Below are 207,544 nucleotides of genomic sequence, written 5' to 3'. Positions count from 1 at the left end.
ATGCTTAGCTACGTGCCGGGCCCTTTGCCAGCTACAGCTTGTGTGAGATCTCATGTTCAGTCTTGGCAGTAACCCAGCAAGGTAGGCATTTTACATGTGAGGAGCCTGAGAAATTCAGTCTTGGCCTGGATCATAGAGCTGGTATCCAAATTCAGGTCCGAGACCAAAGCCCAGATCTTTGCACTACACGTTGTTGCCTGGCACAGGTGAGAGTGCCCAGTCCACAATGGGTGCCCAATATCTGTTTCTATTTGAATGACCCAGGCAGGTGGGTAATAATGCTTGTGATTTCTTTGAGAGAGAAGTAAGTTCTTGACTTTGGTGGGGGAAGCATCAGGTGACCAGCATTTGTCCAGAGTCTGGTACCCATCCTCTCCCAAGCCCAGTCAGTAGGTGCTTTCTCAAAAAGAAACCATCTCCTGACCACTTTGGCCATATTGGGCCTTCGCTTCTCTTCTGTAGCTATTGATAAGAGGGCTGTGGGCAGTTAGTGATGATCAAGGTCGTATCCCAACTAAGTGACAGAGCTGAGACAGTTAAGTTCCAGGACAAGTGTGTTGATCTCTGTACCCTCTTGTGCCAGGTGCCTGGGGAGGTAGGAGCATGGCTGTCTGGGGGTGGAGGGGTGAGTAGGGGGCCTGCAGTGTGCTGTGACGCTTGGGAAGGGGTTTCTAAGCCATTTCCTATCAGCCATTTACTAAGTAGCCTGGGGATCTTGTTAAAATGCAGATCCTGATAGATAAGGGCTGGGGTGCTGCCCAAGATTCTACATTTCTAAGAGTCCCTGGATGATGGTGGCATTCACAGACCACAGCTTCTGTGTGAGGGACAGCAGTTGGGTTTCTGTCTGCCTGCCGCACCTGATCAGTGGTTAGTGCCTGAATGTCTGGCGGCCAGAATTTTACTTGGGGAGACGCTCGGCTCCTAGCACCCTCTGTGGTAGGGGTTTATCCAGAGTGTGGGCACTACCCCAACTGTCTCTGCAGACAGCTTCCTGCATGTTTCCCACAAGCGCTCAGATGGTTGAATTGGCAAGTCTGTGGTGCTGCTCTTTGGGGCCACCTCGTTTTTTGCCTTTCCCTCCTCTTAGCGATGTGTCCCATCCGTTGCCCCCAGTCAAGTCAGTCCACACATTTAGGCTAAGGTGGGCGTGACCGAGTGGCCTTCCCCTGGGAAGACCAGTGTCGTAACTGGAATTAAGTTGTGGAACATAAGAGTCAAGGCTCATGTCTGCTGTGAGCTGGAGTTGAGGGAATGTTTGGGGATCCCACCTGGTATCAGTAAGGGAACCACGGCGACGGCCAGCCTTGCCCACATGAGGCATCTGCTTTGTCAGGCCTTCTCAATAGTGGAGAAGGGAGGAAGGAGAATGCAGCTCTTTTCAGCACTGTCTAGCAGTGCCCAAGAGCTGTGATTGGGCACCTCACTTAACGTCTAACTTCAAATTCACTCTTGGGCATTCCTGTCTTCCTCTCCAATCTTGAATGGATGTTGGCTCCGATGATGTCATCCTGAAGTTTCTTTGTCCACACAGCCCTGGCTGGTTGTTAATAAGCTGTTAATGCAGCCTTGCACTCAGGAAGCCCTGATGTTTGAAGGAACTGTGCCTTTGTTCTTCCTCTCTTCCCTCTTTCTCTTAGTCCCACTTTATCTATTCTTTCTCTTCTTCTCCCTCCTCCTTTTCCCCTCTCCCTCCTCCTGTTCCCCTTTCCCTCCTACTCTCCCCCTTTCTCTCCTCCTCTAAGAAACCCAGTCTTAATTCCACACAGTGCGTGCACATGCAGTAGCTTCTCTGCTTGAGTGAGCTGGTGTGATTAGGTTTTCTAAGCATGCACACTGGCCTTGCTACTTGTCCTTTTATTCCCTTCCCACAGACCATAGACCAAGAATTATTTTTATTTGTATTATTTTGATTTTTTTAAAGTGAAATGTTAACTTTTCCTCTTTGAAATACATTCCCATTTGGAACATCAGCATACAGTTTGAACATTTATTCGCCTCCTGAGCTTGTACAACAGTCATGGGCGTTGCTGCAGAAGCAAGCGAAAAGCCAGATGAGTGCTTCTAAGCTTAGGAGGAAGAGAGGTGAGTAAGGCTCGTGGGCGATCACTTGTCAGCTGGGGCCTCTGGAAAGCAAGAGGTTGAGTCAGAATTCTGGGTGCACTGTCCTGCTAGTGCTTTTCTTCCACTGTGGTGAGATTGGAGGTAGGATGTAATGGTGGGGGTTGCGGGGAAGCACTGGCCTTGGAGTCAAGAGTGCGGCACTCAAGTGTGTACTGTTGTGCCCTGGGCAAGTCACCTCAAAGCTCTGAGTCTTGGTTTCCTCATTTGCACAGCGGGGTGAATGCTACCCCTGCTGTTCCCCAGGGGTGACGGGTCACTGCCTTGGTGAGGACAGTGCTTTGCAGATGTGCAGGTGTTTTGCCACCTCAATCAGTTGGGCGGTTTCTTTTTTTTTCTTTTACAAGATGAGGGGATTCAAAGCAAACCCCTTGCTTAACTCGGGAAGCTCTAATATTTGAAGGAACTGCTTAACAGGCTGCAGAACCTGTTCTGAGTGCTATTTTGGCACCAATTCCTTTTTGTTTGTGTAGTAAAGTTACTCAGTGAAGATGGTGTAACACCAAATGTAGACTCTCACAATAGGTAAAATAGCTCCATTTTACAGTTAAGGAAGCTGAGGTTCAACTGAGGCCCCAAAGCTAGTTAACGTACTAGTTCTTAGAACATTCTTTGAACATAAAGACTGTGATGAACTCCCTTCTGAGCCACTCACAAATACTAGCCAACCACTCTCCTGCAGATCTTTGGGAAAGGGAAATTAGAAGTTCTTTTGGAGAGGCAGAGGTTGGGGAAAACTCGTCACCCACAGAGTGAACTCCCACGTGGGGCTGCAAGGAAACCGAGCAAACCCGGTCCAGGCAGGACTCACCTTTGGCCTCTTCCCAGAGGATGTCCTGAAGAAACTTCCCCAGGGCCTGGCTGTGCTGCTGGTACTGAACCCCTGACAGCTTGATTCCAACATCGAAGGGGGCGTTGAACTAGGAGGCAGGGCAGGGAGGACCCAGGAGATATCAGAGGTCATGCCCATCCCCATCCCAAAAGGGACTCTGGGCTCTCTGCTCTCTCCTCAGGAGTGGAGAGGGAGAATGGCCTTTGGGCCCCAGCAGGGACTGCTGAGTGATACCTCAGCCAGGTTCTCTTCCTTTCTCAGGACCATAGCTCACCTTCCCACTCACCATCTTTCAGACACTTACCTTGCAGTCTCATGCCTCTCAGCCTTAGCCTCTAATGGGATTGCTGATAAAAGCTGTGGTGTCCCCTAGTATGAGATTTTTTTTCTCCCTTGCAGTTTTGAAGACAAAAGGTTGAGTCACCAGTGGCAGCATTTCAGGCCCTGGCAGGGGGTCTGCCCATCATTCTCAGCACTGGCCTGCTGGCCTTCTATTCCTTCCCTGCTCCCAGCTCTTTCTCCTTTCTCTCTTGTCTGTTTCTTCTCCTTTTTCTCCTTCCCTAGGTATTTTTTCTCTCATATGTATAGACCTTTCTTTGATGCCTGGAAAATCAAAAGGAAGCTGATGTTTTCCTAGAAAGAAGCTCTGAGCCAAGTTTCTGTGCCTCCATTTCTTCCCCTCTGCAGGGAGAGCGCCCCATCTCTTCCATTTTCCAGGCATTCCTGAGATGATTTACTGGAGCTCAAAGCTTTGGGTAAGTGGGAAGGAACTCTGCTGCAGCCATGTGGCAGACTTCCCTTGAGAGCAGAGATTGTCTCTGCCAGTGGCTACCTCGGTGCCTGGCCATGTTGGGCACTGACTTGTCTGAGTCAGGGAAGGATCTTAGTGCTGGGTCATTTGGTCCTCACAGTAGAAGCCCAGGGAGTTGGAGGCCAAGGACTAGAATGCAGGACTTTTAAACCCATCTGGCTCTGAAAACTGCTTTAGTCCCATTGCCCCTCCTCTGCGTCAGGCCAGGCGTCCTCAGTGCCTCCCTGTGGGGTAGGTGCTACCACTGCCCGTTTTACAGGTGAGGACAGAGGCGCAGAGAAGCTGTTAAACAACCAATAGCTATGCGTTCCCTTTTCGAAATCTCCCTCCCCTTAACTCCACCGTGAAGGTGGACCCAGTGGGGAATGACATGATTTATTATTATTTTTTGTTTTTAAGGAAAGCTGGGGCCTTCCATTCCCTCCAGTAAATACTCGTTTTTCTTCTACCTCTGAGGCAAATGTGGGGTGGCCGATCACCTGGCAGACATCTTAGGAAACATGAGCACCGGCCTGGGAAACTGCTGGCCTGGCCTAACGCCTGGCGCTGTGGTGCAGGCAAGTGAGAGGTGTCATAGTGCTGGCTGGTGGGGGCCTGGGAGGGAAATGTTTGCGGGGAGGTAGAGGGGCCTGAGATGAGAGAGGTGGGTGGGACACTAGGTTGTGAGGGGTTTGGTAGTGGGGTGCTCCAGGGCTCTGCAGCCGCTCCTCTTCTGGCAGCCCCAACATTCCCCAGGCGTTTGACTTCTGGTTCTAGCCAAGGCAGTATGGGTCACATGCTCCAAGGCTAGCTTTCACAGAAACTGCAAAGTTCCCACTGTACCAGCCCCACCTTGCGTCATCAGCCACCAAGACCTCTTTCTCATCTGGGCTACTGTGCAGCTCCGCTGGCTAGGATGACCATGTGTGGAGCTGGCCATCTCACCAGCAAAATAGCCTGGTTTTGGCATAAGGGTATGCAGCTCTTTCAAATGGGAATCTAGCAGATCCCATCGTGTAGAGGAAAGGTCTGAACACCGCTAGGCGCTGGTGAGGATGAAAGTGAGCAGGGGCTGGGGGAAGCTTCTGACGGCTTTATTCTTCGACTGGAGAAGAGTATGGTGAACAGGCAGGCAGAGGCCAAGGTGGGCACATTTCACTTCTCCGGAAGGAAGAGGTCTCCCCTGGGCCACTGTGCACTGTCTCTGTCCATCAGACCAGTGAGGAGGAAGAGGGCTTGGGGACTGGAGTCAGCCCTGACCTTGTGTTGCGTCTCTTCCACACACCGCTCTGGTACCTTGGGCAAGTGAGTTCACCTCTGAACTGTTCCTTGGCTCTAAAGTGGGAATAATGCCAACCCTGCTTACCTCACAGGTTGTCGTAGGGAGGAGGTGGGCGGTTAGAGGTGAAGTTGGTATCCTTGGGCACAGCGTCTAATAGCTGCCATCATTAAGTGCTACCTTGGGGGAATCCTGCCTTAGCTGCGAAATGGTGTCGCCAACCAAATACTTAAAGAAACCATTCCCTGAACCACAGCCACAGGAAGGTTGTATAGACAACCCCGTAAAATCCTTTACTCTCTCCTCCTCTCCATCCTTGGGTTGTCTTAGCTTTCTCCTTGCCCCACGCACGATTTGTCAGATCAAATCGTCCAGACCTGCCCTCTCCTTGCCTCCAGGTGAGGTGAGTGGGTGCCGGAGCCTGGGCTGGTGCCAGCCCTCCCATCCAGGGTGCTGTTTTGAAGCACTCCACCCCCCAGTTCAGGCCCTGGAAGCCCCTGAGTAAAACACGGTTTTCTGCAGAGAAACATCTTCAGTCTGGGCCTGCCGTTTATTTCTGGGTGTCTTTGTCTCTGGGCACTGTATTTTCTGTCCCCTTTGAGTCACCTGGAGGCTCTGGCACCCTCTCTCCTCTGCCCAGGCTCCTTCCATCCCTATTCTGTTGTAGCAAAGTTACTTCTCCTAGATGTTTTTCTGTTAATGGGCAAAGACCTCACAGAGCCCAGGGCAGAGCTCAACTCCTGTGGTACTGGTTTTATAGTTCTGGGGAGCTTGTAGTTGGGACCCTGTTCACTGCCACTTCTCCCTGCCCTCCCTCTTCTCTGACCCACCCTCCTCGCTGCCACAGAAGCATAAAACTGCAGGGGTACCAACCCGGATTTCCAGTTCATCCTCTGCCCCTTCTGCCTGACCTCCATCTTCTGGGCGGAGCCAGCCTTCTAGAGCTCGGGGCTGCAGCTTGGCTGGTGGCTTCTTGGACTCCTTTCTCTGCTGGAAGGGGGAAATAGTCTCTTTAGGACTATAAGCCCCCATGTCCTTCTAGAAACAGTGAGGTCAGACCCAGAGTCCTTTGTGCTCTGGGAGAAGGCTAAAGCCCAGAGATTGTGCTGCTGCTCCAGGTCACAGAGCTGGTTGCTAAGTGTCAGGGCTGGAACAAGATACCCTAGTCAGCATGTGGGGCTTTGTGGGGAGGTCTCACCTGGACTCTCTGGTGTTCAGGGCTCAGGAAGCTGGAACCTGCCATGGCCAAGTCCAGCCAGAGCATGCCGAGGAGCAGGAGGCTGCAGACGGTCCCTGGGGAGGGCATGGCCTCAGCTGGGTTGCAGACAGGTGGGCCTGGGGGAGAGAGGGTCTCCAGGCAGCTGCCTCACCTTCTCATGTGCCTCTGAGCTTGCTCAGGTAGGAGCCCAGCAAATGGCGTGAGGGGCTTTACCATCTGGGGGGTCTTGACTGCTGTATAGAGAGGACCCCCCCCACCCCACCTCCCAAGGTAGAAGAGAATGGATGTGTGTTCTCTTCTCCAAGGCTGTTCAGGGCAGAACGCCTGGCAGCAGGACTTGATAGGGGTTGGGGGTCCTCCCCAGTGCCTTTCGTCCCAGGCTCTGAGGAGCTCGTGGCAAGTCTTTTCATGAGGAGTGAGGAAGCTGAACCAGCAAGGGCCCCAGGGGACTTAGCAGGGAGAAGGGTTAGAGGCAGCTCCTAAATGAAGCTTTGTCTTTCAGCCAGACAGACTCAGATTGTCCAACATCCCCTGTGTTTAGAGGGGACTCCTGAGGCCCAGAGAAGTTAAATGGACGGGCAGCAGTCACGGACAATAAACCTGTCAGCAGGCGCACACGGAGAGTAGAGGGAGCCTACCTGCAATTCCTGGCGGAGGTGGTGCCTGGTGGCTGTCGGGTCCTTATATAGGATGACTGGTGTTTGTTTTAAACCAGCAACCCCATCCCAGAGGTGGCCTAGCTTCCGTGGGGCTGATGTACATTCCTTGGGAACTAAAAATGTTCATGTCCTCTGGGTAGAAGTCAACAGTGGAGGTCAGATGCCCTGCGGGATTGCTGGGTTGGCGAGGGGTGAAGCATGTGCTCCAGCTGTCCCTGGAACACAGGGTGGCGGGGCACCCCAAGTGAGCATGGCCCTGGTGGAGGAGGGAGGGAGGAGAGTGGCCCTGGGGTCTGGGTGCAGCTTTGTTGCTGTGTGACCTTAGCTTACTCGCCCTTTCTCCCTGGGTAAAATGAGGCAGTCATCACTCGGAGAGCTCTGAGACCTCCCCAGTCCGGCGCCCCGTTGTTTCCCATGTGCTGTTGCTGCTCTGGCGTCTGTGAGCCCCGGGAGCCTGCAGGGAGTCAGGCTGGTGATTCTACACCTTCCCGAGGAGGAGAGTCCCACCTCCCGGTTGAGCAGATTGCTCCTGATCGTCCTCTCCAGAGAGTGGGTGTGGGGATAACTTCAGCCAGTGGCTATACTTCAGTCATTTCTGCCAGGTGCTGTGACATGACTGCCTGGCCTGGCGTTTTTTCACATAGCAGCTTGCCTTGCCTTTCCCCATCAGCTTTGGTCCCTATTTTAGTGGATGCCTCTTCTGAGAGGGAAGTGCATTGGACCTAGAGTTGGAAGATCTACACTTAGCATGGGCCTGGCTCCTCCCTCATTGACTGGCCTTAGGCAGACCACAAATAATTCTCCTTACCCAGAGTCTTTGAGGGTGAAATGAGGCGATGGGGGAAGTGGCTTCTAACCTGTGAAACACCCTGCAGATGACAATGGTTTCATACCAGGCCCATAGGACTTCCCAGCACAGTCCAAGGCCACTGCCTCATTTCCCTTGGCCCCAGGAGTTTCTTCCTTTCTGGAGTGCTTCATCCAACTGGGTGCCCAGGCAGGAACCCCTAAGGGCCAACAAGTTGTCTGCAGAGAAGTTCTAGCAGTTCAGGAGAGGAGCTCACCTTAGGCTGGGGCTTGCGGCAGGGATGTTAGCAAAGGCTCCAGGAAAGAAGCCTGTGGTGAACTTGGGGCAGGGCTTTGAAGGGAGGGCTTTGCGGCAAGCAGAGGGGAGGTGAAGGCATGGGTAGAGTACGTCAGGGCAGCAAGGAGAAGGCTGGGTGGCTTGGGGGAGGGTGGTGATGGGGTCATAACAAAAACATTAGAAGGTGGTTTGGGGCCAGGTGATGGATGCCTTGGGAGCTGCTAGCCCAAGAAGTTTGGGCTTTTTTTGCAGAGGGCAGCCACCGAGGATTCTTGAGGAGAGAGAGACCATAGAATGAATGAAAGAGTTGGAAAGACTTGAAAGCTCTGGGAGGCTGAATCCTTTATTTCGCTGGAAGAAAAACTGAATGCCAAGAGGGCCACACTTTCCCCAAAGCTATACAGCCATCAGGGGTAATGCTGGGACTCCCCCATGGATCTCTTGACTCCGAATACAGTGCTCTTTCTGATATGCCATCTGGCTCTGTAATGAACATCGTGTTCCAGGAAAATCAGTCTGCGCTGAACAGGATGGAATTGGGGCAGGATGTCCAGTGAGGAGGACATTGAGGCAGTAGAGCAGTTGATTGCCAAATGACCGCCTACCCTGACTTAAAAGATCAACCTCAGGGTGGATTGGAGCTTTCTAGAGTCTCTTGGGACAGCAGAAGCACAGGCCAGGTTGGACTGAATCTTTAAGTGGGACATGAGGGACAAAGTACCTCCTGTTGGTAAACATCTCACCACCAGCCCACTGTGGTGGCTAAAATCCCACCTTTAGTCCCAGCAACATGTGAGCATGTCACCAGGAGGTCTTCACAGGCCTGTCTGCCACCTGAGTGTAGACATCTTTTGGCCCTGGAGCCCAGAGAGGCTGAATGTGGAGAGGGTGGAGAGAGGTCTGTAGTCCTCAGAGAAGACGTGCAGCTTTTTCAGAGCCACCAACCCCATAAAAAAAAAAAAAATCCTCAAACAGAAAAACCCTAACTGTGGTGACCAGGTACCTCCTGAGACATGAAGCCTCCACTTACCTGGACCCTGGAGGCCTCTCCGGGCACAGCTGCCAGTGTTGATCTTAGATAAGACCGCCAGCAAGTAAACACCCACTGCGCAAAGCTGTGTTATCTTTGGGGAACTGAAATGTCCCCTGGGAGTTGGAAACTCCCCTAACCACATACCACAGAGTTGGGGAAGGAAGAGCTGATGGACAGAAGAACCATGGCGGGAGGAGGCACCCGGAAGCTACCTCGCTGCCCTGTCAGTTATGGAACGGAGGAGAGATGCCGGCTGGAGGACACAGCAAATTTGAACCAAGAGGAGCTTGGAGGAAGCCCGAGTGACCTGGAGGGGACTGGCTGACCTTCCTCATTCTTTCCAAGTGTGAATGATAACCAAGCCCAGTTTGGCAACTCCTTGAGGGTGAGGACGAAGCCCTGTTCTCCTTTTTGGAACTTGGTGGGGGCTCAGGAAGCAGGTTCTCTCCAGTCGGTGGCTTTCCTTTCTGTTGCGGGTCTCTCGAGGGCCTGCCTTCATGAAGGCACATGAGTGACTCATCATTTGTGAATTAATTGCTATAGGTAAAGGGCATCCGAGAACAAATTATCTTCAAAGACTTTTCATTATAATTTTATTTGTACTGATAATTAGTTGGTTTAGCAAGTTCTTTTTTCATAGATTTGGCTAAACGTCAGTCTGAAAGGGGTAAATTCTGGGGTTCTAGAAAGAGATTTTATTCTTTGATATAGGGCTATTTGGTGGGGTTTCTTTTTGTCCTAGTTGTAGCTTCCATAATTTCTAGATTCACATTTTCCAATAGAAATATACAGGCATACCTTGGAGGCATTACAGCTTTGGTCCCAGACCACAATGAAGTGAGTCACACGAATTTTGTTGGTTTCCCAGTGAATATAAAACTTATGCCGATACCATACTATAGTCTAAGTGTGCAACAGCATATGTCTAAATGAATATACGTATATTTTTTTTTGAGACAGGGTCTTGCTTTGTCACCCAGGCTGGAGTGCAGTGGCACTGTCATGGCTCACTGCACCCTCCGCCTCCCTGGACTCAGATGATCCTCCCACCTCAGCCTCCCCAGTAGCTGGGACTACAGGTGCACACCACCACACCTGGTTAATTTTTGTATTTTTTGTAGAGACAGAGTCTTGACTTGTTGCCTAGGCTGGTCTTGAACTCCTGGCTTAAGTGATCTGCCTGACTTTGCCTCCCAAAGTGCTGGTATTACAGATGTGTAGTCTTTGAAATCCAGTGTGTGTTCTTACAGTGCATTTCAATTTGGACTAGCCATGTTTCAAATGCTCAGCAGCCACATGTGGCTCATTCTAGATAGGCGGCCATCGCTCTTAAATCCTCCCTAACCTTAGCCATGCTTTCTCATCCCTCCTCTTCGCGAAGCTCTGCCTCTCACTGGGGCTTCCCTAGCCTCCGGCCATCTTGGGGCCAAAGCTTTAACACTTTGCCTCTCTAGTGTCTTCTGTTCCCCTGCAATGGCTTCTGCTTTCTGCCTTAAAATACACCCAGGTTCCTAATCCTGAAAACGTCTGTTGTGCGCCGATCCCACCCTCCCCTTGTGTTACCATCTCTGTTTCCTTCCCCTTTCCTTGTGTCCTCTTTTTTGCTGTGTCCTGGCCCTTCAAAACTTGAACTTGACTCTCATCCCCACCGCTGTACTGAAACTGTTGTCTCAGCATTGCTGATCATCCAGCCTTTTAGTCTATGGACCGCTAAGAGCCATAGGACCTCAGGGTGGGACGTGGCCTGGAGGGCCATCTCATCTCAATTTCCAAAGACAGACCTGTGTTGGGTTGTGTTGGATTCACGAGGAAAGCTTCATAAGTTTTATGCACGTTTATAAGACTCCATTCTTGGATTCTGATCCAGTAGCTCTGGCGTGGGGGCCTTAGAATCTGTTTCAAGTATCTCAGGTAATTTTGATTATCAATTATCAAGTATCCCAGGTAAATTTTGATTATAAATGCTTGCTTCCAGCAGAAAATTTAAACATATGGAAGATGAAGTCTTTCTCTCTGAATAACCCAGTTCAGTTTCCACTAATGTGAATATCTTATATAACCATAGTACATTTATCAAAATTAAAACACCAATGTTAGCACATTACTGTTAATCTCCAGACTATTTGTAAGTCACCAATTTTTCCATTGTCCCATCTGTTCTTCCTTTTCTTTCTCTTGTCATAACCACTTTTAGAGGGTTTTGAATGGTATCATTTTGTCTTCACCGTCGGCTTATTAGCTATACTATACTGTTCTATTCTTTGAGTGGTTGCTCTAGGATTTACAAATATGACTTCAACATATTGCAGAATACCTTCAACAACTACGATATCATTTCACAGATAGTGTAAGAACTGCACCACAGAATGCTTTCATTTCCCCACTTCTATTCTTTGTGATATTATTGTCACACATTTTATTTTTACATAAGGTATGAGCCCCACAATGCATGTTAAATAGTCAAAGTTTTTAGACAGATTAAAGACATTAAGAAAAAGTCTTATGAACTCAGGTATTTACTATCGTGTTGCTCCTTATTCCTTAGTGCAGATCCATTTTTCTTTTTTATTTGAGACAGGGTCTCACTGTGTCACCTGGGGTTGAGTGCAATGGCGTGATCTCAACTCACTGCAGCCTCCACCTTCAGGGCTCAACTGATCCTCCCACCTCAGCCTGTAAAGGGATATCGGAGTTGTTGACGGTATTTGCAATATGTTGAAGTCATTTTTTTTTTTTTTTTTTTTTTTTGAGATGGAGTCTTGCTCTGTTGTCCAGGTTGGAGTGCAGTGGCGTGATCTTGGCTCACTGCAACCCTTACCTCCTCGGTTCAAGCAATTCTCCTGCCTCAGCCTCCTGAATAGCTGGGACTACAGGCTTGTGCCACCACACCCAGCTAATTTTTGTATTTTTAGTAGAGATGGGGTTTTGCCATGTTGGCCAGGCTGGTCTTGAACTCCTGACCTCAAGTGATCCACCTGCCTTGGCCTCCCAAAGTGCTGGGATCACAGGCATGAGCCACTGCTCTGGGCCTGAAGTCGTATTTGCAAATCCTAATTTTTGTATTTTTTTTGTAGAGGCAGGGTCTCACCATGTTGGACAGGCTGGTCTCACTCCTGGGCTCAAGCAATCCTGCTGCCTCAGCATCCCAAAGTTCTGGGATTACAGGTGTGAGCCACTGCGCCCAGCCTGTTTTTCATCTAGTATTTTCCTTCTGCCTGAAGGAAACTTCTTTGACATTTCTCGTAATGGCAGCTCTGCTGGTGATTAATTCTTTCAGCTTTTATTTGAAAGAGTCTGTATTAAAAAAAATACATATTTTCACTAGGTATAGAATTTGAGGCTGACAGGTTTTTTTTTTTAAATTTTTTCAGTACTTTAAAGATGTTAATTTTCTTATGGTTTGCCTACTTTCTGATGAGAAGTTGGCTGCTGCTCCTTTTTTTTTTTTTTTTGAGACAAGAGTCTTGCTCTGTCACCCAGGCTGGGGTGCAGTGGCACGATTTTGGCTCGCTGCAACCTCCACCTCCCGGGTTCAAGCAATTCTCCTGCCTCAGCCTCCCGAGTAGCTGGGATTACAGGCACCTGCTACCATGTCTGGCTAATTTTAGTAGGGACGGGGTATCACCATCTTGGTCAGGCTGGTCTCGGACTCCTGACCTCGTGATCCACCCGCCTCAGCCTTCCAAAGTGTTGGGATTACAGGCGTGAGCCACTGCGCCTGGGCTGCTGCCACTCTTATATTTGTTCTTCTGGATGGAATGTCTCTTTTTTTTTTCTGGTTGCTGGAAACATGGGCTATTCCCACCCCTATGTGAGCTCCAGCTGCTTGGTCTATTGGTTTCACCCTTCATATATGAAGGTTAGTACTTGGCCAAAGACTCCAGGAGACCCCTCAGCTCTCAGGAGCTTGCTCTGTGCAGCTTCTTCCTCTTGTCCTCCTCTGCCTTCACTTCTGCCTTGGTCTTTTTTGTTTGTTTGTTTGTTTTTTGAGACAGAGCCTTGCTCTTTCGCCCAGGGCAGAGTGCAGTGGTGTAATCTCTGCTCACTGCAACCTCCGCCTCCCTGGTTCAAGCAATTCTCCTGCCTCAGCCTCCCAAGTAGCTGGGATTACAGGGGTGCACCACCATGCTGGGCTAATTTTTGTATTTTTAGTAGAGACAGGGTTTCACCATGTTGGCCAGCTGGTCTCGAACTCTTGATCTCAGGTGATCTGCCCGCCTTGGCCTCCCAAAGTGCTGGGATTACAGGCGTGAGCCACCACGCTCGGCCTGCCTTGGTCTTCCTGAACTCTGACTTCTGTCTCTTCAACTCCTGGAGACTACTAGACTCTGGAATCTCTCTTTACCTTTTGGCCCAGAAACTGCTTCTGGGTAGTAATCTGGGGCATTTGTTGTGCTTACGTGTTTCCCTTTTCCCAAACACTGCCTGTTGTCCTATGTCTGAAAGCAGTAGTTGTTTCATGTATTTTTCGTGATTTCCTAGTTGTTTATAGTGTGAGGGAAATTTTTATTATTAAAGAGACAGGCTCTTGCTGTGTTGCCCAGGCTGATCTCAAACTCCTGGGCTTAAGAGATCCTCCTCCTTCAACCTTCCAAAGTGCTGGCCACTGTGCCCAGCCAGGGAAATTATTTTTTTTTAGACAGAGTCTCGCTCTCTTGCCGAGGCTGGAGTGCAGTGGTGCAATCTCAGCTCACTGCAACCTCCGCCTCCTGGGCTCAAGCGATTCTTGTGCCTCAGCCTCCTGAGTAGCTGGCACTACAGGCACACACCACTGCACCTAATTTTTGTATTTTTAGTAGAAATGGGGTTTTGCCATGTTGGCCACGCTGGTCTTGAATTTCTGGGCTCAAACATTTTGCCCGTCTTGGCCTTTCGAAGTGTGGGATTACAGTTGTGAGCCACCATGCCTGGCTGGGAAATTCTTATAATCGTTAATCCTTTATATGCAGAAGTGGAAGGTCTCCCCTTAGTGTTTCTGGACTCGCTTGTAAATGGAAGCCTGTGAATCTTCTAGTTTTGGGAGTTGTTTTCACAGTGGCTTGCTGAGTTTTGTACTCAGAGTGGATGAGTATTTGATGGCAATTTTTGGGGGTCTCTGGCTTATAGCACCATAAAAGCTCCCTTTTCTTCACCCTGCTGATCTCTCAGAGGTATTGTGTCTATGAAGGCTTTGGCCTGCTCCATGTTCTAGGGTCTGTGGGTTTCTTTTGCTGTCCCAGTTGCTTTGTTTTTGCAAAAGGATTAAAAACATGGCTGCTAGTGCCATCTGGCCCTAACCAGAGCTCTATGCCTTTTAAATTTCCCTTACTTTTATCTCATTTGGGCTTGACAACTGCCCTGCAAGTTTTACAGATAGTATTTCTATTTGACTAGGCTATTTTGTGGTAACAAATTTTGGGGTCTCCTCTTACCCCAGGAATGGTTAATGTGTTGCCACTCTAAGTATAAACAACTATTATGGTGCCAACTTCATTTAACCCCCAATTATCTTAACCGATCCTTGGTGGTAAAAAATAGAGCACACAGGGACCCATTAACCTACCACCAACCCAGAGTGACACGGGACTAGTTCCTTCTTGGTATTTTCTTGGTGACAGCAGCTGGCACCATAGGAAGCCCAGGCCCAGGCTTGAGGAGCACAGAGCGTACAGGGAGGCAGACGTGGATATGGTTCAAGGATTCAGTGTAGAACTCGACACTCAGTGGTGCACGTGAAGGTGCCTTCCTGGGCTTTGCTTTTCTGAGTAAGGGAAGGAAGGAAGCAGCCGTTTTCATGTTGGTCTCAGAAGGCTTGGGTTTTGTGGAGTGACTGGGAGGCTGACTGAGCCAGGCCATGGCCTCTCTATCTTCACCTTTAACCAAAGCAGTTTCACTTTTTTCTATGTTACATAGTATGAGCAAAGATTTTTTTTTTTTAAAGGGGGTTTTGCTGCTGAAAAAGGAGGGAAGGACAAGAAGTAGGCAGACTAGGGGTCCTGAGGTGAGTGGGCTGACCTTTTATCTGGACCTATGCACACAAAGGTTTGGTGTGAGAAACACCCTTGGATTACAGCTGAGGAGAGCCCCCCAGCTCCCACCCTGATTCTACAGTGGGGAGTAACTCTTGAGACGGGCCAGGCTCTGATGCTGGCTTTACGTTTGCACAGTCCTGGGCAGGGCTTCTACCTTATGAGCGCTTCCTCATCAGTGAACTGGGGACACCCACACAGGGTTCTTGTGTTGCTTAGTGAATGTGTGAAAGATCCATTGTAGGGTCTGGCTCACTGCAGGCTCAATGATGGCTATGGCGATTGTCAGGGTCACAGGGCCTCTGCTGAAAGGTGATACCTGGTTGAGGGTCAGTTAGGTCTCCCATCATGGGGCCCTCCTTTCCCTGACAGGGTCAATAAACTAAATGAATTGTGCCCACTTTCTGGGCCAGCATCTTAACTATTGGTGTTTGGTTAATACCACCTTGCATCTGCGTGGCATTTTGTGGGTCACCAGATGCACTAGCATGTTTGAGTCTTGCAGCCATCCTGGAGGGCAGACTGTATTAGTACCATTCTGCAGAAGAGGATGTGTACCGAGAGGGTAAGTAGCAGACCCAGGGCTACAGTCCTTGTCAGTCACCAAAGGCTGAGTCCAGTGTTCTGCATGGTGCTTTCAGTATAAACTGAATGCAGTGACAAGCCACCTTTGTGGGTGGGGTTGAGCCAGGCCATCACAGCCATGGCCTTTGTGAATGTTTGTTCTAGTGCATGGACTGACAAGAGTCAAACTGAGCTGGTGGGGTGGGGGGGGGGCGGTGGTTAGGATAACAGCAGGAATTATAAGCAATATGACTTTATTTAGTTACTTTGGAAACAAACCCCCCCCAAATAATGCCTGAACCCAAAGGTACATAAAAATGGCCCAAAATAGTTGTTTAAAATAGATTTGAACATCACTTGTAGTTTCTTCCTCATGAGTGCTTTCAGCTGGACAGCAGATTACAACGCATCTCCGATCGTGTTAAGGCAGATGATCAATCTGTGGCTGCATCTGTAACTCCTCCTGGGAAAATAATCCTGTTGGAGTTGGGGGCTCTTCCCAGTTGTTTGGTTAGTTGGCCTAGGAAGGGGCAGTCCTGGAGCTGGCGGGTGGGGAGCCAGGCCCCACCTGTCTTGTCACTGCTCGTTCTGCTGGCCCTCTGTGACTGACGCTGATACGGAGCCCTGGCCCTTGTTGACATCACTGATGCACACCCACTGCCCGTCAACCGACTCCTTCCACAGGGTCACCTGTAAGTAAGTCAGTGCACAACCAGATTATCCCGGGTCTGTGCCCTTCCCTCTGCTGTCCCCTAAATGTGAGCCTCATCCCCATCAAGAACCACTGCCCAGAGGCTTGTAGGTGAACACAGCATGTCCCTTCTCCACTGAAATCCCACCAAAAAGAGTCAGTCCAGGAATAAAAACTCGCAGAAAAAAAGGAGTAACAATAACAGCAGCTGTGGATGATGATGTCAACACAGGATACTGTTTTCACCAAACTGTGACAGAGCTACAGTGAGAGGATATGGGGTGGCAGGGAGCAGGGTTTGCAAAGTGTGGTCCCCAGAACAGAGCATTGGTCACCTGGGAGGCTTGCTACAACTGCAGATTCTTGGGGCCTGGAACAACTGACTAAGAAGCTCTGGGGGTGGGGCTGGCAATCTGTTTTTAACAGATTTAACAACACTGCAGTTTGAAAACTACTGTGGTAGAGGAAGGTAACAGTTCAATATGTTGTTACTACACTGAAGTAAACTGTATAAGAAATAGCTAAAAGCTGAAAAGGTTTGACCCTAGAGAGTGAAAATTAGGAGGCTGCATTAAAAAAAATCAATCTAGGCTGGGCATGGTGGCTCACACCTTAATCTCAGCACTTTGGGAGGCTGAGATGGGTGGATCACCTGAGGCCAGGAGTTCGAGACCAGCCTGAACTGGTGAAACCCCGTCTCTACTAAAAATACAAAAAAACTACCGGGCACCTGTAATCTCCCAGCTACTGGGGAGGCTGAGGTTGCAGTGAGCTGAGACCGCGCCACTGCACTCCAGCCTGGATGACAGAGTGAGACTCGATCTCAAAAAAAAAACCAAAAATCTAAAGCTATGTACATAGATTAAAAATGAAAATAACAATTTTGATTTTAAGAACTCTTGCTTTAGGGACAAAAACTATTCACTCAACACACTGCAGAATGCTCTGGGATTGAAAACATACTAAGTCCTTTAGGTAAGGGTGCTATGGAGACAGCAAAAGGAAACATGCTTATAAAGAAGGAAAGAGCAAGAAGCCTAAATGCATAGTGATGGGGACCCCAAAACATTGCATGCACAGCCAGGCACTTGCTTACAGCCTTGTAAAAATCACTGTGGGCCTGCTTGAGGCAATCTGTTTCCTTTGGTCAGTCCTGAGTGCCATTAACCTGGGTTCTAGTCCTAACTCTGGCACTCACTAGAAATATGGCTTTGAGAAGGAGCCTGCTAGATCCTTCTGGGACCACTGTAGATGAAAGGGACCCTCGGCCAGAAAAGCTGCCTGCAGAGGCTCTCAAGATCTGCACGCCCATGTTCACAGCCACACTATTCGCGATAGCTAAGAGGTGGCAACAGCCCAGGTGCCCTTTGGTGGAGGAGTAAGTGTAGAAACAGAGTGTGGGCTGTCTATACAATGCAACACTACTTAGCTTTACAAAGGAAGGAATTCTGACATGCTACATACAGCATGGAGGTACCTTAAGGGCATACTGCTAGTGACATAACTCAGTCGCAAAAGGACAAATACTGTATGATTCCGTTTAGATAGGTCCCTAGAGCAGTCAAATTCACATAGAAAGGAGAAGGGTGGCTGCCAGGGCTGGGGAGGGGCAATGGGGAAGGGAGTTATTTAATGGGTACAGAGTTTCAATTTTGCAGCTGAAAAAGAGTTCTGGAGACCAGCTGCTTCTCTGCCTTGCCTGTGTTGGTTGTGCCGTGAGCCACACAAATGAAAGGTAAGACATGGAGCCAAAGTGGCCACTGGGAAACAAACAGTAAAAGACCAACATAGGCAAGGGAGAGAAGCAGCAAGGGCTGGCAGGATCCAGACCAACTCACACTTCAGACGCAGAGCAGATGTGCCTGAAAACGCAGCACGGCCACTCCACGTGGAACTGACCCTGTGGCGTTAGAGATCCTCTGTCTTATAGGGGAATTCAGCTGGGCAGATGGCTATGGCTTGTTACTGCTTCCTTTCTGCGGGTAGCTTTTTTTCCTTCTAATTGTAAAATACATGTAACATAAAATGATCTTGGCCATTTTTAACTGCACAGTCCAGTTGTGTGAAGTACATTTGTATCCCTGTGCAGCTGGTCTCCAGAACTCTTTTCAGCTGCAAAATGCAAACTCTTTCAACGCACCCACTGTGTACCTACCTCTTACCAGCATAACAAGTATTCATAAACTCTACAGGTTTTTAAAAAGCCTTTTAAGTGTTATGGACAAAAAATCCCCAATCTTCTTGCTTTTGTTTATGGGTTCTTATACACTTGCTTTTTTGGCACAGCTAACTGAACATCACCATGAGGTGACCAAATGCTTAGTAGGGTGATGGGCCTGACTGGCTCTGCCACCTCATAGTTTTGGGACCCCCATGCAAGTCAAATCGCCTCTGTCAGCTTCTTTCCTCATCTGTGAAAGGGGGACGTGTTAATACTACCTCAGGGGCTGTGACATTAATGATGTAACTAAGAGGCACACTCAAAACGCAGTCCTGGCTAAGGCTCGTGCCCAGCCTGCAGTCAGACGGGAATGTCAAGTGCGCTCTCTAGTGGGCGGGGTGAAGACCAACAGGCCATGTCCACCATGCCACGGGGAATGGGTATGTATGTACCTTATTGTCTCCACCGGAGACAGCCAGGATGTTGGCTGTGATGGACCAGCTCACATGCCACACCACATCATTGAACTTGTGCAACAATTTAGGGGACCACGTATTGCTTGAGGCATCATCACAGGTCCAAATGAACACACGACCGTCCTAGGAAGAAACAGGATAGAGTCAGGTGGGGTCAAGACTCCTGCGTTTGTGATGTCCTCCTAATCTAGAGCCACGCGGCACCTCTCTGCAGGAACAGGGTGGGGGATTCAAAGGGGAGCCAAGGACCTCTGGGGCGTCCACAGCCTTGTTTCTGTCTCTTCACACTGGTTAAGAGTCTCCCGGATTCCTTTTCTCATCCGGGTTTCGGAGGTGGGCTCTGTCTGCATTGCTAACTCAGATTCTCTCTGGGGTTTTCCTCATGCCTGCCAAGTCACTTCCACTGGCCGTCTATACCTTCTCAACTGAATGGGCAGAGCTCTCCAAAAACCAAGCTCGGAGAATGAGAAGGCACAAGTAAAAAAGCACAAAAATCTCAAATTTAGAACCAAACCAAATAGGTTCCTATGATGTGAAAGACCTGGCTGGCTCCCTCTAGGGCGGTGGCACGTAACTAAAGGCTCACCCTTGGCCGTCCTTGCTGTCTGGAAAGGGTGGCTTGCTAGCTGAGCCTAGAATTCCCATCCCACCCCATCGTTGCTTTGGAACACTCGGAACTGCACCTGGGCACCTCGGCTCCCTAGTCTCACATGGGTCAGAAGGGAAAATTCATCCCAAATCTGCCTCCTTTTTGGTGCTGGTTCTGTTGTAGCTGTCTCATCTCGGCAGAGGCAGGCCACTTGTGGCTTCTGACCAAGACTTCCCCACACAATGACCTGACTCCCTGTGCTCTGGGCCAAAGGTGCCTGTTGCTCTCCCTTTACCCTCCCAGAGGACTTTCTGCTAAGGAGACTAAGAGCTGATGGGCGTAACTCGAGATTAAATGACAAGGGATACTCTCATGGCCCTGGGCTGACCTGGGAGCAGCTGGCGATGGTGCTGGTGGGCAGGCCAATGGAGGGGGCCCAGGCCACATCTCGAACCCAGTCACTGTGCGCTTCTAGCTTCTGCTCCTCCTTCCACTGGCCGTCCTCCTCCTCCCTAACAGTGGGGACAGAGAATCAGCAGGGGGCCTTTCCCACACCTCAACTCCTCCCCAACCTGACAGGCTCTGCCTGGGTTGAGGAAGCAATTCCATCTTTCTTCTTTCATTCATGGAGTTTGTGGCATTTTATTCCCTTCACCCCTCCAGAAAATGCTCTGCTTCCACAGCCAGAGAGTCAGCTCCAACAGTTGGGAATTAGGGGAACAGGAGTTGTGTTGTTTTTCAAGGATATCCTCCAACAGACTGAAAATAGTATTTTACTGGCAGGAGGGAGAAAGAAAGATGACCTTGTTTCTTGTGAATGTGGCTGAGTCATGGTGAGTAGGGTAAAGGGTAGAAGTGTCCCCTCAAAGAGAAGGCCACACATCCCTACTTACTTCCACAGCTTGATGAGGTTGTCACAGCCACCTGATGCAAACCTCTTGATATAACTGGGTTTCTGCCCCGATGGCTGGTCTATGAGGCTTCCAGGTACAACAGCAGGGGCCCAGCTGACGGCATTGCAGCCAATCTGTAAAGATGGGACACATGATGACTCTGCCTTGCAAGAGAACACTGCTTCTGCAGACCCAAGCCTGCTGTCCCTCTCCCCTCCGCTTCTTAGGGCTGGACTGTGTGTGAAGGCTGACATGAAGCACTTATCATATGGTCCACTGCTCAGAATTCTCCCTCAAGGATCCCAACAGTGTGTGCATTTTTCTGCAGTGTGTGCTAAAAGTAGAAATTAAGAACTCCCACAAATTTAAGAAACAGGACATTTTTTAAACACATGAAAGAATGGCACATTGGAGCTTTTTTTTTTTTTAAGAAAAATCTTTTGTTATAAAGTAATAGATCAAGAAACAAAAATTCTGCCACCTGCCTGAAAAGCCCTGTCATTATGCCCTTCCTAATCATAGCTCCCTCTTCCACTGTAAGTAACTACTGCCCTGACTTCTAACCCATTTTTCCCCCATTTTATCACCCAAATGTGCATCCCTAGATACTTATGGTTTAGTCTTGTCCATTAAACATTTTTTGGATGTTTTTTTACATCTCCTACTTTGCAGATTCCTCCTCTGATTTTTTTCCTTACAATTTTTCTGCTGAAGAGAGCCTAGTCTCTTGGTCTGGGTTTTGCTGCTTCATACGCAGTTCAATATGTTCCTCTGAATTCCTGAAAACTGTCAGCTGGAGCCAAGACTAGACAGACTCAGGTGTGATCCCTTTGGCAAGACTAGAGCTGGTGTGTTCTCTCATCAGGAGGCACGTTAGATTGTCTCTTATATTAACAGCTGTCAGTAACTCAGGTCTCTCTTAATTCACTGGGGCTTGCAAAATGGTGATACTCTTAATTCTATCCTTTCTTTGTCATTTATTCCATGGAATGCTCCAGATAGGGGCACTTCTCCTCATGAACTATTAGGTTACCCAGGGGCAGAGGTCTGATATGGTTTGGCTGTGTCCCTACTCAAATCTCATGTTGAATTCCCACGTGTTGTGGGAGGGACCCAGTAGGAGGTAATTGAATCACAGGGGCAAGTCTTTCCCATGCTGTTCTCATGATAGTGAATAAGTCTCGCTAGATCTGACGATTTTAAAAATGTGAGTTTTTCTGCACAAGCTCTCTCTTTTGCCTGCTGCCATCCATGTAAGATGTGACTTGCTCCTCTTTGCCTTCTGCCATGACTGTGAGGTTTCCCCAGCCATGTAGAACTGTGAGTTCTCCATCCTCTTTCCTTTATAAATTGCTCAGTCTCGGGTGTGTCTTTGCCAGCAGTGTGAAAACAGACTAATACAAGGTCAAAAAGGAAAGCCATCCAGGCTTGATTCTTTCTGAACTGGTTCTATCACTTTCCAAAGATGACTGATTCTCCTCTTTATTTATTATTAACAAATTTTTTTTTTTTTTAATTGAGACAGGGTCTCACTGTCACCCAGGCTGGAGTGCAGGCTGGTATGATCATGGTTCATTCACTGCAGCCTCAAACTTCGTAGGCTCAAGCGATCCTCCCACCTCAGACTCCCAAAGTACTGGGATTATAGGTGTGAGCCACTGCCTTTTTTTTGAGACAGAGTCTGGCTCTGTTGCCCAGGATGGAGTGCAGAGGTGCGATCTTGGCTCACTGCAACCTCCACCTCCCAGGTTCAAGTGATTCTCCTGCCTCAGCCTCCCGCGTAGCTGGGATTGCAGGTGTGTGCCACCATGCCTGCCTAATTTTTGTATTTTTAGTAGAGATGGGGTGTATTAGTCCATTTTCACACTGCTGATAAAGACATACCTGAGACTGGGCAGTTTACAAAAAAAAAAGAGAGGTTTAATGGACTTACAGCTCCACGTAGCTGGGGAGGCCTCACAATCATGGCAGAAGGCAAGGAGGAGCAAGTCACGTCTCACATGGATGGCAGCAAAAAGGGAGAGAGCCTGTGCAGGTGAACTCCTCCTCATAAAACCATCAGATCTTGTGAGACTTATTCACTATCAAGAGAACAGCATGGGAAAGACCTCCTCCCATGACTCAACTCCCACTGGGTACCCCCTACAATACATGGGCATTCAAAATGAGATCTAGGTAGGGATACAGCCAAACCACATCATGGGGTTTTGCCATGTTGGCCAGGCTGGTCTCGAACTCCTGAGCTCAGGTGATCCACCTGCCTCAGCCTTCCAAAGTGCTGGGATTACAGGTGTGAGCCACGGTGCCCACCCTGGGCCCAGCCTTTTAACCCTCATTTCGTCTTAGTTCTCTACAAGTAACTATATATTTACGCTGAAGTATTTGTAGTCATTTTTGTTGTGTGACTTGTATCCTCTAGTAGATTCCTCAGCAAGGGCTCCTAGAAACAATAATCCCTGAATTCTTGCATATTGATAATAGTTCATATCCTTTACACTCCAAAGCTAATTTTAAAAACAGCTTTGATATGGTATAATTGACATAAACTGCATATCAAGTGCATGATTTGGTGAATTTTGACAAAAATATACCCTGTAGGATCATCACATCACCTCAATCAAGATAAGGAACATGCCCATCATTCCCAAAAGTTTCCTCGGATCCCCTGGTAATCCATTTCCCTATCCTGCAGCCCCCAATCTTGGTGACCATGGGCCTACTCAGCTGCATTTCCTAGATATTACAGCAGTGGAATCACAGTGTGTCCTTTTTCTTCTTTTTTTCACTCAGCATAATTATTTTGAAATTTATTCTTCATCTTATTGTGTTAAGTCATTTCTTTTTATTGCTCGCAGTATTTCCAAAGTATGGATATATCCCAACTTATCATTTACCTGTTGATGGACATGTGGACTATTTCCAGTTTTTGGCTATTAAAGCTGCTATAACCTTTTGTGTATAAGTCTTTTTTCTGGTTATAAATCCTTGGCTCACACTTTCTTTCCTAGAGTATGTTAAACATGTTATTCTTTTTTCTTCTGCACCAATCCTTACTATTGAAAAGTCTGACAATAATCTAATTGTCTTTCCCCTTTAAGTCACAAGGTTCCTTTTCTCTAGAACCCCCCAAAATTTTCTTTAAAGTCTAATAATTTTACTAGAATTATATCTTTTGGTTGGTGATGCTGGGTTGAATTTTTTTTTTTTTAAGAGACAGGGTCTCACTATGTTGGCCAGGTTGGTCTTGAACTCCTGGCCTCAAACAATCCTCCCACCTTGATCTCCCAAAGTGCTAGGATTACAGGCTGAGCCATCACGCCTGGCCTTGATTTTTTTTTTTTTTTTTGAGACAGAGTCTTGCTTTGTCTTTGTCGCCCAGGCTGGAGTATAATGGTGTGATCTCGGCTCTCTGCAACCTCTGCCTCCCGGGTTCAAGCAATTCTCTTGCCTCAGCCTTCCAAGTAGCTGAGATTACAGGTGCGCGCCACCACATCCGGCTAATTTTTGTATTTTTAGTAGAGACAGGGTTTTGCCATATTGGTCAGGCTGGTCTTGAACTCCTGACTTCAGGTGATCCGCCCACCTCAGCCTCCCAAAGTGCTGAGATTACAGGCTGAGCCGCCGCGCCTGGCTGACATTGTTAAGTGTGGGGTATGATCTCTCAATCTGAAGTTTCAAATCTTTGTTTTTTAATTTTAAGAAAGTTTTCTGGATTACTTTTTGGAATTTGTTCTGTTTTCCTTTCCAGGGACTCCTGGTATTCATATGTCTGACCTTTCTGCCTGTCTTTACTTTTGCTCAAAACCTTTTTACCCTTTCACTTTTTTGCTCTTGAAATGTTTCCTTTTTCACACTGTTTATCCTTTTCAGGCAGGATCTGCTGTGTTCATCAACACTTGCATTTCGTCTTAGTCTTTACTTCTGAAATGATTTTTAATTCTAATTCTTTCCTGAGTTCTGTCACCTTATTTCTGATTTTTAAAAAGTTGATTTGGCCGGGCGCGGTGACTCACGCCTCTAATCCCAGCACTTTGGGAAGCCGAGGTGGGCGGATCACGAGGTCAGGAGATCGAGACCACGGTGAAACCCCGTCTCTACTAAAAATATAAAAAATTAGCCGGGCGTAGTGGCGGGCGCCTGTAGTCCCAGCTACTCGGGAGGCTGAGGCAGGAGAATGGTATGCACCCGGGAGGCGGAGCTTGCAGTGAGCCGAGATTGCGCTACTGCACTCCAGCCTGGGCGACAGAGCGAGACTCCGTCTCAAAAAAAAAAAAAAAAAGTTGATTTACACTATTCTGTCTTGTTTTGTATTGTTAGAATGTCACCTGGCTTGATTTGAAACAGCAGGTTACAGCTTGGCTCGGTTATGTGGGCGTGTCTTTCTAATATGCTCTCACTGTCCGCAGGGAGGTTATTTTGCATATTCTTGTTTCTTATATAACAACTTTGTATGCAATTTCACTTCAAATACTTTTCTGTTATTTTTAGGTGAGATGAGTTTTCCTGATAAGAAAGGCTCAGGAAAGTCTAAGCTCAGAATTCTCCCTCGTTTCTGTGTAGTGTTAAAAAACGTGGGAGATGGCTTTCAGGAGTTCTTGTCTTTGTTCCTCTTCCCCACATTGGTCTACATCTCATCCTTCCTTTCCTGTGTCCCTATCCAGCTCAACTGTGATTTCGTTTCCTGCAGTTCTTCCTCCTGAGGGGCCCTGTCCCAGAGGCTTGCTCTGGAGGATCACAGAGCTCAGATTTCTTCCCACCCCTTCAGCCTTTCTTACTGTGGGCCGCTTGCACTCACTCGGTGTTACAGAGTGCAAACTCCTCCCAGTCATTTCTCCAAAAGCCCCCAAAAGATGCTCACCATCATCTTTGATTAGCAAAATGCAAATAAAAATCACAATAAGGGCCAGGTGCGGTGGCTCACACCTGTAATCCCAGCACTTTGGGAGGCTGAGGTGGGCGGATCACTTGAGGCCAGGAGTTTGAGACCAACCTGGGCAACATGGTGAAACCCTGTCTCTACTAAAAATACAAAAATTAGCCGGGTGTTGTGGCATGTGCCTGTAATTCCAGCTGCTTAAGAGGCTGAGGCATGAGAATTGCTTGAACCTGGGAGGCAGGGGTTGCAGTGAGCCGAGATCACGTCACTGCACTGCAGCCTGGGTGACAGAGCAAGCCTCCGTCTCAAAAAAACAAAACAAAACAAACCCAAAAAATCACAGTAAGATACCACCTCACATTCACTAGGACAGCTGTAATCAAAATGGCAGACATGTGTTAGTGAGGATGTGGAGAAATTAGAACCCTCATACACTGCTGATGGGAATGTAAAAGGGTACAGTTACTTTGCAAAACAGTTTAGCAGTTCCTCAAAAAGTTAAACACAGAATTACTATATGATTCAGCAATTTCACACCTAGGTATAGACCCAAGAGTATTAAAAACATGTATTCATGCAAAAACTTATCTGCAAATGTTCATAGCATTATAATGAAATGAAATTGATGAAACTTGAACTCATTATGCTAAGTAGGAGAAGCCAGTCACAAAAGACCACAGACTGTCTCATTCTATGTACAACTGATCCTCAATTTCATTTCATTATAATGTTGACAAGATTAAAAAAAAAAAAAAAAAAAGCAACAACTCCCAGCAGGGGCCCCTGCCTGTGTGGAGTCCGCGTGTTCTCCCTGTGTCTGCTTGGGCTCTCTCCTGGTACTCTGGTTTCCTTTCACACTGTAAAGATGTGCATGTTCGCTTCACTGGTACGTCTGCATTGTCCCAGTGTGAGTGTGGGGGTGTGTGTGAGTGCTCCTCTGGTGGAATGGTATCCTGTCCAGGGCTGGCTTCTCCCTCATGCCCTAAGCTGCCAGGACAGGCTCCAGCCACCTGTGACCCTGAACTGGAATGAGTAGATTAGAAAAAGAATAGATACAAATTATTGTAGAATAAAAACTCATAAAGTATCCAATAATCATACAGATGCATGACAGCAAACAACATGGCACTAGTCATATGAGCCCCCCACACTGGTTATTGTTGGTTTTTGAACTGTGTGGTGGTAGGAGGTAGGACATTGATGTTTGCTTTGCAAACATTTATTCCTTGATTGAACCACCAACATCACGACCACTGTCACTCACTGATTCACCAAAAGTTGGGTAAAGAATGACCTTGTTTATGTTAATCTTTCTTAAATGTATGCATAGCTCACATACTTTTTAAAAGTTTTAATAACACCACTCCATTCTACAGGGTCCCAATGACTGCTGCAGGGCATGTCACCCGGAGGCAACCATAGCTAAGGTGGCAGTGAGCAGGCTGCTGCTGCACCAGCCCTCCCCTGCTTGGGAGCACGCAAGGAAGCAGTGCCAAGCCCTGCCTGGGCTGAATGAGGCTGGTGCAGCCTGGTCTGGCTTCAGAGCAAAGAGGCTCAAAGCTGCTCTAGAGCAATCATGTCTGGTTAGCTGACCACTCCCCGGCCCACTGTCCAGCGGGGACCCTCCCCTGCCACCCTCTAGGGGGTCTGCAGCAGACACAGGGCAAGGCAAGCGCTCTCGCTGCACGAAAGGCAGGGGGTGGACTCACGGTGTGAGCGTTGTTGATCTTCTTTACTTCCCATTGGCCTTCCCCGGTGTAAGTCAGCAAGGAGATGGCCCCATCTGAGCTCCCACAGGCCAGGATCAGGCCGTAGTCATGGGGGGCCCAGCACACCGAGTTCACTGCGGGAAGAGGGAGAGTGCAGTGAGCAAAGCAGGGAGACTGCGGCCCCAGGTCCCGCCTTCCACAGATTTACTGTTTTACTAAATTTCTACAACAAACAACCGTAGGAGTCACCAGGGGGAAGCTGTAACTTGGTCAACTGAGGACACCGAAAAAAACCCATCACCTACTAATACCACGATTTCATAACCTACAGTCTAACAAAAAAGTGGGTAGGACAACAATCTGAGAATGAAGCGTAGTCCTTAAAATGAATAATTCTGAAGAGAAACTCACCTGTCTTTTCTTATTTGCTTTGGACTGGCTTTAGGTCTTAGGGCCTTACTCAGCTGCGGACAGACTAGCAGAAAAGCCAACCAAAGCTCAAGGGACAGACAAGAGGCACCACAAGGGGCAGGGAGCCAGGGCTCCAGCTGGGACAGAGTCCTTTTTTACCCAGTGGTCCCCTCGCCCGCTCTGCTGCCATGCTCAGCGTACCTGAGGAGTCGTGTCCTGCATGCTCGTGGCTCTTCTCCCAGGTGCCGTTTTCCTCTCTCCAGATAATGACTTTCCGGTCATAGGAGCACGATGCCAGGATGTTGCCATACATGGGGTGAGCCCAGGCCACTTGCCACACAGGACCCTCATGACTACAAAGGGAGAGATAGGCCAGAGGAACCCACAGTGCCTCTGCAGGCACTACTTTGGACAGAACTAAATGGCTCCCTGCGACGATATATCAGGGCAGAATTGCTTAAGAACTTCAAAGGGAGAGCTATACAATGCCATTTCAAAAGGGGTGCTCAGTGGACAGTCAGGAGCCTGAGGTCCTAAGAGGTTAAGCAACCTAAGGTCACAGACCTTTGAGAGAGAGTTGAGCCTCTGGGTCAGCCTTCCTGTCTTGGCCAGGCAGGAGCCTCACTTGCCCAGACTGCAGCCAGCACTGTCTATATGTACTGTCTACAGCTTAGTCATTAATTGGTCCAGGGTTTCCAGCCACAAGTGCTCAGGAAATATTTGTAGACTGAATTGCTATTCATCCTTCCCGACGGTCAGCTTCCTGAGGAGGCATTATTGGTTTCATTTTGATGTTTTCCACTACTCTTTTAATTTGTTCGAAAGGCATGTCTTTCCCTTCTCTTCTGATCTTTATCCATTCACCTGATAACAGGTACTATCTGAGCACATACTCTGTGCCAGGCTTTGCACGGGGATCATTTTTCTGGCCCAGAGAAGGTTTTGCACCTTAGCACTCAAGAGGTAGAGTAGCATGGTAGAGTTAGTGGTTAGGAGACCCGACCCATTCTCCCATTCACTAGCTCTTGACTTTAGGCAAGGATATCTTTGTCTCTTTACCTGAAAATGGAGGCATCAATAAGAATTCTTTCATAAAGTTTGGAACAATGCTTGGTAGAAGGAAAGAAAAAAGCCACTCAATACCCATTAGCTATTAGTGCTGCTCCTGGTTTACTCCTTCACCGTGGGCTGCACACACTCAAGTCTCCTCCTCCGTCTGACTGGGACAACAGGACAGTCCCAGTCTCTACAAAGTCTCTTTTAATGAAACTGAGTAGACTCAATCTTCCAACAACTAGCACAGTTTTTACTAAGGGAAAAAAGAACGGGGTGGGAATTTTTTTTATCCCTCCAATATTTCACATCCTTTGAATGTAAGAAAAATAGCAGAAAGGACAGAGTCACAGCAAACATAACTGCCTTGGCCAACAAGCTGCACTGTGGCAGCTCTCTGCCTGCCTGGGGGGCTCCTGCATAGAGAAGCTTGATTTGGCTCCTTAGTCACTTGATCGTTTGACACTCAGACAGAGGGAACTTCTAGGCCCATTTCCCCAAATGGACACTGACTTAGTTTATGCTTTTTAATTCAGTTAACAAACACATGCTGAGCACCTACCCGTCATGGCTCTTAATCTTTTCTGTGCATTCTGGGGAAGGTTATGGACCCTCATCAGAATAATGTACAAAACACACAGAACTAGGCTTATAAAGAAAATTCAATTATAAATTATAGAGTAATCAACTTTTTTTTTTTTTTTCTTGAGAAGGGTTTCGCCTTGTCATCCAGGCTGCAGTGCAGTGGCACCATTGTGGCTCACTGCAGCCTCAAACTCCTAGGCTCAGGCCATCCTCCCACCTAAGCCTCCCAAAGTGTTAGGATTACAGGTGTGAGCCACCTTGCCCAGCTTGTTATCAAAATATTATAAAGCAATTTATGAGATAGTGATGCATGTACTTCGTTAACACTTCAAGCAACAAACCCTAGCGACAGGTCTAATAACCACTGTAATTTCAAAGTCGTGATGAGTACAAGTGATATTTTGAGGTAGCTAAGTAACCGTGATGTCTGTGACTTCTACTGGTGACAAAGTGACAGGCACTACAAATACTACTGAAGTTTCTGGCCTACATCCATAATTGAAGGAAATGCTAAATATCAGAGTCACTGAAAATGCATTTTTTTCCCCCTGTCCCAATTCATCAACCCCTGAACTCTATTCACAGAACCCTTGGAGATCCATGGCACCCAGACAAACCCACAAATATGTGAAAGGCAGTGAGCTGAGGGAAAGCAGTAGAGATGGGGCCATAAAAATGAGCCAGGACTTCCTCAAGAATCTCAGTAGGGAGCAGGGCAGGTCAAACATTTGTAAATAATCACTGAACACCTGCCACGGGTAAACAGACAGAACAATGGGATTTACAAAATGATAGCATTCTTGCATTATTCTTACGGTGATGCTTTTGTGATACTTCAGGTCATACTGGCTAAACTTGCACAAAATGGTACTGTTTACCACTTTTAAAAGTAGCAGTAGCTGCCTGCACTAAAGACTTACTGTGTCCTGGGCCCTGTGTCAGGGCCTTGCATGCACTAGCTGGATAGGAGGTAGCATTGGCCCAATTTTGAGGATGTGCAGATGAAGGCTCTGAGAGAGAAACTGACTCACTTGCCCAAGGTCTTCTAGTGGGTACATATAAAGTGGCAGAGCTGAGATTCACACCTGTATCCACCTGTGCCCTTAACAGCATCATCCCTGGGGACATCCGCTGAGGACAGCCAGGCTGGCTGGGATCCCAGCGTCCTCTCCGCTAAATGTGCTTTGGGGTTGCTCTGAATCTGGGCTTCCATGCCTTGCTCCCACGCTTGAAGCAGGGCCTGAGAACCCACACCATTCCTGGAGCCCTTCCCTGGGCTCGCTAGCACTTACCCCCTGAGGTCGGCGATAAGGATCTGCCCTCCATTGCGCACATCAAAGATTTTGACAGACCTGTCTGATGAGCAGGTTGCCAGGCGGGTGCCATAGTAGTCCATCTGGGCGTCATGCTGCAAAGGGAGGACAGCTTGGGAAGCCTGCAGGCTGGGTAGGTGGGTGGGTGGGGTGAGGGCCATCATCACACAGAGTCTAGTTTGGATCAGAATCTCCCTAAAATCAATCTAATCTCAAAGTATCATCACCCTCAGGCAGAAAGCTATCATGTGGACATTCTCACTTCACCAATGGGCAGTGTCTCTCTGAAATGGACAAAGCAAGCCATGCCCAGCTGGTGTCACAGACCCTTTACATACCTCAGGGAAGGGCCCTTCCATTCCTGTTCCGCAGGGTGGGTATGGGAGAAAAAAAGTTGGCCTAGCTGCCCTCTTCTTCCTCCATCCTCTCAGGCCTTACTCAGTTCTTAGGCTCTGTGGGCTAAGAACTGAGCTGGGTTCAGCTCAGCCCTAGCACCTGATGCTAATGCATGGGAGCAGGCCAAAGGAGTGGGCCTCTGACTGCCTGGAGTCCCCCGTCAGGTCTTCTGTGATGCTGCTCTGGCCTGGACACAGGGTTCCATTCAGATATTTGGGCTTTTTCCAGCCCTGGCCCTGGGTCTTTTGTGGACCTTTGTTTTGAGGTTTCTGCTTGACCTTACTAGTAATGTGCCCAGAGCTTCCCAGACTTTCCACTCAAGGAACACAATGCCTTCAGCGTCGCTGCTCTCACCACTTGTGAACCGAATTCCTTGATGCTGACTGAGCATGCAGAACTAGGCCTGGCCCCTCCCTGCAGATCCTTGTCCACAGGGTGATGGTCTCTGAGGCACCATGCCTCCTGCACCACTGAACACCCTGGTCCCTCCTGCTTGCTGGCCCTGCCTATTCCAATGGATGTCACTTTCCCCAGCTGTCCCACCCTGGGAGTTTCAGGACTATCAGCTGCACTCCCATGGCCACCAGGGGCAATTATGCCCATTCAAAGGCACTCATTCTGTCTGGCTCAGATGGAAATTCTCACCTCCCTACGCAAGGAGCACATCCTGATTTTTCTTTGGGAACTCCCTCCACTGTATCAGGCCTTGGTTTCTTGGAGGGCAGACAGTACAGGAGTGTTTCTGAAGCACTTCTCATGCTTCTCAGTGGAAGGAGGCAGGACATAGTACCTTCCAGATCTAAATCCTATCTCTTTAGTTTACCTGCTGTGCAAACTTTGAAAACACTTCATCTTCTTGAGCTTCAGTTTCCTTATCTTTATTATTTACCAACATCCTATGGGCCTTAGTTCCCTTATCTTTAAATAAGGCTAATGATAGCATCTGTCTCAAGGGTTGTTATGAAAGTTAAACAAGATATTGAATGAAAGGTACGGCCGGCCGGCGCAGTGGCTCACACCTGTAATCCCAGCACTTTGGGAAGAAGCTGAGGCGGGCGGATCACCTGAGGTCGGGAGTTCAAGACCAGCCTGACCAACATGGAGAAACCTTGTCTCTACTAAAAATACAAAATTAGCTGGGTGTGGTGGCGCACAGCTGTAATCCCAGCTACTCGGGAGTCTGGGGCAGGAGAACTGCTTGAACCTGGGAGGTGTAGGTTGCGGTGAGCTGAGATCGTGCCACTGCACGCCAGCCTGGGCAACGAGAGCGAAACTCCAACTCAAAAAAAAAAAAAAAAGAAAAGAAAAGTACTTAGCATGGGGCCTGACACACAGTGAGCATGCAAATGTTTGTCATTACTACTTGGCCTCATCTAGTTCTCAAACCAAACTCATACAAGTAGGTAGCATATCCATTATTTTTCCCATAAGTAAATTGAGGCTGGCTCAGAAAAGTTAAGATATTGGCTAGGGAGTCTCAGATTGGGTCTTCCTGCCCATGATGCCATGCTATCTCCAAGGAGACGTGGTCTTACAGCTAGACCACTCATGACTGAATTGAGAGAACATACACAACTCTGGGATCAGACAACCTCTCAGAAACCCAAAAGCAACTGTTGGTGGACAGGTTGTGAGGGCAAGAACCCTGACATGAAACGCTGTCAGCCAGCTGTCCTGGGTCTTGCTCAAAGGCTGCTTGGCCCTGAATGAAGCAGTCTGTGTTTTTCCTGCTGTAGACTTTAACCTCTGGACCTTCTCCTGCAGCCCTGTCCTCTTATACTGAGCCTTGTGTTTACCTCTCAGGAAATGCCCTGAGTACGGACTTCTGGTTCAAAGGGCCTTGTTTGGCCTATTGTCTTGGTGGTTTGACTGGGCTCTGCTTGGGGCTTTCACTGTGGTTGTCCTCTGCCTTTGTATTGAGTCATCTTTCTACACTCTCTTCTTTTCACCCCTGTTTTCAGTGGGGCTAAGAAGTGACAGCAGGAGGAAGACAGTGGGAAAACTATGTCAAACCTCTGTACCCACTCAGCCTTCATCCGAGAGGTTATTGTGTTGGCTGGAAGACTGACAGCCTAGAACTACAAATTATTCCCAGGTTCCTCCCAGCAGAGAGTGACCAGACTGCCACAGTCCTGACAGCTCAGAGGGCACTGCTGGGGAGCCTAGCCATACCCTGAGATTACAGGCTGATGGGCAACCACTGCAAAGCCACCCTGGATCCATGAATGATCAACAAAAAGGGGTAATGAAAACCCCAAATTGCTTCCCTCCCACAAAAATGCCCATGTCCACAGCCCTCCAGGGAGGGTGATATTAATACTTACAATCATGTCCTCATGGGAGGTATCCACAGTGTTAATTACTGACACCTAGAACCAAAGATATCACTGGTAAATTAACTCATGGCAGTTAGAATACAACCATCTCAAGTTCTTGACTGCATTTGTTTGTTCACTCATTCAGTAAGCATTAATTCTAAGTACCTACTTTTTGCCAAGCGCTGTGCCAGGAACTGGATATACAGACACAAGAGGAACTTTTTGCCCTTGAGAAGCTCGCGAATAATGCTAGTGTCACAAGATAAATTCTTTAATGGTGGTTTGCGTGTCCTGTAGGAGCCTGAGGGCTGGGGTGGTAGACATGAATTGAGCCTTAGATGATGGGTAGGAATTTGCAGGTGGCACAGGGGAAAATACCAGTCCAGGCAGCCAAGCAGAGGGAATACACGAGTAGAGACAAAGAGGTCTGAGAAAGCCTGATGTGTGTGGGGAAATGGCAAGCAGTCCTGGCTACCCTTAAGGGTGAGGAGAGACCCCAAGGGAGCTACAGCTGGTGTTCCTTTCCTAGATGACAGAGGCTCTGATGTTCCAGGCAGTTTATGCATAACAGGGTTGTTACTTCAGACTGGGGGACTTGATTCGAGTTTTTCCTGAGGCTGCTCCCTGGTCCATCACCTAGTGGGATCCAGGGTTGAACAGTTTGTAGGGCTGGAACATGGTGTCATGGTCATCACCCTCCTATCCACTCTTTGAGGTCCAGCTCAAAAGGGGCCACCCATCACCTTTCTTGAAGATTCTCAGATCCTCAAATGGCTGGACTCTCTTGCATATCTTCAGCAAGGAACACATACAACACTTTATGCTGTTTCTTCCTCCCCACTAGAAGGTGAGCTCCTTGGAGCCAGGGTCTGAGCCATCTGCAGTTTCAAATCCCCTCAAATCCAGCACAGTGCTTTGCAAATAGAAGGAACTCAGTGACTATTTGCTGAATAAGTAAATGAACAAAAGCTGTTATGTTTTTCTTTGCTCAACCACTATTCTCTTAAATTCTTGGGATAGAAAAGAGGACTTAAAAGAAGTTTCAGTGTGGAACAGGCATTTCTTACCATTTTCCCCATTTCATCTTTTCCAGCACAAGCCCTACAGGTATAAAGTTTGACTTGTGTTTTTAGAAAGGCAGACACTGGAAGAGGATGGCTGCAAAGCAGTTCAAGAGGTACACACCAAGTAAGCACAGGTTCTCTCATCAAATTCTAGACTCTAAAAATCAGGTCCCCGAAGTCTGCAAAGGCAAGTAAGGACAATAAGGAGTTTCCTCCATGTGCCGAGCTGTATAGGTTACAAAGTGCACGGGAAGGCGGGGAGGGCAGGGTACCAAGGGCACAGTCAATCAGAGATCTACGACAGACTAAGGAAATGAAGAAGCCCAGAGAAGAGAAAGCACTTGCCAAAGTCACAGAGCCAGTTCAAGGCAGAGCTGGGAAAAGAGCCCCATCTCCTAACCTTCTAACGCCCAGTCCACAAAACTTCACTCCACCAGGCTGCCTGTCTAGAATGTAAAGCAGTTGTTACACTGAGTTCTGTAAAGCTGCAGATAAGTAGATTCAGGAAGAAAGTTTACTGAGAGGTAGTTTCAACCAGGTTACCAAAGGACCTTAGAAATAATCAGCATTTAATTCTAACCACTCTCACCCACCAGTCACGGTTGATGAACCATGCTTCTGAATGAGAGAGAGAGAGAGAGAACGGGGGAAGGAAAGAGGGAGGGGGAGAGAATAGGATGGAAGGAGGGAGGAAGGAGGGAGGAAGGGCGGGAGAGAAAGGGAGAGGGAGAGGAAGGGGGGAGGGAGAGGGAGCGGGGAGAGAGGGAGGGTGGGGAAAGAGAGAGAGAGAAGAGAGGAAGGGGGAGAGAGAGAAAGAGAGAACTTCTTGGAGTACTTCTTCCCAGGGACCTGGTATTATCTGGTCCTTGTTAACACCTGCACTCAAAATAATTCACCTCTTTGAAATCAGATAATGAGTTAAAAATTCATTTAGGATGAGCTGAATGTCAGAGCATAAGAGCCTCAACTCTAACCTGCAGTGGAAGAGCCAGAGGTGAGTGGTTTACACCTAACCCTCTGCAGAACAAGAACACAGTGTTCTGATTTCTAGGTTCCTGCAGGTTCCCTCAAACCTGCTGCTGAGGCACACCCATGTTTCTAAAAGAATGCATGTACTAGATATTCCAGGCTCAGCCCAGATACTTCCGTTCTTTAGTTCTCATTCAGTCATTCATTCACTCAAGGAGTAAGTGTGGAGTGAATGTACACTGCAGATGCCACAGAGACTTAAAAAACCCTGAGCCCCTGCCTTCGGAGGGTCGTTCAGGCCATTTTTACGTTTCCCGAGGTGCCCATCCCACCTGGGGGCCCTACCCCGAGCAACAGTTCAATCATCTCTGCTGGGAGATGTAGTAGGCGGCAGAAAGGAATGGTTAGGAGGGTTCAAATCTAGGCTCTACCACTTAAGCAGCTGTGCAAGAGGCTCCACGTCTCCGAACCTTAAGTGTCCTCATCTGTAAAGTGTTGAGAAGAATAGCACCTTCTTCACAAGGCTGTTAGCAGGCTGAGATTACGAACAATGCTGAGGGCTCGGTATACAGTAGCTCCTCTGCTGTTCCTCGTTTTGTTTTCAATTGTTGACCGAGGAGAAGGGGGACTGGCAGGAGACGCGGCAGCGACGCGCCCCGCAGTCAGGGAGGTTCCTCGGCCTCACCTCTGGACTCCCCTCGGAATGGTCCGCAAGGACGGGGCCAGAGCCCCCCAAATCTCTAAGCGGTGGAGGGGAGCTGAACGGCTCCAGCCTGGGATTTGGGACTCAGCACGGCCGAGGAACCCGTGAGGGCCGCGACCGTGGCCTTCACCCTGCTCGGCCTCCTCAGTGCCAACACTCACCATGATTGCGGCTGTGGCTGCTCCGGGTCTCGGACGTGGCAGCTCCCGGCGGCGCCTCGGAACAACTCACTTCCGGCGCCGGCCCGGCGGGCCGTGGCGTAGGAGCCTCCGGGCAGCAACGCGCTCGGCTCGCACAACAGTTCCGCGCCTTCCAGAGGGCGCGCCCCGCCCTCCCGTGGCCCAGCCCCTATCCTCCAGTGACGCACGAGACCAGAGGGCTGGGGCCCTGGTTGCCGCAGTGACCCTGATCCGAGGGGCTTTGGAATCTGAAGCTCTGGTGGGTCTACTCTCCCGACCAAGTCTGCCCTTTTCCTGAGATCCATAAATTAAAGAAAGGATTAATATAACTATCGGCCGGGCGCGGTGGCTCATGCCTGTAATCCCAGAACTTTGGGAGGCCAAGCGGGGGGCGCGGATCACCTGAGGTCAGGAGTTCGAGACCAGCCTGACCAACATGGTGAAACCCCGTCTCTACTAAAAATACAAAAATTAGCCGGGCATAGTGGCGCGCGCCTGTAGTCGCAGCTACAGGCTGGGATTCCCTCGGGAGGCTGAGGCAGGAGAATCCCTGGAACCCGGGAGGCGGAGGTTGCAGTGAGCCGTGACTGCACCATTGCATTCCAGCCTGGGCAACAGAGAGACACTCTTGGAAAAACAAAACAAAACAAAACAAAAAAACTATCATCTATCTATCATCTATCTGTCTGTCTATCATCTATCTATCTATCTATCTATCTATCTATCTATCTATCTATCTATCATCTATCTAATCTACAGCTTCACCCGCCTCGCTACGGCTCTGGGTGCGACTGGTCTTATGATGAATGTTGTAGGATGAGTGATGTCTTGGGAGTAAGTAGACTGTCCTAGTGCTTCCTTGCTGTAGTCTCCCTCTCAGGACCCAAGGACTGGGACCAGGGCAGAGGAGGCCAGGGAATGCCCCTCACCAGAGGCTGGGACCTCTCGCCCTGCCATCCCTAACCCCTATATAGGACTGCCCCTTCCAAACCGATCCCCTGGGGTCCTGAGTAAGTCCCATCAAGGGGATCCCCCTAGGCAATGAAGGATCTCAGCCAGGCTCCTGCAGCTAGAGCCCCAGACCTAATCCTCAGGGTCCCCAAGCCCAGGTCTCTGGCTTCGCAAGGTGGGGCAGCTGAAGGCTCCCCACAAGCGCAGTGAGAATGCCACACTGGAGGACAGAGCCTGGGCTCCCCGCCTCAGCCACGTATGGTCTAGCCCTGGGCCCCTTATGACATTAAGGAGGCAGATGAGCTGGGGGAGGCCTTGGCTCCCCATGGGTAAGTCACAGTCCTTCAGTTTCCTCTGCTGAAACTGGGAGTAAGGACCCTAGCTGGAGCTGGTCACTGCTTGAAGGAAGATATTAAGGCTCAGAGAGTGTGATAGACCCAGACTGTCAAGGAGCTTTAAAGAGGAGGCCAGGGGAGTAGGGTGTTAGAATTAAGGGCCAGGCCTCTGGGCAACTCTTCTACCCCACTGCAGCTTTCAAGATTTTTTTATTGCCCTCTAGTGGAGAAATTGTTGCAGGGGTGTGAGGGGGTGGTAGTTAGGTTAGAGCAGGGAACAAAGGCAGGTTCCGGGGGGATCTCTTGGATCTCCTGTTTTTTTTTTTTTTTTTTTTTTGAGATGGACTCTAGCTCTGTTGCCCAGGCTGGAGTCCAGTGGTATGATCTTGGCTCACTGCAACCTCTACCCACCGGGTTCAAGCAATTCTCCTGCCTCAACCTCCTGAGTAGCTGGGATTACAGGCATGTGCCACCATGCCTGGCTAATTTTTGTATTTTTAGTAGTTTCACCATGTTGGCCAGGCTGGTCTCAAACTCCTGACCTCTGATGATCTACCCGCCTCGGCCTCTCAAAGTGCTGGGATTACAGGTGTCAGCCGCTGCGCCCTGCCAGATCTCCTGTTCTTCAAGGAACAGGCTCTGGCCTTAGATCTATAGCTGCACCACTGACTTTTTAGGTGATAAGGTCAAGTCACTTTTCTCTGAGCCTCACTTTCTTTGAGTGGAAAATGAGGACAAGGGCATATTAGATGTAAATATAATACATGAGGCATAATTGTGATTAAAAGAATTTCCTTGTGTAGACACTGATGTTGAAGAGATTGGGGATTTGTGACAAGCAACAGAACTGTATCTTATTCATTAAGGCATTTGCTGTAAGGTATTTGGCCCATAAGGTGCTGTAATATGGAGGTTTAGAGTGCAGATGCTGGCATCAAGACTGCTAGGTATCAGTGCTGGATCTCCTGCTTACCAGGTGGGAATACTCTTCACCTCTTTGAGCTGCTGTCTCCTGCCCTTTTGAGTGAGAATTATGATAATACCTCCTCTGAAGGTTGATATTGGGATTAAATGAACCCTTGGATATGAAACTGCGTTTGGAAGTTGGATGGGCCTATGGCACTTGATTTGGGGATCAGTTCAACCTAAGAAAAGCTGTGATTGTGTGTGAGTGCGTGTGTGTGTGTGTAACTCTCAACCCTTGGGCCAACCTTAGGGATTACTTCTTGGTCTGGGCATATTCTCTTTCTCTGCCAATGTTCAGCAGAGGTTTGTGAAGTCCAGACTCCTCAGGTGCCAGGCTTCCCTCTGCCTTACCCCTCTCCCCAGTAGGGGGTGCCACCTAGATCCAGTGTCTGTATTCCCCATCTCCTCCCTCTGGTTAATCCAGACCCCAAATCAGGCTAACTTTCCCTGATTTTTGCCCCCCCACCCCTTGTCCCTAAACCTCCTCCTCTTCCTCCTGAGGCCCCGTTCCCCAGTCTTTTTCTATGAGACGGTCAACCATTCCTCATAGGTTAATGGCTCATGGCAGGGTAAGCCTGTCTCCCTCAAATGGTGAGTGTTCAAAAGGTGTGATCTAGTGGAAGGAGAGAGACTGCCCGCTGAGCTGTGGGCCCTTGGGCAAAGTGCGTTTCCCTCCCAGGGACTCAGTTTCCCCCTGAGTTCAACTCCACGAAGGGTGGGGACCCAACTGTCCTTCAGAAAAAGGCCTTGTGATGTGTACCGTGTCTGCATTTCCACGTGTGCATTTATTGTTATTGCTCAGTATAGTGTTGAAAAGGCAGACAAATCCCATTAATTACAAAGAGCACAAGCCAAAGATACAGAGAAATAAAGAGTGTACAATAAGAGCACAGTCACTTCCCAGCCCCGATTGTCCCAGAGCCCCCCAGAGCCCGGGCAGCTTATGGAAGCTGGAGGCGGCACCATTCCCTCGCTACTCTATTATAAAATATGTGCACACAAGAGTTAGCAAAGTGTGGTGACCCCCGAGAGGAAAGGTCCAGGAGGGAGAGCACCACAGGCATTACAAAACAGACTTAGGGGGCTGAGAAGGGCAGTCCCAAAGCAGCCTCCAATATCGTTTTCAGTGGAGGGGGTGATGGCTGCTGCCTGGGGCTGGGGACCCTCCTCCCCCACCTGGGTTGGTATGATCTCTACATTAAAATCAGGAGAGCTTGGTTTGGAACTTTGAAAAGGCTTGGGGACTTCCTGCTATTGTCTGACTTCCCTCCTGGCTCTGGAAGGCCTAAAAGCCTTCAAGAAATGCTCCTCCCTACAAGAGCCTTTAATGGTGGGATTTTGGACACAATGGCAGGAAAGAGATTTGGGTGGGAGGCTTGTCAGAGTGCACCAGGTAGGCAGCCTCCTGTAGGTAGCGCAAGAGTGGGCTAGGGGAGTGAGGATTCTGAGAAGGCCCAGGCAAGAACTGCCTGGAGACTCCAAATTAAAGAGCAAGAAACTATCCCCCCAAAATAAAACAAGAACAACAAAAAACCAGTTCAGGAAAGGGAGACAGGAATAAAGGTTTCTCCATGATGAGAATTAGAAGTGCCAACAACTGGGCCATACATTCTTTCCCAGCTCCAGGCCTAGGAGAGACTCCTCTTTCTCATCTGGACCAGGGACAGATGGTGGGGCCACCCCAACACAACCAAGGTGGGTGACTTTGGTTCCCAAGCTGGAATTGAGTGGGGGCCTGGTGGCCTCTCATGACAACTCCTGGGCTTAGGGGGCAGGTGAAATGATGGGAGGAATAGCAGGCTTCCCTCAAGATCAGGATGCCCTTTTTGTCCCTCTTTATAGAACATAGTCTATTTCACAGCCCTGAGTGGACAGTAATTACAATGGGGGGAAGATGATGGCACAGGGAATGACAGGGCCCAGAATGTGGGGGTGGGAATGGGACAGGTGGTGGAGGACTGGGCGCAATTTAAAGTTTATGTGGAGGAATAGATGTGAAAGAATAACTAGGAAATTTTGTAAAAGAAGAGTGAAGGGACTCATCCCACCACATAATAAGACATTAGAAATTGACAATAGTTAAAATTGTATGGCTGGTGCCAGATGAGACACCCAAGTGAGGGAAGAGAAGAGAAGTTCCAGAAATAGATCGAAGTCTATATAAGACATCAGTGTGTGGTGAAGGTGGCATTTCAACATGGTTGGGGAAAAGAGTGGCTTCCAATAACTGGAAGACCCAGGACAAGACAGGTTCAGAGTCCTTGAGCCAGTGCAGTCATTTTAATTGGTCCAGTCTCAGAAATAGGACTGCCTCCCTCTTGTCATCTCTATGCTATGGTTGGGACAAGGGGACAAGGGGCCATGGTGAGGGGTTGGCGGGAGCAATGGAGGCTGCTCCTGAGTTAAAGAAAGCTCCGCCTGAGTTGCAACAAGGAAACTCCTCAGAGGTCTCCCTGCTCACCTCCAAAGATGAGTGATTCTACAGCGCCAGGAGTCACTGAACGGGCTCCCTGCCCTTCCCTCATCTGTTGAGGGGGAGACAAGTTGGTGAGCTTAGCTCTCAGAACCAAATCTGCCACCTACTCCTGGAGCCCTTGTCTAGAGGGCAGAAAAGAAGCTATGTGGATGATGCAGTCCCAAACTAGAAAAAAAGTATACATTACAGATATATTTACTATGTTCTGTTTGATGTTGTTTTTTGCCTTTTTTTTTAAACCACAGACATTTCAGAACCACACTGCACGAGTCAGAAGAGCCAGCGATTGAAAGCATAACCATTGCATAGTATTAAATGAACAGAGATGGTGAGTTCTTTATTTACAATTATTGTCTAGATAAAAAAATTCATAAAAACAGATGAATGGTCATAAATTATTTACCCCCTAATGGAGTGAACTGCCAAACGTACCCCATGCTGCTAGATATAGGACGCAGAGTGCAAGCTTTATGTACTACAGTGAGTTTTGACAAACCAACCATTTCGTGTGTGTGTGTATGTGTGCAAGTGTGAGAGTGAGGGGGTGCATGTGTGCAAGCATCCTTCATTCCTGACAAGAGAAGACCAACGCTAATGTTAGCAATCTTCCATCGCTCCCTGTTCCCTAAGCCAGGCTCCACTGAGAACCCCTCCTGGCTCCAGATGAACATGGAGCATGGCGTGCAAACACAGCTATCCTGATGTCATGGAACGAGGTCACGGACACATGACTGATCAAAGAAGTGGGGAGATGTAAAACTGTGAGAAAGGAAAACTCCAAAAACACCATGTTCCAAGGCTGCCCCATGTTTTACACGTGCAGATCTTTCCTTCCTCGTAGGACAGCAGTGGGCTGGCTTTGGTGGCATTTGTACTGAATCCAATAAGCACATCTGAGGGCTGGTCACCCCTTTGGGTATGCAGTTTCCTCTGCTGGATACATTCAGAGATACTTCTTCACGACATTCAGGTGATGCGCTCTTGAAGGTCCTCCTTCCAGGAGGATTTTGCCAGGTGGGATGGGCTGACTTTGAACCCCAAACCCTCAAGTTTTTCCACAGCCATCCAGATGTAGGCCCTCCCAGCTGACTATGGCTCTTTTCCCGAGTGGCTCTCATCTTGTTTGTGGAAGAGTTCTCTGGGCCTGGAGAAGGGAAGGGGCCGGGCTGACACAGCCATCATGAGGAGGGTCAGCATGAGGAATGGATTTTGCAAGAGAGGCGGAAAGTGTTTGGTTTTCCTCGAAGCATGGGACATCATCGATCATGGTATTCAAAATGTCTTTTGCACTGTACAAGTTTATGGAAAAAGATCATATGCTGAAAAGTCTCAAAGCAAACTTTGTATTAAATACAAAAGTTCTTTTATGAAAAACGCTGAGACCCACAAAGTGCTTAGCAGTTAAGAGGCTGACATACAATTAAATAAGCTCTTATTAAGTGGGATTACTAGTGCTGTTGTCTTGGGAAAAAATAACCACCTTTTCTCACCTGTGATACTGTAGGGTTTCAGAATGGCTTTCTGATTGGGAAAGCAAGACTTGCTGTTAAAAGGCTACAGTATATATTGTGACTACAGGAAGACAATTTGGTTTAAAATCACACTGAGTACATCTCAATATACACATCATAAGGTTCATTCGGATCTAAATAGTGCAGAGAAAAAGGCTATTCTTCTTCAAAAATAAAAATAAAAGCAGCAAGCCATACTGATCCTCATCCAATAGGCCAACAGCTCGGATGCTGCCATTAATAAGGAAACAAACCTGTAAGTTACTAAATAAAAAAAAAATCAACACAATACCATTTATAATATTTCAACACTACCTCAATCTCTGTACAGACAGTGCCAAAGAGAACCTATTTTTGAAATGCTCTTAGTAAACTCAAGCGAGTTTCATTGAGAGAAAAGTCTTCGAGCAGTGCTTTGCAGATCCTGGCATCCTTGGGCCGGATGGCCGTTAGTGTTGCAAACCCAGGAAGCCTTCTCTCCTCCTCTCCCTTCGTCTACGGAGCATGTTGTTAAACCCCTCAGGATGGCAACTCGGTAGCATTTGGCTTCTGCCTGAGCCTCTCACGGTAGTGACATTATTGAACGGAAATAGCAGGCAAAAATCAGAGCATGGCTATCATAAAACATCAAGGATGCAACCCAGGGGAAGTGTCTGTTGGGCCGAGCTGTTTTTATAGCATCTCAGCCACCAGTGTTCTTAAACCGTACAAATAGCCAAAGACGTTATCTACAGGTTTGTAAACAAATTACATTCTTCTTTTAGGACATAAATAAGTTAAAATAGAGCAATTTAAGCGGAAACAAGGCAACATGCCGGCAAAGAAACTTTATATATCCATGTATATATATTTATATATATATATATATATATATCTACCTATCTATATGGACGTATACAGTCTTGGAGAAGTATACGTTGATATAGATACAAAGAAATGGATATAACCTTGTGAGTGTCTATGAAGTTCTTCGGTTCCATTGGTGCAAATCTACTAGGCGAGTTAAGCTCTGCAATTTCAAAAAGTTATTAAATTAATCTATACAACTGAGACCATGCTGCGCAAGCATTTCAAAAACTCACAGACCAGTGGATTGGATAAATAGTCTCAGAAAAGAGTCTGTTTGCAGTTCCCGCCTAAGAAAACAAACAAACAAAAAAACCCCCTCCCCAACCCCCAAAAACCAAACAAGGGGAGGATTGAAAGTGTACAGTACATTCATGCGGGGGACGTGGTGGCTGGGCGGGTGCATGGCTGGTCCATGTCTGGGTGGGAGCCAGGAAGGGCTTGTTTTGGGAAAACCGCTCACTCCCGTAAGCCCCCAGTGGAGATCCCGCCCCTTGCCTCGAAGTGAAAAAGAGTTCAAACAGCATCGCAGCCAGAGAGAGGGTCTGTTGGTGGAAACGTTGGTTTTCTCTCCAGTATTTGGTTTCCGATTGTTGCTCGTTGCTGCTTGGGTGAGTTGGGTGCCTGGATGGATGGGTGCCCGGAAGGCGGGTGGCAGCGGGGTCCATGAGGGCGGGCGGGCAGGCGACAGGGTCCTCAGCTAAAGCGATGTCTCCAGGCTGTGGATGGGGCTCCCTGGACTTGAAGAGGTAGCTGATTTGCTTGTGTCGGTCGTCAGGTTGATCCCACTGTCGATGGCGCTGTTGTTCTTGTTGAGTGATGACGGCGGGCTCGAGTTCTGCTTGAGTGCGGCATCTTCTTCCAGGTCGGTGTCGTCAATGAGGGGGATGTGGGGCTGGGAATCTTCGATCCGGAATTCAGGATGAGCCATGAAGTTATGGATGGAGGTTCGAGATTCAGGCTTTTCTAAACCTTCATAGAGAGAGCTACGGAACGCCTTCACGACGCGGATCTGCAAGGGAAGCACAGGGGTCAGGAGCACCGCCCAGGGACCACAGCCAGGCTCGGGGGGCTCACAGGTGGGGCGGGTGGGAGAAGGGTTAGGGCAAAGCAGGTGGCTGGAATCCACAGTCGCTGGGTGTTATTAGCATTGACAGGATGGGGGAGAGTGAAAAAGGGGGCTCAGGTTATAGGCATCCTTGAGCTGGTTTTTAAAAATCTCTTTGGTTTTGGTAGAAACTAGTGTTAGGACAGGAGGAATCACCAAGCACCATCAAAGAGATGATGGGGAACAGTGGTTAAAGGAAGCGCAGTCGACTCCTGCGGGCACCCACACCTAGTGAGAGACTGAGCCTTGTTCACTTTAAAGCAGAGGTTCAACCATGCAGACGGGGAGGAGGACCAGGTGGGAATCAAATAGGAAAGAGGAGAGGCTATTAAAAAAATTCATCTTGGAAAAACCACACACAGTTAAGAAACCATACAACATGGAACATGTTACGTGTCACAAACAGAAAAGGCACAGAAAGGAGAGACGGTTGGATGAGCTGGGATGAGAGAGATACATGAGGGCCAAACAGAACGGGGACATCAAACCAAAGGCAGCAAAGCAAACCAAAGCCAACCCAGGGCTTTCTGAGGTGCAGAGCAGAGGCAGCCAGAAAGCACACGGGAGCTGGCGGACAGATGACATTCGGGGGCGGGCTGCATGCCACGGGGAGGCCGGGAGCCACATGGCACACACAGACAGACACACGGCTACACTTGGAAGCCTGGACAATGTGAACGGAGGTCGTTTGTACCCAGCGTTTCTTTCCTTCATGCATTTGGGAGGTAAACACTCGAGTATAGACTCAAAGCCCTGGCCGGCCAGTTATTGGAGCTTGCTTTGGGGTCTCTTATTTCCTGGGGGATTTTGTTTATTTCTTTATTTGTGCTTTGAAAACACAAAACCAAAAAACGAGGCTGGAATCAGATGGCCAAACCCAGCCCCAGTGGGATTCTGGGGTGTGTGGAACTGAGTCACGAAACAGCAAGTTCTTTCATTTTCTGTCTCAGTTGTGAACCACACATCCTGGGGCCTCAGTTTCCTCCGCTGAAGAATGGGAGGAGGCTGGTCATTGAGTCTTCAAGGCTAGTGGAAAGAGCACTGGACTTGGAGGCAGAAAGACCCAACTTGCGTCCTGGCTCTGCCACATCTGGTGCCTTGACTGTGGACAAGCCACACTAGCTCTCTGGTTGTCCTCTGTCCTGCCTCACAGGGTGCAGAGGGACAGGACCCTCACTTGGAAGAGAGGTGTCCCTTCTCTGGACTCCTGGGAGGGGCAGCAGTGCCTGTCATCTCAAGAGTCTGATGGGACTTGGGACAAAGGTGCCTCCTCCTCTCGTCCCAGCCCCAACTCAGAGTGGAGTCAGAGGTGGAGAAAACAAGTTGGCATTGGCACCTCTAGGACAGAGCCTTAGTTGGCTGCTGTGTGCAGGCCAAGTGGCATCCACCTGCAGAGCAGTGGCTGCCCTACACCACAGGCCTGCGGGGAGGCAGGGGACTGGACGAGACGGTCGTGGGGAGGCCCCTGAAGTCCCAGGACTTGAGCTCTCAGCGGAACCCAGGGGTAGCTCCTTTGTGAAACCCTGGTGGGGAAAGCCCTCTTTCATGGAAGTGGAGTTTCTAGGTGACTGTGGTTGATGATTTTAAGTGTCATCGCTGAAGGTTTGTTTTACTGTTGCAGAGGGAATTCTTTCTAAAGCATGTCATATGCTCCTCTGACTTCTAATTTAGAGTGCACAGAGAAGAATTTAACATAAGGTTTGTCAATTATCCTTCTTGGTCTTAGGTAAGACCCCATGGATTGGCTTGTTTTTTCTCCCTTGCTGTCAGCCATCTCTTACTAGTTAGTGCTGACTTTTCTGTTTTCTGAAAAGCACCTTTGTCCTTTCACCTTGCATACTGTGAGCTGGGACTCCAGGGTACCCCACTTGCTGGAATTGTGCTTTAAATAAGAGGCAACAAGTGCCAAATAAGAGCCAGCCAGACATGGCCTTCATGCTGGTGCTCCATCATGGCCACTGTGGCTGCTCTGAGCTCTTTCCCCCTGGAGTCCCTCTTTGTGGCTCTGCAGAGATGATTCATATTCTGATCTCCCGACAAGTGAGCCGTTACACCTTGATTAACTGAAAACAAAGAAGGCGCTGCAGGCCTCAGCTTTCTTGTTTGTAGAATGGGAATAGCATCAAGGCTGTAGCTGCCTAGCCTGGTGCTCAGTGTGTTCTGAGGCTGAAGTGCAATTCAGATGCTAACTGGAACACCTAGTGTATGTGTGGGGCAGGGGGAGGTGGCAGGACCCTGTCATGTGACTGACAACGCAGAGGGGATGACACACAATGAGATGAGGCCCCTCCGCCCTCCCCCTGGCATGGAGACAACAGAAAAAATGAACTGCTCTGGACAAGACTGTGGGGACAAGACTTTTTGGGACACCCCGCCACGGCCATCTCAAGTCTCCACTTCGGTTCTCTCCGAGGCTGAAATGGAAAAAACTATGGGAAAAAAAAGCTCTTCCATCTCCCCTCCCTGCCTACCCTAAAGGTAGGATTTTTTTTTTTTTTTTTTTTTTTTTTTTTTTTGGCATAAGCTGCATTTGGGTGCGAGGGTGAGGGGAAGGAGAGGAAGGGACCCGGTGAGCGGGGTTTCAGATGTTTTGGTTTCGTCAGCACAAAGGGAGCAGGGAGACCCATGCCCGTTGTCAGAGGGCTCTGAGGAAACGCACAGGCCCTGGTCTGAGATGGGTTCTACATACTCGAATGTTTACCCGGCTTCAAGGAAGCCAAGAGTCTGGGATTGATTCACATTCATTTCAGGCTCAAGGTTAAAGACTCACAACCTCTTTTAATTTCACTCTCTCTTGCTGAACTCTGTGTCCAGGGTTCTCTAGCCCTCTAGGGAAACAAACACATGGAATATTCAGACAGCGGAGAGGTCTAGGGCTCCCCCCACAAAGCAAGCCATTTTCTCGCCAACCCAAGGTTGCATTAAATTAGTTACCAAAACACTAATGTGAAGTCCGGCTTTCTTCCCTTTTTGTTGTTTTCATTTCTCCCCCTAACAGTGCAAACTCCTTGCCCTAGGAGTCGTCAGAACCAGGAATCTGCAGGAGAAGTGGGAGCAGGAGGTGCCCTATCTGTCTAGCAAGGTACGGTGTCCAGAATGTGGCTAGGACCTGGCTTATGGGGCTGGCTCTTGGCTTGGGTGGTTTGAAAGAGCAGGACTTCCACTGATAAACATGGAGCCTGCTACAGACTTGCTAAGTACAAAGATGGTTTGAGATGAGTTAGGAATTTGAGGCAATGAGAAAGAGAGGCTGTGCGGCTTTGCCTTGGTTCGAAGTGTGGGATGCTAATCTTGTCTTTGATCACCAGTGGGAAGGTGCCCTTCTCCCCAGTCTTGGCCACGCTGGTAGAAGTTCAAGCTGAGAAACAGCTTCCCTCGCCTTCCCTGGAGGACTGACCCCTTTTCACGATATGAGGCTGTGGGCGTGGGCACTGGTTCCGGAATGGAAGTTCAGCCTCTGTGGCTCCAGGTCTGTGGGCCTCCTGGGAAGCGGTGTGAGTAGTGGGAAGAAGGAGGGACTCTGGAGTCTGACCTCTTGCCACGCCCTTGCTATGGTGACCCTGGCCTCATCAGTGTCTTTCTCTGCGAAATGGATGTGTTGGCAGGTCCTCCCCTCCCACAATTCAGTGGTGAGGCATCTGTGAAGTAAAGGGAATGGGGAACTGCTCTGGGAATGTTGAGTGGGGCTCAGGTATAAGGCAATAGGGATGTGCCATTAAGTTTCCGGGGCAAAAACAAGTTCGTTTTTGAGTTAGTCAGAAGAGTGCACCAATTCATTCCCTCCCGAGCATCCTCGTGCCATGTGCCTCATGACTGCGGTCAGGCTTACCACGTGCGTCTGTCTGCTGAGGCCTTCATCTTGCGGTGATGCCGTGGGGAGGGGAGGGCCTGCGATGTGTTCAGGGGCTTTCCTCAGTGTCCCAGGTCAGAAGTCAGGCCCTGTCCCAGGCCTTTGTGGTCAACTCTTCATAACCCAGGGGACAGTGAATTGACTCCTTCCAGGGCACACTGGCTGCAGGTGTTTTTGCCTCAGCAGGCACATGGGCAGCCTCCTCTGCTGGGGAGTCCCCAGGAAGCAGATCCCCCTCAGAAGGCTGGTGGGGTGCGGTGGGGGTGAAGGAGTTGTGGGGTAGTGGGGCGGCCCACTTCCTCATCCCATCAAATCGGGGCCCTTCTGTCACTTCCTGGCCACCTGTTTAAACCTCCCTGTGGGAGGAAAGCATACTGGCTTCTGCAGGGACCTTGGCTGGTGTTTAGAGGGTCCTCAGAGTCCTTGGAGACCAGAGGAGGCAGCACTGTTGTAGACACTACTCAAGCAAAGGAGGCACGAGGCTGTGTTGTCCAAATATGTGTACTGAAACCGCAGAGGCTGTGATCCTGTCTGGGAACCAGTGCCCTCAGGCAGGGGTTTGGTCAGGCTCTTTTTAAGACCATAGGCTCAGGAAGGGTCTCAGGAGGGACCCAGAATTACAGGCTGGATTCTGTCACAGAGGGGGAATGTGAGATTCTCCAGGAGGCGTGAAGAGGGAGAGGCAAGATGGTGAGCAGGGTGGGGAGGCCCTGGCCAGCCCCGCTGGGTCCCCTGAGAGAATGAGGGGTTAGGGCAAGGACTGTCAAGTTGGCTTTGGCTGAGCCTCTGCCTGGGCTTCTTTTCCAAGACTGTTCCAAAGTTGGGGTAACCACGGGTTACAGGGGACTGATCCGGCTTGGAAGGAGGTCAGTGTAGACACATTCCTGTCTAAGCATTTCTGCAGAAATGAAGAAAAGGGCATTTCTGCAAAGAAGTGTTGTTCCCGGATTGGCCCTATTGAATGGCTTTGCAAATGATGCAGAAGAAAAGCTGAGAAAGAAGTGGCTGAGGTTTGAGAGGACACCTCTAGCTTCCAGACTGTGAAAGCTAAGATGAGGGGCTAACTCAGGGACGACTTCCAAAGGCAGTGGGGGTGCCCAGCGATGTCAAGTGTGCTCTGTCGTGGCCAGGGTGAAGTGCTGCCCTTCAAGAAAGAGGCTGAACTGGGATGGACGAAGAACTGGGCCTTCACCCAGAAGCCAGACTCCTAGCAGGCAGCCCCAGCCAGAGGGCCGCAGGAGTCATCGGGAGGGGTGGCAAAACAGAAGAAGTGGATTCTTCTCCATGTAGCTCTCCCTGCTGGGACACTTGGTCACCGCACCTCAGGATAGGTGGGGGTGCTGAGCAAGGCCAGAGCTGAGCTGGTGCAGAAAGGAGCTGGGAGGTCAGCTGGCTAGGCCACTGCTAAGGGGAGAGCTCTCTGGTCTAAAGGGGAGGAGGATGGGACCAGTGTTGCCTTCCCCGAGAAATCCTGGCAGTGACTGCCTAGTGACGGTATCTCATGGAAATGTGACTCAGCCACCATCTGCTGAAATGCATCTCCATTTCATCTTGGCTCCCCGGTCCTCCCCAGCACTGCATTTCTGTGCTGACGAATGAGCACTGAGGGGCTCCTTCCCTGCTTTCTGCTTCTGTCCTGCCGCTATGGGTCGTGGACATTTGCCATCAATAGGCTCTCTGTGGCCCGCGCCTCCTGCTGGAGGCACTGAGGGAGGTGCTCCCACCAGCACACAGGGTTACCTGCTTGGCTGCAGGGGGTTGTGTTGTGGGTGTTCTGGTTTTGGATGGGGGTAGAGGCCCTTTATAAAGTTTCAAGAGATGAGCTGGAGTCTACTTCTCATCAAAGAAGCTGGAGGCTAAGACTGACACTATGCCGATTGGAGAAGACCAGAACCAGGGGCTCCCCTGCAGATCAGAAGGGCCTGACTGGAAACATAGCAGGGTGATGGGAGGAAAGACAGACTTGTTCCCTATGGGGCCTGAAGCCATGGGTCCGGGAAAGAGCTAGACAAAGCCAGCAATGAGTGACCTAGATCAGAAGTGGTGGCATGAGGAGATGAGCTTGGCAGGAGGGAGATGAAGGAGGAGCCGCAGTCCCGGGCTATCTCTCAGATAGAGGAGGGCAGGATGCCGAAGGGCAGATCAGGTCCCTCTGGGCCTGCTGGCACCCAGGCAAGATGTGAGGCTCGACCCACCATTTTCTACCAGGGGTCAAGCTGAATGGGCCAGGGACCTTGTCCTTTCCAGGAAGGGCTTAGAACTTCAGCAAGTTCCAAGCTCAGCCACAGGGAAAGGTGTCTACAGGGCAGCTGATGCTGTCAAAAGTGCAAGGGGAGGAGTGACAGGAAGTGGGCAGAGACTCTGAACTGCTGGGGTGCAGTGTCTAGGCTGTGAGCTCCTAGGTGGCCTGGGATCCCTGGCTGACTATGACCTCTGACCTGCAGTGACCTCTTGGCTCAACCATCCCCCTTGACCATGACCCTCATTACTGTGGGTACCCCCTGACCAGCTGGGAAAGTCTGGATGACGTGACCCTCTCCTGGGTGGATCCCAATGTGACTGACTGTGACCCTAAGGGGCTTGCTCCCCTTGACCCACAGTGACCCTTCTGCTGACTTTGACTGCAAGACTGGGACCTCCTGTCCAACTCCAACCCTTGCCTTGGTGGTCCAGGCTTTTCCTGACCACATATGACCCTGGGCCAGTGGGACACTCTGTGTCCCCTCCATGTCTGTCCCCCTCTGGCTGCCGGGACCCTGTGGTGGATTGGGACCATTTGGTCACTGATGTCCTCTTGACCAATGGTGATCCCTTGACCGAACCAGACTTTTTGGCCACTTGGGACCCTAACGACCCTCTGACTGACCCTGGTCCACTGAGTGACTGCCACCGCATGACTGGCTACGCTCTCCTGACCAACGGGACCCTCTTGGGTGGCTGGGACCCTTCAGCCCCCTGGGCCTGATTGTGACCGGCTGCCCCCCATGTCCTCTGGTGCCCCAGCCCCTGCCCGCCTGGGAGCTGGCGTGGGCAGTGCCAGCCGGAGGCAGTAAGGAGTCACACTCACGCCCGGCTGCAGCAGGAGGAAGGCTGGTCGGAGAGGAAAGAGCATTGGACAACGACACGCGACTAGGGCTAGAGAGATTGGCTACATCCTGGCTCTGGCTGGTGACCGAGGACTGTCTCCGCAGGGCCCCCTGAAAGGAGGCCCCGCTCTTGAAAGTATTGACTACTTCAATCTGCAACGGAGGAGAGAACGAGACAAGTTGCGAGAAGAACGAACACAACAGCTACATGACTGACAGGCGCAACGTCACAAGAACAGCCGCAGCCACGGCAACAACGACAATGTCACTTAAATCAAAACAAAAATATCAGACACACTCCAAGGCTCTGAAAAACGTCTGCTCAGCTCTGGGCCCACCTGCAGGCCCCAGGGTCCCCGGCAGGACACAGGGGGTCCGGCCTTTGTCCTGTGCTAGTGGCTTAGGGGCCAGTGGGCTGGCCAGTGGGGGAGGCAGTGATTAAACATGGTATCTGGAGGGAAAAGAGCAGTGTTCAGCCTCCCTCAGGTACAGGCGTGGAGGAGGTAGAGGGTATGGTGGGGGTCCTGAGGTGGACAGAGCTTGGCCTAAATTCCAGCTCTGTCACTTACTAGCTAGGTGACCTTGGGCAAGCCACCTCTCTGCGTTGAGTTTCTTGTTCTTAAGAAGGGTCAATGCCACCTGCCTGGCAGGGTTATCTGTAAGTGGCAAAGCACCTCACCCACGTTAGCGTTCCACAAGAGGCAGGCAAGACAGGCGCCCGTGCCCACTCCAGAAATCGCAGTCCTTGCTTCCTCCCATAATTTGGAGACCCCTGCATGGCCTTGCCGCCAGAGCAGTGACAGCACCAAGGACATATTCACTGAGTTGTCCTGGACCTCCCAGGAGGTGGGGGCAGGCTGGGAGGGCTGGCTGCCAGGGTCCTAATCAGGGAAGGTGAGCCCAGGCCCGTGTCAGGCAGCTCCGGGTCTGAAACCTGCTTCCAGTCCCGGCCCCAGCTGTGCCAGCTTGGTAGAAGGGGCCATCTCCTGGACCTCGGTAACCTCTAAAACTGGGGCAGTCACATCTACCTCCCAGGGCTGTGAAGGTCACATGAGGTGAGGTTTGGGACAGGGTACAGAGGGGTGGGAGATGACCCAGGTGGGCTCTCTGCTACATCGGATGGAAATGAGGTGCTGGGCCACAGCTGGCAGGATGGTGGCCAGGTGGCTGCTTCTACACTGCACTTCACCTGAGTATTCTGGGGCATGGAGGAGCTCCCACTCCAGCTCCGCAGATGGTCTGGGAAAGAGACCCACAGAGCCCCTTCTGACCCTCCCCTCGCAGGGCTGGGACAGCACTTGTGAGCTACAACATCTGCTCCAGGCATAAGGGGACCATGTGAGAGCATGCGGTGTGTGTGTGGGGGGTGGGGGTGGGGGGCGCGCAGGTGTGTCGTGTGCCACATGGCAGCTATGCTCTCTCTGCTCTGGGGAAGAAACCTGCTTCTGGCTGGCTACGCCCTGCATCTGTGCTCCCCTGGTGTGCTTGGTGTGTGCACGTGTGTCTGTGTGTACTTGAGGATGACTGACCTTTGCTCCCCACAGCCTCTCCACCCCCTAGGGGAAGCTGAGGAGAGCAACTGAAGCCCCAGTGGAGGCGGCGGACCCCCTGACCACCAGGCCCTGGGGGACCCTGGGCGACCTGGCCTGCAGCTTCTGTCCAGCCTTACACAGCCCCTCTGGGTGGGTGCCCCCAGCCCTGAGCGACAGTCCCCTCCCTCACCTCTGCCCTCAGAGCCACCCTTCCCCACCCTATCAGGGAAATCCCCCTGGAGACCATGGTGGGTGTGACTCCTACCGCTTCCCCTTGCTGCCCTGAGAGGGCACAATGGACCTCCCTGTGGAGGCCATGCTGTTCCTTAGCAGCCACAGGAGTGTGTGTGCAACGTGGGTGTGCAAGTGGCTGGTGAGAGCTGGCCGGGACCCCTCTGTAGCCACCCTCCCTCAGCACCAGAGCTGGGCCCTGGGGGGCAGCACAAGCACACTCACCTCCATCCCCTGGCCCGCCCCGGCCAGGCCTGGGCCCAGCCCCCAAGAGCCTCCTGTACCTGCGTCTGGATCCGATTCAGGCCTCGGAACCACAGGATCTGGCCCCGCCGCAGCTCCCGCTCCGCATGGTCGATCTCCTCCACGTCCTCGTTGAGCTCCTCCTCCGGGATCTCCTCCTTCTGCGTGAGCCTGCCTGCCTCCTTGAGGAACTTGAGTCTGCTGGTCGGGATGGTGGCGATGACCTGCAAGGGACCCTGTCTGTCAGGACGGTGGGGCTGTCCTTCCTGGTGGCCTTCTCTCCCTGACACCCGCTCCTCTACCTCCCTCCTCCTACCCACTCACCCAGGCATGTGATCAATCTACTCCTTCACCCACCTCACCTGTTCCTCAGCCCAGTCTTTGACAATTTCTTTTTTTTTTTGAGATGGAGTTTCACTCTTGTTGCCCAGGCTGGAGTGCAATTTGCTTTTTAATTCACTCATTCAGAGTCGGGGTACATAGTGGACAATCTTGGCCTCTAGGAGTTGGACAGATGTGGCTTTGAATACCCCAGACAGCCCTGGTCCTGTGGCCTTGGGCAAGTCATTTAACCTTGCTGAGCTTTGGTTTTCCTAGCTGTAAAGTGGGGGCCGCTCTGGGCATGGTGAGAACTGGGCACGGTGGAGGGTCTAACTCGTCCTGCATGAGCCTGGCCCGTGGCTGGCCATCGGCTCTCCTGGGGTTACTTATTCCTCTGTCCCTTATTCCTCCTGAGGTCACTGGACCCTGAGGGCAGCCAATCCTGGACTGGGAAGGCAGAATGGGAAAGAACTATGCCTTCATTCCTAATCTTCCCCAAAGGGCTTGTCCATGGGGCTGAGGACCCAGACGCAGGCCCTACAGGAAAGCTGAGGTGGCAGATATCAGAGGCCCCTTCCATCTCCTGTAGGGGCAGTCAGGCGCTGGCTTGAATGCAGCCTCAGGGGGCTCCCTGGGAGTGTAAAGTCAGCACTGCCCGCTGGCATTAACCTTAGTCCTCTGAATCCTTCCCTCAGATACTGGGCCCAGCCCCCAGGAGCCTCCTGTAGGGGGTGGGCCCCAGTGGGATAAAGATAGCCTGGCCCCCAGGGTGCCCAGGGATTTATCACTCTCCAAAGAAGCCCCAAAGGTTACAGGAAGTCCTTTTGGATGAAACTAAACTTTCTTATTTATCTTTTAGTTAATTTTTGCCCCTGTAGCTTCTCACTCTAGCTTGCAGACAGCTTGAAGGCAAGAACAATGCCTCCCACCCATGGGGTCCCACTGCCTGGATGTGTGAGCACCTTGGGAATAAAGCCCCTTAGGCCCTGAGTTGGTTCTGGGCACTCCTCCCAAGTCCTGTGTCCTGGGTCAGGAGCCTTTGAGCTGCATGCTGTCAGAGCTGTCACAGGGTCTGAAACTCGGGCAAACGTAGAAAAAGGAATTGGCGGGAGAATATTCTGGGGTCAAAGCTGGAAGGGTCCCTAAAGAGCATCCAGCCCAAGGAGCCCCAGAGCTGGGGCAGCTCTCAGATGGCCACAGGCACAGCACTGAGTAACACTGCAATGTGGCAGACTGTGTCCTGCTTGCGTTCCCTCTGAGTGCTCTAAAGGATCCTGATTGACACCAGCTGGCCACCAGCGCCCGCAGACCATGGATTCATCTCCCTTCCTAACAAGCTGCTCCAGCCTTGAATCCCTGGCAGGCCATGGCTTCTAGCTAGAGTTTAATAACGTCATTCTCATTACATTAATGTTTTTGTTAGCTTCCATTTATGACAAGTGATACTGATTTTTCAGTTGTCTTAGTAATATGATGTTGCCTTTAAAAACAAATTTAAGTTAAAAAAGCTGATGTGATTCAGAGAAAATATTACATAAACAACAGGAGCAGTGGTAGATAGATATAAGGCAAAAATCAGAGCAGTAGCACCCAGACGACCAGTGTAGGACCTGGGACAAGCCCCCTTGCTCAGATGTCCAGAGATAGGGAGGGGCTTGCCTGGGGTCTGGCAGCCCGTTCCTGGGGGTCCTGGATTCTCCATCCAGTGCTGTCTCCCTTGCCCTGCTGAGGCACCTCCTGCGACCTACCAGGAACTTACCTGGCCCCAAACGAGCTCTCCTAACCCAATGAATATGCACCACATCCACTGGTCCAGCTGCAGTGGAGAGCAGCTGAATGGCTTCCCTCCAAACTGCACGATTACTATCTGGAGGTCACAGGGGAGCAGAGAGAGAGAGAGAGAGAGGCCATCAGGGACCAGCACAGAGGGCTGGGCTCTCAGGGCCCTGCCCAGGGGCTCTGGCTGCTTGCTGTCCACCTCAGGCCTGGTTAGGGTGGGGGCCTTACTACCTGGATGGCAAAAGTGCCCAGCACGATGGTGCAGAAGATGGGGTTCCGGAAGATGCCGTCAAAGACATTGCGCTCGCCGTGGATCTTGCGGGCGTTGATCTCGTTGAAGAGCTGCATCATGACGAAGGTGTTGAAGATGATGGTGTAATGCTCTGAGGGTGGCGAATGCAGGGGCGCGTTCCTCCCGCTGTCGATCTGGAACATCTTCTCGCCTGCCAGGTGACAGAGTGGGGCTGGGCTGAAGGCAGCGGTGGGGGAATCAGAGGGGAGATGGCTGGCCTTTCGTGGGGGCCTCTTCTGAGCTGTGAGGTGAATCCCCAAGACATCAAGGCATGCTTGGACACTGGGGGGCCAGGGCTGTGCTGTTGGCTCGTCAGAGAGTAGGACTGAAGGGTCAGCAAAGCCCTTTCTCCTCTGGGGAAGAAAGGCCTTGGGGAACTGTCTTCCACTTTTTCTACAGAAACCTGATAAAGGTGGACGGCCAGCTGTGTTAAAGGTGGGTGACATGGCTTCTAAAAAGTGACCTCAGACTGGAAAACTCATTCTGGACTGCGAGGACAGGATACCTGTGGGAGGCTTTGCACTGCCGCGAGAGTGCTGCTTCCTGTTCCTGAGCATGTCCCTTGCTGAGACCTCTACAAGCTCATGGGGCTGTTACTAGAGATGCCAATTCCTATATGGAGCCCAGGACTTCTGGGCCAGGCTGGCTCTGGAACCTCCCATGTGGCTTCATTCTAACACCTGAGCTGTCACATGGCAGGGCACTGCTGTGTAGACGCTGCTGATGGGGTGTCTGATGCAGTCCTGTATCCTTTTTGTTTTGCTTTGTTTTTGAGATGGAGTCTCGTTGTTGCCCGGGCTAGAGGACAGTGGCGTGATCTCGGCTCACTGCAACATCTGCCTCCTGGGTTCAAGTGATTCTCCTGCTTTAGCCTCTCAAGTAGCTGGGATTACAGGTGTGCACCATCATGCCCAGCTAATTTTTGTATTTTTAGTAGAGATGGGGTTTCTCCATGTTGGCCATGCTGGTCTCGAATTCCTGACCTCAAGTGATCCACCCGCCTCGGCCTCCCAAAGTGCTGGGATTACAGGCATGAGCCACTGCACCTGGAGAAGTCCTGTGTCCTTTTGCACAGCTGAGTAAAGTGGTGCCAGAAGGCTTGTGGAGTTTTCTGGGTGTGAGATGTCCCAAGACTACCCAGGGTAGGCGCTGCTCAAGTGGCCAAGCCAGCAAGCCGACCAGGACCCCCACTCTCCTCTCCTCTCCAACCCCTGCACCTCCTCTGAGTCTCTTCTAGTTCTGCATATACGTGGCTTCCTCTAAGCTTTTTCATGATAAGTTTTACAACAGTAAAATGTGTCCTGACAACACACTACTTTCAAAATTTATAAAAGGCAACTGCCTTTGAGGAATGGATCCATGCCCACCTCCATCACACTCTGGGCTTTGAGGACGAGTGAAAGGCCATCTCCAGGAGGCTCCTGTAAGGAGAGCACTGGCCCTGATTCCATGTGGGACTGCGGGCCAGACCCTTCCCCTCTCTGGGCCTGTTTCCCCATCTGTGACCTGGGGGTAGGCTTTGCTGGGATTGCCTCCGAAGCATCTGTGGAAACCAGGCCAGTCTTGGCCCCAGCCAGACCTGGTTCTGTGCCCAGACTCTTCCTCAGACTGGCTGTGTGCACTTGGGCAAGTCACCTCACCTCTCTGAGCCTTGGTGCCCTCATTTGTAATGTGGGGTGGAGGCAAATGTGCTTGCCTCACTGAGTGGAAGACCCAACCGGGCAGCCCAGGTGGAAGCATTGTGAGAATCGGTGGTGGTGTGAGCATGTGTGCCCTTCCCCAGGAAGCCTTGCTGAGGGTCCCTTCCACGGGGCCAGGATAAGGTGCTGGAATGGGTCAGAGAAGGGGTGAGTCACACCCCTCCCAGCCTCAGGTGCCTCTGGGGCTGCCATGCAGTACTTCAGCACCCAGACAGGGCCCTGCATGGTCTGTACATGGTGCCAGGAGCTGTCACCAGTGGAGAAAGCCACTGATGGCTTTGGGGTCAGCCAGCGCTGGGACAGGGCCAGGCCCTGTTCAAGAGTCACTGGTGTGACCTTGGGCAACTTACTTGACCTCCCTGGGCCTCGATTTCCCCATTAGCAAAACAGGAGGGGGTTGTGAATCGAGAATGCTGGGTGAGAGCCATGGTGCACCCGGAAGGTGATGACCCCGCCTGGGAGAGGCGTGGGTGGGCGAGGCGCTCACCAACAAAGAGCAGGGTGAAGATGAGGGCAAGCTGGTAGACGGCATGGCCCAGGATGTTCTTCATCATGGTCCTGGAGATGAGCGGCTTGTTGCGGCCGTACGGCTTCCTCAGCAGCAGGGTCTCTGTGGGCGGCTCGGTGGCCAGTGCCAGCGAGGCAAACGTGTCCATGATGAGGTTCACCCAGAGCATCTGCACGGCCTTCAGGGGGGAGTCCTGGGGACGGGCAGGAGAGGGCTGTCACCTGTGCACCCACCTGCCGCTGTGAGGTGCTGGGCGGGCTCATGGCGTAGTGTCCGCAGGCTCCTGCTGGAGGCTGGAGGCCGACCTGCCCCTTGGCTCTCCAGCAGGCAGGGAGTCGTTCTCTGATGCCTTCTCTGGAGAACAGCGCAGACCCGCCCACCTCAGCCACATCTTCCCCGCCAGGAGAGAAGTGAGTCCCCCCAGGCCCGATGGCCACCAGCTCCCTGCCTTCTGGTAAATTCAGCTGCATCTCACCATCTTCCCCTCTCCCCTCCAGCCCCCGAGGAGGGGGTCTCTCCTGGCTGAGGCCAGGACCATTCCCACCACCCCCGGCATGGGCTCCTACCTCCTCCCCCCACTGCCTCCTCCCCCTTGGGCTCTCCTATCCTACAAACAGTGCCCAACCCCCGCCCCCCCAATTTCTCCTCCCCTCTTATCCCGCCTTACCTTAAAAAATTATTGTGCCTATCTATGACTCAAAAGTTAATACATTTCAAGGTAGGAAATGTTGGCAAATGAGGAATAGCAGAAGCAACTAAAACTTAAGGACCTCACCACTTGTAGGTCACCACTGTCCAGGTTCTGGGAGGGACCCTTTCGGACCTGTCTCTTTGGCTGAGAGGAGCTGAGTCTGCCGTCCCCATCCTTCCTCACACCCCCACGTATCTTGTCCACAGCAGCCAGACTTTGGCTCCTCCACGCTCCCAGAATGCCCTCCTCCCATGTCACCAGCACCTTCTGTACCACGAGTTGCAGGACCTCTTCTCAGCCACATGTCACTGACCTCGCCCCTGCACTCGGCCACTCCCTCCCACTTGCAATCCTGACCCCACTCTCCTGGTTGTCATCCTCCCCTCCTTTAAATCTGTGTTCCTGCCTCAGCCCCATTCTTCTCTTCCTGTGGCTTTAGCTACATCCATCTAGTGGCCTATGGAACACCTCCTCCAGGAAGCCCCCAGACTCTGTAAGCTCAACAGCCCAAACCTGATGCTCTTCCCACCTCTGTCCTCTCCCAAGGCCCCATATACCTGCATCCCTTCCACTCATCATCTCCCAGGTTTCATCATAGCCCCTGCTCCTGGCCTTCTCTCCCACCTCCTCCCTGCCTCAACCTTGCTCCCCTTGCCCCCGGCCTCCCCACCCCTGGGCTTTCTCTGATTCCATATGCCTTGGGGTCACGCGTGCCCGTCTTCCTATCAATGCTGCATGGCCTCGCCACCAACTCAATCAAAGACCTCAGGCAAACTGATAGTCATTTCAGAACCTCAGTTTCCCTATCTGGCATCAAGACCTTCTGGTTTCCAAGTTGCTGGGGCCGCAGGAGTGTTCCTCAAGCTGCCACTAGAGGGAGCGTCTCATCCACAGGCCAGGAAAGAGGGCCCTTCCTGGGCCCAGCCACCCTCCCAAGGCTCCGACTCTTCTCGGGGCTGGGGTAGCCGGAGCTGCCACACCTATATTCCCCCAGTGCAGGAAGCAACAGAGGGGAGCAGTGTTCCCGCGCCACACAGCTCTTGGGGCAGCGCTGCACTCTGGGCCTCTGGGGGCTCCTGTGGGCATGGGCTTGTCTGCCCAGGTGGCTACTGGGAGTGTTGGGCCTTGGGGATCCCCTGGGGCTAAGGGAGACCCATTCTTGCCTCCCCGGCCAGGCTGGTCAGCCCCTGTGGGGAGTATCAGGAGACTGCAAGAAAAATGGCAGGTCGCTGGCCAGTCCATCCTCTGAGCCTCAGTTTCTGCCTCTGTAAAATGGGGATCATCACAGTTCCTGCCTCACGGAGCTGTGATGCAGAAGCAGTGAGTCTGCAGACATCCGGGGCCTGCCTGCCAGGCTCAGTGCATAGGGCTGCTCCAGACCCAGTCGTGGTATCTGGCCAGACTCCTCTGTGACCTTCCCAGTGAGCGAGACCCCCGACTCCCTCCAGTTATCCCCACCTAGCACCTCCTAAGGCACTCCACACTCCAGTCCAGAGCCAGGGCCCCAGGGACCCCACTGGCTCTTTGTCCTCACCTGGATGCCTGATCCCCCTTGGGCCCTGGCCCGCCCCTCCCTGCCTCCCTCTGCCCTCGTGGTGGCCAAGGGCCCTGCCTTCTCTTGAGGATTCCCTCTCCCGCCTCCTGCAGTGAGGGCCAGGCTGTGAGTCTGACAGCTCCCATTTGCTGGGTGACCTTGAACAAGTCACGCCACCTCTCTGAGCCTCATGTCCTCAACTCCCCTGGGGCCAGTGCCTGCACCTGAGCTCTGTGATGCAGTTCCTGGCCCCCAGCAGGTGCTCCATCGATGGGTGCCTCATCCCCGGCTGTTCTGACAGGGACAACTTGGAGTACCCTAAGGCCCCCGAGCCTCTGTGGGGGGTCTCCGCCCTCCCCCAGGCTTTGGTATGGTCCCCTGAGGACCCACCTGCGTGATGCAGGCGCCCGTGAAGGCCACAATCACAGCCACCACGTTGACTGTGAGCTGGAACTGCAAGAACTTGGAGATGCTGTCATAGACGTTGCGGCCCCACATCACTGCCTTGACGATGCTGCTGAAATTGTCGTCTGTCAGGATGATGTCTGAGGCCTCCTTGGCCACGTCAGTGCCTGCAATGCCCTGTGGGGACAGGGACAGGAGGCTGGGTGGGGTGGCCGGGGGAGGTGACCACTTCTAGCATCACCATCCTCACCCCATCCACTTCCTCAGTCCTACACAACTCCCAGTGGGCCCAGCACAGCCAGATTACACAGGGACACCCCACTCTTCACGCTCCTCACAGACCCAGCTCCCTTCAGGAAGCCTCACCGTGGCCCCTTCTCCCCCTCTGTTATCTTCCTCCTCAGCCTGCAAGTGCCCCTCTTCACACAGCTCCCCCAGAGCAAGGAGCATCCTATGCCTTTCCAGGAAGACCTCGGGGTCAGGCTGAGTCTCGAGAACGGTGGGCAACCACAGCGGATGGTGGGTGGGCCAAGTGTGAACTGGGGCTCCTGAGTAGCCAGCCCAAGGTTGTGTTGTCCAATCTTCCCAGCCCCCACCACCCCAGGCCCTCTGTGGGCCGCTCCTACCATGGCGAAGCCCACATCGGCCTTCTTGAGTGCAGGCCCGTCGTTGGTCCCGTCCCCCGTCACGGCCACCACCTGCCGCTGCTCAGTGTGTGTGCTGTCGATGATGCCTGTTGGGGCAGGAGTGTGCTCAGGCCCTGGGCCACTCAGGTGGGAGGCAGCCTGCGCCAGCCCTGGTCCTCGGGAGGGGCCTGGCTGGGCACAGCTTCCTCTCTGATCCCTGTCCAGCTTCCCCCCTCCATCCAGGCTCTTCCCAGCTCCAGGCTGGCCTATAGCTGCCAGCAGGTCACGCTGGGCTCCTTACTGGGCTGGTGCCGGCTTGGGGCCCCCTGTGGCCCGGGCCCTGCTCACCTCTCCAGCCCCTTCTTTGCTCTCTGCAACCTGTGGCCACATTGGCACCCACCCTAACCAGAAACACTGTGTCCTCTAACTGTGCTCAGGGCCCCCTCTGCCTCTGCAGGGCTCCCAGGGTTTCAGCAGGACCTCATCATCTGTTCCTCACGACGCCACTAGCCAGCACTTTCTCCCTGGGGAGTCCAGGCTTGCTGAGGAGGCCTTGGCTTTGTCATTTGCCAATGACCTCTGCCCCACCATTCTGGCCCTGACCTCCCTCCAGACGTGCATCTTCAATAAAACATTCAACAAATAACAGAACGAAGAAATGACATGTGGCCCCAGTCGCTGAGCTGGGGCCAATGGAAAAGGGTGGGTGAAGGATGTCATCGGTGGGGACCTGTGGAATTGGTGGGACTCCTCATTCATGGGGCTTGCGAGCAGGGATGTCCGTGGGCACGACAGGAATTTGGGTATCAGCATCCGTGAGTCTCTCATTCTGCACATTGGATGTATCACCAAGGCCTGCCAATTCTGGCTTCAAAATCCCACTGAAAGCCTTCCTTTTCTCTGTCTCCACCCTCTGCCACCAGCATCACTGCGTTTCCTCTCACTGACTCTGGGCTCCCCCTCCAACCTGCTTCCCCACAGCAACCCCAGGATCTCTCTAACACGCATGTCTGAACCAGTCGCATCCCCCACCCATCCCCGGAACGTCGTTCTCCCGCTTTTCCCCTTGGCCTCAGGATAACATCCATGTTCTTAGCTCCACTTATGAAGTCCTCTGTGACCAGGCCTCACTCACACCCTGACCTCTTCTCTTCTCTCATCCCCTGGCCACCCTCAATCTGTGCTTACAGTCCCACAGAGCTAGCCCTCACTGGCCCCGTGTCTGAGCAGGCTGTTCTCTTGGCTGGAGGTACTCCTGTCACCCACCTGTACTGTATGTTTGGCTCAGAGGCTGCTTTTCCCAGGAAGCCTTTCTGACCCTCTGAGGATCCCTGCCTGCCCTTAATCAGATCCCTGTAACTCTACGTGCTGCTCCATCCTTGCGCATCTCTCTGCTCTGTGCCTAGCAGACAGCAGCAGCCTGTGGAATGAGGCGCTGAGTTCCATAACTTGGAGCACTGTGCCCCCCACCTGCTTGCTCCCTGCAGCTCTACCCTCTTTCAGGCCCAGCCGCAGTGCCGTGTGTTGTGGGAATCGTTCTGAGCTGCTCCCACCCAGCTGGACCCCTCAGTTCCACCATCCTGGACTCAGCCTCCCCAGGCCTGTCCCCTTGGGACATTAGGCCTGAGTTTCCATAGTTCCCTCAGTCAGCCTGGGCGCTCCTCCAAGGCAGGGAGGGGCCGAATTTCTGCCCTGTGGCTCCCAGGTGGTGCAGATCTTTGCATAGCTCGAGCTGTGCGGAAAGCTGGGAGGAAACCTCTCCCTAGACCCCCTCCCCGCCTCCAGTCCTGGGGTGGCCTGACTGTGTGCAGTCACCAGGGGCCTTCCTGTGGCCGCCTCCTTTGGTCACATTTCTGTTCTGTCCCTGCAGACTTCTCAGCAACTATTCCCACCGTGGGCCACACTTTCCTCCTCCACAGGCCTCCTTCCTTGTCTTCCCGGCACCACTCCCCACTGGCCATCCTCCTGCCCCTCTAGCCTCCTCTCCTTGGCCTCCTCTGTACGTCCTCAGCCTGCACCATCACTCAGGCAGCTCTTGGCTTCTGTGGCTCCTCTCTCTCCACCCACATGTGCCACCCAGGACTCTGTCTCAGGCCTGCTCTCCCTCCTCGCTCGATGTCCAATGCTCTTCTCCAACAGGTATAGACTGATGGGATCCCAGACCCTCCTGCTCCTCATCCCTCCATGACATGCAAACCACCACCCAGCCCAGACCCCTCCATCACCCAAACTTTCTCAGATTCGCATCTGGCAGCTCCACTTGAGGTGTCACCACTGTGGGCAGGTGACAACTCTTAAGCGGGACAATCCTGTGGGTCCCTCCACTGCCAGGCCATACTCTCCACTGCAGGGTAAGTTTTCTAAAATGATGCTTCTACCCTCTAAACCCTCCCATGTTCCCGTGCCTGGTGACACGGTGCAGGCCATGGCGGGGTGCTCGTGGTGGGCATTGGCGGCCCTGCAGGATCTGCTGCCCTCCCACCTGCTCCAGTTTCCTGTAGCTTCCCTCTCCCGCCCCGAGGTCCTGGCCCAGATCCTTGAAGGCATCTGGGGATCTTCTGCCTCTAGCCCTTTGCAGAGCAGTTCCCTGCCTTGCCTCAAGCACAGGCCCTACCAACCCTGGAGCCCATCCCACCTTCCACGGCCTGTGACCTAAAGCCTCTCTAGTCCAAGTTAGAGGCAGTGTCGGGCCCCGAGCACCCCTGCCAGCAGTGCAGCCTTTCGCTCTATGCAGGGACCACTTATTCAATGCCTGCTGCATGCAGCCTGGCCCATGAATTCCACGTGGGCAGGACCAGGCCTGTCCTGAGCAGGGCTGGCACCTAGCAGGACCTCAGTAAACAGTTATGGAGAGAATGAGTGAATGAATAAGAATAAGGATGGGCGGGGGGCCTTCTGCTCCCTTGTGGTTCTGGGGTTCTGGGTTTCTCTCCCAGGCCAGATCTGCTTCCATTAATGTCCTTGGGCAGCACCTTTGAAAGAGGAATCCGAGATGTTCTAGGGCTGATCTCCGGTGGACCCCTGCTCCCATAGCCATTTTACAAATGAGGAAACTGAGTCCCAGAGTGGGATTTGCCGAAGGCCACAGAGCAGGTCAGAGGCAAAGCCAGGACCATGTGACTCTAAAAATACCCAGTTGGCTGGGCATAGTGGCTCCTGCCTGTAATCCCATCACTTTGCGATGCCAAGGCAGGAGGACTGCTTGAGGCCAGGAGTTTGCAACCAGCTTGGGCAATATAGTGAGACCCTGTCTCTATAAAGAATTAAAAAAAAATTATCCAGGCGTGTTGACACACGCCTGTAGTCCTAGCTACTTGGGAGGCTGAGGCAGGAGGATGGCTTGAGCCTAGGTGTTTGAGGTTGCAGTGAGCTATGATCACACCACTGCACTCTAGCTTGGGCGACAGAGGGAGACCCTGTCTCAAATAAAATAAAATAAAATAAAATAAAAATAAAGAGTTCCCAGCACCTGGCCACCTAGGCTCAGCAGGTGGTGTACCCTCCCTCTGGAGGGAGGAGCAAGACTTTGGCTTTTGGTCTCATCCCTCAGGTGGCTATTCCCAGGAGAGCGCATCCCTGGGCTCCTGGTCACAAATGTTGGTTGGGGGCCTCAGGGACCAGACAGACCAAGAGACTTAAAGCTCTGAGACCAGACTGAGAACGAGTGAAGTAGGCTGAGTGTCGGGCAACAAGCAGCAGTAAGGACTGTGTCAAAGGTGAGAGAGCAGGGTTTGCGTCATCTTTCAAATTCATCATTTAAAAAGGCGCTGTACCGGCCACATAGAACACATCTGTGGGCCCCATTCAGCCCTGAGCCAGGAGTTTGGGACCCCACAGAGGCCCAGGTGCATTGCTTCCTAGGGGAGTTGGAGGCCTACAGAGAAGACTTAGCCCCATCTCCTTCTGGTGCCTTGCAGGCTCCCAGGGCTGAAAAGGGGGTGACATAAGGCTGTGCCCAGGTGTGGAGAGTCAGGGGTGAGGGGCTCTTCCCTTCTGGGAAGAAGCTGCAAGTGCCAGGAGAGGAGGGCCCGGCTTCTGGCCTGGTGCTGGGCTTCAGGATTGCCCGTGCCCGCCCAAGTCTTACCTTTAACCAGGGTATGCTTGTCCGTGGGGGAGGAGCGAGCCAGCACCCGCAGCTTTGGCCAGATCTTGTCAATTCGCTCCTGCTCAATCTGGAGAGGGATGGGGAAGGGGGCGGGTCGGTGGGGTCGGGGAGAGAAACTGAAGCCTGGAGAAGGGAGGGGACATGCCCAGAGTCACTGGGCTCTTAGCAGCACACTGGCTGGCTTCTGTACAATCATGCAGCACCCTACCTCCCAGCTCCCATCTAAGCGCGTTACCCTGAGGATGCTTTACGTTGGGACACGCACCTCCCCCTTCTCGTTGCGGATCCTCCTGTTGAACTCCTTGCCCTCGAGGCACAGAAAGTCCTCCCCAGGATGGATGATGCCACACTTGATGGCGATGGCCCGAGCCGTGTTGATATTGTCGCCAGTGACCATGCGGACCGTGATGCCTGCCCGCTGGCACTTGCGGATGGCTTCTGGGACCTGGGCAGGAGGCAGGGGCCATGGGGGAGGGCACCATCTCAGGCAGACTCCCCCTGCCTTCATGGATTCCAGAGGAGCCCTTCTCACAGGCAGCTCTACTGAAAGGGGACTAGATGACTATTAGATACTGATGACACATATGGCACATGGGCCACAGCCTCCCTTCCTGTGCCAACGGCAGGCATTGTTAATTGATCACACATCCTTTGATTAAACCCTGATGTGGTTCTCATCACAGAGTCCCAGGTGGCTACCACCTATTGACCATGACAGTCCATCCTGAGACAGAACCATTGGCTGTCTCGACCTGGGCGAAGACTTTGGAAAGACTTCCACGAACGCCTCCTCAGATCTAGCCCCAGGTAAGCTTGGCCAGGTGAACTTGTCTTTGCCTCATCCACATACACAGTTCCTGCAAACTTGACAAATCTATTTGTGTATTTTCAGTTTCTTGGGGGGACATTTTTATTTGGGGGCATTTTACTTACAGAATGTGACACGGGTTTAGAATATGTATAAAGAATTACGCTTATGTAAAATACACTATTTCTCTGCAATAATAAGGATAGGTTCTGTCCTCTCTGACTGTAATGACAGACGGATATCTGGGACAATCAGGCCAGATCAGAGCCAGCCAATCAGAAGGCACAAGGCTTCCCAGCCTCGCCCCACCCCAGCAGCTGGCCCTGAGCAGAGCTGAGGGTTTCCCAGAGGAAACCAGCCTGGAGCTGGGGCAGCCCTTTATATACAACAGAAATCAATGGAACGAGTGATTCTTACACGAGGGCAGTGACAAATAATAAAACAATATTTGCTGCAGAATGTCTTTCAGTGGGAGAGAACATGTCAAGGGCAGAAAATCCAGTTGTTTGGAAAGACCACAGCCTGTTAGAATCTCCAGCCTGGAAGGGCTCAGTCCGACGTTCCCTCCCTGCACACCCCACAGTGACCAGGAGTGCACTCCAGCATCCACCTGCCAAGCCACTGCTGAGGGAGTTGGAAGACTATGGATTGAGTTATATTCCCCCCAAAAGACAGACTGGAGCCCTAAGCCCCAGTACCTGTGTATGTGACCTTGCTTAGAGATAGGGTCATTATAGCAGTAAATCCAGCTAAAATGAGCACATCACGGTAAGCCCTAATCCAACAGGAATGGTGTCCTTATAAAGAGGAAATTTGGACACAAAGATATGCAAAGGAGATGCCATGCAGAAATCGGGGTGCTGCTTCTACACTCCAAGGAGGCCAAAGGTGGCCAGCGAGCCACTGGAAGCTGAGAGAGAGGCGGAGACAGCTCCACCCTATTGTCGCTGGAAAGAGCCAGCCCTGCTGACACCTTGGTCTCAAACAGACGTCCAGCCTCCAGGACTGTGAGACAACAAACTGCTATTGAGCCACACAGTTTGTGTGACTTTGTTACAGCAGCCCTAGAAAACTAGTACAAAGAGTTAGAAGGTGGGGCCAAGCCTGACTGGGACAGCTCCTGCCCGGGGTCTCCTTTCTGCCCTCAGCAATGGTAAGAACAAGGAATCGGCCTTGACTTTCTCGCCTGTGTCCACCCCATCGACAGCACCCGCCACTCCTTCAGCCCCCACCACCATCGTCTCAAGCTGGGTCATTGCCCAGCCTGCCTCTGGGCAGGAGGGCAGGGGCCATGGGGAAGGGCACCACCCTCCCTGTGTACCCTGTGCAGAGGGCACTGCCTGGCCCCTCTTTCCTTAACCTGGCCACCAGTGACCTGCCTGAGTGTCAGCCTGTGGGGCTGCTCTCTTTCAGGGGTCCCACCCTGATGCCTTCAAGAGGAAACCCGCAGTTCTGAGCATGGCTGTCTTGTGGCGTGAGGAACGGGTGCCCTGGAGGGGCAGGGTCCCAGTAAGGAGGCCTCTCTAGCTACTGGAATTGTCTAAGAGACCGGCTCTGTGGTGGCAGGTAGTGATCTCCCCGTTGTTGAAGGGTTAGAGTAGGGCCAGCTGACCACCAGCCTCCTCTGGGGCTTATTTCCAGGGCCTGGGGAGAAGCCTTCCAGTGCCCACTCGGGGTTTGGGGGCCACGTGAGCAAGGCCCCTGCCTCGTGCCACAGCGGCTAATCACATAAGCAAACGTGACCTCATTCTTACAGGGCTGGAGGGAGTGGGGATGTGGAATGTCCAAGGTCCTGTTTATATAACTCACTAATATCCTCATGGTGGCTGTAAACTGGGCTGTGGCCCCCGCTGTCTCCTGCCCCTGAGAACAGCAAAGAGCTGCTGTTTCCCGGGAACGCACAGCTTATCTGGCTCCTGCCTCCAAAAGGAGGAATTTAGGTTCTTGGTTTCAAAGATGCTGGAGGTCTTGGAGTTGGAAAGGACTTTGGGTCCTTGACTTTAACCCTCTGCTCATTGCCTAGATCTGTTCCCAGGTGTCCTCAACAGATGGGCTGGTCAGCCTCTGCTTGCACACCCCTGATGACAGGGCGCTCCCTCCCTCTAATGCCCACTGCTCCACTGTGGAACAGGTCTAGCTGATTTTTTAACACAATCTTTCTTTTTTCAGATAGCAGAGCATTACCCTGTGTCAGACCAGTACTCTGTTTGGAGGCAGGGTCTTTGGCACGGGCCTATACAAAAGACTCTGGGAACACAGAAGGGGGTTTTGTGCTGCTGAGTATACGTGCTACTGAAGGAGCACAGAGGGCACTGTTGCTTTAGAAGAAAGCGGGTGGGGAGGAGAAATCAAGGAGGACTTCCTGGAGGAGCGGATGTTTGAACTGCCAACTGAGGCTCTGGTTTCTGGCATTATGCCAGGGCTGAGGCTATACAGATGAACACAGATTAGTCCTGGCCACAGAGAACTGTCCACTCTGCACTGGCAGAGAAGGCCTGAGGTATGAACGGGTCTGAGGGCCATGCTGCAGGTGATCTGGAGGGGCTGAGGGAAGATGTGGGGTAGGGACTGGAGACCATGAATTTGGAGAGGGGCAGAAGGTTCTGGACCAGGGATATGCTCCTTCAGGCACTGGGAACTGTGGGAAGTTCTGAGCCAGGAATGAGGTGATTGGTGCTGCGTTTTAGAAAGACTCACTTTCAAGACTGTCTCCCAGAGCCAAAATCAGCCATCTTCTGGGCCTCTCCAAGCAAGTTGGCTTCATGAGAAAAATGAGGCTAATTTTTACGGACCCTATACTTTCTTCTGTGCAGTGGAGACAGGGCTTGGGGACCAATGGGCTGGGCTGGACTCTGCTCTAGGGTCTCACATGAGCCCTGGTTTCATCTGTAAAATGGGTACAATAGTATTCACCCTTCAGCAAGGCTGGGAGGAACTCTATGACAGGGCACACAGAGCCCACACACAGGAGGGGCACGTGCACACCTTTTCCAATTCCCTTTTCTCTCATAAATGCAACAGGGCATGCACGAGGCCACAGCCACTCTGCATCCCTTCCTGCCTTCTTGCCCTGCTCATGCTGTCCCCTCTGCCTGGAATGCCCTCCCTCCCTTAGCCTCTATGTGTCAAGTCTTTCCCATCTTATAAGTGAAATGCTCTCTATTCCTGAAGCCATTCCTGATTCCTGCAGCCCAACGGGATGTTTTCTTAAGCTGCTCTCAGGACTTAATTTTGTTGCTCACTCATTTACTTAATGGACAAACAGCTCTGGAGCATCTAACTGCTCTGGACACTGAGGATCCAGAGATGATTAGGACTCAAACCCCAGAGGCATCGATCCAGTTGAAATATGCTTCCCACATCAATAAAATTACTGTGAAATTAAAAATAAATAAGTTTGGGAAAAAATGACTTCTTTCGCTAAAATTATCCTAGATATTTCTCACTGAGGAAAAGCAGCCAGGAAATGGGTGCTTCCTGTTTTCATTAAATAAAGGCTTTTAAACATCTGTTGTTTCTGGTGACAGCCGTTGTCTGTGACTCCGAGAGCTTCAAACACCCCCGGATAACCCGGCAAATCCCAGACCGCTGCTCTCCTGATGGCTTTATCAGCACTGACTTCAGTCAGCCTTGGAAAATGTACCCACTGTAAGGGCTGGCAGTGGGGTGCTTTGGCAAGGGTGTTTTGATCTGTTCTACCCTTTGGTCTTCTTGTGGGAGGAAGGCAATGTGGAGATTCAACCCCTTGACAGCCAGGGAAACCGAGGGAGGTAGAGATTGTTTTCTTGCAGTTGCAAAATGAATCTTACTGTGTCTGCAGGACCCTAGAGATGGTCTGGGCTGAGGTTTTCCCTCTGGCTGAGCCTCCTAGGCTGGAGGCACCGGGAAGGGAGTTCACCTGTGAGATTTACAGAGGGTGACAAAGAATTCTATATAAAGGGATGAGTCCAGGAGGACAGAGCCCCGGGGAGCTTGACAAAAATACGGCCACCATAAGCACACACATTCCCTGAAGGTCGCCCCTAAAACCTGGGGATAGTGGTTACCTCTGAGGTGGGAACCAGGGAGCTAGAGGGGGCAGGAATGACCTACCTAAATAACAAACAAATAAACAAAACCATACCCACCCGTCTCCTTGGGTCTTGCATCCATCCCACCCACCCGTCTCCTTGGGTCTTGCATCCATCCCACCCCACTAGGAGATGCTGAATCAACATGTCTGAGCTTTTATGCTTGCAAGTGGTGTCACCTGCAACCCTGCTGTGTCCCTCTCTGTGAATGTTGGACAGTCTGATTCTCTCAGTTTTCAGGTGGGGAAACTGAGGCCATCTGTCAGGGAGTGGCAGGGGCAGAATTAGAACCCATGTCGCTTGAGTCTGCTGTGTCACTTGAGTAAGTTGCTGCTGTCAGACAGTTTCTGACTCCTATATAGACATCCCAGGGGCGAGGCAACAGGAGAGAGGGTGGCCCAGGTGGATGCCCTGACCGAAGGAAGTGAGGGAAGATGGGAGGGTAAGTCTTCCAGTCAACTATCTCTCTCTCTGGGGATGTCACAGCTTGGGAGGGACCCAAGGGGCAACTGGGCTGACCTCCCATTTCATAGCTGAGAACACTGAGGCTCACAGAGGGAAGTGGCTTGTTAGCGGCAAAGTTGGGGTTGGGGGTTGGCTCCAGGCCCCCCTTTCCCAGAGTCTGTGCCCGCAGCCAACTTCTCTGGATGACCATGCTGTCAACAGAAAATGCCAGGAACCCAGCTCTGCCCCCTCAGAACCTGGGCATGGGGAGCTTTCATCCTTGTCCTCATCTGCCTATCCTCTTGACTTAGAACTACTTATCCTTTGTGTGTGTGTGTGTGTGTGTGTGTGTGTGTGTGGCAACCAGGCAAAGGCCCTGAGGCAGGAAGGCAGAAAACCTGTTCTAATCTGGGTTCACTCAGCCACTTTGGGTACATCACTGTCCCCCTTTGGGCCTCGGTGTTTTCTTCTGGAAATTGGAGTTTGTGGGGGAAGGTGCTTGGACTAGATCAGTCACTCAAACCTCAAGTCATGCCCTGTTAGTGATGTGAAATTTGTTTAGCGGGTGGTGACCAACATTTTAAAAAAGAAACAAAGAAATAGAAGAGCAGAAAATAGTTAAGTGCATCCCATTATTTTGTGAAATTCTTGCTTTGGTGAAATGTGTGTGTTTACTGAGTCATGACATAAAATACATTTCTTATTGTGTGTCATGGTCAAATAACAGTTTGGGCCTGCCCGTGTCTTCCATTCACCTAAGGGATGTTTCCAAGGCAGGGTGGTGAGCCAGGAGCTCTGGGAGGGCCCGGGAAGGGGGAGGCTGTGGGGTTAGGAAGGACAGGGGAGCCACAGGGTGTGGGCAGGCCAGCCTCAAGTGCTGTGCAAGGATGAAGAGTTTTCAGTAACGAGATAACACATCACAGTGAGGCCTGAACCCATTAGTGGCTGGTAATGAGCAGGTGTCCCACAGGGAGGCTGATAAAAGGCCTGTCTGTCCATGGAGAGAGAGGTTTGCAGGAAAGCATGTGTGGGCTCCACTGCCAAGCTTCAGGGGCATTAATTGTCTTTGCTGCTTTAGGATCTTGATAGGAGTGAGGAAGCCACAATGACACCCCCAAGGAGGGTGCGTGTGTATGAGAGAGAGAGGGAAAGAGACAGACAGAGAGAGAGAGAGAGACAGAGAGAGAGAGGAGCACTAGGCATGGTGTGGAAGATTGGGGGTCCAGTCCCATTCATTCTTATTCATTCATTCCGCAAACACTCATTGAACACCTTTGGTAGGCTAGGCTGTATGTCTAGGGCTGTTACGTGTCCCTGGATCTAGGGTAATGAAATCTACTGAAGAGGGCGTGAAGGAAGGGGACCCACGTATGTAGGCCACCTATCTTGTACCAGATACTCTGCTTGTTGCTCATAGATGCATGATCTGAGCCTTCATGATATCCCAGAGGGGGTGTGTGTGATACTATTATTATCTCCAGTTTGCAGATGAGGCTTGGAGAGGTTATATAATGGTTCAACGTCACACAGCCAGCTGTGCTGGCACTCAGGATCACAGATCTGTCTGATGTCTGAGCTCACACTTTGAACCCTCTCCCTGCTGCCTAAAATGTGAAATGCCTGTGACCTCCTAGTTTCATTTTTCTTTGGAATGCAGAATCTTATACCATCAGGGCCAGGAACTTGGAGGGCATCTTGTCTATCCCTTTTACCTTAAAGAGAGGGAAACTGAGGCTCAGAGAGGAGTAGGGAATAGCCAGAGACCCCCAGAGAATGGTGTCAGGGTAGGTCCATTAAGGAGTGGAGGATGTGGGCCCTCAAAGCATCAGCACCAAATCTTACAGCCAAGGCCAATCTGGACCCAGCCAGGGCCTGGCCAGGGCATCTGGTCTGGACCTAGCAGCTGAGTGAGTCTTGGGAGGAAGTGGAAGCCAGCCCCTCCTGCACCCTGCCTCATGCCCGTGGTGCTCCCCTGGGGCCTGACAGTGTGAGCTGACTCACTCTGCCTGCCCATGCACCATTCTGGAGATTCAGGACAGCTTCCTCTGTTCCCCACAGCCTTTCTTCAGCCTCAGAAGCCCCACAGACCACACACATCCCATCCTCCCCTGACCCCGGCAGCTCCAGCACTGAGTTCATGGTCTTCCCCCTTCAGGTGCAGATTCAGCTAAAGGAGACTGAAGACCTACTGTGTGCTGAGCATCCCACTAGGTGTACTGATAGGCATCACCTCCCTTGATCCTTGTGAAGTGGGTGCTGTCAGCCCCCTTCCCTTCTGCTTGAGGATGTGACCTTAACTTTCTAGCTCTGTTCCCCTGGAAATCTGATAAAAGTAGACTCTCAGCTGTGTTCCTAGGCCAACTTGCTAGGGTAAACTGGCTGGTAAACTGCATCTGCACTGGGAGAACTATAAATACTGACAGGGACACCACACTTTGGGTTCTCCTGAGTGCAATGACCCTTGCTATTGGGTGTGTCCTTTGTAGGGACCCTGGAATCCACGTTTGTGGATTTGTTACAGGAGATCCTGGCTCCTGCAGGGCAAGAGGTTTCTAAGGCAGGGCAGCCCCTACACCTGTCCCTTGGGGGACCAGAAGGAAGAGCTCATGGTGGCTGGCTGGACAGCTCGAGGACTGCCCCCAAGGCAGAGCAATGCCTGCTGGCAACCTGTGGGTTCTGTGCCCTTCTGGGCTGACCCATGCCGCGTGTGGTCTACACTGTTTCTCATGGGCAATCCTCTTATGAGGATCAAGGAAGGAGATCCCCATGGGCATTGTGTGGAAACTGAGACTCAAAGAGGTGAAGTGACTTATGCCAGGTCACTCAGGTGGCTGGCCTCCCAGCCTCATCCCCTTTCCCTGAGCTCGCTGGCCGTGGGTCCTACCTCTGGCCGCACCGGGTCCTCGATGCCCACCACGCAGATGCAGGTGAGTTCGTTGAGGATGTCATTCTCATTGTCCCAGTCCGGCTCGGGGCTGCTGGGGAAGTCGCGGTAGGCCACGCAGATAGTGCGGAGCCCATCGCAAGCCATGGGCTCAATCACCTTCTTTACCATCTCGTCCCGGTCGCGGGGCCGGAAGACACGGGGCTCTCCCGCCCCATTGAGGATTTTGCAGCACCTGGGGGAGGATGGAAGGGAGATGGGGAGCCCAAGGAATGCTCCTTCTGAAAAGGCTTAGAGACCACCTCCCCACCCTCGTGATGCCCAGCTAGCTGTGGCTGGTCATCCAGTGCCCATCTAGTTCATCCCCCAGGCAGGGTGAAATCAGGCATCCTTTCTGCAATTTTTGCCCAGGCCACTCAGCAAGCAGAGCCCTACTTTGATGTATTATATACTCACAAGATTCATCTGAAATAACACTCCCACAGCTGAAATGGTTTACAAAGCACATAAAACTCAGGCTAGTAGCTCTTGACCCTGCCTGCACATTAGAGTTGCTTGGAGGAGCCTTTAATAAATATCCATGTGTGAGCCTTGCCCCAGAGGTTCCAGTTCAATTTGTCTGAGGTGAATCCAGGAATCAATTTTTTTAAACACTCCTTAGAGTGATTCCAATGTGTAGCCAGGGTTGAGAACCACTGGTGGCTAGACCAATCCCCTCAATGTACAAGTGGGGAAACTGAGGCCAGAGAGGGGAAGGGATTTGCTTAGTTCACCAGGCTTATTTCCAGCACTCCTCTGGAGTCAGAGGACTGTGGCTAATAATGAAAATAGCTACCATCAACTGACTCTATGCTAAAGGAAGTGAAATAAGAGAGATCTAAGTGTGATAATGGCTTCCTGATGAACCAGCGGCTTAGGGAGGAGAATGGGGAGGACTCTGGTTATACAAATGTTTAAGAGGATATAGTGGAAAACACAGTGGCCAAGGGGCATGAAAGTGAAGATGAGTCTTGCTGGATGACCTTGGGCAGGGCCCTCTGTGGCTCTGGGTGCTAGATGGCCACTCCCTCTGGGCAGGCTGCTGAGCCTGGCCTGGATGGTGGCCTGTGCTATATGACTCTGACATCCCCAGCTCCCTGCACCAGGGCACAGCCCTCAGCCCCGGTGCCCTGCCCAGCGCTTACTTCTTGAGCACGATCTCAGAAGCCCCCTTGCTGTACATGCGGAAGCTCTCGTCGGGCAGCTTGATGACAGTGCTCATGGACTTGCGCACGGAGTTGAAGGTGTACACTTTGTACAGCTTCTCCTCTGGCATCTGGCTGCGCACGGGCTCGTAGTCCTGCTTCAGGTCCAGCACAAAGCCCAGCAGGCCGCACTCCGTCTTGTTGCCCACCTGCCGAGGCAGGGCGCCCTCCTTCTCTGGGGGCTGCGGAGAGAGGCAGGAGCGGCTGGCACCTGGTGGGGCCTGTGTCAGGGGAGCCTCTGCCCCGGCTGCCACTGAGGCTCTGGGACTGCCACTAGGTGGTCTTTGGGCTGGGGGCTGAGCCTTCAGGGAGCCCTTGGCCCATCCCCTGCACCCTCAGGGCTCTGCATCCCAGGTCCAGTCCTGGCTCCAGGTGAAAGGAGTGAAGCAAGATCAGCTTTTAAAAAAATGATGAATTATTTCAAACATGAAAAAGAAATGATGTACCAAAGTTATGTGCCTACCATCCAGCTTTGTAGCATCTTAACATTATGCTATACTTACCTCAGATTTTTCTGTTTTAAGAAGTAAAACATTACAGATAAAGTTGAATCCCCTCTGCAAATCTCTCCCCATATGCATAATTCACTCCTTGTCCCAGAAACAACTTCTGTCTTAAATTTAGCATTAATCATTACCGTGTGTGTATTTAACTGTTAATTCTGAGATAATTGTAATTCACATGCAATAAGAAACAATACAGAGATGCCGTATACCCTTCATCCAGTTCCCCCAATGTTATCACCATAGTATTAACACAAGTACCACAACTGAGATGGAGATGCTGACACAAGGAAGCCGACCTTGTTGAGATTTCACCAGCTTTACATGAGCTTGTGTGTGTGTATGCGTGTGTATTTTCTATGCAACGGCACCACGTGTGGGTTAATGTGGCCACCACCGCTGTCAAGATTCAGGGCAGTTCATCACAAGGGTCCTTGTACTACCCTTTTTTTAAAGCTATGGTCACCTCTCTCTCCCCTCACTCCCTGGCCATGGCAACCACTAATCTGTTCCCCGTTTCCAAGCTTTCATCATTTTCAGCCTGTTATGTAAATGGAATCATAGTCTGTAACTTTCGGAGCTTGGCTTCTTTGCTCAGCAGAATCCCCCTGAGATCCAGGCAAGCTGCTGTATGTGCTGATAATCTGTTCCTTTTGATTGCTGAGTGGTATTTCATGAGACAGACAGACTGTCCCTCGTGAGTTCAATCAGGTTGAACCAGTGGAAACTGCTATTTTTGAATGTCAAAAATGGTCAAATATGGGCAAGTTCATGCAGTTTAGCCTAATGAGACTCCTGACCTCAAGTAATCCACCTGCCTCAGCCTCCCAAAGTGCTGGGATTACAGGTGTAAGCCACCGTGCTCGGCTGTAACTGCGCCCGGTTGTAACACTGCTTTTGAGATTCATTGATATTTATGGCTCTAGTGTGTTCCTTTTTAACTGCTCTATAGATGCCATGATATGAATACGCTGCAAAGACTTATCCCTTCCCTGAGTGCCTCCCTTATTTCCTTCTCCCCTGCACACATTAGACACACAGTCTTTGGCACCTGCTTCATGCTGGCCCTGTGCCCCTCACAGGGCCGTGAGAACACCATTAGCTCCTGTCCTGGAGACTCCCAGAACACCAGCTGCATCTCCCCAGCACCTGTCACTTCCTCGCATGGCTGCCTGAACACGGGCTGTTTCATGCCTCTGTGCCTTCACCTCTGCTGCTCCTCCCAGGTGGGTCCCTCTCCCTTCCCTGCCAGGCAAACTTCCTCTTGTCCTTTAAAGACCAGCTCAAATATCTCCTTGTTTTTGAAAACTGCCATGTGAGTCTTTCTTCCCTCGCGTAAACAAGCTGCATTCTATTCCTCTCTGGGTTCTCAGGGTCAGTGCAAAGCCCAGCACACAGCAGGTGCTTATTAACTGTTTGCTAGATGGCTTAATGCAGACCAGAGTGGTGAGGGAGACTGGTTAATGGTAAGGATGAGATGCCTCCATATGGGCACTGATGTGGGATTCACAGGAGGCTGTGAAAGTGCAGATTTGCAGGTGGCTCCCACGTGCACCCCCCGACCCCAACGCACACACCCACTCATGCCACTTATTAACATTCATATGGGCGACTCAGATGGAGCTGGCTTCAGGGGTGGTGAAAGACACCAGAGATAAACCTAAACTCTAGAGAGATTCTGAAGACAAAATAGCTATGAACACGCCTGTGTCCCCCTGAAGTACCAGATGAACCTCTCACAAGGAGCCCTCTGCATCCTCGTCCTCAGTCTCCCTCGTATTACCCAAAAGAGCAGCCCAGGCAGGAAGAAGGTGGACTCAGGAAGATGTCAGCATGGACTGGCTGTGCAGGGACAGGGCAGACCCTCTGTCAGCAACTGGATATATCCCTGGCCTATTCTTCCCTCTTCTGCAGCTAGGGCTCGGGCCCAAGGAGCAGACCCGATTCACATGGGGGGAATACAGGCATTGACACGCAGTGGTCCTGAGACCTGGGGATGCATAGGAAAAAAAAAGAGCCTTTGAACCTAAACCAGGTCCTCAGTTTCCCCATCTGTAAGATGGAGAGGCTGGAGCACATGCTTTCTAGCGCAGAGAAATATCAACCCTCTCCTTAAAGTGGATGTGGTGAGGGAGGGTAGAGTGAGGAAGAACTGCAGGTCCCTCGGTGGATGGTACGGGGGCCGTGGATAGGGAGCAAGGCTCAGAGCACCTCCCAGGCTCCCACAGCCATACTGACCTAAGGCATCCTGTGCCTTGAAAAATGCCCCACTCCCAAGCTCTTTGACAGGTTTTACTAAGAAGCAGAGGAATATTTGACACAGCTTCCCATGTCTGAAGTTTGGGAAAATAAGTTCTAAGATCTTCGCTTTCTCTCTGCAGTATGCTATTATTATGTGCTATACATATATATATATATATATATATATATATATATATATATATCTCACACACACATATATGTATATATTTGCAATTTTATAATTAACTTTCTGTTGATTTCCAGAGTTTTATGTATTTTCCATAACAGTTTTTTCTCCCTCTACTAATGAAAGAAAATGACGACACAGAGGACTTAAATAAAAATGCCTAATTACTTATTTGCCCAAGACAGCTGAGCAGTCATGCCTGCAAAACACCCAGCATTTTATTACCCTCTGTGAAATATTTTAATTTTCCTCTAAAAGGATTTCAAACAATCCGTGGTTGCAAATGGCAGAGCTGCCTCCTCCGTAATTCAATTTGTTTCCATGAACTTGAGCTCTGAAATCGCCTACATGCATTACTAAGAATCAGGGACCCTCCCCTTTTCTCTTTTGGCTTTTTAAGATCCTGACAAACCCAGAAGTTTTGCTCCTGCTGTAGAATTTCCACGAGCCTTTTTATCTCCAGGGCTCCAACTCTGTAAGGGAGTTAAGGCATTGGTATCGTTCCTGTTTTGAGGGATGGAGAACAGGCCCCGGGGAGAAAAGGGACTTGCTCCCAGTCAGGGACCTGCAGAGGCTCAGGCCTGGGACTGCCCCAAAGCCCCTGATTCCAGTTCCAGCTTGGTCCAGCACATTTCTCTGCATGGTGTTGGGCCTTTAGGGAATGCTTGGTGCAGCCATGATCGTACCTTTGAGAGGACAATTCGTGCTCTTGTTTTGGGATGCTGGGAAGTGAATGGAGTTAAGATCAATGAATGATGACTTGAAGAGCTACAAGTTATGGATAACATTTGCAAAAATGGGATTAAGAAAAACCATAGCATGTATCATCCATTAAGATGGCTACTATTAAAAAAAAAGAAACAAACAAAAAATAATGTTGGTGAGGATGTGGAGAAACAGGAACTCTTGTGCACTATTGGTGGGAATCTAAAATGGTACAGCCACTACGGAAAACAGTATGGTAGTTCCTCAAAAAATTAAACATGAAATTACTATATGATCCAGAAAGTTTGATTCTGGGGAATATGCCCCAAATAATTGAAAACAGGTACTCAAAGAAATATTTGTATACTCATGTTCAAAGCAGCATTAATCACAAAGTCTAAGAGTTGGACACAACCAACGTGTCCATCGACAGATGAATGGATAAACAAAATGTGATTTATCCATACGATGGACTATTATTCAACCTTAAAAAGGAGGGAAATTCTGATACATGCTACCACATGAAGGAATCTTGAGGACATTATGCTAAGTGAAATAAACCAGTCACAAAAGGACAAAAACTGTATGACTCAACTTATATGAGCTACTGGAGCAGTCAGATTTATAGACAGAAAGTAGAATGGTGGGCTGGGCGCGGTGGCTCACGCCTGTAATCCCAGCACTTTGGGAGGCCGAGGCGGGCGGATCACGAGGTCAGGAGATCGAGACCATCTTGGCTAACATGGTGAAACCCTGTTTCTACTAAAAATACGAAAAATTAGCCAGGCGCAGTGGCAGGTGCCTGTAGTCCCAGCTACTTGGGAGGCTGAGACAGGAGAATGGCGTGAACCTGGGAGGAGGAGCTTGCAGTGAGCCGAGATCGCGCCACTGCACTCCAGCCTGGGCGACAGAGCGAGACTCTGTCTCAAAAAAAAAAAAAAAAAAAAAAGAAAGAAAGTAGAACGGTGTGTGCCAGATATGGGAAGAGAGGGGAATGGAAACTTACCATTTAATGGGTACGGAGTTTTAGTTTTGCAACCTGAAAAGAGTTCTGGAGATGAGTTGTACAACAATGTGAATGTACTTAATACTACTATATACTTGCAAATGGTCAAGTTTGTAAATTTTATGGTATATATATATTTTATGTAAATTTTTAAAATAAAAAATAACTTAAAAAGCTGCCAAACAGGCTGGGTGTGGTGGCTCACACCTGTAATCCCAGCACTTTGGGAAACTGGGGCGGGAGGATCATTTGAGGTTGGGAGTTTGAAACCAGTCTGGCCAAGATGTCAAAACCCCGTCTCTACTAAAAATACAAAAATTAGCCAGGAGTGGTGGCAGGCACCTGTAATCCCAGGTACTCGAGAAGCTGAGGCAGGAGAATCACACAAACCCGGGAGGCGGAGGTTGCAGTGAGCCGAAATTGTGGCACTGCACTCCAGCCTGGGCGTCAGAGCAAGACTCCATCTTGGGAAAAAAAAAATTATGATAATAATAATAATAATAATAAAAAAATACAAAAGCTCCCAAATGAACCCCATAGCATGGTAAACTGCAGTAACTGCAATGTGATGATTTTTCTAAGAGGCCATTAGAAAACAACTTTATGCTAATTGGCTGTCTCTGGTGACCTAGCCAGTATCCTTTAAGGACAGGCATCAGCAATGACGTCTCCCCTGATGCCTGGAGGCCCAACCTCAACAGCTGCAGTCATGCCCGTTTCCCCAAATGCCTGCTTTGTGCTCACCACTCTACTGAGCTCTTCACATGCATCATCTTATCATAGGCTCACAGCTGTCTGCGAGGCAGTGGCTGTTCTTCCTCTCATTTTACAGTCATGCACAACTGAGGCCAGGAGAGGCGAGGCTGCATGGCAAGGAAGGGTCTACTTGGCTAGGAGCCGAAGCAGGGGGTCTGGGCCCTGAGCCCACAGAGCACCTCCCCCAGAAGCCTGCCTCTCTCCCTGGCAGAGACCACTGGCTCAGAGTCACTAGGGCAGGGCAGTTTGCCTCATTCACGCCCACATCCCCACCCCACCAGTGCCATAGGGCCTCCAGTGAACATTTGTCCAGTGAATCAATGAATAATTTTGTGTTTGTGTGTGGGGTGCTGCCAACAGGACGCCAGGTGGCACGAAATTTTGGCAGAACTTGGTTCCCAGAACCATCTTCTAAAGGCCTGGCTTTTGAGGAGAGTGAGGTGGCTGCGCAGGGCCAGTGAGCCCTGGGGTCTTCCCCAGAGGCGGGGAGGGCGGGAGGTGGGTGCGGGTGTCCGGGACAACAGAAGCCCCCTGGAATGCAGAGGCGCTGCCCTCCGGGAGAGTAGACTCTCAGGAGCCTTCCCCAGCTCACCAGTGCAGGGTGTGTGTGTGTGTGTGTGTGTGTGTGATGCACGGAGTGTGTGTCTGTGGTGTGTGTACATGTGTAGTGTACTTGGTATCTGTGTGGTGTGTGTGTGTGTATGATGTGTTTGGTGTGTGTGTCTGTGGTATGTTTGGTGTGTGTGTGGTGCATGGTGTGTGTTGTGTATGTGGCATGTGTGTTGTGCACTGTATGTGTATGGTATGTACTGGTATAGTGTATGTGTTGTATGTGCTGTGTGGGTGTTGTATGTGCACAGTAGGTCGTGTACATGTGTTGTGTGTTTGATGTGTGTGATATGTGGTGTATATGTGTTGTGTAGTGTGTGTGATGAGTGGTGTGTATGGTGTATGTTGTATGTGTGTGGTGAGTGTTGTATGTTTGTGTGATGAGTGGTGTGTGTGGTGTGTGTTGTATGTGCATGACATGTGTGGTCTGTGTGTTGTATGTGTAGTGAGTGGTATGTGTGATGTGTTTGTGATGTGTATTGTGTGTGCTGAGTGGTGTGTGTATGTTGTGTGTGGTTAGTGTTTTTTTGGTGTGGTAATGTGGTATATGTTGTGCGTGATGAGTGGTGTATGTATTTTGTGTATGTAGTGTGTGTTGTTATGTGCATGGTAGGTGGTGTATGTGTGTTATGTGTGTGATAAGTGATGTGTCTCATGAGTGGTGTATGTGTGCTGCCATGTGTTGTATGTGTGGTGTGTGTGATGTGTTGTCTGTTTTGTGAGTGTTGTGTGTGTGTTGTTATATGTATGGTGTATGTGGTGTGTGTAGTGAGTGGTATGTGTGGTGTATGTTGTATGTGCATAGTAGGTGGTGTATGTGTGTGGTGTGTTGTATGTGTTATATGTGTGGTAAGTGTTGTGTGTGTGTTGTATGTGTGTGGTAGGTGGTATATGTGTGTTGTGTGTTTGTATGATGTGTGTGTTGTGTGTGTGGTAGGTGGTAGGTGGTATATGTGTGTCCTGTGTTTGTATGATGTGTGTGTTGTGTGTGTGGTAGGTGGTATGTGTGCTGTGTGATGCATGATGTGTGTGGTGAGTGGTGTGTTGTGTTGTATGTGCATGATGGGTGGTGTATGTGCGGTGTGTGTGATGAGTAGTGTGTTTTGTGTATGTGGTGTGTGTTGTATGTGTGTGGTAGGTGTTGTATGTGTGTGTTGTGTGTTGTATGTGTGTGGTAGGTGGTATATGTGTGTTGTGTGTTTGCGTGATGTGTGTGGTGAGTGGTGTGTGTTGTGTGCTGGATGTGCATGATGGGTGGTGTATGTGTGGTGTGTGTGGTATGTGTGTATGTGTCACTGTGTGCATATCAGGGTGAAAGGACTAACAGCTCTGTTAAAAACTGGAATTCCGCATCTGGAGTGATTTCCTTTAAACTCTTCTTCCAGAGACAGTGTTTGCAAAAAAAACCAAAAGCAAAACCCTTGTTGAATTCAACACCCAGGCCCCTGCTGTTTCACATACCCCATGGCCCGCCTCCCAACCTCAGTGCCCTGCTAAGTCCCTTCCAGTATCTTCCATGCCTTTCCACGCCTTCTGACCCTCTTGGCTTGGCCGGAGCCAAGTCTCGGGGTATGGCCTGGCTTAGGGGGACTTTGAGGCTCACTCGAATATTAGATCGAGCCCTGGGTTTGGCCTCAGGAGATCTGAATTCAAGGGCTGTCTCTGCTTCCCCTCTTCCCCTTTCTCCTCGGCCCTCCCTACTATCTGCTAGGTTTTAAGATTTATGGGAAATACAACACAGCCAACCCTCCTCCCTTCTGGGGTTATTGGCCTTGTGGCCACCTCCATGTAGAATGGGGTGTGCTGGGGACCTGGGGCTTCACCAGGCGAAGCTTGGCTTATCTGTTCAGGAAAACCATCCTGCAGGGGGAATCCTTCCTTCAGAACCACTTCAGGGGCTCCAGGGAGATTTGCTTTTCTCTCAATGGCTTATGTTTCAGAAATATGCCATAAACTCCCAACAGTTCAGCTCCACAAGTGCCCATCCTCAGTTTAATAGTTCAAATGTCAACTGTAGTATCAACCTCCTCTAAAAGAGGTCTAGTGAAGTAGAAAACTGAAGTCCGCTGGGGTGGTTTCAGTACACAGAACAGACATGGGCAGAACAGGGGGATGTTTTCCCAAGGAAACGTGGTGCCTCCAGAGTGGAGGAAAGAGCTATTTCCATCTGAAAGCTCAGCTGTGGCTCGGAGGAGCAGCAGGGCAGCCAGAGCTGCTAGTGGAAGTCTTGACGTACAAAGCACTGGAGACCACAAAGGGAATCTGAGGGTGTGCCAGGATTTCTGAGGCAGGGAAGCAATTTCTGACTAAAAGATGATTCACGCAGCTTCCCTCCGAGGGCAAGTTTAGTTACTGATGATTAGAAATAAGAATGGAAAGAAAAAAGGCTCTGCCATTCTCAGAAAGGATGGGGCACAGGGTGGGGCTGGACCCCTGAGAGGCCTCCCAGCCTGCAGCCTCAGCCCTCGCACCACCCTCCACCCGTGCCTGGGGTGGTTCTTCTGAGCGCTGGGAGGAGAAAGCCCGTTAGGGGCTTATTTGCTACCACTGGCTCCCCCCAGTTCTCCCAGCCTCACCTCTTGTCATTCTGGCCCTGCAGAAATGCCCAGGCCACAAATCACCATGTTTCCTAAGTGAGCTACACATCTTAAGATCTCTGGCCCCTTGCAGGGTCATGCCCCCTGCCTGGAATACTCTTGCCCCCTGCCTGCTTGGTGAATTCCTCCAGAATTCTCTGGCCCAGCTCTGCCACTTGGTGGTGAGGAGCAACCCTGGCAGGTTCCCTTCTGTTTCTGCAGCACGGTTTTCCTAGCTGCGAGATGGGAATGGTCCTACTTGGCCAGCTGACCTGAAGGGGATGTTGAGGGTCAAGAAAGACAGTGGCTGGCATAGCAAACTACAGAGGGGAAAGCTCAGAAAGAGCAGCAGAGGGAAACAGAGGAATGACTGCCATGGATGAGCGCCTGCCTGCTCTGTGTCAAGCACTGTGCAGGGTGCTGTACACACGTCAGCTGGTCTAAGCTTCACAACAGCCCTCGGACAAACAGCCTCATGGCAGAGGTGTGGCTCTGCCCTGAGTGGCAGGGACCTGGGCCTGGGCTTGGGATTGTACAGATCTGGGTTCCAATCCTGACTTGGCCTCAGATCTGCTCGGGTACTCTTGGCATGTGCCCTAACTGCTCCAACTGCAGGGTCCTTATCTATGCTTTGGGGTGTGGTGTCACCCACTCTGTGGGTTGTCATACAAAGCAAGGTAGGGAAAGCACTCAGCATTGAGCCTAGCTAAGTAAATGTTAGCAATAATGATATGCTCACTTTATAGACTGAAAAACAGAGGCTCAGAGAGGTTAACTAACTGGCTCAGGGTCACACAGGTGATGAGTGTTTTGGGGCTGGGATATCAACCTGGTCTGTCGGACTTTAGAGCCAAACCTCTTAACCATTGCTTCCTTAGCTAGGTATTGGAACACCTGGATTCTAACTTCACTAACCCATGGGGTGACTTGGGACAAATCACTTCCCATTTCTCAGAGTAAACTGAGGAGGCTGAACTAGGTGGTCTCTATGGTTTGTGAATCTTGTAGACCTTGCAATCTATCCTTGCAAATACTCTTTTTTTCAGTAAAAGACATCGGCTAATTGGGAGGTCTATGGATCAGTGCTGCCTGGATGGCTGAGGGTAGTTGTGGAAGAGACCAGCTCAACAAGCTGGAGGTAGTGAGAGAGCACTGGTATTGGCCATGGGACTGGATCCAAGGCCAACTCCTGCCTCTTGCTGCCACACAAGAACAAAAAAGTAGAAGGTAGAGACATCAGTCCTGCCTTAAGACTCCTATAAATTCATAGTCACCCATCCACTCATTCACATATTCATCCATCCATCCATCCATCCATCCATCCATCCATCCATCTATTCATCCACCATTCCATTCCATCAAGCAATCAACACATCTACCCATCCCATCCATCCATCCATCCATCCATCCATCCATCCATCCATCCGTCCATCTATCCATCCACCCACCTACCAGCCAATATATCCATGCATCCACTCATCCATCCACCAACGAACACATCCATCCATCCATTTACCAACCATCACATCCACCCATCCATCCATCTATTCATCCATCCACCCATCCATCCACCTAACTGCCATCCATCTATCCATCCACCCATCCCCCTATCTATTCATCCACCCACTCATCCATCCACCCATCCATGCATTCATCCATCAATCCATCCATCCACTCATTCATCCATCCACCCATCCATCTACCTACCCACCACTCATCCATCCATCCCCCCTTCTCCCTACCTATCCCTCATCTCATTGATTACTCATCTACACATTTATTCATCAGTCCATTCACTTACATCACCCATCCACCCACCACTTCCCAAAAGTCTATCCGAGGGGGATGAGAGAAGACTCAGCTGTCTCCGGCTCTTAAAAAGCCCACAGCCTGGCATCAGACAGCAAGAAGACACAGAGGAACTGGCCTCCTTGTGGAAGGGGAAATATAGCGTATGGGAGCCCAGCCCTGCCCGGGGTCTTATTTTCCCAGTCTAGGCTAATTTCCCAATTAAAGCTGTTGGGTAGTGAAGCTGGTGGACATTGCATGTCCTTCCTGCCCTGTCTCCTCTTGTATGGTTTCAGAATGTCCTGAAATCTAGATTTCCTGTCCTGGTTTGGAGGGTGGCCAGATGTCTGCCCTGAGTGGAGCAGCTCGATCCTTTTCTCAGTATTCATCTGAGCCTAGAAAGGGGGGCCCCTGAGAGGCCTTTTGCCCCATATGGCTGGCAGGCCCTGGTGTGCCCACCCTCTGGACCCCAGACCTTTCTTCCCAAGCAGACTGTAGGCTAGAGGTGCTGCAGGGTTGGTATCTATGAACAAGAACCTAGTCTGGACATCTGCCTCAACAGCTAGCTTTAGAGTATCCATGGGTCAGCTTTGCCGCTAATTGGTTGAATGGTTTTGGGCAATAGTCTTTGCCTCTCTAGCCCTGATGTCTCTGCTCTCTTTATTTGTTAACGTCTGCATTGCTACAAACAGAATCCCCTTTCAGTGGGTGATTTTATTGCTGAATAACAACAATACTAGTCCTACTGAGTGCTGTGTGCTAAGCACTTTCCATTAACTAACTCACTTTATCCTCACAACAATCCAAGATTCTCCCCCTCCCCTAGGAAACTGAGGCACCGAGAGGTTAAATAATTTGTTTATATTCATACAGCTGGTGAGGGATTTGAACGAAGGCAGTCTGGCTCCAGAGTCCAAATTTTAACCACTACCCAGTCACACACAGGCTCTGCTGTCCTTCCCACGTTGATGGCTGTCAGCTCCCAGCAAAGAGAATAATGTGGCCAGGGAACTTACAAGAAAGACCCAGAAAGACAGGCCCAGGTATCTACGATGCCAGGGTTCCAGGTACAGAGGGGACTCTGGTGCCTGAGAGGTAAGGGACCTGGCCTGGGTTACAAACCAAGGACCCCAGTTCCCTGACCTCTCTCCAGCCTCAGCAGCTGCACCTCCTCAGATGGACCGACTGACCCCTGTCCTTTATGCCACCTGAACAGACTCAATCCACCGACATCTGGGAATGACATTTCAGCTTTGCCTCCAGTGCTATAAAGCACTGCTTAATTGAGACTCATCACTGTGGAGAGGTTTCCTCAGCCTTCCTGGCAGATCCCAAGAATTCTTTTTGACTATAATTGCATTACACACATCTCAATCCAAGCCCACCCCACAGAGCTATGCCCACATGGCTGAAGCCCATTCTGGGAATCGCCCTGTTCCCCTCTCTGCCACGTCTGCAGGTGGAGATCATTATCAGCATTCCAGTTATTTTAGGAAGGCCTGGGGAGCAGGATAAAGCATGGCTGATCTCCCTTGATTTCCAAATTGGGTGGGGTGGGGGAAGAAGACAAAAACATCGTCGTGTTTGGCATCACCCTCAGGGTTCTCTATCACCGTCTGCATGGGTCCTCTGACCTACTTTCCCCATTGTCAGTTCTGCCTCCCTTAGCCTGCTGCTCCAGGATGATGTGGGTGGCTGCTCAGCTGCTGTGGTGGAGGGTGCAGGAGCCACCTCCTCCTCCTTCCCCTACCAGCCCTTGGCTCTTTGCTGCTGACTCATGCTCTCTTTCCCATTTTGATAAAGCTGCTAGCAGCTCCTACAAACCCAACCTGATAGAGAAGGTTGCAGCTGGCTCAGGGGCAGAAGGAGGAGAAGGTCAGGGCTCAGCACATTGGGAGGGTAAACAAAAAAGCTTAGCTGATCACCAGATGCTCACAAGGCAGAAACACTCTGCATCTGGGAGCTGATAGACATCTGGATGGATGAACTTTGGGTTTCTCTTCATCCAGTGCTGGTTAATTACAAAGGGGCAACCTGTGCTTCTAAACCAGGTAGGGTTTACTGCATGTTGAGTCTAGGCAGCTTAGCTGAGACAGTAAGTTGAGAGTTTTTCTTATCAAAATGAATAATATTACTACTATTACCAACAACAACATCATCAGTGGTAGACTGTGAAAATGGCCACAATTATTCTCCTTTCTGAATCCATGTCCTTACAGCACCTCTCATCAAGAGATGAAATTTATTTTACCACTGTGTGAATCTGGGCTGGCCTCCTGACTTACATTGGCCAAGAGAATGCAGCAAAAAGTGACAACATGGCGGTTCAGGCCTCAAGAGAACTTGCACACTTCTGCTCTCTCTTAGAGGCCTGTTGTCGCCATGTGAACAAGCCCAGGCTAGCCTGCTGGAGGAGGTGAGACCACACAGGGCAGGGATGAGCCAGCCCAGCTGAGGCCATGCCAAGTCAGCCTACAGTTCTGCCAAGATCAGCAGAGATGTCCACGTGAACCCCTGCAGATGCAGGAGGAAGCCCAGCTGAGACCAGAAGAACCATCCAGCTGAGCCCAGCTTGAACTGCTGACTCACAGGACTTTGAGTGAAAGATACAGGTTTGTTTCAAGTCACCAAGTTTTGGAGTAGTTTGTTATGCAGCAAAAGCACACTAATAAAAAGTTTGTGTGTGTGTGGGCAGGGGGAGTGGGGGTTCAATGACAGGATTTAAAAAACATAATTAACAATAAAGGTTTCTTTGTCACACAAATATTATAGCAATATTAATAGTATATTAAGTCAAACAGAAACATGTTGCTTACTACCTGACCATACCAAAATATATTAGCAGGATTTGAGACTATGAATCACATTGCTCAACCTGCCCAGTACCTCTGTACCATCCCATGGATGTTGCTCCCTCTGGTGGTGGATGTGCCTGGTACCTACTTACCAGAATCTTGGTGGTGTAGGCGCTGTTGATGGCGATGGCATTGACCAGCAGCTCCATGGTCTTGGTGTTGATGGAGCTGGGGTCGGGGATCTCTTTATGGTGGACATCACCGACATAGGCCTGTACCACTGTCATGCGATTGGTGGTCAGCGTGCCTGTCTTGTCTGAGCAGATGGCTGTGGCATTGCCCATGGTCTCACAGGCGTCCAGGTGGCGTACCAGGTTGTTGTCCTTCATCATTTTCTGGGAGAAGGGGCAGGTGAGAGGGCAACAGTGAGGAGAGGGGCTGGGGAGCATGGGGTACCTGGAGGCACCAGGTAAACATGCAGTAAATAAGGCAGAGCCACCGCAGCCTGCCCCTTTGCTTCCTGCACTTCTAAAGGATCTTGGTTGCTGCTGCCTCCTACACCTGGGCTTCTTTTGTCTGTGCGTGGCCCTTTTCTTTCTCTTTTAGTATCTGAACCATTTGAAAAACTCAATTAATTGAATTTATTAATTTGGATTATAGAAGTAATCTACATTCTTTATGGGAAAAAGGGGGAAAGACAAATAAGGTTGGTCCCTCTCTGAGTATTTTAAATATTTTTTTCTTATAGACTAACATAAGTAACTATTCCTTATTTGGTCATGAATTTTCTCACTGGTGCCTGGCTTTCATTCTCATTTTAATTTTACCAAAAGTAAATAAATTAGGATATAGGAAAATATCTGGAAAAATATCAAAGTATTAATGTCATTATTGCTAAGTGATAGAATTACAGATTTTTGTCTTTTCTATGACTAACATATATCACTTGCATAATAAAAACCACACATTTCTTTAAAAAAATATATACACGAAAGGGAAAAAGAAAACATATCAACTATTAGCTACCATGCAGGACTAGGTACATCTTGTATATATCAACATCCTTTTTTTTTGAAATTTATAACAAAAATGGAATATTCCTATAAACAATATTTTCTTCTATCTGCCTTCTTTTTTCTCTGGCCCAGCTCCACACTCATACCTTCTTCTAGGTTCTCAAATGAGTAATGCAAATGAAATAATTCTCAAGGAAATACTGTTCTTCATGCAGGCCCTCCTGACATAGTAGCTGAATCAGATAGAGTTCTAGGCTGTGCCTAGGAATTTGATTTCGTTTATTTTTGCTCATTATAACTCTTTATAACCAGGGTAAAAAAGAAGTGCAGTTAGAATAATTTTAATAGAGCTTTATGTTACTAAAAATGAGTATTAGTAGGATTATATTCTCTTGCAGTTTCTCCTACTGTAACTTGTGATAATAGTAATAATATATGCATATTGAATGATCAACAGCAACTTGAATTTGCAACACATGATACAGTTTGCAAAGCCTTGTTGCGAATTACTTCTTGTCCGATGTTTTAAGAATTTTGTGGCACATGAAAAGATTCTGGTAATCCATTTTGGCAAGTGAAGAAATCTAGGCAAAGTGACCTGACTAGGATCACACACCTGGAGGGGTTTAAAGCTGGGATTTGAACCTACCTCCATTTAATCTCACAGCCTGGACCTTTCTATTGGGCCTCAGCCCACCTGCACTCTCTGAAGAGGGTTTGTCTGTTGGGCTCAAGAACCTTTAAGTCCGTACTGTCCAATATGGTAGTCACATGTATTGTGACTACACATATAGGGTACTAAGCACTTGAAATGTGGCTATTCTGAAGTGAAATGTGCTGTGAGTGCAAAATACACATCAGATTTAGAGGATATTATGAAAAAATGTAAAAGTAGTAGTTCATTTTTAATTTTTATATTGATCACATATTGGATTGATAATAATTTGGATAATAATGTTGGATTTGACATACTGGGTTAAGTAAATTATATTATTAAAATTAACTTCACTGGTTTCTTTTTACTTTTTAAAAATAATGTAGCTACCAGGAATTTTTTCTTTTTTAAAAATTATTTTATTTTGTAGAGATGGGGTCTCACTATTTGCCCAAGCTGATCTTGGACTTCTGGGCTCAAGTAATCCTCGGCCTCTGAAAGTGCTGGGGATTACAGGCGTGAGTCACCATGTCTGGCTGCTACTAGGAAACTTAAAATTGCACATGTGGCTCACATTCTGTCTCTTTTTGGGCAGTGCTGATCTAAGTGGTCAGTCATCTCTGTGCTCTTGATGGTGGCTCCCAGGTCCAGGCTCAGAGAGGCCACAGCCTGCCTCTCCTGTGTTGGGGTGCTCTCCTAAGTTTATCAAATGACTGTAAAAGTACCTGACTTTAACACTACCTAAGATGAGCGAAGGTAGCGGTGCCAGAGATATGAACTGCAAAAGGCGCAGAGGCCTAAAAGCATCTGTATATGATTCTCCCAAACCAGCTCTGTGCAACTTTCAAGGACATCCCCAGGCTCAGTGAAGTGGCTGTGGAGGCCCCCTACTTATGGCTCTATAACAGTCACCCTCTGCTGTCCCTGGGTCCCAAAGTAGCCTCTTGTTGTGACCTGTTTGGGCTCTGGTTTGTGGGGATGGAGTTTCTTCAAGAACCCTAAAACAGGAAGACGATAAGGGCCGTATTTGTTACACAGAACTGCCACTTTCTGGCACCTGTCTGGAGATCACTTTTCTGTATGAAATTACATCAGAGAGCCCAGCCCAAATTCCAGCTTGGAAACTGATGCTCACCATGCCCTCCGGAGGCTCTGCCAATTTCTCAGAGTGAATGCCTGGTTTATAAACATGGCCATGCCTCCACTCTCGCAGGGACATTCTGGCATGGGGCACTGGGAAACAGAAGCCCTACACCCGGCCCTTTGAGGTGGAGAAAACATGGGGCAAAGGGAAGAAAATGAGACCCGGGTGTGAGAACCTGGGGGTGACCCAGTAGGGTCAGACTAGCAGTGACTGGGCACTGCAGATAGTCACGGCCTGGGTGCAGGTGGAGGTGCAGCTCTGCCATCAGGGTAGCACTTAGAAAGGTCCCAGACCAAGCTTCCCTGGAAAACATTCATGACCCCAGCTCTTCATTTAACTGCTTAAAAATTTCTTATATTTTTAGCCTCTTTCCCAATGGGAGGAGGCTTCTATGAAATCAGACTTCCTTTTTGCTTTTGGCTTACCCCTCACACTTCAGGGAGCCACCTCTGAGATGAGTTTTACAAGCGCTACAGTTGCCCGCGGGGCCTACCACTGAGACCACCAGACTTCTGCATAAATTTGGTGGGGTAAGGATGAATTCTGGCTTGCATGGTGATGTCTTTATTATTTTTTTTAAATTTTTGAGTTGATTATCAATGTCTAAAAATCACGAGAGTTTACATTAAGTCCAGATTTCTGGCTTCTCTTGGAAAAAGGTGACAATGTGGCAATGCTGGGCCTGCACCCCTGCAAGGCGGTGTGTGGCTGGGCTGAATAACGGCTGCCTCTTCAGCCAGGGTATGGCTCTCTGGTTTGCTACAGGCCCCTGGACTCTATGAAAGCGTCCGAGTTTTGGGCTCCTGAATATATTCTTCTTCCAAGCTCCTACGGGGTCTATGGGGCTTCTTCATTCATCTCCCAACCCCAGCACCGGCCCCAGTGATCCCTCCAGGCCCTCAGCTGCAGCTGCATCAGCTGGCTGGTCCTGCTCTCCTCCCCTCTCACCTTCACCGAATAGGCCAACGAGATGGTGACGGCCAGAGGGAGCCCCTCGGGCACGGCGACCACCAGCACCGTCACGCCAATGATGAAGAACTTGACAAAGTACTGCACGTAGACGGGCGTGCACTCAGGCAGCCACGGCTTCTTGTTGACCACGAAGGTGTCCACAGTGAAGTAGAGCACCAGGATGATCACCGTGATGGCTGACATCACCAAGCCTGCAATGTGAGGGACACATGCTCGGGGGGTTCCAGGAAGTGGAGGTTGCGGGTGGTGTGGACCAAACCTTTGGCTGAAAGAGCTCTGGGTCAGGCTGACCCCAGCTCACCTCCCAGCTCTGCTACTCCTTGCTTTGTGACCTGTGGCAAGTTCTTGAGACCTTGATCCTCACCGAGCCTCAGTCTCCTGCTCTGTACAATGGGGTGCATATTTCCTCCCCAGGATTTTGTAAGGCTCAAATGTGGTAAGAATGCATGCAAAGTGCCCAGCATAGTGCTCGACACATAGTAGGTGCTCGACACATAGTAGGTGCTCAAGAGATGTGTGCCGAGTGACTGTGTGAATAAATGAGGAATGGTTTGCACAGAGCTTTCACACAATAATGATGTGAAGTCGGTATCATTTATTTATTCATTTATTCGACAAATACCTTTTGAGCACCTATGACACGCCAGGCACATCTTAGTTCCCAGTTTGGGAACTAGGGACACAGCAGTAAAGAAGACAAGAGTTCCTGCCCTTGAGGAGCAGACATTCTAGAGGAGGAGGAAGACAAGAAACAAAAAAACGAATACATGAACAAGACAGTTTCAGATATGCTACACACTGTGAAGAAAAAGGCCAGGATGATGTGATAGAAAGTGACATGGGGGGCAGGGGTAGGGAGTGGTTACTTTAGCTAGGGTGGCCAGGGAAGGCTTCTTGGAGGAGGTGATATTTGAGCAGACACCAGTCGCATGGTGACCTAGGGAAGAACATTCCATGTAGAGGAAACAGCAGGTGGCTTTTTTTTTGGATGAGGAAACTGAGGCTCAGAGAGGGGAAGTGACTTGCTTGCAGCCACAGGCGAGAGAAATGCTGTAACTGTAGGAACGCAGCTGGGGACCCATCCTGATCCCCTGGGGGTTCCTCTTTAGTTTAGCATGCCCATCCCCCATCTGCTACAGGTGCTACTGCAGGTGCTGTGGAGAATGCTCACACCTGCAGACTCTGACAGAGGAGGAGCCTGCTAAGGTGACTGGGTCCCCTTGTCGGGAAGTGCCTGGGAATGCACTCCCATCTTAACCTGATGGCCAACATCCAGTGGCTGACATGTTAGTCCCAAAGCCCAGCCATCTGCTTTGAGGTAGAACAGACCCTAGAGTTCTGGGCAGCATGGACTTTATCCTGAGGACAGTGGGAGTCATGAAGGAGGTTTGAGCAGAGGAGGGCAGGTGTGGATTTGGGTTGCTCCAGAGCTCCCATGGGATCGGGAGAGTCTGGGAGTTCTCTGGAAATCTCAGCTGCCCCTGGCTTCTTCCCTGGCGTGGACCTGTGCCCCTTGCAGGTCTCACCTGAGAGCACCCTGTCAATAGATCCCCTGCCTACCCATCTCAGGGAATTCAGCCCAAGAGAGAGGCAGAGATGGGCTGTGAACCCAGGAGTGCTTGACTGTGAACTCCATTCTTGGCAGGGCTGAGGTGCAGGAGGGAGAAGAGTGAGGACTTTGAAGGCCCTGGGGTTGTTCTCATCGCTTAATTCCCAGCCCTGTCAGTGCCATGTTTCCATGGAGTCTTCTGCCTGTGGCGGTGGCGATGGCGGGATAGAGGATAGAGGAAATCCCTGGGCCCATAGCTCTCCACCCCCACCTCCAGCTGCGGAGCCTCAGAGCCGGCTCCATCCCTGTCTGACAGTCGGAGGGGCTGGAAGCCAAGCTCCCAGCAGCCGGGAGCTGTCACCAGGCCCCCAAGTTTAAATATAGACAGCCAAGCCTGTAATCTGCTTCCCTTCTCTGCGCCGTGGTGTCTATAATTAGAGCTGGGGAGACAGCCACAAAGGATCGAGCAGCCAGGTGGGAAGGCTTTGGCGTTTGCTACCTCCTTACCCGGGAGGGGAAGCCTAGGCCATGCTAGAGGGTCAGGGGCTCACTTTGCAGCTGGGCCAGCGGGGCTGTCACCAGCCATCACCTGCAGTTACCACTTTAGTTGGGATGCCCAGTTTGTTGTGCGGGGGCTCAGACCATGGGTTTCTCCCTGTGCTCCTGGCACTGTCCCTCAGCCTCTCCAGTTTTTCCTCTGCACTGTGGCCAGGGTGGTCATGATAAAGCCCAAACCCATTCTTGTCTTCCTCTGCTCAAGCCTCTTCCGTGGCTCCCACTGTCCTCAGGATAAAGACCGTGTTGCTTGGAACTTCAGGCCCTGCACCCTCTCCAGCTGCTGCACCTGCCAAGTGCTAATGCTTTGTATGCAGAGTCTCCTTTAACTCCCACAGCAATCTGTGAAGTGGGGACAACTATTATCCTCATTGTACAGATGAGGATACAGAGGCTCAGAGCTAGAAGTTACTTTCCCAAGTTCTCACAGCTGTTGCCGGACAACAAGGCAGGCCGTCTGCTACCACAGCCTTGGCTTTGCTTGGGCTTCACTCTTCTGTATCACTGAGTGCTAATGGAGTGCTTCCTGTACACAGGACTCAAACTGGGTGCTGTGGTAGAGAAAGGTGGGCTTCAGGCACTCACTCAAGCCCCCCACTTTGCAGATGAGGTAACTGAGGCCGAGCATGGGGCAGGGCTCTGCCTGGGGTCCCCCTGTGAGCCCTGTCCCCTGCTTCCCACCTGTTACGCTCACCCGCCTTCCCGATCTGCACAGCCAGCTTGGTGAGCTTGCCCTGCAGCACGGACTTCTCCTTCTTGTGCATGCTGGCCTTCTTCCTGTCGTCAGCGTCGCCGCCCTCGGCACTCTTGAGGGGCTGCATCTCCATGGCGGCTGCCCCGTCCTGCTGTTTGGCTGCAGGGGGCAGATCACGCACGTGCATACACACAGACACATAGACACACACATGCAGGTCAGCCCACAGGGTGGAGACGCTGGCGCCCACCCCTGCCTGCCCAGGGTAGGTGCTGACTGCCCGGACTGAGCCCTGCATAGCTGGTGCAGAAGTCCTGTGATGGGGGGCCTGCCTCTTCCAGCTGGAGCTATGGATCCCAGTGGCACTCACTGCCTCAGACCTGGAATCTGGGACACAGCAGGGACTGATGCTGTTAACCTGGATCCCCCTCTCAGCCTGAACAAGGCCGTGGGTCCTACCCCAGGTGGTCCCTTGTCCTTTCCCACATTCAGACAAGACAGACAGGCTTGGGCTCTACCCAGCTGGTCCTTGGGACGTGTTATGGGATATTAAGTAGCCACTAGACAGGACGGACAAAAAAGGAGGCTTAGAATGTAAAAGAGGGTGGCCATGGGAGCCAAGTCACTATCCCAGGTGGCGTGGCCTCTTCATGCAGGATGGACTGGAGGGCCCGTGACCCTTTTGGACAGAGACTGAGCCAAACTCCCTACCCCTCAACCTCTAAGGATCTCAAAGTCTTCAGCTGAATGGGGAGCAGAGTTCAAAGGCTAGGGAGATGCTGGCCCGTGGGTATCCCCCTCCTCACCGGTGGACACCTCTTTATTTGGCCTGGCACCATGCAAATCACAGCTACACCCCCAAGGTCGTCAGACACCTGTAGGAGTGGATGTGTCTGCCTCTGGCCCTCGCCAGTCTCTGTCTCTGGTGTGACTGTCAGAGCCGGTGGGGAGGGGCCTCAGGGACGACAAACGCCGGTTAATACAAAAGGGTTACCTTTGCTCTGGCTGGTGTCCACATTGCCATCCTGCATTTTACCTACACGACAAAGAATTTTAACAGACAACAGAGAACAGACAACACATGGTCGGTCATCACGAAGACGCAACAGGCCACGGACATTAATGTCACAGATGGAGGGAGGGCTGTGCTGGCTGCATCCCTCTGTGTGGGGATGCAGGCTGGGGAGGGTCCTGAAGCAGGAGCAGGCCTGGCCGCACCTTAGCTGTGGGGCCTGCCAGCTGGGCAACTCTTGATTCTCTAGGGGACTCAGGAGGGAGGTTTCTGCTGGAATACTTTTGGCCCTGAGCATGCTACAGATCAGAGGGTGCAGGGGACTAGAGTCTGCAGGAGGAGGCAGCAGAGAAGCACTCAGGACCCCACACCAAGCTTTTTGTGACTGATTGGGTGTTTTCTGGGTTGAGAGAAGGCAAAGGGAGACTTGTTCAGTTACGTCCTTTTCATTTTCCCATAAAAGAAAACATGCAGATGAGAGAGGAGAGAGAGAGAGAGAGAGAAGAGAGAGTGTTTCTAGAATGGAGAGGAGTTTGGACAAGGCACTGAGGTCAATGTGTTCCTTAGTTTTGGCCTTCAAGAGGGATGATCTTTCTCCTTCTCCTTCTGAAGAGTGTGAAGCCACCCAAGGATGACCCCTTGCCCAATGCCCCTGAGAGTGACCAGAACAAAGAGTGATCAGGGGTCCCCATGGTGGTATACAAGGGACCTCAAGTGTGGCTGGGTTCTTGGTGAAGTGCCCTGGTCCCCAACGGGGGTGCTGACCCCTTGGTAGGGGTATGGCTCAGGCTACAGCAGCAGGCTAAGTAGTGTTAGTGGGCACCCCCTTCCATTTCAGGGTCTGGTGCTGCATCTGGCCCCCCTCCCTAACACTCATCAGAGCTGCCTGGGAGGCCCCCACTCCAGCCTTGGCCAGGAGCTTGTGGGCTGGGTGTGCAATGTGGGCAATGGAGGCCTCTGTCTCTTGCCTAGCACACCTGCCTTCACCAGCACCCTCCCATCTACTGGGCCTGCACGCTCACCTGGAGCTCTGCCTGCTCTGCCTACAGGCCTCGCCCCCTTGGGAGGGGTCTGAGAAGGTTGGCCACCCTTGGATGATGGCTGCAACGGTGATTCTCACAGCTCACATTCCAGCCAGCTCACCATGTGCTGGGCACACACATAGGCTCTGAGATTCCATCTAATCCTCACCACAGCCTCACCTATGAAGGGTGTGCTTGTATTATACCCATTTACAGATGAGAAGCTGAGGCTCAGAGAGGGAGATGAGCTGCTTGGGTCTCAATGGGTAAATGGAGAGCTGGCCCCAAAGTGCGTGCCTACTTCCGTCCTGCCATTGCTTCTCCAGAAGCTGCCGTCAGGGAGACCATGGACACCCCTCAGCCCCTCTGAGCCCAGGGGAGGGAAGTTGAGGTGGCACTGCTGGGACAGGGTTCCTGAAGTCTTCATTTCACCACCAGCTAGCTGCTGGCTTTATATCTCCCAATCTCATCAGCTTCCACTTTCATAAAACAGGATGAGACATTCACCTCCCAGAGTGCCCCAGTTACCTTCATAATAATCACTTGCACGGTTCAGCCTTTTGCAGTTTCAAAGGGCTTTTGCAAGTGTCATCTCTTGTCAGTCTTCCCAGTATCCCTGCAAGGTGGGGCAGGAGGGATTTTCATCACTCTCATTTTATAGATGGGGAAACTGAGGCCAAGGGAAGTTCAGAGGCAGCCTGCATTTAGGAGCATCCTCAGAATAACCCCATGGCTGCAGGATTAGTTCATCACTGTCACTGTGCCCACTTTCTGGGTGACTCAGAGGGGAGAAGTGGCTTCCCCGAACCTCGCCCAGCACTGTCTGTTCAAGGGTAAGTGCAGAGCTGTTCCCATGGCCTCCCATGGCAAAGGATCAGTTGCCCACCCTGGGCTTTAAAGTGAAAGACCCCTGTGTCTCTACTGTAAAATTCTTTCTACTGGATTAAAAAACACAAGAGAAAAAAGCTTTTTAGAGTAAGCAGGAATGAATAACAACAATTATTTTTATTTTCTAAAATAATTTTACTGACTGGGCTCAGGGGCACCAGGGGACTCCACTTCAATAGTTGGTTTTAGAAGGCTCAAAGGGGCCTTTATTTGCATTGCATATTATCAGATGCAATAGCCGGTGTGTGCACTCATTAAGCCCAGCTAGCAATTTCCTCTTTTATTTCCATAGTGAACACGTGATCAGAAAAATAATCACCAATGCATATGCTGGAGGAAGGGAAGGATGTTCTGGGAGTGCTGAGGCACAGATGGCCTGGTTTCTCAGAAGCGAGGGACTTATTTGGGGCTCTTCTGGCCAAACTGGTGCTCGCCTGGCCCTGAACTATGGGGGAACAGCCAGCTTTGGCCCCATGTGGGATCTGGAGATGGGCTGTATTTCAGGAGAGCTAGGAATGGGGTCTAAGATGGAGCCTTCAGGTGGGGTCTCAGAGGCCCTTCTCTGTATCTGGAATCAGATGCACCTTTTCCAAATGGGTCTATTCTCTGTGCATCACAAGGGGCATGGGTATGAAGTACATGGATTGGGAGGACTCCTGGTAAGCTGACCTGATACACAAGCTCTGGGAGAGAGACCACTACCTGGGAGACTTGGGAAACAACACTTCTCTTCCCCGTGCCTTCATTTTCTCCTCTGTGAAATGGGCTGATATCAACTAAGGTGATGTTCATGAAAGGCACTGGAAAAGCACTGTGTAAACATTGGGAGTTAGTAGTGATGTGTTATTACTGTTGTTGCCCAGGCTGGAGTGCAGTGGTGTGATCTTGGTTCACTGCAACCTTGAACTCTTGGGCTCAAGCAATCCTCCTACTTCAGCTTCCTGAGTTGCTGGGAATATAGATGTGTGCTACTATACCCAGCTAATTAAATTTTTTTTTGTTTTGTTTTTGTAGAGATGTGGTCTCACTACGATGTCTAGGCTGGTCTCAAACTCTTGACCTCAAGCGATTCTCCTGCTTTGGCCTCCCAAAGTGTTGGGATTATAGGCATGAACCACTGTGCCCAGCCCATGATGTATAATTTTTTTTTTTTTTTTGAGACAGAGTCTCACTCTGTCTCCCAGGCTTGAGTGCAGTGGCGTGATCTCGGCTCACAGCAACCTCCGCTTCCTGGGTTCAAGCAATTCTCCTGCCTCATCCTCCTAAGTAGCTGGGATTACAGGTGCCCACTACCACGACCGGCTAATTTTTTTTTTTTTTTTTTGTATTTTTAGTAGAGACAGAGTTTCACCATATTGCCCAGGCTGGTCTCCAACTCCTGACCTCAAGCAATCCACCTGCCTCGGCCTCCCAAAGTGCTGGGATTTCAGGCGTGAGTCATTGCGCCTGGCCTCGTGATGTATAATTAACTGTGATTAAAACCATGATTACAGGTCATATATTACATAGTGACACACTAGTAAATGTAAAAGAAAAATAACTAAATAATAACGGCAATCATAATGCTTCCAAGATGGATGGACCACACCCATTTTTCAGTTGGGGGCTTGGGGGAGCAGGGTCAAAGGGAAAAATTATCACCCTTTTTTTTTTTTTTCTATATCCAAGTCATTGTGATCTGGCTCAGAGGAAGGAGGGGAAAGAACACTTAATTCTCTCTCAATCAGCAAGCTTCCTCCTTGTGCCTCTCCACCTGTAATGTGCTCTCACCTGGAGTCTGGAAAGCCTGTTAAAATGCAGATTCTCCTTCAGTTGGTCTGGGGTGTGGTCTGAGATTCTGCATTTCTAAGGAGCTCCCAGGTGATGTGCAGGCTTTGGGTCCTGTGATCACATTTTGAATAGCAATGGCTTAGAGCATTATTTCCCAGAGTATATTATGGGGCAGACCAATCCCACAGGATTCAGCCAGGAGAGGTCTTGCAGTCAAATCAGCCTAGGAAACTCTATGTGACTCTGTAACTCTCCACTACACACCAGCATATTCAAGGCTCTGAGCAGTCCTGTAACCAGGACTAATTCTGTAACCAGGAAGAGATCAATTCAATCCAGTGGTTCTTAAACATCTTTGACCACAGAATCCTTTTCTTGGGGTGAAGACCTCTTAACATCCTTGTGAAACTTACAAGACACACTCCATTGGGAAATCCTGGATCAGGAGGAGAAGCACACACTTTAGAGCCAGCCAGGTCTGGGTTCTGGGTTCAAATCCCAGCTCTGCTACTTTCTAGCTCTGTGACCTTAGGCTAGTGTCTTGGTCTCCTTGAGCCTCAGTCTCCTCATCTTTAAAGTGGGGACAATAAAACCTGTATCATGGGGGTGTCATGAGGATTAAATGAGATGGTGAATATGAAATGCTTTCAACAGTGCCTGGTATACAGTAGGTGGTCAAGAAATGAACGTTTCCTACAGTTTCTCTTGGGATATTTGGGGTTTTCTGCTGCAGTTTGGAAGTGAGGCTGCCCTTTTTTCTGAGACTGGCCAGCCTGGATGGGGTCTGTATGTTCACAGAGCTCAGCAGGCTCACTGCCGGGGGGAAAGTGGGTGCCCCCTCCAGGTTCTTTCTCTCTCAGCCATGGGTTTGCCCACATGGGTTCTCCTTGTCACCCTCAGCCACCCCTCCCTGAGGCATGACACCTCCCACTCCCCAAGCTGTCGTCCTTCCTCCTCCTGTGCCTGAAATAGACCCACACCAGAATTAGTCCTTCTTGGCAAGGCACTGCTCACAGAAGTGCCTTGCTTAGCCCGACACCTACTAGGTGCTTCCATCTTTGGTCACTTTGAATGCACGTGGCTTGGGCAGAGGTCTAGGGCAGGGGATGGGAGGCTGCGGGGAACAAGTCTCCATATTTTGCAGGAGTGGTGAGGAGTGAATGATATGATATAATGGATGAGAAACCCACAGCCCAGTGCCTGGTATGCAGAGATGGTGGGAAAAAGATTTTCCCCTGCCCTCAGCTCCTCTGGGGCAATGTTTTCATGATGGAGCCCTAATGGCTCTCAACAGTTCAGGAGTAGCCTGGGGGACTATTATGTTACCTAATTTGGGGATAGGGGTGGTATCTGAGTAAAGAAAAGCCTTGTCTGTTGCTCTGAAGCCAGAAGGGGATAGAAATCTGAAATCTTCTAAAGGCTTTGGGGCAAGTGAATGGAATTCCTTCTTGCCTGTGTGTAAGGAGATTAAGTTGCAGACCCCAGTACATAGTGGCAGCCCCCTCCCCCACCCTCCACCCCTGTGACCCAGGACAAATGCTCCAGCACAGGCAATAGCAAGAAACACCAGTCCACATCCGAAGGACAGAACCAGGCCCGAGCCCAAGCGAAACCCCTGCCCGTTGGCTCCGTGAAAGAGAAGAGGAAGAACTGTTTACTGGTGGCTCAGCCATGCTATGGGACAGGGCCAAGGAGCTGAATCCTGGCCTGGGTTCCCTTGCCTTGAGGAAATTTTAGAATCAAGGACTAGAGCTTTTGCTGGGGACCCAGATGCCAGCTTCAGCTCAAGCCCGGATCCCAGGCCTTCTTCCCAAAGCTAGGGCCAGGAATACACTTAGGAGAGGGCCACGCCAGGTGGGATGCTGCTTCTTGGGAGCCAATCTGAAGCCAAAGTCTTGTCTCTTGTCTGGGCTCCATGGGGAGTCAACGGCCCGGCAGGAGCCAGCACCTTTTTGGCAGCTGCGAGGCTGACAGGGTGCAGAGCTGACTCCCCCGGCTGTGGCTCCTGTCTTAAGCGCCTGCCCCATGTGAGAGGGTGACTGTCCCAGCGGCCCATGCACATCCGAGATCTGTGCAGTCCAGAACGAGGAAAGAAAGCCCAAAGTTGGGGTGAGGGTGAGAGACGCCCATCCAACCACGACCAGGAGCTCGCCGTGGGAGACATACCATTGACTAGGCTGGCACTCGCACTATCTGCAGCATTTGAAGCTGCCGCACCGTCTGCTGCTGCAGGGGGGTGGGAGGGATGGAAAATGCAGTGTCACAATGGAGAAAAGCAACAACAACAAAGACATGAACCAACTTGCGGGGAGATAACATGACTCTATTCTTAAAAAAAAATTATCCTTTGGAAACCAAGAAACTCAAATTTGGGGTGGGGGTGAAATGTTCCATAGAGATGCCGCAGAGGTTGAGGGGAGAAACTCAGACATGGAGGGTCTTGCAAATAAAGCATGGTGGATGACCAGGGCGGTTAGGTGGGATGGTGCTGGTCTGTGCTGAGGTCTGGACCCTGCTGGTCCAACCAGTCAAGAGAGACCCCTGGAAGAGAGGGCTCCATGAAATGAGGAGATCTGGCTGCCCACTGGGGGCCAGGAGTGGAAAAATATTCACCAGGCAGTGCAGCGTGGGCACGGACCACTCAGAATGAGTATTCTCCACGACCACCATCTCTATGCATCAGGGTGTTCTGGCAGAACATTTGCTAATGGTGATGACTTTGACTTAACTGGATTCATGCCCTTGATTCAGGCCACTGCCTCCTTCCTTAACCAGCATTCCAGAGACTGCTTTGGGAACTCTCATGTGAGATGCCCCCCAAATTTAAAAGGTGACATCAAGCATGTTGCATTTTGTATATGGGATGGAAAAGGCACTAGTGAATTTTTCTTAATTTAGAAATTAAAAGTGATATGAGATGGCTGAGTTCACACCTTTTGCTCTTTCTTGGGGGTGGGGAATAGTGTTCTATGGGCAGGAAGAGGCCCTACTGGGTGAAGCACACTATTGTGTGAGGGCATGGGCTCCCTGAGGGTGCTGGTGGGGAGAGCAGAGCCTGAGGGGAGAGTCCTGTGATGGTGAGCAAGCTTTGCATGCTGGTACACAGGGCTAAGGGTGGTATAGAGATGGGGGTGGTACCACTTGGCATTGGCCGGTAGGGTGACGCACTGTAAGGGCAAGAGTGTGGAGTGGGGTGTTGGCTTGTCCCACAGGGCTGGCATCACACGAGGGCACAAAGGAGGGTCTGGGGGGTGGAGCCACCCGCAGGCATGTGGCCTCCTCCAGCTGTGTGCTGGTGGTCTAGGGGCAGGGCCCAATGACCAAAGCCTGCTGCTATTTCTAAAAGCCCATCTACCCTGAGGGTGTCTTACTGTACCTGGTAGCTGAAGGCCATCCCCCTTCTTCACACCTGTGTGATGATTTTTGAGACATGTTAATGAAGGAGAAGCACACAGCCTCATCTGCCCATGCACACACACACACACACACACAAACACACACATGTGCATACACACATGGCCATACACCTAGGGTCATTCTGAAATGGGGACATGTGGTGGGCTCTAAGCAATGTTCCTAGTGGAGGTGATGGGATGGGAGGACAGAGGGGGCCCAGCTGAGGCCATGCTGCTCGTGGTGGCCTGAGATGCTGGGCTGCTCCCCCAGGCTTCCTCTGCCATGTCCCTTCCACATTCCAGCATCTTCTTTCTACATGAGGCTATTTTTCTGACATCTCCATCTCATGGGAGTGCAGGTGCATGCTCAGCAAAGGACCCTGAACTGTGCTTCTGGGGCAATTGAGGCTTGTCTTCCTACTGGCATTTAAAAACCACAGATCTGGCCCTACTAGCATTTTAAAAACCACAGATCTGGCCCATAGAAGAGTCTGGGGGCGTCTTCCCCTCACCCAAGCCTCAGTGAGGCGAAGACAATGGGTACAGGCTGCTGCATCCTGCCTACCTGCTCAGATCTGCCTAACTGCTGTCATTGTGGAATAGGGCTCAGCCATCCTACCACAGATTCAAACCCAGCATGTGCACACTCTCCTTATGTCCTCTGGGACTCTTAGTCAGGACTCTTTCCTCAGTTTCAGCCTCAGCACCCCTTTACTCTCTCCAGCCTTCTAATTTCCCAGAACACAGCTCAGCTCCATTGTCCTGCTGGAGGGGCCACCATAATCTTAGGGGACCCCCTGGAAAATGGGTTTTGCCTTCAGGAACAAGTAATCTTCAGTCTTGACCTAAGCTCTGTGCCTGATTGGCCTCTGACAGCTGGAGGGAGCAGGGCTGCCCCTAAAACTCAGCAGGGGGGCATCTGTCCTCTCATCTCCCTTCTGGGGTTCTAGAAGCTCTGAATGTCACAGATCCTCCCCTCGTGCTTGAGGAAGGAGACAAAAGACTGAAAATGTGAAAGGGGGGCTATCTTTGAGATCAAGTGCGGTGACAGGTAAGGAGTCAGCTGTGCTGGGACCAGAAGCCTGGGTCTTTGGATTTGGGCCTGGCCTGATGAGACTTGAGCTTTTTGTGTGAGCATCTCTCCCTCTGTTCTGAGTTCTGAGAGACAGTTTTAGCCTGGGTGGTCAGCCTGCTGCATTGAGGAGAGCCCAGTGAATAAGGAATTCTTATTTTCAAGGAGGAGGAAGAACCAGAACTCAGACAAGATGGTAGGTCTGGGAGCACTGGAGAGTAAACTCATGATGGTTGATTTGGAGCCATGTATCTGGCTGCCTTTCCCAGAATCTACTCTGCCTATGTCTTGGATGAATCTATGCTGGGTGGATTTTCAGTTCTGCTCAGTGGAGTTGACAATATTGGAAGGAATATGCTTGGGTGGGGATTTCTACTCAATACTGGAGTGATGATGGGACCAATTGATGCTGGCTGTTTCTACCACTTGAGGCTGGAGACTCAACAACATGGTCAGCATCCTTGGCCTGGACCAGAGGGGAAGGAGGGGCCTCCATGACATGATTGGACAAGACAGAGACTGGGACAAGACCTGGAGATGGAACAGACAGAGCCTACCTGGCCCATGCAGGCCTTAAGGATGCAGAAGGTGGCTGTCAGCACAGGGTGTGGACATAGAAGGCACTCAATAACTGTTTTGTTGAGTGAACAAATAAACAAAAAAAAAGAAATGTGGCCTTAAGAGCTCCTCTCCTGGTCTGCAAGGGGATTAGGCTTACCTTTTTTGTCTTTCTTCTCTTCCTCTTCACCACCAGCCCCCAGGAGGGTAAAGATGATGCCAGTCTGAGAGTTCACACCCACAGCAGTCACCAACATCCGTCCTGAGCCCTCCATCACGTGGGTCCCTGGGAAAGGGGACAAAAGCCAAGTTACCACTGCATGGTTGAAGCCCTCTCCCCAAAGGAGTGAAAAAATGTGGTCTCAGTCAGCTCCTGGCTCTTTGCCTGCTGAGGTCATGGGGCATCACCTATGGTTAAGATTCACACTGTGTGTGTGGTGGGCTCTTTCAAGATGCTTTCACCTCAGGACAGTGCTGGGGTGGAAACACTGCTACCTATCAGTTCTCAGGTACCCCAAACATCTCCAGGCCCACCACGTACTACCTGCCCTGGAGGGTCACTTCCTCCTTCTGTCTCCTTCTCCTGACTCCTCTACCACCCTTACAGATGTAGACATCAAATTCCAGGAGTGTTATCAGTGTCCATGATGCCACTACACACATTACAAAAATCACAGATTTTTTCATATCACTTTACAGCTATTGCAGCATTGTTGGTGCTCATCTCTATTTTATAAATAAAGTGGTTATGCAACTGCTTGCTAGATCTTGTTATTCAGTGTTCTAATAAAGTACACTCATTACTATACCACACATTTTGTTTTCTACTTTATGCCAATATAATTGGTTTCCTTTGTGACCTCAGTGGGATCTTGTGGGACCTCATGCATTTCATTTGATGCATTTCAAGGCTTTATTTGGAGTAGGGGTGGCACATGATGACACCAGACTACTCCAGGGGTCTATGCTGCAAGAAACGTTAAGAACCACTTTCCTAGAACTTTAGATTTCTCAAACTGGGTTCCCAAGGGCCCTGAAATTCTTTCCAGGGGCTGAAAGGGTGGCTATGGGGGGTGAAGGAGGCCTTTGGTCAGGATGGCTCTACTTTTATTTGTTTTATCTTTGGGGCTTCAGTGTCAGCTTTTGTTTCATGAGAGAGTCTTGTTGCTGCTTGCAGGCAGCCTCTCCACCATGCAGGCTCAGAGAGCAACTTGTCCAACAGCAAGCAAGGGCTTCAGAGGGAGGATAAGCTGCAGAGGGGGAAGAAATGTGGTCTATACACTCAATGGAATATTATTCAGCCTTAAAGGGAAAGAAACTTGAACACAGGCTACAACAAGATGAACCTTGAGGATACTGCACTAAGTAAGTGAGCCAACCAGCCACAAAAGGACCATAAACACTATATTATTCCACCTGCATGAGGTCCCCAGAATCATCAGCTTCAGAGATAGAAAGTAGAATGGTGGATGCCAGGGGCTGGGGAAGGGAAATGAAAGTCAGTGTTTAATGGGTGCAGAGCTTCAGTTTGGGAAGATGAAAAGAGTTCTGTGGATGGATGGTGGTGATGGTTGCACAAAAATGTGAAAGTGCTTAATGCCATTGAACTGTACATTTAAAAGTGGTTAAAATGGTAAATTCTATGTTATGTGTATTTTACTATTATTATAATTTTAAAAATTGGAAAAAAAAGCCCACTGAAGCCATGGCCTCACTGGGGAAGCAAAGGTGACCCCAGGAGGACAGCTGGGACCCAGTCTGGGAAGTAGACAGCAGCTATGCCCACCCAGTTCTAGCAGCAAGGGAATGCGGCACTGCTGGTCCTTTGTCCTTTGATTGGTGCTGGAAGAATCTGGATGCTGGAAGGTTGGCTCTCCAGGCACACATTTTTTTTTCCTGTTTTCATTTTTTTGCTACTCGGGGTAGAAAGCTGTATACCATGCAGGACACACTACCTCCTCAGATGGGGGAGTAAGAATTCCACCCTGGCCTGGCTGGACAGTATCACAGAGGCCTTGACAGCCATGACAGTGACTCTCTGACATGCCATGCCTTGCTTCTGGAACTCACTTCTGCTTTTTAGAGTTCTCCTTTCTGTCCCCTCGAGACTAGGTGCCACTTCTTCCTGTTTTCAGTATAACTTATGTCTCACTGTGTTTTGGTTTACTTCAGATTTGAAGTCTATGTCAGGAAACTCATTAGAATTGTATCTAAAATAAGGGTTGAGGGGTTCCGAGTCAGACCTAAAGAGCTTTCCCTAAGCAAGGAATCTGTTTTCACTTTTTAAGTGGTGTCACCCACCTTGTCCCTTTCCTTGTAGGATCTGAGCCATATCCCGATGTTGTATGTGTGCCTGTGTGTGTGTGTGTGTGTGCATGCTTGTGTGTGTGTGTGTGTGTGCATGCAACAATCTAGCCTCTTGGTCTCTAGGGTCTCAGGATCTCAAAGTGCTTCACAGAGAGACAGACACTCTCCAGTGATTCCTTTCAGGCACGTAAATGCCAGCCTCTCCATGCAGAGATGCAGAAACCAAGTCACGAAGGCTCACAGAGGGGGTGTGCAGAACCCAGATTCTCAGACGGCAAGCTCTTTGGCCATCCCCAGGACAGAAGGACAGTGCTTTTCTTTCCCCCTTGGCAGGGCACAGTGGGGACCACAGAATGAGCTCGGACATTGGCTCTAGGCTGAGCAGCCCAGGCCTGGTGACTTCTCATCACAGGCAGACCCTGGAGCACCCCACCCTGCTCTGTCACCCTGCTGAGGCCCAGTAACAGGGCCTTGTTCATTATAATAACTTGCCGACAAGATGCCTCCGTGGGCACCAGCTCGGCTTGTTAGGGTGCTAGGAAGAGGGGTTGTTACATATCAGCATTAGACAGATAAGAAACTGGGGTCTCATGGTGGGTATCACTGGAGACTCTTCAAAGGAGAGGAAGGAACACTACGTTGCATTCATAGGGCACAGAAAGCAGTAACAGCCACCCAAGCTGACCTCTGTAGAACACCTACTGTGTGCAGGGCACATGCTGCCCTCCACGCTCAATGATCTCATCTAGTCCTCAAACTGGAGGAAACTGAGGCTCAGAGTGGAGGGGTGGCCTGCCGAGTCACTCTGCTGGTGAGGGGCAGAGCCTGGACTTGAACTCTGTGCTGTCCCTGAGCCTGTTGTCTTTGTTACCTTCCACTTCGCCTCCAGGGGCAAGGCCCTCACATTCTGGTCTGAGACACATCAGTAGAAAGGTTTGTTGGAAACGAAGGCATTGGTTCTCCGGCTTAGGTGGCAACCAAGAGGCTGCTTCCCACCTCCCAGCCCAAGACAGGATGGAAAAAGATGCAGGGGGTCAATTTCCACCCAAGATAATCAGATTCCCAAATCACCTTCTAATCTAATCACTCCCATCTCAGCAGGGAGCTGGCAGCTCTACACCCACATCCAGAGGCAGGGAGGTGGGAGGAGGACGCCAGGGAGGGGCTTAGGCATAGTGCGCTCCCCACCCAGCCCTGGAGATGCCCCAGGGTGTCCTCCAGAGCCCAGCAATAGCCAAGGCAGGGGAGATGGGGCAACTACAATCCCCAATCCTCCCTCTCTCTGTCCTCTGGTATCCCCAAGCCTCTGCTCTTACCTGTGTCCCCCCAGTTCCAATCCCCTCTTCGAGGGTTTGGAGGGCTCCCTGAGGTCCAAACCACTCAGTCAGTGTCCCCTGGATGAGACCTCAGCCTTCTTGGGCCCTGGACACTGAGTCCTGTCCCGTGGCCTCTGCCCTTGGAGCGTGCACAGTTCACTGGGCCTTGGTGTCCAGCTCCCTGGCCTTTGCTCACAGTGACCGCCTGAATGCCTTTCCCTCACCTCTTGCTCAAAACCTCTTCCACAGGATGAATACCCTTCTCCTTGGGTAGCCCTCCTGACTCCCACTAGGGGACTTCATCTGTCTCCTCTGAATCACCTGCAGTCTCCTCTGGGGGTGCTTACAGGCCTGGCTCCTCAACCTGACCATGAGCCCCTTGAAGGCAGGGTCTGGGTGGGAGTGTCCTCTGGGCCTCCCCCACACAGCCTAGTTTGGAGCTGCAACTCCAGTGCAATACTTTATACTATTTTGAACTTTCCAGGGTGGGTATGTATTACATTTATAATTGGGAATACCGACGCCCCTAATCATCTTTATGTTTTGCAGAGGGTCACATTCATCCCAGCTGTGCCCCCTCCTCCCACACCTCACTAGGCTGTGCCCTGTCCTCTCCCAGGCCCTCCTGCCAGGGGAAGACTCCAAAGGACTAGGGCATTCCCTAGACCGTTCCCCTTCAGCTCCACGAGTCCCCTGCGGAGGGCAATGCTTAACACCATGGCAGAAGCAATTAATGGCAGAGCAACAGACGTCCAAGTCAAAGTGCAGTGGGCTAAACCTCTCAAAGGACAACCACAGGGGCAGAGGTGGGAACCTCTTGGGGATGGAGGCCCTGATAGGGCCTTGTGGGACCTCATTGTCCACAGTCCCTTGGGCAGCACTCTGTAGCCCCCACCTCCTCTAACTGCCCACAGAGCCCTTCAGAAGACAAGCACGGGGAGGGGTAGAGAGAGAGCCCTGGACCCAGAAGAGGGCACCTGGGACCTGGTGTCTAATTCTGATTGCTATGTGACCTTGGGGCCAGCCCCTCTCCTCTCTGGACCTCAGTTTTGTCATCTGTAGAGTGGGGAGGGAGCTGGCTTAGGCCCCACATCTCAGCAATAGTGTCTCGACACTGTCCCAGGGAGACCAGCCTAGGGCATGTCCTGGGTAGGGTGGACAGCTACATCTCGGGAAGAAGAGGGTGTGGAGAGGCTGGCAGGGGCCCATGTGGACAGAATAACCAGATGGCGCCCCCTTCCCCCAGCTCCACAGTCCTTCACTTGACGGACAGACATGGTGTCATGCCAGGCTCTCGGGCCTGAGAGAGGGCCCCCTGTGGTCCCTGCCCTCCAGGAGCTCACAGTCTAGCTGGGGTCAAGGAGAGAAGATAGGCACACAGATCCACAGCAATGCAAGACAAAACCAAGCCAAGGACACGGCAGGCCGGAGGGGACACAGCCAGGCAAAGGTGGGAGGTGGTCCAGTGTGATGGTAGCGGGCGGGCTGGGCCAAATCTCAGCGCCCACGAAGGGAGAAGGTGCCTGAGTGGAGGGTGACAGAGCGGAGTCTTTGCTTGGTGTTCAATAGGAAGCCGCTGAGAGTATTTTTGGGTGGAGGGGGAGGAAGGAAGAGAATATCTCTTGAGCATTCATGATGTGCCAAGTTCCATCTGAGCCACTTTTCGCTCAGCTGTCACAGTCTGTGAGGTGGTCAGCCTCACCCCGTTTCACAGATAGGGCAGCAGCTCAGGGGGTCATCTCTGCATTCAGCCCAGGAAGGCAGAGCTGGGATGGCAGCTTGTCTGTGGCTTCAATCTTGTGCTTTTTCCACCTTGTGGACAAAGTTGGTGGCAGGGCTGTCTGGGGCAGCCTCGAGGAGAGAAAGGGGGGCCAGAGCATGGTGGGGAGCTGCCAGCCATCCCATGGGTGGGAGGAAAAGGGAGCCCAGGCTCAGGGAACACTGTGGTTTCCATGGATGGGACTGTCTGTCCTGTCCTGCCCAAGCTTCTGTCCCTATCCTGGTCCTGTGGAGGGGATGTTCCCTGGTCTCTGACCTGGCAGCAGAGAGTGGCCAGGACCTTCCCAGCTGCAGGCTCAAAGCCCATCCTGGCCTTGGGCCTGTCCCGAACAGGAGAAGGTGGCTCTCCCTTGCCCTGAGCTGGTCCAGATGGTGGCAGTCTCGGAGTCAAAGCCTTCTGTGGTGGCTCGTGGGGTATGCTGAGCCATAGGTAGCAGAATTGGGAAGCCTCCTTTTACAAAATGGGGTTTCTGAGCCCAGATAAGGTAAATGACTGAAGTTGCAGAGGGTGTAGGACAGTAGGGGCTGGACCTAGCGTTCCTTGATCTCCTGGGTGTGACCTTTCAGGCCTCTCTCTGGACAGGGAGAGGGGAGAGGTCATCTATTCTAAAAGGGTTCCTTCAGTGGGGAGAGGCTGTGAAGAAGGGATGGAGGCTATTTCTGGGGGCTATTATCTGCCTCTAGGCACAAGCACCAAACAAAGCCAATATGATTCCCAGCCCAGACACAGTCCTTCCGTTATTATTGTTATTAATGCAGTTAATAACACACGCTCACAGAGCGTGAGGCAGTAGGCAAAGTGTCCCCCTCACAACAGTCCTGTGAGGTAGGTGTTGGAGCAAGTTCAATCCCCAGCCCCTCTGCCCACCACTTTCTGGCTCAGAGAGCTTGAGTGATGGCCCAGGGTCACACAGCTGTGAGTGGTGGAGCCGGGACTTGAACCCGTGCTCTATCCATTACACCCCGCTGCCTCTCATGGAGAAGAGGCAGGGTAGTGTAATGGAGAGAGTGCGGGCCGAGTAGCAGACTGGGCCTTCTGCAGTCACGGTGTCGTCCTAGGCTCCCTGGAGGCGGTGGCAGTGGTGGCAGGTCCGGCTCTCCCATGCCTGGCCTTCTGCTTGGTGGGGTGGGCAGCAGGCACTGGGATGTGGGCAAAGTCCCAAGAGGGTTTACCGACGTCCTGCATGACCTCATGCTATTAGTGCTCTGGCTGGCAGGGGTAAGGGAGGAGGGTGTGTCAGGGTCTTGCAGGGGTTGAGCCACTGGGCCTGCTGGAGCCAGGCCTTGCTGTTTTTTGAAGACAGCCCTGCCATCCTGGCCCCCTGGCTCCAGCCCCTTCCACTGCCACATTGATGGCATCTAGTCTAGTCCTGCATTTCCCAGTGGAAGTTACCACTAGGAGGCAGGCTCCTGCGTGAGGGCTACAGGAAGAGCCCAGAGCTGGGGTCTGGCTCTTGCCCTGCCTCTGCCCTCTGTGGGGCCTTACACTTCTGCTCTGGGTCTCAGTTTCCCCAGCTGCAAATTGGGATAGGACCAGGGTCCTCTAGGGATCATTGAATCCCCTGAAATGCTGCAAGATCAGGAGTCTGGGCATTTGTTCCTTGTAAGAAGGGTCACTGCTTTAGTGGAACTCTCACAGAAGTACATGACCTAGGAGAGTTTAAAAAACACTGGCTTTCTATGAAGACAATGAAAAGATGAGACGCTGCTCCATGTAGGAGACCAAAGAGGCAGGATATCCAAATGGCATGCAGGGCTCCACATGGATCCTGGCCTGGAGAACGCTGCAGGCACAATTGGCAGAATGTGAATATGGATGGCACAGCAGGTAACAGTACCGAATCAATGTCAAGTTTCCTGAATTGATGGCTGTGTTGTGGTTATGCATGAGAATACCCTTGCTCTTGGGAGATACACCTGCAGTGTCTAGTGGGAGAAGGCCATCAAATCTGCACGATGAGGGGGAGAGTGAGATTTGTCAGAGAGCAAAGACGGCAAAAGGTTAGCAACAGCCGAATCAGAGTGCAGGGCATGCCCGTGTTCTTTGTGCCATCCTCGCAACTTTTCTGAAAGTTTGAAATTATCTTAAAATACAAAGCTAAAAAATAGGCCTAGGTCAGAGTTTGCACTCTAGGTCCCACCCATATGTGGCTTGACCCATAGGGACCTTAAAATATGGGAATTTATTGCCAATATTTAAACATCGAGAGCTTGTACAGGGAAATCTGGATTTCTGGCTTCTCTTGCAAAGTGAGCACTGAGGTCAGATTGGGCTGGCGCTTCTGCAGGCAGCAACAGGAAGCAGCTGTGGTTTGGGTTTGGCATCTGTGCTCTCCCTACCTGGCCCTGCAGACATATGAGTTTGCAATTTCTGAACATTTTTACTCTGTCCCATTTGAAGATACACCACACATGGGCTCGTGTCTGCCTGTCTGTCCCTGGAGGGTAGGAAGGTAGGGGAAACCTGCCTGGTTTTGGTGATTTCCCTGGTGCCCTGAGTGTTGAGGTCATTTGAGTCTTTCTGAAGGCTGGTCTGCCCTCACTTGTCAGATGGGGAAACTGAGGTTCTGAGGGGCAGAGGCCACAGTGGGAGCCATTGGAGGGCTGGAACCTGGGTGTTCTGCCTCCAAATGCCACATTCCTTCTACACCATACAGCACCTCACAACCACAGGGTTTGTTTGCAAAGGACAGTCACACGTGTGCATGCCTGTGGTCCCTACAACAGCCCTGTGGGGTAGGCAGTGGAGGCCCCACCAGCTTCCCCATTGCACTGACACAGACACAGAGGCTCAGAGAGGTGAAGGGACCTGTCCAGGGTCACAGGCCAAGCATGGTTGGACCAACTGACCAGAACTGAGTGTTTCCTGCCCTCTTCTAAGCTGAAACAGTGCATGAGATGACATTAGGGCTTTCTCAACCACCATAAGGACCCCACAAATGCCCCCAGCCTGGTCTCTCTGTGTTGTTCCTCAAGGATCGTCAGACTGGAAGGCCCAGCAAGGCCTCCCCACTGATGTAAGGGGCCCACGGTGTCTAGTTGTGCACAAAAATGAGCATCCAAATGGCTGTTACGCAGGGAGTTCAGAACACTGGGGAAGAAACTAATCAAGGAACACCCCCTGGGGGAGGCAGGCTGCTACAGGCTGAAGGTAGGGAGGAGTTGGATGATGGAGAGGAAGGGGGTAGCCCAGAGAGGTGAGAAAGGGGAGACATTTGAGATGAAGGATAAGAGGGGAAATGGACATTTCTGGAGGTTCCAGATTTCAACACAACCTCACGAGCTGGGGCTATAATCAGAAAGGGGGAGAAGCTTGTTGGGGATTCCTGGCTAAGGAAGAGTAGAGTTGGGATTGGAACCCAGTCTGTTTCACCCCCAAGTCCAGGCCCCACCCAAGGAATGGGGAAGGGGACCAACTCATCTTGAGCCTCCCTGTGCAGCACTGTGCTAGGGGATCCACTTACATCATATCATGAATGACATTCCTATTGTCCTCCCAGGGAAATGGGCTCAGAGAAGTGAAGCCATGTGCCCGAGGCCACACAGCAAGTTCACTTGAGAGCTCAGGTCCTGTTCAGCTCAGCCTCTGCTCAGCTTCTCCCCACTGACTCTGGAGGACAGAGCCTAAGGTCTGCAGGGCCCAGGGGTGAGCTGGGCACAACCTCCTGAGAGCTTCCAGTTCAGAGCTCCCAGCTGCTCAGACCTGTGTGGGCAAGAGGATTGACGCAGAAATGACACTACATGGTAGTGTCATCTATCTGCATGTGGCCAAGGATAGCAGGGCCTATAAAAGTGAGACCAGTGAGATCTGGTTGGGTGGTGGGATGGTCGACGAATTTTGTTCTTCATTTTATTTGAGATGGTTTGTGCAGTGCAAAACTCAAACACCATGACGAGGCTGTGTCTGTTTGGGTCAAGCAAGAAGTAGAGTGTCACAGGCTAAAAGTGGGTCCCAGGTGGTCAGTGGATGACTGCCACAGGGCAGTAGTGGTCAGGGAAGCCTTCATGGAGGAGGTGGGGCTTGAGCAGATGGAAAAAAGTTAAGTGGGCAAAGAGGAAGAAATAAGACTAGGAAGAGAGGACGGCCTCAGCAGAGGCAGATTGAAGGGAGCAAGACAAGGTGGATCAGTAGATGGTGGGGGCAGAGTGGGAGATAGGGCATGGTGAATGTACTCTCAGGGCTGGGAGGGGCGCTGAATGCCGTGCCCACTCAGTGGGCCACTCTCCAACATCCCCACCTGCAGCCTGTCTACGTCCTGCTCATAGACAGTCAGTGATGGGGAACTCACTATCTTACAGGCAGCCTCTTTTGTCCGATAATGGTCCTGACTGTTACAGAAATCTCTTTCCAATTATACTGCTTGCTGTGGAGCCAGCTATGCCCCTTTCTCCATTTCTCCCTATGAGTTTGAGCTGAGCCACACTCCCTTGCCCTGCTGACTCCCACACAATTGGATTTCTGATGCCAGGGCTTCAGGCTTGCCAAGGAGCTTCACTTTCTTCCATCTGGTTCATCCTGTGTCCTGTGATCATCTTTCTGGATCCTGACACTTGCTTTCTTTTTGCCACCCCCTTGTGCTTGTGGGCTCTGAGAGACTGATGGGAACACTTTGCACATTGCAACAGGATAGAGCTCCAGGGAAGGCCACTAGAAACCGTCCACCAGATTACCAGCGACCCAAGAACCAGCACGAACCCACTGAGATCTCCAGGTTCCCACACGCCCCTCTCCTTCCTGCCCACAAGGACATCCTGGAGACCTTGGCTGATGTCTCCTGACATCCAGAGGCCCCAGGCCTCTTCCATCAACCCAGGCTCCCAGCCAGATGGAGACCAAGGCCGCTGGTTCAACTTGGGCTCAGAGAGCCTGTAGTGGCTTTTTGCAGTCACCCCTTTCTCATCTCAGTGCTCACAGGCCACTATTCCAAGATGACTGGGAATCCTGCCAAGACCAATGCTGACCCCAGAAGCCCAGGCTTCACAGGACTCACTGGGATCCCTGCTGAGACCTGGAATGCCTTCTGTCTGTCCCCAGTCCCCTTGTCCTTCCCCACTAAGGGGTGAGCTCCCTTCTGAGTCTCCAAGGGCCTGCAGGCCTCAGCTCTCCTGTAGGATCTCTTGGTCTCCTAGGACTTCTGGCCTCCCTGGAGACATCCCAGCCTCTCCAAGTTTTGAGGCTTCTTGACAGAGAGTTAGCACACATAGCCAGAGGGTTCCCCAAGCTCCCCAAAGCACCTCCTTACTCTCCCCTTATGCTTCTCATCCTGAAATCTCCTGCTCCCATCCTCTGCCTTCAGCATGGTCTTATTTTTGGCACCTCTGTTCCCTCTGGGCCCTCCTGCCCCTGCTCCGAGACCCGGCCACCCTATGACTCACTCCAGGCTGGCTGGTTGGCTTCCCATCCATCTCTGCCCGTTGTGTCTTTTCCAGGGTCTCTCTGCACCTGTGCCCTCCTCCTTGGCTGGTTTGTGATGCTGTCAGGCCAGTGATTCCGAACATTCTCTCTCCAGCTTCCTGCCAGCATCTTCCCCTCTTCCCCAAACTGTCTGAAGTTTCCATCCTCTCAGGCCCATGCCTGCCCTGGGCTTCCACACATCCAGAGGACATACCTGGCCACTGCCCCCAAGGATGCTCTGTCTGTCAACCACTTCATCCCAGAGGGCAGGATCCTGTGGCCTTTACAGGGCCACAGGGCTGTAACAATTTATTGAACTCTCATGTGGCCCTATGTTCTAAGAGGTCATCTGGGGCATTCCATAGTCTATCAGTGAGACCCCGGGGGCTTTGCACTTGCTATCTCTCTGCCTAGAATACTTTTTTCTTCTCATTGTTCTGATTTTAGGTCAAATGCAACCTTTTCAGACAGGGCTTCCCTGACCAACTCAGATTCCTGTGCCTTTCCTGCAGGTCTGTGTATCTCACCACAATGGTGGAATGTCTTCATCTGATTTATCATTATCTGAAGTTACCTTGCATATCTGCTTGCTCGTTCCTTTACTGGTTCTCTCCTTTACTAAATTCTAAGCTCCAGGACAACAGGGACCTTGTTTGTTTCCTTAACCAGCGGCACACAGTATGTGCTTAACAATTGTTGGTTGAATAAATGCTGGATAAATAAATGCCCCCACCTCTATTCTCACTCCCACCATCCTGTCCTGCAGACCTGTTTGCATTTCCAGGACATTCCACACTCCTTCAGAACTCTGTGCCTTTGTACGTGGTTTCCTCTGCTAGGAGGGCCCATTCTCTACGATTAGTGGAAAGCTCCTATTCATCCTTTAAAACCCAGCTGCATGCCACCTCCTCCAGGGAGCTCTGGTCCTTCCTTGGCTTTCTCACAACACCTTCCTCACATGTCTACTGTGGGATTAGCTGTTGGGAGGCCTGAATCCCCAAGGCCATTCAGGCTAGGGCCTCCCATGGGCAGGGGCTGGGCCTGAATCACTGGTGGGTTGGGGGTGGAGATAGTCCCAGCACTTGGGCTGAGCACCCAGAGTAGCTTTGCAGAGGGTGTTTGCTGAGCACTGCTGGACAATAAGGCCTTTTGGGTGTTGCTGTGAAACGGGGTCTCACCTGGCTAGTGTCTCACCCCTGCAGGGTTTCCCCACCTCTTCTCTGCCCCTGTAGCTGAGTGAGCTTGTAAAAATGTAAACGTGATCAGCTCACTGCTTAAAACCGTTTCAGAGAATCCTCATCACACCGGGAGTAATTTCCAAACGCTGACCATAGCCCATGAGGCCTGACCTCTGGCCTCTCCACTCTCTCTATGTCACTGCAGCCTCCAGCTGGTCCTGCCTCTGGGCTTTTGCCCCTGCTGTTTCCTCTGCCTGGTGTGCTCTCCCTCGGATAGTCACAAGGCCAGCTCCTCCTCCTAACCCACACTCACTACACCTTGTGCCCTGTTTGTTTTCTTCACACACTTCTCCGCTCAGGAATTTTCACATCGCCTCCCTGCTTCTCACTCCGCCACAAGCTCCTCAGGGCTGGGCCTTCCCTGCCTCACTCATTGCTGCAGCCCTAGTGCCGGGCCCAGTACCTAGCACACAGCTGGTGGCCAGAACGCTTATCATCTGACTGATTCTTTCTCATCTCTGATGAAAGTGGGCTTCGGTGTTCAGCTTTTTAGTAAAACCAAGTCACTAGAAGGCCAATGCCATGAGGGCAGGGATGCTTTGTCTATTTTATTCGCTGCAGTCTCCCCAGGGCTGGGGTTGCTGAGTGCACAGTAGGCTCAATGTGTGTTTGTGAGGGAAAAGGAAGGGAGTTCTCACTTGGGGCTGAGCTGGCTGGAGATACCAGAGCCAAGGATCAAAGTCTCTGAGTCCCTCCAGCCTCATGAAGGGGACACACACAGGCATCCCCTGGGCATGGCGATGGGAATGGGCCCAACATCAGGCTGAAGCTCACCTGAAAGCAGCATGGGGTCCTTGTCCACAGACTTGCGCACCTGGTCAGACTCTCCAGTTAGGGAGCTTTCATCAATCTTGAGGTCATTGCCCTGGATGAAGAGGCCATCGGCAGGGAGGAGGTCACCTGGCAAGAGGAAGGGCAGGGGAGTCAGCAGGCTCTCAGGTGACTAGAAGGCTGGAACATTCCCTTAAATGTGTGATTACCAGGGAAGGTTTGCCATCGGGGACAGAATGCCTAGAGCTCCCAGGGTACAGGAACCAAGATGGTGCCCATAGAAGGCCCATGTACAGCTCAAGACTGGAGCTAAGGTGCACAGCACAAGGCCTGGAGGGCTGAGGTTGGGGCCCTGCAACCCTCACTCAAGCGGGCATGTACTTTATGAAGTGTTTCTTTTGACCTCACCTGAACTTGGAGTGCAGGTCTCCCAACAATTCATTCTTCTTTAATCTCAGTTATGGTTTGGGGAAATCTTTTGGAAGGAACCAGTCTGTCTTGGCTGGGTTGAGAAGACCCCAACAAAGTCACATCATCAAGAGGAAATCAAGCCCTTTAGGGCAGAGTGAGGAGGGGCACTCCAACTTCTCCCCTACCTTCTGCCTCAACTTACCTCAGACATATCTGGCTCAAACTCCTTTTGGTGCCAGCCTGCCCATTTTCTCCATGGCAGTAGCACAGGTCCAGAATATTCACTTACCCACTTACACGATTTCTAACATCTCCTCTAGCCCAACAAGCATCCATTAACAGCCAAATCAGGGATGGGAAATAGGTTTCATCTAATAAACCCATTCTGAGTGTTAGTGGTTGTTGGGGTGCTATGCTGAGAAGGCTTCTGCGGCTATATTCAGGCTCTGAGCTGTGACTGATTAGTAATGTCCGCCATGGGTGGAAGTTTGGAGAGTGGTGGCACATGTGCCATGTACTTGTAATTTCTGATTTAAATGGATTCTGGGATTGTACCTCCTCCAGGAAGTACCCTTCCACCTCCTAAAGGATCTCAGAAGACATCTTGGCTTGGGATCAGCCTTCAGGAATGCACCCCCTCCCTTGAGCCAATCTCTTTGCATCAGCCTGGCCTGTCCCACCTCTGCCCAGAATCCAGCTTTAGAACCTGGCTCTGTGGCTGGGACACTTACCATATTTGACCTGGGCTATGTCCCCAACCACGATCTCAGCCACAGGGATCTGGACCACCTGGCCAGCCCGGACCACGGTGAATTTCTGTTCCTGCTCGATGCGGCTCTGCAGGCCCCGGAACTGTTTCTCTTTGCTCCAGTCATTGAAGGCCGTGACCAGGACCACACAGATAACTGACAGGAGAATGGCGGCCCCCTCGATCCAACCTGCCTCTGCCTCTCCTTCATCCTCTGCCCCACCCTGGGCCGTCGCGCATCCTGAAAGACCAGATAGAAGCAGGCAGGGTGAGGTCAGCCAGACAGGAGAGGCCTCATGGGCCTGGATTTACAGCTCAGCTCTGCCAAGTAACAAGTGTTAAGAATCAGATGATAATTATCCACTTACGCAATGTGTCTGGGTACCAAACCCTGTGGAAAGTGCTTCACGCAGATCATCTCACAGGGTACTCCTGCTGCCCATTTCACAGATGTGGAAGCTAAGGTTTCTCAGAGAGGTCAAGCGACTTGCCCAAGCTATGAAGGGCAAGTAGGAAGCTAGAATGTGAACCCAGGCAGTCTGGCTTCAGAGCCCACCATCTTAGCCTCTTCAGTTTTCTGCCTTGGTTCTAGCTGTGAGATCTTCGGCAAATGACTCCCTTTCTGAAACTCATTTTCTCGTCTGGGTAAGAATATTCTTTATCTCGGGGACCTATTGTGAGAGTTGAAATTTAATGTGGTAAAGTTCACAGACTCTACAGCACAGATAAGGCACAGAGGAGAGAAAAGAGAATTTAATTGATGAGAAAAGACAAGGAATTTTCTCTAATTCATGAGAAAAGAGAGTAAGTGAGGTATTTTTTTTTTTTCCAGAACAAAGGCAGCCAATATTGCACGTGCTTTACGGTCTGAAAAGGCAGTTTTGCCCATGTCCTCTTCTTCTGTCGGAGTCTCATTACGTTGCCCAGGCAGGTTGGGAAGATGAGCTGGTTCTAATCCTGCTGCTGCCTCTGCATGATTTTGGGTAAGTCATTGCCCTTCCCCAGCTTCAGTGGCCTCATCTGCAGAATAGGGATCACTGAGACCACCTTCCAGGGCTCAGGGAGAGGAAGGTGGAAGCTCCTGGCCAGAGCTCAGCACACAGGAGGTTCTCTAACTCGGTCCTTATCAGACGTCAGCTGAGGAGTGAGCCGCCCTCCACAATGAGGACACCGAGGCTTGAGCTGCAGGCCGCCTGTCTGACCTACAGTGACCCTGCATCCCACACCCTTGCACCACTGAGCCTCCCAGTCTAGGCCCCGAAAACTCTCGAGGTCTGCCAGGCCCATGGGGTGAACAGAAAAAGAAGAACCTAGGCACATCTGATCTGAAGGCATCGGACCCAAAGGCAGGTCCTACCCATGCAGTGCTGGGCCTAAGGCCCTTCCGCGTCCCTCTCTCATCCCCACAAGGATCCTGAGAGCAAGAGGTGGAGGCCCAGGAGGTGAGGTGCCACAGCCAGGACACACCCGGGCCTTCATTCCCCCTAGGACCTGGGGAGTGGCCATTTCCATGGAAAGGAATCTCCAGCAGCATCTGACCATCCTTCCTGGAAAACTCAGAGCAGTTCCCTTCCACAGGGGCCAGGGGGGGCACTGGATACCCTGCAAGGCCTGCTGTGCACCCAGCATTTACTTTAACCCTCAAGCTGGCTGAGAGAAGGGTAGCTGTTCAGAGAGAAGCAGAGACTTACCTGGGGTCACACAGCAGATAATGGGGTTTGGATCCAGGTCTGGGATCTGACACCAGACCTGGCCTGTTCACTCTCCCTGAGCCCAGCAGCCCCCTCTGCCATGTGTTTGCCAAAGATTCATGGCTGATCATCTGGAAATCCAGTCTGTCTCAAGGAACAGAGAACAGAAGCTTCAAGAGTCCCAGTGGAAGCTTCTGGAAAGCCAGGGGTCAGAAGCAACATGACAAGAAGGCCAAGTGACACTCAAGGAATGTTTATGGGCTTTCGGCTCCTGGAAGGGTGGGGCCCAAGCCTGGGGAGATATGGAATCACTGCGGCCCAGCTGCATGTGCCACTGGAAAATTCCAGGTCTTGCACTGAACCAGCCGTTCCCTTCGGGCCAGTAAAGAATGCCATCATGTGGGGTTCCCAAAGCCGCCTTTCTCCCCACCTTGGGAGTTTCAGACTTTTCCAGTAATAAAAACTGTTTAGCAGGACCAGCCTTGGAGTAATGGTAATCATAAATGTGCTAATGGCAACCAAGTTTGAATCCCAGCTGCGCTAACTGCCGTGTGCCCATGAACTTGCTATGTAACCACTGTGCCTGCCTTGTTTTGTTTTTCTCATCTGCACAATGGCAGGTGCTCTCTCGTAAGGTGGTTGAGAGAATTAAGAGAGAGCCTTCGGGTAAAACACCCACTGCAGTGAGCACACAGTAAATGCTCAGTTAAAGCTGGTGATTCTTATTTTCCAGTGTGTGGGTTAGCATTATTGCGTTCAAGTTCCACAGCCCGGCTTTATGAAGCCCTGAGGGCCACATTACAGAAGGAGCTCCTGCTGGATTTGAGTGACATATGATGATGGGAGGAGAGGAAATGGCGAACGGTGCCTCCTGTACCACCATGAATGACACTAATAGAGACTCCAAAGACTGGCAGACACAGGTGAACCTTGCTAAACAGAAACCCAGTATATGGAAATACATTTTCTTGGGGCTTAGGGGCATGGAGGGGGAAGGAGTGGGATTACAGAGCCCCATGCTGCATTTTGCAAGACTTTTGTTATCCCCTGCCCCTTGCTATGTGCTCTGGAAATGGGAAGGCTGTTATTTCCCCTGCTGTGTGCTTCCTCAATGGGGCCCCCATTACAGCAGCTACTGGAGCATTTGGACACTTAGAGAAATGACAAGCTTTCGGGTTCTGGAATCAGAAAGATCTAGTTCAAGTCCAACCTCTGCTGTGTGACTTTAGGTAAGTGACTTGGCCTCTCTGAGCCTCAAGTTAGACAGCTGTGAAGTGGGATAATCCAACAGATTTGAGAGCTAAGGGCCTGGCACAGGATAGGTACATGGTAAAAGTTGGTCCTTTCCCCTTTTCATGAGCTTTTTTCCTTGGACTGGCCTCTGAAAGCCAAGGGCACAGTGACCGAGTGGGATTTGCACCCTATTCCAACTCCCAGCCCTACCTGCTGCCCTTGTTGACTCAATACCAAGGAACCCTCTGGGCCTCGGAGGGCACTCACTCTGCCAGCAAAAGCCGATTAGCTTTTATCTCTAGAGAACAACTGTCTGATGGTCACGCGGTGCTGAGGGATGACTAGAAAGTGGGAGTGCAGATTGCTGGGGTAGGGATTCGGCCACCTGGAAGCTGTCCGACCCTAGGAACAACTCCTGCTGCCCCTGGAGCAATTAGGGAGAAGAGGATAGAAGGGAGGGAAGAGGGGAGTGGGTGGGTCCTGCTGAGGTCTCCTCCGGGGCTCTCTTGGACTGGGGCACGGACAGGATCTGGAGACTGTGGCCATAGGGTCCAGGGAACTGCAACTGCTCTTCCTGGACCTGGGGCTGTAGAGGGTGTGGTCTCTCCCTGTCCGTGTAAGCTTGGGGAACCCACTTGGCCTCTTTGGGCCTGTCTGCATGTTCACCAGTACAATGGGGAATCTGCCTCCCAGATGGCTACCAGGGCCTGGTATCCAACAAAGATCCTCAAAACTGGTTGAGCCATAAACATTTTCTAAACACCTACTATGTGCCTATCACGCTGTTGGCACTCTGGCATTAGGGGAGCTGTCACCAGCAGGGGGTTAGGGGCACTGAATGTGCCAATCCTAGCCCTGCCATGAACACGCTGTGTGACCTAGGACAAGTGCCTAGAGGTTTCTGAGCCAGGTAATCCTTCACGTACAAAATGACATTGGTAGAGGACTAACAGGCTGCAGAGTTCTGCAGCACCCACAGCCCTGCCCCAACTGCTTTCTCAGTGATGAGTATGAGATAAGACCTTCCCAAGGTTACACACCAGGAAGTGATACAGCCAGGACTCAAATGAGGGCTCCTGGCTTTGAGTTTGAGGATGCTTTTATACCCCTTCACTCCTGCTCATCAGGGGGCATCCAGCCCAGCCTGGCCCACTTGGCCCAATGGTTTCAGGAAAAAGGATGAGATGAAGTGTGGGGCAGAGCCCCAGGAGTTAGGCATTAGGTAAAATTAGACACTGTGTACAGATAGCAACAGTGTCACTGCTGGACAAGGGCCCTGGGGTCACTCAGCAAACATAGTCATGAGCCATGCAAGGCCGTTTCTGTTAGTGACAGACTGCATTTACTGCAGTGGTCTCATAATAATATAATAAAATAATAATAATAATCATAATAATACTGTATTTCTACTGTACCTTCTCTATGTTTAGATACACAAATACTCACCATTGTGTTACGGCTACCTACAGGATTCAGTCCGGTCACATGCTGTGCAGGTGCGTAGCCTAGGAGCAACAGGCTGCACCATACAGCTCAGGTGTGTAGTGGGCTGTGCCATCCAGGTATGTGTAAGCACACTCCACAATGTTGGTACGATGATGAAATTGCCTTAGAACATGACATGTCCCTGTCGTTAAGCGACACATGACTGTATCTACTAACCACCTACAATGGGCCAGGCACAGTGAGAAACTCATACACTCATTGCGTGTGTGACTCTAATTCCACCCATCAACATTGCCAGTGACCAGCCCTGTCTTACAGAGGGAGAAGGTAAGGCCTGGGCAGGGGCAGTCACTTTCTGGGAGTTGCTGAGCCTGGATTTGAACCCACATCCCACTGGGTCCCAAGCTCCTGCTTTGTCATCTGCTAAGAGCAGGCCTCCCTCTTGGTTTCCACCCCTTGCCCTTGGTGGGGACGGTCAGCCCTGTAGTGCTGCCACCATGTTGTATTCCTTGCCTGCCCCCAGACCTGACCCTGGAATGAGTCCAGTTGCAGGTTTTTCATCTCTGGCTCTTGAGTTTGTCCCCAGTGTGGGAAGCCTGAGGCCTGACTTGGGGGCCCAGGCCACAACTCTGGGTGAGTCCCCACCCTCCCCTCTTGGAGCTCCAGTTCCCTCACCTGCCAGATGAGGTGGGGGTGGGGATGCCATGTACCTGGCTAGCATCAGAGCTCGGGGCTGAGTATGTCCATTCCAAGGCACTTAAGATAATGGCAAGTGATAAATAAAACTGAATCAGTTCAAACAGAACGTGAGCACCGGGGATTTGGTGAAGCCAGTGGTGGAATGTCATCCATCTTTCCTATGGGTGCCAGGTTATAAATAAGCCCCTCCCTGCCTTCCTTCTTCCTTTCCTTTTCCTCCTTCCCCCTAGCCTGTATTCCCTCCTTCCTTCCTTCTGCTGACAGGGCCGGCGTTGCTCCTTCTGTAGAACTTCCTGAATCTGTTCTGTGCACAGGGCTGCCTGCCCCCTCAGAAGCAAGGCTCTCTGCCTGGTTCAGGCCCTAACTCCTGGATCTTTAGACCTGGGGTGGAGGCGGGCAGTGGGCCTCTGAGGACTCAACATGACAGGGGCTGGAGGCAAGAGTGACAGGTGCTGGGGCTTTGGAACCTGTGGCTCTAATACGCTCACACTGTCCACCCCCGCGTTGCTGTAGATGATACTAGAATTGTGGGGTGTTGAAAAGAACATGGCCACTTTTCCAGAAACCAGGAGCGATCGGCCATATGGGGAGTGACACCTGCTTCCTGAGGTTTGCTCAGGGCTCTGTGCTAAGCGCTTTGCATTATTTCCTTCAATCATCACAAGAGCTCCACAGGGCAAGTACTATCATTCACCCCATTTTATGGATGAAGACACTGAGGCTGAGCACATGGAGGGCCGGCCTGGGTCCAGGGCCAGACAGGCAGATCTAGGCCCTGTGCCTAGGCTCTGATCACTGGACTCTGGTGCCTTCCAAGATGTGGCAGCTGGTGTCAAAAAGAAATTGGGTGCATTTCATGATTTCAAACAAAACTCACTAGCACCATAGCAATGGCACAATTTTAACACCGGCAGCTCAGGGAGGGTCCTGTTGGGGATCTTTGGCCGAACCGAAAGTTCCTGGTCTGTGAAATGGGTGTGAGGGTTCACTGAGAACCCAGACATAAAGTACCACGTGTGCTGGGTGCTCAGTCACAGCTGGGCCCATCTCTGGAAGGCTGTGTGCAGGGAGAAGGGAGCCAAGAAGGCCACATAACTGTCCCTGTCAACTTCCCTGGTGAAACTGATGTCTCTCTCAGGGTTTTTTGTTTGTTTGTTTGTTTTTGCACTTGGTGGCTGGGGATTGGTGGAGCCTGAGCCTGACTTCGGGCGCAGGAGTCCTGGAAACGTGGAAGGCCCAGAGCTCAGATCTCAGGCCAGGGCTTGGGCTTCCAGAGAAGGAGTCAGGATGGTCACAAAGCCCAAGAACTTTTGATCCCAGTGAAGCTGGATTGTGTGCAGCTGCCTTGGACCAGGGCGTGGCGTGAGCTAGTACCCCGGCCAGAGGCAGGGAAGAGCCGTGGAAAGCGCCAGATAGACTCGGGTTGAAAATCCTGCCCTACCGTCTAAGGTAGCTTTGTGACCGCAGGCAAGTCCTTCCCCTCTCTGGGCCTTGGTTTCTGAATCTCTAAGACGGAAGATTGTAGCCACCTGTTTAGGGGGTTAGAAGCTCCTCCTGGCACACATGAGGAACTCGGTCCATGTTACCCCTCCACCCCCTCCACCACCTGCTATCTGAGTTCTAATCTTGTACTGAGTTGGGTTGCATGAGGCCATGTATCCGGGCTGATTCAGTCCTGTCTCTCTTTGAGGAAACGCAGCTGAGGGACAGGACTGAGGAGCCAGAATGCTTTGGTCTGAGTCATGGTTCTGCTACTTTCTAGCTGTGTGCCATTAGGAAGCGATTTGCTGTCTCAGGGCCTTGGTTTCGTGGATAATAATAGCACCTACCTATAGGGTTGTTGTGAGGATTGAGAATTAAATGGACTTCTATCATAATAGCTCCCAACTAGTGGTAGCTATAAAAATAGTAAGAAGTATTATCATTATGCATTTGCGTTACACTCTTAGCTTTGTTCAAGGCTTATTCAAGTCGTCATGTACTACCTTCTTTCATATTTGGTATAAAACTTCTGCAAAGAAGGCTGCCCATTGTGCATTTCTTATAATGTCCTATGTGAAAGTTCATCCCAGAATTCTTGTAAAGAGAAATGTCATCTTCCTAAATATTTTTCCTCCTTGTTGATAATTTGAGCTATGCAAATCTACATTTTAGTTTTTAATTTTATTTTTCATTTTAAAATTTTTGTTTTATTATTATTATTTTTTAAATTCAGTACTCTTTAGTATATTCACAGCAAATCACCCTAATTCTCTTTCCGTCTTGGCTGCCAGGAACCTCAAGTCAGATTTAAATCTCAATCATGGCAGCAATTATAGCTGGTTTCTTTGCTTCCATTCCTTTTCTGGCTAGCTTTCTATTTGACCGCATCCTGTGAGATGTATCTCTTGTGTCTTTAAACCCTCTATGGGAAGAGGTCATGTAAGAAATCAACTTATTATGTGTAAAATTGAGGTAGTTGGCCTAATAGACTTGGTTATCCAGTTTCTTGGGCAACTTTGGCTTGGGAGGGGGCAGGACAACAGATATTCAAGGGACCTCAGAGAGCACCTTCTTATTTAGGGAAAATGAGGCCCATAATGTTATTTCTTATGTGCTATTAACTTTTAATTTGCTTGTCTGAAGGTGGAGTAGGGTTATTTATGCAGCACATTCATTAGGAAATGTTGAATCACAATGAATAACAAAAAAGTATTTACAATATTCTACTGACTGAAAAAGCAGATTATAAAACAGATCAGCCTGCACAGATGTCAGGGTTGCCCTCACCTGTGTGCTTATTAAAATCCAGCTATCCCTGGACTCTGGAGAGAAAGAACCAGGCTCTCTTAGGATGGGGCCTGACAACTATGTTTTCAAAAGGCTCCACAGCAAAATCTGAGGACTCTTTATTAGCTGGTGACCTTGAATAGGGTAACCCCCTTTTCTGTGCCTTGGTTTCCTCTTTTTTTTTTTTTTTTTACTTTTTTTATTTCTATAGGTTTTTGGGGAACAGGTGGTATTTAGTTACATGAGTAAGTTCTTTAGTGGTGATTTGTGGGAATTTGGTGCACCCATCACCCAAGAAGTATACACTGAACCCAAGGTTTCCTCATCTTTAAAATGGGCATAACCATGGCAGCTACCTCAGGGGGTTGTCAGGGCAACATCTCAGCCCAGGGCTTGGCACACTGTAAGTGCTCACAAATGCTCACTGAAATGATTACTGTCACCGGTCCAACTCTTGTGCATTTCACACAGGGAAAATGGGGCTGAGGCCTGGCTCGGCCACCCTTTGGCTGTGTTGGCTATGGGCGGGGCCCTGCCCCTTGGGCCTCGTTTTCCTCCCCTGGAAGGAGAGGATTATTTGTGTGAGCCATGAGTGCCCCCCTATGTGGATGTGGTGGCCAGGTTTGCGGGGCGGTTCGTGGGTCCGAGGCCCATCTTACCTTCGTTGCCCTCGCCGGGCGGGTGGTAGAAGGACAGCCCCAGGGAGATGATGGCAGCGATCTCCAGGATGATGAGCGTCACGTCCTGCAGCGCCTCCCACACGAGCTGCAGGAAGGTTTTTGGCTTCTTTGGAGGTATAAAGTTTTGCCCAAAAATTTGCTTTCTCTTTTCCAGGTCTGGAGCGGTGCCTGGCAAACCTGTGGACAGAGAACAGAGAGGTTGGCCTGGGGAACTGGGAGAGATGCAGGCGTGTTCTGGGAATCTAAGGGCAGAAAAGGAGAAACAGAGCAAGAAACTTGCGGGTGGCTGGCCCAGGAGCCCAACATCTCTTCATGCTTTGTGCCCTAAGTGGGCTCCTGCCAAAAGCCAGAGACACTGTGCGGTAGGTTGAATGGCAGCCCCCAAAATATATATCCACATCATGATCCCCGGAACCTGTGAATATGACCTCATTTGGGAAAATAGTCTTGTTGTTGTACTTAAGTTAAGGATATCACGATGAGAGCATCCAGGATTATCTGTCTGGGCCCTAAATGCAATGACAGGTATCCTTACAAGAGACACAGACACAGAAGGATGATGGCCACGCAAAAACAGAGGCAGAGTTTGGAGTGATGCAGCCATACGCCAGGAAATGCCTGGGGCCACCAGACGCTGGAAGAGGCAAGGAAGGATTGTTCCCTGGTCTTCAGAGGGAGGTGGCCCTGCTGACACCTGATTTCTGACTTCTGGCCTCGAGTCATGAGAGAATAAACTTCCCTTGTTTTAAGCTACAATCAGTCTGTGGTCATTTGCCGTGGCAGCCACAGGAAGCAAATCCACACTCCTACAGCTGCCTGGCCCTGGTACCCTCCTTCCGCTCTCCCTCCTGTCGAATGCCATGCAGTGGTTAGAGAAGAATCAGAAGCCACTGCCTGGATTAAAATCCCGGTGTGATGGCCCTCGCTTCCTGAGCCTCAGTACCCTCTTCTGTAATGCGGATGCTGATTGTACTTAACCCATGGGTGGTTGTGAGTATCACATGAGGTGGTTCATGTGGTCCATGAGCATTAATTGAGCACCTACAAAGTGCCTGGCACTGTTGCAGACACTAGAACAGAGCAGCTCACCAGACAGCACAGTGCCCACTTAGGAGCCGCCCTCGCCGTGGATGCCTTGCAATGTGCTCGGAGCATGCCTGGTGGACATGCAGCTGACACTGGTGGTTTCTCCTCTTCTGGAAAAGGGAGTGAGGTGTAGCCAGGTGCACCCTCATCAGGTGGGGACCAGACAGAGTGGTAAGGGCCCACTTCCACCCCCCATCTGCATTTCCAGATAATTCTTCCAGACTTGCAAGTCCACTCTCACGCCCCTGCTCAAAGGCCTTGGGAGGCTGCTCACTGTCTTTGGAATAAAGCCCGTGTTTCCCAGCCTGGCGCTCTGGCCCTGTCTTCTGACCCACAACCTGTGTCTGCAGCCTTGGCTTTCGCCATGTGGCTTCCGCCCAGCAGAGCCAGGCCAGCACTTTGCCTTCCTCCTGCCACACTGTGCCCGTGCTGTGCCCTTCCTTGCTCTGGCACTGGCCACTGTTTACCTGTCTATACATCCCCTCCTAAATTCCCTGGTACTGGGGTATGGATGACCCACAGTTGACGAACCCCAGGTGTCTTTGTACCTTGGAAGAGGGGCCTGGAAGGGTGAACCTCTCATGGAGGAAATTCAGGCGTGTGACCAGGAGGTGCGTGGCTCTGGTGGGGAGGGCTCCCTCTGTCCACTGTCTGCTGTGCCCCTCAGAAGCCGGTGCTTCTCCTTGCTTCAGCCTTCCTTTCAAGCTGCCCCATGTCGCCCCAAGTAGCTGGTGTGCCACTTTATTTTTCCATGACAAGTGTCCTGTCACACCCCCAGGCCTTTGCTCCTGCTGTTCAGCAAACCAGGAACAGCCTTTCCTTCACTCAGCACGGTGAGCCCCTCTCAAGGGCCCCTGCTGAGCAGCCTCCCCTCCACCCCAGGTGGACAGTGGCCCTCTGCCTTTACTTTCCACAGTCTTCCCTGCGGCAGGCTTACCACTTCCCCAGACCCCCGTCCTACTTGGGCCGTGGACCTTGGGGGCAAAGACCAGTCTGGTTCCTATTCCTCAGGGCCTGGCACCTGAAGCCTTACAATTGTCCTACCCGCTAAATGCAGGTCTGAGTGTTACAAGCCTGGCCTGAGGTGTGCAGCCTGGCCCAAACAGTGCAACAAAAATGGCCTCCGCAGCGGGGCAATGACAGTCCTGTCACTGACCCACCAAACCCTAGCTCTTCTTGTGTCTTAGTGAGGACAGATGGGGGGTGGACAGAGAGGGGCACACATCCCTCATCAGACCTATGGCCTTCATTCTACTCCTGTGAACAGCACTACCAGCACACTGGGGTTGCAGGACTGGACCATGTGGCTGATGGGACCTCATGGTCTAATATATGGTTTTAGGGTTCTAACAGTCTGTTGTTCATTGCCTCATTCACCCATTCATTCATTCAATTTGCATTCCTGGAGCCCCCACTGTGGGCCTAGCCTGGTGCCAGGTTCTGGGGAGTGTGATGTGCATGGAACAGACCTGGCTGCCCATGGACGTAAGAGCTCAGTGGTTCCGGGAGTCCAGCAGCCTGTGGTTTGGGAGTGTGTCTGGGGTTCTAGATGTAGAGTCTCCTCAGATGCTGACCATGAGATCTCCATCAGGAGCCTCCAAGGGCCAGGCTGGCTGAGACACCCCCACTGGGGGAGCCCAGGGATGGCTCCCTCCCTAGGAGACCTCACACGAGCCTGCTTATTGGTGCAGGCAAGCTCTTCGGATCCCGTGCCCTGCATGCAGTGAGAACGAACGAACCCAGAGCCAGGTTAGGCTCATTTCATAGATGGGGAGACAGGCTGCCCCGAGACCAAGCTGCTGCTGTGGGGCAGCTCCTGGGCCCTGAGAGCCCAGGGTAGCCTTGATCTAAGCACGTGGGAACACTTCCTCCACTGTTCCGTGCTGGGCTGGCCCTCTGGGAGATCCACGTACAGAGTGTGCAGGCACGGCACACTGTAGCACGATTCCAGGAACTGCAGGAAGCTTCCCTGTCTTCCTCCTTTTGTCCAATTCTACCCACAGCCAACACCTGGAATTCCTCTACTTGACTTTTATTCCTTTAATTAAAAGCTCCAATTCCTTTAGACTTTCTGGGAGGGGAAGCCATCATCAGTTCTGGATGCCATGGTGTGAATGAGTTTCGGGCTTTTTCCTGGGACTGAGTTTTGACAAGGGAGAAGGGAGCGTTCAAGAGGGCATTGGGCCTCTGAGGGAGGGGCTGTGACCAGCCAACACTGGCCTGTTATGGCAGTTTGCTGGGGCTTTGGCCAGCCACTTCCTTCTCTGAGCTGCAGTTTCCCCATTTCAAAAATGGGAGTGTTCAATAAGATGAGTAGGTCCTGAGAATCCCAGGGGTTCTGAGGTCTGCAGGCCTGAAATGCTTTTCCTGGGGTCTGTTTTCACATTTTGGAGCTCCTCATAAGATTTGGTGCAAATTAAGGTTTTTGCCAAGGAAAAGTAAGTGAGGCCAGACAACCTTCTGGGCCCTGCCTGATAGATTCCAAGAGAGGGGAGTCTCTGAACCTTCCGAGTTCTGTGATTCAGAAGTTCCGGAGTCCACGGTGTAAACAGTTGATGATGTGGGTGTTCCATTTTGGAAGTCAGGCCATATCATGCTGGGGCTCTGTCATGCTGGGAATCCACAGGCCAGGCATTGAAATCCTGAGTCCTGGGACAGCAGACAGAGCAGGGGCTGCGAATTCGAATAGGTGTGGGGGTTGGGTGGGTTTTGTGAATGAGTGAAGTAGGTGAGTGGGAGACATTAGGCAGTGGTAGAAACTGGAGCAAAGTGAAGAACCTTGGCCCTTCTGAAGAGGACAGCTGCTTCTCAGCTCCTGTGGGGGAATGTGGGCCCAGTGTGGCAGATCTTCCAATCTTCTAAGAGAAGCTGGACATCTGGAATTTGATGTAAAATCTCCCCATTAAAAACATGCCAGGGCCAAGAACAACATCTCTGTGGGCTGGATTCAGCCCCTAAGTTGTTAGTTTGAGACCCCCAAGGCTATGGGTTGGGACAGGGCAATGTGGCTGGAAGGGTGAGGGGTCGGCACAGAGCAGCTTCTCTGTCCCTCCCTCCCTCTTCCAGGCAGCTCCTTCCCCAGCCCCCGCCCTTGCCCACTCCCCACAGACTTCTGAGAGGCCCTCTGTTTTTCAGAAATAACAATTCAGGGCATAAAAACATTTGTGTGTTCTGCTAGAACTGTTCCCATGGCAGTTTCCACTACAAGCATCCCAGAATCAAAGTCCAAGGTGGGAACCCTGGGCACTGGGGCTCACGTGGGGTCTCTGAGAAGGTGGAGGTGGTCACGATGTCTCGCTCACTCCCCTCTTCTCAGTGGAAGAACAGCCAAACCGGAGCTCAGGAAACCAAGCCCCAAGAACACAGGTGGGGTTTGAGCTCGGATGGCCTGCGTTCAAATCCCAGCTCTGAGTGACCTTGGGTAAGTGCTTCACCTCTCACTACCTTCGTTTCTCCTTTTGCAGGCAACAGCAGTGCCTTCGTTTCTCCTTTTGCTGGCAACAGCAGTGCCTATTTTACAGGGTTAGGGTGCGGCTTCAGCAAGATGTCTCACGTAAGGAGTGTAGCGCTGTGCCTGGCACCAGGTAGACGCACTGTGTCATTATTACCGTCCAGTTTTTAGGCCAGGTTGGAGATTAGGCCAGACCTTCTGGAGAGGAAGACTTTGAACTGGCAGGATTTTGACAAGATAGGAAGGGGTCAGTCAAGGTGAGGAGAGGCACAGTGGAAGGGCCTTGTGATGGCAGAGAAGCCACTTCCCTTCTCTGGGCCTCAGTTTCCCCACATGTGACATGAAGGATTGGTCTGGTGGAAGGCTAGGGCTGGTGGCTCTGGTACTTGGTATCCAAAGACAGGGGTTTTGAGGACCTGCAGGTGGAACAGCTTGCCTGGTCCAGCCTACTTGTCATGCTCTTCCCAGGAGCTGAATCTTGTGGTCTCTTTTCCTTTTTGCTGAAAATTAACACACATATTTTTGGGAGCGGAAACAACAGAGGCTGGTGTGAGAGATGAATGGCATTTGAGATTCAATTTAGATTAAAGAGCATCTCACCATTTCCCATATTAAAAATTAATACAGGGTGTCAAAGATTACTGGACAAAGGCAGCGAGGCCCTGAAAATTCAGAAACACAAATGTCCAGACAGATGCTATGTGGGGTTGTAGGCTTTCAAATGTGAATTTTCTTTCTGTGTAATTATAAGCAGAGGTCAGAGCACTAGATGAGGAGCCAGGTTTTGGTCTTTGTTCTACCACTGACTTGTGAGTGAGCTTGGGCCAGTTTCACCCCTCGGAGACTCAGTTTTCTCATTAATAAAATGGGAACAAAATAACCCCTAGGCTGGGGAAACCCATGCACAGAGGAATGTGCGTGAAGCTCTCTAAACTGTAAAGGCATGTGCTTTTACTGTGAAGGTAAAAAAACGCTCCAACACTTGTCCAGGTTTTTCAACTGTGGGCAGAATCTGTGTGTCCTACTATGTATGTAAAAGAAGACAGTCATGGCGCAAAGTGAGGGACTGGCTGTATGGGAACTCCCTGCTGTCACGGCTGCTTGCTGTCGGTGGGTATTTGAGGAGCTTTGGCCTCAAAGTGCATCTGTATCCAGCTGTCCTGCATACAAACCGGGCTCTTCCCCAGCCTCTACACCTCTGCCCTGGCCATTCCCATTCCTTTGCTTGGGGTACTTTCTCTTTTTAGCCAATTCTGGCTCCTGCAAACTTCAGTCTCAGGCCATTAAAGAGGTTTCATTTGGTCTGCCCCATGTTTTAAAAAAATGGAAATTTGTTACAGACATTAAAAAGTCAATTCCATATAGAAATCTCGACATCTAGCTCACTAAGGGCATATGCCCAGACCTATTGGAGTTGGAACTCATGTTTGAGAGCTGTCTGACAAACTCCAGCCCCACCTCAGCTCTGTTAAGCAAAGCTCGAGGGACAGTGGTTCTCTTGGGGGCAAAGGGAGCCTGCGCTTTGGTCCCAGAGCACAGAGCTGGGGACCTGGAGGAAGAGGTACAAAGAGGGGCCTCTGGCTTTATGAGAGGGAAGGACTTTTTCTTTTTTTTTTTTTAAATTTAAAAGTAAACTTTAATGTCGAAAATGCAAACGGGGAGGGCAGAAAGATCACACAAAGGCTGTCACTTCACACTTGGAGGGTTGCACAGCAGCCGGGCAGAGGCGCTCCTCACTTCCCAGATGGGGCAGCAGCTGGGCAGGGGTGCTCTTCACATCCCAGATGGTGCAGCAGCCGGGCAGAGGCGCTCCTCACTTCCCAGACAGGGCGGCAGCTGGGCGGCAGCTGGGCAGAGGCGCTTCTAATTTCCCAGACGGTGGGGCGGCCAGGCAGAGGGGCTCCTCACTTGCCAGATGGTGGGGCGGCCGGGCAGAGGGGCTCCTCACTTCTCAGAGAGTGCAGTGGCCGGGCAGAGGCGCTCTTTACTTCCCAGACAGTGGGGCGGCCGGGCAGAGGCGCTCCTCACTTCCCAGAGAGTGGGGGGGCTGGGCAGAGGCGCTCCTCACTTCCCAGACAGTGGGGGGGCTGGGCAGAAGGGCTCCTCACATCCCAGATGGTGCAGCAGCCAGGCAGAGGCGCTCCTCACTATGAGAGGGAAGGACTTTCTAATGGGTGAGCTGAGGATGGATGGATTATTCCGGGAAGGAGGGACGGAGCATGTTTACACAGAAGCTGGACGGCCCACTATGGGTGTCCTGCCAGGCCCCACTCAAGACTCAAGATCCTGTTGTCTTAAGGAGGCCTGAGTTCCCCCACCCTTCTCAGGCCCTCTGAAGCTAGAAAAGGTACCTAGGATCATACTAAATAATGCATATCCAGTCATTCATTTACTCATTCAATCAATCACCAAATTTCGATTGAGCACCTACTATAAGCCAGACTTTGTTCTATATGTTGGGGACACTACTGTAAGGAAGACAGGAGTGTCAGGAAGGATCGCCTGGCAGAAGTGTAGTTGCAATTGGGTGAGCTTGGAAGGAGTAAGGGTTGATCAGATGGGTCGGGAGAGGGGCTTTGAGAAGGCAAAAGAAACTCCAAAGGTCTTGGGAAAGGCCAGAGTGGCTGAAGCATTCCTGGTTTGCTCCTCAGAAGAGGGGTCAGATGGTCCCCAAGGAAGAGGACACATCTATTGTACCCTTTGTCCCCAGTGGCCAGGGAAGGCTGGGATAGAAACTGAATTTATAGCATGCCACATGGGGTCAGGCTTACACAGGCCTTTGGGGTGAGAGTGAGAGTGTTCTCTAATGGAGACTTTGGCTCTTGTAACTCATCTTTTTGCCATCTTCCCCTTGCCTGCTTGGTAGCTCAGTACTGAATATGCAGTTCACCTCTGTGAACTACGCCAGAGGACTCAGCAGCATGCATCGAGCTGTCAAATCTCCATCCTATTTCTCCTCTCCTCTCTTTGTCTGGATTTCCTAACTTAGGGCATTTAAAATCATTTTGTATGAGACAACTTTTATAAGCTACTTATAAGGTAGGACATGGTTAATTAACCAGAATAAAGAAAAGGCTATTGAGGTAGGTAAACGAGCAGGGGCTGGGTTAGAGGTCAGAATGAAGGGGCGAGATGAAGGAATGGAGACATTTAACATATGGCTTACTTTCTGCTCTAGTGCTGTACTTGAGGGCAGGGCAGGGTTCTGCTCTTCCCATGTGTGGGGCACCTCACGCCGAGAGGCTGGGCTGTATCAAAAGTAGAGCGCAATTGGGAGGGACTCAAGGTGAGTTTTCCAGGCCATCCAGGTGACCACTGACATCTTCTCCCCTGTTCTGAGGCCCCATGAGGCTGCACATCTTTATTTCCAGCAAAGGGACCCCAGAGATTGTTTTCACCCCTGGCGAGAGCAGGAATACACTAACTGCCCACTGAGGCTGGCTGATATTCAGGGGCACTGTCTGGCTGAGCGGACCTGCCTGCAGCCTGAGCAAACGATTTCAAGAAAAAAACCCAATAATCATGTCCCCCAAACTCTCCATCTGCTGCTCAGAGCTAGTGTGAAAACAAATTGCTCCCCCAGAGGCACCCACGCCACTGGGGTAGCAGTGAGGGGGTGGAATTAAGTCGAGGGCAGGACTGTTTCCAGGAGTGGGGGGCTGGGAGCTGGGCGCCTTGTCTGCAGGGCTGGGGCCATCAGCTGGGATGAGCTGCATGGTGTGTGACAGCAGCAGGCCAATGGGTAACCTCAGCCCTGGGTTCAAATCCCAGCAGCTCTTTGGTTCAGGGCTGGTGCCTTGGGCAAATCATTTCTCCTTTCAGAGCCACAGTGTTCACCTCTGTGAAATGGGAATAAATGTGCACCAGCACACAGCAGGCCCTCAGTAAACCTCCCTCCCCTCCTGCCTTTCTGGGGACCAGAGATGGGGATGTGTGTGCTGAGGTTGTCCAGAAGCCTCTGCCCTAATGGGTGGCCACATGCCCCCTGTAAGAGCCACTTAATGGACTCGGGACAGACAGACAATGCCTCTGTGGGAAAAAAGCCTTGTCTCTGGCATCCCCTGCAGTCTGGGGTTGACGGAGGATCGGGAATATGATGTGTGGAAATAGCGCTTGGCACATACTGGCCTTTTCAAAGGATAGATGCAGCTGTCACTACCACCACTGTACACCACTAATGTTACTCTGGGCCTGGAATATGCATCGCAGGAATTTCTGTCTGTGTTGCCACTGTCTTAGCTTGTGTCAGAGATCACCACCACAGCCATAACATGCCCCTGCCTAGATCTGCAGACCTGGTTGGAATCTACCTTTCCTTCCTGTGTGACCTTGTGTGGATCACTCAGCCTCTCTGAGGGGCCTTGGGCTGTCTCACTTGAGGAGCACACAGAACCAAGGCTCTGACAGTGCTTTGTAGATGGTAAAGATGTTCTATGTTGAGCACCCATTATGCAGATGCACACACTGAGGCACAGGGTTCTTCTGCTGGGAAGGCAACCGAGCCGGCCTCTTGCCACAGAGCTCAGCGGCCTCCCTGCCCTGTTCCAGCCTGATCTAGTTGGGGGTAGGCTGTGTCTTTCTGCAAATGCCCCACAGTGACCCTATCTGGTGAAGCCAATATGAATGCTAATTCACTCCAGCTTGATCCCTGCGACAATGGGGTGCTCAGGAAATTTCAGATAAAATGAATGGTGAGTGCTTTCTGGGGAAAAACCACAAGGGTGGCCTTGTGGCCCTGCTTCGTGTATTTAAAATGTAGCCTGAGAGGCACCCAGAAGGCAGTCATGGGCCTTAGTGCCCATGAGAGGCTGTCAGTGTATGCATGCATGCCCAAGGATGTGGCTGAGTCAGTGTGCAGACGCGGGCACACAAAGGTGTGTGGCACGGGCTGAGTGGGGGAGGGCACCACATGCTTCATATCCTGTCAGAGGCCAGACAGAGTGGGTAGCTTGCACAGGCAGCACTGCTGGGACTGTGGGAAGCCACACCGCTTCAAGACAAAGCAACGAAATGAGACAGCGGATCTAGGTCTGGGCCTCGCTCGAGACTCCTTCCACCTCTGTGACCTTGGGCGGGTGACTTCCCCTCTCTGTGTCTTGGCTTCATTTTTTTTTTTTTTTTTTTTTTTGAGATGAAGTCTTGCTCTTGTACCCCAGGCTGGAGTGCGATGGCATGATCTTGGCTCACTGCAACCTCTGCCTCCCGGCTTCAAGCGATTCTCCTGCCTCGGCCCCCTGAGTAGCTGGGGTTACAGGTGCCTGCCACATGCCCGGCTAATTTTTGTATTTTTAGTTGAGATGGGGTTTCACCATGTTGGCCATGCTGGTCTAGAACTCCTGACCTCAGGTGATCCACCAGCCTCGGCCTCCCAAAGTGCTGGGATTACAGGCGTGAGCCACCGCGCCCGGCCTGGGCCTTGGTTTTTTCATATGCAGCATGGGAATAATGATAGTGCCTGCCATATAGAGTTAAACGAGGTCGCATCTGGGCACCTGGCACATGGGAAGGCCTTGACTAATATTAGTTGCTATTGTTGTTGCTATTACTGAGCTTCCTCCAAGGCACTAGTTCCTAACTTGGTTGTACACTGGAGCCACCAGGGAGCTTTATAAAATATTAATCCCTGAGTCCCAAACTAGAGATTCTAATTGAATTGAGCTGGGGCATGGCCCGGCCCTTGGGAGTTAGAAGAGCTCCCCAGGGATTGCAATGTGCAGCAGGGGATGAAAACTTAGTGGTCCCTGGAGCAGCGGCTTCAGCATCACCTGGAGACTTGTTACAAACGCACATTCTCAGGGCCCACCCAGACCTACTGAGTCACACACTCTTGGATGGGGCAGGGCCAGCTGCATTGTCCTTGGCAATGGGGATACAGGCTCGGGTTGAAGAACCACTGGCCTGGGGGAGGAGGGTGAGAAGGAAGCCTAATACTTGCCAGGTGCTTTCGGCACAGCATCACCTTTGAGCCTCGCCAACAACCCTGAGACGTGGGGCTTATTGCTGAGGCCTGTGCAGGTCACGCAGTGGGGTGGTGACAGAGCCTTCACTCAGCCTGGGTCGACTGTTCCTTTTCTTCTGTAGGGGCTGCCAGCTCCCACAGGGCCCTTCTCCTTCCCTGAAAGCTGCCAACAGTCAGGCTCACAACCTGTCTTCCTGCAGCAGAGGAGGTCATGAGTGCTGTGGCTGACAGACCCAGACTTGAGTCCCCAGGTACACAGAACACTCTGACCCTTTGTCTCCTACTGGTGGCTGCAGAAGGCCGGAGAAGGAGAAACTAGAAACTGAGTGGCGAGAAAAAGGAGACTGGAAGAGGATATGAGGCAGTGTGGGGCCAGGAGCCGATCTTCAACTTCGGCTGTCACAGCATCCCTGCCCTGATCCACAACCTTCCATGGCTCCCCATGTCCTCACAACCATCCAGTTCCTGGGCTCACAGTGGCCTCTCTGTGAGGTTGTCCCAGATGACTCCTCCTGCCTCACCTCTAGCCATGCCACATTTATCCCACTGTCCTACCAAGCCACGGGTCTGCATGTGCCAGGCATTTACCTCTGTCTTGGCACATCCGGCTCCGAACCCAGGATGCCCAACCCTCTGTCGACTTATTTAGTTAGTCTTAAGGGACCCAGAAGAACGTTTACTACCACTTCCTGAAAGCCTTCCTTGATTTATTCAGCAAGAACAATCTGTCCTCATCCTCCCCTGACAGCATTTGTCACCTGGCTCATTTATTCACTAACACACACTCACTGCGCATCTCTCCTGTGCTGGGTTTTGGCCCTGGGGGTCAAACACCAACTGAGACCCACCCTTCGCCACTACTGCCTTCTGGTTTCTGATTCCACCATCCCCTAGAGGGAGGCTGCTTGCATCAGCACACAGCAGGTCCTTAGGAAACCTCCCTCCCCTCCTGCCTTTCTGGGGACCAGAGATGGGGATGTAAGTGCTGAGGTTGCCCAGATGCTCCTGCACACATGGGTGGCCACGTGCGCCCTGTAAGAGCCACTTAACAGACTTAGGGCAGAGAGACAACGCCTCTGTGGGAAAACAGCTTGTATCGTGGGCATCTGCTATGATATTGGTCTGCATGGGCTGTCAAGGTAAGTTCAGAACCAGTCTGATGGTCTAGCTATCGTGTGGTGTGCATTGCAGGCATGTACGCAGTGCCTAGAGTTTATGATCACGTCACAGTGTCGATGGGTCCTGATGGGCAAGGTGCAGGGTAAGGGGCATCTCTCTGATACCTAGTGATCCTAGTGGGGTTTCCTATGAATCCAGTCTCTGTCATGTAGAAAGCGGCAGCATTTACCTGATCCTCCCCGATAGCATTTGTCACCCAGCTCATTTACGGTTATGTGCTCATACGCAGACCTGACATCTAGACACGCACATGCACACACAGATGTGGCACACAACTGCGGATGTGGCATTAGATTGTGGATTTGAACGTGCACAGTGCAGCGCTGGGTGGTTTCTCTGCAAGCATGTGGACGCAATGTCCATTCGCTTAGGTGCACCCACATGGACATGGCACAGAATGGGCACACAGAGGCTGTGTTCCTATAATCCAATGCATGTGTAGACACAAGTTTCCACTGATTTAAACCCACCACCTGCCTTTTCTCCAAGTTAGGCTGAGTTCCCACTTCTCTCTCCACTGTGGGAATTCCTTACTAAACTTCTCTGCTCAGGGCTCCAGACTTCCCACATGGGCAGGGAAGTGGGTGTGGGGGCTGGGGATCTGGGTGGCAGGGGGTGGCCAGGACTCATCTAGAAGCTGTGAAAACATCAATTATCTGTACCAAAGAATGGGAGGATCTAGTGAAGCTGGGGCCCCTGAGAAAGGTTTACTGGATAAAATACAGGATACTCAGAGAAATCTGAATTTTAGATAAACAGCAAATCATTTACTACTAATTAAAAAATTAACAAACTTATTGTTTATTTGCAATTCCAATGTCCCTGGATGCCCTGTATTTTTCTTTGTTAATCTGGTCACCAATCCCTAAGGCTCCCTGTCCCCTCTCCTCCACATCCCGTGGCCAGCTGCTCTCACCCTCCCATTTGACAGTTGGGAAAATGGAGGCCCAGAGACGCGGAAGCGACTTGACCCAGGTCCGGGGAGGTTCAGCTCCCTGGGGCTGGACCCTGACCCCTGGCCCAGGCCCTCTCAGCACCCCACAGAGACGAGGGAAGGGAACGACAGCTCGGCTTGCTGGAATGGAGCCTTACTACACACACAAATGACAGCCATTTCATGTTCCCTCTCTATCAACCTCACTGAAGAGATCTGGTTCAGCATGCCCAGAGGTGATCTCTGAGAGGTCTTTGTCTCAGCCCTTTGGGAAAATGGAGGCCAGAAAAGCCCCTTATTCCTCCTTCTGGGGAGGGGCCTCCATGGTTGAGCGCAGACAGGAAGCACTTCCCTGTCCCTCCAGGTGGGGATGCTTTGCAGAGCTGCTACCTGTAGCCTCCCAGGATGCCTTTCAGAGGCAGAGGATGAAGAGTTTCAGTCTCCACCCTGACACTTAGTGAGAGCTTCCGCAAGTGGTGCCCCTTCCCTGAGCCTCAGTTTCTTTATCCACAAATTGGGGGAGAGGGACAACCTAGCTTTGCCTGCTGAGGTAGATGAAAGAAAGTGCAAAGGGCAGTGGTGGTGGGCACACAGCTGGCGCCCAGAGCCTGGGTGGAATATCCCTCTCCCAATCCCTTTGAGCTCAAATGTTACCCCCTGCAGTGCACCGACAGCAGTGGTGGTATGCTGGTGTCTTCTCATTGTTCTGTGATCTCAAGCGGCTCCTTCAATGATGCAGGACCAGCGCCCCTCTCATGGGCCCCACTCGGCTGGGGCTGCAGACAGGCGGGCAAGAAATGAGCACATGTGCTCCTACATGATCATCACTTTAAACATGGGGCTTGCATTTCCATTCTCCTGGCCATTCTGTAAGATAGGGATTTTAAACTTCATTTTATGGGCAGACGGACTGAGGCACAGAGAGATAAAGAGGCTTGCTCATGGTCATGTGGCTAAAGCTAGGACTTGAACTCAGGTCCCTGAGGCTCCGAACTGTACTGTCTTCACACCCTATCATGTTGTCTGCTTCAGGATGCAGCACTGAAATCAAAGCTGACAATTCTGCCATTTTCCTTGTTACTCTTGAGACCGCCTTTTGCTATAAACAGAGACTTGGCAATAGACAAGAGCTAGTTCCTAGGGATGCCAAGCACCTGAAGGAAATTGGGAAAACTTAGTCACCAGGCTGGGTGTTGCTAAATATTTGTGTTGTCACTGTGGTGTGGGTTCCTCCATTAGCATAAATAAAAATCTTATATTTCAAAAGCAAAAAATGCACAAGTCCTTCAAAAGCTACATCATTTATAGAAAAATGCATTTCTGTCTTTGGAAAGCAAGTGGGCTAAATAAATGGTGGTACATCTATTCCGAAGAATACTACACAACAGATTTAAAAAATGAGATCCATTTATATGTACTAACATAGAAGGCTCTCCAAGATAAACTGCTGAGTGAAGAAAGCAAGTTGCAGAACAATGCGTATAGTTTTATTCCACTTATGTAAAACAGAAAACTCTACAAAACAATAGTCTATTTTTTATGACTATATATATGTGAATGTGTAGCAAGAGGTCGGTAAGGATCAGCTCAAACTCATGAAGGCGGTATCTCTGGGGAAGGGAAAGGGCACTATGATCAGTTGCAGTAGTCTAGGGGACTCTAGCTTTGACTGAAATATTTTAATTTTGGCTGGGCACGGTGGCTCACACCTGTAATCCCAGCACTTTGGGAGGCTGAGGCGAGTGGATCATCTGAGGCCAGGAGTTCGAGACCAGCCTAGCCAACATGATGAAACTCTGTCTCTACTAAATATATATATATGTATGTATGTATATATATATATATATATATATATATATATATATATATATATATATATAAATTAGCTGAGCATGGTTGTGCATGCCTATAGTCCCAGCTACTCAGGAGGCTGAGGAAGGAGAATCACTTGAACCCGGGAGGTGGAGGTTGCAGTGAGTCGAGATCATGCCACTGTACTCCAGCATGGGTGGCAGAGTGAGACGCTGTCTCAAAAAAAAAAATAATTTTAACCAAGAGAAGGTTATTTAAATAATTCAGACTTTAATTTAAAGGGGAAGTCAATATGAACTATAAGAAAATAAAGGTCTGTTTCCATATAACCTTTGGATGAAGTGGATTTGGGGACAAACATTCCTGGGTTAAAATCTCAGCTGCCTCAATTACTACCTGTGTGTCCCTGAGAGAGTGACTTTACCTCCTCTGTACCATAAGCTGTGGTTCCTAACCCAGAGCCTGGATGTGAAGAATAAAATAAGGTAACAAGTGTGATGCACCAGACACACAGTAGGTGTTCAATGTGTACCCCCATCATCTCTTCTTTTTCTCCATGTCCTGTCCCTGTCTTCCATCAGAGTCCACTCCTGCCTCCTGACCCTGTTACACCATCCAGAAAAACTCAAGAAAAACATCTTGGATACGACCACATCCCTCTGCCATCTGCACACTGGTCCAGGCCACCATCCTTGCTCACCTGGATGGCCTCAGCAGCCACCTTGCCTGTCTCCCTGTTCCCACCACCCTCAATTAGTACTCTACCCTGCAGCTACAGGGACATTTCAAATGTGTAAAGTGCGGTGTGCTCATGTCAAGCCCTTGCTCAGAATGCTCCAGTGGCTCCCACTGCAGGCAGAGAAAATCCATTAGAGAAGATCCAGAAGGCCCTGCACAGAGGGCCCCTGCTCTCCTCTGCAGTCTCATTGCCCCCTTCCCATCACTGTGCTCCAGTGAGACCAGCCTCTTTTCTGAGGCTTCAACACAAGTGCTTTCCTGCCTTAGGGCCTTTGCCGTACTGTTCCCTCTGCTTGGAATGCTCTTCCCCCTGACTCTGTACCTAATTCAGCACTTCTTTTGGCTGAACCCCCCTCCTAGATAGGTTACACCCTCTTTGGAATGCTCTCATAGCTCCCTGAAAATCCCTTTCCTTTTAATAATTATTTTATTAATTATTAATGAAATTGGTTTTTCTTAATGCTTGATTCCCTTGCTGACTCTAAGCTCCATGAGAACACTCAATAAACATGTGGCCTCTCCTAGACACACCTGCACAGGAAGAATGAAGGTGAGGAGTGGTCAGTGCTTAACTCCAAAGCAACGTCTGCTCTAAGATAGGCATTTTCAGGCTGAAGACTGGGGAGCTGGAGAGATACTCAGGGTCTCCTGGAGTCATTCCCCTCTGTGCCCGAGACCACATAGCAAGCGCCTCAGTGGACTCCTGTGTCCTTGCTGTTGACAGGAGGGATGGAGGAGCCTCCAGCCAGACCCCAAGGCCATGAAGGCCACAAAAGGACTTGAGGAAATGCACATCTCCAGCCTTGGCCTCAGCCTGGGATGTCACTCGAACTTTCCATTTAGGTGTGTGAAGTTACTACTGGGCGAAAAAGCTGTTGGTGAAATCCAGTATCAGAAATAAACGCCAGGGAAGTAGAAGCCTTCATTTCTGTGACAGTGGCTCCTCCCTGCTCTTAAAAAAGAGAGCTTATTTGAGGATCAGGAGGCGTTTCCTAGAAATAGATTCCTCCTCAGGGAGAAAGAATTTTGCGGGGGATAGGAGGGTGGGGTGGGGGGAAGATGGTGATGAAGCAAATCAGAAAACCCATGGAGACCCCATGAGAGAAGATCCCTTGTGAAAGTTGATTTAGAAACCGCATTCACATCTGTGATTGCGTCTGAGTCTCAAGACTGCAGGGCCTGCATTAAGAGGTTCAAATTGCACATGAGGAAACTGTGGTTTAGGGAGGTTAGGGAACCAACCCAAGGCTGCACATCTAAACTTCAAAACATTGATGACATCACAGTGCCATGGATCATGGCACTCTGCATGGACATTATGTAATTTTCTTCTCATGGTTTCCTTGTGACCTTATTTTGCTCCCCCCCATTTTACAGTTGGGGAAACTGAGGTATGGAGATGCAAGGACATCTATCCTGTGGATTTCAATGGAATCTCTCTGAATCTAGCACCCAAATGTTTACCGTTGCATCATTACCCCCTCTCTGCCCCCCTGACTGTGAACTTGGGCTTGTATGTAACCTGTGCTAGCTCTTCCAACTGGGTGGGTCCTCAAGAAGGAGGCTGGAAAAGGATTATGAGGAGCCCCATCTTGTGGTTGAGGAAACTGAGGCACAGAGAGGGGAAAGTGTCTCTCAAGGCAAATCAAGGGTGCCTGGTTCCATACCCTGGACTGTACATGGCAGCACACTGCCTCCTTTGAAGAGCAATGTTTCAGAGTTCCTAACTCTGCCGTGATCCTGGCATCAGGGCCACTTGGAAACCTCTGATCTCCTGGGAGGCAGTGTGGCTGGGGGATTAAGGGGGTCTGTGGAGTCAGAGAGACCAGAATTTGAATCCTGGCTCTGTCACTTTCTAGTTGTATGACCTTAAACAAGTTACATAAACAACTTTGGGCCTGTTTCCTTACCTGTAAAATGGGATAAATGGTGTCTACCTCCTAAGATGAGTCTGAGGATCAAATGATGTAATGCACATAATGTGCTCAGCATGCAGGGGAATACCTCAATGAATGGAAGCCATTACTGGTGCTGTTATTATCTCCTGAAGAGCCGTGATATTGGCTTTATGTACCCAGCCCCACAGCCCCTTGGTCTTCCCTGATTCTGAGTTGCAGCTGCGATGAGCAGCTCTCAGGTGTGCCGCCCATACGTCACCTCCATGCACCCACTGAATCTGTCTTCTGTTTCAGGGCTTTCTCTGAGGATTGGAGGTCACTAGGTCTCCCCGAGCAGGGAGCCCAGAAGTGCCAGGAGTTACCCAGACCCTACCCAATGGCAGATGGGAGTCAGGATAAACACTGCAGCCTTGTATCCTCAGAGGGACATTTCTGAGGGACATCCCGCTTGCTTCCTCCAAGGGCCCTTGAAGGGCTGAGCCCAGTTGCCTGCAGCAGTAACTGGCTCAAGAGGGTGTACTGTTTGGGCAGTTCTCTCTTCCCTGTTTAACGTTCTCTCCTCTCTCGCTCCTGAGATCACTCCCAAATATTCCACCTGCACCCCGTCCTCGGCCCAGGCTCTGCTTTTGGGGGAGTCCAAATGAAGACAGGTGCCAAGGTCGGTAAAGGAGGCTCATGCAGAGTGTGAGGAAGCCCTGGAGTCTGGCTTCCTGGGTTGATCTTTTCTCACAGGGCCTCTGTTTCCTCCAGACTGAGGGGCTTGGATTGGTTCTCTAAGGGCCCTTCTTGCTAGAAAATTCTGAGATCCTCTGGCATACATCTCTTGTAACCGTATCATTCATTCATGAAGCCATTCACATTTTATGAGGGGCCTTCTAAGGCTGCTGGGTCAGCACTGTGGCCCTGGCGCCTAGTGGAGGGCGCTGGCCAACCGGAGGGAGGGAATGGACCTGGGCTGCTTTGAAGGGTGCAGAAAGAGGGCCCCACTCAGGGTGCCCCACCCCATGGACAAGGTCACTTTTGTGGCGGGCCTTTTATGGAGAGGCCTGCTCTCTTCTCTCTCACTCGGCCTTGATGCTCACCTGCCTGGCTGTCCTTCTGGCAGAGAAGCTGGCTTGAGTCCTTTTCTGAATGACTACAGTGTCTGGGCTCATTCATTCATTCATTCATTCATCCGTTCATTTAGTGGTGACTGTGCACCTCCCTGTATCAGCACTCCATGAGCACAGTAGAGATGTCAGCACCCCACCCTCCTTGATGCTCTGCACCCACTCAGAGGCTTTATGTGTGATGCTGTTACCACATGCTGCTTCAAAATGTGTAGGGAGCAAATGGGATATGTGGAAATAAAATATCACTTAATTTTGACCTTCTGGGCTTTGAACTGTGTGGTCACAGCATCTAATGACTAACCGTGTCTCTAGTTATCCCATTTTCCAGCTGTGTGACCCAAGGTAAGTCACTCACCTTCTCTGAGCCTCAGGGGCTATAGAATGCGGAGAACCGGCAGACCCTAAAGGGTGGATAAGTGGTGAAGTAACTTGTCTAAGTTCACACAGCTGTTAATGGCACAGCCAGGGCTAGAACCCAGGTCTTTACACAAGACCCCATGGTCTTGTTGCCTCATAATGCTGGTGTATGAGGGTTTCTCTCTTGGGAATTGTTAAGCATTTGCAACATGAATCATTCATGCTGAAGCCTAACTGCACACTATTGGATTTTCTGTTGTAATTTAAATGTTTCACGTGTCTCTCCAATAATTTGGCAAAGGCTACCTCTGTTGCTCTTTCACTTCATGTGCCAGGCACTGAAGCCCCTGTCCAGCCAGAGGCCAGCTATTCCTTTTCCTCACAGGACCTGGATGGTGGTGAGCATAGTACCAGGTTTAGTAAAGATGCTGGACTGAACAAGGCCCACACTAACATGAAGGCCACAGTGACAGATGAAAGACGTAGTCAATGAATCCAAGTGCAGCAGGCAGTCATCACCAAAATGACTGTAAAAATCCATTGACATCTCTATCTAGAAACTGGTCACATTCTCTCTGTAAGTATTGTTGAGAAGTGCATTGTTTAAGGAGAGTGCTTCTTTTAGCAAACTTTTTCTGATGTTTTGCTAACTCTAAACACTAGAGAAGATGCGTGTGTCTGGTTTTAGGAATCTAGTTCCTGTGATGTCTGAGGGCTCACAGGTCCCTGGTCAATCTGCAGTGACGTTCCTGCTGGGAGGTGAGCCTACCCTCCTTTGGGAGGGAGGGACAAGTCCTCTGCTGACCAGCCATGCCCCTGGTCTTGCCAGGTTGAGAGCAGGAATGCTGGAAGACTGGCTTGATAATTAGAAGGAGACTCAGAACTCTCTCTCTCTCTTTTCCAGTTGTTAAACAGTCTGTGGAGGAGGAGAGGCTGCAGGATCTGGCCACTGGTGAAACCACAGACAGCTCTGAGACCAGGCTGTGCCCTACTTTGCCAGACCATGAGCTCTGTGAGGAGGTTGGTAGAAACTGCCCTGTTACCTAAAACAGAGCTCAGCACATAGTAGGTGTTCAATAAACAGGTGCTGAATGAATGACCACAGGCTACAGATCCTACAGAAAGAGAAAATCATGCCCCTTAAGGTCACCAATTAATAACACTGAAATTAGCTGAGAATAGTTAGGCTTCTCAAGAAAGCTATCAAACTGTACTCCCAAAATATTTTTATTCATAAGAACAAATGCTTTTTCACTAATTGGAATTAATGAACAACAAGGTAATTCTGCTTAAAGTAAGAGTTTTCTAAAGGCTTACAGAAGAAAAAATTCATGATTCTAACTTAGACCTTAAGTGGTTTACAATTAGACCTGAACTTTAGGGACTCACTGCTCACATCTCTGCACCTTCAGTTGCCCCTTTCCTTCTTTTATTTTAGCTTTCAGAGACTGGCCCAATCTGAAGGCTCCCAGTGCCACCCCTAGGACAGGGGGAACCAATACATCTCATCTTGCAAGTGAACTGTGACTGATGCACAGGGGCTCCCTGGAGTTAAGCTGAGGAGTCTGAACATTGGGATTGATTAGTGATGTCTGCCACAGATGTGGGTTAAGGAAATAGGGATAAGCAGTGTCTCTCATCCTATCTTCTCTGTCTTTCAATACCTGGTCCAGGATTTCACGGGATCCACAAGGTAAGCTCCACTTGATTATCTACGTCTCCAACTCAGCAAGTCTAAGACCAAACTAATTGTTCCCTTCAAATCTATTCCTCTTTCAGATTATATTGATCAGCCTCCCTGGGGTTTCTTGGATTTGACCTTTCTTTACATTTGGGGTCATCACATGAATTCGGACTCTCAGCATCTCCCATCTGGCTATTCCTGCAATGGCTCCTTAGTGGATCTCCCACTTCTGAGGCTCACTGCCTTCTGACCCACAATATATGCCGTTCTAATCACTCTGAAATGCTTTACTAATAAGGTCTAACACCCACTGTGTGACAGTTAAGCCTAACCTTGGTCATTCATTCATTACCTTTCCTTTTCTTTTTCATTTAATCTTTATTAAACAAGCATTTTGAGATTGCTGCATCCAAAATATCAGGTATGTGGTGTCTCCTCAGGACACAAAGACACAGTCTGGGATGGTGAAGGTGGAGGGAGACACCTAAACAATTAATTCCAATCGATGGCGACACATTTGTCCATGCTTTCCATCTGAAATACCTCTCCCTCCACCTTCAGTTCTTTTTCCAGGCCTGGTCTGTCACTTCCTCTTGGAATCTGCCTCAATCCATCCTCTCCTAACCATGTTTCCTTCTCTCTCGTGGTGCCTACCACATCGCTAAGTGTTTGGGTCTGCCTACCTTCCTGTAACCCGTTTTTGCCAGCTTGAGCATTCTGCCTCATTTCTATATAAGGTTAGTAGTCCAGCACATGGTAGAGCTCCAATAAGAGTAGAATGGATTCAACTCCAGTTTTAAAGTAAATCCTTCATGTGTTTTATTTCTCCTCACCGACACCCAATCCGATTTCCTAGACCTGCCATCCATCCATTTGCCTTGATGCTGGGCTCAGGGCTAGGCTGCCTGGCCTTGCTGCTTATGGCCTCGGCATGTTAACCTCCAGGTGCCTCAGTATTCCCATCTGAAAAAAGGGGATTATACTAGAACCCATCTCACCGAGTTATGGTGAGGATGAGATGAGTTAGTAATGCCTGTTAATGTGCTTAGAACAGTGTTTGGCACGTGGTAGAAGGGTGAGCCACAATTATGGTCATAAAAGGCTTTTCCAACGTTTTTGGAAATGGGCACTTTTTTCTATTTTTCCTTTAGGGCTGAATTCATTCAGTGTTAGTTTGGAAATATTACCCTCTCCTGCCTTGTATTTAATCCCTGTCCTGTGAGTTCCAGGGGTCCTCTTGCCTCCCCAGGAGGGGTTGTGCTAGGAGGGGGTGAGGGGAGGGAAGGGTGGCTGGACCAACCACTTCTGTCCAGGAAGAATCACCAACCCCTCCCCTCACTGGGCCAACACCTGGTTGCCTAGCAACATCTCTGCAGCCGCTTGAAATTTTATGGGGAGACACAATGTTCCCATTGAGCCCTCAAATCACAGTCCATTGAGTTCTGTGCAGCCTGAGGCTCAGTGACAAAAGCAAGATGAACAGAAAAAAGCACCAAGCTGTTCAGAGGACAGAGCACTGTGCGAGGAGACTGTGCTGGGGTTCCAGCCACGCCTACCCTGTCAGGCCGAGCAACCCAGGGCAGCATGAGGTGTCACAGAGGCCTTCACCCAGGTCTGAGTTCCTAAAGCGGACTTGTCACAGCCTCACCAGGCCAATTGTTTCTCCTCCCAGAACCCTGGCCTCTTCTCAGCTGTGAGAGTGAGGATTTAGCAACTGCTTGGCAGGGCTTTAGCAAAAATGAAACGAGATGATGCATCATGTCTCTCCCTGACTCCCTCACTGTAGAGGAAAAGCCCACACAACCCATGGCGCTCCTGCAGCCTCCTGTTGTCCAGCCCCATTCAGTCCCCTGGCTTCGTCTCCCACCCAATCTCCAATCAGGCCCCACTTCCCAGCCTTTGCCCACCTTCTCCACTTTGCATCCTCCGGGTCTCCTCTGCCTCTGGATCCCAGGCTCTGAGAGGCTCCGCTCTGTTATTTCCTACCCAGCCCTTGTCTTATTTCCTGCAGACTCCTTAAGATAGTGGAAAATCTCCATTATTTTCCCATTTACAGGCATGCCCTACTTTACTGTGCTTCACTGATACTGCATTTTTTCACAATTGAAGTTTGCAGCAACCCTGCATTGAGCAAGTCTATAGGTGCCATTTTTCCAATAGCACATGCTCACCTCATTTCTCTAAATCACATTTTGTTAATTCTTGCAGTATTTCAAACTTTTTCATGATGATTAAATCTGTTGTGGTGATTTGTGATCTTTCATGTCACTATTGTAACTGTTTTGGGGCACCACGAACCATGCCCATATCAGATGGTGAACTTAATCAGTCAATGTTGTATGCGTTCTGACTGCTCCACTGACCGGCTGTTCCCTGTCTCTCCATCTCCTTGGGTCTTCCTATTCCCTGAGACACAATACTGAAGTTTGACCAATTAATAACTCTACAATGGCCTCCAAATCACTTTAAATCAAAAGCTAGAAATGATTATGCTTAGTGAGGAAGGCATGTCTCACTAAGATAGGCTGAAAGCTAGGCCTCTTGTGCCAAATGGTTAGCCAAGTTGTGAATGCAAAGGAAAAGTTCTAGAAGGAAATTAAAAGTGCTACTCCAGTGAACACCTGAATGATAAGAAAGTGAAAATATATTGCTGAAATGGAGAAATTTGAGTGGTTTGGATAGAAGATCAAACCAGCTGCAACATTCCTTAAGCCAAAGCCTAATCCAGAAGCCCTAACTCTCTTCAATTCCATGAAGGCTGAGAGAAGTGAGGAAGATGCAGAAGAAAAGTTGGAAGCTAGCAGAGGTTGGTTCATGTGGCTTAAGAAAATAAGCCATTTCTGTAGCATAAAAGTGCCACAGAAGTGATTCCTTTTGAAATATTACTACTCATTGACAATGCACCTGGTCACCCAAGTGCTCTCATGGAGATGTGCAAGGAGATAAATGCTGTTTTCACACCTGCTAACACAACATCTATTCTGCAGCCCATGAGTCAAGGAGTCATTTAGACTTCCAAGTCTTATTTAAAAAATACATCTCATAAGGCGATAGCTGCCATCCATAGTGATTCCTCTGATGGATCTGGGCAGAGTAAACTGAAAGCCTTCTAGCAAGGATTCACCACTCCAGATGCCATTAAGAACACCGGTGATTCATAAGAGGAGGTGAAAATATCAACATGAAAAGGAGTTTAAAGGAAGTTGATTCCAACCCTCATGGATAACTTTGAGGGGTTCAAGACTTCAGTGGAGGAGGTCACTGCAGATGTGGTGAAAATAGCAAGAGAATGAGAATTCTTAACTTGTTCGTTCATAAGAAGCAACTCCTCCTCCATTCAAGTTTGATCATGAGATTGCAGCAATTCACTCACTTCTTCATGCTCCACTTATCTTTGGGTATCCTAACATTCCCAGTCCCATCCCCCTTCTCCCACCTCTTCCTCACTAGGATGCATTTGGAGAAATCACAGTGTAAGAAATAGCACCCCCTACTTGGTTAGAACTTGGAGCTGTCAGCTGAGTGACAGCCAAGTCCCAAGAGGCCACTGAGTGTCCAGTAAAGAAAGGGTTTTAATAAGGCTTTTCTGACATGCCTATTTTCCCCGGGGTTGGCCACAGTTCTGTGACCCCTTTTCTTTACTGGACACTCGGTGGCCTCTTGGGGCTTGGCTCTCACTCAGCTGACAGCTCCAGGTTCTGACAGAGTAGGGGGTGCTATTTGTGATAACTGAGATCTCTCCAAATGCATCCCAGTGAGGAAGAGGTGGGAGAAGGGGGATGGGACTGGGAATGTTAGGATACCCAAAGATAAGTGGAGCACGAAGATATGAGTGAATTGCTGCAGTCTCATGATCCAACTTGAATGGAGGAGGAGTTGCTTCTTATGAATGAGCAAAGTGATTTCTTGAGCTGGAATCTACTTTGGGTAAAGATGCGGTGAACATTGTTGAAATGACAACAAAGGACTTAGAATATTCCATACCTTAGTTGATTGAGCAGCAGCAGTGTTTGAGAGGACTGACTCCAATTTCGAAAGTGATCTACTGTGGGTGAAATGCTGTCAAACAGCGTTGCATGCTAGAGTAACCTTTCATGAAAAGAGAGTCAATCTACGCAGCAAAGTCCATGGTTGCCTTATTTTCATAAATTGCCATTGCCACCCCACCTTTAGCAACTGCCACCCTGATCAGTCAGCAGCCACCAACATCGAGGCAGGACCCTTAACTGGCAAAAAAATGACGACTTGCTGTGGGCTCAGACAACTGGTAGCATTGTGAGTGTGTGACTCACTTTATTGTGATATTTGCCTTATCACAGTGGTCTGGAACCCCCATTATCTCATAGGTGGATGCCTATACTTGCTTTTTTGCTTGTCACACACACACACAAAGCCAAAACATGCAAGCCCCATGAGGGCAGAGACATTGTTTTGTTGTTTTTGTTCACTACTCTTTTATCTCCAGGGCCTAGAACTGTGTCTAGCACATAGTAGGTGCTCAAGAAACATCTACTGAATGAATAACTTAAAAAAAAAAAAACGGATTTCCCAGTGTCTGGCGCTTGGTAGGTATTCAGAGGCCTTAGTGCTCTTGTTTCATTTTAGGTTTTGCTTTTCCAAAAAGCGGGTGGGCTGGCACCCTGAAACCCCACACTGCTTGATACGGCATCTACTGGAGGCAATTCTTTTAAAGCTATTAATAGCAAAAGATAAAAATAGCTCTTAATGAAAGCATGGTAGAAGAAAATCATCACTCCCGGCACTTTTCAGGGACAAAATTTCAGGACAGAGCTGGAATGACATGTCCTAGAGGCTCTGAAATTTAAATACATGAAATAGGGAGAGGAAAAAATATCTACAAGCTGAAAGCATCTGGAACACATTCAAAGAGCAGGGGCTTGAGCCAGGCAGGCTCTGGTTTGGATCTCACCTCTGTCACCTGTCAGTGCATGGCCTCGGGCACCCTGTGCCTCAGTTTCCTCATCTGTAAGACAGTGATAATACCGGAAGGACATGCCATAATGAAGGGCATGTCCTTCCTCCTCTAGTGCTCAGAATTAAACCCCAGGGCTGGGACCTGCCCCTGCCTCAGGCGAGATCTCCATCAGCCTCCCACATTGAGGCTGCACAGGCCTGAAGCCTGGCAGGCTCCCAGAGATGGTACTTATTAGACAATTTAGGAAAGCCCTGGGGCAGGTATGGGAGTGGGGGTGACAGAAAAGCTGGCAGTTCTAGATCAAAGAATCAGCAGTTCCAGGAGCCAGAACATGAGAGGGAGAGTTTTGCGGCCTGGCCTCGCATTAACTGCAGCGGTTGAAAAACTGATTATTTTAAACCCCAGCGCTCACTTGCTCAACACTTTCCCCTCGCCTGGGTAATTAGATCTCCCAGGACTTCAAGAGGATGCTGGCGGCTTCACGCCAGAAGCAAATCTCACTCACGTGTCCTTGAGGCTGGCAAGGAGGTGGCAGGGGCATGTCTTCACTAGCTTAGATCACAGCCCCTCTGGGCTTAGGGCTGTCCCCCTGGGACCTGTCTCTTGATAGGCGTCAAAGGGACGCAGCTTTCTACATCAGGGACAGAGGGAACGACAGGGAAGCCTGGCCAGGGTGTGTATAAGGAGGTGGCAGAGAGGTTGCCGTTGGCTTTGGCCAGGGTTAGATTCTCTAATGTCTCTGTGGCCCCCAAGCTGAGCTGGGCTGGGGGTTCTGGTTGGGGTAGGGGATGGGCTGGGGGAGCCCTCAGTACGCAGACAGGCACCTCCACACACATGCATCTGCTCCTGTTTTCATTTACTTAGAATCCCTGCTAGGGCTAGGGTTTCAGAGGCCAGTGAAGCTGTCTTGGTTCAGGAATCCGAAAGCCCAGGCTGGTGCCTGCCTCCCCACCAGATGTGCTCCAGCTGCCTCTCTCAAGTGGACGGGAAACCCTTTAGCCACTTATGGGCTGAGGCGAAGTGTGGGAATAGAAAAGCCACCCTCAGCATTCTACAGTTTGCCTCTGTAGGAATTTTTGTTTCTGCAATGGGGCTCACCCAGGGATTTTCCCATATGCCTATTTTCTCAGGGATTGGCCATAGTTATGTGACCCCTTTTCTTTACTGGACACTCAGTGGCCTCTTGGGACTTGGCTCTCACTCAGCTGACAACTCTAGGTTCTAACAGAGTAGGGGGTGCTATTTCTGATACTGTGATTTCTCCAAATACATCCCAGTGAGGAAAGAGGTGGGAGAAGGGGGATAGGATTGGGAATGTTAGGATACCCAAAGATAAGTCCTGACTCTGTCACTCCCTCGCTGTGTGACCCTGGACAAGTCACTCTCTCAGCCTCAGTTTCTTTACTATAAATGGGAGGTAAAAAGTATGTTTCCCCCGAGCAGCTATGTTACAAGATGAAACCATGAAGGTTATAGGGTCTTGTAGAGTGCCTGGGAGAACCCAAGGAATGGACATAGAGGATTTGAAAATACTGAAGAGCAGAGGCCCCACTGTTACCCACCTTCAGCAATCCATGGAAGGTAGTTCCTAGGCATCCAGCATGTCAGCTGATGCTCAGGATAAATGTCACCTCCACAAGGAAGCCTGTCTTGATTGCCCACCTAGAGCTGCCCCTCCCTCAGTCACTCTCAAAGCACTTAACCACTCGATATTTTGTTGTTCATTAATTTATTCTGTATTTTTTTTCTGGACCCCTGGAAGCTTTGTGAAGAATAGTATCTTTGTTGGTTTTGCTCACTGCTATATACCTAGCTCCTAGGACAGCATTTAGCACGAAGTAGTTGCTCAATAAATTATTCTTTAAAGTGCAAAAAAAAAAAAAAAGAAGAAGCTTATTTGAATTAGTAAATGAATGCAGTGATTCTCAGCTAGGGGTTGGGGCATACCCCACTAGGGGATGTGCCCAAATGTTTCAGAGAATAGTAAGAAGCAGAACATCTATAGTCTCAGGGCACAACTTAAACATTACAACGATCATCATTTATTTTCAGTTACAATCTTTAACTTATTATGTAATCTCAAATGACACTAGCAGATGGGGGAAAGCTCTGTAGTTTCAAAGGAAGCTCTGGGTTTCTACAGACTGGGGACTTTGATCTCCTGTGGCCCTGGCAGCCTGTCCCTGAGGCCCTCCTGCAACAGGGTATGGCTGGATCATACCAGGTTTGCAGGCCACAGTGAGGAGTTTTGATTTCATTGTGAGAGCAGTGGGAGCCACTGGGTTTTCAGCAGGTGGTGGCACAACCTGACTTGTATTTAAGTTTACTCTGGCCATAAATGGGAGAGGAAGAAAAAAGGGAGGGGCTTGTAATACGTTATTCTCATTTAATTTTCCTAACAACCTTGTAGGTAGGCATATCTGGACCCCCTTTTCAGATGAAGAAACTGAGGCTCAGAGAGGGAAAGTGATTCACCTGAGACCACACAGTGAGTGAGCACAGGAGCCAATGCTGGACTCCCAGTCTCATGGTGCCCCATGGCCAGGCCCTGTCAAGTGGCTCCAGGGCTGACAGCCTCCAACCCCTGGGTCTGGGACTTTTGATTTATCTACTTATAGCCCATGAGGCCCAGGCCGAGGTGCCCTTGAGGATGTCACTGGCCAGAAGGAGGCAGATGAGTGAGGCCTGGAAATTGGGGTCACATTCTCAGTTGCCCCATTGGCAGATCAGGTATCTTCCTGGCCCCTCCCTTGGCCCCTCTTCCCCCATATTTGGGCCTGAGCCCCAGTGTGGTTTGGAGCAACTGAAAACTTTCAGGCTTCTGAGCCAGCATCCTGCACCCTCTATGGGGGCACAGAGTCCTAGGAATGACCCTTTATTCCCTTCGACAAATGGTTAAGAGCACAAGGTCTAGTCTCATCCAGGCCTGCCTTTCACAGCTGTGCGATGTGGGTGAGTCTGTTAACCCCTCTGTGCCTCAGTTTCCTCACATGCAAAATGGGGGTAGGAGTGGCATCTCCCACCTCAGGGCCTGAGCTGTTGACACAAGGTGGTCACCCACCAACCGGACCATTACCGGAGCATGGGGCAGCACTTTCCCTCTGGCTCACTTCCTAAATCAGATCCCCTGGCCTTCTGCTGGCCACCAGGTGGTCCCAAATAAGGAGGAAGCAGGGGGGTCTGAGGTTCTCGTTGAGGGGGTGGTATGGTTCTTCACCCTGGCCACCTGAGCTCCTACATCTTCCCGGAGGGTCCACAGGCCTCCCAGTCAATCATGAATTCACTAGGCTTAGGATGCCCACCCTGTCCCCATTTTGAGGTGAGGCCTAAGCCTTCAAGAGCACTTCTCCAGTATCTGGGCCACTCCAGACCCCTGAGGCTCCCATTCACCCTCATCTGCCTTATGGGTATTTGAGAAGACTCTGCCCTAAGACACTTTTCACCTTGGGCTGCCTATGTTCTTTTGGGGGACTTGTAAAGGTGGACTTTCAGGCAGGGTGACAGGTGGGCAGGAGGTTTAGCTCATTTACTTACACCCTGGAGAAGGTGGGAGGGGTTGGGAAGTGAGGAGGTAGAGGTGGGTATGGCTGCTCTGAGCCTCCGTACCTCTCCCGGCTGGGTCCTTCAGTTAACTGTTCTCAGAATTAAGCCCTGGAGCCTTTTAAAAAGACTCTGGGACTTCAAGCACTATGAATTTAAAAAAGAAATAAAAAAGAGATTATAAAAGAAAAAAATACAGCTTAAAGAAATTATCAAGAAGAGAAGCAAAGGCCTGTGTTGAGTTTTGGCTGTCCAGTGGCATTCTGCTTTCCTTTAGGGGATTTGGTTGCCCCAACTGGGAAGAGTCTTGGTGATGATCAGTCAAAGTGTCCCCACCTTCCTGGCCTGAGCGTGGGCATGTGATCAAGCTAGGCCAATCACCTCCCAGGAATGCTGTCTCCTGGGATGTAGAATCAGTGATTTGCTGGTGCCAGCTCACATTTGCTTGTGAGAGCTGATTGCTAAAATTTCAGGTATTCTGTGAGCTGGTTGTTAATTATAGCCATCATTATAAATCAATTATATAAACCTACAATTATATAAATTATATTTTAAAAGGCAACAAATACCCCAAACTTATCACCTCCTAATTATTTTACTACATTTCACTATTATCTATTCTCTCTAGTAGATAGTCTACTGTATCTGTGTGGTAGAAATACCATATGATGCTGTGCTGCTGTGCCTCTCGTCCCAACTCTGTGTTTAATGATGTCATGTGGGTAATGTGGTGGTATTTACACCAAGGAAATTAGCACCCACCGCAAAAGAGGATTCCCTCGCAACTAGAGAGCTGGGGTTAACATTCACCAGCACAGCCTGCTTTGGAATCCTGAGCGATACAAGGACCAAAAGTACGTGGAGTGGATTTTTCCCAACCTGCAATTCCCCAAAGGGACATTTACTCAGTGAGTCGTGCCACTGATCCCTGCATGTCCCCGTTTCCTTCTGGAAAATTGAGCTGGGTTTTCCAGCCTTTGCTCCAACTTGGAGAGCCCACTCCTACGCTGCCCTCTTGCCTCCACTATGCTGCCCAGTTAGCTTCTGCTGTTTACGACCAGCGTGCCTTAGTGGAGCAACATCGGCACACAGGCAGAAGCAGGCTGAGGGAAGATCCATCACCCCAGTTTCACCCTGCAGCCACAACATGGGGTACATTCTAGATGTTTCCTGCCAACCCCTTTCCCCTTGCATCTGTCTTTGTGGAGTTGTTGCCATTGTCAGGACATACGATGCTAAACCCACTTTTTCAACATCACATTATTTCTTGAGCCTCATCCACGCGGCTTTGCATTCTCTGTAACAATCTTTTTCCATAATGCCCCAAAGGCACGTGGAGAAGCTAAAAGGTACTTAGTTACTTTCCTAATGTGGGGCACTTAGGAATTACTTGTCCTCTTTTCCCCTTTAGTGTCACATAGAGACGTGGTTAAAAAATCTGGGACTGTGGATTGGGAGACCTGAGTTCTTACTTAGTTTTGTGCCAGATGGCTGTGTGAGGTTGCGCAAGATGCCTCCCTCTCTGGGCCTCAGCTTCTTAACCTATATGACGATGATGATAATGATAATAGTAATAGTAATAATAATAATGATGATGGTCTCCACTTCCAGGGGTTTCCTGGGCAGTGCTAAGTGTGTTGACTCACATCAGCTCATTTATTACTTCTCACAGCCCAGGGATAAGAATGATTTCACAGATGAGTAAACAGATTCTGAAAGGTGATGTCATTTCCTCAGCACAACATAGCTAGTGGGTGGCAAAGCTGGGGTTCAGACCCAGGATGTCTGCCTCTTAACTCTGTCACCACACTGCCACTTCCTAACGCCCACTTCTTAACGCCCACTGAACATCGGGCTTGGGGGACAGACACATCAGTGCAGCAGTGAGCCTGTCCCTCATTGCAGTCCTCTTGCTGTCCTGGCCATGTCCCCACTTTACAGAAGCGAACGCTTCAGCTCTGAGGACTGAAGTGGTTTTCCCATGTCAGAGTGTTCTGGGCTGAATCATGCTCCCCCAAATCCATATGTTGAAGTCCTAACCCTCAGTACCTTAAAATTGTGATGGTATTTGGAGATAGAGTCATTGTAGAGATAGGGACACTGCAGTTACTAAGTTAAGATGAGGCCATTAGGGTGGGCCTAATCCATGGTATAATTGACACCCTTATACAAAGAGGAAATTTATGCAGAGAGACAGATATGCATAGTGGGAAGATAATGTGAAGAGACATTGGGAGAAGATGGCCGTCTACAAGTCTCCAGAACTGTGAGAGAATGAATTTCTGTCATTTAAGCCACTCAGTCTGTGGTCTTTGGATGGCGTGGCTGAGCTGAGGCTCTGCGGGGAGCCAGGAGGTTGCAGGGGAGACCAGGCAGCGGGGCGGGGGGTGTCTCTGCCCCCTGGCCCATACCCACTGTGTGCTGGGCAAGTCCCTTCTCTCCTGGGTCTCAGTCTCCCCATGTGCACCCTGGGATTGCTGAATCAGATGGTCCCTGAAGGCCCTTCCAGACCTGTTGTCTCATGGGTCCATGAGTCCCTCAGGCTCCTATTCCAGCTGCTCTGACCCCACTGAGCTGGGGTGTGCTGAAGGGGGAGGCCCCAGGGAACACTCCATTCTGCTGTTCTTTCCAGCAGAGCTTTCCCAAGGGCTCACCCAACAGCCTGCCCTCCTCAGTGTGGGCTGTTTCTCCTTTGTCCTACTTCCTGGCGACTGCTCTGTCCAACTGCCTGCCAATCCAGTGTCAGATACTCTCATCACACTGTACCTGCATGTGACACTGTCCTCCGACCTCTGACATCTTCTTTGCCTGCTGCCTGCTCTCTCCCTTTGGGGTGGAGGCTAGGGCAGGTGGGTCCTAGGGAACCATCAGCTGAGGCACTAATTTCCACTGACTATAAATAACTCTGGGTCTGAAACCACAGCAGGGGCCTGGATTGCACCAGGAGGAGTAAGATAACCGTTGTGGGGTGAGGAGGGCCTGTATAAATAACTTACCCGCCCTGTCTGGGCCTCTCGGGTGACAGGCAGGCCTGGAGGCAGAGGATCTCTCCAGTTGAACTCGGGGCCTTTGTGGGACCCAGGCTGGGCGGATGACTCAGGTCCTACCAGCATTTGAGATGGCCCGCCTGCAGTTATACAGCAACATTTCTCACCCCTTAGCCCATGTGACAGATGAGGAAACTGAGACCCAGGGAGGAGAAGTAATTGGAAACTGGGGTCTAGGCCCCTGGGCTTCTGGGAGCTAGAGAACTGTTGCCAGGGATGCCCAAATTCTGGTCCCCCGCTAAACCTGACCTTTGGGAACCAGCGTGGGAGGGCCCTGAAGCTGCTTGGTAGAAAAGGACTGCTGGGCCAAGGCCTGGGGCAAAGGGCCCAGGGCACTGCCCTGGCCTGGACACTGATGGGCCAAGGTTTTGAGGTCACGAATTTTCAAGCGAAGAGAGGCCTGGGGTCTGGCTGTGAGTCAGCCACCCTTTGACCCATCTGACGTCTGCATAGTGGGGGCATCAAGGCAGACAGTTTCACAGTAGTGGAATGTCTGAGCCTGGAGAAGCCTCAGAGACTACCAGACCAACCTTCTTTATTTTCCAGATGGGGAGGCTGAGGCACGGAACAGGGTGGAAGGAGCTTGGAGAGGGTCTCAGTCGATAAGGGCCAAAGTCAGGCTGATCTCCGCCCCTGCCCAGCATGGGTGGACTGAGCACCCTTTTCCTGCACAGTCACATGCATCCCCCTGGGGCCCCTGCAAAGACCAACTTCGCCTAAGGGCCCTGGGCCAGTCACGTTGTGTGTTCTCTCATTTAATCCACAGTTAGTGTGGCCCCTGGAAGCCAGACAGTGTCTGCTCCATTTCACAGATTTAACAAATGATGCATTAAGAACTTATGTGGTCTGTGCCCCAACCCAGGCTTTTGGATACTCTAGTTTAGCATTTCTGTCCAGTATCAGAGGTTTTCAATTTTTTTTTCTTTTTTTCAACACTTTGTTAAAAAACCAAAGTCTTCAAAGCATTTAAAAAGGAGTATCAGGCCGGGCACAGTGGCTCATGCCTGTAATCCCAGCACTTTGGAAGGCTGAGGCAGCAGGTTCGCTTAAGGCCAGGAGTTCAAGACCAGCCTGGTTCACTGCAATCTTTGCCTCCCGGGTTCAAGCGATTCTTGTGCCTAGCCTCCTGAATAGCTGGGATTACAGGCATGTACCACCACATCTGGCTAATTTTTGATACCTTGTTTCTATAAAAATAAAATAAAAAAAAAGTAGCTGGGCATGGTGGCACATGCCTGTAGTCCCAGCTACTTGGGAAGCTGAGATGGGAGGATCACTTGAGCCTAGGAGGTCGAGGCTGCAGTGACCTGTGATTATGCCACTGCACTCCAGCCTGGGCAACAGAGTGAGACTCGATCTAAAAAAAAAAAAAAAAAAAAAAAAAGGAGCGTCTCTGTCTCTGGTTCATGGTGGTGGGTGAGAACCCAGAGTCCCATCCATTTAGTATCCCCTTGTCCCGTAGGGCACTTCTGTGGAACTCCAAGGCACTGGGGAACCCAGTGTGAGAACCATTTCCCCAACCTTCGGTTTCCCTGCATTCAGTGAATTCACTGGCTCTCCACGCACCTGGAGAAGGCTGTACTCAGGGCCTCATCTTATGGAGCTGGAGGCCCATTTCACACCCACAGGGACATAAACACTATTATCCAACCTGACAGTCTGCATACACAGCATGAACAAACAGACTAACAACCAGAGTCTACAAAAATGAATCTGTAGTTCACGGGCTGGAGTCCTCTGTGCTTTGCGATCTGTCCTAGGCTCCAGGCACAGCGAATTCCTCACTGTTCCCTGTACACATCCTGGTTGTCATCACAGGGCCTTTGCTCACGCCCCATTAACTGTGTGTGCTTCCCTCCCCATCTCTGCACACTCAACTCTGCCCTGTCCTTCCAGGCCTCACTCAGAGGAAGCTACTCCTGATTTTGTTCCCAGTCAGGTGGGGATCACTCCTCCTTCGCAAACCTTTAGAACATTTCCTCTTGCAGTAGTTATTTTTGTCAATAGAAAGCAGCAGACCGAGGAGGTCATGTGTGCACATTTGGGAGCCAGACAGTGTAGGCACCAATCCTGGTCAGGTCACTTGTTAGGGGTGGTGCTCTGAGCCTCAATTTCCTCATCTGTAAGCTGGGATGATGACAGTTCCTGTTTCACAGGGGTGATGTGAAGATTATAGGAGAAAATGCCTTGAAGCCTCAGCAGGGAGCCTGGCTGCTGTTAGTGCTCAATATGTGTTAATTACTCTCTAGTATCATAGCTATAAGTAGCATCGTGGCCAGTAACTAGTAGCACAGCTAGACTGGGAGAGTCTTAAGGTGGGGGCAGTTTACAATCCACCTTTGCACCTCCCTTTCCTGGGAATCTATAGGGAGCTTTGGAGAGTAAGCGGATCCGGAAGGGGTTCCTCCTTTCTCCCCCTGGCTACATCGAGGCCTTGGCTTCCTGCCCCTGGCTGCCATCTTTCCTATTGATTCCTGCCTGCCTCTGTGCCCTTGGAGTTGTTTGTCTTTTTGTTTTTTTTGAGACAGAGTCTCACTCTGTCACCCAGGCTGATTTTGGCTCACTGCAACCTCTGCCTCCCGGGTTCAAGCGATTCTTGTGCCTCAGCCTCCCAAGTAGCTGGGATTACAGGCGTGCGCCATCACACCCAGCTCATTTTTGTATTTTTAGTAGAGATGGGGTTCCACCATGTTGGCCAGGCTGGTCTCGAACTCCTGACCTCAAGTGATCCACCTACCTTGGCCTCCCAAAGTGCTAGGATTACTGGTGTGAGCCACTGCACCCGGCATTTCCTGTCTGACATCCTCTGTCCCCTTGAACCAAGAGAGGATATCCTTGAAGGCCGGCCCTGTCCCCATCTGCCCACCTGTTCTGTGTGTAGCCACATCACACAGACACTGCTCCTGAGAAAGCATATGGAAGAGATCTGGGTCTCTTCCCAGAAGAGTACATGTGGCCCAAGCCTGCACATACTAGGTGCACGACATATATTTGTTCAATAAATAAATGTGTGTCCACCTCCATCACTGCTTGGCATGTTAGAAGCAGGGGGAAGCAATGGAGATGTTCCATCAGTTCTAGGAGGTGGGTGTTATTATCATATCATTTACAGGTGGGGAAACTGAGGTTCAGAGTGAGGGAATGACTTAAGGACTCAGAAGGTGAAGCTGGGACTCAAAGTCAACGGTCTCCATATTCCTTCCCTTTTCTGAGCACATAGTAGGCACTTAGTGATTAGTGCATATTGATTCCACAAAACGATAATGCCTTCATAGTAAGAATCAGGGCCCCCTTCCTCTCCAAGCCTTTGTCTCCTACTCAAGGGGCTGCTGTGAGGATCCCAGGGAACAATATGTTGGGAAGGCCTGGCTCTTAGTTTGCTCACAGTAAATGAGAGCCAGGGTAGCTTTGGGACTCAGGCCTCTGCATGGTGGGTCTGCCTAATGCTCTGCCTAAAGTGAGGCCCCGTGGAAACGCTGCCCTTACAACCCATCTCTTCTACCACCTCTCTGGGTGCCTGACTACGGGAAGCACCTAGTGGGCCAAGCAGCATCGCTCACGGGACATGAAGACTCCCTAGTCTTGCTGGAATCACCGGGAAGCCCTTCAGTCAGCTGCCGGGCAGGATCTTTACCTATCTGTCCTGTGCTCTCCCTGCCATCCCATGGCCTGCAGAATTATTTGCCCAGCAGACTCTACCACCTCAGCCTATGACCACTGATAGCATGCATTGATTGACATGTGGGTTTATTTTATTGATGATTCAGAAGGATATGCAGGCAGCATTCTGGAAAGCATCCACACATGATTCATCGGAACTTCACATTAAACTGTGCTTTTGAAGGATTTTTTCCCCCATGGTAGTGGTGATGGGGGGAGGTGCATACACATTGCAAATCAAATATGGGGCTGACATTTTTTTTAACCAAGACTCACATGCATTGCTCAAGTCCATTGAGCTACCAAACAAGCTGCCTTTCTCTTCTTCACTAATTAAAACCCAACGTCTCCCTTGAAGCCACACAGAGAGTTCCCGGCAGAGAATAATAACAGCAATGCTGAAATAACACCTACCATGTGCCAGGCACTAAGTGCTTTGCACATATTACTTTAATGCTTACAGCGACCCTATGAAAGAGGCACTATTATGACCTCATGTTACAGATGAAGAAACTGAGGCACAGTTAGATAACTGGTCCAACGTCCCACAGCTGGATAAGAAGTGGCGCCAGGATTTGCACCATGATACCAAGTTGGCCTCTTCCCCACTGTGACACTAGTCATAGGCCTGGTCAGCCTGGACAGTCCCAGCTCATGCCTAGCACCCTGGTGTAATTACTAACGGTGCTGTGGTTTGGCTGGTAGAATCTTTAGCCATGTTATATTTCAGGTGGTTCTGAATCCTACCTTCTCTCCTCAGCTGTCTCCTCAATTCTGTTTTCTCCCAATCCAGGCCATGCTCTCCTCAAGAGCAGGGAACCTTTCTGCTCTTCCTCCCCAGCACACAGTAGGGACCTTCCATGCTGCAGGTCTCCATTTTCCTTCCCTCCTCCATTTTCCTTCCCTCTTCCAATCTCCTTGGGGTCTTGGTGGACTGACCCGCGCCCTCTGGTTGAGCATGTGACCAGGTCTGACCTATCAGCCCACTCCATCTTTAAGCTGCAGGGATTGGCTCAGGAGTGGCCAGGTGACTATAAGTGGCCCAGTGAGAGCACAGTCTGGGATTTTTAATGGTGCGGGGCCTATGAGGAGAGGCTGGGCTGCCCCGTTGACTAGGATGGGAGGATGTTAACCTGAAGCTGCTGGCACCCCCATGTGCTAAGACCCGCCTGAAAATGAAGCCAACACAGAGGACAGCAGAAGTGAAAGTAGGAGAGGGAAGGACAGAGTCCTCTTGGCAGCATTTGAGGTCCTGGAGCCAGCCGTGCCAGAGGCCAGATCTATCCCTGGAGTTTTCAGTTGCACAAACCAGAAAACTCCTTTTGTGCATAAGCCAGTTCGAGATGGGTTTCTGTCAGATGGAGCCCTCATGGATAAAAATGCTCAGCAAATACTGGGCCTAGATTCTTCTGTAAAAGCACTTTCAACTCACGGTCTACAAAAGGCAGAGAGTGGAAGTAGTACAGTTCTCATTTCACAGATGAGAAAACTGAGGTTGTCGGAGACTAAGCATCTTGCCTGAGGTCTCCCACATACTTGGTGACACAGGTGAGGCTGGGACACCTCACCAGTCGTCATGTCTTCCCCTCCACCCCTGCATTTATTTGAGAAGGCAGCTGTGTTTCCTCAGCCTCTTGCATACTCAGGAGTTTTTCTCCTCTCGGCCTCATACCTGACAGAGTCCTGGGCCTTAGAATGGAGCATGGGCCACTTCACATGAAGGCCCTGGAGTGGGGCTGCAAGGCTTTCCCAGTCATCTCTGGCCAGGCAGTGAATTCCCCATACCGACTCCGTGTCTGGGCAGCCCCCACGCATGACCCTGCCCAGGCTTCCGCCGACTCTGTGGCTGCCCTGGCTTCCCTGTTGACCTCTCAGGGTCTCAGTGATCCTTGGGTTGACGGAACACAGATGGAACTGAAACATGGCAACAACACACAGAAGACCCCTGCCCCTGCCTCCACATCCTCCTGCTGCCCAGCTAGCGGCAGCCCCATGGACGTTCTCGTTCAATATCATATTCACATGCAGCACAAAGTACCCGTCATCTCCCGTGATCTGCTCTCTTGTCCTCCCTCAGCCCTGCTCTCTCCTCCACTTGGGCAGGCTGTGGGATTCATACAAAATTAACCGGAGGTTCCGTTTCACAGCACTCTGCAGTATCCAGTTCCCACCCCACCCTGCTGCCGCCCCATCTTTGTCCCCCTTATCAACCCCGCCAGGAAACATGCTACGTGGCAAACACCCAGCAGCAACCTATCATCGTCACCCTTTCTGACAACCCGAGGTGGGTGCAGGTGTCAGGAAGTGAGCAATGAGGGCTGTGTGTGCAATGGCTCAGGGCAGCGCAACGCTGGGCTCAGGGAACTGGAGCCATCTGCTCCATGGGTGACACAGGGTGTCCTGTGTCTGTCCCCAAGCCTGCAGCCTTCTGTCTCATGAAAGGAGGGGCACTGGGACATCCCCTGCCTCTTCTTTCTTCCTCCTTTTCTTCTTTCCGCGAATATTTCTTGAGCTCCCAGGCAATGCATCAGGTGTTGGAGACATGGTGGAGAACGACACAGAGCTCCTGCCTCTAGGCCTCCCGGACCACCTGGCACTAGTCGCCCATCTTTCTGCGTCCTCTGATGGCATGTTAACTCTGCATTGGGCACCACCACTGTCTTATCTGACTGCCTAATTCTTTCAAGGGGATGGGGCCCATACCTGTTTTTTTTAAAAGAAACACTGGAGTATAATAACAATGATAATAAACACCACTCTGTAGGTGTCTAAGGTCTGCCTTGCACAGTGGCTTATCTAATTTAATCCTCACACCATTTGCATGAGGTGGGTACTGTTACTACCCTCACTTCACAAATAAGTCCATTGAGGTTCAGAGAGGTTAAATTGAACTTTCCCAGTGTCCCTTGAAGAGAAAGACACTCAGGAATGGAACTCAGGTTTCTGGGATTTTAATGTCCTTGGCTGAAACAGTGTGGAAGGACAGGGAACAGTAGAGGTAAGAAGATAAAGGCGTTAATTAGAATGGAACAGAACCAACAGTGGAAGAGGAAAGGAGTGGAGTTTAGATGGGGGTAGAGGCTGCCCTTGGCCTCACAGCCTCACTGGGGGGCAGGTTTACCCAACAGTTGTCACGAAAGTTGGGTCTCCAGGTGGGACATCCAGTACTGCTGAGCTGTGGGAGCTGAGCCACACCCCGAGCTGGCTGCTAGCGGTGCCCTGAGTGAGCGCTGATTCCCTGTGGCCTCAAACCCCATTTGTCACTTTCAGAGATCTTTTTGCCTAAAATTAGCTGGACTTGAATGGGAAGGCTAATTTATGCGTGGCCTGGAGCGTTTCCTGCAGTGTGACTCAGAGGCCAGCTCTCTGCTCACGTCAGCAGATTAGGGGTAGGGGGTGTCGGGAATGGTCAACCTGAGTCCCTGTGTCCGGAGCTGGCACAGCCCAGACCACGGAGCTTTTAAACTGGAGCTGGGGCTGTGCCAAGGATTTCTCTAAATCAGAAGATGGCCAAGCAGAGTGGGACAAATGCTCCATATGAGACAGAGTAAAGGAAGTGTCTCTTGGCCCCGCCCTATTCAGGCCTTGCCCTACAGTGGATGCCAGAGGACTCTTCCCAGGTGGCCGTGCTTGGCTCAGGTCTGAGCATGGGGCTGAGTTCAAAGCCTGCTCTGACCTGCACTGTGGCAGTGACCTCGAGCCCTCATATCCCCCTCCATAAAATGGGGTAACAGCACCCGTTTCCAGGAATACGTGTACAGAGATGCATAACAGCCTTGTACAAAGTGTTTCTCATATGTGGACACTGGCCACCATTCCAACCTTTCTGGAGAACGTGCCCACTTTTTCCCGAGTGATGATACTCATCATGAAAACAATGACAAGAGCTGACATTTATTGAGTACTTTGATGCCGGCCGGGCACTTGACCTGATTTTATTCAATATTCACAGCCCATTTTATTGATGGGGAAATGGAGGTGTTTAGTCACTGGGGTGGAATCCTACCACACAGAACTACCCGTGTGTCAGGGACTATTCTAAGCTACTTCATTTTGTCCTCCCCCAGCCCTGTGAGGTAGTCACTATTACTATCCATGATTTACAGATGAGGAAGTGGGGGCACAAAGAGTTTGAGTAACTTGCCCAGAGTCCCACAGCAGGCAAGTGGCAAAGCTGGGATTTGAACCCGGGATACCCAGGTTTGGGTCTGTGGCATTATGCTCTTCTGCCCCTCCCCAAATCTCTTCCAGTCTTGCACCTCCCAGCCCCCTGGGAGATGCTTCTAGGGACCAATGTGGCAGGAGCTCCAGGAAATCCTATGATGGGCTTTGCTTCTCCTCAGAGATCTTGCCCGTCAGAGATCTTATTTGATTCTCATGAATGACCAGGAGACCAAGGCTCAGAGAGGTCAGATGAAAAGGCCCAAAGGCACACGGCTGGCAGGCAGCAGAGCAATAGAGATGTCATTATTGTTTCCATTTTACAGATGAGAAAACAGAGTTCTTTTCTTTTCACCTGAAGCCTCACTTCTTGCAGCATACCAGTTATTCTGTGGAATTCCCTCTAAGAAATGCTGCTGTAGGCCATACTACATGCTTTCCCTTCTCTTTCCTCCATAGCCAAGTCCAAACACCTTCCCCTCCGCGAAGCCTTCCCTGACCTTCACTGCCCACCAGCCTCACTAGTGCTGAGTCCTGGGGTCCTTGCTGCACTTGGTCTTGATTATCTGCAGTTTGGGCTACTCAGCTGTCTGAGAGCTCCCCCACCTTAGGCTGGGACTTAGTAGCTATGTCTCAGGGTTTTACCGGGTCCTCATCTGTGCCAGGCACCAGGTTGGGCACGGGATGTACAGAGAGAGCAGATAGGGTTCCTGCCTCAGCTAGGCAATACTCCCTCTAGCAGTACAGAGTGGGCCCCCAGAAACCAGCCAGAAATGGCCCTGCAAGGGTGCTGGAACTTGGCCATGTGCTGCTCAACTTCCCAGCTCTGCGGAGCCTTTCTGGTGGGAGTGGTAGGTGGTTTTCTTAACTAGGGTCCACAACCCTGCTTTGAGGGGGTCTAGAAACCCACAGATAGTGTGAGCCACACCTGTTGTATGTGGTTGGCTGATTTTTTGAGAGAGGGGACACAGTGCCCATCAGCTTCTCCCCAGGGACTGGGGCTGAGAGACATTTAAGAATTCCTGATTCAAGGCAATCTCCCAGTCCCCAATCAACAGGCAAAGGCCACTTGAACAGCCCTGCCTGCCAGCAGTCCTCGTGTGCCAACCTGATGGTGCAGGGGAGCATGGACCGTTCTGCCAGGGATAAGTGACCACAAGAAGCTGGGACCCAGAAGTCTCCAAGCAAAGCCGATGCCCATCTTAGGGCCACAAGCAGCTGTTTTTAAGCCTCGTGCCAGAACCATACTATGAGGAAAGGTTACTTCCCCTATTCCTACCCTCCCTGCCAAAACAAAAAAACAGCACCCAGTGAGAAAAGCTGTTTCTAAACTTCTGCCTGGGTTCAGGCCATGGGCAAAATGTCAGTGAGAACAGTCAGTGTGGGAAGAAAAACCCATTTTAGCTTTTCTTTCTGACCCAGGAGAGCAGACAAAGAGGGACACAGACAGCTGGGAGTTGCTGGGTGTAGTGGAGTGTAGGCACACGTGACCAGTGGACTGCCAGACAAGCCCTGGAGGAAATGCTGCCAGGGCTGGAGTCCAGCAGAGCCCAGGGCTCAGAGGACTGGACAGAGGAGACAGGCTCCTCTTCTGTCATACAGGATAACAGTTCAGACGCTGCCTGCCTCCCAGGTGGTGGTCGATATCTGGGGAAGGACTTGACATCCACTTCTCCTTAGAATAATCATGGCTGCCACTTTGAGCACCTACTGTATGCCCAGCCACGCACTAGGCATTGTCAGGTAGGCATTGGCCCATTTTCCAGGAGAAGAAAACTGAGGCTCGGTGCAGTTTTGCACAAACGTTCAGGGTTGGGAGTGTCAGTGCAGAGCCTCACACACGTGCCTGTAGGGTTAACGTAGGGAATGCTTCCTTTCTATGGTGAGCTGAAGGTAACTTGTGGCAGGTAACCCAAACCATGAGGTCTGGTGCCCAAGCTGGGCTGACTTCCCTTGTATCTGTTTTGGGGCAGAGGACCTAGCTTTGGTCCCTTCTAGAAAAGCCCCCAGGAGCTGAAACACACTCTAGAGATTCCAGGCCTGCTCAATTTTGGCAGTTGCAAGAAAGCCCCACTCCACCCTCAGGGCAGGACATACAAGGACATCTGTCACCCTTCCTATTACAGCCATCTTCCTATTGCTTTGTCTGCCCAGCAACTCTAGAGCTGTGATGCCCCAGAGCCCCAGTGATCCCCAACCAGAGTCTGGATTTGAGAGACAGACTTGATTCCAGCCCAGTGGCAGGGGATTGGCTGTACATTGGTGGTGCTATGGTTCCACGCTCAAGCCCACACTAGGGAATTCCTGGGGCCTGGGGAAGGAAGGACCAGGCCTTCATGGTTGGAACCCCCAAATCCAACCACTATGGGCTAAGTGGGGAAAGCAAAAGCCCCTCCTGGGCCTGAGTGCAGGTTCCATGTTGGTTCTACCCAGTGGCCCTTCTGCCTCTGCCTCAGAGACTAGTGCCTCCCATATTAATAGAATGTTGAACTCGCCACTCTATGGCTGTGGGGCCCCTTGTCTCCAGAACACAGTCTTGACCCAGCTCTCTTCCTGCCGTTCTCTCTGCAGGTGGCTTGGGTCATGCCCAACCCCTGATGAAGCCGTTCCCCAGCCTATCCAGAGGGGCTGACACTCAGCCTATCCAGAGGGGCTGATACTCAGCTAGAATGCACTACAATGGCCATTCTGCCATTCTGGCATTTCAGCCTTTTTCTGACACATCCCTGCTGTTACATACTATGAATATGGCCCCTGTGGCCAATTCAGATGGTGGCCACCTAGGCTGCAGCCCTGGGTTCAAGTCATGAACACTTACCTTCAACAGGTGAGGTTTTGAGGCGCCGGCAGATGGCTTCGGTGTCCCCATAAGTCTCCTTGATCTTGACCACAGCCTCAGTGCCCCGCAGCTCCATGAGGGAGCGGAGCTCCTCCATTGTGCACCCGAACTCGCCCCCATGGCTCGACTCATTTCTTTGGTTTTTGGAGTAAAAGTCGCTGTTGGTCATGTCACCCATGTTTGCTGCAGTCCCTGCTTGGGCTGGGCCCAAGGGTCAGCACTGGACAAGAAGCTGCCGGGTGATGGTTGCTTGTGGCTGTCCTCAGCACACCCTCACTGGTCAGCTGTGGCACCAGGTGGCCGACTCCGGGTCCCGGGGGGTGGGGGTGGCCGAGGCGGGCTGGTGACAGTGGTGGTGAGCTCCAAGGGCTGTCCCCTGGTGTGGGACGAGGTCCAGGGGCCGGAGGGGCTCAGGGCTGTAGACCCAGGAGTCTCCATTCAGTGGGGCCCATGCTGCTCCCTGGAACTGGCATCTACATGGTCGGGGTGGTGGCTCCTGTGGGACAAGCACAGAGTGAGTGACAAAGGCCAGGCACTGGAGGCCACATGGGACAGGTGCTCAGGAAGGCCCCAGGCACACACACAGCAACCCAAACAACACTGACTACACACATGCCCCCTAACACACCAGCTCATACTGTAAATCCAATGCTACTAGTGCCAACCCAGGCACTCCACAATATGCCACCCTCAAGGCATAGCCCCATAACACACTCTAACTCCCTATTTGTGTGTTGTGCTGTGGAACACACTGGCTTCACAGCACACACCCTGTGTGTACACACATCCCCCGACACATAGCTTCTGGCATGTCCTTGTGTCCTGTGCCACTGCCACACACACATCAACATCCAGGCCCCATGCACCAGCTTTGAGCCATACAACTTAACCTCCCCACCCCTTTCCCTCAAGAATTGCTGTGCTCACAGGCTCTCTGAGCACACCCAGACTCCATTTCCCTCTTTCTCTCACTATCCTTAACATGTTTACACACACCCCATGCCCACATAATCTGAGACACACTCCCCCAAATACACAGTTCCCAGGTTCCCCGCCCCTACAAATCCTCCCTCCACCCATGCCACCTGTGTCCACCAATACACTCTTCTCCCACATCCCTCCCCACTCAGGTCTCACAGGCATGGGAATGGGAGAAAGCCCCCCACCTGCACCCACAGGCCCCCACCATATTAATCGAGGCCCTCAGCCTGGCCAGAGAAGCCAGCTCATGCATATTCACAAGAATGTCATTGAGCCCAGAGCTTGGTCCCAGTATGAGTTCAGGTCCATGGAGCCCTCACCTGGTAGGGGGAGGGGTGGTCCCTACGGACCAGCACCACGGACAGCAGCTGCCCGTCCCTCTCTGGAGCCCAGGAGGAGGTGGGAGCTCTGGCTTCTCCCTGCCCGCCCGGCCACCCTTACAGGAGTGCGGCATCTGTGGGGCTGCCAGGAGAGAATCCAATCCACCCCGACACCCAACACCGGAGGCCGAGGCCCCAGCAAGCGTTGGGTGACAAAGGGCCCCAGCTGAGCTCGACTGGGTCTGGCACAGGGAGCAGCCCCGCCCCGCAGTCACGGACAGCTGGCTATCTGGGGCCCAGGACGGTGAGGAGAACGGGTGAGGGAAGGAAGGCAGGACTGACCCCCTCCCCAGCTCCAACTCCTCCTCTGCTTTATCTCCTTCATAACCTTTTCGTCTTTCACACATTTTAGAGCTGGAGGCATTCTAGGGCTAAGTCACTTTCCCAGCGAGGAACCTGAAGCTCAGAGAGGGAAAAAGCACCCTTCCAGAGCCGCACAGAATGACAGTGCTGAGGAGTGCAGAAGGAGATGGTCTCCTGGCTCATAGCCCCGGGCTCCTCCCCTTCCCCTAGGGGGTGCTCCCGCGTTTGTCTCCGAAGAGCCCTGGTGGGTGGGTGGACTGTGCCAGGCAGCCGCTAAGAACACAGTATCTGGCATCAGGGTAATTTGGGTTCAAATCCTGGCTGTGGGACCCTGGGCCAGTTCCTTCAGTTTTTGGAGCCCTGGTTCACTCATCTGTAAATTGGGGGCAAAACAGTCACTCTTCCTTACCCCCACCCCTGACTACTTCCCAATTTACTGAGAACTAATTATAAACCATATTCAAATCCAGTGTGTTTCTAGATTTGGGGCTTCCCAGTCTTGGGTCACGGGGTGCTGGAACCACAGGAGAAACCTTAAATGTCTTACACAAGGTACACTTTTACTCAGGGATGCAGTAGGAAGATTATTTTTACACTGAGACTAACAGGTCTCTTATGGAATAGAACATAAAATGGATGTGATACCTCAAGAAGAGACACAGAGACACGAGACACCAAAGAAACTGCATGCTTGGTGCTCCCACCTACAATACTCAAGAGAGGCCATGTTCCTTGGCCATGGATGGAACACACACCATCCACAGAATCCATGAGTTTTGACCCCACCAATGTATTCCTCGGAGGAGCAGGTGAGGCAGGGACCAAGAATGTGAATAAAAAAAAAACAATACCCCCCTGCCATTTCCTAAGCATCTACTATGTACCAGGCACTGTGGGATGAGTTCTGTATCATCCATCCAAGGTAAATTCTATAAGGGTTGACCAGAAAAGCACTTGGCTCCTTGTAGCTACCTAGTAAACAATTGTTAAATGAATAAATGAATGAATGAAAAGCAAACAGACACTATCTCCTGTACAACCCTGTGAAGTGGATACTAGAATTATCTCCATTTTATAGACCAAGAGAATGAGGTTCAGAGGGGTGAAGTCACTTGCCCAAGGTCACACAGTGGGGAGATGCCAGGGAGTGGAAGATCTTTTCAACCTTAGACCTTGGACTCTTGTCCACCACCCTGTAAGAAGGGCCTGGCAGTGGCCTGGTCTAGGATGCTGAACCTCTCTGGGGAGAGTGTTGGCATTTGGGTTTGAGCCGAATGCTCTCCTCCCCCTGCTACAAGCTAGTGCAGAGCCTCAACATGGCTCCCTCCCCGGTCTAGGGCCACCCACAGGAGGCGAGGAGAGACCTCTGAGAACATGTGGGCCCTTGTTCAGGGTTGGATGGGGCACTAGGTCTGTGCAGGGACGGGGCGGGAGCTTTTACATTTAGCAGTGCTCTTCCTGCTGCCTGCTCAGTGTAAATGTGTTTCGTGTATGTTCAGGAAGCTGGGTAGAGAAAATCCAAATGGCAGGAGTAAGACAAGGATAGAGTGAGGCAAATGGGCTACAATTGGGGCAGATGGGGCAGAAGGAAGGAAATGAGGTCAGGGGTCCTTCAGGCCAATGCAGTGGCTGGGGCTTCTAGGAGAGATGGGTCTCAGATGCTGTGGGAAGGTGGAACCCCGCTAGAGGGGCAAGCGCTGGGGAGGTGATTTGACTAAGAACTTTCCAGAACAGGCTTTGCTTACTTACTCAGGGACAAGAATTGAGATGAGGAGATGCAGACCTTCTGTCCAGAAGGAACTTGGGACTGACCTGGAGCCCCAGGAGGCCTCAGTCCTTGGCGCTTAAGCAACAAGCCTGGATTGGGTGAAGGCAAAGCTGGTGAACATTTACCACCCACACCTGCACTAAACTTACTGGCAGTAGAAATCACCTGTGATTCTGAGCTAGTCGCCTGGATTCTCTGTCTTAGCTTCAGCATCTATAATTTGGGGCTACTGATATATAACATTGCCTGACTGGCACATGATAAGCATTTATTGAGTGCTTATTAGGTGCCAAGCACTCTGAGTGTTTTACAGAAACGTCTATCTCAGAGACGCGGCAAGGCGTTATGCGTAGGGCTCTGGAAACCACTAATTCTGAATTCAAATTCTGGCTCCTTCATCTCCCAGCTGAATGGGAAGGAAATTAACTTTGATTTCATTATCTTAAAAAAAGCAGAGGGGAATAGGAGTATCTACCTCATAGACGTTATGAGGCATAAATGAGTTATTTCATTTAAAATACTTAGAACCAAGCCCAGAACATAGTCAGCACTCAAATTATTGTGATTATTATTGTCAATCCATAAACCACTTTATGAGACCTTATTATCCCTAGAACATATGAGGAAACTGAGGCCAAGAGAGATGAAGTAAATTGCTCAAGATCACATGATTAGTGAGTGGTGGATCTGGGATTTGAACCTAGGCAGTCTGGGTCCAGAGACACACTCCTAATCAGGATGCTTTTCTGCTTCCCCTGGTGAATCTCCCTCATGAGGTTCTTATGACACTTAAACGAAGTGCCATATGTGAACGAAAGTGCTTTGCAATCCACAAGGGACTTTCTAAACCCGAGGTGCTGTTTTCTATCTGTGCCCGTGCTACCTGCGGCGTGGCTTACAGGCACTGATAATTATGTCTCTGACAGTACAAGCAAGCTCTGAGAATCGTTAGCAGCAATTATATCTGTGATCACAACAGTAGGCATGAGTTAATGGGCTACTGTTGATTTTAATGACTACTGTGATAAGATGAAAAATGATCTTCAACTATCTATCCACCCACCCACCCATCAATCCACACACCCACCCATCCACCTGCCCACTCACCCACCCTTCCACTTATTCATCCATCCATCCACCTATCTACCTACCCATCCACTCATCCATCCATCCATCCATCCATCCATCCATCCATCCATCCATCCACCTGCTCACACACCGACACTTCCATCCATCCACCCACCCACCACCCACTGACCCATCTACTCATCCACTCCATCCATCCATCCATCCATCCATCCATCCATCCACTTACCCATCCAACCATCCATTCAATGATTGTGTTTTGGGTACTACACAGTGTCAGGTACTGAACAATACAGAGAGGATCCCTGCCCTCTACGAGCCCACAGTGAAGAAGAGAGACAACTAAATTAGTGATTTCTATGACTTGAAGGGTTTGCCATCATGGGGACCCCCAGGTGCTGTGGACACACAGAGCAGGAAGACCTGAACTGGCCCGGGGTAACCAGGAATGCCTTTCCTCTCAGCTCCAAGTAGGGATTTTTTTTTTTCTTCAGGTAAAGAAGGACTTAATAAAAAGATGAATCATGAAGAAACTGAAATACACAACTGTCTGTTAGTAAAAGGTGCAGAAGGAAAACAGTGTGAGCCAGTATAGAGGGATAGAACTCTGGGATAACAAAATTAATTAAAAATCAGAACTCCACCCTGAAGGCGACTGATCTCATACTTCCTTCTCTACCTTTTCTGATGTGGCTTGTTCCCTATCCCTGCTCCATCTCATGGGTGCAAACATGAGGTCACCCCTTTTCTGGGCATTTTGTTTTTTCATTCCAAGCTGTAGAGCCCACTTTGGTGCTTGCTCTGATAGCAAGATTTGCTGGAAAAGTGTGAAGTCCACCAGCACAAAAGCTACTTGTATGATATTATACAAATGACCTTTTCACAGATGGACAGAACTGAGGACCCCATAGTTTGCATAGAATACCTCAGATGCCTGACTCCTGCAGATGTGCCATGTGTCTGTTCAGAACACTCTTCACTACCTGGGCCTTTGCCTCCCTAACAGCTGCTGTCCTGTTCAGCCTCAGTGTCCCTTCCTTGGAAGCCTTTCCTGACCACCTAGACTGCATAAATGCTCCTGACTCCCAGGTGCCTCCCGGATTGTAGTACACTTCACACTGTATTGCTTGAGCCTGCTTAACTGTTTTCTTTCCCCAGGATTCTGAGAGCATCACGTGGGCAGTTGCTATGTCTCTTCTGTAACTAGTGCAGTGTCTGGCATCCAGAAGGCACTCAATAAATATTTGGTGTTGGGTCTACGGCCTATGGAAGCTGTGACTTTAGATAGGTCCTCAGACCTCAGTTTGCTCATCTGTAAGATGGGCTAGTGATTCCTACCCTGCCCACCTTAAGAGTTTTCTGGGGGGTCAGGAAAGATAACAAAATCATCATCATAGTTTTTCTTTGAGATGCATGCACTGCCCTCCACTGTCCAGTTTCCCCTCTTTGTAATGAGGCATCAGCGTGAGGGTGAAGCTGGAACAGGTAGCTGTTCCCTGAGCCACAACCCCACCAGATTCTCAGGCTCTTGCTGCCTCATCCAAATATCACGTGACCTACACTCTATGGCTGAGAGACTAAATGAACTGTGTGACCTTGGAGAAGTCATCTAACTTTGCTGGGCTTCCTCTGTAAAGTGGGGATGACCCTGTTCGTCTTACAGGCTGCTGCAAGGATTCAATGAGAGCCAGCTCCTGGCCCAGAGCAGAAAATGAAACACTGGCTTCCTTGAGTCCCCCCTGCTCCCCTCCTCCTAGTTATTAGCAAATGTTCCTCCCTCATGGTTGCAATGAGGTTCACTGGCAGTCAGCTCTCAACACTGCACAGGTGAGCACCCCTGCCCTAAGCAATGGGCACACAGGCCCGGGCAGAGCGTATAGCCCGACCTGGCCTAAAGAGGTTGAGCAACACACTAGGGATCACACAGCCAACTGAGACCAAAGCCCAGTGAGAATCTCCTCTTTGTTTTCCCAGCTCCAATGGTGGGACCCTGAGCAAGCCCCTTTCTTCTCTGGGCCTCAGTTTCCCCATGTGGGAAGTGAAGGGATTGGATTAGTGCTCTCTGGAGTCCCTTCAGGCTCTGATGTGCCAGGCCCTTCAGAATCCAGGAGAACATTCTGACAATATTGGATTTATGCATTTCAGTTTCATCTTATTAGCATTTAAATTACTCTGTATTGTTACAGTTCAATGACTCAAGAATAGGTTAGGGGTGCCTTAATAAAAAGTCTTTGCCAGAAGGGAGGCTGGGAGAGGAAGGAGCAATATTTTTTTGTTTGTGGAGTTAATTTCACAAAGAAAGAATCTATCTTTCAAAGGAAGAATAAAAAAATAAACAAAACAAATCCCCAAACCAACAGCTTTTCAAATCCTAACTGAAGGATGGTAGCTGGGACAGTCGTACATGAATTATGTGCTAAAAATAACTTCTGGATGCCAAATTCTTCTGTTTTAAGACATGCTGAATTTAAGTGCCACCTTAATATGTATTTTTAAGGTCACTTTTCCATTGAATCATCAATGACTGATGTGGGGCACAAGTCCGGTTTGAAGATCCCCAGTGATGGAAGCCTAGCTCTGCTAGTTACTAGTTATGTGACTTGGGCAGGACTCTTAATCCTCTGTGCCTTGGTTTACCCTCCCCAACATGGAGACAACCCTACAGCCCATCTCACAGGGTTTTGTAAGGATTGAGATAGAGCTAGCACAGTTTCTGGCAACGAGGAAACACTTGTTAAATGGTGACTGTCCTATGATAATTTAACTTACTCCCTGCCTCCAATCGCTCCCAGACCAGCGTGTACCCCATAGTGCCATATTTCAAAGGGAACGCAGCTCTGACTTTCCCATGCCTACCAGGCTCCTTGTCACCTCTCAGGTGGCTGGGGAGGCCTCCAGCTTGTTGGCACAGCAAACAAGGCTAGTTTCCCTTCTCTTCTGGTCTTGATGAACTACTTATAGTTCCCATGAGGTAGGATGTTTGCTTTCCTCTCCTGGTTGCAAATTCTGGCCTTTCTGTAGGGGCCGCACTGCCCCAGTGATGGAGAACCCTCTTCCTCCGTGCTGAACCCAAGGAAACAGGTGAACTCAGCCTGCAGTTGGGGGTGGAGGGCCAACAGCTCCTCCCTTGTCCTCACCCAGAGAGCCTCAGCCATTCTCTTAGATATCCTCTCTGGGGGAGGCAATTTCCTCTGCACGTGTGTGTAAGGAGGGAGAACCTGATGGTGAGTGTGGATGTAAGCAGGCATGCCAGTGTGAGTGTGCTAGATCAGTGTGTCTGTAGGGTGAGTGTGAGTGTGGGGTGAGTGTGGGTGTGCAGGGTGAGTGTGGGTGTGTTAGACCACTGCGAGTGTGCAGGGCTAGTGTGACTGTGCAGGTTGAGTGTGGGTGTGTAGGGTGTGTGGGCATACAAGGCATATGTGGGTGCAGGGTTAGTGTGAGTGTGCAGGGCTAGTATAGATATGCAAGATGAGCGTGGGTGTGCAGGGTTAGTGGGAGTGCATTATGGTGGTTTTCTTAGTATGAGTGGGACAGGGTCTGGGGGCACACCTGTGTCAGAAGAAGTGTGCAAATGCTGGTCTTAGAGTAGGGCCGTAAGTGACTGTGCTTTGTGTGTGGAAAAGAGGGTCCCTATGATGTATCAGTGGACATGTGGTTGGTGTGAGTGACCCCAAAGGACAAGGTGTGCCACACAGGTCTACTGGAGCATGTCAGCATGAGTGTGTGTGTGTGCGTGTGTGTGTGTGTGAGAGAGAGAGAGCCCAAGATATCTGTGCCACACCTGTCTTTGGGTGTGCAAGCCCCATGATGTGTGAGTGTCTGTGTGTGCATGTGCTCAAAGCTGAAGAAGACAATCTCACAAATTTTCACAGTTGAGGAGAGAGAACAGGGAAAGAGGAAGGGAACTGAAAATGAATACCTCAGAAGCAAATTTAGTGCTATTTTTAGACAACTCCTATTCTGTTAACCAGAAAAGGAAAATCTAAAAAAAAATCCCAAAGAAACAGCCTTGCATCTGCCTTGAAGGCACAGGTGGCAGAAGTAGGTCTAAGGGGAAGGCAGTGAGAGGGATCCAGGGCTTCCTGTGGAGCTTCTCACTCTCATGCCTGGCCTGAGGAAGGGGAGGTCCAGCCCTTACCTTCCTACCAGGGTCAACTCACTCCACTGTCCTCTGTTCTCAGAGGAGCTGCCAGTGTTAGATGGCAGGAAAAACCTTCCATTTCTGCTCATCCATCCATCCAGCCATCCATCTGTCCATCCATCCGTTCGTCCATCCTTCCATCTGTCTGCTTGACCATTAGCTGTCTGTCCATCTGTCAATCCATCAATCTCTCCATCCATCTGTTCATCCACCTACCCAATAAAACCAATGAGCTGCATCACAGGCCCTTCCCTGGGCACTGGGACTATGAGGAGAGCAAGAGAGATGCTCAGATCCTCTTTCCTGCTGTTTAACGTCTGCTCACTCTGCCGCACAGAGCCCCCAAATAACCTCAACCCCATGGTCAGGATGTGCAGGCTGGGTCAAGTGATTTCTGCACAACTTTTGGTTTGGGTTTTTCCTGGGAATGAGATCCACTCAATTTTGATCTTGGTGTGATGACTATGATGAGCAGCAATTGCTTAGCAAGTGCCTTCCATGGGCTGTGTGGTGTTGCTGTCCCCACTTTATAGGCAAGGAAGCTGGGGCTCAGAGAGGCCACAATGGCCACGGCCGTATGGGTAGGACTTGGCATAGTTTCAATATGTCTGCTCCGTCCAAAGCCTCTGCCTTTCCTTTGCATCCCCTTGTCCTTCAACAACTTGCACTATGGCCCTTCCTGCCTCAGTTTCCTCTTCTGTAAAATAAGGGTGCAATCTGGACAGAAGCTCAGTGTTGAAGGGCTGTTTTAGCCCCATCCTCAAGGATCCTTGCTTCTTGGGTCATGCACAGTTCCCAGGGCTTCCCTGCTGCTGCCTTGTGTCTAGCAGAAATGGACATCCCAGTTGCAGGTCAAGTCGTGCTTGGCTGGAGGCCGAAGGAAGGAGAAATGCCCTAGAATCAGGGAGGCATGACCTGACTGGAATTCACCTTCTGCCTGTGACATTCACTGCCCACCCTTGGGCTTCTGACTGCAGTGCTTGCCTTCCCAAATTTGTACCCTTTATGTGCTCCATGTTTAGAAATATTTCCTTAAAAAATATTTGTGGGGTTTCTAATGAGGCTAAAACAGTAAAGTCACTAGCAGATCCAGGTAAGATAGGCTGTTTGAGGCAGAAAAGTGTTGGGGAAGCTTCACTTTGGGCTGTAAGAGAGGGAACATGCAGTGGGAATGCTGGGGATGGTGGCCCTCCCTGGGATGGGCCAGCGGCTCTGGACATTGCACTCTGGTTTCAGCCAAATGCTTCAGACACATCCCAGCATCCTCTCTTGCACTGCCCAGCTCTTTCCCTACTGCTGCACTGAACTTCTTGAGGTCTTCTTTGCAGCACTGGCTGCCTCCAGCCTCCAGGTCCTAAATGGCCTAACTGGCCAACATGACACTGTCCTCTTCTGCCCTCATCCCCCTCATTCTCTCCCACTGTCTGCTCCGTCCCTGTGGATTACAAGCAGAGGCTTGGAAGAAGAACAAAAAATGATAACAGCAACACCAACATCATTCCTGCTATGTGCTCAGCACTGCTTTATGCACTTAGCTTGTTTAATCCTTCACAACAATGCTTTGCATTGGTACTCCAGCCCTGCCATTTATACAGGAGAAGACAGACTGAGTGTGCAGTGATTAGTATAAGGTCTTATGGTTAAGGGGTAGCAAGGCCAGCCCTCTCTCACACACAGGAGCTCTTAACAGCAACCTAGGCTCACATCCTTCTGTCCAGCAGACCAATTTCCTTGCCGTTTTTCCTTTCTGGTTTCTACAGTGAGGCACAGAGTTCTGCGGTCAGTGTCCTGACCACACACAACAGGTCACTGGCTGGTTGGTGAGGCCTCAGGCTTCACCTCTGACCATGGAGGGCTGGGGCCTAGGGAGCTGTCTCTGGGAATGAAGTGCTGATGGATGGATGGAGGTGGGTGCTGGGGAGGGATTGGGTAGCTGAGGTCAGGGAACCTGATAACCACAGGCGCCCTCTCTCCCCAGCAGGTTGACCAACCTAGTCTGGGAGTGAGAGCTGTCCACGTGGTCCTGGTGCTGAAAGACAGTACCCCGGGGGAGGACAAAGCTGGTAGTGGGGAACTGGCTCCCCTGGGAACTGTCCTTAAGGGCACAGTGCTGATTAGGAAGGTGGAGGTGGGCGTTAAGAACAACATGTGAAGGAGCTGTCCACACACTGAGGTGCTGACACAGAGCAGGATGTTATTAAGTGCCCCTAGGAACTCTGCAGGACAGCAGTGCTGACCAATGAAGAGTGGGGTTGGGAAAGCCAAGGCAAAGGTGCAACCCCTTTCCAACACCTAGGGTGCTGGGTGTAGGTGCTGGGGAAAGCACTGGGCCTTTTCCATGAGTTCTGTGAGCAAGCATGGGGAGCTGACCGCATATTTTAGTGCTGATGCTCAAAGCCTGTTTTTTAGGCTTTGAGGGGGCAGGACTGAGCTAACAAAATGATACTGTATAAAAGGTGACTCAGGGTCACTGAACTGCATGCACTGAGGACCCACCTCAGTCCATCAGTGCCATCTGCCACTGATGCCAGAAATTCCACCATTAGTGATTCATTCTTTTGCACTGTGCATGGTCCTTTGCCTCTGGTTTCTGCCAGAACTGGGAGCATATTTAAGTGGTAGCATCTCAGTCTTACTGAGCTTAGTAAATTATTTCCTCCATGGGGTGATGGAGGAAAAACTCACCCACAGAGGTGCCAGGGGATGTGTCTAAGTTGGGAGGTTACTTTTGGATAGTTGAGTGAGTCCTTTGGGGTCCAGATCAGAGAAACAGGAAGCTAAGGCTTGGAGGAAAGTCTTTCTATGTGTTCCAAGAATGCAGATGCTAGGAAATCTAGCTATATTGAGAAAGGGAGATTAAAACAGCAGAAAGTAGGACTCTTGGATTCAAAGAAGTGAGGAAATGAGAATGATGCAGGTACCAGCAGGGATTTGCGTATGTGCATGGGTGGAAGTGTCTTTTAGCTTCTATTTCTCACTACTGTGGCCAGACACTGTTCTACTTCTAGGCTAAAGCAGAGGTGCCCCTGGTTTGGTGACTGTGCCCTCATCTTCCACACTTGAGCCCTGGTTATCTCCACCCAGAGTCTCCTTGGCAGAAAGCCAGAGATCTCTGTGAGGCTACTGACTTGGCCTCAGATCTGAAGGAGGAAAATCAAAAGGCCAGGAAGCCAAAGGAGCAGCTGAAAGCAAGTGGGGATAAGCAGAGGTTTGCACTTGGGTCTGCACCCTCCCTCATGGTAAAGGTGTTCTCTCCTTCCTCTCCTGATAAAGTCTTCTCTGGCTGCAGCTCAAGGACCCCAGAACAGGGCTTCTCAAAGTGGTTCTCTAAGGGCTACCTATGTTGGCATCACTTGAGGGCTGGTTAAAACACAGGTCTGCAGCCCCCACCCTGCAGAGACGAATGAGCGGATGGTGGCGGCTGTGAATTTTAAATGAGCAGAACTCCTGTCCTCGTGCTTTGGGGCTCCTGTTCCTCCTTCTCTAGGCTTCCTTCTTCTTGTAGCCCACACTTTCCTGGTTTTGGGTTCTAAAGTCCTGCCTTGCTTTTGTGACTCAGTCTGTGGCTCAAAATAGTCTCCAACTCCCTGGCCCTAACCATCCAAATGCCACCTCCTGGTAGGCCAGGCCCTTGGGTGGCTTTTGGTGAGGACCCCCACTGGCAAACTCCAGGGCCCTTTTCAGTCTTCACGTCCCTGCCCACAGCTGATGGCACCTCCCTTCCTTCTTCCCACTCTCCTGTGCTTCTCTGAACATGTCTGCCCAGGCCTCTATGGCTTCTCTGTTTTGGGGTAACTGTAAGTTTCCCCATGGTCCTGCCCTCTTAATGCCTTGCCTCTCCCTGGGCAATGCCACCCATCTGGCATCAACTTTCACCCTAACATGGATGGTTCCCAGACCCACCTTTCCACCATGGCCTTTCTCCCAAGCTCCAGAACTGACCTTCCTGTGGCTGCCAAATGTCCCCTCTAAAGGTCCTCCAGGCCCTCAGGCTCTCCTAAGTCTCCTCATTCTTTTGCGACCCTTGTGTTACTAAGGGCATCCACAGCACTATCTGGGCCACTCTTGACTCTAATCCTTCCTTCATGTCCAGTCCGGTGACCAGATCCAGGAAGCATCAGCATAAAGGCTCAGCCGAACTCCTCTTCCTCGCCTCCCCAGGCTCCCAACTCTGGTATATGCTCCTCATCCACAGCCCCTCGGCCCCCTGGCCCTCTAGTCTTACACACTCCTTCACTGACCCCAGAGTGAAGCTGACAGTGACTGCCGTTTACAGAGTGGCTTCTGCATGTCAGAGGCTGTGTGAGGCTCTGCTCATACCTTATCCCTCAGCAACTCCATGAGGTAGGTATTATTATGCACATTTTACAGATGAGGAGACTGAGGCTCAGAGAGGTAAAATAACATTATGCTCAAGCTCACACAGCTAATGAGGAGTGGCAGATCTGGGAGTAGAACTGGGCTTTTCTGACTCTGAAGCTGCCACATTATGCTGCCTTTTGGATTTGAGCATGGCTCTCTCTGGATTAAAAATGTTCACTGGCTACCAGTTCCTATTTAAGAAAACATATTCATGACTACAGCTTCCCACATCCCACCTGATTGGCTCTGAGCTGGCCTCTCTGGGGTCTGAGCCGGCCTCCTTGGGGTCTGAGTTGGCCTCTCTGGGGTCTGGTCTAAGTTAACACCCAGTGTTGGGTCCCACTGAGGGACCTTATGGTCCTTGCCATTTTCTGAACAACTAATGCAAGTTCCTGCCTTCCAACTTTTGCATATATGTTCCTTGGATCCAGAATGGTCTACCACCTGCTTTTCCATTAATCCAAACCTCACTCTCCAAGATCTAGTCCTCATGCCAACTTCTCTGTGAAGTCCTCTCCAATTCCTCTGCTCCAGATTCCAACTCTCTTCCCTCTGCCAGCCCATCACGTGTGGCTCACTCCTTAAATCCATACCTTGACCCTCCACCCGCTGCCTTGGGGTGGGTTTTGCCAGCTTGCCTCCCCAATTAGGCCCTGAGCTCCCCAGGAACAGGGCCTCTCCAGTCCCCAGCACAGAACGGGCCTCCGCCAGGTTCCATGACCGAGAAAGCAGTTGGACTATGGAATGACACTGGAAGCGAGGAATATTAGGGTGACGCCTGCCTTTCAAAGCAGAAACTGGCCAACCAGATGGCAGGAAAAACTTATGCCAAATGCATCCTTGCTGAAGGCCGGACACGTGCCACACTTTATAGGCATCAAACCAGCAAATCCACATGTGAACCCCAGGAAGGAGCTTCTATTGGTATCCCCTTTCACAGATGAGCAAATGGAGGCTTTGCAAGGTTAAAGAGATTGCGCGGGGTCACATAATTGTTGGATTGGAGCCCAGGCAGGCTGCTTTCGGAGCCCCTGCTCTGGATCACAGTGTTACACAGTGGCCCCTCAGGCAGTGGAACACACTGGAGCATGTGGGTCAAGAGTGGGGAGATGTCCTAGTCCTCTGGGCTACCCTGGCCAGGCCCGTGTCTTCTGCCACACCCAGTGCGGGGTCCCACTGAGGATCCTTATGGTCCAGCCTTTGTACTTTTCTCCTTTGCCTATTCTCCATTTGTCCCTGAAACCTGGAGGTCAGGGCCAGGACACTCTGAATCTGCCAGGAGGCAGCCCTTGGGCCCAGTCCCAGGGACCAGGTGGGGTGTGCGGGGGCACATGCCACCGCCTACCTCAAACTCATCCTCTGCGTCTGCTCTCTTGGCCCCAGAGCTTCCCCACTGGCAGCCCTAAGCTCCAGACCCCAGACCCCAGACCCTGGAACCCCATGCCCTGTGCGCATGCTGATTAGTGACCATCCTGGCCGAAGTGTGACCATGGGGGGCCTGACTAGCTCTGTAGCTCTTCCCCTGACTTGGCATGGCTGTCCCTGGCCACTGCGGAGATGAACAGAATCCACCCGGCACCTTGAACAGATGGTGCCACTTCTAAAAATAACACCGCACCACACTCCCCAGCGCAGCCGAGTCCTCGCGACAGAAGGGGGTGCGGGTGGGGGTAGGGGCTGCTAGCTGTGCTCACCAGCCATCTGCGCGGGGACAGATGCGAATGCAGCCTCCCAGGGGACGCGGGCCCAGGGGACCCTAGCCTTGATGAAGCTGCACAGAGCCAAGGGCTTGATGCTGAGGCTCTAAGCCCCCCAAATAAAAGCAAGCCAGGACACGGCGGGGTATAGCTTGGCTCCCTCTATTCCCACGGTCTATGGCCCCCACAGCAGCCCTAGCTCCACACCATGGCATGACCAAGATCACTATCTGGAATGCCCTCTCCTCTCTTCTCTGCCTGTTACCACCTTCTCCATCTCAGGGTCCCTAGATCTGCAACCCCCAGTGCCGTCTCCTCCTGGGAATTTCCTCCATCCCCAGAAGCCTCTACCTTCTATGGAAACCACTTAAGTCGTTCTCTGGCCTTAGTTGTCGCTTCTCTGAAATGGAGACAATCACAGCCCCTCCCTCCCAGGGTCGTTGGGAGGAAAATGTGAGTTAATGCAGGGCACAGGGCTCAGCCCAGAGCCTAGCCAGCAAGGGAAACTAGAAACTGGGATGACAGTGATTTCTAGATGGGGAAATGGGGTCCCTGAGGTGGAAGGCTCTGGCGCAAGGCCATGGAGCAGGTGCTGGCAGAGCTGGGCTCAGGCCCAAGGCCAGTCGGAGGACTCACCTTCCTAAGCCTGCCACCCACCTTTACTTCAGGGATGGATGCTTCAGGAATGTGTTCCACCTTCATCCTTGGGCCACATTTTCCCTGAGTGCCAGGCCCTTCTCCAATCTTGGGCTGGCCTGAGGAGGCCTAAGGGATACCTTGAAGATACCCTGTCCTCATAACTTGCCAAGAACCAGCCCCAAGCCTCCTCTCCCCTGAGCCCTGGTGTGACTCCTTTAGCTTCTCAAGCAGGTTCAAGTCCTGCTGCCCAGATCCCTCAGCCAGAACGTTTAAGAGCTCAAGTGCCAAAGTGCTTTCAAGGCTCCAGGAGACCCCAAACCTCAGACTCTGCAGGTATTCATGTCCAGCAGCCTCTCCTTGTCCCCAGCAATCAGCAATGGCCCTGCCAAGCTCTGCTCCCTTCTGCTTTCTCAGCCTTGCAGTTGCCTCCTTTCTCTGAAGCCCTGGGTCTGATGACAGGCAACTTGGCAGAGAAAGGGTGGGAGGTGCTGTTTGCTTCCCTCTTTCCCAGTGGGGCACAGCCCCAGCTCCTCCAGCACCATCCTTCTGCATTTCAAAATTCCCCTGAATCCCAGGCCTCATGTCATGCTGCCTCTAGAATCTGTCCTCTGTGAGACATGATCTAGGAGAGTTTAGGTTTTGGGTTTAAGATGTGGTTGGAACCTATGTTCAAATCTCCAAGTCAAAGGATCTTTCTCCAGTCCACCATACTTACTCCCTGCCCCTGTAGATATTTTAGTCCCGAGACCTACTTCTTTGTAACATTCAAACAGGTCTTCACTACTTCTGACTCCTTGTTATAAGGGACTGACAAGGCCAGAGCTGCCACCTCTGTTTCTTTCTTCAGGTTTGGGCCTGCTACGAAATGGGTGCTAGGTTGGGGGGCATGTACAGGTGTGTGCATCTCTAGTGGCTGACCCAGATCCTGATGGCACCAGGCCTGCATTGAGTTGGTCCCTAACCACCAGGTCCTTTACTGTGATGGTACCGCAGGAAGAAGAGGCACTTCTAGAACAGAGGCCACCAAAAGGGAACAGTGTTTACAAAGCTCAGAAGAGGCCCTGACTCCCCAAACCTGCTTGAATCCAGAGACCAGGAGGGACCTCAAAGGTCAACGTCCTTGCGATGCCTAAGCCCTTTACAGCATCTCTGTTAAGTCCTGCTTGTGTTTGCATGCCCCCTTTGACAGGGAGTTCACTCTCTCTGTCCAGGATAGTGTGTCAATGCCGGTGGTCACAAAGCTTTTTAGGTTGAGCTGAGATTTTCTTCCTGCTAACTATTTTTGTTGTTTTACATTTACTGAGTGTTTTATGACCTACTATCAGTGCAGCACAGAATAGTCCTGCTCCCTCTTGTCCACTGAAGTTCATGTCTATGTGTGCATGCATAGATGCATGCCTGTGCAGGCCAGGATGTGTGTGGTTGTGTATAAGCTAGCCTGCACACGTCTGAGTGGGCTGGGTGTTGAGGTATGCAGAGAGCATGTGCATTTCAGAAATAAGACTCTGTCTAGACTATGTGTGTGTGGTGGGGTGTGAGGAAGCAATTAGGGCGAACAGTTTTACTACGTGGAGTGGGGGTCTTAGTGTCTCAGTTTGGAAGGTGGATGGGTAGCAAAAAAGGGGGCACCCATGAAGACTCCAGAAGAGAATAAAAGGCTAACCTATAGCAGAAACCTCATCACTGCCTCTGGAGCTGTCTGCAGGGTGGCCCCTGAACCCCCAAACCATGCCAACAGATGACTTTAGCTTTCAGGAAAATCTGCCATTCAGGTTTACCCTGAACCCAATGTCAGCAACAACAAAATAGAATTATATGAGTGTTCATTAGATGCTTTTCAGTTTTAAGCTCAAAAGGATCCATCGACCATTTCCATTTCACAAGTAAGAAAACTAAGGCTAGAGATATCAGGGGCCTGCACTGCATCCCAGAGATAGCGACATCTCCAGGGGTGACTGTGCAGCTCACAAATCATGCAGCCCCACGGCTGGTCACCCCACCATGGGTGGATGGGCATTGGGCAAGCCTGGTAATGAAGTCTGCCATTAGCTGTTCCTGCTCCAACTTCTTCCCTTTTTGGCCTCAGTTTCCCCACCTGAAAACTAAAGAGGTTGGGCTAGATGGCTTCTAAGAGACTTTTACATGCTGACTTGTGATAAGTCTTTGACATTGGATTGGAGCCCAGGGGAGGGTCCTCTCTGGTCATGACACCCTCAACCTCTACTTTGATGGGCACGTCTGTGTCCTTGGATCAGACAGAATAATATTCTGCCCACTGAAACATCTACATGGGGAAATTTTCTTGTTTTAATAATAAAAAACCAACTCAGAGCTGCCTTGTGGACCACTGGTTATGCCTTAGCACAGGCTATACCCTGCCTTCTGCTTCTCTGCTTGGTAGACTCCTATTCACCCTTCAAAGTCCCACTCCAGGGGCCCCTTCCTGAGTAAATCCTATGCTAACCCCACTCTCCAGGCAGTCAGCTGGTCCCTCCATGGGGCTTGACTGTTCATGCCCTTTAGGGTCCAACCATTTTTGAGTTCCCAGCACACCTGGCAGACACAGTTGGTACATGACAAAAGCTAGCTGAGTGGGCACGTGGAAAAGTGGCCATGGAAACTTGTGGCTGGACCCCAGAAACTGGGAAAGAACAAGATTTCCTGGGTCAGGACTCATCCCCTCCTTCCACACTTATGTTTGAATACAAAGGCAGAGAACATGCATTGGGCACCTGCTGTGTACCGAGCCCCAGCCTACAGGTAGGATACCATTACTGAACCAGAGGAAACGAGGTAACATTTTTGGCGGGGAGATGGCCAATGTTGTAACGGCATTGGAGTAGCAGTGGCAGTCACAGAGATGAGCATGAGAGCAGCAAAGTTTTATAACCACCCCCTGCTGCTCCTTGTCTCCACCTTTTCCCCAGGCAGTATCTCAATAATCCTGCTCTCCCCTGATCCCAGGAAGGTACACTTATTTAAGCCGAGGTTCAGGGAGGTGGGATGACTGGCCAAGGTCACACAGCCAGGGAATGGCCTGACCAGGATTTGCATTAGGCCCTGAGTCCCAAGGCTGTGCACATGACCTCGGCACTCAATAGGCTCCTGGATCTGGAAGGAGCACTAAAGGGGCTGCCCCTTGGCGGAGATGCCAGGGAAGTGGGAGGCGGGGTTCTGGGGGAGATGGAAAGACAGGGCCACCCTGCTCCCCTCCTCTCCGCCCAGTGTCCATGTGGGCTGTGGGACAGACCGGAGGATGCTTTCAGGGTACCCCCAGCTTCAGCATCCACTAAGGGAACCCCTGGGGGGGCTGACAGGTGCGAGGCTAGGGCCCTTAGTGGGGCACGGTGCAGAAGCCATGGCTGGCCCAGCGGGCTGGGTGTGAGGGGTGGGAAGCAGATGGCAGCCCCTTCCTGTTTGGAAGAAGTCAAGGATGAAATTTTGGCATCATCAGCCTGGCCGCATTACCTGCTGTTAGGAACGGCCCCAGGCCAGAGGGCTGGCGGCCACCCAATGTTGATTTGCTGACGCATGGCAGGCCCCAGGGAGGAGCGGCCACCAGCCCAGCCCTCTCCTACAGCACTGTTATCTTGCTATAAATAATTACTGTTATTTGAGGGAGTTCATCAGAGTGCAGCCTCCTTTGTCTCACCTGTAGCCCTGGAAAGTGGGAGCAAGGTGCCTATTTTACAGATGAGGGGTCTGGGGCTCCAAGGGGACAAGTGACCTGCTTGACACAGGTCACTCAGATGGTGCGGGGACCAGGGTGAGGCCAGTGAGGCGCTGAAGGAGTGAAATGAAAGGCAGGTCTCGTCTTGTGTTCCTATCAGTGCCAAGTCCTGCTCCCTCTGCCATCTGTCTGCCTTGCCATTTAAGTCGGCCTGACGTACTCATGGGCCCACTTGCTCCACCCCACCACAATCAAAGGGCAGAGACTGAAAACTGACAAAGAGATTTCAAACACACTTCGGTAGTTTTGTGGATGATGCAGCCGTTAAGAGAGCCTGAGGAATACCTGGAGCTATAAAAGGTGTTCAAAGCTAACATCTCCACACGAGCTGAGTAATGAATTTCAGGGGAAATCGTTCATTTCTTATTTCCACTCATCTCGCAAACTTTTGCTGTGGATCGACTTCAATGTGTAATGCAGTGTAGATGGAGAGGAACCAGACACAGCCCTTGTCCTCAGAAAGCCTGGTACTGCTCCCTCCTAACTTGGCATGGGGCCTGCACATGATAACAACTGAATAAAATTAACGATAATAAGCTAACATTTATGGAGCATTCTCTATGTGCCAAGCCCTGCAAGAGGGACTTTCTACACGTCATCTCATCCGATCCACATCGCAACTCTATGAGGCAGGTATTCTTATCCCTATTTTATAGAAAAGAAAACTAAGGCAAGTAACTTGCCCAAGGTCACTCAGAACACAGCAGAGCTGGGATGGATACTCAATACAGCATTTGTTAGGTGAAGGAATGAAAATACAAGAGGTCATGCAGGGAGGCTAGGTAAATATAAGGGTGACATGATTTGTTAAGCATGGCTCAAGGCCCATGCAAAGAGCCCTGGAAGCTCCAGAAGCCAGTGTCAGGCCCCCTGAGGGGGTAAGGGAATTCTCCATGCTTTTGGGCACACTTAGGCTACAGACTTCCAGGAAGAGGGTGATGGTGACAGCAGCTGTATCAGATAGCAGTGCAAGGAGGCTCCAGTTTCTCTCTCTCTCTCTGAGCCTGACCACGTGCTCCATCTACAAAAATATCCCAGGCCAGCAGCCCCTTTCACCCTGAGAAAGTGGGTTCCAAGAGAGGGTAGACTTGGGCAGGTATGAGAGGAGGGGCAGTCCTTCCTGGGCTAGCCAGGCAAGGATCTGCCCTGAGCCCTCTTGCTCCTTCAAGCCTTTGGGGAGAGGGCTGCCGATGGACACCCTGACACCCAAGCCTCCCAGCTCGCACCTTGGTTGCCTGGCAACCACGCAGGATGTCACTCACACCAAGCTCAGATTTCAGGAGCCCAGACCCAGGTGAGGGTGTCAGTATATAATAATAGAACAGCCCAGCCCCCGCGGGGGCTGCTTAAGATAGGCAGATCCCAGCGCTGGGCAGGGCCTGAGTGGTCCTGTGGTCATTTTGCAGATGGGAAAACAGACCTGGGAGGGAAAAGGAATCACTTGAAGTGACGCAGGGAGTTATCAAGGAAGGCAGGGCTGTCTCTGACGAGGAGGTTGAAATAGAAATAGCAGTTCAGAAAGTGACAACAATGACAAGTATTCCTGCCACCTTCAGGGCCTGGGGCTATGCACCTTCTGCCACTGTTGCCCATCTCACCCTCAAACAACACAGGTGTAGGTGTTGTTTTCATGCCCATTATATAGATGGGGAAACTGAGGCTCAGAGAGATTGAGCAACCTACTTAAGATCACCTAGCTGGTGAATGGCAGAGGTCAGATCTGAACCCAGGCCAGTGTGACTCCAATGTCTGTGAGCTTCACCCTGAGCCACACTGTCCCCAGGGACTAATGAGTTAAGTACAGGACTGAGGGACCTGCCTCCCAGCTGGTTGACTTTGATCTCCTCAGTAACACTGGGGCAGGGGGTGAGGAGTATGCTGGGCTCAGAGGGTTAAATGGTGGTCCCAGGATGAGCTAAGCAGTAGGTGAGAATGAAGGATTTCCTATGTCTCTCTGACTTCAAGGTCCGGGCCTGACCCACTGGCAGAGTCCTGGGGTCGTGCCCCTCTGCCAGGCCTCGGGGCATCTCTGCCTCAGCTTCCTCCAGCGTGGTGAGATTTCCAGGGGACAGGACCCCACTTCCCAGCCCCCAAGAGAGTCAGCAAGCCCCAGCACAGAGCAGTGACCTTTGATTCCAGGCCACTGGACCTGTCCCTCAGTTCCCCCACCCCCATGTCTCGTAACCTGAGACAGGGACATGCAGGTTGCCATGGCGACAGCACATCGGATACTGACCTGGGACCCACTGACAGCACGGAGGACAACAGGCCTTGCATCAGAGCGATGGCTGGAGGGGTGGAGAACGGGGGGCCTGGGGGGCCCTGCGGCAGCCTTGGTTGTTCTCTGGGCCAGGCCAGGCACAAGCTGCTATTTATAATTCTGCTGAATGGGCCCAATAACCCGATCCGCAGTCCGACCTGCCCAGTCCAACTTGCCCGGGAAGCACAGCAGCCACACGCAGCAGGGAACCCGCTCAGAAGCCTCCTCCCTGCCCCCAGCACAGTGTCTCCAGCACCTGGCTGTGAGGGTGGTGGTGAAGGCCAGGGTGCAGGAGCCCTCCTCCCCGCCATTAGCCTCAGCGCACACCCCTCCGGTCCAATCCCACCCTCTTCCCTGTGTTACAGGCCATGGGAGGCTACAGTTTGGACTTTGGTTTTAAAAGGGGTTCAGGAAACCTCTGTGTGTGTGTGTGTGTGTGTGAGTGTGCAGGAGTGTGTGTGTGTGTTCTAGGAAGCCTCTTGCTGGAGGGAGTTGAGCAGAGGGAGGGTAGGGGAGGAGCAGAAAGAGAAAGGAGAGAAAGACACAGTCAGGCAGAGAAGAACTTGAGAGGCTAGGAGTGGGAGGAGAGGGAGGGAGGAAAGGAGGTGGAAGAGGGAGAGGGGAGAGAAACAGAGGCTGACTTCAAAAGAGAAACTGATATTACCATAAAAAATGATAGGCAAGGAAGGTGACGAATATGTTAATTAGTGTGATTTGATCATGCCACATTGTGTGTCTGTATATATCAAAGCATCATATTGTCCCCCATAAATGTATACAATTATGATTCATTAATTTAAAAAAAATTAGTAATAACTTTCTTTAAAAAAAAGAGATACATCAAGACCTAAGAAGGGGCCGGGCGCGGTGGCTCACGCTTGTAATCCCAGCACTTTGGGAGGCCGAGGCGGGCGGATCAGGAGGTCAGGAGATCGAGACCACGGTGAAACCCCGTCTCTACTAAAAATACAAAAAATTAGCCGGGCGTGGTGGCGGGCGCCTGTAGTCCCAGCTACTTGGAGAGGCTGAGGCAGGAGAATGGCGTGAACCCAGGAGGCGGAGCTTGCAGTGAGCCGAGATTGAGCCACTGCACTCCAGCCTGGGTGAAAAAAAGCAAGACTCAGGAGAATGGCGTGAACCCAGGAGGCGGAGCTTGCAGTGAGCCGAGATTGAGCCACTGCACTCCAGCCTGGGTGAAAAAAGCAAGACTCGGCCGGGCGCGGTGGCTCACGCTTGTAATCCCAGCACTTTGGGAGGCCGAGGCGGGTGGATCACGAGGTCAGGAGATCGAGACCACGGTGAAACCCCGTCTCTACTAAAAAATACAAAAAATTAGCCGGGCGCGGTGGCGGGCGCCTGTAGTCCCAGCTACTCGGAGGCTGAGGCAGGAGAATGGCGTGAACCCGGGAGGCGGAGCTTGCAGTGAGCCGAGATTGCGCCACTGCACTCCAGCCCGGGCGACAGAGCGAGACTCTGTCTCAAAAAAAAAAAAAAAAAAAAAAAGCAAGACTCCGTCTCAAAAAAAAAAAAAAAAGACCTAAGAAGGGAGGGAGAGGGAGGGACGCAGAGACAGAGGAAGACACAGAGGAACTGAAGCCAAGACACAGAGACCAAAGCAGGAAGATGGGAGCCGGGAGGCCCCGAGGCAGGAGTGAGGGCAGTGGCCAATCTCTGAGCCTGCCCTCTTGCTACCTGCTGGTCTTTGGTCAAGGCACTGGTTCAGAAGCCCAAATGCAAAGATGAGTTAGGTCTCAGGAGAGCCCAGTGACCCATGTGCCAGGGGAGAGAGGGCCTGTGTCTGTGGTGCCTGCACTGACTGCCCAGACCTCTTGCTGGGGGGATGCTGCGGGGCAGGGCAAGGACTGTTCCAAGGTCGCAGGAACCTGGCCCAAAATGGCACAGCTCCTGAGGCTTGCGGGGCTGTCCACCCTCGGATTCGGGTTATTTTGAGAGCTAAGCAGCCAAAACACCCCCTCTTCTCTTGTTCACAGGCCAGTGGCTGCTGACTCAAAATATTCTCTCAAGGAAATTGTCTCCCCGAAATCCAGTGTCACTTCTGGGACGCTCCCCTGATTCTCCCAGAATTAATTCTCTGCCTGGTTTCTGCCTTCTGTACCGTGGGTTCTGGGGAACTACAGACAGGTAAATATCTCCCACCAGACTGTGAGCAGGGGTTGGTTCAGGTTCCCCGGGTATCCCCAGCACCAAGTGCAATGTCAGACACACATAAGTTGCTTAAGTGACAACCCTACAGTAGCAGTGTCGGCTAATGTTTATTACACAAGAACTTGACTTGCACTGCCTCATTTATCATCTCAGTAGCCCCAGCTGTAGGATCTTCAGCAGGTCCCATTTTACAAAGGAGGAAACTGAGGACCCATGTTGGTAAGTTGTTGAACCAAGATCTGACCCAAGCCTGTCTGATTTCAGAGCCCATTTACATGACCACCAGGCATACAGCCTCCCCTGTACTAATGATCATCTCCATGTCTGTATCTCTGCTCAGGAACCTTCTGTGGCTCCCCAGTGCCCCTAAGATTAAATCCAAACATCTGGCCTGATGCTGGTTCCTTTCCTCTATTTGTGTTGTCCTTTCAGGTCTCACTCTTTCTTGCCCAATCTCTTACTTCTAGGTCCCCTTCTCTTATTCTCTGATTTGTTCACTCCACAGTCATTTAATGAGCACCTACTGTGTGCCAAGCATACTGTACTTGCCTCTGCACTTGCTTCTGTTAGGGAAGACAGACTATGAAAAGTGCTATGAAGAGCAGGCCAGGTGTGGTGGCTCATGCCTGTAATCCCAGCACTTTGGGAGGCGGAGGCGGGTGGATCACTTGAGGCCAGGAGTTTGAGACCAGCCTGGCCAACATGGTGAAACTCTGTCTGTATTAAAAATACAAAAATCAGCTGTGTGTGGTGGTGTACACTTGTAATCCCAGCTACTCAGGAGGCTGAGGCACGAGAATCACTTGAACCCAGGAGGCAAGGTTGCAGTGAGCCAAGATCGCAACACTGCACTCCAGCCTGGGTGACAGAATGAGGCTCTGTCACACAAAAAAAGTGCTATGAAGAGAATAAGGCATCGTGACTGAGACTGTCCAGGCATCTATTTTGCCAGGGGGATGTGCAAAGAGCTGGAGCAGTATGTTCCAGGCAGAGGGAACGGCATAGGCAAAGACCCTGGAGGTGGGAAGGGGCAAGACATGCTTTTAGTAACTCAAAGGCGGCCACGTGGCTGGGGCTTGTGATGAGAGAGAATGAGGGAAAGCGAGTTCAGAGAAGCACAAGGGCCAGATCATGCCAGGCTTTGAAGCCACCGGGAACTTGGATTTTATTCCAGGTGGTGAGGGATGCCTTAAAGAATTTTAGGTGATAGATAGATTAACATACTTTTTCCTTTTTCACAGATCTGTCATGCATTGTAGAATGGACTGGCGGGGTGAGATTGAGAGCAGGGAGGAAGTGAGGCGGCTGCTGTGTCATCCAGGCAGGTAGGGACAGGTCTTGCCTTCAGGGGCAGCAGTGGTGTTGGAGAGGTGTAGGTGGGTGGGAGTTAGGAAGTGGAACCAGTAGGCTGATAACCTGAGCTGCGCCATTAGGAAGAGGGCGAGTGGATGGTGGCGCCATTTACTGCAGTGGGTCGGGGAAGGGAGCGGGCTTTTGGGGGTGGGTGGAGAAGGTTGGGTAGGCATGATGAAGAATCCTGTTTTGGACTTGTTAACTTTGAGATGCTTGTGAGACATCCAAGTAGAGATGCCAAGTGGGCAGTTGGATGCATGAGTTGGGAGCTCAGAAGAGAGGCCCTGACTACAGATATAAATATGGAAATCAGCAGCTTAAAGATGGTATTTAAAGCCATGGGACGGGATGAGATCATCGAGGGACAGAGCTCAGCCAGAGAAGGGAAGAGGCTCAGAGCCCAGCCCCAGCCATTAGAGGTCAGGTAGAGGAGGAGACTGGAGCCACGCAGCCACCCTGGCAGACCTGACTAGGTGCCTTCCTTGGCTCCCACTGCCCTCAGAACAAGGTTCAAAATCCTTAGCCTGACACACACGCCCTGCCTGCTTCTTCAGGCTCATATCCTTCCACCAGTTCCTTGTAACCTTCCTTCCTGCCATAATAAGCACCTTGTAAGGTTCCACACTTCCAGGCTTTTGCCCAGGCAGTTCCCCTGCCAGAAATGCCCTCCCATGGGCAAAGGCAAATGCTCTTCTAAAGTGCTGGCCAGTGAAGCTTTCTCTAACCTCCTGGGCAGACTTTCCATGGCCTTCTGGACACACCACACTACACTATCACTGTCTTTCTGGGAGCCCCTTGTGGGGAGTGGGCTGACCTGTCTCTGTGTCCCTGGCCCAGCATGTCCAGGGCTCATGGTGAACCCTCATGCATTCAGTGTCCCCATGTCACCACCCCACGTCTGAAACGTATCATCACAGCTTGGGTGGGCTAAGAATGTCCGAATTAACCACTTCCAGTTTGAGCCTGGGCTTTTGCACTGAACAGACTCAGAGGAAGGACAGTTGAGAGAGGGAGGAGGTGAGCGGGCGTCAGCATGAGGGGTGGCCACACTGAACATTTGCTGAGCCTCCCACCTGCCACTGCAGTAGGAGGAGGAAAGAATGAAAAGACAAAAGCAGGAAAAAGAGCAATCAAGTTCATGTTTCTTCACTACTGCTCTGCGCTCATGACAAGAGACTTTATTGTGTACGAAATCAAGTAGCACGTGGGGGAGGTGGGGGACTTGGCCTGCAGGGGTCATGTCAGAGCTCCCCCACCCTCTGGGCTACTATTGCTCTGTCTTGTTTAATGTTACCACCTGCAGGCTCCTGCAGAAAGCCTCTCTGGCTGGGGAACAGGTAAGGGGAGAGGGACAACTGGATGATTTATTGAGCACCTACTATGTGTTGGGCACCACACATTTGGTCATGGGCACGGATTAGGGTTAGGCTGACCTGTGCTCTGATTCCAGCTCTACTACTTGCCACATGGCCTTAGACAGGTCACTGCCTTGCTCTGGGACTCAGTTTCTTCATCTTTGTGATGAGGGATCATTACACATGCCTGTCTAGGCTTTTATAGGCCTAACCCTGTTAGAAGAGTTCTGCGGTTCCCATTTTATAGACAGGGAAACTGAGACTCAGAAAGAAAGGCTCAGAGGGCAGAGCCGTGGTGGACAGAGCTGATGTCTAAGTGCGTTTCTGCTGCCAAAGCCAAAGCCCCCTTCCCCATCTGCAATGCCTTGTGCCGTCTCCTACTTGGCCCTGCAGTCAGTTGATTCTGAGCCTTGAGTTGGATGCTGGCGACTTGAAGGTGATTCAGACAAAAGCTCTGTTCTCCAGGGGCTGCTTCTCTGGTCAGGAGGTCAGGGTCTTCGACCACTACTTTATAACCCCCTCCTCCCACTCAGAGCAGCCAGGTGTAGGGAGATGGGGATTCCAGACTGCACAGGAGGAGAAGGTGAGTTTGAGAATTCCTGGCTCACAGGTCCAGTTACTCCTTTAGGGACCAGGCAGGAAGCATAAGTTACCCCGCCAAGCAAGTTTCTCCGTCTGCAAAATTCGCATAATCATATCATCCCCAAAAGATAACCAGCCAGTGAAGCTGGGAAGCATTTGCAGGGCCTTGGCATTATGACAGGTTGCCCCAGATCAGGCCATCTTTAGCTGAAGACGTGGAGAGCTTCAGAAGGGGCCGTGAACCTACCATCATTCTTTGTAAAAGGTTGTGTTTTTCTGGGGAGGAAGCCTTTGGCTCTCACTAGCTTCTCAAAGGAATCCCTGAAGCCCTTGTGCCACAAGGACTCAAAATCAAGGCCTAGTAGGACCAAGTCAACTCCCTGCTTTTCAATAAAGGCCATGTAGAAATAGCACCAAGATGTCAGACCCAGAAAGCACGGGAACAACGGGTGCGTCGGGATGGTTAGAGAGAGCAAGGGTCAAGGCTGGGGCCCCATGCTTGGAGACCCCCAGTAAGGTAAAGCACTAGAGAATCACCCCTCACTGTGAGTCTCCACAGCGTTTCTGTGGCTGCATGGCACAGGGTCCTGTAGTCACCAGCTCCCCTCTATGCCAGCTTGGCGAGAGGGAGAAAGGATGCGGATGGTGCTCTTTCCCAAGCAAACGCAAAGCTAATTATTCCAGACACCAAGTTCCTTTAACCATAATTGATCAGCCTCTAGTTTAGAGAAAATTAAATTTTTTCTGCCTCCTTCACTAGCCCTGGGGAAGGGGTTGAAGGTGACAGAGCTGGGCAGAGAGCAGCTAATGCAGATGAGCCCTAAGCCTGGCCAGTGAGGAAGCAGATGGAGGGCCTATGCCACACCCTGGGGGTGCTGGGTCTCAGCAGAGCAGGCACCTAGGGAAGTCCTCAGAGGCTCATCTGCTTGGGCATCTGCAACTAGAGCATTCTAGAAGCCACTCAAAGTCACTTAGTCTAGTCTGGTAGGTCATAAGAAGGGTGACCTGAGATAGGCTCTAAATGCAGATTTTGGCTTGAAATGTTAGCTGAAATAAGGAGGCTAATGTGTGGCTTCCTTCAGGCCAGGCCTCACCATGCAGCAGACACCAGTGTCCTGCCTGGCCTCTCCTGCTTAGTTGTCCCCACACTTCAGCCTCAACAGATCTCAAGCCCAGTGTTCCAGCTTTCCCTCTTATGATTGGTGGTTTTTTTGTGTGTTTTCTCTGAAAAATCATTCCCTACTTCTATGTGGGGAAGATGCTCTTCTGCGTTCGCTTCTGGAAGTTTCATAGCTGCAGCTTTTACATGTAGGTCTATGAGCATTCTCAATTTAATTTTTTCATCTACATTTCTCTTTTTTTGTGGTTAAGTCTATATAACATAGAATTTACCATTCTAACCATTTTTAAGTGCACAGTTCAGTGGCATTAAGTGCATCATCATTGTTGTACAACCATCTCCACAATCCATCTCAGAATCTTTTCCTCTTCCCAAACTGAAGTTCTGTCCCCATCCAACACCAACTCCCCTTTTCCTTCCCCATCCACTGGCACATGCACCATTACATTTTCTGTTTCTATGAGTTTGACTACTGTAGCAACCTCATATAAGTGGAATCATAACAGTATTTGTCCCTTTATGGCTGGCTTATTTCACTTAGCATCATGTCTCAAGGTTTATCCATGTTGTAGCATGGCTCAGAGCTTCCTTCCTTTTTACGGCTGTGTAATATTGCATTGTATGAACGGACTACATTTGATTTATCAATTGATCCATTCACGGACACTTGGATTGTTCCCACATTTTAGTTATTTTAAAGAATGCTGCTATGAGCATGGGTGGACAAATATCTGAGTCCTTGCTTCCAATTCTTTTGGGTATATACCCAGTAGTGGAATTGCTGGATTGTGGAATAATTCTATGTTTGATTTTTTTGAGGGACCACTATACGCTTTTCCACAGCAGCTGCACCATTTTACAGTCCTACTAGAATGCAAGAGTGTTCTAATTTCCCCATGTTCTGGCCAATATCTATTTTCTGTTTTTTGGTGATAGCCATCCTAATTGGTATGAACTGGCATTTCCCTGTGGTTTGATTTACATTTCTCTAATAACTAGTGGTGTTGAGCATTTTTCATGCTTATTGGCCATTTGTGTATCTTCTCTGCAGAAATGTCTAGTCAAGTCCTTTGCCCATCTTTGAACTGGGTTGTCTTTTTGTTGTTGAGTTGTAGGAGTTCTCTACATATTCTGGATATTAATCTTTATCATATATGTAATTTGAAGATATTTCCTCTCATTCCATGGGTTGTTTTTGTACTCTGTTGATAGTATCTTTTGATGCATAAAAGTTTTTAACTTTGATGAAGTCCAATTTATCTACTTTTTCTTTTGTTGTCTGTGCTTTTGGTGTTATATCCAATAAATCATTGCCACATTCAGTGCCATGAAGCGTTCCCCTATGTTTTCTTCTGTCTCCGTTAAATTTTGTGTGTGGTGTGAGGTAGGGATTTAGACTTAACATATATGAAATTCAACCTCTAACCTTCCCCATCCAACCATCTGCTCCCCTGGGATTTGCTGTTGCCACCAAAGGCCTCATCTTCTCTCCAGGTGGTCAGCATAGAATCCAGGAGCCACCCCTGCCTCTTTCTCCTCCATCATCAAAGTCCTATTCATTTTGCCTCCTTCCTGCATTTCTTGAAACCCATAATTTCCCTGCACAGCCCATGCCCTTGTCCTAGTTCTTCTAATCTCTTGCCTAGGGGACTGCTGTGGCCTCTAACTGGCTGATATGGTTTGGCTCTGTGTCCCCACCTAAATCTCATCTTGAATTGTAATCCCCATGTGTAACCTGGTGGGAGGTGACTGTATCATGGGGGTGGTTTTCTCCATGCTGTTTTCATGATAGTGAGTGAGTTCTCACAAGATCTCATGGTTTAAAAGTGGCACTTTCCCCTTGGGACGCTCTTTCTCTTCTTCCACCATGTAAGATGTGCCTTGTTTCCCCTTTGCCTTCCACCATGATTGTAAGTTTCCTGAGGCCTCCCCAGCCATGAGGAACTATGAGTCAATTAAACCTCTTTTTAAAAATAAATTACCCAGTTTCAGATAGTTCTTTATATCAGTGTGAAAACAGACTAATACACTGGCCTCTCTGCTGCCACTTGCAAAAGCAGTGCTGATCACATCACAGCATCCTCCTGCCCACTTTGCTTTTGGGAGAAAGAAAACACTCCCACATGTGATCTTCAAAGCACTGGGTGGCCTGGCCCTGCTCCTCCAGTCCCCAAGAACCCCACGCTCTCATTTCCTCTGCTTCTCCCCCACCACATGGCCTTTGTCTGTTCAGTTCCTTCTGCCTAGAATGCTGTTCCCTCCCTATCATCACCTAGTAAACTCCTACTTTTCCTCCTGTTCTCAGCTTAATCCCAACTTCTCTGGAGGCCTTCTCTGATTTACTTGTGAAATCACACTCATCCTGGTTGTATTTTAAACGTGTTTGTGTGACTGTTGGATTGTTTGATTTTAGATCACTGACTAGATAAGAAGCCTTATCATCACCTCCTAGGCCCGGACTCTGCAATAATTTAAAAAATAACAGTTATAGCTATTATGCATATTATATATATACTTACTGTCTGTCTTCTTTCACTAAGGCCTGTGTCTATTTTTTCATCACTACTGTATTCCTAGGGCCTAGCAGTGTCTAACACATAATAGGTTATCTGCAAGTAGTTCAAGGAGGGAAGGAAGAGAGGGAGGGTGGAAAGGCTAATTTGCATTGAGTAAAAAGCCTAATTCTGGCTGGGTATGGTGGCTCACGCCTGTAATCTCAGCACTTTAGGAGGAGGCCAAGGTGACTGTTTGAGCCCAGGAATTTGAGACCAGCCTGGGCAACATGCCAAAACCTTGCCTCTACAAAAAATACAAAAATTAGCCAGGCGTGGTGGTGCATGCCTGTAGTCCCAGCTACTTGGGAGGCTGAGATGGGAGGATTGCTTGAGCCCAAGGAGTTTCAGGCTGCAGTGAGCCATGATTGTGCCATTGCACTCCACAGCCTGGGTGACAGAGTGAGACCCTGTCTCACTAATTTCCTTCCCAAGGTGAAGGCTCTCAGATCCCTTGGAAATATAATGTTTTCCAGAGGGAATGGTGGTATTCACTTTCTATAAATTTTGGGTTTTCTGAGAACTTATTATGTAACAAATGCCCAGGCAGGCCCTCTCTCACACTCAGTTTCCTCATCAGTAAAATTAGGCTCACAACACTGACCAGCAGCGTTGCTGGATTAGAAAAGATGATGCGTAGGAAAGTGTCGAGCACCAAATAGGCGCTCCATAAATGACCTTGACCTTGATCCCAGCCACACTCCCAAATACAGCCAAACCCTCCCGGGGTATCTGGGCCTCAGTCTTCTCTCCATCAGCTGCCAGATCTGAGCAGGGACACATCCCCAGAATGGTGGTACAGGGAGACCTGAGTGTCTCTTCTGAAGCACGCAGGCTTTGAGAACTGCCCCCCACCTATGTGCTCTGGGAGGTGTTCTCAGCTACACCTGGATCTGGACATGCCTGAAGTCTGTTTGATTTCTGGCCAGAGCAGAAACCTTGGAAAAATGATCACGTCTCCTATGCCTGGATATCCACAACTAGATGCATTCCAGAAGTGGCCCAAAGTCATTTCATCTAGTCTGGTGTGTCAGAAGGTAGGTAACCCCCATGTGGGTCTGCTGTGTCCAGCAAGCCTAGACTCTGGGCAATTCTTCCCTCTCATGTGGCTTCAGCCAGTCTCTCTGGTGGGCAGAGATCCCTTAGCTGCCCTTGGTACCCAGAACCAAGTAAAGGCCAGGCCAGGTCCTGTGAAGCTCCAAGACCCAGCCTGGACCCTGATGTTCTTCTAAGGGAATTTTGGGCTGGCCTGGACCCAGGACTGGAGGTAGGGGGGAAGTGACCACAGCTGAAGCAGAAGGTCCTTCAGCTCGGGGCCTCCTGCTGTCTACTGGCTGGGCTTCCTGACTTCCTAGCCTTCCCGTCCTCATAGCCAGGGCCATTTGGACCTCACCTGCAGGCTCTAGGTTCTGGGGCTCAACTTGTCCCTAACTGAGGGGAGGTTAAAAGATCCCAGACCTCCAGATCGAGGGCTCATGTCATTTGGGCACAGAGGTCCCAACTCTAGGGACTAGTTCCTGCCTTGTTCCTGGACAGAATTCCCTCCCATACGCCAGTTCCTTCAGGCCCAAGACCTTGTCAAGTTTCTGTCAGCACCCCCAGCCCCAGCCTAGATCCCTAGCTTGGTCCAGACTTCCTCCTAGGTTCCTCCCAAGTCCATCCTGTTCTCGCCATCTCCCCTTCTGCCATCAGTGCCCACATGGCCTACTGCATCAGCCTCCTTGCCAAGCCCTTGAGGACCCCTCCCCACTACAACCCCTTCTCCACGTGGCAACCAGAACGATCTTCCTAAAACATAAATTGGATCACGTCATTGTCCTGCTTTAAACCCCCAGTGGCTTCCAGTGCATGCAGAGCTAAAGTCCTCAGTGGGGTCTGCAAGGCCAGGGCCAGAGGGCCCTGTCACCCCTCCCTCTGTTTAATCTCACATACTATCTGCTCCCTCCACATCAGATCTCAGTCCATCCCACCTGTCACCTGGTCTCAGAGCAGACCCTCTCTTTTTGTTCAGTTACATACTGGTAGGAAGCCTGCCTGGGGCTATCAGGACATTCCTGAGAATGAAGATAACAGAGGCAAGCAGAGCTGGGAAATGGAAAGACCTCATTTGAGCACTAGGATCCAGCCATACCAGCCAACAATCCCACTTTTTTTCTGTTAGGTGAGCCAATGCATCTTTTTTGCTATAAGCTAACTTGAGTTGGTATTTATATCACTTGCTTCTAAAGGTAGTCCCAATGAATCCAACTGGCTGATCCTCCCTCACCCCACCCCCTCTCTTCTTCTGTTTCTGCAGCACACCAGCATAGTCCAGCTCAGGGCTTCTGCCTGCACTGTTTCCTCTGCATGGAGTGCTCTTCCCCCAGATGTCTGCATGTTTCAGTCCCCACCTCAGGCAGTGCCTGCTCAAATGGCACCTCCTCAGAGAGCCCTGCCCTGAACACCCCATCAAAAATAAGATGCCTCGTCATCACGCTCTTCCTGCTGACTCTGCTGTATTCTATTTTATTTTATTATTTTATTTTATTTTTTTGAGACAGAGTCTCGCTCTGTCACCTAGGCTAGAGTGCAATGGCACAATATCTGCCCACTGCAACCTCCACCTTCTGGGTTCAAGTGATTCTCCTGCCTCAGCCTCCTGAGTAGCTGGGATTACAGGCGTCCACCACCACACCCAGCTAATTTTTGTATTTTCAGTAGAGACGGGGTTTCACCATGTTGGCCAGGCTGGTCTCAAACTCCTGACCTCAGGTGATCCACCCATCTCGGCCTCCCAAAGTGCTGGGATTCCAGGCGTGAGCCACTGTGTCCCACCTCTGCCATATTCTAAAAAATAACACTTACACCCACTATGTATATTATATATTTACTTATTGTCTATGTCCCTCCACTAAACTGTAAATCCATGAGGGCAGAGCTTGTGTTAGGATGACCAACTGTCCTGGTTTGCCTCGGACTGAGGGGTGTCCTGGGATGTGGGACTTTCAGTGCTAAAATCAGGAATGTCCCAGACAAACCTGGGCACATTAGTCCCCCTAGACTGCTTTCATTTGCTATAAAATCCCACTGCCCAGCTCAGTGTTGGTGCGTGGTAGGTACTTAATGTCTAGTTGAGTGGATGAGTGAGTACATGCCCTGGGCTGCATTTACGTGCTCTGTCTCATTGCATCCTCATAGTCAGCCTGGGGGTGAGCTGTACTGTGTTGCCCCCATTTTACTGATAAGAAGCCTGAAGCTTCAGCTGCTTGCCAGGCCACATGGTGAGGGCAGCAGGGCACCAGCACTGGCACCCAGCTCTGCCACACTCCAGAGGCCACGCCCTAACTGCTCTCCACAACACACCTCTGTCATTGTCTGCTCCACTCAGCCAACTGATCCTGGGCCCCTGCTGCCTCCATTGCCACCTTTGGGCCATCCCTCCATGCCTCATCTGGGTGGCTGAGCACTGGCCTAAGGCAGCCCTTTCCTGGCCAGGCTGATGGTGAGGAGAGGGGGAGAGAGGGCAGTGCCATGGCTAGGGTCAAGCTGCTCCAAGGCTGGAACCCTACAGCATGGTGGCCAGCACAGGTGGTCTGCCTGACCTGTGTGTCCCTAGGGCACCTCTGGCTCAGGCCCCACCAGTGCCAGGTCTCCCTGAGGCCTCGCCAATCACAGCTGCCTTCTCAGCTGGGCCCCACCTGAGCCTTCTGACTGAGAGTGAGGAAGTCTGAATTCTGCTCACCCACAGGAGCCTAAACTGAAAAAGCATCTATCCCTCTGCAGTGAAGGAAAGTCCTCTGTCTGCCATCCCAGGCCTGCCACTGCTCCCAGCCCTGTTGAACATGCCTGGTTATGAGGGCCCTGCCCATCCAGGTCAGAACAAGGGGATTTGCATTGGGGGAAGCAATGCTTCCTCCCATTGGACCCTGACAACAAACCCGTGCAGTAGGCACTGTATTTTCTACCCATTTCATGGATGAGGAAACTGAGGCCCAGAGAGGTGAAGTCGCTTACCCAACGTGACACAGCTCATAGGGGCAGGGTTAGGATTCCCAGGGGTGGATTCAGGTCCATCTCCCTCACTCACATGTCGTCTATCCTACCTTCTCTCCCTGGTGAGGGTAATGTCAGAGCTGACAAAACTGCTGCCATTTCTGGAGTCAGACCCTGCACACACATTGCTTCTTATTTCAGGCCAACTGGTAGGATAGGTGCGACAGTCCCCATTTTACAGATGAGGAGGCTGTACAGCAGAGGAGTTAATGACTGGCCCAGGTCCCAGGGCAGGGAGGACTCCTAAGGGAACCTGTCTTATTTCGCCTTCCCTCCAATCCTTCCTTCCTGTCAACCTACCTATGTCCCTACCTATCTAACAATTAAGCCACATTTTTTGAGTGGCAACGATGGGCAAGGCCCCGGCCTGGTCTGTGCCGACACCACCCCGAGCACTGACAGCAGAAGGCAATCCTGGCTCCTGGCCCTGAGTGGCTGGAATCCCTTCCTGAGGGGCGGCCTGGATTTCCAAACCAGAATATCCTGAGTCTGATGAGCGATCTACCTGGAAGCCTCTCACTGGAGAATTCTCTGCGGGCTCAATTCTAGGATCTCAGCTGCTCTGTCCCCTGCCTGGCCACCAAGGAGCTGTTTTTCAAAACAAAGTGAGGTGGGAGAAGGGCCATAGGAGGTTTTAATAATTCTATGGTAGGAAATTTCCATGGTGATGGAAAAGACCCACTGGCTGGCCTCCAAATGCCTTCCTGAAAAAACTTCCAAAAAGAAACTGTGGGACTGGCCCTCTCCAGTCCAGACAGACACTGGAGCCACCCACGGAAGGACTTGGGGGCCGGTGCATTGGCATCAGCCCCCGGCACAGGGCTGGGCACCCAGAGGCCCAGGGATCAAGGTGGTCCAGGGATAAAGGGGTCTCCCCTCGAGGGATTCATGAAAGAACAAAGAAAGATGCCCCCTGGGGAGTGAGTCACAAGCCCAGGCTCCATTTCTCTGCCACCTGCTTGCTTTGTGACCTTGAGCAACTACTAGGCCTCTCTGAGTCCATCTCTGCTGTGACAGGCAGCATTGGTGGGTTGCTGTGTAAGGTCTGAATCATCGTGATGGTGCTGGCCCTGACTTTGGGTCTCCCGAGGTCCCTGGGGTGAGTCCAGGAGGGATGTAGAAAAACTGAGTTCCTGGAAACTCTGGAGGCATCTCCAGGGAACAGAGGCTTCCAGGGCAGGAGACAGTGACCTCAGTACCTTGGGGGCAGGTCCTAAAGAGCTCACTGAGGGGTGAACCCACAGCCCCCTCCCTGCTGGCCACTGTCTGCCTCTCCCGTGGGCACAGGCTCCTCGGGTGCCTTTCCGTGAGGTGCTAGAAGGGACAGGCTGAGGGGTCTGCATGCAGGTGAGGATCCTGTGGATGCCCTTAGCGTCTCCCCCTACCCCCACAGCCACCTCACTGCTGGCTGCGGGGTCTCTGTGGCATTTTGAGCTCTCCATGACCCACCTGCTGCTGCCACCACCCCTCTGCCCGGATGAGTTCCTCACGGCCTGTCCCCAGGTTTCCCATGCTGCGTTTTCACTCCACTTGCCAGTGGGCTGGTCTCTGCATGTCCCAGCCCTGCCCCTGCCCGGCCTCACATCCTGCAGAGCCCCCATGGCCCTGGGGTTTGAGCTGTAACTCTGAGGCTGCAGCTGAATTGCGCAGTACACCGGTACATTGCCTCCAGATGCAGAAAGAAATCTTACACATCAGAGGCCCACGATGTAATACAACCTCAACCATCAGCCAGGGAAGAATCCCCTGAAGGTGAAGAAACGAGTCTGTGTCCTACTTAATTCTGCATCTGGATACCAGCTCACATCTGTGCAGATTCCTTCACAGTGCTGAGCCTCAGTTTCCTCAGCTGTGAAATGGGCTGAAGCTGTTTCCTTTGCACTGGAAAAGTGAGAATAAGAAGGCCCTGGGCACAGTGCCTGGCACTGACAGGCCTTAAGCTGACCTGATGCAGGCCCCCTCTGTGAAAGGGGCTGGTTGAGGGCTCAGTCTGGGTCTTGTGTGCCTTCAGGAAGGGGTGTGAGAGGAGGCAGACAGAGCCAAGGGGCAGGGGACAAGAGGTGATGGGGGCTTCAGGAGGCCAGTAGCCAAAGTCATCACCATCACTAGAAAAGTGGCATCTCCTTTTTAAAACCAGCACTCACTATGTGCTAGGCACCAAGGGTACCTTCCTTCTGTGGTTTTCTCACTGAAGTCCTGTCGGGAAGGTTTATTAACCCTATTTTACAGCTGTGGAAACTGAGGCTCGGAGAGGTGAGGTTGCCTAGCTGGTGGGTGACAGGGCTGGGAGCCTTGCCCCTGAGCTCTGTGCTGGGTGAGGGCACAGGAAGGGACAAAGGGCAAGCAGGGGGATTGGAAAAAGAGGTGGGGGATTGCGGGAGCTCAGGGCAAGCTGGGGCACACCCAGGCACAGCCTCCTCTCGCCTTGGAAGCCCTGCAGCAGGCTCCTCTCCTGCGCCCGCTCCCTTCGCTTCTCCCTGCCTCCGTATGGAGCTTTCTAAAGCAGGCCCCTGTGAATCAGAGCAAAGACACCAAATTTACTCTGCTCATCGCCAGATTTTCTCCAGAGAAGGGGGTGGTGATGCGGGAGCGGAGTGGGGAGAGAGCCTGTCCATCCGCCTACTCACTTCTGTAGAGATCGCAAAGCCTGGGGTCTGAGGTCTGGATGTTCTGTGCGGTTGGGGCTTCCCGGCTCTGGCTCAGGCCTGTCTTCCTGGCTCAGGTTAGGGCTTCCCGGCTCAGGTTGGGGCTTCTCAGCTCAGGTTGGGGCTTCCCAGCTCTGGCTCAGGGCTGTCCCTGAGTAAGGACTGTGCTCCTGGGAGTCAGGAAGGGTTGCTCTGGGAGGGTGCTGTGTGCCAGAGCCCTGTGAGATCCATGCTCTGAGCACCCACCCCACAATGGCCCTGAGCGGATGTGGGGGCCAGGGCATCATGAAACTCAGCCAGCGCCATTGCGACATGGGGCCGAGGGGTGGTAAGTGAAGACAGGAGGCCACAAGTGGGCACGGAGGCACTCAAGGCAGGTGCCGGGACTCAGCCATCTCCCCTCAGCCAGTGGCCAGGTCAGCATGCTTCCATTGCACTCGTACAAAGTCATTCTGCTGCCCAGGAGGCTTTGTGGGTGCCCACTCATCGAGCATAGGATTTGGTCAAACAAACCTTGCTTTGCCACCCACTAGCTGAGTGACTCAATTTCTCTGTCTGTAGAATGGGGATTTCACCATCAAGTGCCTAGAATTGTTGCAGGGATTTAATGAGATGACAATCTGTTTTTCAAACAGCAGCCAGGTGTGTGTGTGTGTGTGTGTCTCAGCCCTGCATAAGATGCTCATATGTCAGAATCAACCCCAAATTCCACAGGGTGATCTACAAAGCACCAAAAGATCAGGCCCCTCTCTACTTCTTCCACATCATCTAACTCCCTCCCTTTCACACATTTTGCTGCAGTCACAACAGCTGGAGTCTTTAAACGTGCCCAGTATGTTCTCACCTCAGGATCTTCGCACTGGCTGACTCCTTTGCTGGGACTGCTCTTTCCCAGATGGCGGCATCTTGAACATCACCTACTAGCAAGGTCCTCCCTGACCATGCTAGTGGCGGGGAGCCCTTTCGATTCTCACTAATTTTCTTTGTGATAATCACCCCAGCCGGAATTATTGTGGTGATGATGATGATGATGACGATGATGATGATGGTGGTGATGAGACAGAGTCTCACTCTGTCGCCCAGGCTGGAGTGCAGTGGCATGATCTTGGCTCACTGTGACCTCCACCTCCTGGGTTCAAGCAATTCTCCTGCCTCAGCCTCCTGAGTAGCTGGGACTACAGGGGCGAGCCACCACACCCAGCTAATTTTTGTATTTTTAGAAGAGATGGGGTTTCATCTCTACTAAATGTTGGCCAGGCTGGTCTCAAACTCCTGATCTCAAGTGATCTGCCTGCCTTAGCCTCCCAAAGTCTGGGATTACAGGCATGAGCCATTGCACCCAGCCCCAGACAGAATTATTAATCTTAGTTATTAATGGGAACTCCTCTGTCTTGTTTACCACTATATACCCACTGCCTCAAATGTACCCAGCATGTATCAAGAGTTCAAGAAATATTTGCTACAGGAACAAATAATATGTACTGAGCCTGAAACATGCTGGTCCCTTCCTTTCCTTTATCCATTCCT

At 50.8% G+C, this 207,544-nt stretch overlaps 3 protein-coding genes across 16 annotated transcripts; all 3 read right to left on the bottom strand.

Moving 5' to 3' along the window:
• Positions 1 to 1,738: 1,738 nt before the first annotated feature.
• Positions 1,739 to 8,954, bottom strand: GHRL (ghrelin and obestatin prepropeptide). 2 transcript variants are annotated; one of them, XM_063630423.1, is made up of 5 exons: positions 6,880 to 8,954; positions 6,221 to 6,357; positions 5,896 to 6,012; positions 2,933 to 3,041; positions 1,739 to 2,126 (listed from the first exon to the last, which is right to left on the bottom strand). In XM_063630423.1, exons 2-5 carry the CDS (start codon positions 6,326 to 6,328, stop codon positions 2,107 to 2,109), a joined length of 354 nt encoding a protein of 117 aa, XP_063486493.1. In that variant the 5' UTR covers positions 6,329 to 6,357; positions 6,880 to 8,954; the 3' UTR covers positions 1,739 to 2,106. The 2 variants fall into 2 exon arrangements, with proteins under 2 accessions (XP_063486493.1, XP_063486494.1); XM_063630424.1 differs by having other exon boundaries at positions 5,896 to 6,009.
• A 6,872-nt stretch (positions 8,955 to 15,826) lies between these two features.
• Positions 15,827 to 36,109, bottom strand: SEC13 (SEC13 homolog, nuclear pore and COPII coat complex component). 2 transcript variants are annotated; one of them, XM_055260564.2, is made up of 9 exons: positions 35,958 to 36,109; positions 33,067 to 33,111; positions 30,326 to 30,441; positions 27,597 to 27,748; positions 26,985 to 27,118; positions 20,400 to 20,533; positions 19,895 to 20,018; positions 18,894 to 19,040; positions 15,827 to 16,279 (listed from the first exon to the last, which is right to left on the bottom strand). In XM_055260564.2, exons 1-9 carry the CDS (start codon positions 35,958 to 35,960, stop codon positions 16,166 to 16,168), a joined length of 969 nt encoding a protein of 322 aa, XP_055116539.1. In that variant the 5' UTR covers positions 35,961 to 36,109; the 3' UTR covers positions 15,827 to 16,165. The 2 variants fall into 2 exon arrangements, with proteins under 2 accessions (XP_055116539.1, XP_063486485.1); XM_063630415.1 differs by lacking the exon at positions 35,958 to 36,109 and adding an exon at positions 34,128 to 34,298.
• Positions 36,110 to 43,021: 6,912 nt separating this feature from the next.
• ATP2B2 (ATPase plasma membrane Ca2+ transporting 2) lies at positions 43,022 to 169,063 on the bottom strand. Of its 12 annotated transcripts, XM_055260190.2 has the most exons (24): positions 168,845 to 169,063; positions 126,452 to 126,649; positions 117,938 to 118,195; positions 116,799 to 116,924; positions 104,150 to 104,275; positions 102,341 to 102,373; positions 101,131 to 101,190; positions 95,267 to 95,308; positions 94,273 to 94,431; positions 91,451 to 91,665; positions 87,840 to 88,082; positions 74,462 to 74,703; positions 73,278 to 73,512; positions 65,337 to 65,516; positions 65,051 to 65,138; positions 60,967 to 61,073; positions 60,326 to 60,517; positions 57,690 to 57,903; positions 55,442 to 55,653; positions 55,191 to 55,298; positions 53,152 to 53,334; positions 51,086 to 51,257; positions 46,942 to 46,996; positions 44,023 to 44,072 (listed from the first exon to the last, which is right to left on the bottom strand). In XM_055260190.2, exons 1-23 carry the CDS (start codon positions 169,041 to 169,043, stop codon positions 46,989 to 46,991), a joined length of 3,600 nt encoding a protein of 1,199 aa, XP_055116165.1. In that variant the 5' UTR covers positions 169,044 to 169,063; the 3' UTR covers positions 44,023 to 44,072; positions 46,942 to 46,988. The 12 variants fall into 12 exon arrangements, with proteins under 12 accessions (XP_063486773.1, XP_055116159.1, XP_055116161.1 ...); XM_063630703.1 differs by lacking the exon at positions 46,942 to 46,996 and having other exon boundaries at positions 43,022 to 44,072; positions 51,171 to 51,257; XM_055260187.2 differs by lacking the exon at positions 46,942 to 46,996.
• Between the last annotated feature and the right edge of the window lie 38,481 nt (positions 169,064 to 207,544).

This window comes from Symphalangus syndactylus, chromosome 21 (genome assembly GCF_028878055.3).
Source record: "Symphalangus syndactylus isolate Jambi chromosome 21, NHGRI_mSymSyn1-v2.1_pri, whole genome shotgun sequence".
NCBI lineage: Eukaryota > Metazoa > Chordata > Mammalia > Primates > Hylobatidae > Symphalangus > Symphalangus syndactylus.
Note: the sequence above shows the minus strand (reverse complement) of the source record. Positions and strands in the feature narration are given on the sequence as shown.

What these genes read in the sequence shown, in the direction of transcription:
- GHRL (XM_063630423.1), bottom strand. Translation starts at nt 6,328, where the DNA reads ATGCCCTCCCCAGGGACCGTCTGCAGCCTCCTGCTCCTCGGCATGCTC. An exon ending in CTGAACACCAGAGAGTCCAG is followed by an intron (nt 6,013 to 6,220) that starts GTGAGACCTCCC and finishes TCCCCCTTCCAG; the next exon opens with CAGAGAAAGGAGTCCAAGAA. An exon ending in CCTCTGGGAAGAGGCCAAAG is followed by an intron (nt 2,127 to 2,932) that starts GTGAGTCCTGCC and finishes CTTGCTTTCCAG; the next exon opens with AGGCCCCAGCTGACAAGTGA.
- SEC13 (XM_063630415.1), bottom strand. Translation starts at nt 34,268, where the DNA reads ATGAGAGAACCTGTGCTTACTTGGTGTGTACCTCTTGAACTGCTTTGC. An exon ending in CTTATCGCCGACCTCAGGGG is followed by an intron (nt 27,749 to 30,325) that starts GTAAGTGCTAGC and finishes CTCCCTTTGTAG; the next exon opens with TCATGAGGGTCCTGTGTGGC. An exon ending in TCTCCGGTGGAGACAATAAG is followed by an intron (nt 16,280 to 18,893) that starts GTACATACATAC and finishes ACTTACTTACAG; the next exon opens with GTGACCCTGTGGAAGGAGTC.
- ATP2B2 (XM_063630703.1), bottom strand. Translation starts at nt 169,043, where the DNA reads ATGGGTGACATGACCAACAGCGACTTTTACTCCAAAAACCAAAGAAAT. An exon ending in CAAGCATACCCTGGTTAAAG is followed by an intron (nt 61,074 to 65,050) that starts GTAAGACTTGGG and finishes CTGCCCCAACAG; the next exon opens with GCATCATCGACAGCACACAC. An exon ending in TGAATCGGATCCAGACGCAG is followed by an intron (nt 51,258 to 53,151) that starts GTACAGGAGGCT and finishes CCTCCGTTGCAG; the next exon opens with ATTGAAGTAGTCAATACTTT.